Raw genomic sequence first — 263,184 nt, forward strand, 5'->3', positions numbered from 1 at the left:
ACATTGTTGTTTGAAAAGAAAAGCTGAATTAATAGGATTAAATGCCAGAGGTATTAATGTAATTTCCTACACCTATTTTCAGAAATTAGCTGCACAAGTACAGGATGATTCTATTAAAACAAAACAAAACAAAACTCACACACACTGGCTTAACTGCATTTTAGTTTAAAAATATATATATACTTGTCTGGATAAAGTCAGTTTTAGAATTCTGTGAAGCCAACTGTGTGATTCAGCAACCAAAATTATCTAATGAATTTTCAAACTGCATTAGCAAAATTTTAATACCCAGGGAAAGCAAAGTAATAATTCTCTGGCTCTTTGCTTTGCCCAGACCACATCTGGAGCTATTTGTTAATTTTTAGACTTGGTTGACAGTTAATTATAGTACACCCCAAGAACATAAGTGGTTGTTAAGGGCTATGGAAACCATGGATATGAGAAAGAGTTAGAAAAAAATGTCATGGTTAACCTGGGAAAGAAGACATTAATAGAAGTAGAAGCTGCCTTAAAGTCTTTGACTGACTGTCATATGGCAAAAAGTTCCTTTTTATATTGTGTAGCTTTTGAATTGTGATTAATGCCAACTCCGAGGTAAATTTCACAGCAAAGCATTTTGAGTATATATAAGGGAGATCTCTTTAAAACTTGAAGTCTATCAGTACATGGGCTTCTTTGTGAAGTAGTTGTAGGTCACAAAAAATATTCTAAACAGAGAGAGTGGAACACTTGCAACATGTGCTTGAGTTATCTCCTACCAGTTATGAAAGACAAATGTTAAATATTTAAGAATTTTTCCAGTTGGCTTGGTATCTTAAAATCAGTAAACTTTGGGAATATTTACAGTAGAGATATTGGCAAACACTATAAATCAGGATTTTTATTTTTTCCTTCTGAGAGCTAGTTTACCTGCATACTACAGGGTTTTTATAGATGATGTCAGTGCAATGATTAAGAGTTTTTGGTCTTTCAAATCTAAAACCCTATGGATTTATTAATATGTAGAAGAATATAACCCCACTCCAGTACTTTTGCCTAGAAAATCCAATGGACGGAGGAGCCTGGTAGGCTGCAGTCCATGGGGTCACTAGAGTCAGACACGACTGAGCGACTTCACTTTCACTTTTCACTTGCATGCACTGGAGAAGGAAATGGCAACCCACTCCAGTGTTCTTGCCTGGAGAATCCCAGGGACGGGGAAGCCTGGTGGGCTGCCATCTATGCGGTTGCACAGAGTCGGACACGACTGAAGTGACTTAGCAGCAGCAGCAGAAGAAGAATATAAACTGAGTTTAAAAAGAAACAGGAGGAATAAATATGGTTATCAAAGTCAGGGAAATTTGTGAAGGAATTTAGAAGTGAAATGGTAAGAGTCAATACTAGGGGAATGGATTATATTCTGTGGGAATAGGAAAATATAGAACTTTAGGGAGAATTTTCTGAATATTTTGAATTTGTGAGATTTCCCTTTGTTGACAGAAAAGCATAACATCCTAGAAATATCTGCTTTTTTCTTTCCTTTAGAGATGGATATATTAAGGAGTCAATGAATAAAATTTAAACCCAGAAACTGCAGAATGGAGTAACTACAAATTTTGAGTTTAAGAAATCAGACTATCTTTCAAAAATGCAAAAATATTTTCACTGTCTACTTCATAGCTAAAAGTAAATGCTACAGGAGTTTGTTGTTTCTAACACAATTTATATTCTTCATTCCATAATTTATGAGTGGACTAATTATTCCTACATTTAATCATAAACATAAATTTTCTTAATTCCAGTGGTATTTAAGATTTTTTTATATGGGTGATCCTTTTGATATATACTTAATTAGTGCCTAACTTGGATGTTTGTGCTGAAATAGCCATATTACAATGTTCCATAAAAACAAAGCTCTTGTAGTCTTTCATGTTATAAAAATTTAACTATCCCACATTTCAAAGTGTAAGAGTTTTGAAATTTTAAAAAGATAATGCTTTCAAAATCTTTAATTGCTGCATGATATTTTAATAAGCTTTTGTAGATATTTCATTTCAAAGAGGAAGGGAAGTTCTCCAACTTGAAAAGTTTCCTTGCTGTTCTCTATGACATCAATACAATAAGGAAATAAAACCACGAAACTTCATATTTAGTTCTTCTTTCTTTGAGTGCCTATAACACTATGTGTATGCTCCTGGCATGATAATAATTATATTATTACTCACATGTTATAATTAGTTTAATATTAAATAAAGCTCTAAACTTATTAGATTCCTAAGAGCAATGCCCAGGTCTCATTCACTTTAGTGCTTTAAAAAAAAAAAACCCACTATTTACAATAATAGATATGCTGCTGCTGCTAAGTCACTTCAGTCGTGTCCGACTCTGTGCGACCCTATAGATGGCAGCCCACCAGGCTTCCCCGTTCCTGGGATTCTCCAGGCAAGAACACTGGAGTGGGTTGCCATTTCCTTCTCCAGTGCATGCAAGTGAAAAGTGAAAGTGAAGTCGCTCAGTCGTGTCCAACTCTTAGCGACCCATGGACTGCAGCCTACCAGGCTGCTCCATCCATGGGATTTTCCAGGCAAGAGTACTATATACTAAAGAAATATTTTTAAGTGAAGAGTTCAGCCATTTTTCTGTTAAATAAGACACACAACATGCTGTTTAGATACATCCATAAATACATCCATAAATGACATAAGCCCATTTCTCTAATATCTTTTCTATGGTTTGTTTGAGGAACTCCATTCCTCCTTCAAAATGTTGATTTAAACTTTATAGAACAAGTTAAGCCATAATCTTTGTGTAGAATGGAATTTTGAAAAAAATAAATGTGTTTAGTAAGATCCAAAATAAATATATTTGCATTCTTTCCACCAGAATAATAAATTTTATATCCAATTAATATGGATATAATAGTTTCTATCCAAATACATATATACAGATACATGTATATGTGTATATACATATGTGCGGATAACACATATAGTATATATAGTATATACACATACATGTAAAAATAGAGATATTATCCAAGTATATCTGTTAGGCCAAATACTTATTCACTCAAAAAGTGCTTAAGGGCCTACTGTATGCCAGGTACTGTATAAAGTGTCCTTGATACATCGGTGGACACATAACAGAGAACGATGCCTGCCCTAGTGGAGCTCACATTGTAATAGAGAATAGAGCAATTAAATAATTAAAAGTGATTAATATTTTTTTAAAGAAAGTAATGTTCACTGTAAGAGAAAAGGGACACGATATAAATAGGAATATCAGCTTATGATCATTTCAGATGACAGTTTGGATCAACAAAATGAGTCAGATTCCATATATTTTTGGAAGTTAAGTTAGCAGGACTCCTGAGAAGTGTAGAGTGCAAGAAAAAGAAAAGGGTCATAGACGATGCTAAGGTTTTTTGACCAGACCAGAACAATTATAAGCTGATAGAGCTACTTTCAAACAAACTATGGAAAGCTGTGCATGTAACAAGTTTTGGAGGAAAATACAAGAGTGCAAATTAGGAAATTCCAAAATAAATATGATTGAGAATAAGCCCATTACATGAGATGATACATACATTTCAGACCACAGAAAGAATGTGAGCAAGAGCTAACAGATTTTGTTCCAATGAATTAGAAAAGGATGGTGTTCTTCTTTATGTTAATTTACATAAATTTATAGGATGTCTAACATTTCGCTTTTTTAACTACAATATTACACACGCAATTAAGAAGTTATTCTTTTTATGGCACAAAATTCCAAAGGGAAGACATTCATCAAAAGAGTTAGATACTTTTATGGTGTTGGTGTTAAGGATTCACTATGTCCACCATTTAACTGTGCTCTTTCCAACATCTGCTGATTCTTCAGGTTTGTAGGCACTGTGAATCCTGCCCACTGGATGATAAAATACCATTAATTTCCATTTTAGTTGAGTGGAGTATACCATTTTATTGACCAAAATTGGGATTAAATTGATCTTTACATTTTGGGTAAAAAATGACTTGTTGAGAAAACTAATTTCATACAAAGAACAAAGAATATTTTTAATCTACTAAAGGAAACACATGTTTACCAAGTGCATGACGGCACACAGCTATGGACAGGCGAAAAAGTGTCCTGTGTTCTATGCAGTGCAGGAAAACAGTACTTGGTTCCAACCCCCAAGTACTCACAGTCAGAGGACATTCAGTAGTCCAGGGAAAATAAAAGAAAGATTGTGCTAAGAACTTTATGGGAAGAATAACCTTCACTGGGGTTTAAAGAGTGTGATTAATTTTAATAATGTGACTATAATAGCAGGGGCTACAGCTGTGGAAAATTCTAAAAGAGATGGGAATACCAGACCACCTGACCTGCCTCTTGAGAAACCTATGTTCAGGTCAGGAAGCAACAGTTAGAACTGGACATGGAACAGACTGGTTCCAAATAGGAAAAGGAGTACGTCAAGGCTGTATATTGTCACCCTGCTTATTTAACTTATATGCAGAGTACATCATGAGAAATGCTGGGCTGGAACAGGCACAGACTGGAATCAAGATTGCCGGGAGAAATGTTAATAACCTCAGATACGCAGATGACACCACCCTTATGGCAGAAAGTGAAGAGGAACTAAAAAGCCTCTTGATGAAAGTTGAAAGAGGAGAGTGAAAAAGTTGGCTTAAAGCTCAACATGCAGAAAACGAAGATCATGGCATCTGGTCCCATCACTTCATGGGAAATAGATGGGGAAACAGTGGAAACAGTGTCAGACTTTATTTGGGGGGCTCCAAAATCACTGCAGTTGGTGATTGCAGCCATGAAATTAAAAGACGCTTACTCCTTGGAAGGAAAGTTATGACCAACCTAGATAGCATATTGAAAAGCAGAGACATTACTTTGCCAACAAAGGTTCATCTAGTCAAGGCTATGGTTTTTCCAGTGGTCATGTATGGCTGTGAGAATTGGACTATAAAGAAAGCTGAGCCCCGAAGAATTGATGCTTTTGAACTGTGGTGTTGGAGAAGACTCTTGAGAGTCCCTTGGACTGCAAGGAGATCCAACCAGTCCATCCTAAAGGAGATCAGTCCTGGGTGTTCATTGGAAGGACTGATGCTAAAGCTGAAACTCCAATACTTTGGCCACCTCGTGTGAAGAGTTGACTCATTGGAAAAGACTCTGAAGCTGGGAGGGATTGGGGGCAGGAGGAGAAGGGGATGACAGAGGATGAGATGGCTGGATGGCATCACCAATGCGATGGACATGAGTTTGAGTGAACTCCAGGAGTTGGTGATAGACAGGGAGGCAAGCATTGCTGTGATTCATGGGGTCACAAAGAGTTGGACACAACTGAGTGACTGAACTGAACTGAATAGCAGGGACTAGCCAGGTAAGACTGGACTTCACTGTGACCATTACTCTTCTTTATTAAAATTATGCTTTTTTTTTATTAAAATTTTTTTATTAATTTAATAAATTTATTAAAAAATGCTTTATGAAGCATTCATTCTCGATTGACTTCTATATTACTTATGCACGCTCAGTCGCTTCAGTCATATCCAACTCTTTTGTGACCCTATGGACTAGCCTGCCAGGCTCCTATGTCCATGAAGATTCTCCAGGCAAGAATACTGAAGTGAGTTGCTATGCACTCTTCCAAGGGATCCTCCTGACCCAGGGATCAAACCCGCATCTCCTTTGTCTTCTGTATTGAAGGTAGATACAATTATTTACCGCTGAGCCACTGGGGAAGCCCTCTGTATTACTTTAGAACCAATTTTTTGAACTAGCTAGACTAGGTTGGGCACAGGCAGAATGCAACTCTTATTTTCTTTTTTTCACCTCTATCTTTTGGATTTTATCTGAAGATTTGTTGTTGTCATTTCCTTTTCCCAGAAGAAGTTCAGTAGACTCCATAGTTTTTAGAAAAGTTTAAAATAACACAAAAGAATCTAGGTTTTTCCCATAAAAATACAGACCAATATTCAATTTAAAATTTCTCTCCAACATCTGCTCAAGACTGCTACAGGCTGTACTGGGGGAAAATGTCATAGTTGACTTCACTTTTTTTCTCTTGATGTATTTCTTACCTCATGCTCTGTCACTTCTTATCTCACATTTCTCTTCTCTACAGTGTCAGGCTAACAGACCTGAAGCAAATAGACTTCCAGATATTTCTCCAGCATATATGGGTTTATTCAGGATTAACTGAGAATTGCAATTTGGAGTCTGCAACCATGGTGAGCCATGTGCAGATCACCCTGCACAGCAAGAGAAGGGACATGCTCTTACAGAGAGGAAAAGGAAGTTGGGAGGGCTTAGTAAATAAGGCGTTCTTGGTTTTTCATTGACTGGCTCCCTCCCAGGAAAGAAAAGTGTTAAAGTCTTTCTTTTCTGCTGGCCTCTGCTACTGTCACAGGATGTAAGAGCTCCTCCTCCAGGTCTCTCAGTTTATTTGAGGTTTCTGCTTGTTGCCTGCGAGCTAAGTTGCTTCAGTCCTGTCAGACTCTGTGATCCTATTGAACTGTAGCCTGCCAGGCTCCCCTGTCTGTGGGATTTTCCAGGCAAGAATACCGGAGTGGGTTGCCAGGCCCTCTTCCAGGGGATCTTCCCGAACCAGGGATCAAACTCACAACTCTTAAATTTCTTGCATTGGCAAACGGGTTCTTTACTGCTGGTGCCACCATTAAATGTCAACAAGGTGTAGGGGAATACAGAAGTGGTGAAAGGGTAAAAAAGACTTTACATGATTGGTTCAGTTGTAACTTAACGTTAGGTCTTTGTATTGGTTATAAAGGTGGCTTTGTTTTTCTTGTAGGATGCTTCAGCATTTTCTTCTGATAGCCTCACCTGCTAGAACTTTAACTGTTAAAGATAATGCTTTCTGTAGGAATGAAGCTTGCTCCTAGGGCTCATGAAAACTGATAGCATCAATTTCCAATTCAGCGTTCAGTAACTTCATGGTGGTAACTTGAAATCCACCATAGTGCACATACTTATATCATGGTAATCAGTAAGTCCTACAAATCAGGATTTTTATGTGTGTGTGTGTGTGTGTGTGTGTATGTATATTTTTTCCCCTCCTGGAGGGTCTGACGATTGGTAAACATATACCAGCACATTGCTCCATATATTGCTTCCTCAGGATTCTTTGGCTGGCCTTTTCTTTGAAAATCCTTTGGGGCAGTGATTTTATGTACCATTATTTGTTCAGGAACATAATGCAAACCTTTAGAATTTGTCTCTTAGAGTCCCTTGCTTTGGGGGCATGGAAAGGGAAATAGAATACAAACATAATGTCAAACTTACCACAAAATTCCTTACTGTCAGCATCCAAGGTCATTTTCTTAGGTCTTTCTTATAAGAATAGACTCCTGACCCTTCTAGGGCCTCCTTAGCACCTTGCCTGAACTTGTGTAAGACTAGTTGGAAAATGAATAATTTAAAGCCAGACTTTGGAAAATATAATAGCTGTTATTTGTTTTAGTTGTGACTAATACTACTGTTTCTGGGGGCAAATAATATCACAGTAATTAATATTATTGTTTTATTATTATCACACAAATAGCTCCCATTGATCCCAGGATTACTCCAAGGGCTTTCTACACACTATAAATTTTCACTCCATTAATCTTCACAACACTCATTGTTACAATAATAATAAGATACTATTATTAACCTCACTTAATAGATAAGAAAACAGAAGCACACAGAGACTGAGTTACTTGCCCTAGATCAATCTAGAACATATGTATTGTTAATCAGTTTGTTTAGTCCTCAGAGGAAATAAGAAGAATTAGTACTCTCTGAATTCATCCTTCCTTTGTATGCAGAGCATAGCATATGTAAGACTCATTTATACCATACAGCAACTTCTGATTTAGGTATTATTACTTTATTTCACAAACTGAAAGTGCTATATGTGGAATATCATGAGTATGAGCTTGCGTTAGTAAAAGATGAGTCTGATATTTGAAATGGTTATGCATGACCTCAAAATTCACATTTTTAGAGTTCACCACAGTTCTTTGGTAGGAACTGACTGTAAGTCTTTTTACCCTCTTCATAGAGTGTCATACTCTCAGTACTATTATATGAAAAATTACTTATTTAATATTGAAAACTGAGACTACTTGAGAAATTAATATACAATGTATAAAAATAATATTAAAAGAAAGGGCAAGGTATACCATTAAGAATCCTAATATTTGAGAAATAAGACTTAATATTATTGAGTGTTATGGTATGTTGGGTATTGTTCTAAACACATCTTATTTCATATTTATAAAGAATTCTAATACAGAGTTTCAAATAGTCTTACACTGCTAGCTTCTGATCTGTATATTTTAGAATTACCTATTTGCTTAACAACTGTTTAGATTTCTTACTCCTCCCTCCCCATGCCATGCGCTTAGCTCCTCTCCCTCATACACTACACTCTGAGAGCATCTGCAATGGTTAGTTTGGTGTGTCAACTTGACTGGGCAATAGGGCACCCAGATAGTTGGTGAAACATTATTCTAGGTATTTCTATAAATGTGTTTTGGGAGTGAGTAACATTCAACTTGGTAGACGGCATAAAGTGGATGGTTTTCCTAAAGTTGGTATGCCTCATCTAATCAGTTAAGGGTCTGTATAAAACAAAAAGGCTGACCCTTTCAAGCAGGACTCTCTGATGGCTTTCATGCTTTTAAACTGTGGTGTTGGAGAAGAGTCTTGAGAGTCCCTTGGACTTCAAGGTGATACAACCAGTCCATCCTAAAGGAAATCAGTCTTGAATATTCATTGGAAAGACTGATGCTGAAACTGAAACTCCAATACTTTGGCCACCTGATGTGAAAAACTGACTCATTGGAAAAGACCCTGATGCTGGGAAAGATTGAAGGCGGGAGGAGAAGGGGACAACAGAGGATGAGATGGTTGGATGGCATTACCAACTCAATGGACATGAGTTTGAGTTAGCTTCGGGATTGGTGAAGGACAGGGAAGCCTGGCGTACTGCAGTCCATGGGGTTGCAAAGAGTTGGACATGATTGAGCAAATGAATTGAACGGGGTCACTGGATTTTTCCTGCTTTCATATTTGAGTTGAGTATTGACTCCTCCTGGGTCTTCAATCAGGTAGCTTTTTGACTAGAACTAAATCATTGGGTCTCCTAGTTCTCCAGCTGGCCAACTCACTCAGCAAATCTTGAGACACAACAGTCTCCATAATTGTGTGAATTAATTCCTTATAAAAATATTTCTTTCAGTTCAGTTCAGTTCAGGCACTCAGTCATGTCCTCCTGAGCAACCCCATGAACTGCAGCACACCAGGCCTCCCTGTCCATCACCATCTCCCGGAGTTTACCCAAAATCATGTCCATTGAGTTGGTGATGCCATCCAATCATCTCATCCTCTGTCGTCCCCTTCTCCTCCTGCACTCAATCTTTCCCAGCATCAGGGTCTTTTCCAATGAGTCAACTCTTTGCATCAGGTGGCCAAAGTACTGGAGTTTCAGCTTCAACATCAGTCCTTCCAATGAATACCCAGGACTGATCTCCTTTAGGATGGACTGGTTGGATCTCTTTGCACTCCAAGGGAATCTCAAGAGTCTTGTCCAACACCACAATTCAAAAGCATCAATTCTTCATTGCTCAGCTTTCTTTACAGTCCAGCTCACATCCATACAGGACCACTGGAAAAACCATACCCTTGACTAGATGGACCTTTGTTCACAAAGTAATATCTCTGCTTTTTAATATGCTATCTAGGTTGGTCATAACTTTCCTTCCAAGGAGTAAGTGTCTTTTAATTTCATGGCTGCAATAACTATCTGCAGTGATTTTGGAGCCCAAAAAAATAGTCAGCCACTGTTTCTACTGTTTCTCCATCTATTTGCCATGAAGTGATGGGACCGGATGTCATGATTTTAGTTTTCTGAATGTTGAGCTTTAAGCCAGCTTTTTCACTCTCCTCTTTCACTTTCATTAGAGGCTCTTTAGTTATTCTTCACTTTCTGCCATAATGGTGGTGTCATCTGCATATCTGAGGTATTGATACTTCTCCCAGTAATCTTGATTTCAGTTTGTGCTTCTTCCAGCCCAGCATTTCTCATGATGTACTCTGCTTATAAGTTAAATAAGCAGGGTGACAATATACAGCCTTGACATACTCCTTTTCCTATTTGGAACCAGTCTGTTGTTTCATGTTCAGTTCTAACTATTGCTTCCTGGATAGCTATAACTGTTTATATTTATCTATATCTACATCTGTATCTATAACTGGGTTTCCCTGGTGGCTCAGAGGGTAAAGAATCTACCTGCAATGCAGAAAACCCGTGTTCAGTCCCTGAATTGGGAAAATCCCCTAGAGAAGGGAATAGCTACCCACTCCAGTATTTTTGCCTGGAAAAGTCCATGGACAGAGGAGCCTGGGGGGGTTACTGTCCATGGGGTCACAAAAAGTTGGACATGACAAAGCACAGCACAGAACATCTGTATCCATAACTATGTATAGATAGATATCTATCCTATTGATTCTGTTTCTCTAGAGGACCCTGATTAATACAGATTTCAATGTAGTTCTAGCACAATTTTTTAAATCAATATCCAGTATTTGCATTGTTATGACTATGTAACTATTATTTCCTGCTCTTAGAGTAGTTTGTAATTTCCTCAGTTTTGTCTTGCCACAGCAAAAATTTGAAGTGATGGACAGACCAGTATTACAGCTCAGTTTTATTTGACAAGCAAAGGAAAATACACCCTCAAGGCTTGAGGGCAGGCTGACCCAAAAGACACAAAGAAAAGCCCCCAGCTCAGTTTTGGCTCCTCTCTGTATATGTTTTTTCTCCTCCCCCTGAGCCTGCCTAATGTAAATTGGACAGCCAGGAGGGCTGTCTGTTTTCCCTGAGGTTCTCACACAGGTCCTTGGACCTTCCTTTGTTCTGTTTGCAGGCTTTTCCTTTCTTTCTCTTTTAGGCACCACCATTATGGACTCCTTTTTCCTATTCTAACTACCTAACATTTCCCCCTCAAGAGATGGAGGCCCAATTCTTTAGGAACAGGGGCATAGATGTCTTTCTGGCTATTTCCTGCTGACCTGGGACAGCGAGGGGCATTGGGCCTCCCCTTCTTAGTCTCAAGCCTCAGAGTCCATAAAGTGGTGTCCATCTAAGGGTGAGTGATATTTTCCATGGTTGGGTGTAGTTTTATATATCCTTGTTGAACTGGCACTGCATGTTGTAGCTTGTTAATCTGGGAAGAAACAAAATGGGTTAGACAATTGATAATACATGGAGCAATCATATACATGCAGCATCAATAGAGTTATGACAGGGATTAATAGGGGCATTAGCCAACTCCAAATTTCCCTTGCCAGGAGAAGGATCCCCCAAAAGAGATTATAGCCACCTGAGAAGTCTCCAGCTCATTTTTTGAGATACTATAGGATCTGAATGTTTTTCTTGAGGACCGTGAGACTTTTTAACTTGGCTGGAGGTATTTACCCAGAAACAAGTCTTGTTCAAGATGGCTCAAGTCCCTCCTTGTTTAGGGATCAGGAAATCTATCTCCTGTCTATTTTGTGTTGTCTCTGCCAAGCTGTGTTGGCTCTTTAGAGCTATCCTGAGAAATCTGATCCCCAGAAACTTAATTTTGGGGGTGTTCATTAGAATGGCACTCATTTGTAATCCTGAATAGGTATCTGAGATCTCAGGGGCTCACAGGTGTATTGTGTGTCCTCTTCTGTTTTCTTCCATGCTTGACTCATGAGTAGTGAATCCAGGAGTCATGTCCTGGTACCTTGACTTCTGTGGGGGTATAAAGTATTTCAGAGTAGGGACCCTTCCATGTGGGCTGGAGTTGAGCCTTTGGGGACCCATCTTTCCAAACTTTAATTAAAACATGAGTCCCTGGAGCATATAGTGGTGGCTCTTTAGTGTCTTTTGGGTCCTGGTTGACACCCCACAAGCATGTATCCTGTTGGAATTCCCCAATGGCAATAGTATAAGATCAGTAAGTCTGAGGCTGTAGATCTAGGAAGAGATAATTGACATAAACAAAAGGTCTCCCATACAGCATCTCATAAGGACTAAGAACAACCTGTTCCTTGGGGATAATACAGGTGCAAAAGAGAGCTATTGGTAAAGCCTTCTTTATCCCAGGGAGGTCTCCTGGGTTGTCTTTTTTATCACTGATTTTAAGAATTGGTTCGCTCTTTCTACTTTTCCTGAAGACTGAGGCCTCCAGGCACAATGGAGATAATAAGTAATGTCCAATGCTTTAGAGACCCCTCGGGTGACCTTAGAAGTAAATGATGTCCCATTGTCACTTTGAAATGACCTGGGCAGACCAAATCTTGGAATGATTTCATGGATCAGCTTTTTACCACCTCTTTGGCCTTCTCAGTCTGAGTGGGAAAGCCTTCAATCCATCCTGTGAATGTATCTATCACTAATAGGTATTTATACCCTTCAGAAACTGGCATCTGGGTGAAGTCCATCTGCCAGTCCTCTCCTGGGTAGGTCCCATGCCATTGGATGGGCTGGGCCAGCTGGGGTCTTCAAGCTCCTTGGGTATTGTTTAATTGACAAGTGGGACAAGAGGAGACCACTTGCCTTATAGTTGTTTGGAGGCTTGTTCCTCTGAAGGACCTTTCTAGTAATCTTTGGAGGGTCTAAATGAGTGGTGGCATGTAAGAAGTTAACCAACTTCCACTGGAGGTTCCCAGAAAGAAAAAGGAGTCCCTCCTTTTGGAACCACCCCATGTGATCTTGAAAGCTCTCACTCTTAGCTTAAAGAGTCTCACCTTTAGTATATGAAGCAGTTTCTGGCAAACTAGTCTGTGGAACTAAGGTGGCAACCCCTATTAGGTTATTGATCTGTAATGCTGCTCTCTCAGCTGCCTGATCAGCTGCTTGGTTCCCTCATACGACTTCTGTGCTCCCCTTTTGGTGTCCTTTACAATGGGAGACTGAAATCTCAGCAGGGAGATGTGCTGCCACCAAGAGCCTAAGGATTTGATTACCATATTTGATTGGGGACCCTCGGTTGGTCAAGTGGTCTCTTTCTTTCCAAATAGCAGCATGTGCATGTAGAACCAGAAAGGCATACTTGGAGTCAGTGTAAAAGGCTACTCTTTTTCCTTTTCCCAGCTCTAAAGTTTGAGTCAGGGCTATGAGATCAGCTAAGTGGGCTGAAAAGGAGTATGTCAAGGCTATATACTGTCACCTTGCTTATTTAACTTATATACATCATGAGAAACACTGGGCTGGAAGAAGCACAAGCTGGAGTCAAGATTGCTGGGTGAAATATCAATAACCTCAGATATGCAGATGACACCATCCTTATGGCAGAAAGTGAAGAGGAATAAAAAGCCTCTTGATGAAAGTGAAAGAGGAAAGTGAAAAAGTTGGCTTAAAGCTCAACATTCAGAAAACTAACATCATGGCATCTGGTCCCATCACTTCATGGCAAATATATGGGGAAATACTGGAAACAGTGTCAGGCTTTATTTTGGGGGGCTCCAAAATCACTGCAGATGGTGACTGCAGCCATGAAATTAAAAGATGCTTACTCCTTGGAAGGAAAGCTATGACCAACCCAGATAGCATATTCAAAAGCAGAGACATTACTTTGCCAACAAAGGTCCGTCTAGTCAAGGCTATGGTTTTTCCAGTGGTCATGTATGGATGTGAGAGTTGGACTATAAAGAAAGCTGAGTGCCAAAGAATTGATGCTGTTGAACTGTGGTGCTAGAGAAGACTGTTGAGAGTCCCTTGGACTGCAAGGAGATCCAACCAGTCCTTCTTAAAGGAAACCAGCCCCTGGGTGTTCATTGGAAGGGCTGGTGCTGAGGCTGACACTCCAATACTTTGGCCACCTCATGCGAAGAGTTGACTCATTGGAAAAGACCCTGATGCTGGGAGGGATTGGGGGCAGGAGGAGAAGGGGACGACAGAGGATGAGATGGCTGGATGGCATCACCGACTTGATGCACATGAGTTTGGGTGAACTCTGGGAGTTGGTGATGGACAGGGAGGCCTGGTGTGCTGCAATTCATGTGGTCACAAAGAGTTGGACACGACTGAGCGACTGAACTGAACTGAACTGAATTGGGCTGAAGTTCCGGTGGCAAAGGTTTAGCCTCCATGGTTCCAAAATTGGAGACTACTGCATATACAGCTCTTCTTTTTCTATCCAAGGCATAGCTGCTTCTATCAGTGTACCAGATTTCCTCAGGATTGGTCAGAGGATCTTCTGACAATCCCTCTCAAGGGATTGTCCAATGGTCCAAAGTTTCTACGCAAGAGTGAAAGGGGAGAGAGACCTCAGAAGTAAGCAGGAGGGTAGCTGGGTTAAGAACCTCACAAAGGGATACAGTCAGTCCTGAATATTCCAGCAGTACTACTTGATATCTGAGGATTCTTTGATCAGACATCCATAAATGGCCTCTCCCATTTAGAAGCTGTTTCACTTGGTGCCTGGTAAAAATAGTTAGTTTACCCCAAAAGAGAGTTTTAAAGCATTTTCTATCAGGACTGCAATAGCGTCAAGATTTCGAAGGGAAAGATATCTTTCCAAGAAGGAAGTAGGACAGTCAGGGATCACCAGAAACTGGTGGGAAAATATTTGTCCATCCCAGCAACAAAGAAGTGCTTGGGTGAATTTTTTTGTAATTGTTTTTCCTGTAACACCCAAAATGGTTTGAGAGGAGAAGGCTCCAGAGTAGGAGGTCAGGACAGAGTAGGTAACCCTTGTGTCAACCAAGAAATTCTTGGACTTCCCTGCCACATCCAGTTGTACCCTTGGCTCCAGCCCTGTGATGGTTATCTGTGGCAGGCGAGCTGGCTAGAGCGGGCAATTTCAGTCCTGTTGAACCATCATGAGGGAAGGCTTGGTACTTGACCTTGAAGCTCTTGGGTCCCAAGGGCAGAGTGCCGCCCAATGTCCCAATTGATGGCATTGGTAGCAAGTTGTTTTAGGAGACTTGTCATGGTTTGGACACTCTTTGGCCCAACGTCCCACCTGTCTACAGATTAGGCATTTGCCTAGTGCCTTGTCCTTTAAAGACTCAGGGTTTGCCATAGGGCTTCCCTGGAGGGTGGCCAGGATCTGGAATATGCCTCGTGTCTTTCCTTTTCTCCCTTTTCTGTGCCTTGGCCTTCCTCTCCCGTTCTCTGCTATAAAAGGTATTGGTGGCTGTCTGGACCATCTCATCTATAAGAGGCAGCAAGGTCCTGCTGCTGTAGCTGTTGTAACTTTATCCTGATGTCTGATGCACACTGGGACAGGAATTTGTCCTTTAAAATCACCTGTTCCTCGTAAGAGTCCAAGTCCAGATTGGTAAACTTTTGGAGGGCCTCTTTTAGCCCTTCCAGAAAGGCAATGGAGTTCTCGTTGTGGTCCTGAGTTACTGCTGAGACTGGGCACAATCCCACAAGTAATAGGCCTCCTTCAATTTCCATGGGTGGACTTCCTTAGGGGTGAGTCTTTCTGAAGTTTATCCTACCCAGTCTTGTTGCAACCTTAGAGCCAGGCATCCCCGGGTCAGAGTGCAGATACCCAGGCAGACTGAAGCATGACAGCCTCCTGGAGATCAAATCCCTGGGCAGGTTGAGGCAGGTCAGCCTCCCAAGAATTGGGTCCCTGGGCAGACTGAGGCATGTCCACTGGACCAGTGGATCCCCAAGCAGTTTGAGGTGTGACAACCTTTTGAGGACCAGATCCCTAGGCAGGTGGAGGAAGGTTGACCTCCTGGGACCCCTAGACTTGAGTTGGGCATCCCCAAGGTCTCCAGTATGACCAGTGCTGGGTAGGTTTAAGGGATTGTAATCTTAACTCATTGCTGGTTTGTCCACTGCAGATGGGAATAGATACCATGATGTAAAGCAGTCCAATTCTGTGCCTTGAGGCTGGGAATCTGGGCAAATAGCCATAAGCCTTATCATCTTATTGCTCTTAGGGAATGTAAGTCACTGATTTCCTTCCCTAGTTTTTCATAAGAGCAGTTTAGAGTGTCTCCATTGGTAAACATTTCATTGTCATAGACACACTTTAGGTAAAATTAGAAGTAATGACAAAGGAGTGGGTTATCTGGTCCTGTTAGGGTCATTAAGAGTATTTTAATAATAAGCAGGGTGGAGTAATGTTACCTACAAGAGGGCAAGGTCCTAGTTGTAGGAGTTAGTAAGTGGTTTAAGAACAAATTCGTAACAGGCAACAGAGCAAATGTTCCATAAAAGCAGAGTGGAGATTTGATCCAAGGGTATGTTTGTAACTTTAGGAGAAGGGTGGCAAGGGTTTGGGCCCAAACAGCCTGCAGGGCTAACTCCCAAAGTGGAAAACATTATCCCTGGAAGCCCAATTGCCCTTGAAGGGATCCCATCAACAGATGGACTTCAAGCAGGCATTGTGTGCCTGTCATCCATCCCTAGTGGGTTCACTAAGAGATGCTGTTGTTGCACATGTTGTAGGAAACACGGAAGATGAAGGCCTGAATTCTAGAGGGATTGGGTGGGTTCACTAAGAGATGCTGTTGTTGCACATGTTGTAGGAAACACGGAAGATGAAGGCCTGAATTCTAGAGGGATTGGGTATTTTACAGTATTTCCCTCCCAAGGGCCAGATATTTTCTGGTTGTCCCTCCAGATGATTGTAGAGGCAACATTGTGGGCCTGGACAGGGCTCAGGAAAAGAGCATGAAACAGGAGGGAAGGGGGTAGGGCACAGCTTTTGAAAGAATAACATAGCCCAAGTGCATAACATAAACTGATTAAAATCAAGTAGGTCCAAGAAGACAAGTTAAATTCAACTAGACCTTGATCCTCAGTCTGCAAACTAAATGATACACCCAGAGGTGCCAGAACAGTTCCAAATCACTGTCAAAAGACCCAGCAGTGTGTGGTTCCCCAATTGTTGGAATGATCCTCCCACTCCTTAGCATATGAAATCACTGAGCTTGGGAAAACTAACCACACCACATTCAATGGCCCACACTCTTGAAGTGTGCTTCTCTCTAAATCTGAACAAATCCACCTCTTACCTATCACTGTGTCTCTCACTGAATTTTTTTGCAATGAGACATCAAGAACCTGAGCGTTATTAGGTCCTAAAACCAGGCACCATAGGTTTTGGCCAGGCTCAAGTCCCAGTCGGATACAACTGAGTGACAAAGCACAGCACAGGGTCCCTGCCATGTGGGTTTGAGTCCTGATCTTAGGTAAATGGTTTCAAGCACAACTTTTAGAAATGAAAAGATAATGACCTGCCCAATACTTTGTAAGCAGTGGCATAGATGGAGAGAGGAGCTGAAGGATGGGAGGAAACAGCAGTGGGAAAAACGTGACAAGGAATCCCTTTCATAACCTGCTGGAAAATCTGCTAAATACCTGACCTGTGCTCAGAGTTTTCATTGGTCTGATCCTTGGCACAAAAAATATTAAGGACAGAAGGACCCCCACCTGCTTGGGCTACAGCTACTAGGGCACTGCAGATAGTAGAGCCTTTGGGACACCCTGGGGCACCCTCTGCTGCTTGCCTGTTCACAGGGGGTTCAAGGAAATAAGAAATGAGACATTGTAAAGGAATTAAGATTTTGTTAGCCATATGTCCTTCCAATCATAGGAGTGATTACTTGCTACCCCAACCAGAGCCTCCTGGAATCTGAGACTGAGTCATGTGAGCTTTCTGTCAAGTTTGTTTTTGCTGTCCTGGTTTCCAGCACACTGGGCTTCTTGTCACTTCCACTGTGCTGGGTTTTCTTCACGTTCAGCATCCACTGTGGGAGCTTTCACCAACTTGAGCTTCTGCTGTGCTCAGCCTCTGCCTCGCGGGAGCCGAGCCAAGGTTGTTTCAGCCAAGTTAAATCCGGGAAATGGCACAATATATGTTGGGGGAGTTTACAATTTCCTCGGTTCTGTCTTGCTACAGCAAAAATTTGAAGCAACGGATGGACCAGTGTTACAGCTCCATGTTACAGCTCAGTTTTATTTGACAAGCAAAGGCTAGTACATCCTTGAGGTGCGAGGGCTGGCCACCCAAAAGACATAAAGAGAAGAGAAGCCCGCAGCTCAATTTTGGCTCTTCTTTTCTTTTCTTTTTTTTTTTTTTTTTAAATTTTATTTTATTTTTAAACTTTACATAACTGTATTAGTTTTGCCAAATATAAAAATGAATCCGCCACAGGTATACATGTGTTCCCCATCCTGAACCCTCCTCCCTCCTCCCTCCCCATTCCATCCCTCTGGGTCGTCCCAGTGCACCAGCCCCAAGCATCCAGTATTGTGCATCAAACCTGGACTGGCAACTCATTTCATACATGATATTTTACATGTTTCAATGCCATTCTCCCAAATCTTCCCACCCTCTCCCTCTCCCACAGAGTCCATAAGACTGTTCTATACATCAGTGTCTCTTTTGCTGTCTCGTACACAGGGTTATTGTTACCATCTTTCTAAATTCCATATATATGCGTTAGTATACTGTATTGGTGTTTTTCTTTCTGGCTTACTTCACTCTGTATAATAGGCTCCAGTTTCATCCACCTCATTAGAACTGATTCAAATGTATTCTTTTTAATGGCTGAATAATACTCCATTGTGTATATGTACCACAGCTTTCTTATCAATTCATCTGCTGATGGACATCTAGGTTGCTTCCATGTCCTGGCTATTATAAACAGTGCTGCGATGAACATTGGGGTACTTGTGTCTCTTTCCCTTCTGGTTTTCTCAGTGTGTATGCCCAGCAGTGGGATTGCTGGATCATAAGGCATGTCTATTTCCAGTTTTTTAAGGAATCTCCACACTGTTCTCCATAGTGGCTGTACAAGTTTGCATTCCCACCAACAGTGCAAGAGGGTTCCCTTTTCTCCACACCCTCTCCAGCATTTATTACTTGTAGACTTTTGGATTGCAGCCATTCTGACTGGTGTGAAATGGTACCTCATAGTGGTTTTGATTTGCATTTCTCTGATAATGAGTGATGTTGAGCATCTTTTCCTGTGTTTGTTAGCCATCTGTATGTCTTCTTTGGAGAAATGTCTATTTAGTTCTTTGGCCCATTTTTTGATTGGGTCATTGATTTTTCTGGAGTTGAGCTGTAGGAGTTGCTTGTATATTCTTGAGATTAGTTGTTTGTCAGTTGCTTCATTTGCTATTATCTTCTCCCATTCTGAAGGCTGTCTTTTCACCTTGCTAATAGTTTCCTTTGATGTGCAGAAGCTTTTAAGGTTAATTAGGTCCCATTTGTTTATTTTTGCTTTTATTTCCAATATTCTGGGAGGTGGGTCATAGAGGATCCTGCTGTGATGTATGTCAGAGAGTGTTTTGCCTATGTTCTCCTCTAGGAGTTTTATAGTTTCTGGTCTTACGTTTAGATCTTTAATCCATTTTGAGTTTATTTTTGTGTATGGTGTTAGAAAGTGTTCTAGTTTCATTCTTTTACAAGTGGTTGACCAGAGTTCCCAGCACCACTTGTTAAAGAGATTGTCTTTAATCCATTGTATATTCTTGCCTCCTTTGTCGAAGATAAGGTGTCCATATGTGCGTGGATTTATCTCTGGGCTTTCTATTTTGTTCCATTGATCTATATTTCTGTCTTTGTGCCAGTACCATACTGTCTTGATAACTGTGGCTTTGTAGTAGAGCCTGAAGTCAGGTAGGTTGATTCCTCCAGTTCCATTCTTCTTTCTCAAGATCGCTTTGGCTATTCGAGGTTTTTTGTTTTTCCATACAAATTGTGAAATTATTTGTTCTAGCTCTGTGAAGAATGCTGTTGGTAGCTTGATAGGGATTGCATTGAATCTATAGATTGCTTTGGGTAGTATACTCATTTTCACTATATTGATTCTTCCAATCCATGAACATGGTATATTTCTCCATCTGTTAGTGTCCTCTTTGATTTCTTTCACCAGTGTTTTATAGTTTTCTATATATAGGTCTTTAGATTCTTTAGGTAGATATATTCCTAAGTATTTTATTCTTTCCGTTGCAATGGTGAATGGAATTATTTCCTTAATTTCTCTTTCTGTTTTCTCATTATTAGTGTATAGGAATGCAAGGGATTTCTGTGTGTTGATTTTATATCCTGCAACTTTACTATAGTCATTGATTAGTTCTAGTAATTTTCTGGTGGAGTCTTTAGGGTTTTCTATGTAGAGGATCATGTCATCTGCAAACAGTGAGAGCTTGACTTCTTCTTTTCCAATTTGGATTCCTTTTATTTCTTTTTCTGTTCTGATTGCTGTGGCCAAAACTTCCAAAACTATGTTGAATAGTAATGGTGAAAGTGGGCACCCTTGTTTTGTTCCTGACTCTTCTTTTCATATGTTTCTTCTCCTCCCCCTGAGCCTACCTATGTAAATTGGACAGCCAGGAGGGCTGTTTGTTTTCCCTAAGGTTCTTACTCCAGTTCTCGGACCTTCCTTTGTTCTATTTTCGCCAGCTTTTCCCTTCTTTGTCTTTTAGCCAGCTTTTCCCTTCTCTGTCTTTTAGCCACTGTTTTATGGACTCCTTTTTCCTATTCTAACTACCTAACACTGCTAAATGCCCCGACTGCTGGAATAGAATTCAGTGGAAAGAGGGGATATTGTGTACTATGCTTTCCCTCCTATTTTCATTTCAACTTACAAGATTCTCCTGGAACACCACATTATTCTTAAATGAAACATGCGGATGAGAAACAACACAGACTGAAAATACTCCCATATACCTTTTCAACCCACCATAAATTTATGCATTCATTCAACAGTTATTGAGAACTTAACCTATGTTAGACACTGTGCTAGTGTTGTGAGAGATACAAAGATATCCTTAAAAAGGTGAACTTAAAACCCTGTCAGGAAATGACATTGCATGAATGCCAGCTCAATAATAAAATGCCGTTTCACGTTGTTTGATGGTAGAAACCAAAATACTGTAAAAAAATTTTTTTAAAATGCCCTTTCATAGATACTGATGTTTCTTTTTCCTTCTTTTTAGTGAGAAAAGCACACTAAACCAGAATTTCTTTTTTGAGAGAAAAATCTATAAGCATCATTAAAATATGATTATTACAATTCCTGAATGAACAAACCTCTGGAATTAAAAACTCAGGAAGAGTTTCAGCTCTCAAGTTATGTTAAATATGGATAAACAGATGTTAAGCAGGTAGACAGATTAAAAACTCAGAGTTTCAGCTCTCAAGTTATGTTAAATATGGATAAACAGATGTTAAGCAGGTAGACAGACAGACATATATTTAAATCTTCTTTTGGAACCGTGGGAATTTTATTGAGATTCAAATGATAAGTAGTTTAAGCATGTGCTGACATTTCTTTTTAAACAATACTCAGTATCAAACCATGACTGTTTTTAAATTAACAATTATCTGCAAAGTCCATAGGTAATTATTGCAGTTTAATGACAAGCTGTTCTACTATTTCTTAAATGTCAATCGCTTTAAGAAATAGAAAGTCACAGACATTATTATGCTAATTATCTAATTATTTTGCAAGAAGTTTTTGTGAGGTTGTTAGTTTGGGATAACAGAACAGTTAACTTAAAGGAAAGTCAAAAGAATGAGCAACAACAACAAAAAATCCCCAAACATATAGATATTGGTAAGAATGAGCAATTTAAATACTAAGTAATCAACAGTAGCTCCTGAAGAGCTAGTAAATAGAAGTAAAAAAAGAACACTGAATTTCTTTTCAAAAATATTTTTATTTAATTTTGTCTGTGCTGGGTCTTCATTGCTACATGGGCTTTTCTCTATCTGCTGCAAGTGGGGATGAGTCTCTAGTTGTGGTGTGAGGGCTTTTCATTGCTGTGGCTTCTCTCATTGCAGAGCACAGGTTCTAGGGTACTTGGGCTTCAGTAGTTGCAGCTCCCGGGATCTTGAATATGTTCTCAGTAGTTGTGGCACACGGGTTTTGTTGCTCTGTGGAATGTGGGATCCTCCTGGATCAGGGATTGAACTTGTGTATCTTGAACTGGTAGGCAGATTCTTTATCTCTGAGTTACCAGGGAAGCCTGAACACTGATTTTTTTTTTTTTTTTAAGGAAGACTTTTATACTATTTTCTCTGTTGCCCTAAGTCATACATTGCCTGGAATAACTACCTCTGTGGGCTCTATTTCCAAAGGCCCTTTCCTGCTTCCAATAAGGGGTGAGCCAAAGGAAATCTTTAGATTTGCCTGGGTCAAAATAAACTTTAAAAGAGCAGTTTCAGGGGAATGTTGGGATTAGATGAGGAAAGAACGCATAGAATATAGTTACTTGTTTTGTGCTGCTCAATATGGACTAAAAGGGATAAATTTGAATATTCCTAGACACAATGATATTAATCTAAGAGTTGTGTTTACTTATTTTAAGAAAATGGAAAACTGATGTTTGGAAAGCAACTGAAAAATCAATGATATAGAAGAGCATGAAAATACTTCAAAGGAAGGGAGAATTACCGATTGCTGGGCAAAAGATGGGAAATCATCAAGTAAAAAAACAGGTGAGATACTGAAGAATTTATTTACAGGGCAAAAATGGAGAAACAGACATAAAGAATAGACTTATGGACATGGGGAGAGGGGAGGAGAGGGAGAGATGTATGGAAAGAGTAACATGGAAACTTATATTACCATATGTAAAATAGACAGCCAACTTGAATTTGCTGTATGGCTCAGGAAACTCAAACAGGGGCTCTGTATCAACCTAGAGGGGTGGGATGGGGAGGGAGATGGGAAGGAGTTTCAAAAGGGAAAGGATATATGAATACCTATGGCTGATTCATGTTGAGGTTTGATAGAAAACAGCAAAATTCTATAAAGCAATTATGATTCAGTAAAAAATAAGTCAATAATAAAAAAAAAAACAGGTGAGAATCTCAGCTGAGTTAGAGGCTGAACGCATGAGACATAGAGGTAGGATAACATGAGAATAAACATAGATAGGCATGAGGAAAGTGGTCAAGGATGTGGGCCTGGGAGATGGACAGTCTGAGTCTGAAGCTGAACTCTGCCAGTTTTTGACCATGTTGCCTCAGGACAATAAGGTTTTACTTCTCTGTGCCTTCATTTCCTTATATAGAAAATAGGGGTGGTATTAGTATCTTTATCATAGCACTATTGCTGAAATCAAGATTGCCAGGAGAAATATCAATAACCTTAGATATGCAGATGACACCACCCACCCTTATGGCAGAAAGCGAAGAAGAACTAAAGAGCCTCTTGATGAAAGTGAAAGAGGAGAATGAAAAAGTTGGCTTAAAACACAGCATTCAGAAAACTAAGATCATGGCATCTGGCCCCACCACTTCATGGCAAATAGATGGAGAAATAATGGAAACAGTGAGAGACTTTATTTTTTGGGCTTCCAAAATCACTGCAGATGGTGATTGCAGCCATGAAATTAAAATACACTTACTCCTTGGAAGAAAAGCTATGACCAACCTAGACAGCATATTAAAAAGCAGAGACATTACTTTGCAACAAAAGTCCATCTAGTCAAAGCTGTGGTTTTTCCAGTGGTCATGTATGGATGTGAGAGTTGGACTATAAAGAAAGCTGAGCCCCAGAGAATTTATTCTTTTGAACTATGGTGTTGGAGAAGACTCCTGAAAGTCCCTTGGACAGCAAGGAGATCCAATCAGTCCATCCTAAAGGAGATTAATCCTGGGTGTTCATTGGAAGGACTGATGCTGAAGCTGAAACTCTTATACTTTGGCTGCCTGATGTGAAGAACTGACTCATTGAAAAAGCCCCTGATGCTGGGAAAGATTGAAGGCGGGAGGAGAAGGGGAGGACAGAGGATGAGTTGGTTGGATGGCATCACCAATGCGATGGACATGAGTTTGAGTACGCTCCGGTAGTTGGTGATGAACAGGGAAGCCTGAACTGCTGCAGTCCATGGGATCACAAACAGTCAGACATGGCTGAGTGACTGAATTGAGCTGATTGTGACCATTATCTGTGTTAACACATAGAAAGCACTCAAAATAGTGCCTCATACATGAGAGACACTAAAGGTTAGCTCTAATTATTTGGCAAATCATCTGCTGCACTGGAGGATAATTGGAATTCTTAGAGAAAAGTCTGCAGTAACTCCGCAGCAGTGTTATCCACAGGCTGCAAATCATATTAACATGATAACACTAAAAATATCATTGAGTAACCAACAGAGTGCTTGCTCTTCTAGTGCTTTATGTTTACTCATTAAATCCTCATAGCAAACCTATGTGGTAGGTACTGGAAGTATCCCCTTTTGCAAATGAGGAAATACACAGATAAATAACAAAATGGGCCTCAGGTATCAAATGAGCTATAGAAATTTTTTCTGGATTGCTCTGAAACCCAATGAATTCTACAGTCAGTATGTTATGTGTTCCAAATCTCATTCCTTTGGAATGGTCCTTGCCCCCATGTCCTCTGCCTGCTTTTTGTTTGTAGAAAAGCTTTAGCCAAAGAATAAGTTTAATCAGAGAACTGAGAACATGCAATCACAAAAGACAGCAGTCAAAGGAGACCAAATAGTAACAATTTAGTCATTACGCAAAGTCAAGGACCTGTAGTTGCTCCTCAAGGGCTATAGATGATACTCTGAGCCATATGCTGTGAGCTGTCTTGGGCACACTTGCACTAAGCCACTTCAGTCGTATCTGACTCTTTGTGACCCTATGTACTGTAGCCCACCTGGCTCCTCTGTCTATGGGATTCTCCACGCAAGAATACTGGAGTGGGTTGCCATGCCCTATACCAGGGGATCTTTCTGATCCAGGGATTGAACATGCATCTCTTACGTTTCCTGCATTGGCAGATGGGTTCTTTACAAGTGCCACCTAGGAAGCCTGAACTCCCACCAGATAAAAGAAGTTAACTACATGATCACCAGACTGCAGCTATCACATAAGCTGCCACAATCCCAAAAACTGACCTTAGAGAAATGAAAATAAACCTACTCTTGAACTGACGATTGTCATTGATCAGTTGCTCAGTCATTTCTGACTCTTCAGGACCTCATGGACAGCAGCACTCCAGGGACCTGAAGATTAACTGTACCTAAAACAAACAACATGATACTGGTCAGACCACCAATGACCGATTTCAGGGTGACTGTCAGAGCTGACTGTGCTATTTCTGCATGTACAATTCTATCTCTATCTATAAAAGTTCTTACACCCTGATTGTTGATGGGGTTTGAGGGGGGTGGGAGTCGGCTTTTGGACAGGCATCTGCCCCCTCCCCAAACCCCCACCATTGCCAGCATCCAAAATAAAGCAAACTTTTCTTTCCACCAGCCTGGGTTTTTGAGCAGCAAGCAACTGGACCTGGGTTTGGTAACAATATATCAGAATGTTCTGTTAAAGCTGTGTGCAAATTAGAGCATTCACCACACACTACAGAGGTGATAAATTTATTAACAAGTTTGTATAATTGATATAGATTAATGATGAGATGAGAAAAAAAAAAAACAGGATCAACAGATAAGAAAGGAAAAGGAGACTACAAGTAGGAGCTTGACTGTATGTGCAGAGGAGTCATACAGCATTAAGATAGTCTCAGTGGTGAGGGCATGATGAGTCCCTATCTTCCTCATTACAGAACTTTGTGTCCATGCTGCATTCTTCTGATGGTGTACAAATTATGCCGCAACAGCATTATCAAAGGCACTTGCTTTCTGCTCAAGGAGGAGTAACGGGCCCATACCACCTGCCCCGTTAACCTTTCCTTTTTTTTCTATTAAAGTTTGTGCCTCCTGTTCACTTTTCCTTTCTTTATTGCTCATAAACATTCAATCTCTGTAGGCTTTGCTGAAATATGCAAGCTTTCCCAGAGTTACAATCCCAGTTGGTGTATCACTCACTTTTTCCCCTTCTTATCTATGATACGCAAGTAACCATCTGCTGCTTGAAATTGCATTTTTGCCAGCATAAACTGTTAGAGGTATGTTAGAAAGATGCAAATCTGTTACTACACTACAGAGGAGAAAACCTGTTTTAAAGAATCCTAAAGGTGGCTTTATATCAAATGCTTCACTTATTTTCATTTGAGGAATGTTAAAAGGACCAGGATTGAAAAACACTGACCATAAGACTTACAGGTGTCCAGCCTAGAGATCTGTACCTCATTGGAAAATGTGTTGTTATTATTGCTATAAGGCTCTGGAGTTATACAATAGAAGGAACTCTGTGAGTTTAGTTTTGTTATTTTTGTGTGTTCATAATTTTAATCCAAGCAGTTCTTCCTGATTGCTTCATGTAACATCCTATTGTTAGGTCCATTGCTATTTCCACAAAGCAGCTTCTACTTCTGTTCTTTGTTAATAACTATAGATAACCAGTAAAATTAATAAATGGTTTAAATTGGTAATCTTTAAAAGGAGGATGCTCTTCAGATATACCATTCATCAAATACAAGAGGATGCCTTTCTTAGGAACTTGGAACATTTTAGATCACGCTTCTGTCAGTGGAACTGCAGGGTACATGTTACTTGAGGTTAGGAATATAAAAGTAATCATTTCAGTTTATTATTGACAACATTATTTGAAATTTATTACTCAAATTACTTGTTACCAAAGAATTGATGGGTGATTTCCATTTTTTAAAATATAGCTGAGAGAAAGATATCCTGTCCTTTTTAAAAAATATTTATTTATTTGGTTGCACAGGGTCTTTGGTTGTCAGGATCTAGTTCCCTTGCCAAGATGAGCACAGACCTTCTGCCCTGGGAGCCTGGAGTCTTAGCCACTGGACCACCAGAGAAGTCCCAAAAGCTACCCATTTGAAAAACAGAAAGAAAAAAAGTGGCCCTCTATCTTCCACTTTATAAATGCCTTGATAAACTCAGTCTTTGACAAAGTAAGTGATATCTTCCTAAAGCAGCATCCCAGTACCCAGAGACAATAACCAAATTGCTTCCTTTCTCTACACTAGCCACCGAGAGGTTTTTGATGAGGGTTTTCAAGAAAAGTAATAAAATATTAAAAGGGAAGCCAAAATCATCAGGGAATCTACTGGAGTCTATACAGTCAAGGCACTTGAAAGCAGAAGTGGAAAAAAAAAAATAGTCACATCCAGAGAACACTAGATGTCTAGAAGCCATCTAGTATCTAAGTATGCTGTCTTAGAGGCTGGGACAGTCATGAAGATAAAGGTGAGTAAAAGGAATATGTGCATTGAGATTCTCTGCATGTTTGAGTCTGTGTAATTTAGAGACGTTGCGTGTGGAACCCAGACTTAGAGTGTGACTGTCTGGGCCAAGCCGAAGTCACCAGTGCACAGAAGAATGTACTCACTGCTCCAGATGCCCTGGGTCTGTTTTAGGGTGGCTGTACATCCCATCTCCTCTGACAAACAGGAAATTGAGATGCACAGGATTTGCCCAACTGTGTAATTTTCCTGAAAGTGTACCAAGATTTATCCAGCTATGCTACCCTTAGAGAATATAAAACTTTACTTCTAGAGCAGAAGGAAATAAAAATATCATTCTGAGGTTCTCCACTCAGTACTTTGAAGAGATGTGGCACATAGCAAGTGCTCACAAGTTTTGTTGAATAATTAATAAAATAGACCAAATGGTGTAAAGAGCTGTTACAAAGGAGTGATGGCAATGAGGACCTGATTATAGTAAGTCCGAGGAAGAATAAAAAGAATAGTAGGGGAGAGAAGAGGGGAGGAAACCCTGCTGAGGAGTTTCACTGTTAAAGGGATAAGGAAAAGGAATAGAAGAGAAAGGTAGAATGACTTGAGTTTTTATGAAAACAAGTTATTTTTTCAGGTGGATATAATATGGCATGTTTTTATTTCAACAGGAATAATTTACTAGAGGGCTGTTTGGGGTTGGACAAAAAGTTTGCCCTGGTTTTTCAGTAAGATGTTATGGAAAAATCCGAATGAACTTTTGGGCCAACCTAATAAGATTGATTGTGGAAGAGATAGAGGGAGACAGTACTAGAGCAGTGCCCTTCATGGGGTAAGAAGCTTGCCATGAAGAGAGAGGCCAGCTTTAGATAAGAGCATTGGTTCTTCCTTGGTCTGTGGGTTATGGGGAACTAGAGAACCTAGGGAAGCAGATGGATGCAGGCTAGCAGATGCTGGAGCATAAAATAGTTCTCTTCTGACTTCTCCATGTTTCAAATGGAAAAGGAACTGATATCACCAGCACAGAATAAGTGGCAAGAAGTATTTCAGGTTTAAGGAGAAAAGGGTATGAAAGAGTATAGAAAGGTGAGAGATTGAATAAACCACCGAAATTGCCAGGCAGCCCTAACAAATTACTGCATTTCTCTTAAAGTGTGATTTCTTAACTCCTCTACTCTCCAGATTTATACAGAAATTGAAACCAGGTGTACAAAGAAAAAAATTTACTCTCTTAGAAAAAATCATACTTTTCCCAGTAGGGTTTAAGACTTCTTGCAAAACAATCACATTAATCTTCTATAAATACAATTGAATCTGTATAGATAGTCAAACTTAATGTTACAGTTCCTACCAAAGACTGGCTTTATATCTTGACTTCAGCTTATACAAATCAGTGAAATAGTTTGCACACTGCAATTCAATTCAACTGTGTCACCTTTTAAGTTATATGGTATTAACAGCATACTAATTAACCAAGTATGATTTTGGACACTTAGAATATTATATCTTTCAATTTTAATATCTTTTGTGAATATGAAAAGTATTTATGTTATATTTCAAAAAGATCACAATAAGAAAACTAAAATCTGGAAACAGTGTTTTCACTGTACATACATAAAAGAGTACATAAACAGTATATAAAATGGGTTCAGGCTTCTAGAAGTAAATGAACTAAATATCCTGAAGATATTTTCTTCAAGGTCTTATTGATCTGCTCTTCCTGTTGCCTGAAAAGCCTGAGGAAGAAGGGAAAAAAGCAGGGAATATGGCCAAAGAATCCTTTACATAGATGAATCTTTCTGTCTAGTGAGTTATTATACGTATTGTTACATAAAATATAAACTATAAAAATGCTCCAATCTGCTTAAAATTATTTTATTAAAATTTGGGGAACTAGACAAAGATAGATATGGTAAACAAATTTCAGAGATAAAGAAACTAACAGTTAAAGAAGTACACATTTCAGCCCCTGACTCCTGGCTTAATTTGCTTATCTTTCTTTACACTATTTGCTTATATTTCTTTACACAAATTGCCTCCCACAGATTCTGGCTCTAAAAACTATAATTGTTTTGGAGATTCTGTATGGTAGGAACCTTAACAGAGAATGTAATTATTATTTTCAGTAGTGTGTGGAATGCACACAGGATTTATAATAAGCATTCATATATTCAAGGTCATTACCATCATTAGTTATGTATGACACACACTTTCAGGAATGTTAATACCTTATTTGAGGAAACTGAGGCATAAAACTTGTTCAGACAGTGAGTGGCAAAGAAAAAATAACAGCTTAGTCTTGCAATCTTGATCCCAGAAAAAAAATATTTTATGGAAGTTATTTTATCATTCCTAATCTTTTATCTTCTATCCATGCTTTTTGCTACAGCATTGAGATACTTTAGAAAACATTCTTAGTCTTGAGACACATGCTGAGATTGTCCTATGAATACCTCTGAGAACTCCAGCCTCAGTACAGTTTGACATAGGTCAGTCAGAAAAATGATAGGCTGACAGATCTGAGCGTGTTATGAGCCAGAGCATATCCGGTGCACAGTTTCAGGAAGACTGAATGTCCACATAGTTTTGTGTCATCGTACTCCAGCAGTTACTAAATTTTCTCAATGGCAGAAATGGCAATGGCCTAGTAAGGAATCTTTCACTGATTATCCTCCTATATAAGTAGGAGACAAAGACATGTTCTCCCTCTTGGAGAAGAGTGGGAATCAGAGGGCAACTGGGGAACTCAGCAAAGAAAACCCTAAAAGGTAAGTTCAAAGGAGGTTCCTATTGCATATTGCAAAGGGGAAGGTCATAAAGCTAAGAGGAATATCAGATGGCATAATGTCGTGATTGCACATGAAGGAGAACAAAGCAAACACACAAACACTGGGGACTATATATGAAAGTGAAAGTGTTAGTCGCTCAGTCATGTCCGTCTCTTTGAGACCCCATGGTCTGTCCATGGGATTCCCTAGGCAAGAATACTGGAGTGCTTTGCCATTCCCTTCTCCAGGGGATCTTCCTGACCCAGGGATCAAACACAGTTCTCTTACACTGCAGGCACATTCTTTACCATCTGAGCTACCAGGGAAACCCTGAGGAATATGTATATATTTGGTTAAGTACTTGAGTGAGGAGGTATACCAGATGAGGACATTCTCTGTTGGGATACTTTATTTGATCAGGTTGATAATTTATTATGTGGGAAAATATAAAAGTAAGCATTTATAATTTAGTTCAATCAAATGACTTTGACATGTATAATGGAGTGTGGTTTATAAGATACATTTGTTCAGGCACTTCAACCTGACATGATTATTTTTAATAACTTGATTATTTAATTCCAAAGCAAATATGCCTACCAGGTTTCATTATAAGTTCAAAATATTTATTTATTTGAAGTTCATTCTCTCAGAGCTTTCAGTTTATAAGAGAAGAATCAGGAGCAGAAAACATGGATTATTATCTCTGTTATAGACTGAACTATCTCCTTTGAAAATTCATATGTTGAAGCTCCAAGACCTCAGAATATGACTGTATTTGGAGATAAGGCATTTAAGGAGGTAATTAAGCCAAGATGGGGTTCTTGGGATGGGCCCTAGTGTAATATGCCTGGAGTGTTTCTAAGTAGAGATTGGAACAGAACCAGAGAGAAGGATGACTGTACAAGAAAACAGCGAGAAGCTGTCCAGCCACGCACCAAGGAGAGAGGCCTTGGAAGAAACCAAACATCCCGACATTTCCATCTCGGAATTCTAGCTCCCAGATCTGTGAAAAAATACATTTCTGTTGTTTGAGTCATCAGTCTGTGGTATTTTGTTATAGGAGCCCTAGAAAATAATATTATCTTCAGTGTACATTTAACCCAGCGATCTCACTACTGGGCATTCACCCTGTGAAAAACAAATTCAAAAAGGTACATGCACCCCAATGTTGGTTATAGCACTGTTTACAATAGCCAAGACATGGAAGCAACCTAAATGTCTATCAACAGATGAACGGATAAAGAAGTCGTGGTACACGTATACAATGAATATTACACAGCCATAAAAAAAATGAACAAGTTTGAGTCAACTGAACTGGGTGGATGAACCTACACCTATTATACAGAGTGAAGGAAGTCAGAGAAAAACAAATATCGTATATCAAAGAATACATATAGAATCTAGAAAAAATGGTACTGATGAACCTATTTTCAGGACAGGCACACATTGAGAATGGACTTGTGGACACAGCAGGGGAAGGAGAGGGTGGGAAGAATTGAGAGGGTAATATTGGCATATATACATTACCATGTGTAAAACAGATTGTTAGTGAGAAATTGTATAACACAGGGATTTCAGCCACTGCTCTGTGATTACCTTGAGAGGTGGGACAGGGGGTGTGGGAGGGAAGCTCAACAGGGAGGAGACCCATGCATACTTATGGCTGATTCATGTTTTTGTTCAGCAGAAATCAACACAACATTGTGAAGCAATTACCCTCCAAATAAAAAGAAATTAAAAAATAAATCGATCCTTGTGTATTCAGTCACTAAGTCATGTCCAACTCTTTGCAACCCCGTGGACTGCAGCAAGCCAGGCTTCCCTGTCCTTCACTGTCTCCCAGAGTTTGCTCAAACTCATGTCCAGTTGAGATGGTGATGCTATCTAACTAACCACCTCATCCTTTGCCATCCTTTTCTTGTTTTGCCCTCAATCTTTCCCAGCATCAGAGTCTGTTCCAATGAGTCGGCTCTTCGCATCAGGTGGCCAAAGTATCGGAGCTTCAGTTTCAGCATCAGTACTTCCAATGAATATTCAGTGTTGATTTACCTTAGGGTTGACTTGTTTGACCTCTGTGCAGTCCAAGGGACTCTCAACAGTCTTCTCCAGCACCACAATTCAAAAGCATCAGTTCTTCGGCTTTTTTATGGTTCTTCTTTATGATCCAACTCTCATATCTGTACATGACTACCTTCTTTATGGTCAGCCTTCTTTATGATTCAACTCTCACATCCATACATGACTACCAGAAAAACCATAGCTTTGACTAGACAGATCTTTGTCAGCAAAGTGATGTTTTTGCTTTTTAATACACTGTTAGGTCTGTCATAGCTTTCCTTCCAAGGAGTAATCGTCTTTAAATTTCATGGCTGCAGTCACCCTCTGCAGTGAATTTGGAGCCCAAGAAAATAAATTCTATCACTTCTTTCACCTTTTTCTCTTCTATTTGCCATGAAGTGATGGGACTGGATGCCATTTTTGGCATCACTTTTTGAATGTTGAGTTTTAAGCTAACTTTTTCACTCTCCTCTTTCACCGTCATCAAGAAGCTCTTTTGTTCCTCTTCAGTTTCTGCCTTGCTAAATAACTAAGCCTTTAGGGAAAAATACAGAGTCTGAGGAGAAGTAAGGAAAATAAATATCACTATTAAGGGGAATTGCATTCTCTTGAGAGTAGGAAGGGAAGGTTGAAAAGATAAAAGCTTCACAGAAGAAGTGGCATTTGGGCCTTGAGGAGAATCTTTTATTTTCTCAAGGTAAAACTGCCAACTGCTGTCATGTAGGAATTACTTTATACTGAGACCCAGTGTATTAAAATCTAAACCTTCTTAGAAAAAGTCCTCTTTTTCTAGGCAAAAGGAGATTCACATCATGGGACTCATCTCAAAATCCAGTAGTGAACATTGGTTGGAACCTATTGAAGAATAAACAAATCCCCAAAGATAATCTAAACCTTTGACAGAACTATCTACTTGGGCTAAATGTTTACAATTAGTAAATGATAAGCAGATACATGACACATTAATCATTGAAATTTTGTTGATATTGTTTACTTGGTCAGATCAGATTAGATCAGTCGCTCAGTCGTGTTTGACTCTTTGTGACCCCATGAATCACAGCACACCAGGCCTCCCTGTCCATCACCAACTCCCAGAGTTCACTCAGACCCACGTCCATTGAGTCAGTAATGCCATCCATCCATCTCATCCTCTGTCGTCCCCTTCTCCTCCTGCCCCCAATCCCTCCCAGCATCAGTCTTTTCCAATGAGTCAACTCGTCGCATGAGGTGGCCAAAGTACTGCAGTTTCAGCTTCAGCATCATTCCCTCCAAAGAAATACCAGGGTTGATCTCCTTCAGAATGGACTGGTTGGATCTCCTTGCAGTCCAAGGGACTCTTAAGAGTCTTCTCCAACACCACAGTTCAAAAGCATCAATTCTTTGGTGCTCAGCCTTATTCACAGTCCAACTCTCACATCCATACATGACCACAGGAAAAACCATAGCCTTGGCTAGATGAACCTTTGTTGGCAAAGTAATGTCTCTGCTTTTGAATATGCTATCTAGGTTGGTCATAACTTTCCTTCCAAGGAGTAAGCCTCTTTTAATTTCATGGCTGCAGTCACCATCTGTAGTGATTTTGGAGCCCAGAAAAATAAAGTCTGACACTGTTTCCACTGTTTCCCCATCTATTTCCCATGCAGTGGTGGGACCAGATGCCATGATCTTCGTTTTCTGAATGTTGAGCTTCAAGCCAACTTTTTCACTCTCCACTTTCACTTTCATCAAGAGGCTTTTTAGTTCCTCTTCACTTTCTGCCATAAGGGTGGTGTCATCTGCATATCTGAGGTTATCGATATTTCTCCCGGAAATCTTGATTCCAGCTTGTGTTTCTTCCAGTCCAGCATTTCTCATGATGTACTCTGCATATAAGTTAAATAAACAGGGTAACAATATACAGCCTTGATGAACTCCTTTTCCTATTTGGAAACAGTCTGTTGTTCCATGTCCAGTTCTAACTCTTGCTTCCTGACATGCATATAAATTTCTCAAGAGGCAGATCAGGTGGTCTGGTATTCCCGTCTCTTTCAGAATTTTCCACAGTTTATTGTGATCCACACAGTCAAAGGCTTTGGCATAGTCAATAAAGCAGAAATAGATGTTTTTCTGGAACTCTCTTGCTTTTTCCATGATCCAGCAGATGTTGGCAATTTGATCTCTGGTTCCTCTGCCTTTTCTAAATCCAGCTTGAACATCAGGAAGTTCACGGTTCACATATTGCTGAAGCCTGGCTTGGAGAATTTTGAGCATTACTTTAGTAGCGTGTGAGATGCGTGCAATTGTGCGGTAGTTTGAGCATTCTTTGGCATGGCCTTTCTTTGGGATTGGATCTCTGTTCGTTTCCAAGGCAAAGCATTCAATATCACAGTAATCCAAGTCTATGCCCCAACCAGTAACGCTGAAAAAGCTGAAGTTGAACGGTTCTATGAAGACCCACAAGACCTTTTAGATCTAACACCCAAAAAAGATGTCCTTTTCATTATAGGGGACTGGAATGCAAAAGTAGGAAGTCAAGAAACACCTGGAGTAACAGGCAAATTTGGTCTTGGAATACAGAATGAAGCAGGGCAAAGACTAATAGAGTTTTGCCAAGAAAATGCACTGGTCATAACAAACACCCTCTTCCAACAACACAAGAGAAGACTCTATACATGGACATCACCAGATGGTCAACACTGAAATCAGATTGATTATATTCTTTGCAGCCAAAGATGGAGAAGCTCTATACAGTCCGCAAAAACAAAACCAGGAGCTGACTGTGGCTCAGACCATGAACTCCTTATTGCCAAATTCAGACTTAAATTGAAGAAAGTAGGGAAAACCACTAGACCATTCAGGTATGACCTAAATCAAATCCCTTGTGGTTATACAGTGGAAGTGAGAAATAGATTTAAGGGCCTAGATCTGATAGATAGAGTGCCTGATGAACTATGGAATGAGGTTCATGACATTGTACAGGAGACAGAGATCAAGACCATTCCCATAGAAAAGAAATGCAAAAAAGCAAAATGGCTGTCTGGGGAGACCTTACAAATAGCTGTGAAAAGAAGAGAAGTGAAAAGTAAAGGAGAAAAGGAAAGATATAAACATCTGAATGCAGAGTTCCAAAGAATAGCAAGAAGAGATAAGAAAGCCTTCTTCTGCGATCAGTGCAAAGAAATAGAGGAAAACAACAGAATGGGAAAGACTAGGGATCTCTTCAAGAAAATCAGAGATACCAAAGAAAAATTTCATGCAAAGATGAGCTCGATAAAGGACAGAAATGGTATGGACCTAACAGAAGCAGAAGATATTAAGAAGAGATGGCAAGAATACACAGAAGAACTGTACAAAAAAGATCTTCACGACCCAGATAATCACGATGGTGTGATCACTGGCCTAGAGCCAGACATCCTGGAATGTGAAGTCAAGTGGGCCTTAGGAAGCATCACTATGAACAAAGCTAGTGGAGGTGATGGCATTCCAGTTGAGCTATTCCAAATCCTGAAAGATGATGCTGTGAAAGTGCTGCACTTAATATGCCAGCAAATTTGGAAAACTCAGCAGTGGCCACAGGTCTGGAAAAGGTCAGTTTTCATTCCAATCCCAAAGAAAGGCCATGTTTACTTGGTAAGTCAGTCCAATTTTTTTGCGACCCCATGGATTGTAGTCCGCCAGACTCCTATGTCCATGAGATTTCCCAGGCAAGAATATTGGAGTAGATGGCCATTTCCTTCTCCAGGGGATTTTCCTATCCCACAGATTGAACCCACATCTCCTGCATTGGCATGTGGATTCTTTACCACTGAGCAATCAGGGAAGCCCAATCCCTGAAAATAATTAAATTTTAAATTAGATTTAGCATAAACATTTTTATTCATCTTTGCTAGAACTGAGTGGCAGACAATATTTCTGTTGCAGATAGGATTCTCTCTATTACAAGTAATAGAATACCTTTCCCAAATGGCTGAGGCAAAAGAAGGCAATTTCTTAACTCATAGGAATAAGATCCAGGTTGGTGGGGGAAGGATGATGCCTCTTCAGGTGCATCTTGAGTTCAATCTGAAATAAAGTTGCAGGATTTCATCTTCTTCCTCTGCTCCCTTGGGGATCCTTTCTTCTCAGGTTTTGAGACAACACTCACAATAATTACATTTCTTAAGAACTCACTGAGGTTTTATTTACATATAGTAAAATGACTTATTAAAGAGTATTGTTTGATGAGCTTCAACACATGTACTTATGTCTATATATTTAAAACCATCATCATAGTCAGAATAGAAAAACTGCTTGCCGCCCACAAAAGTACCTGCATGCCCCTTGGCAATTTCATCTCTCATTTCACCTTGGTCCCATTCTGTGACCATGACAGGCAATCATTGATCTGCTTTTTGACATTATAGATTACTTTGTAACTCCTGGAAATTTATGTAAATGGATAATAGAGTATGCAGTCTTGTATTGCTTTTTTCACCAAACATAATGAACTTGACATTCATCCATATTTTGGTTATATCAAAGTTTGTTTCTTTTTTACCTATAAGAGAGTTCCATTGTATGCATATGTATGTTTACCACATGCTGTTTATTTACCTTTCGATAGGCATTTTGTGTTTTTTCCCTAGATAGTGACTATTACAAATAAAGCTATTTTTGAAAACTATTTTTCCATATTCACTGTATTTTTATTTCTGCAATAGGTACTATAGCTTGGTAGTTTAAAAATCTTATCTCTATTAAATGATTTTTGCATACCTTGGGCAAATTTAAGTCCCTGTCTTGTTCTTGTGTGTGTTGACTTTTGTTTTTGTCAGGATAATGTGTAGGTTCAGAAGAATTCTGATGGTATTAGGTTAACTACTTACTGGAGTATTTTTTCATTTGACTTCAATTAGGTTAGCTGACTTCTGCTACTCTGCCTTTAATAACGTTGCTTTTGCCTGGAATGAACCTTTCATGATATGTGCTGTCAGAGTACTTAAAATAATAGAGAGCTGGAATTTCATCAAGTATACAGAACAGGTGGTATGGTTATTTTTGTACTTTCTTGCTGTTAAATGTGAGGCAAATTCACTTGGAGACTTGAGTTCATTATAATTCATGCCACCTGCAGCAAAGTTGATTATCCAATATCTAACTATAACTACCTAAAACAGTATAATGATTTTGAACAATCAGATTGATTTCGTTTAGTTCATAATACTCAGTTACCTCCTATAAGAAGATGGAGTAGTAATAGTAATAAACAGATAAAGACTTTGTGAAAATTAAATGAAATATATATATATAATGAAATATATATATACATACACACACATAAATGTACTTAAACAGTGTCTGTCATTTAGTAAGTATAATGTAGAATGGTACAGGTACCTATCTATCCATCTATCTGTCTATCCAGGAGATGGTGAAGGACAGGGAAGCCTGGCATGCTGTCATCCATGGGGCTGCAAAGAGTCAGACACAACTGAGAGACGGAACAACAACAACATCTATTTATTTACCTACCTATGTTTCTGAGGGCTCCTCTAAGGCTGAAAATTTTCTAACTACCAGAAAGTTGATCATGATGTGAGCTTTAAGCTAAAAAGATAAAACTATTTAGGAAATCTAATAAGAAGCATGTTAAGACTTTGGGCAATATTATTGAATTGTGTGCTCCAAAAAAGGTATGTTGAAGTCTTAACTTCCTGTATCTGTGAATATGACCTTATTTGAAAAATAGGGTTTTTGCAGATGTTATCAAGATTAATTTATATGGTTTAGGACAGGCCTTAATTCAATGACTGGTGTCCTTTTAAGAAGAGAGAATGTGGACATGGAGACATATAGAGACACAGGGAAAAGCGTCCTATAAAGACAAAGGAGAAGATTGAAATTATGGTGATACAAAGAAATGCCAAGGACTGCTGGCCGCCATCAGAAGCTAGAAGAGGCAAGGAAATATTCTCTAGATCAGTCAGAGGGAACAGGATGGACACTGTGATTTCAGACGCTTAGCTTTCAGAACTGTGGGAAAGTAAATTTCTGTTGTTTTAAGTTGCCTAGTGTGTGATACTTAGTTGTCATTAACTTCAAATATTTTTGTAACGAAAAAGCTAAGTAAATAAATAAGTAAAATCTCTAGTTTTAGAAGCCTAAAATTTGCAATTAAAATAGTCCAGCAATAAACAAAATATCTGTTCAACTGGCTGAATTGTTGTATATGCTTCATTTTCTAGGTTATCTCCTCTCTGCATAATCATTCCCTGGTGACTCAGATGGCAAACAACCTGCCTGCAATGCAAGAGGCCCAAATTTGATCCCTGGGGCAGGAAGATCCCCCTGGAGAGGGGAATGGCTACCCGCAGTGAACCATTATGTTGTGCTTGAATTTCAAACATTTCACATAATTTTTCAGTCCTGAGGGCTTATATTATTGAAATAATTAAATTCTTTAAATGAAAGAAAATTTTATCACAGTGCTTCCTTTTTTTGTGACAAAAAAGAAAATAAACTAAATTTGTAAAATTACACTTAATTTCTTGACCAAGCATTTTGTCTGCACTTCTATTTACATGGTTTATCCTACTTTCAAATTCTTTTCTTGGTCTTAAATAACCAAAAAACTCAAAGAAGTGTCTGATTATGATTGGTAATTTTAGAAAATGATGTTCAAGCAGGTACCTTGTTCTTTTCTCTTGTAAAAAAAATAACACAAATTGAGTGGTTCACACAGCCTCAGAGCAACAGAATAACAAAACAAAAATAAGATAAATACAAATTTAATTACTGTAAGAAGAAAAGGAATGTCATTAATTTAGAAAATTGTCTCTCAGTTGATTGATGTTAAGTGTCACACTGAGCCATTATTATTTAGAGGTTGAAAGACTGAATATACACACGGACAATAGCCAAACTATACAAAAATACAATTTATCCCACAATCTGCAGCAAAAAGCCCAGGAAACAATCCATTCTCTACAGTAATCAGCCAACCTGCCACCTATAAGTTGGATTTCTGGGAAGTCAGACCAACTAAGAAGCTAAACTCCTGTATCAATTGGCCTAAAATGGCCAGGACTTGATTAATAACTAACAGCTTCCTTAATTTGTATCTCCACTTCCAATTTAAGACCAACCAGAGAGAGCCAAATATGCACCCCTAACCAATCACATGGGCTTCCCTGGTGGCTTATCTGCTAAAGAACCCGCCTGCAACGTGGGAAACCTCGGTTCAAGCCCTAGGTTGGGAAGATCCCCTGGAGAAGGGAAAGGCTGCCCACTCCGATATTCTGGCCTGGAGAATTCCATGGACTGTATAGTCTATGGGGTCACAAAGAGTCAGACATGACTGAGTGACTTTCACTTTCAACCAATCACATAGGATACCCAGTCTCTAGGTACCCCATCTGTAGCTTCCCCTGCCAAAGACTATTCCAGTCAAGGCACACCTGGAGCCTTCTCTTTTCTACAAAACTTTCCCACTCCTCTCTCTGCCTTCGAGTCTCTGTCAAAACACCAGTGATGGTAGTTGCCTCTTGCTCTGAATAAATAAACTTTACCTCTTCTTACACAAACCTTTCAGAATTTTCCACAGTTTATTGTGATCCACCCAGTCAAAGGCTTTGGCATAGTCAATGAAACATAAATAGATGTTTTTCTGGAACTCTCTTGCTTTTTCGGTGATCCAGCAGATGTTGGCAAGTTGATCTCTGGTTCCTCTGCCTTTTCTAAATCCAGCTTGAACATCAGGAAGTTCATGGTTCATGTATTGCTGAAGCCTGGCTTGGAGAATTTTGAGCATTACTTTACTAGCATGTGAGGCGGAGAAGGCAATGGCACCCCACTCCAGTACTCTTGCCTGGAAAATCCCATGGACGGAGGAGCCTGGTAGGCTGCAGTCCATGAGGTCGCTAAGAGTCAGACACGACTGAGCTACTTCACTTTGACTTTTCACTTCATGCATTGTAGAAGGAAATGGTAACCCAGTCCAGTATTCTTGCCTGGAGAATCCCAGGGACAGGGGAGCCTGGTGGGCTGCTGTCTACGGGGTCGCACAGAGTCGGACATGACTGAAGAGACTTAGCAGTAGCAGCAGCAGCAGCAGCAGAGGTGAGTGCAATTGTGTGGTAGTTTGAGCATTCTTTGGCATTGCCTTTCTTTGGGATTGGAATGAAAACTGACGTTTTCCAGTCCTGTGGCCACTGCTGACTTTTCCAAATTTGCTGGCATATTGAGTGTAGCACTTTCACAGCATCATCTTCCAGGATTTGAAATAGCTCAACTGGAATGCCATCACCTCCACTAGCTTTGTTCATAGTGATGCTAAGACCCACTTGACTTCACATTCCAGGATGTCTGGCTCTGGGTGAGTGATCACACAATCGTGATTATCTTGGTCGTGAAAATCTCTTTTGTACAGTTTTTCTGTGTATTCCTGCCACCTCTTCTTAATGTCTTCTGCTTCTGTTAGGTCCATACCATTTCTGTCCTTTATCGAGCCCATCTTTGCATGAAACATTCCCTTGATATCTCTAATTTTCTTGAAGAGATCTCTAGTCTTTCCCATTCTATTGTTTTCCTCTATTTCTTTGCATTGATCACTGAGGAAGGCTTTCTTATCTCTTCTTGCTATTCTTTGGAACTCTGCATTCAGATTCTTTTATCTTTCCTTTTCTCCTTTGCTTTTCGCTTCTCTTATTTTCACAGCTATTTGTAAGGCCTCCTCAGACAGCCATTTTGCTTTTCTGCATTTCTTTTCCATGGGGATGGTCTTGATCCCTGTCTCCTGTACAATATCACGAACCTCAGTCCATAGGTCAGGAAGCAACAGTTAGAACTGGACATGGAACAACAGACTGGTTCCAAATAGGAAAAGGAGTACATCAAGGCTGTATATTGTCACCCTGCTTATTTAACTTATATGCAGAGTACATCATGAGAAACACTGGGCTGGAAGAAGCACAAGCTGGAATCAAGATTGCTGGGAGAAATATCAATAACCTCAGATATGCAGATGACACCACCCTTATGGCAGAAAGTGAAGAGGAACTAAAAAGCCTCTTGATGAAAGTGAAAGAGGAGACTGAAAAAGTTGGCTTAAAGCTCAACATTCAGAAAACGAAGATTGTGGCATCTGGTCCCATCACTTCATGGGAAATAGATGGGGAAACAGTGGAAACAGTGACAGACTTTATCTTTTTGGGCTCCAAAATCACTGCAGATGGTGACTGCAGCCATGAAATTAAAAGATGCTTACTCCTTGGAAGAAAAGTTATAACCAACCTAGATAACATATTCAAAAGCAGAGACTACTTTGCCAACAAAGGTTCGTCTAGTCAAGGCTATGGTTTTTCCAGTGGTCATGTATGGATGTGAGAGTTGGACTGTGAAGAAAGCTGAGCAATGAAGAATTGATGCTTTTGAACTGTGGTGTTGGAGAAGACTCTTGAGAGTCCCTTGGACTGCAAGGAAATCCAACCAGTCCATTCTGAAGGAGATCAGCCCTGGGATTTCTTTGGAAGGAATGATGCTAAAGCTGAAACTCCAGTAGTTTGGCCACCTCATGCAAAGAGTTGACTCATTGGAAAAGACTCTGATGCTTAGAGGGATTGGGGCCAGGAGGAGAAGGGGACGACAGAGGATGAGATGGCTGGACGCATAATTGACTCGATGGACATGAGTCTGAGTGAACTCCGGCTGTTGGTGATGGACCGGGAGGCCTGGCATGCTGCGGTTCATGGGGTTGCAAAGAGTCGGACATGACTGAGTGACTGAACTGAACTGAACACTAACCTTTTGGGTAAGAGAGTTAAGTAGAGGATTAATTCCTAAAAACTAGTGACTATTTCTATGGTTTTACTTCTAATAGCTGGATCTATACAACCATAAGCACTCAATAGATGTAACTGTAGAATAATCTATCTATAATTCTAAACTTACATAGCCTCTATTCATTTATATGTAGAGATAAAGTAGATAGCATATGGCATATTCACTGATGAGTAATAATTGAATTGCGTGAACATGTTCAGTTGGCACCAATGATTATTCTCTAAAGACAAGAAATAGCTGCAACATTTTATTCTATTATGCACAAAGTATGGAAGTAATTGGTGAGTAATTACAAGGTGTCACATATGAATTCCATCCACAAAGACCAGGCAAAGTACCTTTTTTCCTTACCTTGGTTCAGGAGATGACAATGGATTCACAGGTTTATTAAATTCATCATTTTAAATTGAATTCTGTTACATAAGATATACATGATGCTTGGTTTGTTAGGTTCAAAACTAAAGTTTTCTTTCCAAACTGTATTTTTCTCATTGTTACTAAAGGAACTTATTAATATATTCAGTTTTCCATTTAATTTTTGTCTTTTATCCAGTAGAGTGATTTTTCTGTATACACTCTTGAAACCATCCCTGTTATCTAAACAAAAAACATGTCCACCACCTCTAAAAGGATCCCCCTGCTCTCTTTGTTACTTTTATCTTTTGTTAAAAACACTTAGTGTAAGATCTACCCTTTTACACCAGTAGAGTTGATATGGTATAATTAAAGTGCCATCAACTCTTCATATAAAGAATAGCTCAGCTGTTTAAAAACTGGTTTATATATAAGGTAAATGGAATAAAATTGTATTAGCAGATTATCCATCAATATTAATATCATACTAAAGTCTTGCTTGATATAGAAGAAAAACCCAACATAACCTGGGTCTAGATTCTAGCTTTGCCTTGGCCTTAACTGACTGAGACTCGGATAAATGGATAATAATTTTCGGACATGTTTCACTATTATAAAATGAACTGGACTAGATGATACCCAAGATTTCTTTGTGCTCTTGCACTAGCATTTTTAAATGATTTGAAGACTTTCTTCAAATTATACTCTGTTCTTGATAAAAATATCATTATAACTGGAAAGGGCAATATTGAACAAGAGCATCTTAGAGTCAACACTGGATTATTCAGTATCTGATTACCTGGCTTGTAAATATTACACACCCTGCTCCTTTCTCTATCTGCCTGGTATTTCATAATGTTTCTTTCTAAGGCTGCCTTTGTCACTTCAAATTTCTCAGTCTAGAGCTGCACTAACTGGTATGGGAACCATTAGTCACAAGTGGCTATTCAACATTTGAAACACAGCTGTTACTACTGAAAACCAAAATGTTTACTTTAATGAAAATGAATACTTCAGTTATTGGAAAACTATTGGAACAACATAGGCATATGAATATACTTTTTGACTGTACATTTTATGACATCTAAATATTGAACATTAATAAAAACTTAATGTTTGATTTGAGATGGCCTGTAAGTGAAAGATAAATGCCAGATTCAAAGACTTAGTATAAAAAAGTAAAATATTTCATTAATAATTTTATATTGATTATATAGAGAAATGATAGTATTTGGAACATACAGAGCTAGATATAAAAATACAATTCTGTTGCTTCTTTTTACTTCTTTTATTGCAACTATTAAAATATTTAATTGTTTTTAGTTGGTTTGAAATCTTTCTCTTTGGGACAGTGCTGATTTAATATATGCAAGGCTCTTCCTCAACTTTCTCTGGGTAACTGATTTGCATTTTCTAGGCTCAGTTTGCTGTCACTTTGCAAATCCTAGGGCATTCCCAGGAAACTTTCCAACTCCCAGCATTTCCCTCAATCGCTCTCCTTTACTCTCCATTAAGAAAACTCAAAATCCATGTCTATACTTGTAAAATCCCTTACACTATTCCTTTTATTTAAGTCTGATTATAAATTCCATAAGCCAACTTAAGCTATCAGAGGTAGAAGAGGGATGGATATTACAAAGATAATAAAGTGTTTTGCATCTGGTCCCATCACTTCATGGAAATAGATGGGGAAACACTGGAAACAGTGTCAGACTTTATTTTTGGGGGCTCCAAAAATCACTGCAGATGGTGACTGCAGCCATGAAATTAAAAGACGCTTACTCCTTGGAAGGAAAGTTATGATCAACCTAGATAGCATATTCAAAAGCAGAGACATTGCTTTACCAACAAAGGTCCGTCTAGTCAAGGCTATGGTTTTTCCAGTGGTCACGTATGGATGTAAGAGTTGGACGGTGAAGAAAGCTGAGCGCCAAAGAATTGATGCTTTTGAACTGTGGTGTTGGAGAAGACTCTTGAGAGTCCCTTGGACTGCAAGGAGATCCAACCAGTCCATTCTAAAGGAGATCAGTCCTGGGTGTTCTTTGGAAGGAATGATGCTAAAGCTGAAACTCCAATACTTTGGCCACCTCATGTGAAGAGTTGACTCATTGGAAAAAACTCTGATGCTGGGAGGGATTGGGGGCAGGAGGAGAAGGGGACGACAGAGGATGAGATGGCTGGATGGCATCACCGACTCAATGGATGTGAGTTTGAGTGAACTCCGGGAGATGGTGATAGACAGGGAGGCCTGGCGTGCTGCGATTCATGGGTCGCAAAGAGTTGGACACGACTGAGCGACTGAACTGAACTGAACTGAACTGAAAGTGCTTTGCAGACTAAAAACTTTCTTTTACCAACACACAATAATAAATAAATGAAAACATGTTTAAGAGTAATAAATAGTGGAGCCTTTAATGTTTGAGTTAATCAAATAATTACTTGTCTTTTAAATTTCAGTTTCCTTGCTGTTTAAGGAAAATAACAAGGACAATGAAGGGGATTAAATGTAAATTGGGTAATCATATGCTAGTTACTTATTATTCATTAACAGTTATCTGATAATACCAGAAGGGTTCTGACAGTAATCATAGTGCCTACTTAAGAGATTCTTTTTAGAAATATGTGAGTCATTTAAACTCAGTTCAAAGTTTGGGTAAAAAAGACCTTCAATAATGCTGTTTATTATAATGCTAATGTTTTAAAATTACTAGCTCTCTTTTATCAAACAAACCTTTGAAAACAACTTTAATGACTGCTTTTAAAAATTAGCAGCTGATTAAATGCCCACAATTGCCAGGAAATAAAATATTTAGGAGTTTTAGGCTAAGATTATTTTTCTGTTTAGTAACCAATTCAATAAATATTTGCTGAATGTCACCTATGTGAGGCAAAACTCCAAGCGACAACACACATAAATAAAACACAATCCTTGATCTTGAAGGTTAAGAGCTTAGTTACTAGGATGTTATTGGGTAGTTGGGGGAATTATAAAAAATATATATATGTATTTTCTCATATGTTGTTTTTTTCTTTTCACAAACTTAAAGAGTCTCCTTTCCCCATATCTATTAGTATCGAGTCCCTCAGAAGTCTGAACACTCCAAGCACTAGCTAACTCCAAATCCTTACCCCAGTGAGTAATAATCTTTTGTTATGGGTCCACTGCTGGAAGAGTAAAGCTGAATGCTCCCAGAAGGCAGAAGGAGAGGCTGGGCTTCGAGGTACAGGATGGAAGTGGCCCTACTCTGTGAGCTAAAATCCACAAGAGGGAAACAGTAGAGGAATCCAAAACATTTCAACACCATGCTTCGCAACATGGCAGCCTCTCCAAATAGAATTAGCTACCTCCCACCCTCAAAAGTCATATAGATTCTAGAGAGAGTAGACTGGGGGAGTCGGGGAGAGAAGAGAATGCATGTGTGCCTGTGTGCTCAGCTGTGTCTGACTCTTGGTGACCCTTCAGACTGTAGCCTGCCAGTCTCCTCTCTCCATGGGACTTCCCAGGCAAGAATACTGGCCTGGGTTGCCATTTCTTTTTCTAGGGGATCTTCCCAACCTGGGATTGAACCTGGGTCTCCTGCACTGGTAGGTGGATTCTTTATCACTTGAGTCACCTGGGAAACCCCTTAAGTAGGCTAAACAGAAGAAATGAAGGGATAGTGCAAGCACTTCCCTTACCTGCCACATACACAGAGAGTGAAGTGAACTTCCTGCCCATCCCAAGAGCTGGGGGGTTGGAGCCTGATATTTATTTTACTACTTTTTAGAAACCTATTATTTAATATTGGAGTATAACAGATTAACAATGTTGTGATAGTTTCAGGTGAACATCAAAGGGACTCAGCCAGACATATACATGTATCCACTCCCCCCGCCAGGATTTCCTGGTGTCTCAGTCCCTAAAAAATGCACTTGTAATTTAGGAGACCACATGAAATGCAGGAGACACGGATTCAATCCCTAGGTTGGGAGGATCCCCTGGAGGAGGAAATGGCAACCCACTGCAGTATTCTTGCCTGCAAAATCCCATAAACAGAGGAGCCTGGTGGGTTACAATCTGTGGAGTCACAAAGAGTCAGACATGGCTTAGTGACTAAACCACCAATTCACCCCAAACTCCCCTCCCATTCAGGCTGCCACATAACACTGAGCAGAGTTCTCTGAGCCTGGTATTTCTGATTTAGAATCGTGAAGCCATGTGATAGTGCTAATATCTGAGCCTGAGAATAAAATTCATATTGTCACAGGTTGATACCCAAAGTTGATGGTCAGCCAACTGTCTGGGCTGTAAATAAATAGCTGAATAAACACCTGCATTGCCAAGCCAAGCAAATTTACTTCCCACTGCCTCAGCTACCCTGGTTCAGGTTCCACTTCTCTGGAATTCTTGGACTTTTCTCAATCCAGCAACTATAAAGGTAATGTTTGGCACATTAGGAGCCCCAGGACCTCACTCCAACATGAAAGCAATTATCCTTTGATTGTTATGTACATAAACATCCATTCATGGTGTTAATATTGTGACATACACCCTGTTTATAACCCATCAAATCTGCCAAAAATTGAATGACAAAAAATTTTTAGACAATTAAAAAAAATTAAGTCACTACTTTATTATTTAAATATGTGAAATAGTAAAGATTTCTTCCTTCATTTTGAATATTGCTTAAAATTCTTTTCATTTTTCTCCTTTGCATTTAAAATATATTGAGGTTTATGGAAGAACTATATTTTAAAATAGAAAATAACTAAATACTATCCAAGAAAGTCAACAATTAGTGAGCTAATATTAATAGCATCAGTTGATCCACTGAATTATTGATACTTAGGGATTTTTTTGTTTGTTTGTTTGTTTAATCTTGTTTTGCTATTTCATTTTCTAAGGTTTGGGGCTTCTCAGGTGGCCCAGTGGTAAAGAATCCTCCTATAATGCAGAAGACACAAGAGACATGGGTTCCATCCCTGGGTCGGGAAGATCCCCTGGAGTAAGAAATGGCAACCCGCTCCAATATTCTTGCCTGGAAAATCCCATGGGCAGAAGAGACTGGAGGGGCTACAATCCATGGGCTGCAGAGTCGGACACAACTGAATGACTGAGCACAGATGCACGTTTCTAAGGTATACCATTATGTGTAGTAGGAGAATATTTTTGACACATTAACCAATTTATCCTTCTAATTTCTTTTATTATTACTATTTCTATTATTTTTTTTACCACAAGGCTTTCCCTCCATTAAAACTAATTATTGAAAATACAAAATATAGAGTTCTGATATGGTGTGCATATTGAGAATACTCAACATCTAGCTTTGGATGCCAAAACAGACTTTAAAGCATAGAGGTAACTATCTTGAAAGGTAATTTCTCATTTGTAATAACTGAGTATTTTGGAACTCAAAAGACTAAGCCTTGATGGGAGCAGAGTCTGAATATTATGCCAAATGCAACATATTACAAGAGCAATAATAAAAGAGCCAAATCTTCCAACCTAAGGGCTACCCAAGTTAGGCAAGGAGAGAAAAGAAGAGATGAGACCAAGGGGAGGGGTTTGTGGTAAGAAGACCCAACCTGAAAATCCTGATCATCAACACTGAGAACTGTCAAGTCTCTACATGAGACTGGCCAAGGAGTCCTGTGTAAACTGAGATTGCCTTGGGAGCCCATCCCATCACCAAGCTGTTGAGTATAACACACTCTCCCAGGTGAGAACATAGGATTTCTTGTATGTCTAAGTGATGCATATCATCAGCTAATAAACAGGAGTAATATCCACCCCTACCCTGCGGGAACCACCAATATCATCAATCTCTCTGCTAATGTGCCAGACATTATTGAATCTTTCCACTCCCAGTCATGCACCTCCTGCCAAACAGAGAGTCTGGATACCTCGAAGGCCAGTGATAGTACAAAAGAGGCCTATATGATGTGGAAAAGAAACCTTCAACAACTTTACTTTGTTGGGGCGGGGGAGCAGAAAGGAATTGAGCTTCCCAGGTGGCATTAGTGGTAAATAACCCTGCTGCCAATGCAGGTAGATGTAAGAAATGCAGATTAGATCCCTGGGTTGGGGAGATCCCTTGGCAGAGGGCATGGCGACTCACTCCAGTATCCTTGCCTAGAGAATCCCATGGACAGAGAAGCCTGGTGGGCTACAGTCCATAGCATCACAACAAACTGGACACAACTGAAACAACTTAGCACGTGTGCACGCAGAAAGGAATTAGTTCACAGTTCCAACCTTTCTTCATTTGAATACCAATTACATACAATTTTCTGCTCTCATATGGAAGATGTAAAAATAACTGAACTTTCAGTAAAAGTATCTTTCAAGGCCTAAGTTTACCTTGTACATGAAAGGGTTCCTAATAAATGAAAAAATAAAGAAGTCACCAGATACTGGGTAAAAATCTTATTACTCTTTGATATACCTTGACAACTTCCTTTTTTTGCCTTTAAAGGCTTATCTTCAGTTTCTTATTAATCTACTTCTCATTCAAATATGGAGATAAAATTGCTCGAAGGTTTTTCCATGTGTTTTAATCATTGAGCTGCTGCTGCTGCTGCTGCTAAGTTGATACATCCATCTTATTTTAAAAATCACATTCACACTTTAGTTCACAAGGTAATGTGAAAAAAAAAAAAAACTCTGCCTTTTAGGGTTTAATTTTATGATTTATGTATTTATTTATTGTCAAAAGGCAATCCTCATCTTCCATCCGCAGGCTTGAAAGGGACCAGATGTTTCCTACCATGTGTTTCCTCAGCTTTTCGGTTCATTTTCGACAGGCTGAAACTGGAGTATTCATCACTGTTGGTGTTGTGCTCAGCAACTGCTATTTGTCGAATTCACAGCAACATCCTCTAAAGTGAGCTAGCGTCATCTAGACTAGGGCTATCTAATTTGACTATCATGACAACGTATAGTCAAAAATCTCAATCAAATAGGGGTATTGAATAAAGTTTCCCTTTCCATAGCATATGCATGCTCAAATTAGCTGTTTAGACTGATTTGAATTTTCAACATTAAAGATGTCTTAGAAAGGACTGAAGGCAGTTTCCAACTATATTTGGAAACAATAATAAAGCATAAGTAATGACAAAGGCATTTTTAAATAGGTAAAATCCTTTAATCTGGAAAGCATTCAATGTTATTGCTTTTATCATTATAATGAAATGGTCATAGTTATAATTCATATTTTAACATATTTTATAGTTTAATAAGAACTCAGAAATTTAACCCATAATTCTCTCAAGACATTCTGATGAATTAGACAGAATGGACATTATTAGTCATATTTCCTCAATGAAAAAAAGAGAGGCAAAGAAAGATTAAGGGATCCAGCCAGTTTTACATTAAGAAAAGCTTCTTGATTTTCTTCTAAATGATATTTTTTGTATATTAAAGTGAGTGGTACTCTCTGATTTGAAACAAATCATGTCCTTCATATATATGCCATAAGCCCAGAGAGATGGATGCTTGTTTTTTCAGAAGCTTAGAAATTCAGGGTAACAGAGAAATGGTACAGTAACTGCAAGAAGTTGCGAGGTCAAGAGGAGCTTTTTTTTTAATGGAAAATATTAGAGATTGGTTGACTGTTATTAAAAATAACTAATGAATGATAGATTGAGAACTCAGGAAAAAGGGGTATAATAATGAAAAGAGCTTCTTGAGAAGATGAGAGTCAATAGGAAAAAGGACGCAAATGGGGTCAGTTAGCTTTTGCTACTAGCATTGACAGGGCTTTGCAGGTGGTTCAGTGGTAAAGAACATGCCTGCCAATGTGGGAGACACAGGTTCTATCCCTGGGTTGGGAAGATCCTCTGGAGAAGGGAATTGCAACCCACTCTAGTATTCTTGCCTGGGAAATCCCATGGACAAAGGAGTCTGGTGGACTACAGACCAGGGATTGCAAAGAGTTAAACACAAGTGAGCATGCACACACCAGCACTGACACTTAATATGAGATGGGAACTTGCAGAAGATTGATGAAGTGCAAATAAAATTTGCTCCTATGGGAAAAGAAGGAAATTCCTTTTTGATGATGTCTGTGTTTACAATGACAGATGAGGATGGTTATCAGCTGAAATGAGAGTGGTATAAAATTTAAGTGGCACAGGAAAGGTATAAAATCATTGTTGAGGAGACATTCTCTTATTTTTAAGTTTTATCACTCCATTTAGAATTAGCCATTGGTGAGACTTTCACAACAGATTGGGAAACAGATCATATGAGTCCTTTATTTGAGGAAATATGACATTAGAGAAATATTCCCTTGTGAGATATATTTTCAGAGATAGAGATCCTATTTAAGTGCATGTTTACCAAGTCATTTTTTCATTGGATTACAGATCTTGGGGAGCATCTCTACTTCTTTACTGTAGTGAGCAGCTTCCAATTCTTCTTGTGCTTTAACACCAGACCTTTCTATCTCAGAATCTATCAACATAAATTATTAGACTAAGGAAGTCAGGCCTGAGAGCAGTTAGATGATCTGGGGGTGGTTTGAGCTGATGCATGTTATATTGTTAGCTATTATTTTTTAATGGATTATTTGTATCTCAAACTCAACAATATTACATTAGATAATGTTTCCCTGTTTCTCATAAACTACAATACTGGCTTAAAACTCAACATTCAAAAAATTATGATCATGGCATCTGATCCCACCACTTGATGGTAAATAGATGGGGGACTGGAAACAGTGACAGACTTTATGTTCTTGGGTTCCAAAATTACTGCACAATGACTACAGCCATGAAATGAAAAGACATTTGCTCCTAAAAGAAGAAAAGCTATGACAAACCTAGACAGTGTATCAAAAAGCAGAGACATGGCTTTGCCTACAAAGGTCTATATAGTCAAAACTATGTCTTTTCTAGTAGTCATATACAGATGTGAGTTGGACCATAAAGAAGGCTGAGCACCAAAGAACTGGTGCTTTCAAACTGTGGTGCTGGAGAAGACTCTTGAGAGTCCCTTGGACAGCAAGGAGATCAAACCATTCAATCTTAAAGGAAATCAACCTTGAATATTCATTGGAAGTACTGATGATGAAGCTGAAGCTCCAATACTTCGTCACCTGATGCGAAAAGCCAACTCATTGGAAAAGACTCTGATGCTGGGGAAGAGTGAGGACAGGAGAAGAAGAGGGCAACAGAGGATGAGATAGTTGGATGGCATCATCAACTTAATAACATGAGTTTGAGCAAACTGTAGGAGATGGTAAAGGGTAGGGAAGCCTGGCATGCTGCAGTCCATGGGGTCACAAAGAGTCACACACAACTGAGTGACTGAACAATGATACTGTACATAAATTTAAGCATTTCTAAACACTTTCTATTCAAGGGAATATAAAGTTCTATATAGAAACAAAGTATTCTCCTTCAAATATTCTTCCCTAAATTTGATCACTTCCCTCACAACTTTAGTGTTCTTCATGATCTCTGCCCGTTCATGGTTAACCTGTAATCAGGTCAGTTCAGTTGCTCAGTTGTGTCCGACTCTTTGCGACCCCATAAATCGCAGCACGCCAGGCCTCCCTGTCCATCACCAACTCCCAGAGTTCGCTCACACTCATGTCCATTGAGTCTGTGATACCATCCAGCCATCTCATCCTCTGTTGTCCCCTTTTCCTCCTGCCCTCAATCCCTCCCAGCATCAGGGTCTTTTCCAATGAGTCAACTCTTCCATGAGGTGGCCAAAGCATTGGAGTTTCAGCTTCAGCATTATTCCTTCCAATGAACACCCAGGACTGATCTCCTTTAGGATGGACTGGTTGGACCTCCTTGCAGTCCAAGGTACTCTCAAGAGTCTTCTCCAACGCCACAGTTCAAAAGCACCAATTCTTTGGTGCTCAGCTTTCTTCACAGTCCAACTCTCACATCCATTCATGACCACTGGAAAAACTATAGCCTTGTCTAGACGGATCTTTGTTGGCAAAGTAATGTCTCTGCTTTTTAATATGCTGTCTAGGTTGGTCATAACTTTCCTTCCAAGGAGTAAGCATCTTTTAATTTCATGTCTGACACTGTTTCCACTGTTTCCCCATCCATTTCCCATGAAATGATGGGACCAGATGCCATGATGTTAGTTTACTGAATGTTGAGCTTTAAGCCAACTTTTTTACTTTCCTCTTTCACTTTCATCAAGAGGCTTTTTAGTTCCTCTTTAGTTTCTGCCATAAGGGTGGTGTCATCTGCATATCTGAAGTTATTGATAGTCCAATGTAAATGTCAGCTATAGTGTGAAATCATCTTTGAATCCACTGGTACACACTGGTCTTATAAACTACCAGTTATATCTTTTTTATTACCATTACTTCCTTGTGACCTTTCATTATAGTTTACTATGGAGATTTCTCAACAATCCTAGTAGATTATGGGTTTGCTGCAGATAAGAATATCACTTATCCTTCTGCCTGCTGTCTTTGTTTCCTTCACAGCACAAGCAAAATTAGTGACTTTTATATTTCACAGATGTGTACCAATTTTTTTGAATGAGTGAGTAAACGTCCTGGTGATATAGATTTCAGGTATTCACCTGACTGAATTTATCTTTTACAAGTACTATTCTTGGGATATTTTTAAAATATCAATACAGGAAATATAAAATGCACTTATTCTATTTATGGTGTACTATTTCTGAAAATGAAGTGCACTGATGTCTTCATGGCATTTTTATATGACTATAAAAATTGATTTCTCTCTCTAAAGAGACAAATAAGTTGAATCAACAACTGTTTCTAAGGAACATCAAATCCAGACCTCCTACTAACTATTTGAATAAACAAGGAAAATAGAATTTGCAAATCCAACAGATTATAACTGGGCAGTATATTGTATGTAGTGATCATTAATATAGTCTTTCAGTATTTTAAGGCTAGAGAATACAATATCCTAAAAATAAAAACAGATTTCAGTGTTTAATCACTACCCATTTCCTTAAGTTATCATTACTGTATTCAGGTAGAGAGTCGAAGAGATGATGCGATCATCATGAATTGTACAGAGATAAGCAAATAGATATCTTCCACATAAAGTCAAAATATTGATTTTTCAAAATCTGTAATATTTTCAAGCTTTATTGATATATAATTAGCATAAAACTCTGTATAGGTTAAAGGTGGCTTCCCTGGTGGCTCAGTCAGTAGAGTCCACCCACAATGCAGGAGACCTGGTTCGATCCCTGGGTCATTGTGAATTTTACCTTGTTTGAAACTAAAAATTTGTATTACATTTCTTGAGCTTTCTTCTGAAATAAAGTTAAATTAGTTGAAAACAATTTGTTATTTTTAGTTTTACTTTTCAGAAGATGTTAGACAGGAGCAGCCTTTTGAACTAAATATTCCTACTACTCAGGCAAAGCCTTCTGAATATCCCATAAAGTCCCATGAATTACTAGGCTTCCCAGTCTGGCTGATGAGGACAGGCATTCATTTGCCATCCTGTGTGAGCCTCAGGTGATATTTCCTGTAATTGGTTCAGGCAAATCAGCCCCAGCTGTGTGAGCTGGTGTGCTGAGCTGGGCTCTGCACCCTAGGAGTACTGAGCAGGGCTCTGAATGCTCAAGGAAGGCCTCTGCAGGTGTTTAGGGTTCTCTCTACACACAGCTGTCTCCTCTCTGGTGCTCTGCCCTATGAATTCTAGCCACCTTGGTCTCTTCAAACTCTCAGCTGCATCTCATTTCTTGGTATCACCCGATTGCCTCCTCCGTGCACCAGCCTGGAGTCTCTTCAAATGTAGTAAGCTGGGCTAATCCTAAGACTCATTTGCTTCTCATCTTTGCAGGGATGTGCTGAGTGCTAAATCATTTTAGCCGTGTCCGACTCTGCAACCCTAGGGACTGTAGCTCACCAAGCTCCTCTGTCCATGGACTTTCCCAGGCATGAATACTGGAATGGTTTGCCATGCCCTCCTCCAGGGGATCTTCCTGACCCAGGGATTCAACCTGCTTCTCATGTCTCCTGCATAGGCAGGCAGGTTCTTTACCACTAGGGCCACCTGGGAATCCCCTAGCCAGGGATCACTATCCTTTGTTGTCTGATGTTCAAAATCTTGAAAGCTGTTCTTTCATTTATTTCATCCTGATTTAGTTGTTTCAGGTTGGAGGGTAAATATCTATAAGAAGTTGAAGATCCTGGAAGTCTCTGAGATTGTCCTCATTTCTCTTAATTCGTTTTTCTTTTATCCTCTCTGATTCATTTATTTCTACCATTCTGTCTTGAGAAAGAAGAATGGAACTGGAGGAATCAACCTACCTGACTTCAGGCTCTACTACAAAGCCACAGTTATCAAGACAGTATGGTACTGGCACAAAGACAGAAATATAGATCAATGGAACAAAATAGAAAGCCCAGAGATAAATCCACGCACATATGGACACCTTATCTTTGACAAAGGAGGCAAGAATATACAATGGATTAAAGACAATCTCTTTAACAAGTGGTGCTGGGAAATCTGGTCAACCACTTGTAAAAGAATGAAACTAGAACACTTTCTAACACCATACACAAAAATAAACTCAAAATGGATTAAAGATCTCAACGTAAGACCAGAAACTATAAAACTCCTAGAGGAGAACATAGGCAAAACACTCTCCGACATACATCACAGCAGGATCCTCTATGACCCACCTCCCAGAATATTGGAAATAAAAGCAAAAATAAACAAATGGGACCTAATTAACCTTAAAAGCTTATGCACATCAAAGGAAACTATTAGCAAGGTGAAAAGGCAGCCTTCAGAATGGGAGAAAATAATAGCAAATGAAGCAACTGAATCTTCATTCAAACAACTAATCTCGAGAATATACAAGCAACTCCTACAGCTCAACTCCAGAAAAATAAATGACTCAATCAAAAAATGGGCCAAAGAACTAAATAGACATTTCTCCAAAGAAGACATACAGATGGCTAACAAACACATGAAAAGATGCTCAACATCACTCATTATCAGAGAAATGCAAATCAAAACCACTATGAGATACCATTTCACACCAGTCAGAATGGCTGCGATCCAAAAGTCTACAAGCAATAAATGCTGGAGAGGGTGCAGAGAAAAAGGAACACTCTTACACTGTTGGTGGGAATGCAAACTAGTACAGCCACTATGGAGAACAGTGTGGAGATTCCTTAAAAAACTGAAAATAGAACTGCCTTATGAGCCAGCAATCCCACTGCTGGGCATACACACTGAGGAAACCAGAAGGGAAAGAGACACGTGTACCCCAATGTTCATCGCAGCACTGTTTATAATAGCCAGGACATGGAAGCAACCTAGATGTCCATCAGCAGATGAATGGATAAGAAAGCAGTGGTACATATACACAATGGAGTACTACTCAGCCATTAAAAAGAACACATTTGAATCAGTTCTAATGAGGTGGATGAAACTGGAGCCTATTATACAGAGTGAAGTAAGCCAGAAAGAAAAACACCAATACAGTATACTAACGCATATATGTGGAATTTAGAAAGATGGTAACAATAACCCTGTGTACGAGACAGCAAGAGACACTGATGTATAGAACAGTCTTATGGACTCTGTTGGAGAGGGAGAGGGTGGGAAGATTTGGGAGAATGGCACTGAAACATGTGTAATATCATGTATGAAACGAGTTGCCAGTCCAGGTTCAATGCACGATACTGGATGCTTGGGGCTGGTGCACTGGGACGACCCAGAGGGATGGTATGGGGAGGGAGGAGGGAGGAGGGTTCAGGATGGGGAACACGTATACCTGTGGCGGATTCGTTTTGATGTTTGGCAAAACTAATACAGTGTTTCAGGTTTAAAAATAAAATAAAATTAAAAAAAAAAAAAAAAAGAAGTTGAAGATCCTAAGAGACTTCTCTCCTTGAGATACCCTCCTCATTTGTCTTCCATAGAATTTATATATTCTGCTTTTACCTGTTACCTCTGGCTGTTTCTTCTCCATCTTTCAAATCTGTAACCCCTAAAGAAGTGGTAAAGAATCTGCCTGCCAATCAGGAGGCATAAAAGATGCATGTTCAATACCTACCTTGGTGGGGAAGATCCCCTGGAAGAGGGCATGGCAACCCACTCCAGTATTCTTACCTGGAGAAGATATTAAAAGATATTCTTGTCTGGATGTAAGTAATTGAAGCTTTCCATGATCGCCAGCTGTCTGAATCTGTGGATGTGAAATAGATGATATGAAAGAACAACAAACATATACTTAAGGCTGTAAATTGTATTTGGATTTTGACTATGTGGAGGGTCAGCACCCCAACCCCTGTGTTGGTAAAGGATTAGCTATGATTTACTTTAATATATTATTATAATAAGATTTTTCTTTTTAAGGAAAATCTTCATCGATTATAGTAGATACTTAATATACTTTAATTCTCTATTCTCACCATTCTGCCTCATCACTTTCCTGAGGATATTGCCCAAATACTAAATGAGGGATGACAGTCGAATGTTGTACATAGATATTAATATACTTAAAGATAAGTTGATAGAAAACACTTCCAAAAAACCAGAGATTATTCAAAGAAACGAAAATGATTAATTAAAAACTGTTAAACATCAATTTCTGTATCTTATTTTATGATATTGCTATATCATAAAATGGAAAAATATATCTTTGTGACTAAATAACAATGAAACACATGTGCTATATTATCAGATAATATAAGTTTTATTTTATCTCTTTGATTGGTTAAGTATGTATGTCTATGCTAAATCTGGTAGATCTAACAATAGGGCTCTAGTTCGAGTGTGTTATAAAATAAAATACAATGCTCTGTGTATTAGACTGCTAGGGCTGTTGTAATATTATACCATAGACTGAGTGGCTTAAACTATAGTAATTTATTTGCTCACAGTTTTGGAGATTAGAAGCCCAAGATCAAGGTGCTAGAAAAATCTGTTTCTGGTAAGACCTCTCTTCCTGACTTTCAGAAGGCTGCCTTCTCTCTCTGTCCTCACATGGCCCTTTCTCTGTGTGTGTGGGAAGAGAGAGTGATCTCTATCTAGTGCTTCTTCCTCTTCTTATCAGTTTTCTTTTTCCTTCTTCTATCTTATCAGTTTTATGGGCCTATGGCCCTACCTTTATGACCTCATGTAACTTTAATTACCTCCTTGAAGGCCCTATCTCCAAAAACAGTCACATTAAAGTATAAGGCTTCAGCATGATTGATTTGGGGTTCACAGTTCAGTCCATAAGAATATACAGTTGACCCCTGAACAAGGCAGGAGTTAGGGACATCAACCCCCGCAAAGGAAAAATACCCAAGGATAAGTTTGCAGTTGAATATTGTAAAGCAATTATCCTCCAATTAAAAACAAATAAATTTTAAAAACTTCACAGTTGGTTTTTCATACCACAGCTCTACATTCTCAGATTCAACCAACCACAGATAGATCATGGGGTACGATAGTACATATTTATGGAAAAAAAACTCCACGAAGGAGTGGAAACTTGCAATTCAAACTGACATTATGGGTCAACTGTATGTAATTTTCTGATAAAGATAAGTGAGGCCTGAATATTAAGTATCTCAGGCCAAAAAAAAATCATAAGAATAGAAAACACTGGGAACTGTAAATACATTCAAATTGCAAGAAATTTAATTATTACATGTATTAATATAATGTATATATAAATAATATCTAATGACTACATTTAAAGGAAAATGATGAGGTTAATTTAGCTTACTATATGAAGTGTTTGGTTTATAATTCTGTGTCTGAATTAAGACTATACATTTTAAATTTTAAAAGGCTGAGGTTGTTAAAATTTTTTAAAAACTTGCATGTTTGTAATATACTGAGTTATATATTCTGTGAAGATTGTACAAATCTTTAAACCACTTGATCCTTTAATAACTGGAATTTTGTCATTAATTTTACACTTGAGAGAGGAACAGACTGATTTAATCAAGACATAATTATAGTACTTGGAAATATAATTTTATTCTTTTACTGAAGAAATGTGCTCACATATTTATTTTTTAATTTTGACATGAACTCTCTTCATGACATGAAAGTTTCTCTTTTTCTTATCTTCCTCTAATTATTGGATTTTTTCCCTATCCATTTCCTCTATTTCCCACTATTCTCTCTTCTTCTTTATTCATTAAATTTTCCTTTTATACATCCAACAAATTTTATTATATCTGAATATAATTTTGATTTTTTAGGGGTGTGCTTTTGCTTCTGTAATTTATAGGATTACTAACATGTACCTTAGAGATTGATCTGCTTGGTATTTTCAGTTATCTTACTGAAAATACAATATTCATAATCTCCTGAGACTGTTGCAGTCCTTGGCAACAAAGTCTGCGTGTTATCTACATGCTCACCGTTATCAACTTTGAAACAGCTGTTTACCTGACTTTGATAGCTACTTTAAAAGACCATTCTCAGGAAATATTTCCTAACCATGGTAACCATAATGCACAAACACACACAGATACTCCTGTATAAAACTCTTGTATAGAAATGTGGTATACAAAGACTGTCAGCAATATTAAGACCCACACAGTCTGGTGTGGATCTGGAGAAAATGTCACGGGTCACCCAGAAAGTTAAGGATTAATTAAAGTGAAAATGAGTAAATTAGAAAGAAAATTTGTTATTTTACCCCAGAATATAACAGGAACCATTCTGGATGGTTAGCATTCTCTTTAAGCTCCAGGTGGCCACTGTTACTTATTCTGCATGTCTGACACTTTTGTATTTATACCTATCCAAGCAACTTTGGAATTTTACATTTAGCAGCACATTATTTTCTCATCATTTCATCTCTAGACTCAAAAGGTAAAAATATTCCAGTTTCTCTAGGCAACCAGCACAGCCCAGACTCTCCCTTCTGTATAAAACATGTGAAGCTGAGTTTTTTCATGCATTCACTCAACTAAATGCTTACTGAGCCAGGCATTGCACTAGCTCCAAAAGCCGATACCACATTTGCTTCCTTCTAATCTTCTCTACGCAACTTCCCTGGTGGTCCAGTGGCTAACACTCCATGCTCACAGTGTTGGTGGCACAGGTTCTATCCCTGATCACGGAACTAGATCGCACATGCCACAGCTAAAGATCCTGCATGCCGCAGCAAAGATGGAAGATCCTGCATGCATCAACCAAGTTTTTCCAGTAGTCATGTACAGATGTGAGAATTGGACTATAAAGAAAGCTGAGTGCTGAAGAACTAATGCTTTTGAACTGTGGTGTTGGAGAAAGACTCTTGAGAGTCCCTTGGACTGCAAGGAGATCCAAGCACTCCAGCCTAAAGGAGATCCGTCCCAATTACTCATTTTAAGGACTAATGCTGAAGCTGAAACTCCAATTCTTTGACCACATGATGCAAAGAACTGACTCATTGAAAAGTCCCTGATGCTGGGAAAAATTGAAGGCGGGAGGAGAAGGACACAACAGAGGATGAGATGGTTGGATGGTATCACCAACGCAATGGATATGAGTTTGAGCAAGCTCTGGGAGTTGGTGATGGGCAGGGAAGCCTCACGTCCTGCAGTCCATGGGGTTGCAAATAGTTGGACACGACTGAGTGACTGAACTGAACTGAACTGAGTCTTCTCTACTGGAGGAAACATTTAAATAAAATAATCACAGAAAATAATGGTGAATTTCAACTTCCACAAATGTTGTAGAAGAGGTACACAGTGCTAGAAAACTGAGAAACTGACCTCACACCAAAGGTCAGTGAAGTCTTCCCTGTGGAAGTATCACCTCAACTGAGATCTGAAGGATGAGTAGCAGATAAGCAGATGAAAGAAGGGGAGAAAAGCAATATTGGTAAAGGTTATCTTTTGGTATCTTGATGCATCATGGCAAATATAAAGGAATAAAATCTATCATGTGGCTACAGTACAAGTTTGAAGGAGAACAGGGTGTGAAACCAGATTGAAGAGGGAGATGGAAGCCAGTTTTCACTTTATGAAGGGAAGATACAGAGTAAGAATTGCTTTTTGTAAAGGTAACTCTGGAAGACTGTGGCATATTTTATAATTGTTTTTCCTGAATTACATTTCTTTGGATGATTGATCAATTGGAAGGGAAGCTTCCTTTATTATCTCATGTTAGTACTTCACAATCACCCTAGTTTATCCCACTGTGTATACTAAGCCTCAATGCCTTGAATAATTCAAAAAAAGAAATGGAGGAACACTGGAAATCTTTGTTCCACCATTAACTTCAAGTCTTTGATAATTTCAGTTTGGAATTGTGAATATTTCTAGGCCTCTGTGAAGAGTTGGTCTGCACAGATTGACTATGTAGTAGAGTGTCATATAGTATAAGCCAGAGTTGCAGCTTGTTTAAAAAAGTCAACAAATATATATCTAATCTGTAATATGAGAGAAATTAAAGATCTAAAACTTTAAATGAGCCTAATAGCTGGAATGGAGAAGGCAATGACACCCCACTCCAGTACTCTTGCCTGGAAAATCCCATGGACAGAGGAGCCTGGTGTGCTGCAGTCCATGGGGTCGCTAAGAGTCAGACATGACTGAGCGACTTCCCTTTCACTTTTCACTTTCATGCATTGGAGAAGGAAATGGCAACCCACTCCAGTGTTCTTGCCTGGAGACTCCCACTTTTAGCCACTAGGCCACCTGTCTCATTCCTTCAATACATCTGGAATTGTAGATTTAGTTCTGCTGAGTGATCTTCTATATCAATAACCTTAATGTCTCTGTTTCTGATTTGTAGTAATTGTTGTTGTTTTAGTCACTAAGTCCTGTCTGACTCTTTTGCAACCCCCTGGACTATAGCTCACCAGGCTCCTCTGTGCATGAAATTTCCCAGGCAAAATTACTGGACTGGGTTGCCATTTCCTTCTCCAGGGAATCTTCCCAACCCAGGTATCAAACCTGGGTTTCCTGTGTCTCCAGCATTGGCAGGTGGATTCTTTACCATTAAGCCATCTGGGAAGCCCACTTCAAATTTATATTATCTGTTAAATAATCAGGCTAGAAAACAAAACCACCTTGGAGACAGTAGAATGAAAACCATCCTGGAGAGTTGACTGGGTTATCTGAAGGAAAAAACTACCCAGCCAAAATAGTGACCATCTCATTCATTCACTTACTCAATTCATTCGAGCAACATTCCATAGCATAGAGATATATTAATTAACTCAAAAGTGCCAAAGAATTGATGCTTTTGAACTGTGGTGTTGGAGAAGACTCTTGAGAGTCCCTTGGACTGCAAGGAGATCCAACCAGTCCATTCTGAAGGAGATCAGCCCTGGGATTTCTTTGGAAGGAATGATGCTAAAGCTGAAACTCCAGTACTTTGGCCACCTCATGCAAAGAGTTGACTCATTGGAAAAGACTCTGATGCTGGGAGGGATTGGGGGCTGGAAGAGAAGGGGAAGACAGAGGATGAGATGGCTGGATGGCATCACTGACTCGATGGACGTGAGTCTGGGTGAACTCCGGGAGCTGGTGATGGACAGGGAGGCCTGGCGTGCTGTGATTCATGGGGTCGCAAAGAGTTGGACACGACTGAGCGACTGATCTGATCTGATCTGATTAAAAACTAGGTTAAAACTTTACAAAGAACAAAACATACTCCCTGCCCTCAAAGAGTTCATTGTCTCTGTGGAGCAATAACTCACCATTACAGACCACCTGTTAAATGAAAGAATATTAAGGGAGGATAGAGAAGAGGTACAGTCTAAATATCTCCAGGGGATCTTCCATAAGGAGTTGGACATGACTGAGCATGTGCAGGTACAGGCACAGCTTAAGAGGAGGAGAAAGTGTGAGCAGTGTGGTCAGTGGGAAAGAGAGGTCAGGGAATACTACCTGGAGGAATCTCAGATGCACTTATTGTAGCTTTCATATATGTGGAACTGGCAACTCTTCACTCTGATTTAAGGGATTCCCTTGAGTTAACCTGAAGGCACAACCCTATTTGCATCTCCCCAAGATTTAGTTACACAGTTAACACCAAATAATTCAGAAGGAGTTAAGTATGAATTCTTTAACTACTATTGTACTTCCTTTATGTTGGATTCTCTCATTTTATCTTTATTGTTTAATTGAAGTCTAGTTGATTTTCAATATTGTGTTAGGTTCAGGTGTACAGTGAGGTGATTCAGTTATACATACATATATTTTATGTATTAATATATATGTATATTTTATTTTAAAATTATTTTCTATCATGGATTATTGCAAGATATTGAATATTGTCCCCTATGCTATACAGTAAAATCTAGTTGCTTATCTCTTTTATGTAGTTTGTAGCTGTTAAACCCATACTCCTAATTTATCCTTCCCATCCTCCCTTTCCCCTTTAGTAATCTAAGTGTGCTTTCTGTGTCTGTGAGACTCTGTCCATTTTGTATATATATTCATTTAATTTAGATGTTTAGATTCTATATATAAATGACATCATATTATGTGTCTTTGTTTAACTTACTTCACTTAAGTATGATATTCTCTAGGTCCATATATGTTGTTACAAATGGCAATATTTCACTTTTTTATGCTTAAGTAATGTTCCATTACATATATATATATGACATCTTCTTAAACCATTTGCTTGTTAATGGGCACTTAATTTATTTCCATATATTGACTGTTGTAAATAGTACTACTATGACTATCTCAAAGACGACAGAATGATCTCAGTTCGTTTCCAAGGCAAACCATTCAATATCACAGTAATCCAAGTCTATGCCCCAACCAATAAAGGTGAAGAATTGGAAGTTCAATGGTTCTATGAAGACCTACAAGACCTTCTGCTGCTGCTGCCACTAAGTCACTTCAGTCGTGTCTGACTCTGTGCAACCCCATAGACAGAAACCCACCAGGCTCCCCTGTCCCTGGGATTCTCCAGGCAAGAACACTGGAGTGGGTTGCCATTTCCTTCTCCAATGCATGAAAGTGAAAAGTGGAAAGGAAGTCATTCAGTCATGTCTGACTCTTAGCGACCCCATGGACTGCAGCTTACCAGGCTCCTCCGTCCATGGGATTTTCCAGGCAAGAGTACTGGAGTAGGTTGCCATTGTCTTCTAGAACTAACCAAAAAAGATGGCCTTTTCATCATAGAATGCAAAAGTAGGAAGTAAAGAGATACCAGGAGTAACAGCCAAATTTGACCTTAGAGTGCAAAATGAAGCAGGGAAAAGGCTAACAGAGTTTTTCCAAGAGAACACATTGGTCACAGCAAATACTCTCTTCCGACAACACAAGAGACAACTCTACACATGGACATCACCAGATGGTCAATACCTAAATCAGACTGATTATATTATTTGCAGCCAAAGATGGAGAAGCTCTATACAGACAGCAAAAACAAGACCAGGAGCTGACTGTAAATCAGATATAAAATCCTTATTGCAAAATACAGACTTAAATTGAGGAAAGTAAGGAAAACCACTAAAAATTCAAATATGACCTAAATCAAATCCCTTATGATTATACAGTGGAAGTGACAAAAAGATTCAAGGAATTAGATCTGATAGACAGAGTACCTGAAGAACTATAGACAGAGGTTCGTGACATTGTACAGGAGGCAGTGATCAAGGCCATCCCCAAGAAAAAGAAATGCAAAAAGGAAAAATGGCTGTCTGAGGAGGCCTTACAAAAAGGTGAGAAAAGAAGAGAAGCAAAAGGCAAAGGAGAAAAGGAAAGACATACTCATTTGAATGCAGAGTTCCAAAGAATAGTGAGCAGAGATAAGAAAGACTTCCTCAGTGAACAATATAAAGAAATAGAGTAAAATGATAGAATGGAAAAAAGAGATCTCTTTAAGAATATTAGGGATACCAAGGGAACATTTCATGCAAAGATGGGCACAAAAAAGGACAGAAATGGTATGGACCTAAAAGAAGCAGAAGATATTAAGAAGAGGTGGCAAGAATACACAGAAGAACTATACAGAAAAGATCTTCATGACCCAGATAACTGTGATGGTGTGATCACTCACCTGGAGCTAGACATCATGGAATGAAAAGTTAAGTGGGCCTATGAACTAAAGACCCTTTATTCATAGTGATCACTATGAACAAAGTTAGTGGAGGTGATGGAATTCCAGTTGAGATATTTCAAATGCTAACAGATGATGCTGTGAAAGTGCTGCACTCAATATGCCAGAAAGTTTGGAAAACACAGCAGTGACCACATGATTGGAAAACATCAGTTTTCATTCCAACCCCAAAGAAAGGCGCTGCCAAAGAATGATCAAACTACTGCATAATTGCACTCATCTCACATGCTAGCACAGTAATGCTCAAAATTCTCCAAGTGAGATTTCAACAGTATGTGAACTGAGAACTTCCAGATGGTTCAAGCTGGTTTTAGAAAAGGCAGAGGAACCAGAGATCAAATTGCCAACATCCATTGGATCATAGAAAAAGCAAGGGAGTTCCAGCAAAACATCTATTTCTGCTTTATTGACTATGCCAAAGCCTTTGTCTGTGTGGATCACAAAAAACTGGAAAATTCTTAAAGAGATGGGAATACCAGACCACCTGACCTGCCCCCTGAGAAATCTGTATACAGGTCAAGAAGCAATAGTTAGAACTGGACATGGAACAGTGTACTGGTTCCAAATTGGAAAAGGAGTATGCCAAGGCTGTATATTGACAACCTGCTTATTTAGCTTATATGTAGAGTACATCATGTGAAATGCTGGGCTAGATGAAGAACAAGCTGGAATAGAGATTGCCGGGAGAAATATCAATAACCTCAGATATGTAGATGACACCACTCTTATGGCAGAAAGCAAAGAACTAAAGAGCCTCTTGATGAAAGTGAAAAAGGAGAGTGAAAAATTTGGTTAAAACTCAACATTCAGAAAACTAAGATCATGGCATCTGGCCCCATCACTTCATGGCAGATAGATGGGGACACTTGGAAACAGTAATAGACAATTTTCTTGGGCTTCAAAATCACTGTGGATGGTGATTGCAGCCATGAAATTACAAGACGCTTGCTGCTTGGAAGGAAAGTTATAACCCATCTAGATAGCATATTAAAAAGCAGAGACATTACTTGGCTGACAAAGGTCCATCTAGTCAAAGCTGTGGTTTTTCCAGTAGTCATGTTTGGATGTGAGAGTTGGACTATAAAGAAAGCTGAGCACCAAGGAACTGATGCTTTTGAACTGTGGTGTTGGCAAAGACTCTTGGGAGTTCCTTGGACTGCAAGGAGATCCAAACAATCAATCCTAAAGGAAATCAGTCCTGAATATTCATTGGAAGGACTAATGCTGAAGCTGAAACTCCAATACTTTGGCCACCTGGTGTGAAGAACTGACTCACTGGAAAAGATCCTGATGCTGGGAAAGATTAAAGGTGGGAGAGGAAGGGGATGACAGAGGATGAGATGGTTGGATGGCATCATCAACTCAATGGCCATGAATTTGAGCAAGCTCCATGAGTTGGTGATGGACAGGGAGGCCTGGCATGCTGCAGTCCATGTGGTCTCAAAGAGTTGGCCACTGAGTGACTGAACTGATGAATATTGGGGTATATGTATCATTTCAAATAAAAGTTTTCATCTTTCCAAGTACATATCCAGGGGTGGGATTGCTTGATCATATGGTAGCTCTATTCTTAATTTTTAAAGGAATTTCCATACTGTTTTCCATAGTGACTGCACCTATTTACGTTTCCACCAAACGTATAGAAGGGTTCCCTTTTTTCCACACTCCCTCCAGCATTTGTTAATATGATTTATAAGCTTTTATGAACAAAAGCTCATTCTGACTATTGAGGTGATACCTCATTGTTGTTTTGATTTGCATTTCTCTAATCATTAGCACAGAGAAGACAATGGCACCCCACTCCAGTACTGTTGCCTGGAAAATCCCATGGACCGAGGAGCCTGGTGGGCTGCAGTCCACGGGGTCGCAGAGAGTCGGACATGACTGAGCGACTTCACTTTCACTTTTCACTTTCATACATTGGAGAAGGAAATGGCAACCCACTCTAGTGTTCTTGCCTGGAGAATCCCAAGGACAGGGGAGCCTGGTGGCCATCTATGGGGTCACACAGAGTCGGACAGAACTGAAGTGACTTAGCAGTAGCAGCAATCATTAGCAATGTTGAGCATTTTTTAAATGTGTGTTGGCTATCCGTATGCCTTCTTTGGAGAAATGTCTATGTACGTCTTCTGCCCATTTTTTGACTGGGTTGTTTGTTTTTTGATATTGAGCTTCATGGGTTGCTATATACTTTGGATATTAACTCCCTTGTCAGTCACATTATTTGCAAATATTTTCTCCTATTCCATAGGTTGCCTTCATTTTGCTGATGGTTTTCTTTGCTATGAAAAAGCTTTTAAGTTTGATTAGGTCCCATTTGTTTATTGCTTTTATTCCTCTTGCTTTGCGAGACTAACCTAAGAGTTTAGATAAGTCTAAATTTCTAAGAATGTTTTGCCTTTGTCCTCTTCTAGGAGTGGTATTGTTTCTTGTCTTAATTAAGGTCTTTAAGCCATTTCGAGTTTATTTTTGTATATTGTGTGAGGGAGTGTTCTTTTTCTACTGAGGCACAGTTGCTTTATGATGTTGTGTTAGTTTCTGCTGTACAACAAAGTGAGTCACCCATTTATATCCCCTCTCTCTTGGATCCCCCCACCCCATTGCACCCATGCATGTTGCTGCAGAGCACTGAGATGAGCTCCCTGTAATATTCATCAGGTTCCTATTAGCTATCTATTTAACACAAGGTAGTGTATATATGTCAACTCCAATCTCCCAATTCAGCCCGCCCTCCTTCCCCCAACTCATGTCCACACATCCATTCTCTATGTCTGCATCTTATTTCTATGCTGCAAATAGGTTTATCTGTTCCATTTTTCTAGATTCCACATATGTGCATTGATATATACAGAGTCTCTTTCTGACTTACTTCATTCATATGACAGACTCTAGGTCTATCCATGTCTCTACAAATGATGAAACTTTGTTCCTTTTTACTCAGGAATTCCACTACTAGGCAGATATCCTGAGAAAACCATAGTTCAAGAAGACAAATGTGTCCCAGTGTTCATTGCAGCACTATTTGCAATAGCCAGGACATGGAAGCAACCTAAATGTCCATCAACAGATGAATGGATAAAGAATTGGTACATACACACAATGGAATGTTACTCGTCCATAAAAATGAGGACGTGTTCTATTTCATTGATTTACATGCAGCTTTCTAGCTTTCCCGACACAATTTTCTGAAGAGACTGTCTTTTTTCCCTTGTATATTCTTGCCTCCTTTGTTGTAGATTAATTGACCATAACTGTGTGGGTTGATTTATGGACTCTTTCTTCTGTTCCATTGATCTGTATGTCTGCTTTTGCACCATGATGGTTTTTTTAAGTTATTTTAAATTAATTTTGTTGGAGTATAGTTGTGTTACAATGTTTTGTTAGTTTGTACTGTACAGCAAAGTGAATCAGCAATATGTATACACGTGTATGCATGCTAACTTGTTTCAGTCGTGTTCAACTCTTTGCAACCCTATGGATTGTAGCCGGCCAGACTTCTCTATCCAATAACACCTCTTTTTTGGATTGCCTTCCCATTTAGGTCACCACAGAGCATTGAGTAGAGTTCCCTGAGCCATGCAGTTGGTTCTCATCACTTATCTATTTCATATGTAGTATCAATAGTGTATATATGTCAATCAAAATCTCTGAATTCCTTCCACTTCCCATTCCCCTGTTTATAGCCATAATGTCTATATATTTTTTCTATGTATCTATGTCTTTCTTTCTGCTTTGCTATTAAGAGCATCAATACCATTTTCCTAGATTCTACATATATGTGTTAATCTACCATATTTGATTTTCTCTTTTTGACTTATTTCACTCTGCATGACAATTTCTAGATCAATCCATGTGGATCACTACAAAGGATCCAAGCTTTGTAGTACTGTCTGAAGTCTGGAAGGGTTATACCTCCAGCTTTGTTCTTTTTCTTCAGAATTGCTTTGGCAATTCTGGATATTTTGTGATTCCATATAAATTTAAATTGATGAATAAAGCATGCTGTTTGACTTTAGGAAAATTCTAACTAAAAAAAGTACAAAAATGAGTCAGAAGGTAAAGAATGTATAAGCAAGCTATGCAATTCATTGCAAGTATGTGAACTGAAGATGCTGCAAAAAAATAAAGATGGTGCCATGATCCTTGAAAATTAATCTGGCACTGTCTTTGGGGAGTCACATCAGTATTTCAGGCCAATAGAAAAATAAGAACTATTTTACACATACCTGATTTTTATATTTGTTCACAGATTAGGGGGATTGTACATGTATTCTGCACTGACCTTGAAACAGATTGTCAAAGAGGAATGGGAATGAGAATAATGAGTCTGTGAATTGTAAACTGCATATTCCATGTTTTGTCTACATAATGAAAAAAGAGTCATCTTCAGAAAAAAGATCGTATGTTTGCTTTCAAACATTTTTAAAAGATCAATTTAATGTGTAGGAAGGGATACGCATTACACTTAATCACTTTGAGTAAAAGTCCAAGGTACAGAGGAAATTGATACATTTCCATAACAATGGATACTTTCAATTTAATTATACCCACTGCCCTAAGTCATCTGAGGGCAGGAAGTTTCCTCCTTTTTTATGCTGTGTCATTACTACTGAGGTTTTCTAGATGCAAAGTCAGCACCCAATCAAGACTTATTGAATGAAGTAACAATACATTTATAAAGGGTCCCAGATTGCTTTGTGTTTTTTAAGAAAACAAGATTTTAAGATGAAAGATACCATTGACAAAGTATATCTAAACTTCAGAATTTTGAATCCAGCCTAATGCAATATGTACCAGTATTGCCCTAAATTAAGTGCCAAATATCTTACAAGTGCATAGAGATAAGAATTTTAGTAAGACTATATGAATACTTAAGAATATTAATCTTATAAATAAGAATACTGTAAGAATATAAATCTTCGATATAAAACAGCTATATTGCCTTATTTTGTGAAAGAAAAAAATTATATATGAAATAATTTGTTCAAATGTTTCTAAGATATTCTTATTTGATTTTTATAAGTTAAAATATTTTTATTATTAACTCTAAAATTAAGTTAGCCTCTTTTGTACACATGTAAACAGAAAAGTAATTACTAAGAGAAGTACACAGTTGGAAGATATAGACTAAGATATGTTTATGCCTAAAAAAACATTTTTGTAAAAACAAGAATTTGTATCAAGGTAAATTTTAAGTATTTTGTCTTATAATGTGTGATATTTAAACATATAATTTGCCTTTTTTAAAAAAAATTTAATACTATCTATTTGGAAAAGCAGAATGGTATATATTTTCCTATTCCAAGGTAGATAGAATTTTGACAGGGGCAGGAAATGTGTTTGCACTCCCTATTGTGTAGAAATAATCCTCTATTTAAGGAACAGTCTTGGCAGCTGTGTTCAGGTGGCCGTGTAGACTGATCTGTGCTTCCTCACCAAATCAGAACAAAAGAGAAGAAAACACATTTTAGCCATCATGCTGCAGATAACTGAAATGAAAAATTACAAAGTAAATTGTTTTTGGCCAAACTGTTTCCTCCACAGAACTGAATATCTAAATGTGGTTTCCATTTTTCCACTGACAGGTCACAAGTTCCATTCTGGGTGACGTCTGAGATCCTGACTCAGGATGTAAACTAGGAGGGTCCAGGTCACGGTGACAGTAACCAAAGTTGTTAGATTTATTAATGTATTAGTCATCCTGCTAAAAATGTTGATATGAAATGGGCGTACAGCATTGCCTTAACTTGTGTTTTATTATTCTGATTTTAGCTCAATTATATAATCTAATTTGATTGAATCCAAGAGAATAAATTATAGTTAAACAGTAGTTATAATTTACATTTAGGTAGATAAAGAAAAAAAAAAATATATATATATATATACATACACCTGAAAGGACAATGGAAGCTATGTTCTATTAAAAATTCAACTTTCAAAATTTAACAATCATGTATTTAAATTTAGCTCTAAATTTAGCTGTATGGACAAAAGAAATTACTACATGATAATTAGGGCTATCCTCTAGATTTTAGCATCTCTGCCTTATGCAATTTACATCAAAATTTACTTAAATCCAATCTTATTTGGATGATATTTAAACATACAATTTGGTTTCTAAATTAATACTGAGAAATCTGTATACAGGTCAAGAAGCAACAGTAAGAACGGGATATGGAACAACAGACTGGTTCCAAATCGGGAAAGGAGTACATCAAGGCTGTATATTGTCACCCTGATTATTTAACTTATGTGCAGAGTACATCATGAGAAATGCTGGACTGGATGAAGCACAAGCTGGAATCAAGATTGCTGGGAAAAATATCAAAACCCTCAGATATGCAGATGACACCACCCTTGTGGCAGAAAGAGAAGAACTAAATAGCCTCTTAATGAAAGTGAAAAGAGGAGAGTGAAAAAGTTGGCTTAAAGCTCAACATTGAGAAAACTAAGATCATGGCAGCTGTCCCATCATTTCATGGCATATAGATGGGCAAACAGTGGAAACAGTGGCTGACTTAATTTTGGGGGGCTCCAAAATCACTGCAGATGGTGATTTCAGCCATGAAATTAAAACACACTTACTCCTTGAAAGAAAAGTTATGACCAACCTAGATAGCATATTAAAAAGCAGAGACATTACTTTGCTGACAAAGGTCCATCTAGTCAAAGCTATGGTTTTTCCAGCAGTCATGTATGGATGTGAGAGATGGACTATAAAGAAAGCTGAGTGCCGAAGGATTGATTCTTTTGAACTGTGGTGTTGGAGAAGACTCTTGAGAGTCCCTTGGACAGCAAGGAGACACAATCAGTCCATCCTAAAGGAGATCAGTCCTGAATATTCATTGGAAGAGCTAATGTTGAAGCTGATACTCCAATACTTTGGCCACCTGATGTGAAGACTGACTCATTTGAAAAGATCCTGATGCTAGGAAAGATTGAAGGCAGGAGGAGAAGCGGGTGAAAGAGAATGAGATGGTTGGATGTCATCAACTGACTCAATGGACATGAGTTTGAGTAAACTCTGGGAGTTGGTGATGGACAAGGAGGCCTGGCATGCTGCAGTCCATGGGATCACAAAGAGTCAGATACAACTGAGCGACTGAACTGAACTGAAGCTTAGTTATCTTTCAACCATCATTGGATTTAAATAGATTAGTAAAAGAGACAACTAGAGTCCAATGGGAGATTTCTTTAATCATGAAATGTTACGCAAAAACAAAAACAAACAGCAAGAAAAAAGTTATGGCTAACTTAGACCTATATATCAAATTTTATTTATCTTTAGACTATCAATAGATTCAATTCAGTTCAGTCCAGTTCAGTTCAGTCGCTCAGTCATGTCCAACTCTTTGCAACCCCATGTCTGCAGCATGCCAGGCCTCCCTGTCCATCACCAGCTCCTGGAGTTTACGCAAACTCATGTCCATTGAGTCGGTGATGCCATCCAACCATCTCATTCTCTGTCATTCCCTTCTCCTCCCACCTTCAATCTTTCCCAGCCTCAGGGTCTTTTCAAATGAATCAGTTCTTTGCATCAGGTGGCCAAATACTGGAGTTTCAGCTTCAGCATCAGTCCTTCCAATGAATACCCAGGGCTGATCTCCTTTAGGATGGACTGATTGGATCTCCTTGCTGTCCAAGGGACTCTTAAGAGTCTTCTCCAACACCATAGTTCAAAAGATTCAATTCCTTGGCACTCAGCTTTCTTTAGAGTCCATCTCTCACATCCATACATGACTGCTGGAAAAACCATAGCTTTGACTAGATGGACCTTTGTCAGCAAAGTAATGTCTATGCTTTTTAATATGCTGTCTAGGTTGGTCATAACTTTTCTTTCAAGGAGTAAGTGTGTTTTAATTTCATGGCTGAAATCACCATCTGCAGTGATTTTGGAGGTCCCCAAAATAAAGTCTGACACTCTTTCCACTGTTTCCCCTATTTGCCATGACGTGTTAGGACCAGAAGCCATGATCTTAGTTTTCTCAATGTTGAGCATTAAGTCAAATTCTTCACTCTCTTCTTTCACTTTCATCAAGAGGCTCTTTTGTACTTCTTCACTTTATGCCTTAAGGGTTGTATCATCTGCATATCTGAGGTCATACCATATATCTCTCTTGGCAATCTTGATTCCAACTTGTGCTTCTTCTAGCCGAGCATTTCTCATGATGTACTCTGCATATAAGTTAAATAAGCAGAGTGACAGTATACAGCCTTGATGTGCTCCTTTTCCGATTTGGAACCAGTCTGTTGTTTCATGTCTGGTTCCAACAGTTGCTTCCTGACCAGGGTACAGATTTCTCAAGAGGCAGGTCAGGTAGTCTGGTATTCCCATCTCTTGAAAAATTTTTCACAGTTTGTTGTGATCCACACAGTCAAAGGCTTTGGCATAGTCAATAAAGCAGAAATAGTTGTTTTCCTGGAAATCTCTTGCCTTTTCAATGATCCAACAGATGTTGGCAATTTGATCTCTAGTTCTTCTAGACATCACCTGGAAGTTCATGGTTCACATACTCTTGAAGCCTGGCTTGGAGAATTTTGAGCATTTCTGTGCTAATGTGTGAGATGAGTGCAACAGTGTGGTAGTTTGAGCATTCTTTGGCGTTGCCTTTTTTTGGGATTGGAATGAAAACTTACCTTTTCCAGTCCTGTGGCCACTGCTGTGTTTTCCATATTTTCTGGTATATTGAATGCAGCACTTTCACAGCATCATCTTCTAACATTTGAAATAGCTCAACTGGAAATCCATCACCTCAGCCAGCTTTGTTCGTAGGGATGCTTCCTAAGGCCCACTTGACTCTGCATTCCAGGATGTCTGGCTCCAGGTGAGTGATCACACCATTGTCATTATCTGGGTCATGAAGATCTTTTTTGTATGGTTCTTCTGTGTATTCTTGCCCCTTCTTCTTAATGTCTTCTGCTTCTGTTAGGTCCATACCATTTCTGTCCTTTATTGTGCCCATCTTTGCAAAAAATGCTCCCTCGGTATCTCTAATTTTGTTGAAGACATCTCTAGTGTTTCTCATTCTATTGTGTCCTCTGTTTCTTTGCATTGTTTACTGAAGAAGGCTTTCTTATCTCTCCTTGCTGTTCTTTGGAACTCTGCTTTCAAATGAGTTTATCTTTCCATTTCTCCTTTGCTTTTCACTTCTCTTCTTTTCACAGCTATTTGTAAGGCCTCCTCAGACAGCCATTTTGCCTTTTTTGCATTTCTTTTTATTGGGGATGATCTTGATCCCTGTCTCCTGTACAATGTCACAAACCTCCGTTCATAGTTCATCAGGCACTCTATCAGATCTAATCCCTTGAATCTATTTCTCACTTCCACTGTATAATCATAAGGGATTTGATTTAGTTCATACCTGAATGGTCTAGTGGTTTTCCCCAGTTTCTTCAATTTTAGTCTGAATTTGTCAATAAGGAGTTCATGATCTGAGCCACAGTCAGCTCCTGGTCTTGTTTTTGCTGACTGTATAGAGCTTCTCCATCTTTGGCTGCAAAGAATATAATCAATCTGATTTCGGTGTTTATCATCTGGTGATGTCCATTTGTAGAGTCTTCTCTTGTGTTGTTGGAAGAGGGTGTTTGCTATGACCAGTTCGTTTTCTTGGCAAAACCCTTTTTTAGCCTTTGCCCTGCTTCATTCTGTACTCCAAGGCCAAATTTGCCTGTTACTCCAGGTGTTTCTTGACTTCCTACTTTTGCATTCCAGTCCCCTATAATGAAAAGGACATATTTTGGGGGTGTTAGTTCTAGAAGGTCTTGTAGGTCTTCATAGAACCACTCAGCTTCAGCTTCTTCAGCATTACTGGTCAGGGCATAAACTTAGATTACTCTGATACTGAATGGTTTGCCTTGGAAATGAACAGAGATCATTCTGTCGTTTTTGAGATTGCATCTAAGTACTGCATTGAGGACTCTTTTGTGGACTATGATGGCTACTTTGCCCACAGTGGTAGATTAAAATAGGTTAATAAAAAAAAACCATCTAATGTGCCATGTAAGATTACTTTAATCAGAAAACATTATATGAACGAAAAATAATAAGAGAAGATGAACTCATGCAAAACTAAATTTGTATTAGATGAAGATATTTTTTGTGTTGTTTGTTACAATAGCAGTCAAATCTCATTAACAATGTAAGATAATCTTCATTTATGATGACTGAACCCTAATCTGTTACCAAAATTATGAGTTTAAAAAATGATTAATATAAGTTTCCAGGAAATAGTTTTCATTGCAGTTTTAGCAATGCCAAAATTTCTTGGCTCAATGTATGTATATTACAGGAAAATTAATACAGCTGACATCCTATGGCACATTACACTATAAAAATCTGGGTGAGATCAATTTTTTATTGTACAGATATAAAACTTGCTCTAAAGCCTTGACTTGGACTTTAAAGATATAGGACAGTATAAGCCATTTTAAAGACGTCTGCTTTTGCTCTGAGTAGAAGGGTGAACTTTTGTAAAATTCTGAGCAGAAGAGAATCTGGTTGGATATATGCTTTAACAGAATCATCCTGATTCCTGTATTGGGCAGAGACACAAGCAATTCAGTAAGAACAGGGTAGTAAGCTTGTGGCTGTCAATGTCATGAGAAATGATCAGATTCTGTATTTACCTGTATTTTTAAACAAGAGTGAAGATTTCTTCACCAATCCTATATAGGGTATGACAAAAAGAAAAAAGTCAGTAATGTCATGGCTCAGCACTAGAACCATGGAGTTGCCATTGACAGAGACAAGTAAGGCCAGGGTGGAGCAGAGTAGTGGGGAGAATGAAGAGTTCATTTTTAGGCTCATGAAGGTTAGATGATTCAGCATTCAGTGTATGTATTGCTCCCAAAGAGCATGTAGCAAGTTTCTGTTGTGAGTGCTGTTTACTGGAGTTAGTTATTTCTCTGGTTCTCTTGCTTCCTGCAACATCATCTATTTCTTAATTTGCCTGGTTGTTCTTTCTTATCCACTGGATTCAGTATCAGTTCAGTCACTCAGTCGTGTCCGACTCTTTGTGACCCCATGGACTGCAGCAGGCCAGGCAGCTCTGTCCATCACCAAATCCCGGAGTTTACTCAAACTCATGTCCATCGCATTGGTGATACCATCCAACCATTTCATCCTCTGTTGTCTCCTTCTCCTCCTGCCTTCAATCTTTACCTGCATCAGGGTCTTTTCAAAAGAGTTGGTTCTTCACATCAGGTGGCCAAATATTGGAGTTTCAGCTTCAGCATCAGTCCTTCCAATGAATATTCAGGCCTGATTTCCTTTAGGATGGACTGTTTGGATCTCCTTGCAGTCCAAAGGACTCTCAAGAGTCTTCTCCAACACCACAGTTCAAAAGCATCAATTCTTCGGCTCTCAGCTTTCTTTATAGTCCAACACTCATATCCATACATGACTACTGGAGAAACCATAGCTTTGACTAGATGACCTTTGTTGGCAAAGTAATGTCTCTGTTTTTTAATATGCTGTCTAGTTTGGTCATAGCTTTTCTTCCAGGGCCAACCATCTTTTAATTTCATGGCTGCAGTCACCATCTGCAGTGACTTTGGAGCCCAAAAATATAAAGTCACTAAATGTTTCTATTGTTTCCCCATCTATTAGCCAAGAAGTGCTGGGACCAGATGGCATGACTTAGTTTTCTGAGTGTTGAGTTTTAAACCAACTTTTTCTCTCTCCTCTTTCACTTTCATCAAAATGCTCTTTAGTTCTTCTTTGCTTTCTGCCAAAAGGATGGTGTCATCTGCATATCTGAGGTTATTGATATTTCTCCCAGCAATCTTGATTCCAGCTTGTGCTTCATTCAGCCCAGCATTTTGCGTAATGTACTCTGCATATAAGTTAAACAAGCAGGGTAACAATATATATCCTTGACATTCTCCTTTCCCGATTTGGAACCAGTCTGTTGTTCCATGTCCAGTTCTAACTGTTGCTTCTTGACCTACATACAGATTTCTCAGGAGGCAGGTAAGGCAGTCTGGTATTTCCATCTCTTGAAAAATTTTCCAGTTTGTTGTGATCTACACAGGCTAAGGCTTTAGCGTAGTCAATAAAGCAGAAGTAAATGTTTTTCTGGAACTTTCTTGCTTTTTCAATGATCCAACAGATGTTGGCAATTTGATCTCTCATTCCTCTGCCTTTTCTAAATATAGCTTGAACATCTAGAAGTTCACGGTTCATGTACTGTTGAAGCCTCACTTGGAGCATTTTGAGCATTACCGTGCTAGCATGTGAGATGAGAGCAATTGTGCAGTAGTTTGAGCATTCTTTGGCATTGCCTTTCATTGGGATTAGAATGAAAACTAACCTTTTCCAGTCCTTTGGCTCTTGCTGTGTTTTCCAAATTTGCTGGCATATTGACTGCAACACTTTCATAGCATCATCTTTTAGCATTTGAAATCGCCTAACTGGAATTCCATCACCTCCACTAGCTGTGTTTGTGCTGATGCTTCCCAAGGCCTACTTGACTTCACATTCCAGGATGTTTGGCTCTAGGTGAGTGATCACACCCTCATGATTACCTGGGTCATGAAGATCATTTTGTACAGTTCTTCTATGTATTCTTGCACCTCTTCTTAATATCCTCTGCTTCTGTAAGGGCCATACCATTTCTTTATATTGTTCACTGAGGAAGGCTTTCTTATCTCTCCTTGCTATTCTTTGGAACTCTGCATTCAAATGGGTATGTCTTTCCTTTTCTCCTTTGCCTTTCACCTCTCTTCTTTTCTCAGCTATTTGTAAGGCCTCCTCAGACAACCATTTTGCCTTTTTGCATTTCTCTTTTTTGGGGATGATCTTGATCACTGCCTCCTGTATAATGTCACAAACCTGCATCCATAGTTTTTCTGGCACTCTGTCTATCAGATCTAATCCCTTGAATCTGTTTGTCACTTCCAGTGTATATTCGTAAGGGATTTGACTTAGGTCATACCTGAATGTTCCAGTGGTTTTCCCTATTTTCTTCCATTTAAGTCTGAATCTGAAGTATACAGTATACTTCATACAGTATACAGAATATGATGTATACAGTATAGGGTTCATTATACAAATAGGCAAAGAGGGTTTAAGATCTAGGAAAGTTTTTTCCCCTCACTGGAGCAGATTATCATTTGCTTAGGAAAGTAGCTGGGGTCCTCAGCAAACTAGAGTTGCCTTAATACTACCAGTGATTGAATTAGAAGTTACACTTCTTCAATCCTTGCAAGTGCCTTTCACCCTGATTTGGGAGTGTAGACCATAAGGATCTTAATCAGAATCCTGCATGATTTACCAATGTCCCTGGCAAGCCTTGAATCCAACTTGAAATTTTATTTCTGTAAATCTTTCAAAAACTCTTCTTATCAGTTTCTTGGCCTCTCAATTGCCTCTTCCAGTATTGGCAGGTCCTCTAAAGGAAATGTACAGCTAAATAGTAAGTTCACATCTCTAGGTTTTAGTTCTTTTCTTTTGGAATTTGACCCTATAATTGTCTTACTAGTATCTCATCATGATATTTACACACACATGCATATACACACACAAAAAAAACATACACACATACCACATTTCTTAGTACAAGGATTAAACCAAGTTTTCATTGCCATTACCCAAAGCAATTTTAAATCAATATTTTATTCCTATTAAAGACAGTGGAAAGATAACAGTTTAGAAAGTGTAAAAGCAGAGGTGTTTCTTTCATTCAAAAACATTGTTTTCAACCCTATTCTAGGTGGCAAGATACAGCGAGGAACAGATAGCCATGATGCCCACTCTCCAAGAACTTACATTCTACCAAAGGAAGATGAAATCAGATGTCACCAGGGTGGTAGAGGTGGTGGTGTTTTACTCACTAAGCTGTGTCTTACTCTTGCGACCCCATGGACTGTAGCCCACCAGGCTCCTCTATCCAGGCAAGAATTCTGGAGTGGGCTGCCACTTCCTTCTCCAGGGGGGTCGTCCCAACCCAGGAATTGAATCTGGGTCTCCTGCACTACAGATCTTTACCAACTGAGCTATAAGGGAAGCATCACCAGCACTATGATGGCTTTTAAGAAGGGTCCTGTAATATAGAGTAGGCAGCAGCTTCTTTTCACTGAAAGGTCAGCGAAGTATTGGCTTTGGAGAGGACACTTAGGTTAAGAAATGAAAGACAAGAAGAAACAACTCATACGACAATATTCCTTGAAGTGTTGAGCAGAGCCATATGTGCCTGAAAAATGAGAAGGGGCAAGTGCATCTGTACTCTGCTAATTACCAGAGAGAACTGTAGAAGAATTTGGGGGGGTCAAGTAAGGACAAAATCATACAGAGTCTTACAGGTCAAGATAAGAAATCTAATAAATAAAACCAGCCTATCTAGATTTATTTAAGACATCAAACTTCCAACAAAATAATGAAGAGAACAAGAAAGGTAAACTCTTACCTGCTGGAAACTCATCAAAAAGAATGAGAAAGGTTTTATTTTTTAAAATATATCTTTCAACTCAAACATTTCTTTTTCTTCTCCTAGTAACTTCTATATTGATGTGATATTAGGTTAAACCAGTGGGCTTGTGTTGTGTAGTTATGTTTTTTCCTCTTAGATCCAAGTTGAGAGGAAATAAAAGAAGGAGCAAACTACCATCCTGCAATCTCCAGTGTGTGATACCAATATAGGCAAGATCATCATTGCATTCTAATAGTAAAAAGTTCTGCAAAGAGAAAAATGTACTTTTACATTAGCCATATCTAACAGCCATCCTCCTTTGGCAATCCATGATAAAGCAAGGATTGAATTTTCCATATCCAGCAAATACTACCGTGTTTGTGCTATCAGTGATAATATCGTGTTCCATCAGGGTCCCTGAGGACACGAGAAACTACATTCAAAACTTCCTTATGCTCTCCTTTCTTGTGTACCAGTGTAATTTAAGATTTTATTTTTGAAAAATTGAACCAGGACATTTATTTCATCTTCAAGTAGTATGTGTATGTGAGTATTGTGTGTTCTCTTCCTCCCAAGCAGTCATAGAACATCTCTCAAGTAATTCCATTTTTTGAATTGGTGGTTTTGGAAACAAATGGAAAGAAGAAAAAATGATATTTCATTGTCATGACAGCAGATGGCTTAAGGAAAAAAAGTACATTTTATTAATTAACCACAATGATGGGATCACTCACCTAGACCTGGACATCCTAGAGTATGAGGTCAAGTGGGCCTTAGGAAGTATTACTACAAACAAAGCTAGTGGAGGTGATGGAATTCCAGCTAACCTATTTAAAATCCTAAAAGTTTCTGCTGCTAAAGTGTTATATTCAATATGTCAGCAAATATGGAAAACCTTGCAGTGGCCACAGGACTGGAAAAGGTGACTTTTCAGTCCAATTCCTAAGAAGAGCAATGCCAAAGAATGTTCAAGCTATCATACAATTGCAATCATTTCACATGCTAGCAAGGTTAATGCTCAAAAGTCCTTCAAGCTAGGCTCAGCAGTACATGATCCAAGAACTTCCAGGTTCCAAACAAGCTGGGTTTCAAAGAGGCAGAGGAACCAGAGATCAAATTGCCAGCATTTGTGGATCATAGCTAGGGAGTTCAAGAAAAAAATGTACTGCTTCTTCATTGACTACATTAAAGCCTTTGACTGTGTGGATCACAACAAACTGTGGAAAAATTCTTAAAGAGATGGGAATACCAGACTACCTTACCTGTCTCCAGAGAAACCTGTATTCAGGCCAACAAGCAACAGTTTGAACCAGACGTGGACCAAAAGGGACTGGCTCAAAACTGTGAAAGGAGTACGTCAGTCTATATATTGTCACCCTGCTTACTTAACTTCTGTGCAGAGTACATCATGTGAAATCCTGGGCTGGCTGAATCACAAGCTGGAATCAAGACTGCCAGGAGAAATATCAATAACCTCAGATATGCAGATGATACCACTCTAATGGCAAAAAGTGAAGAAGAACTAAAGAGCCTCTTGATGAGGGAGATAGAGGAGAGTGAAACAGCTGACTTGAAACTCAACATTCAAAAAACTAAGATCATAGCATTTGGTCCCATCACTTCATGGCAAATAGAAGGGGAAAAAGTGGAAGTAGTGACAGATTTTATTTTCTAGGGCTCCAAAACCACTGCAGATGGTGACTGCAACCATGAAATTAAAAGATGCTTGCTCCTTGGAAGGAAAGCTATGACAAACTTAGACAGTACATTAGATAGCAGAGACATCACTTTACCGACAAATGCCCAAACACTCAAAACTATAATTTTTCCAGTAGTCATGTACGTATGTGAGAGTTGGACCATAAGGAATGCTGAGCACTGAAGAATTGACACTTTTGAATTGTGGGGCTGGAGAAGACTCTTAAGAGTCCCTTGGACTGCAAGGAGATCAAGCCAGTCAGTCCTAAATAAACTCCTGAATAGGAAATCAACCTTGGAAGGACTGATGCTAAAGCGGAAGCTCCAATTCTTTGGCCACCTGATGCAAAGAGCTGACTCGCTGGAAAAGACTTTGATGCTGGTAAAGATTGAAGGCAAAAGGAGATGGGGGTGGCAAAGGATGAGATGGCTAGATAGCATCACCAACTCAATGGACATGAATTTGAGTAAACTCCGGGAGATAGTGGACAGAGAAGTCTGGCGGGCTGCAGCCCATGGGGTCACAAAGAGTAGGACACAAGTTAGAAACTGAACAACAACACAGTTGCAGCATGACAAGTTTAATGAAATAACTAGGGCCAAGCTGCAGGTCTAGAAAGATGGACGGTCCAGGAGTCCAGCTGAAGAACCTTGACCTGTCCAGGGCCTGGTTGAGATTTGCTGCCATCTACTGACAGCTTTCTGTTATGGCCTAAATATCAATGATGATTGGTGGGTTTTTGAATATTTCCTGCTTAATGTGAGATCACTAAGCACAAGGAGATCCAACCAGTCCATCCTAAAGGAAATCATTCCTGAATATTCACTGGAAGGACTGATGCTGAAGCTGAAACTCCAGTACTTTGGCTACTTGATGCGAAGAACCAACTCATTGGAAAAGGCCCTGATGCTGGGAAAGATTGAAGGCAGGAGGAGAAGAGGATAACAGAGGAAGAGATGGTTGGTTGGCATCACCGACTCGATGGACATAAGTTTGATAAAGCTCCGGGATTTGGTGAGGGACAGGGAAGCCTGGCATGCAGCAGTCCACGGGGTCGCAAAGAGTCGGACACGACTGAGCTACTGAACTGGAACTGCTTGATGTGAAACTGAGAGTCCTAGAGGGCTCTCCTCCTCCCTTAACAAAGTAGATTTGGAAATCATACTAATCATATTGAGCAATAATTATGTATCTATCAGTTTCACTTCTATAAATCCCTTGTAAACAGTGCATTTTTAAGTTCTCAGTGCCTCAGTTTAGTTCAGTGCAGTCGTGTCCCACTCTTTGTGACCCCATGAACTGCAGCACGCCGGGCTTCCCTGTCCATCACCAATTCCTGGAACTTGTTCAAACTCATGTCCATCGAGTTGGTGCCTAGTGGCTTTATTTATTGTATTATAATAAGTTGCTCACACACCTGTCTCTCTAACTAGACACCTCTGAGTGGTTGAGCGAGTCTTCTGTCATAGTAATATAAAGAATAACATCTATTGAATGTTTTCTATGTAACAGACGCTGTTACAAATTCTTTATATACTTTTTCCCGTTTAATATCATCACAAAGCAGGCATAATTCTAGTCTTTTACTTTAAAAAGCAGACACAGATATAGCAGGCAATGCTCTTGCTCCCAGAAGAGTCCTGAACTTGGTTTGAAGCTCTGCTGTCTACATTGAAATTCGTATTTATATCTTGGAACATGAAGTGAGACAAGGGTGCATGACAGTGAGCAGTGGGGACAGGTATGGGGATACAAGTACAAGTACAAGTTAGCTTAGGATCATGGGCCCAACAGGCCTGGTAGCCCATCTCATAGGATCCAGACTCATGATGCTTGGGTATATAGGAGCTAATGAATTGTGAGCCCCTTAAAACAGAATATTCCTTGAAAGAAGATACTTAAAACAGCAGAAATGCTGACCTGCTGGCCTTGAAGAAGCAACAAGCACTTTTTGAGCCACCAATGGAGAGGACAGCACATAGAGGCTAAGGGCCTCAGTCCTAAAAACTGAATTCTGCCAATTACTTGAATGAACTTATAAGAGGATACTGAGCTTCAGATGAGAATGCAATACTGGGCAAAATCTTCGTTGCAGCCTTCCAATCATGGCTCAGATGGTAAAGCGTCTGCCTACAATGTGGGAGACCCGGGTTCAATCCCTGGGTTGGGAAGATCTCCTGGAGAAGGAAATGGCAACCCACTCCAGTATTCTTGCCTGGAAAATCCCATGGATGGAGGAGCCTAGTAGGTTACAGTCCATGGAGTAGCAAAGAGTTGGATACGACTGAGCAACTTATGACTATTATGACTATCCCATATAAACCATAAGATAATAAATATGTGCTATTTTAAGCACTATTTGAGATAATTTGTTATATAGCAATAGGAAACTAATACTATAGTCAGGAAATATGCTAAAACATGACTATAGTGAGATCATTATAAAAATGTTATTGCCCACAGTTTTTATATAGAACCTAAAATCTAAATGTTTAAATATTTATTTTCAGTTACTTATGATGTTTACACAAATATAAACACACACTTACGTACATATATTTGTATACCTGAGAAACCCTAAAGTGAAAATTTGTTACCTTCAAATAACAGCCGTTAAGTCACAACATCCAACATAGCTTGGCTCCAGGTGAGGATTATCCCAGAATTCCTGAATATCACAACTTGTAGGCACTTGCCTATTTTAAAACCATGCCTGTAGCAGTATATTCCCTGCTCTATCTTAGGTCACATGGCAAGAATTCAAGATGAGATGGAACACCACGATTCTGTGTAAATAGCAGGTGAGCTGTTGAAGATTTTTCAATTTAGATGGATAAGAAGATTTCAGAAGTCAAGATGGATGAGAACAATAAAACCCAGGAATAATTTGATGCAGTATGCATGAGTAGAGAATAATTTACCATGACAGAAAGAATATAATTATTCACAGGAATTTAAAAAATCATCAAACAGGATGGATCAGAAAGTTTAATCTGTTATCTTAGGCTCCTCATCTGCTCTGAAGTGAGACGGGAGGTTCTGGCCGTCATTGACTCAACAGAGAAGCCAGTGTGCTGGAGCCAGAGTTCTCTCCATGTGGAGTGGGCCTAGTCAGGAGTCCTATGAAAATATGATACTCCTTTATGATGCTGCAAGCTGACTCACATTGCTGTTACCATGTGGGGCCTTCACGAAGCATAAATTCCACAGAAATACCTGCATATACTCACAAGATTTAACTGGATAAGGGATAATTTGGCTTTATGGATTGTCAAGCACAGAAGAAATATAAATATATATTCAATAACAATAATGCTAACAATAGCTAACATTTATTAGACATAGAGTCTGTCCTAGGTGATGTTCTTAATTGATCTCAATTCTTATAGTAGTCTTATACAATAGAGACATAGTATCTCCATTTTGCATACGAGGAACTAAGGAGAGGTTAAATAACTTGCCAAATGAAGTCTCAGAGTTAGGATTTATCCCCCAAAAGATACTCTCTGGTCCCCAAGATCTTAGTTTTCAAGAATATATCTAAATATGATCAGAGATAACCAGGGCAGGTAGGACAATACCTAGCATAACCAATCGCATTTCCCTGACTTTCAATCACATGTAGTTAATTGACTCTTTTAAAAAATAAACATTTAACACTGTAACAATTTTAGAGTTATACATTATATATAATAATTTTAGATTTATAGAAAAGTTGCAAACATAATACATGGAATTCACCCAGGCCCTTTACCTATTTCCCCTAATATTAACCTTGTTACCCTGCTTATTTAACTTATATGCAGAGTACATCATGAGAAACGCTGGACTGGAAGAAGCACAAGCTGGAATCAAGATTGCTGGGAGAAATATCAATAACCTCAGAAATGTAGATGACACCACCCTCATGGCAGAAAGCAAAGAGGAACTAAGAGACTCTTGATGAAGGTGAAACAGAAGAGTGAAAAGCTGGCTTATAACTCAATATTAAAAAAAACTAAGATCATGACATCCGGTCCCATCACTTCATGACAAATAGATGGAAAAATGATGGATACAGTGACAGATATTTTCTTGGGCTCCAAAATCACTGTAGATGGTAACTGCAGCCAAGAAATTAAAAGATGCTTGCTCTTTGGAAGAAAAGCTGTGATAAACCTGGACAGCATATTAAAAAGCAGAGACATTGACAACAAAGATCCATATAGTCAAAGTTATGGTTTTTCCAGTAGTCATGTAGAGATGTAAGTTCGACCATAAAGAAGGCTGAGTGACAAAGAATTGATAATTTTAAACTGTGGTGTTGGAGAAGATTTAGATGGCTGAGAAGATTTTGGAAGTCTAGATAGATGAGAACAATAAAACCCAGGAATAATTTGATGCAGTATGCATGAGTAGAGAATAATTTACCATGACAGAAAGAATATAATTATTCACAGGAATTTTTAAAAATCATCAAACAGGATGGATCAGAAAGTTTAATCTGTTATCTTAGGCTCCTCATCTGCTCTGAAGTGAGACGGAGAGTCCCTTGGACGGCAACGAGATCAAGCCCGTCCATCCTAAAGGAAATCAATCCTGAATATTCATTGGAAGTACTGATGCTGAAGCTGAAGCTCCAATACTTTGTCCACCTGAGGCAAAGTGACTAATGAGTCAGCTCATTAGAAAAGACCTTGATGCTGGGAAAGATTGAAGGCAGGAAGAGAAGGGGACAACAGAGGATGAGGTGGTGGAATGGCATCACTGACTCAATGGACATGAGTTTGAGCAAGCTCAGGGACATGGTGAAGGACAGGGAAGTTTGGCATGCTGCAGTCCATGGGATCACAAAGAGCTGGACTCGACTGAGCGACTGAACAACAATCTAATATTAACATCTTGCCTTCCCTTGGTACAGGAAATTACCATTGAAACATCATTATTAACTAAATTATAGGCTGTATCAGATTTTTTAAAAACACTTTATATTTCAGAGAAGTATTAGATTCACAGAAAAATGGAGCAGAAGGTATAAAGACTTCCCAGATCCCCTGCACCTAAACAGGCACAGTCTGGCTATCACGTGGTTTATTTGTAATAATTGATTAACATACACTGACACTTCATTATCACTCAAAGTCCATAGCGTACACTGGGATCCACTTGGGGTGTACATTCAATGGGTTTTGCAAATGTATGACAGCATGTGTCTACCATACAGAGTATCCTACAGAGTTTGACTGTCCTAAATATCCTCTGTGCTCTGCCTCCCTCCCTCATCTTTCCCTCCTCAGTCTCGCTTGGCAACCACAGATCCTTACCCTCTTCCCATAGTTTTTTTCTTTTCCAGAATGCCAAATAGTTGGAGTCATACAGTATATAGTATTTATAAACTGGCTTCTTTAGCTTAGTAGTAGGTATTTAAATTTTCTATGGGTCTTTTCGTGACTCCATAGCTCATTTCTTTTTACCACTAAGTACTATTCTATTACCTAGCATGCACCACAGTTAATTTTATTGAAGGGCATCTTGGTTACTTGCAAGTTTTGACAATTATGAATAAAGCTGCTGGAAACATCTGTGTGAGGGTTTTTCTGTCGACACATCTTTTCGTATGCTTATTTGTCATCTGTATATCTTCTTTGGTGAAGTGTCTGTTCAGGTCTCTTACCCATTTTTAACTGAGTTATTTGTTCTCTTATAATTGAGTTTTAAGATTTCTTTGTACCCTGGTGGCTCAGACGATAAAGTGTCTGCCTGTAATGCGGGAGACCCGGGTTCAATCCCTGGGAAGATCTCCTGGAGAAGGAAATGGCAACCCGCTCCAGTATTCTTGCTTGGAAAATCCCACAGATGGGGGAGCCTGGTAGGCTACAGTCCATGGGGTCGCAAAGAGTCAGACATGACTGAGCGACTTCACTCACTCACGTGTATAGTTTAGATAACAGACATTTATCAGATATGTCTTTTTAAAATATTTTCTGTCTGTGGCTTGTCTTCTGATTCTGTTGACAGTATCTTTCAGAGAGAAAAAGTTTTTCCTTTTAATGAAGTCTGGCTTACTAATTCTTTCTTTTATATGTCATGCCTTTGGTGTTGTTTCTAAAGAGTCCTTACCAAATACAAAGTCATCTAGATTTTTCCCTGTTCCCTGTTATCTTCTAAACATTTTACAGTTTTAAGATCCACTTTGACTTAATTTTTCTGAAGTCTGTAAAGTCTGTGTCTAAGTTCATTGTTTTTGCATGTGGATGTCCAATTGTTTCAGCGTCATTTGTTGAAAGGACAGTCTTCTCCATTGTGTTGTCTTTGCTCCTTTATTAATTGGCTATATTTATATGGGTCTATTGCTAAGCTCTCTATTAGAGACAAAAATACATATATACATATGTATAAATACACACACACATGCCATTGGGCATTCTATAAGAAAGATTTGTCCTATATCCCCATTCATGCATTTAATCAATATTTCATTTATATAAATATATATTATTATCTATTTATTTATCTAATACTGCTTGGCTGATTTTGTTGCTAAAACCAGCCTAGTTTTGATCATCCAGAGCATTTTTAATTTGGCTCCTGTGTTACATTATACACCTCATCCTTTTTTTTTTTTTTAAGCTTTCCTCACTCTCTGGCTCTATACACATGATATACCTTAGTGCTACAGGCAGCCACATCTTCAAGGAGCGCTGGTTTCTTTCACTGGAAAATGGTATCTATTGTCCTGTGAGCATCGATAACTTATTTTTTCAGAGGTCATTCAAGCTCAACAACTCTGAAGCCAATTTAATTCCCAAACCCTGCCCCTGTAACATGGCTAGTAAATTCTGTTCCTTTCTATTCTGAAACAGTAAACAATATGCATATCTTTCTGTTGCCCAAATCAAAAAAAAAAAATTTTCCAGAGTGAAAAATACAGTAGTGCTCTTATGGCCAACCAGCAGAAAACAATTTCTTGAGGACATGGGCTTGGAGCATGAGACTACTGTATATGTGTGAATGTGTGAATATGAGACAGTGTGTATGTGTGTGTATAAAACCTGTCACCAAAATGAAAGGTTAATAGCAGTAGATTAAATGGTTGGTCAACCCTCCATGCTTAAGACAGTTTATGTCAGTAAATAAGTGATGAACGTAATATTTTATCTTCAAAGTATCCAAACAGAACAACTAAAGACCAATATAAAATTGAGCGTCTAAACATACATTATGCATCAAATTACGGAAAAACAGAACTATGAACATATGTTTCCTTTTCTTAAATTACAATACAGTTTAAAGGTAAGAAAAACATACTTAAATTGACAGCAAATAACAGTATGAAATGTAATTAGATGTAAGCATGATGACTCTAAAAGCTCTAGGAAGTGAGTGGAAAGATATTTCCAAGCTTTGCTCAAAAAATTTTATAGTGATCTTGTAACTTACATGTGTCTGGAAGAGATATAGAGTAAAGGGGGGAAGGTAATATGTTTTATATGAAAACAAAAGCACACTGAAAGGTAGAGAGAGAAAGGTTTAAACACAGCAGGTTTATAAAAATCATAAAATTTATCTGAAACAGACTTTACAAAGCTTGCTGAGATCAAAGTAACACTAATATCTGTAAGTATAAATTTCAGTGTACTTTAAAGACATTGCTTACTTGCTTGGGATTCCAGTATCAAACTCTTCTAATTACTAACTCTAAATGATCATTTAATATAGCTAAGCATGACATTTTACACCTGCAAGACTGCAATAAATTTTTTTCCTATTATTCTTGCAAGGTCACCTGTAAGAGTTATATAAGACTACATATAAAAAATTGTACTGTATGCCATAATTATAATTTAAGTATAAGCATAATTATAATTATACTACTAAGGTAAGCTATTGCTTATTAATTCTAACTTGTCTTTTCATATACATATATTAAATGCTTCATATAGGTAAATCAAAATAATGTACAAAGGTACAATTAAAAAGTAATAGAATATTTTATGACGTGCAGGTACAGTAGTAATCGGTGTTCCTGGCTTCATATTCCTTGCTCATGGGATATTTTCCACCTCTAATTCTAAAGCTGGATTCACTGCAGCCTACAAAAGTGCTCTTGCAAGTGAATTTTAATAATAAAGATTAAATACTCCCCAGGTAAAAACCCTTTTGAGTTGCTCTAAAATTATCACAGAAAAATTTGTGAAAACATGTTTGAAATTAATATGCCTTTAAAAAGTAAATCAACATAATTATGTCTAATATTCACTGCATTTTAGTTCCCTGAAATGCAGAGATTTTCATTTGATAATTTAAAACTGTGACAGCAGCTTTAATTTCAGTCTGCTAAAAATTATGATTATATCATTCCAACTGCTCTTCCTCTTTCATCTCAAAAAACAGTTTATCCAGAATTTGAATATGTTTTAGTGGTAGTTTTTGTGTACAGTTTTTATATTAATGAATTAAAATTATCTATCATGTTAGCCAATTTCTCTTATCTTAGTAAAACTTTGCTGCCATTTACTCCAAGTAATCTAAGTGCTCAACATGATTGTGTAATTTTCTTCTCTGATCCAGAGTAGAACAATCAATCTGTGTGAATCAAAAATGGTCTATTCCATCATATATAACTTAAATTTCCTCTGAAGTGAGTTCATAGACTATTCATTTTCCTCTGAAAAAGTGGTTTTGAGAGCTACTGTCTCCAACTTCCAATCATTTTTTCTTTACCCTTTGCAGTTATTCTTTCAAACGTTCATTTCTCTGTTATCTTCATTATTCCCTCATTTTTTGTACATATATCATCTAACTTTATCTACCTGAAGGTAAATTTTTATACAGGAAGAAAAAATTCTCAAAAATTATTTTATTAAAGCACATGTCAGAATTTCATATGGTATGAGATTGGGGTATTGGAGGGAGGCTCAAGAAGGAGGGGATATATGTATTTGTATAGCTGATCCACTTAGTTGTGAAGCAGAAACGAATACAGCATTGTAAGGCAATGATACTCAAATAAAAAATGTCATATGGCACAATTCTAGTGTCTTAAGTAAACCTTATATAGTTGGTATATCTTATATTCACTAATCTCACCCTATTTAATGACAAACTATGTCCCATAAATATTCCATAGGTCCTCGACAACTGATGTGATAATGATGTTAAATAAATGAGGCAAAAAATGTAAGTAAATACATTATGGGTATTATCATAATTTAGGACATTTTAAGTCATAGTTGTCAGCCAGAAACAATTTCACCCCTCAAGGGATAGATATTGGAGACATTTTTTCTTGTTACAACTGAAGCAGTACGACCAGCATTTAGGGAAGCTGCTACACAGTCTGCAATGCAGAGGAGAATATTCCACCATGAAGAATTATCAGATCTAAAATATGAATAATAATATCAAAATTCCAAACCTCGATGTAAAAGGAAGATACGATTCTTATAATCTATCAATTGGCTATTTTTCTCTTGATGGCAAGGGAGTCCTACATTTGAGTTTTAGTTCCAATCGCTCATTTACAGGTTAGCCCAAGTTGAGGCGTGCAGTTTTCCACTTAGTCACATCATCCACTCTGTGAAGCATATGTAACAAGAAAGCTGCTTATTACCTAATGGCGTGGATCACTCTAAAAGTGTCTACAGAGCAAAGAGGATGGGGAACAATTACGCTCATCACAACGCTAATAACTGATGGTCATTATTGCTTTAAAACCACGCTAGTGGACAGTACTCTTGCCTGGAAAATCCCACGGACGGAGGAGCCTGGTAGGCTGCAGTCCATGGGGTCGCTACAAGTCGGACACGACTGAGAGACTTCACTTTCACTTTTCACTTTCATGCATTGGAGGAGGAAATGGCAACCCACTCCAGTGTTCTTGCCTGGAGAATCCCAGGGATTGGGGAGCCTGGTGGTCCGCCGTCTATGGGGTCGCACAGAGTTGGACACAACTGAAGCGACTTAGCAGCAGCAGCAGCAGCAGTGGACAGAAAGTGGAGATGAGAATATTCTATATAATTTACACATAAATGTAGTACTTAGCACCCAATACATTCTGTTTCAATTTTAGTGACCAAAAAAAAAAAAAGAGGGATGATTATTTTCCTCTTACTATGTTTAAATAAACTATCTTTTTTCTGTTTCCATGGGAAAATCTTAGTGAAAACTGATCTGCCATACTAATCCAAGGGAATATCATTGTTACAGATACTATATCATTATGTCATATACTTACTACCCTTACTTTATTAACTACAGACTTTGAATTATATGTGCTCACAAATGGTAAAAATAACCATCACCACTCATGGTTTGGATTAATAAAGTCTATTAGATGTATTAGCTAATTTGGACAAATTCATGGATAGTGTATGAAAGTCTCCACAGCACAATAAGATTTCGTCAAACCTAAATTGATAATATTTTGGTAGATTTACAGGGATTACATTTATAACTATTCTACTCTTTGCTTCACTTCTAGAAATGTTTAAAAGTCTTGATAATCTGTATCACCATGGGCAAAACAATTAGAAAATTTGCTTTCCTGAACTGAGAAGATCTTGCCTGACTTTTCTCCCCTAAATTATTTCCTTTAGCCTGGAAGAAAACCGTTTCTCATATTATGCTTGTTTGAATCAACATAGTGATTAAGAGTGTTACTTCTGGAAACAAATATGATGCTTAAATCAAATTTTTGTCATTTATTTCTAAATTCAATATTTTTGGTAAGTTACATAATGTATATATCTTTGTTGTTGTTCAGTTTGCTAAGACCTGTCCCACTCTTTGCAGCTCCATGAATTGCAGCACGCCAGAGTTCCCTGTCCTTCACTATCTCCCAGAGTTTGCTCCAACTCATTCCATTGAGTCGGTGATGCCATTCAACCATCTTATCCTCTGTCAACCCCTTTACCCTCTGCCCTCAATCTTTCCTAGCATCAGGATTTTTTCCAATCTTTAGTATGTCACTAATAATGTAGCAACAACAATAGTAACAGTAGTAATAATAGCAATACCGTGTTGGTTTTGCGAAGATTAAAGAGCACATATTTTATTCCTGATACATATTATGTGTTGGATAAATTTAATTATAATTAATTTTGAAAAGTCTGTGTCATACAGCAAATTTTGTCCAGATTTCTCTTCCAGTGTAGCCAGTGAACTTACTTATTATCTTTATATGTAAGTCTAAAAGCAAACTAGACTCAGTATGTTAAATCAAACTCTTTCCCCTTCAAAACTTGCTTTTCTTCCTCTCATGTTCCCTATGTAGTGAAGATGTCCATACAGTTTGTTCCACTCAGAAATGTTGGAGTCATACTAGCCCCTATTTTCACAATTATTTTCCATATACAGTGAATCACTAAGGGTTTTCTAATCTATTGGGTTGATCAAAAAGATCTTGAACCAAAATTTTGGCCAACCCAATACTTCTTTGTCCATTTCTTTATATTTCAACTGGAACATCTTTATTTTAGGCCATCATCATCTCTTTAAAGGAGAATGATAGCAACAATCCCTAAGTCATATCTTGCTCCTCTTCACCTTCTAATTTTCTCACTAATCTGTTTTTCCATGTGGAAACCAGAGTGATTTCCCAAAATTAATATCACATCATATATTTTCCCTGCTTAAAGGCTTTTAATGGCTCCCATTGATCTTAAGTTGAAATTCATAATCAGTTCAGTTCAGTCGCTCAGTCATGTCTTACTCTTTGTGACCCATGGACTGCAGCACGCCAGGCTTCCCTGTCCATCCCAGAGCCTACTCAAATTCATGTCCATTGTATCAGTGATGTCATCCAACCATCTCATCCTCTGTCGTCCCCTTTCCTTCCTGCCTTCAATATTTCCCAGCATCAAGGTCTTTTCCAATGAGTCGGTTCTTCTCATCAGGTGGCGAAAGTATTGGAGCTTCAGTTTCAGCATCAGTTCTTTCAGTGAACATTCAAGACTGATTTCCTTTAGGATGGACTGGTTGGATCTCCCTGCAGTCCAAGGGACTCTCAAGAGTCTTCTCCAACACCACAGTTCAAAAATATCCATTCTTTGGTGCTCAGCTTTCTTTATAGTCCAACTCTCACATCCATACATGACTTCTGGAAAAACCATAGCTTTTGTCTCTGCTTTTTAATAAGCTGTCTAGGTTGGTCATAGCTTTTCTTCCAAGGAGCAAGCGTCTTTTAATTTCATGGCTACAGTCACCATCTGCAGTGATTTTGGATTCCCCAAAAATAAAGTCTGTCACTGTTTCCATTATTTCCCCATCTATTTGCCAGGAAGTGATGGGACTGGATGCCATGATCTTAGTTTTCTGGATGTTGAATTTTAAGCCAAGTTTTTCACACATCTCTTTCACTTTTATCAAGAGGCTCTTTAGTTCTTCTTCAGAATACCAGACCAGCTGACCTCTGTTCCTGAGAAATCTGTATGCAGGTCAAGAAGCAACAGTTAGAACTGGACATGGAACAACAGACTGGATCCAAATCAGGAAAGGAGTACATCAAGGCTGTATATTGTCACCGTGATTATTTAACTTATATGCAGAGTACATCATGAGAAATGCTGGGCTTGATGAAGCACAAGCTGGAATCAAGATTACCAGGAGAAATTTCAATAACCTCAGATATGCAGATGACATCACCTTTATGGCAGAAAGTGAAATCCATAATACTTTACCTAAGTTACAAGTTGGTCTAAATTAAAATTTTAGAGGCACTAAAAATGCCTTATGTTCTTTCACAAAACACTCTCTAAAATAAATACCATACAAAATGAAAATGTAGGAATTAGAATGACTCTTAAGATCCTAGTAGCAGGAAATACTGGAAAGTCTCACTGAAACACAATGCTTGATCCTGAATCTACATTTGGCTCAATGATTGTATTTCCAGGAGACAGAATCTGACCACACCTTGATTAGAGAAAGTTATCGTTTGGCAGTGCCATTCAGCTACACAGTCTTGGAAAAGATGTTCCATCAATACTGCATGTAAAGAAAAATCAGTCTTCTGTTACTAGAATCAGGAGTAGTGTTAATACTAGGTAAAAAACAAAATGACAGGATGTACCTTACAATAAAAAAAAAAAATGGGAGTCAGAAAGTCATTTTAAATGGAAAACTAGTACCTAAAAATTAGACTATAGCTGCCTACAGAGCATCTTTTTTTTTTTTTTTTATCATATTGAAAAACAACTTAGCCATGATTGTCTTACTCAACTCTCATGAGTTAATTAACTTGGTTTCAATATTATTTTTGAACATTAAATATAGATGGCATCTTTCATAGAGTATACTGAGTATAATATGCCCATCTCTCAGTTTAATACGAAAATAGAAAACTATTATTTTATTTATCAGCATTTTCTCAAAAACTAAAGAAGACAAGGACTGGATTGGTACTTAACACGTAATGATAAATACTAGCTAGATGTGAAAAGTGAAATTATCCAAACCCCAAACATTTCTGTGAGAAAGAGGTTAACACGGCACATTAGTGGCAGGACAGATGCGGGGTCTCTAACGGTGAAAAGATACGAAGGGAAAGCTCAAAGAAAAGGGCGTTAATAATCCCGACGTTACTCACCACCTAGTATTTCTCTCTTTATTCACGCATTGAGTACTACTTGTTCTCCAAGCTATGACTCATCTCACATTAAGTGACTGTCCTATAAGCAGTTAAGCTTGAACTTTCTGAGAAATGTATATTCATCTCAGAATGAGGATATGAGGCAGCATTCTCCGATCACTTGGGCATTATCACAATTATCTGACCCCCTTGCCAATAGGGTATTACATATTTCGATCTTTTTTTTTTTTTAATTCATGTGTGCCAAGTTCCTGAAGCATCCCCAGAGAACTCACATACAGCTCCAGCTGGGGTTTTCACTATTGTTGACCTTTCCCAGACAAATTACCCTATATTTTGTACTGTCTTATCACAATGATTTCACAAGACTGTCTCCTGTGCAAAAGTTTCCCTCCTTGGAGAAAAAGACAATCATTTAAAATATTTAGGTAAAAATCAAACATTTTGTAATCTTTCAAATCACCAAAACTACACTTATTAAAAAAATAACTAACAATATTGAATGACTTTCAGTTTCTAAGACTGAAAGAGTCAACTTACCTTTATATGTTTATTTAGCTTCTGTTTTAAGGAAAATTAAATTATCTTTACAAAGCATAACACTGTCACCTGTCGATTGTATACATAATATATTCACCCAATAAAAGATGAGAAACTGGTCATTTCACTGTGACTACTTCCTACATTGGAGAAGGCGATGGCACCCCACTCCAATACTCTTGCCTGGAAAATCCCATGGACGGAGGAGCCTGGTAGGCTGCAGTCCATGGGGTCGCTAAGAGTCGGACACGACTGAGCGACTTCCCTTTCACTTTTCACTTTCATGCATTGGAGAAGGAAATGGCAAGCCACTCCAGTGTTCTTGCCTGGAGAATCCCAGGGACAGGGGAGCCTGGTGGGCTGCTGTCTATGGGGTCACACAGAGTTGGACACGACTGAAGTGACTTAGCAGCAGCAGCAGCACCTCCTACATGGTATTCACTGTCTACTTCTACAGCTTATAGTTCAGCTTACTTACTTCCAGTTAATTTACAGTTTAAATTCAGTAAATCACTGGACAATTGTTAAACATTTAAAGCAAACTAACATTATTATACTTTTCTGTGTAGATTAGGTTATACTTCAAACCACACTATATAAAATCACACTGTGTCTCCTAATGTCTTTGCCATCTATGTTGCCTTTCCTGGTCCTTTATTTTTATTAGCATCTGCCAATAAAAGATGCATCTGCCAATAAAATCCAATCCAGTTTGATTTTTAGATTTTCACCCAAAAAATCAATATCTTATCCCAGTTATCAATGTCATATACTTCTAAAAGTATTTTTAGAGGCTGTTTTTCTTCCCCTTGACTTAAGTACAATAATACTTTTACTCAATAATTTTGATGATATAAGTGATATGGTGCAGAAATACCTCAATTGATGAAGGATCTTTCCTAAGTGTTATATTTGAGTATTTGGCAGTGCCATTCAGCTACACAGTCTTGGAAAAGATGTTCCATCAATACTGCATGTAAAGAAAAATCAGTCTTCTGTTACTAGAATCAGGAGTAGTGTTAATACTAGGTAAAAAACAAAATGACAGGATATACCTTACAATAAAAAAAAAAATGGGAGTCAGAAAGTCATTTTAAATGGAAAACTAGTACCTAAAAATTAGACTATAGCTGCCTACAGAGCATCTTTTTTTTTTTATCATATTGAAAAACAACTTAGCCATGATTGTCTTACTCAACTCTCATGAGTTAATTAACTTGGTTTCAATATTATTTTTGAACATTAAATATAGATGGAATATTTCATAGAGTTATAATCCTTTATAATCCTTTGATTTTTATGTACCAGGTAGAATTTTCATATTTACTTCTGATGTGTTATTAATCATTCCTTGATATTTTTATATGACTCCAATACTCATTATGTGTCTTACAAAGCCAAAAGTGAAAGAATGTCACTATGATCTTTCTTTAAATACTTTCCAGAATGCCCAAGTACAGACATAGGGGATATATTACTATGGAACTTTGCTTATTTGGGGTCTTGGCTCAAAAAAAAGTTTACATTCCACAAAAACCAAACATATAAAATGTTTTCTTATGGAATTATTTTAATTAGTGACTTAACAATTGTTTTATTATCACAAACAGAAAATTATTCTTAAAATTAAAGAAAAATATAATGTCTCAAATGTAAAATTAAATACTGTGTTTATTTATACTCACTAATGGGAATAAATTTTTCTGGCTGCATATTTCACATGAAAAATATTTATAATGAATATTGTTTCATGATATATAGGAACAGTCTTTACTATAACACAACAGTATCTGCTTCAGGATATTTTAAGATTACTTTCTCTGAGCTGTTGCCAAGGTTATTAGGAAAACTGATTATTCCAAATTGTTTTCATCTTATTCCAAAACATGTTTTAATTTCCTGACTTTCAGAGACCAATGCAAGAGATGTAAGAGACATGGGTTAGGAAGATTCCCCAGAGAAGAGCATGGTAACTGACTCCAGTATTCTTGCCTGGAGAATCCCATGGATAGAGGAGCCTGGTAAGCTACGGTCCATAGGGTCACAAAGAGTCAGACACAACTTAAGCGACTAAGCATGAGCATATTAGAGAAGAAAGTCAATCAATCAAGTCTTTCATTTTCAATGAAATAATCTAATCTATTTAGAACTCAGTTTCCTTATTTCAAAAAATCAGGGGATTAAACTTAGGTAACTCTGGTCACTTTCAGTTTTTAAACTACATAAAAGCTTAAAACCATAGCCCACAAAAATAAGGAAAAGGGGAAAAGGCAACATGTCTGAAAACTTGTTAGTATGGAATATATCTGGTGTATTTTTAAATGATAGCATTGTCTTTCACATAATAGAGTTCTTTCCAAGAACAGAGATAAGTTATTACAAGAAATATTAATTATTTTGCCAAGTTATGCCTTGGCATGGGTCAAGACTGAAGAAACAGTAAAGCCAAGTTAAAGAAAATATATATTAAAAGAAGAGCCAGTTGTCAATAAAAGCTTATAAGTTATTTTCATTCTCTAATACACATAATCATGTGATGAAGTATTTTTTAAAACTTGTAATAAAGATGTTTCTAAAAAATTTTTTGAGACATTTAAAAATTTGTGATCTACAATGTCTCAAATACTTCCCACTATAGATACTTGATTGCCTTACTCATTTAAAGAAAACACTTTTATGACTTTCAATATTTATTGATAATGGAATAAAGTGTATGTCCTCAAGTTTTTAAAGAAATAAAATTAGGCTTGTAAAAGATGGTATAATATCTTAGGGATCATGTATACCTGTGGCGGATTCATTTTGATATTTGGCAAATCTAATACAGTTATGTAAAGTTTAAAAATAAAATAAAATTAAAAAAAAAAAATATCTTAGGGATCAAAAATATGAAATGTGAAAGATATTTGAAAGAAAATATCATGTTAAGTATGCTTATCTACCATTTTTCAAGCCTGGCTTACTATTTTGTATTAAAAAATAAATACAATGATTACAAGATTGGATGCCTGTGTTTATGATGTTAGGAAGGGTAGTAACTTTATACATCTACTTACAACCAAGTGCTCCCATTTCCCTCCCAAAGCTGGCCTTTGGGGCAACCACTTCAAAAGCTAGTTTTTGTATTGCTAGTTGCATCTTTGTTATTGATACTGATATTAGTTTTACGTGACTTGGTAAACACTGTGTTTCAACACCATTATCCTTTATTTCCTAAAAGTGAATAGAGAAAAAAATGTACAGAGAAATTCACAGAACTTAATTTACTATCTCTGCACTCTCTCTCCTTTCCTGTTTCTTTCACCCCCCTATCTTCTCCCTTTCTTTTCCTTTCCTCTCCTTCCTTCCTTTCCTTTCTCTCTCTCTCTCTCCCTCTCCCTCTAGTGCATGAAATGTGGAAGAGACAGGAAACTCTAATGGTTAAAAGCATAGCTCTGATGCTGAACTGCCTAGATTAAAAATACCAGATCCACTGTTTTCTCCATGATTTTGAACAAGTTATTTAACACGGTCATTGTTACAATTTTTTCATGAGTACAATTGGAATAATAAAGGTTATTTTAAAAGGTTTCTGTGGAGATGAACATAATTTAATGTATGTGAAATACTTAAACACAGCAACTGGCACATTTACTATGACTGTATAGTTTTCATAACATATATTCATGGGGAAGCTGAAGAAGCCATGGGAGAAGCTATCAGGTGACATTCCTGCAAATCCTGATGTAAGATCTAAGCACTAAGAACAAGGCATCCATGATGCCAAATTAAGAGAGTCAGTTGTTAGCATAAACTTGGCAACATAGGCCATTCTATCTGATTTCATAAGTTCCCTTGCTATTCCAAGTATAACAGGACATATCTATGTGATAAGCTTTTATGTGTAGAAGGGGAAACTTTTTGTTAAAGACAATACAATTTTAATGATATTTTTATTTAAGACAATTAAGAAGATAATAGTGTTCCCACTTGATATGAAATGCAATATACCAGTTGTTAATTACATACTATATGATGGAGAAAAGAGAATAAACTTCTTAATTATGCTTCCTAGAAACCAATGTTGGAATAAGTCAAGAGGTATTTAGCTGTGTGTGTTGGGAGTGGGGTGAGGGTGTGTGTGTATGTGCTCAAACTTTTAGTCTTGTCTGACTCTTTGTGACCCCATGGACCACAGCCCACCAGGCTCCTCTGTTCATGGAATTTCGAGGCAAGAATACTGGAGTGGGTTGTAATTTCCTTCTCCAGTGGATCTTCTCCACCAATGGATCAAACCTGCATTTCTTGCATCTTTTACATTGGCAGGCAGATTTTTATCACTTGTGCCACTTGGGAAGCCCGCTTGGCTGTATAATATTATTTAGCCTTTAAAATAATCTATTGCTAATCTATTAAGTTTACATCCAAACTGAGAGAAGCAGGAAAATGAGGGAAGGCATAAAAACAAATGAAAAATGGAAACGTGGAGTTCAGTAGCCTACTGAACACCAGGAGCTACAATCTTAACAACAGTTTTATTCATACTAGTTGTTCGTATTTTAATTGCAAATTTATTTAACAAGTATATATTTAACAATATTTTCATTATAGGGGACTGGAATGCAAAAGCAGGAAGTCAAGAAACTCTTGGAGTAACAGGCAAATTTGGTCTTGGTGTACAGAATGAAGCAGGGCAAAGGCTAACAGAGTTTTGCCAAAGAGAATGCACGGGTCATAGCAAACATTCTCTTCCAACAACACAGGAGAAGACTCTACACATGGACATCACCAGATGGTCAACACCAAAATCAGATTGATTATATTCTTTGCAGCCAAAGATGGAGAAGCTCTATACAGTCAGCAAAAACAAGACTGGGAGCTGACTGTGGCTCAGACCATGAACTCCTTGTTACCACATTCAGACTTAAATTGAAGAATGTAGGGAAAACCACTAGACCATCCAGGTATGACCTAAATCAAATCCCTTACGGTTATACAGTGAAAGTGAGAAATAGATTTAAGGGATTAGACCTGATAGAGTACTTGATGAACTATGGACAGAGGTTCGTGACATTGTACAGGAGACAGGGATCAAGACCATCCCCAGGAGAAGAAATGCAAAACAGCAAAACAGTTGTCTGAGGAGGCCTTGCAAATAACTGAGAAAAGAAAAGAAGAAAAGCAAAGGAGAAAAGGGAAGATATACCTATTTGAATGCAAAGTTCCAAAGCATTACAAGGAGAGATAAGAAAGACTTCCTCAGTGATCACTGCAAAGAAATAGAGGAATGCAATTGAATGGGAAAAAGTAGAGATCTCTTCATGAAAATTAGAGATACCAAGGGAATATTTCATGCAAAGATGGGCTCGATAAAGGACAGAAATGGTATGGACCTAACAGAAGCAGAAGATATTAAGAAGAGGTGGGAAGAATACACAGAAGAACTGTACAAAAAAGATCTTCATGACCCAGATAATCACGATGGTGTGATCACTCACCTAGAGCCAGACATCCTAGAATGTGAAGTCAAGTGGGCCTTAGAAAGTATCACTATGAACAAAGCTAGTGGAGGTGATGGAATTCCAGTTGAGCTATTTCAAATCCTAAATGATGATGCTGTGAAAGTGCTGCCCTCAATATGCCAGCAAATTTGGAAAACTCAGCAGTGGCCACAGGACTGGAAAAGGTCAGTTTTCATTCCAATCCCAAAGAAAGGCAATGCCAAAAATGCTCAGAAACCACACAGTTGCACTCATCTCACATACTAGTAGAGTAATGCTCAAAGTTCTCCAAGCCAGGCTTCAAAGTTCTCCAGCCAGAAAAACATTTCTGCTTTATTGACTATGCCAAAGCCTTCAACTGTGTGGATCACCACAAACTGTGGACAATTCTTAAAAGAGATGGGAATACCAGACCACCTGACCTGCCTCTTGAGAAACCCATTTGCAGGTCAGGAAGCAACAATTAGAACTGGACATGGAACAACAGACTGGTTTCAAATAGGGAAAGGAGTACGTCAAGGCTGTATATTGTCACCCTGCTTATTTAACTTATATGCAGAGTACATCATGAGAAATGCTGGGCTGGAAGAAGCAAAAGCTGGAATCAAGATTGCCGGGAGAAATATCAAGAACCTCAGATATGCAGATGACACCACCCTTATGGCAGAAAGTGTAGAGGAACTAAAAAGCCTCTTGATGAAAGTGAAAGAGGAGAGTGAAAAAGTTGGCTTAAAGCTCAACATCCAGAAAACTAAGATCATGGCATCTGGTCCCATCACTTCATGGGAAATAGATGGGCAAACAGTGGAAACAATGTCAGACTATTTTTGGGGGCTCCAAAATCACTGCAGATGGTGACTGCAGCCATGAAATTAAAAGATGCTTGCTTCTTGGAAGAAAAATTATGACTAATCTAGATAGCATATTAAAAAGCAAAAACGTTACTTTGCCAACAAAGATCCATCTAGTCAAGGCTATGGTTTTTCCAGTGGTCATGTATGGATGTGAGAGTTGGACCCTAAAGAAAGCTGAGTGCTGAAGAATAGATGCTTTTGAACTGTGGTGTTGGAGAAGACTCTTGAGAGTCCCTTGGACTGCAAGGAGATCCAACCAGTCCATCCTAAAGGAAGTCAGTCCTGAATATTCATTGGAAGGACTGATGTTGAAGCTGCAACTCCAATAATTTGGCCACCTGATGCGAAGAACTGACTCATTTGAAAAGACCCTGATGCTGGGAAAGATTGAAGGCGGGAGGAGAAGGGGACGACAGAGGATGAGATGGTTGGATGGCATCACCGACTCAATAGACATGAGTTTAAGTTAACTCCAGGAGTTGGTTATGGACAGAGAGGCCTGGCAAGCTGCAGTCCATGGGGTCACAAAGAGTTGGACACGACTGAGTGAGTGAACTGAACTGAACATGGAAAACACTGTTTGAAGCACTCTACAAATACTTTCATTTAATTCTCAAATCAACTTTATGTGGGATGTGTTACTGTTAACCTCCTTTTACATATGAAGAAACTGAGACATGAGGTGGCTGAGTAACATGCCCAGAGTCATATAGCCTTACTGGCAAAACTAGGATTGAACCCTGGTAGTCTGGTCCTCATATCCTTGCTTTTTACCTTCATGTTATTCTTAATATGAGATTTAAATCTCATTATTTATGCACAGTTATCTAAATTATTTTTAATATAGATAATTAAGCAATTGGTCAAGGGAAAGTCTGCAGTTCAGTTTATCTTTAATTTGGTCTGGATATCCAATTATCAATTCAGTTAAAACTTTCAAGTCATCATTATCATCACCATCATCAACATTTTTCATTACATCTTAACTGTATTTCACTTGGTCACATCAAAGTAAGTTTTGAAGTGTTCACTTGCTTTTAGGCACCATGGGAATTACTTTGACATATATCATCATCACTTTGGACTTTTTCTAAAATCACAGAGGAAAACTAAATAGGGAAACAACTGTACTCTGCAATTTGTTCCAAAGAGCTGATGGTTCCAAAGTAATTTATGTTACACGCTGAACTGCATCAGGTATATGCCCTAAATATAACACTAAATTTGCTTTTCCGGTACTCTGTATGATAGGCTTAAAATATAAATTACACCACCACCCACTTCAACAACAGTCAGTAAGAAGAGAAAGTGATTTTCCATGATGTGGACATGGGCTTAACACAGAGAAGTTGATATGGATAAAGAAGTCCTAAGTGACAATAACCCAGAGTACAAACCAGTTACTTAAAATTATCTGTTTGATTTCATTATTTATTAATTTCTGGAAAGGTTTAAATCACTGAATTTTGATAACTGATTATATAATATTTATCAAACTTAATATAATTAGTAATATGAAAAAACCATTGATAAATATAAATGAGACTAATTAGAAAAGCATAATAGCAGAAAAACCTAAAAATTACAATTAATATATTCATTGGGTGAAATATTTCATTTTGTCCTAGAGATGCTTACATGTCTTGCTTATTTCATTAGTTTTCAGAATATCAATAATATAACCCCAAAATTAAGAATAAATTAATTTTACAAGTGAAGATACTTTTTGCTAATGTTGACTGGACATGACAACATAGAGAAAAATTATTGAATGTATAATGATAGTATCTTATTTATGATCTTCAAATAACTTTATAGAATCAAGTATGATTTTTTTGCCTGTTCCCCCACTACTTTCTCTCCAATCTTCCTTAAGATATTAAGCATTGCCAGTTTTATCAGGCAAACAAGCAATTTCTACTAAATGGGGCTAATTATTAATATAGTAAAGTCAATGAATTTTAAGTTTATATATACTGTTGAAAAATGCTCTACTTACAATTAACTTCAAGTTAAGTTCTGTGCAAAGCATTGTTTAGGAAGCTCATAGAAACACCAGGAAATCCAGTGGCAATAAAGGAAATCTGAACAGCAACCTCTAAAAGGCACCTTTATTGCCTGTCTTTTTTCCTATCACTCCCACTAAATCCATTCTGTATAACAGATTCATCTTTTATTTTTAAAGCATCATTTTCATTATGGCATTGTTATTTTTGGAATTATAAACTAAGTAACATACAAACATAATGACAGTATTTTTAAAAAACCGTTATCTACTACCTGACCGAAGAAAAAATAGTTGCTGACAAAATGTAAACCTCTATATATACTTGCTTCCAGGTTCAATTTCCTTCAAGAGCAGAGGTCATTAATTACTCTTCTGAATTTGGCATATGCCATTCTTTGCAGGCTGATACACTGACTATACATATATATTAGAGGAAGAACACTCCAGTATTCTTGCCTGGAAAATCCCATGGTCAGAGGGGCCTGGTGGGCTACAATCCATGGGATCGCAAAGAGTTGAACACAACTGAGCAACTGAGCATACATATATATATTAATATATAGAATGTATTAATGTATTTCCATGTTATAAGAAGTCAACATGTGTTCTTTAATATGTTTTTGAGGTTTATTCATGCTAATATATACCTATATATATATATATATATATATGAAATACACACATATATTTGAACCTAGTTTTAAGAGAAAGAAAGGGGACAAAAACGCTGGCTCTGTTTGAACTGCTTATAGAATTTATCCTTTAGAGAAGCTCCTTGAAATTCTATTTTAAAATGATTATGTTTTTTATTGTATAAGCATTTTAGATTACAATCTAATGAGCTTTGTGTTCTATCTTAATATGCAAAATATTTTATTTGTTTCATATAGGTCAAACCTATTTCTCTCAAATAGCTTGTAAACTATCGAAAAGTAAAATTTGGGCCTTCACTTACTCTGCTATCTCCCCATAAGGCTTTGTACAAGACTGAGTCCAACAGTTGTTTATAAGTTTGCCTTGATTTTTTGTGAAGGAAGAAAGATGGAATTCCATTAAAATTTCCTTTGATACAACTGAAGATTGAAGATACATTTCTTTCCATTTATTTGATAAATTTAGGCTGTTTTTACCCACATTGAAAATAAGGCATTGATGCAATTTTGTAACCATTATCTGCCATTATGAACAATAATTTGACTCACACAAACTTTTTTTCTCAGTATCTTTTTGTATTGAAACAAGAAAAAATAATGTTGCTTGTTTTTTTTTTGTTTTTTTGTTTTTGTTTTTTTTTTTCCATCAGACCCTTTGCAGAATTTCTACTACAGGAGAGATAACAATTTTCTCCAACTCTCATACTTTTATAGTTTCTCCATCAGTACCTGTTGATTGTCTATGATTACAAATTGTAAGATTATCAATACTGTTTCTTGACTACTTAGCTAGTTCTAAACTCCCACTTTAGGTTGTAAAAGTGACATCTGAAAAAAAAATATAATGTCTTATGATTAACATAATGCTTTTTACTTTGGATCAGTATTTTGTCTTATCTATTGTTATACCCATTAATCTGATCCATAGAGTGAATTGGTCCTTGATAAATGTTTGCTGAATGGCTCATTGGACAGATAAATGACATAATTTCTTTTACTCCTCATACTAACGCAATTTGCGTCTTATTTTGCAGAGAAGAGTACAGAAGCTTTAAAAAGCTAGGAAGCTTAGAGCAAAAGCACACAAAAAGCAGGTTCTTGTCTTCTGATTCTAAATATCCTGTTTGTACTCCTGCTGCCTTACTATCTCCTGTGTAGCTTAGATGAGAGGTTAAAAATGAGACAGTGGTGAGTTAAAAGAAACTGAATCTGTAGTATTCTCTTGAAAGCTGAGATTTGATTTTTGGCTTGTGTTTAAATGTGATACACCTTTATTCAATGCATAGGAATGATACTTGGTTCTTCTGTGAACGGTCAGGAATATCAGGACATTCACAATCAGAAAAAAACAAAGCAGAAATGCTGAATCGCAGTCCAGCCTTCTAAGTGGGTTTCTGAAAATGATTTGCAGCAAGAAAATGGAAAAGATGGAGATAAACTCTTAACTCTGCGGCACATAGAAGGAGCAGTCGTGTTCATTTAGACATGTGGCAGGGCTGTTACACCTGCTGGCCTCACAAGATTGTAGGAAATGTGACACCCCACAGTGCCAAGCTTGGATCTGCAAATTTGAATTTTCTCCATTAAAGAAGTGAATCCCTGCTGCTTTTCAAACGTTAAAAGCTTCACTGTTCCTTTGCAACAGCATGTTTGAAGCCTGGAAAACATTCAATGAGCGGCTACAAATCAGGGAGTGAACTTTAAAAGTCTTGATCTGTGGTTGCAAAGGTTTATTTGAAACAGTGACAGGAAAGGAGATTTCATAGCATCGTGTCTTGCTGAAGAGATGCACAGGAAGTGCAATGTAGCACATTTCAGCAGAAGTGGAGTCAGCAGGGTACCTGTTTTCCAGGTGATAGAATGTGCTTTCAAGGTGATAAAAACAGCCCTTGAACCAAAGCACTCAAAAGCAAAGGAAACAATGAAAGATCTGAGTTGAGGGGTAAGCAGTGGGAGAGCAAAGCAGCTTGGGGTGTGAGTGCTTCTTTAAAAGGGCTGCTGTTCAGGTTTCTATGGTGCATGAAATGTGATGCCAAAATAAGAGTGGAACCAGACCTGCATAGTAAATCAAGTACAGGGAAGGGAAAGATTTATTAGAGAAGTCTTATGTGCTTACTCTTTCATGTGTCAAGAACTCCCCAGACCAATATTTTATCCTGTAAAATCATCACTATCATTCCACAGTGGCCCATAGAAAAACACTGTGATCATTACAACAAGATTTTACTACCAGAGCTGTTTTTCTTCTTTTTAAAATCTAGTTTAAATCATGATTAAATGACAAGGATAATAGTTGTCAAGATCACTACATGCAATGTACACCATAGTTAATTGTGAGATGACTTGTTTTATTCATATAATTGGTACTCAGAGTCATCTTTTGCTATAGGTAATAGAGAAGCTTTAAGGAGGATACAAAAAATTTATTTGACACGATGCTTTGTTCTTTGTATTGTCTTTAGTTCTCTGTCATAGGCTTGGAAAGGACCTCTAGACATGAGATCATCACTTCTGATGGAGGCAGGACAGATTTTCACTAGACCAGACTGGAAGGCGTCTATCAACAATTTCCTGGAAAGGAGATTTACAAGCCTCCCTGGGAAACCTGTTACTGTGCCAGGGCCTCTAATCCCACAGCAGTATGTTTTCCTACATCTTTTATCCACCAATCCATACTCCAGGAATGTTCCATCAATATCAGCTATGATCAGGAGCATCCTAAATCCCATCCACTAAAATTTAAGCTCATCTCATCACTGCCAGATGGCTGGCAACTTAATAGCATCCTTGGCATAATAACCCCTCATATACTTAAGACTTTTAATTGTCTTTGGCATAGATCGTCCTAGAATGTAATACACAAGTCTGCATACAAAGATGATACAGATTGTCTAACAGCAATATGAATGCATTATAGTTGGTTTTTCTTTAATGACTGTGGATGTGCTCTCATCCATTCATAATTTCCTACTCCATCTGTATTGTGACCAACAGTATAAAGTTTAGAGGTAGCTAGCTTGGGTTAAAGTACAGTCATTCTCTTTGGAAGTAACTTTATCTTAATTAGCATGGTGATCATTCAAGCTACTTAAAGTAAATGGACAAATAGATTTAGGAGTAAAAGGACTCAACATTTTATTTTTAGAAGATCTTGTTAATTGGGATGGGAATTTAGGCAGAAAGATGTGGAAGGAAAAAAGCTAATGGTTTGAAGCTCTGTAGCTTCTGCTCCTGACTAGCTATGCAACAATCTTATTTGCGATACTTCTAAGAGAATTAAGCTGCATAGGAATGTTACTGTGTAAGATGAAATACTTATTTATGGACGCCCATGCTGCTGCTACTAAGTCACTTCAGTCATGTCCGACTGTGTGACCCCATAGATGGCACACCCATACTGAGCGCCAAAACTTCAATTCCAATAAGATGTGTTCACACAGTCTATCCACATGTTTATCTTTTAATATCTAGAGACTTTTTTTTAACTTGGGTGTTTATGAATGAGACTAAAGTGTTTTTTGAGAAGAGACTGAACTTGATCTTTTTAATAAAGCATATGTGTGTATGTATATGAATGGCAGACCATAATGAATAAATGATATGCGGAAGGATTACAATGTTAATCTTGCTTCCGTCAGATGAAAAACTATTGAAAATTTTTTGGCATGAACTTCACTCTTTTTCTTATTATTGAACATAAAAAGATTTTTTTTTGGAGAGTCCCATATTATCTTGCTCCAAACTATCATGGTTAGTACTTCAGGGCCCTTTTCAGTTAACTGCAGAGTTTTTATGCATTTACCTCATACGGAGTCTTTGTTTCTGAATTTGTATCAGCTGATCTCTACTGAAGATTTTACTCTAACTCCCTGTTCAAAATATCAGTCTTGCTGGTTTTAATAGAAATGGTTAAGTTCTGGAGTGGCTCACTGTGTCTCATTTTAAAATGAGCTGGAACTTTCTATAAAGTATCTATATTTCACTTTCCATTGTAGTGTATTGCATGAAACAGTGATTAGGAAACCTCGTGGAAGGGGTCATGTTTTTTTGAAATACAAGCTGAAACAGCTCCATGAATTGTATAACTATTAACATGTATTCTGTACTCACTAAGAGTCTTTCATCACAGCAGGGGTAAATTTAATGTCCTGTGCACCTAGTAAATGTTAAATAGATGCCAGTTTATTTCATTTAGTAAATGTAGCTAATCTTTCAAAAGCTAGATTTTTAAAATCTGCTTCTGATAGCAATCTTATTAGATTGTCTCATAACTTGAGAGAGTAAGGTACTCAAAATCAATGTCAAATGAGTCCAAGAACTCTTACTAGAATAATTCACATTTCCTGAAATTGATAACCAAATCTTGCACATTGTGCTGGAATGATATTAACCAGTAAATTTAATTATACCTCTTCCTGCCATGTGACTATACTCATTTATACAACATTGTGCCCACAGAAGGTAGAGTTTGGGAATATCCATTGACAAGAAAGCTACCAGATAAAGTACAACATATAAATCCAACTGAATATCATACAACAACAAAAAAGAATAGAGTAGTAAGAAATACTATCTTATTCTAGATAGTAATAAGATATATTATCTTATTCTAGAAATACAATAAGAAATACTATTGATCAATCTTAGACACAAATTTTTTCAAGCATCCAAAGACTATGTCCAGTATGATATCATTTTCATGAATCAGAAAAACAGTAGAATGGCGGGGGGGAAACACTTAGATAAAATGTTCTATTATATGCAGTGGGAATGGGTGGTCTAGGAATCCATTATACTGTTATGTATGCATAGTACATACATATTAAGTATTCTTTTTATATGCATACAATATTATATTAAGAAAATAAAGTATACAAGTAGAAAAAGTATTAAAAATATTTCTCCAATAATTCATGGAAGACAAGTCTGTATTGGGGCAATGATTTTATAGTATTTAGCATCCCATCTTCTGAATTAAAGTCAGTTCTTAAGAGTAGACACCAGAATAGTACTAGATAATGACCATAGAATTAGTTGGGCTCTCTCAGTTTCAGATAGTTCTATCTTTCCATTTATCTGAAGTACTATTTTAATAACTCAGAATTTTTAAAGGGTTGAACATGGAATGAGCACCATGCATACTATATTGGTCAGCTGTGCAGAACTGCTGTGTAACAAAACACTGCAAAGTTCAGTGTCTTAAAAAAGTAATAATTTATTTTCACACTTACAGGTCAACTGGAAAAGCGTTGCTTCAGACTGCAGGTCTGTGGTTGGGGGTCTCTGCTCCATGGGTCATTTTTTGAGAGGGTGGCAGAGGACCCAAGCTGAAGTGTTACTGGAGTATAGTGTCCTGGCAACAGCAGTAACACAAGAGGGCAAGCGAAGCTGTGCAAGAATGTTTAAGCCTCTGTACCACAGTTGCGAACACTGGCCAAGCTCAAAGAAAGAAGTGGAAAGGTGAACTTGAAATGGATTTATAAGACCAATATGGGACCAATGAGTCAGTCCATCACACAAATTTACCAAAAAGTCAAATAAGGTTCATACTTTACAAGGTGTTTCCTCTACTCACACCCAGTTTTCAGATTCCCTGATATGTTCCATGCCTCAGTATGCTGAATTCTAAGGATGACCTGTTTACACTAGGTTTATCCATTGACCAGCTTGAGGAAGGAACTGACCAATGGAGACACCGACAGAAAACTAGAGGGTAGAAAATAAGGAACATTGGGACATTTCTTCCCTCTTTTGCTTTTACATCTCTGGCAGTGTCTTTGTCCCTCCGTGACTGGCTCTCTTCAAGTGACTGTGCCTGCATTGTTTTAGTTGCCTCTGGGGATGGTAGCAGCTGCCCACCTTGCTAGTCTCTGTGTATCTCATCACCATTTTTTTTTTTTTCTTTAGGCAACAACCACATCAATTTACATAGTCCTCTTCCAAAGTCGTTTCAATTTAACCATCTGAATTAAATTCTGTTTCCTTCTGACATTCTGACCAATGCACACATATAATTAATTTCAATATGTATAACAAAGATATGTCCTTCAGTTCATTTCAGTTCAGTTCAGTCACTCAGTCGTGTCTGACTCTTTGAGACCCCATGAATCGCAGCATGCCAGGCCTCCCTGTCCATCACCAACTTCTGGAGTTCACTCAGACTCACGTCCATCGAGTCGGTGATACCATCCAGCCATCTCATCCTCTGTCGTCCCCTTCTCCTCCTGCCCCCAATCCCTCCCAGCATCAGAGTCTTTTCCAATGAGTTAACTCTTCGCATGAGGTGGCCAAAGTACTGGAGTTTCAGCTTTAGCATCATTCCTTCCAAAGAAATCCCAGGGCTGATCTCCTTTAGAATGGACTGGTTGGATCTCCTTGCAGTCTAAGGGACTCTCAAGAGTCTTCTCCAACACCACAGTTCAAAAGCATCAAGTCTTCAGCACTCAGCTTTCTTCACAGTCCAACTCTCACATCCATACATGACCACTGGAAAAACCATAGCCTTGACTAGATGGACCTTTGTTAACAAAGTAATGTCTCTGCTTTTCAATATGCTATCTAGGTTGGTCATAACTTTTCTTCCAAGGAGTAAGCGTCTTTTAATTTCATGGCTGCAGTGACCATCTACAGTGATTTTGGAGCCCAAAAAAATAAAGTCTGACACTGTTTCCACTGTTTCCCCATCTATTTCCCATGAAGTGATGGGACCGGATGCCATGATCTTCGTTTTCTGAATGTTGAGCTTTAAGCCAACTTTTTCACTCTCCTCTTTCACTTTCATCAAGAGGCTCTTTGGTTCCTCTTCACTTTCTGCCATAAGGGTAGTGTCATCTGCATATCTGAGGTTCTTGATATTTCTCCCGGCAATCTTGATTCCAGCTTGTGCTTCTTCCAGCCCAGCATGTCTCATGATGTACTCTGCATATAAGTTAAATAAGCAGGGTGACAATATACAGCCTTGACGTACTCCTTTTCCTATTTGGAACAAGTCTGTTGTTCCATGTGCAGTTCTAACTGTTGCTTCCTGACCTGCATATTTTGGAATACAAAAGTAGGAAGTCAAGAAACACCTGGAGTAACAGGCAAATTTGTCCTTGGAATACAGAATGAAGCAGGGCAAAGACTAATAGAGTTTTGCCAAGAAAATGCACTGGTCATAGCAAACACCCTCTTCCAACAACACAAGAGAAGACTCTACACATGGACATCACCAGATTATCAACATTGGAATCAGATTAATTATATTCTTTGCAGCCAAAGATGGAGAAGCTCTATACAGTCAAAAAAAAAAAAAAAAAAAGACCAGGGGCTGACTGTGGCTCAGATCATGAAGTCCTTATTGCCAAATCCAGACTTAAATTGAAGAAAGTAGGAAAAACCACTAGACCATTCAGGTATGACCTAAATCAAATCCCTTATGATTACACAGTGGAAGTGAGAAATAGATTTAAGGGACTAGATCTGATAGATAGAGTGCCTGATGAACTATGGTTGGAGGTTCGTGACATTGTACAGGAGACAGGGATCAAGACCATCCCCATGGAAAAGAAATGCAAAAAGCAAAATGGCTGTCTGGGGAGAGATATGTCCTTACTTAACACTAATCCCTTTTCAAAATGCTAAGATAAAGAATCAGGCATGCTTAAGTTTTCTAAATTATGCTTCATGCTGACCCTTTCATAATTGTTTGGATATAGCATAGGTTTTGTCTATTTGACTAGAACTTTCCAATTCTATACCATTGGCTCGATATAATACAAGACATACATTTTTTAAGTGTAGGAAAGTACTTTAGTTACATTGCATTCTATGCATTTACTCTGGGTTCACTTTCCTAAGCTCTCTTTTTTGGGAGGTCATGTTTCTGTTAGAAAGAGAAGTTTCCTGAAAGCATACTTAAAATAATCTTCCTCTAGGAAAAAAAGAAAATAAAAATTGATTTCCCCTTGCAAACATTCATCTTTCCCACTATCATAATTAGAATATGTAGGCTGAAGAGGTGAGTCTAGCAAGGTTAGTGATAATCCTTGGTAGGTTGAGAAGAGCATTAATAAAGATGAGAAATCAAATTTCAAAGAGACAAGCCAAGGCACAAGTCATATGGGAATGAAAGAGATAAAGAAGGTACCAAAGCACGAATATGAAATCATTCAGTTATTAAACAGAGCACATAAGACCAGGACAAAAAAAAAAGTACCCTATTCAAAACATGTCCGTGATCAGAAGTCAGGGACATATGGCTAAAGTGGATTTGCATGGCGTTAAGATGGTGTATAGCAAACTAGAGTGAGGAATGAGTTCCAAGGCTTGCAGACAAAACAACCCTATATCTGTAGTAACCAAGAGAATTAAGAAAATATACCAGCATTAAACATGTTTGGAAAAGTAAGGAGACCTACAAAAAAGGCTGGCTTAAAGTATGCTATAAAAGGATCTTTTTCACTGAAAGGTTAAAAATGACTAGAAAAAGAACAATACTTATGCTAATAGGGGGCATTTGAGTGCTATTATTCACAGGCAATGTAGGGTGTATATAATTTACATTCCAATTTGCATTCAAAATATTGCTTTCTTTAAAAAAGCTGCCAACAAATATTGTAATACAATACTTAGCATTATCATCACAAATTATCAAACAAGTCATCATTGTCAATATCTTACTAACAATGATTTTTTAAGAACGTGCCCCAGGAGTTCTGAGTTCATGGTCACTGATCTTTTAGTTAATAATAGCAAAAATTGACCTTCAGATATGTGTTTTCAACATTGGTATTGAGAGAAAAGTTGTTTTCAGTCTGACCTGATAGGACCCATTGAACCACAGCTTATTATAATTTCCACTGAGCAATAAAAAGTTTCTGGATATTATTTGGAATTTAGAATACTTAAAATTGTTTCATCTGGTTGCTATAATTTGTTCATTCAAGCTCAACTTATGATTCTTTCACATTCAATCCAATCTTCAGGGTTATAGTAAAAGTTCAGTGTTGTCAATTTATCAAATCCCAGTCTATCTCCTGATTCTATTCTACTTTAAAAACTTGTTTATGTTCAAACTACTTGGTTTCATAATGCTTTCTTATTCTGTTTTGCTTTTACACATTAATTATTTTTGCCATGCTGAGGTTCTTTCTTCTTCAGAGTTTGATTTGTGAAAAACCCCATTAAAATAACTCTCTTCTTTCCAGCTGTTTTGTTGACTTTTTGTTAAATCATTATTCTTTACATCTCAGGCTTATTCCTAAGTTTATAAGATTATGTAGGTGTTGCAGAAAGGGAGACACCTTTCAGGCCCCAAAATTGGACTCTTGTCTAACACTCAGAAATGAATTGTCCGAGGAGACACATGTACTGACAAAGCAAAAGATTTTATTGGGAAAGGACACGCAGGTGGAGAGCAGTAGGGTAAGGGAACCCAGAAGAACAGCTGTGCCACATGGCTTGGGTTTTATCGTGATGGGATTAGTTTCCAGATTGTCTTTAGCCAATCATTCTGTCTCAGAGTCCTTCCTGGTGGTGCAGCCCAGATGGATGCCAGCGAGAAGGATTCTGGGAGGTGGTCAGACATATGTTGTCTCCTTTTGACCCTTCCTGAACTCTTCCGGTTGGTGGTGGCTTATCAGTTCCGTGTTCCTTACCAGGACCTCTTGTCGTAAAACAACTCATGCAAATGGTTACTATGGTGCCCGGCCAGGGTGGGTGGTTTCAGTGTGCTTCCCCTAACATAGGTGCTTCCCGGATGGCTCAGATGGAGCAATTTGTTTTAAATGGAATTTTTCTGAGTCTTTATTTTCTTCTAGATTAGAAATTTGAACAATTTTCTACTGATCTCAGAGTTTCCCAACACTAGGGAGAGTATTCCTGCTTATATAACAGTCTTTCCCAGGAATTTTCTCACCATATTGATAGGAGTTCATGAACTTTGCTTTACTTCTTTTTTAGAATGACAGAAAACTAAATACTGAGTTAAGTAATTTTTCCTTAAAATGCATACGTGAGGTTTATGGAAGCCAAAGTCTTAGTATCAGCCCATCAAGGAAGATCACTCTACTGCAACAATTAGATTTTCCAGAGTTATCTAGTTATGCTTTAAAAAAACAAATAAATGGATTTAGAACTTATGTGATTAAAGGAATCCTTTCTTCTTTGAGCGATGGAGGGGAACAGGTTTTGTTCTTCTCTTACTTTCACAGAAAATTTCTGATATTTAATTCTATCTATTATCTTCAGATCAAAGCATTAAAAGGGGTTGTGTTGTTCAGTTGCCAAGTTGTGTCCATCTCTTTGTGATCTCATGGACTGCAGTACACTGGGGTCCCGTCCTTCAGTATTTTCCAGAATGTGCTCAGATTCATGTCCATTGAGTCAGTGATGCTATCTAACCATCTCATCCTCTGCCACCCCTTTCTCCTTTTGCCTTCAATCTTTCCCAGCATCAGGGTCTTTTCCAATGAGTAAGCTCTTCACACCAGGTAGTCAAGGTTTTGGAAGTTCAGCTTCAGCATCAGTCCTTCCAATGAATATTCAGGGTTGATTTCCTTTAGGATTGACTTGTTTCATCTCCTTGCAGTCCAAAAGGCTCTCAAGAGTCTTCTCCAGCACAATTTGAAAGTATCGATTCTTTCATGAGGGGGAATCATAAAGATGAGGTATGTGTGTGTGTGTGTGTGTGTGTGTATATATAATGTAATATTACTCAGCCACAAAAAAGAATGAAGTCTTGCCATTTGCAACAACATGGATGGGCCTAGAGGGTTATGCTAAGTGAAATTAAGTCAGACAAAGAAAGACAAATACAATATGATTTCATTAATATGTAGGTTCTAAAAAATAAAACAAATGAACAAACGTAAGAAAGCAGAAACAGACATAGATATAGAGAATAAACAGGTGGTTACCAGAGGGGTGGAGCATGTGGGGATGAGAAAAATCAGTTCATTTCAGTTCAGTTGCTCAGTTGTGTCTGACTCTTTGAGACCCCATGGACTGCAGCACGCCAGGCCTCCCTGTCCATCACCAAGTCCCAGAGCTTACTCAAACTCACGTCCATAGAGTCGGTGATGCCATCCAACCATCTCTTCCTCTGTCATCCCCTTCTCCTCCTGTCTTCAATCTTTCCCAGCATCAGGGTCTTTTTAAATGAAGGTGAGGGTTTCAAGAGGTACAAAATTTTACCTACAAAATTAATAAGTCACAGGGATGTACAGTGTGGAAAATATAGTCAATAATAATATGATAATCTAAAATAAACAAAAAAGTACACTAAAACTGTGTGTATCTGCCAGGAGATATTTTACAGCTCTCTGTGAAGGATCTCTCTGAAGGAAAGGTAAGTGCCAGAAGTAACAGTTCAAACTTTTAGTGAAGAAAGTGTCATTTATTTTAAGCTACATGGGTTTTGATGCTTTAAGATAAATGAAATCATTCTTTCATAATCCAACCTATAAAAAACAAATAAAATACAATTAGACATCTGACTGGTCACATTCATAATTTAGTCCATTAAGCAAAAATAACTGCAGTAAAATGTTCCTTTATTTAATTCTTAACAAGTAGACCAAAAATAGGACATTTTTATTTGATTAAATATAAAGCTAGTATAGACTAGTGAAATGTGATTTTTATATGTAGCTAGAGAGTTGTATATTAATCTTTAGGTTGTTTTATCTTAGCTGTTTCTTATGGAAGCAATAAAAAATATATCATATACATGAACACCATTAAGCATTTGTCATAAAAAATGTAACTTTCAATGATATTTCAAAGAATGATATCTGTCTGCATAGTAAGTCTTGTAATCTCCAGAGAATTAAAGCAACACAGATAACAGATTCCAGCAATCATTTTGGAACTATCCTTACAATATAATTGCCTCTTAATTTATAACTAGATTATAGCATTTTTCATTAGCTTGGAAAATGCCTCATTGGGTTGTTCATGTAAGAAAAACTAAGAGACAAGCTGCATCTTTGACATTTATTGAGAATTCTCAGCTCAAATTTATGATGTGGGAGTTAGTAAAAGAAAAGAGCCTGTCAAACTCTACAGCAATTTGATGAAGTCAGGGAAAGTGGAAATTTATCTCTAACTCTTTGATCTTTTTCATCTATCCAAGTCAAAATACCATGTCTGTTAAACTAAGGAAACCTTGTCTTTTTTCTATTCAATTTGAAATTTAACAGAAAATCTTGACATAACATACTTTAGTTTTACTTCTATAATTCTCTCCTGGGAACAATTCTATTTAATCAGAATTAATCCATAAGTTTTCCTCAGAATTAGAAAGATTGATTAACAATCGGTAACACACAGAAAATGTTAAGACTGCCGATTTTATGAATTAACTGATGTGGATCAGCAATATAGAGTAGTCAAGAATGTGGTATTTTTTTTTGAATTTTAAATATACCACTACCTTGGACAATTAAAAATCTCTTTATACTGTCCTTGTTTGGCCCACTTGAAAATAGAGAAGCTAACTGTATAAGCTCATACATTCTTTCCCTGTCTCTTATTTAGGATGCTAAGGGTTTCCTCACCGTAGTAATTCCAAAACAAAGGAACAACTCCACAAGCATCATTAATGCTGACTTCTATTTGATTTTCCTCTTCAAGAAAGATGTAATTTTCTTCCGTTAAGCAAATCTTCATTAATCAATTGATCTGTCTTCAGATCTTGTGTTTTATTTATTTAATAATTTATAAAACAGTACTTAGTTCATAGAACATAATATTCTGTTCTTGATAATGACCTCAATTATGGTTTAGAAGTAAATGTGACAGCTTCTCTCTATGGAAACATAATAGCCTACATATAATTATCTGAAAATATATAAATATGAAAATTAGTTTAATTAGCTAAATGTATTTAAGGAGATAGGTATTTATTTATTTATTCTGCAAGGAATATATAACATAGAGAAAATGACCAAGAATAAAAACATTGGAGAAAAAATAAAAATATGATCAGCACTAAATGAGAAAGAAATTTCTCTTTCCTATATCCACAAAGATCTAGCAAATGCCAAGTAGCAGAAGTCTTTCTGCTTCTTGGGTAGAGTTCATTTACAGTTAAAGTAAGCTGTTGTCTCAGCATTGTATAAAACTGTCCGACAGCAATTAAGAAGAGAAACAAGGGTCCAATAAGAAAAAGAATAGCAAAACTCTTAGAGGAGCATTGCTAGAAGACTAAGAAAGTTTGCATTATTGCTGGAATAAGTGACCAGTGGGGCCATATATTAATTCTTTAACAAATGTTTTGATTTTTTACAATTTGCCAGTTAACTATATTATTTGCTATACTTGTAATAGTGAGCAGAAATCTATATAGTTACTTTCCTATTCGATTAAGAATTCAGAGAAGCTAGACACTGGGTTAAAAACAACAACAACGACGACAACCAAAAAGAGACAAATATTGTCGCTCAAATGAATATAATTCTTTAAGAAAACATGATAAAGGACCGCAACTGGGACCAGTGTGGCAGAGTTGGTCTTTTTAGCTGAGGTCTGAAGGATGATTAAGATTGAGCAGGGTGAAGGTGGGTCGCAGTAAGGGTAGTTACACAAGGCAGCAAAGAGAACATGGGCAAAGGTTCTGTGAATAGATGGATTATGTGAGTTTTACAAAATTAAAGTCTTGGGATTAACAGGTACACACTCTATATATAAAATAAATAAACAACAAGGACCTACAGTGCAACTCAATACCTTGTAATAATCAATAATGGAAAAGAATCTGAAAAAGAATATACATATACATGTATAACTGAATCACTTTCTGTACACTGGAAACTAACAAAACTTTGTAAATCAGCTATATTTCAATTCTTTAAAAGACTCAAAAAAAGAAATAAAAGCAAAATAAGCAATAAAAATACTAGAAAGCTAAAATGGATGAGAGCACTGAGAGTGAAATACATGGTATAAAATGGTATTAGAGCTTCACCCTGCAGAGCCTCCTAGATCATGTGAGGAGAAGGAGCTGTTCTGTACAGCCGTTTTGTAAGAGCAGCTGGAAGTCATCAGTGTGCTCTGTCCAAGAATATGAAACACAGTCACATTTGAGGTTTGAAAAGATCACTCAAATTCTGATGAGAGAACTCAGAGTAGATTTCAGTTCAGTTCAGTTCAGTCGCTTAATCGTGTCCGACTCTTTGCGACTCCATGAATTGCAGCACGCCAGGGCTCCCTGTCCATCACCAACTCCCGGAGTTCACTCAGACTCATGTCCATCGAGTCGGTGATGCCATCCAGCCATCTCATCCTCTGTCGTTCCCTTCTCCTCCTGCCCCCAGTCCCTCCCAGCATCAGAGTCTTTTCCAATGAGTCAGCTCTTCTCATGAGGTGGCCAAAGTACTGGAGTTTCAGCTTCAGCATCATTCCCTCCAAAGAAATCCCAGGGCTGATCTCCTTCAGAATGGACTGGTTGGATCTCCTTAGGGAACACTATTAAGAAGCTACTTCAGTACTGCAGCAAAGAACAGAGCATAAAGGGAGCCACGAAGAAAAAGACAAATCTATATATTCTGGGGGTAGTCAAGAGATCAGTACTGGTAGACTCAGTGAGCAATGGGACAAGAACACGAGGGAGAGGGAAGTGTCCAGGATGATTAGATAAATGGATTTGTGCCATTAACTGACAGAAGACACAGTGAAAGAAGATGGAGACTGCAAATTCATCGTTGTATGTTTTTCCTCTTGAGATACATTTGAGCCACCCGGATAGAGATGTCAAGTAGACAGTTAGATCAAAACAACACTTACATAGGTTATCAAATAATTCAGAAGAGCTTATGGTGAAAAGCAATGGTTTTGAATTTTGTTCTTTCCCTCTCCTCAAATAACCTTTTCTAACCATTTATCATAGTGGTTGTTGTTTTTAAATTAATTCTGGTGTTTAACCCATAACTCCAGAAACTTAGCTCATTTTTCTTTTCCTTGATGTATTAACTTCAGTTACTATTAATACCTACCTGCAACTTAGGTAAGAGAAAACACTCTTCTCATCTCAAACTGATACTTTTATTTTTTATTTTCCCAGTCTTACTAGAGGCTTATTGGTAATTAAAGGTGACAATTTTCTGATTCATTTTATTTGTATTTTTACCTCTGTCCAAATTGCTGCTGAGTCTAATCTATTTAATTAATTCTGTTATGAGTTTAGCTTTCCTAAGTTACTTTTCTTACTACCTTCCACAATTTCTATATGATAAGAACTATTTCAGGAGTAATGAAAGTATATTACCTGAACAGACAGGCTACAAATGCATTTTCAGTTTTCATTGATAATAATTTGTGGCTGATTATATAGCTAGATAAAGATATGAAGAATACGTAAAATCACGGAAGATATCTTTTTAATATTTACAAAAGGTATGGCCCTGCTATTAGAGAAAAAATTTAAATACAGAATTTCACTAACAGAAACACACACATAAAGTTGAAAGTGAGGATAAAAGAATAACATTTTGGTATGGATTATCAAAGTCACTCATTCATATATTCAATAAATGTATACAGACCAGAGATTATTCCAAATGCTAGAGTTACAGTTTTAATGGATTGTTAAGAGAGTAAACAAATGTATATGTTGCCTTTCTGATACTTCTGTTTTCTATATTCTCTTAAGTATCAGTAATTTTACATATAATTACTCTCTCAAAACACTGAGAGGGCTTCCCTGGTAGCTCAGAGGGTAGAGAATCTGCCTGCAATGCAGGAAACTCAGGTTCGATCCCTGGGTTAGGAAGATCCCCTGGAGAAGGAAACAGCAAACCACTCTAATATTCTTGCCTGGAAAATCCCATGAACAAAGGAACCTCCTGGGCTACAGTCCATGGGGTTTTAAAGAGTCAGACATGACTGAGCTAATACTTTCAAAACACTGAAGCTTTCTTCCTATAAATTATGATTTTATAATAATTATATTAACCATTATTGGAAAAGACTCAGCACCAAAGATGAAAGAGAATATACCACTCTCCCCTATTACAATCTAATACTGAATATAATCAGTCCTCAGTATTTAGGTTTTATGTGTTCTAACTGGTTATAGTGTTTACATTTCACTTGATTTATGTTCATCTTATATGAAACGTTCATAGTAATATTACTAATAATGCCTTTCACTTGATTTATGTTTGTCTTATATGAAACGTTCATAGTAATATTACTAATAATACTTGTGCTGAACAGTATGGCCTATACTTTGTGTGCATTTTCTCAGACTTTGACTAAATTATACTATATTAATCTGTAATCCCCAAATCTTAGTGGTTTAAACCAACAAAATTTATTTCTTGCTCTTTCTACATATATGCTATTGTTTGGTTAGGTGCTCTGTTGACATTGTCCTGACACTTAAAACCAGGCTGATAGAGGATACACTACCAGGAATATTGAGTGTGGCAATTTATACACAGGCTCTTAAAGCTTTTTTTTTTTTTAATTTTATTTTATTTAACTTTACAATATTGTATTGGTTTTGCCATATATCAACATGAATCCACCACAGGTATACATGTGTTCCCCATCCTGAACCCTCCTCCCTCCTCCGTCCCCATACCATCCCTCTGGGTCGTCCCAGTGCACCAGCCCCAAGCATCCAGTATCGTGCATCGAACCCGGACTGGCGACTCATTTCATATATGATATTAAGTGGAAGCGTCAAACATCACTTCTACTTGTTGACCAAAATAAGATGTAAGTCCCAACTAGATTCCAGGGGACTAGGAAGAACAATCCTATGATGTGTAATGGAAAAGATTTGGAATTATTTGGTTGTTGACATTACAAAAAATTCTAAATTAGATATTTACTACTTCCATTTTGCAGATGAAAAACTATGTTTGAGATGGTTTGGTAATTTTTTTCAGGGTCACACAATATTCATAAAATAGCAAACTATGTTATAGAAAGATTATTTTAATAAAAAATTGCTACTTTACAGTAAAATAATAAAAGCTGGAAAAAAATCAGCTTTTAAGGGAAATTATTCCGAAATAAGTTTTATTTTCACATGTAAATAATTCTGCTGTTTGCATTTTACAGGGTTTTTGGTAATTGCTACTAGATATTTTAACCTTGGAGCAATATAACTTGTCATCCTACCATCATGTCCACAAGATTATAACCGTTAATGTGGACTCTTTTGAGCAACGTATAAGAATTTCCATTGGAATAGGAAAAAATTGTAATATATTTTATTAGCTATAAAGAATTATAACATTATATAAATACATATAAATATGTTTACAAATGATATCTATTAGTGTGTAACAATTTGGAGAGTCTTCGATAAAATCCATTTGAATGCAAAGGGAAATGTAAAACTGTTAAGGTCCTTTCTAGCATTATGATTCCCAGAAAACATTTACTTTTCAACTATTTTTAGCATTTAAAAGAAAAATAAAACAGATAAGTGTGATTTGATGAAATTGAACAGCTTGCAATATTTACTAACTTTTAAGTGTTAATACCAGGAATCATCATCAATATTCACGCAGTTGTCTATCTTCTCTGGTGATTTATCTGTCCATTCCTGCATCAGAGAGTATTGATTATTCTGTCAGAAGACAAATAATTACTATAAATAAAAAATACATAAGTCTAATAGGTAATCAGAATAAGTAATAACATAAATAATAATATGGACATGTTACAATAATAAATTTTTTTAAATGCTTCATCATTTCAATATAAGTGCAGAGAAAAGGAGAGATTATGGATGTACAAAAATTCATGTCACTGTGTGGCAAAAACCACCACAATATTGTAAAAGAATTAACTTCCAATTGAAATAAATAATTTTAAAAATGGGTTTAAGAAATGGCTTTTGTCTCCAAGAGGCTAAAATTCCATAAGCAGAGAAATGCAACACATTTACAAGAATGAACTAGATAATAATGAATTGATAAAATGTGTGGTTCAGAGAATGCAGGAAGATGTGTATAGTTAACAACAGCTACTTATTTGTCTTGGGCTTAGTGACTTTTATCTTTTATGACAAGTGGCTGACTCAGCACTTAGATTCTAGAAGGGATCTTAATGTCCTTGTTTCAAAACAGAAATTACAGAGTGAAGTAAGCCAGAAAGAAAAACACCAATACAGCATACTAACGCATATATATGGAATTTAGAAAGATGGTAACAGTAACCCTATATACGAGACAGCAAGAGACGCTGATGTATAGAACAGTCTTTTGGACTCCGTGGGAGAGGGAGAGGGTGGGAAGATTTGGGAGAATGGCACTGAAACATGTATAATATCATATATGAAACGAGTTGCCAGTCCAGGTTCGATGCACGATACTGGATGCTTGGGGCTGGTGCACTGGGACGACCCAGAGGGATGGTATGGGGAGGGAGGAGAGAAGAGGGTTCAGGATGGGGAACACATGTATACCTGTGGTGGATTCATGTTGATATATGGCAAAACCAATACAATATTGTAAAGTTAAAAAATAAAATAAAGAAAATCTTTACATTTCTTACTGAAGCCTTTAAATTATTTAAAAACCATTTTAAATATGAAAAATTAGGAAATAAGTGCTAGAAAAGATAAAATTGTACATTTTAGTACTGAAAACTGTCAAAGGGATGTATGACCAGCAACATGACTTTATTCACCTTCCTAGGAGAATATGAGCTGAACTTGAAAGTATCACCTAATCCCCGGGCACCTGACATCCCTGCCACTCAGGTAACTCACAAACAAGAGCTGAACATTTGCAATGATATGGCTGATGACTCTGATCCAGAGCATCAATTTTTGAAATGGTAATTTCTGGCAATGACCCATTGACACAAGTTTTGAATACATAATGTATTAGAAAGAGACACTTGAGGATAATTATCCATCTGCTAAGCCATAAAGCCCCATCAAGCTTAATTCATAAATATAGAGTGTGATTCTGAATCAGTGATAAGCTATTATATTCAATCATTCTATTAATCAATTTTAGCAATTTTTGCAACAATTTATATGATTAGTCAAAATGGCATTAATATTTATATTCTAGTTACATGGAATTTGTTACCTTTACGATATAAGAAAAAAAAAAGAAACCAGACATGGAATTTTTTAAAAACACAATTGATTAGCATGCTCTATTGTGTATCCCTTCCAAGATAAGCATATCCTCTCTTTCATTTCATAAAAATAAAATTAAACGCACTAGGGAGATATCAAAAAAGTTTTCACTATAAAAAGTCATCAATCCTTTTGTTTCTAGTGATGTTCTCCTCACCCTGTAGGTTATAAATTGATTCAATCTTGAATCGAGTCACAGGGTCTAAAATATTTCTGCATTAAGTATAGCAGAGAATCGTGTTTCATCAACTCCAGAACCAGGGTGCCCACAAGGAAAATGGAAACATTAGACACCCAAGATGGAGAAGCTGCACATGACACCCAAGGTAGAGAAGGACTTTCCTCAAGGAGATTTGTGGGAGGGGCTTCCCACTGTCTAGTGTAGTGGGTTACCAATGGATGAATATTAAAACTCACAGAAACTACAAAGGATGAACATGTTAGCTTGCATTGGAAAGGTTAGGAATAGTACAAAATGAAAAGAGGGTCTTTGGACTCCTCAACTTCTACAGGTAGGACCAGCCGAGAAAACTACATAGCTAAAAATAAAGGCTAAGGAGAAATGACTTAGCAGGAAGAAGAGTCAAAGAGGTATAGTTAAGCCCTGTGGGGAATCAGTCTTAAGAACACCACTGGGCTATGATTAAGGAAATAACAACAAGTACCTCATTGGATTTCAGAACTGCTCTGGATCTATGTTTGCTAAATGCCCTTCTTTTTAAATGGAAGTATCTAAATACTGGGGGCTTCCCTGGTGGCTCAGTGGTAAAGAATACACCTGCCAATACAGGAGACATGAGTTTAATCCTGGATCGGGAAGATCCCTTAGAGAAGGAAATGGTAACCCACTCCAGTATTCTACCTGGGAAATCCTATGGACAGAGGAGCCTGGTGGGCTACAGTCCATGGGGTCAGAAAAGAGTTGGACATGAGTTAGCGGCTAAAGAATAACAATAAAAATGATCTAAACATTACAGCTGTATTGGGCCTATTTAACCACATTTACTGGGTGCTTGTGGAGTAGCTAACAGGTCTTCCCACTGACCAAAAAAAATATTCCCAAGGAATTGGCCCTGAGGTGTTTCATCTACTCCTCAATCTAGTTTAAATGATAAAATTTTGGGTCTCTGTTTTAGTCTGATGCTAAAATAAAATGAAGCTTTGGGTGTGTCTTTGGAGATAATGAATATATTTTACACTTAAGAAGATTATATATACTTTGTAGCCAGGGTACAGATTGTGGAACTTCAAAAAAGTGTGCAAATTAGTTGTTATTCCTCCCTTTAAGAGGTGCTGTCTCTGACCCTTCCCCTTGAGTAGAGGTATCTTTGTATTTGACCAATAGGCTATGAAGGAAATGAATCCCTATTACTTCCAGGCTAGGTCACCAAGAACCATGCAGCTTCCTAATGGATCATTTGGTATACTCATTCTCCAGATTTCCCCTCTTGGAAACCATGGAGCCCAAGCCATATGGACAGCCCACATATAGAGGCTCTGGTTGACAATTCGAGCTAAACATAGCTTTTAAGTCATGATATCCTAGGCACTAGAAATGTGATTCTAATGCTTCTAAATGATTCTGGACATCTTCAGTGCCCGCAGCTATTCAACTTTCCTGCTGAAGATCCAAGTCATTGGAAAACAGAAACGTCACTCCAACATTGCCCTGACAGAATTTCTGACCCAAAGAATATGTGATTTTTATTGTTTTACATCTCCAGACTTTGGATTAATGAATATATCAAATATATTGAACAACACTACATGATCTCGCTTAATATTTTTAAAGACCTAAATTTATTTTTTGAAAATTGCCTGGGTGCTATCAGTGGTATATTATATTTTGCCAATGCTATAAATAGTATGTATTTATAAAGTATAAATCTGTATCTCAGAGCTTAGTCCTGGGTCAAAATAAAATGCAGAAAAATAAAAAATTGAGTAAGAAAATAAGAACTAAATTTTGAACATTAGAAAGATCAGGTCACTGAATTATATAGCACTCAACAACCCTTTGCTTTGGAAAAGAAATACCTGTGTAGATATGGTAAATCCCTGGCTTCAGTCAGAGGATTTGGTGAAGATGTCCCATTTGAGGCATCAGTAGAGCTCCCAGGAGGGAGGAGGGCTGGGGGAGTCAAGGAAAGCAACCTAAACTTATTTTGGTCTCTTACCATATGCAGTACGGTTTTTGGAGACTCCTGAGTTTTGTAGAAATAGGCCTGTGGGGCTGTGTAGGCCACCATAGGTATGAGAGGATAGGCCTTGGATTACAACCACATGGGGCACCGTGAGCAAGGTTTGTATGGGGCTGGTGGAATGGGCAGAGGGCTTTCAGGGATACACCAGGGACAGCAAATCGTCCCTCTCATCTCCATGGACAATAAAGTAAAAGGATGACATGTCTAACAAGTAAGTAAAATATTAGAAGTGATTATTGAGCAAGGAACTCAGTATATCTTAGACAAAAATTTAAGGCATTAATTAGACTGCCAATTGATCTTTCTTCAAAGGTAATGACATGAGAAATAAGATAACATGAGGGCAAGCTAGCTGTAATGCAATATCAAACTCTGAAATACTAGACACTGAATGATTTCATATACTTTTACTACTTTTAATGAAGCCTTAGAAGAGAGAAATGCATCACCAAAGTGTTTTCACTTAAAGGAAGCTTCAAACTTCAGCAATCAATTCTCCATATGAAAAGCTAAGTAAGACACAATTTAGTTTTCTTATTCCTGGAAACTGAAAGATGCTTTTGTATCATCTCAATTTTCAGAGTTTAATAGCATTGAATTGCTTTTCCTTCTCTATTGTGTACTAATCCAGGATTGAATATTACTTCTCAGTGATCCCGTCGGATGGAAAATGAACACAGCCATACAGTAGACAGCAGCCTGGTGCTTCTTACATATTAGAAAAGCATGCGTCAGTTCTCTTTCTTAACTGTATTTGCTTCTTCAGAAATAATCCTCAAAGAAGACATTTCATTATTCAGCCTTCATTACACCCCAAATCTTCCAGGCTGGTTTGTAATATTACTAGCCTGTATGCATAGAGCCTAACTACATGACAGGAGAACACTAACTGAATGATTCCCTTAAATAAGTAATATTATTGTCTTTATTTTAATAGACGAGGAGAGAGAGCACAGAGAGGTTAAAAAATTTCCCTAGGTATCTGAAACAGAAAGTTCATCTCCAGGGCATACCCTCTTAACTGCTACCTTATAGAGTTCACAGTTACCTGTGCTTATGTATACAGGTTCTTAACATTATAGATGCATACAACATTGTTCATATGCACATAATTTACATACCACTGAAAGTTTTTATTTATTCAAATCATTAAGTGAGAATAAAGACCTAACTCCAGTGTTATACACCTAATCAAAATTATTAGTATACATGAATGAATCACTTCAATGATGGTAGAGAAATTTTAGGCAAAAGGTCAAGAACATATGATACTTCTATTATATCTACATCATATTAGAATTTGTTCTCTTCTGTGTTAGCTGTAAACTTTGCTCTCATAAAAGAACATTTCCTGGAGAAGGAGTGTGGATTCCATGTATGTGTCTGGAATAAATTTTGACGATACTGGAAAATAACTAGAAAAAGGCAGAAAAACGTATCAACTGGTTCCCATACTATGTCACTCAGGGTACTTGGGCTCCTTGAGTGTGAGGCTGGGTTGCAACAAGGGAGCTAGTCAGCTTTCTGAATAGATTGAGACGGACTCTGAGCTTGCCCCTACCCTTTCAACCAGCATAGGACTCTTTCACCTACTTTATATTTTCAGGGCATGTAGCCCTGTGACCAGGAAAAAAGATGAGCTGTGAGTATGAAGGGATAAGTCCACTACCTACTCTGAAAGCAAAATATCTAGCAGGTCAAGGATCTCAGTTTATAAAAGTGTATGTTGTTGGTGTGTCTAGCATCCCTTAATCTACTCCCAACATACAAACTCATTTAGGAGCCTCTGAGAAGGGATCCATAGGTCATAATCATTTATAATTTAACAAGAGATCGAGACTCTGGGAATGTGTGCCTACTCTTTTTTTTTTTTTTTCAGTTGTGAAATTGTTTTAAATTAATTATTTTATTTTAATTGGAGGCTAGTTACTTTACAATGTTGTGGTGGTTTTGCCATACACTGACATGAATCAGGCACGGATGTACATGTGTCCCCCATCTCACATCCCCTCTTCCACATCCCTCCCCATCCTATCCCTCTGGGTTGTCCCAGTGCACCGGCTTTGAGTGCCCTGTTTCTTGGGGCCCCTCTAGGGAAAAGCTCTCAGGACCAGCCCAAACCCTCTTTCTGGAAAGGAAAAAAAGGTGGTTAAATGATCCCTGGTCTCATCCTTCACTGAAAAACATACTTTTAGCGTCTGACAATTTCTCAGGATCCAAGTCCACAACTGAATTATCTTTCAGAAAGCTAAGCAAGAAAAGGCTTGAACCTTTTACAGAAAATATTTTTAAAAATATGATTGTAGTCCTGGTGACAGCAAAAAAAAAAAAGGAATAAAGAAAAAAAAACTTCCTCTTTATTATTGTACTGATGTCAAATTATCAACAAAATGATTTTATTATACCCACTGCCAGTCTTACATCGTTTTCTCAGTTCACTTGGATGGAAATGCACAATTAAGGTCTTTTCCGGAGTCATTTAAAGGAAAGCCTGAAGGGTGATGTTAAACTAATTAGTCATATTTGAAGATGAGCAGTTTAACGATGCTCCTAAATACTTTTGATTCTTTTTTGAAAGGTAAGTGGGTGTTAAATTATACATAGAAATTGCTTCTCATGAAAAAAATATTTTATAAATTTTTTTTAAAAGTTGGATACACTCTCATAGTCAAATTTCATAAAAGAAAAATCTGATAAAGAATGATTTAAAATTTCTAGTTGTTGGAAAGAATAATATTTTATCAATTAATTTTTACCAGGTACAAAATCCAAACAATACATTGGAGGTAATCTGGGGGAAAGTAATTTTATTCATTTGGGAAAAAAATTATATTTTGTAAAATAATTACCAAGCTGGTATTTTTCACACAAATCTTCAAGTAGCTAAAGGGAAAAATGAAATTTCAAGGCTAATCTTTCTTGGCATTGACAGGATTTGGGGAAAAATCTGGACATATTTTCAAGCCAAATCTTGTCCACAAGGATTATGGTAAACATCCTACTGTCTCAGAATCTGCAAGTCAGTTTTCTCCTTTAATCTAATCACATTCATTTCTAATCCCTTAAACTAAAAAAAAAAAAAAAAAAAAAAAAAAAAAACCTAGACTAATAAACACTAAAGTTACAAGGACTATTTCCTGAAATAATTTTCTATTTAATAAAGAGAGGCCCCTTCTCCAGGTTTTACTTGGAGTTTGGAGTTTTAATGGGGTAATAAATTACTGAAATTAATGAAACAAATATGTTTTAGGAAGTGCAATAGTAGGGATCAGATCTTTATCCTATTTTACTTGTTTTGCATAAATTCACTTCTGCATTACAGATACTTATTTGCCACAATTGCAGGCTATAGTTCATGGGGTTGCAAAGAGTCGGACACAACTGAAGCGACAGCATGCACGAGGTTTAAGAGAGAAATAGGTAGAATGCCTTTTAATAAGTGGAGGGCAGGAGGAGAAGGGGACGACAGAGGAGAAGATGGCTGGATGGCATTATCGACTCAGTGGATACAAGTTGAGTAAACTCTGGGAGATAGTGAAGGACAGGGAAAAGCCTGGGGTCGCAAAGAGTTGGACATCACTGAATAAATGAACAACAACAAGTATTATCAATGGAGTAAACTGACTAAAGAAAAACAAAAAAGGAGGGTTTTTTGTTCCCCTGTTAAATAGGGATTTAAGGAGAAAAATATTTTGTAATGTATTCAAAGGTGGGTGCTAGGTACCATACTCCTGTTATTGCAAACTTCACAAAAATTCTGACTAGAGTATATGACTAGATGAGATTATATTAGATTTTGTAATGGATAAAAATGATTATTAAAGAGAGATTAAGTAACTTGCTTAAAAGCACACAATTTTGATGGTAAATCTCTGACTTGACCCAAGGTAGATCCCATATCACTCAGGTTGCCATGCTGTGATCAAATCCCTGTGAACCCTGCTTCAGAAGCAGATAAATCTGAACCCCTCAGGGGATTTAGCGGTGGGGCCTTCCAAGTGTCAGAACTGGGGCTTCCCTGTAATTTATAATGCTTATTTTGCTCAGTGAGTGTTAATCTCTCAGTCATGCCCAAATCTTTGTGACCCCATGGACTGTAGCCCGCTAGGCTCCTCTGTCCATGGAATTCTCCTGGCAAAGATACTGGATTGGGTTGCCATTTCCTTCTCCAGTATCTGGCTTAAGTTTAAATTTTTAAAAAAATGGGAATAAAATGACCACAGAACTTTATTGTCTCAATAGTCTGATGAATGCTCAAGAACTATGAGTTTGATTTTTTGTATATGTGTGGCAAAACCAAAAATTTCCTAGGAACGTATTTAAAAAATCACATTTATCACAGTCCCTGTGCTCAGTCGTGTCTGACTCTTTGCAACCCCATGGACTATACAGTCCCCTTGTAGCTCAGCTGGTAAAAAATCCACCTGCAGTGCGGTAGGATTGGAATGGGTTGGGAAGATCCCCTGGAGAAGGGAAAGGCTACCCACTCCAGTATTCTGGCCTGGAGAATACCATGGACTGTATAGTCCATGGGGTCACAAAGAGTCAGACATAACTGAGAGACTTTCACTTTCACATTTTTTTTTTTAATGTAAAGATGCCTTTTAATGCAGACTACAATTAAGAATGAATGAACTTTGGTTCTCTGAGTTGATATGAACATCACACCTTCACACTGGCAGGACTTACTGAATAGAAGAATGACATAAAGCTTATTTTTAATATTGTCTTTTTAAATTAAAATTTTAAATTAGAAAGCAGTGCGAATTTAGGTTGTCATGAGGTATCATGACTAAGAGCTCATGATAAAAGACTAAGAACTCAGGCAAACCAGAATTCAAATCTGTTCTTAAATGATTAGTGATCATTAACAGTAGCTCCCTTGTACTGTACCTGTTTTCTCATTTGTATAATTGGGGCAGGATTAGTTATTCTACAGCTGGTCTCCGTACCTTTGAGAGAATAGAGTTCTGTTCATTTAAGCCATTCAGTTCATAATAATTTGTTGTGGCAGCCCTCAGAAACTAGTATCGAGAGAAACTAGATTTTCAGCTATTTCAAGAAAAGATGAATTCATGGAAAGGTCAAGGATGTGAATCATAACTAACACAGACATGGAAGGGGATAGACTTGGCCTGAAAAGGGAGGAACCGATTTGTCTGAGTGATCATGACAGAGAGGAGGTAATATTAAGGAAGATTCCTTGACCCAGATCAGCACTTTTCCATCACAGGACATTCAGTTTTAAGAGTCATAAGGAACATGCAAAATAGTATTGGAGGAGCTAATAGAACCTGGAGGCTCAGCTAGTAAAGAATCTGCCTGCAGTGCAGGAGACTGAAATTTGATTCCTGGGTCAGGAAGATGGAAAGGAAATGACAAACCACTCCAGTGTTCTTGCCTGGGAAATCCCATGGTCAGAGGAGCTTGGTTGTCTACAATCCATGTGGTTGCTGGAGTCAGACACGACTAAAGTGACTGAGCATCAACATTTACTTAGAATTGAAATTTTAAATACTTTGTCTAAACTCTTTTAGACAAAAATCCTCAGGATCTCGCAGAATTCAGTGTTAGAGTTGTATTACAATCTTTGATTTTCCACAAGCATGTTATGTGTATTTGGAAATTCTTTACCATCCTCGAACCTCATTTTTATTACTTATAAAATAAGAATGATATTAACTCTTGCATAAAGTCCTGAAAATTTATACAGCATGGCATATGTCCAGTCCCTCATATATTACATTCCACATAATGAAGATAGAGTAATTACTCTATCGGTTTGTGAGATTGCAAATATGTAAAATACATAGTAAGCTCTCCATCTATGAAAGCGATTATGTAAAATTTGCTTTTCTTCTCCCTTCCCAGATTTAATGATTAATTACAAGTTCCAGGAGAGAAGGTTGGGAAGCTATCAGCCACACCAGATATGCCCGCCCAGGCAGTTCATTTGAGTTTCGTGACCAACACTAGTTTAATGTATTTTGTCACAGGAAACTGAACGCAAAGTGTTAGAACACATTATAACATCCACCCTTTTTGAGGTGTGGCTAGTTCAGTGAAAACGTGTTGACATAAAAGTATATTATTAATAACATATTCTTGGAACATTACTGTATTTTGAATCACATTTTGTCATTGCACAAGTGTGTACATACAAGTAATACCAGATTACTCATCATGAGAAATATTCAAAGCATAAACACTCGTACACTATCTCTGATTTTTTACTACTCCCAGGTGTTCACAAGCATTAATTTAAAAAATGACTTTAGGTAAAATCAATAAAACTTTCCTGATAACCTTGGATAAATGACTGATAGCAGATTTACTATTGCTTAACTACATTCTCTACTGATAAACATTATGTCTATATTAAGCAGTTCATATCTATGCTCTATGTTCTTATTTTTCTCTTAAGTTTTGGACCAAATGAACAATGCTATGGCACTTTTATTGGAGCAAATAGGCAGATGGTAAAGAATCTGTCCACAATGCAGGAGACCCAGGTTCAATCCCTGGGTTGGAAAGATCTGGAGGAGGAAATGGCAACCCACTCCAGTATTCTTGCCTGGAGAATCCCATGGACAGAGAAGCCTGCTAGGCCAGACACGACTGATGACTAGCACACATTGGAGCAAATATTAACAAGTATGTCGGGCACTGAACTGTATCAAATTTGTTTTTCCCATTTCCAGGACTTCTAATGCCTTTCATTTGTTTGTTCAAGAAACAATTGTGGGCAATGACCGTATTCCCCACCCTGGTCGAGATGCACACCAGCCATCGACATCCTCACCCTCACGGAGATGACACTGACGGAGTGAGGTTGGGGAGTGCTGGCTGAGGAGACAGATGAAAATCAAAGAAATAAATGTACAAATGAAAGAAATGCAGAAGATCGTTACCAAAAACTTAGGTGATGCCTCACTAACAGTGTAACACGGGAGATAAGAGTCAAATTATTTTACAAACTCTTGGAGGAGGAGGAGAGTTGGAGGAAAGGTTTTAAACTGAAGATTTGAAACCACGGAGACCTGGGGAAAGAGTCCGGCTTGTGGGAAGAGCTTAAAGAAGGCTGACCGGGCAAGAGTGAGCAGTACAGCACAGCAGTGGGCCAGTTAGGCTGGAGCCATATAATGGGGGTTCTCTAAAGCATAAGGATTTTATTGTAAAATTTTGGCGGGTGAAAAAGAGTTTTATGTAGGGGAGTACATGATTGATTTATAGTTTAAAAGATTAATCTGTCTGCCACTTAGAGAAGAAATTGTATGGGAACAAGCAGGATCAGTTACATAATTTGCAAGGTGTAATGCAAAATGAAAATCAGTATCCCTTGTTCAAAAACAAGGAATAATTTCAAATGAGTGACAACAGAGCATTAAACCAAGGGCAGGGCCCTTCTGTATGGGGGGTCCCATGTGATTAAACAGATTCCACTTTCAGGAAGCCAGCTTTGGGTTCTTTCTCTTGTTTTTTTTGTTTGTTTGTTTCTTTTTTCTCTCTACATCTCCCTTACCCTCTCTTGATTGCTGGTCTACTCTATTTACTGATAGTTTCCTCTTCCCAAAATTAAGTTTACGGTCAGTATAAACTCAAGTCTGATTTTACATTGTTTCAATTTTAGAAGTCACAAGCATCAACTTACTCCTGAAATTCCCAAAGAGAAAATACAGTACATTCATCATCTTCTAATTGATAGTCCTATCATGCCTTGATCCTCTCCTGTTAAGGTTAAGTGGGAGTATTAAATAAGGCAAAAATGACTACCTGGACCTGCCTTTAGAGAAGAAATTTCTTCTCTGGGGGCAGTTTTTATTGAAGATGTGGTTGCAATAGGAGTTCTAAAATATATCTTCACCCACATCTGTTTTCCAGAGAAAAGTACAAATTTTAATGCAATAAGCCTAAGTGTTTGACTTACTCTTTAAAAACTTCATTGTTATTTCTAACCTAAAGTAAATAATTACTCTGGAAATGTTTTTATCTCCATGATATACAATCAATAAAATGGTTAAATATTTTCAAGAAAGAATAAGTGATGATTGTTGTTTCTGTGATATTTATCATTGTTGAGTGATATTGATGCATTTACTTTAAAATTGCTTGTATGCAACTGAGGACACAAGGCAATCAATAATTACTAGCTGTCATATATTAACAGAAAAGTACATTTAAAACTAATTGCTAGTCAAACTGAAGACTGTCTCTGTATATTATATAGTAGGACCATTACATCTTATTTTTGAGCCAGAATGTGAATTGTGTAAATGTACAAAATGAGAAGTCTGTGAACATCCTTCCTTTTTCACTCTGTGCACCCTGATATCACCTAATCACTCCTTAATTGGTCATCAAGAGACTGGTGTTACTTTCCATACCTCAGGTACAAGCAAGGGCAATGAATTTCACTTCAGCATATTCTGATTCCCACAGGCCAAGTTGATAACAAAGATCCCAGATGACTTTGAGAAAGCAGTTCATCACATCAGCCACATTTATAAAACAGCATGGCAGCTATTTCAAATAGAAGAGTGCAGCCATAATTTTTTGATTGGATAGAGCTCTAACAAATTTTTAACATACAGTGTTGGCATAAACTAGTTACGCATTTTTGAACATGACAAAATGGTGTATTTTTAAAAGCTATTTTTATTGTCCAATTACGTGTTTGATTTTATATGTTAAATTTTCTAAAGATTATTATTACTTGAAGTATAGTACACAAGCTATCTTCATCAGAATCATGGGGTGATGGGTGGTGGGGAGGAGAGCCTGATACTAACATAGATTCTGAGCCTCACTTGAGGCATATTTACAGAATTAGAACATTTATGTTACCTTCCACCCCCACCACCCTCCATAACTACCACCAGAGATGAGCCAAGCATGATTCATAGTTAAGAAATGGCTCATGCTCCCAGGTCCCATCACCTAACATCAGTTCAAAGTCTTTTCTCTGTAACCCTCATTTTTTTTTTTGAGGGTTTGCCTTTTCCAAGATGATTTAGAATGGAAATGCTCCATGCCTGCAGGGAAACCACAGGATTGGGATCTTTGGTTGTGGCCTCATCGAAACAATTGATATCAGAACATAATACACAACCTATAGCATTCAAGATACTCAGAGTCATATAACCGGAGACTTGGTCTGCTGCTGCTGCTGCTAAGTTGCTCCAGTCGTGTCTGACTCTGTGTGACCCCATAGACAGCAGCCCACCAGGCTCCCCCATCCCTGGGATTCTCCAGGCAAGAACACTGGAGTGGGTTGCCATTGCCTTCTCCAATGCATGAAAGTGAAAAGTGAAAGTGAAGTCGCTCATTTGTGTCCAACTCTTAGCGACCCCATGGTCAGGGACCCTCAATTCCAGGTTGAGCAGCACAGAAAGCCAGGTCAAGGTTTACTGGGTCCCCAAAACTACTATGTGTACATTCAAACTCTAGCTAATTTCCTTCACTCTGCATGAGTGAAACCAAGTATATTTCAGAGCCATGGCTGCTGCTGCTGCTGCTGAGTCGCTTCAGTCGTATCCGACTCTGTGCGACCCCTGAAACGGCAGCCCACCAGGCTCCCCCGTCCCTGGGATTCTCCAGGCAAGAACACTGGAGTGGGTTGCCATTTCCATCTCCAATGCATGAAAGTGAAAAGTGAAAGTGAAGTCGCTCAGTCGTGTCCGACCCTCAGCGACCCCATGGACTGCAGCCTTCCAGGCTCCTCCGTCCATGGGATTTTCCAGGCAAGAGTACTGGAGTGGGGTGCCATTGCCTTCTCCGTTCAGAGCCACAGTGTTGCATTAATACATTAAAATAAACATTCTTCCTCATTTCACAAAAACCAACAGCCTGCAGAGTCTCATCCCAGATACAAACTATACACAATTAACACAATCAAAAAGACACAAAAATAGGATCTTTCCATTTTCACTGTGCTTAATGCATAGTACTTGTTTTATATTTCTGAAAATAAAGAAAAAAAAATTTTCCCCCTGAAATTTTTTCCCAAAGGTAATTCGCATCTTCACTTCTTGGAAGAGAGTAAGCTTATAGCTTAGAAGGGAGAGTTTTTTCACATTGCTCTCCTGAGGGTTAAAAATAAACAAAAAGTTTGGCTTAATTTCCACTGAGAGCATTCATATAATATATATATATATATATATTTAAATATAGATAGAAATCTTTTTAGAATCAAAGTCGTGTTAAATTATAGGTGTGTACTCAACTTTTCTTGGTCCTTCTTTCACAAGCATTTCTAATGTTATTACATATCAATATTAAATATAATTTCAGGCTTCCTTAGTGGCTCAGGCAGTAAAGAATCTGACTACAATGTGGGAGACCAGGGTTCAATTCCTGGGTTAGGAAGATCTCCTGGAGAAGAAAATGGCTACCCACTCCACTAATCTTGCCTGGAGAATTCCTTAGACAGAGAAGCCTGGTGGGTCCCAGTTTATAGGGTCGCAAAGAGTCAGACACAACTGAGCAACTAACACTTTCACTTTTCAAACATAATTCTAACAGTTTCACATTTATTCATTATTTGGTTCAGTATTCATTTAAAAATGTTTAATGGGCATCCTCCATATGCAAAATGCATGCTTGCTAAGTTGCTTCAGCCATGTCTGACTCTTTGCAACCATATGGATGGTAGCCCACCAGGCTCCTCTGTCCATGGGCTTCTCCAGGCAAGAATACTGGAGTGGGTTGTCATGCCCTCCTCCAGGAATCTTCCCAACCCATGGATTGAACATGCACCTCCTGAGGCTCCTGCATTGCAGGCAAATTCTTTACCTCTGAGCCAGCCTGGAAGCCCCTATATGCCTTACATACAGTGCTAGGTTAATAGATCTTTGATTTCAAAGACCTAGCAATCCATATCTCTCCTGTTCTTGAAGTATTTTGGTCTACAGAAGATGATTCAGAGGCTATACTTTGAATATTCAAATAAACTATTTATAAGCTAATATTAAAATTTAGTCTTTTAGCATTTCAATTGCCTAACAAGTATTCCATCATTTAGACATGGAACAACAGACTGGTTCCAAATAGGAAAAGGAGTACGTCAAGGCTGTATATTGTCACCCTGCTTATTTAACTTATATGCAGAGTACATCATGAGAAACGCTGGGCTGGAAGAAGCACAAGGTGGAATCAAGATTGCTGGGAGAAATATCAATAACCTCAGATATGCAGATGACACCACCCTATTGCAAAAGTGAAGAAGAACTAAAGAGCCTCTTGATGACCGTGAAAGAGGAGAGTGAAAAAGTTGGCTTAAAACTCAACATTCAGAAAATGAAGATCATGGCATCTGGTCCCATCACTTCATGGGAAATAGATGGGGAAACAGTGGAAACAGTGTCAGACTTTATTTTTGGGGGCTCCAAAATCACTGCAGATGGTGACTGCAGCCATGAAATTAAAAGACGCTTACTTCTTGGAAGGAAAGTTATGACCAACCTAGATAGCATATTGAAAAGCAGAGACGTTACTTTGCCAACAAAGGTCCGTCTAGTCAAGGCTATGGTTTTTCCAGTGATCATGTATGGCTGTGAGAGTTGGACTGTGAAGAAAGCTGAGAGCCAAAGAATTGATGCTTTTGAACTGTGGTGTTGGAGAAGACTCCTGAGAGTCCCTTGGACTGCAAGGAGATCCCACCAGTCCATTCTAAAGGAGATCAGCCCTGCATGTTCTTTGGAAGGAATGATGCTAAAGCTGAAACTCCAGTACTTTGGCCACCTCATGCGAAGAGTTGACTCACTGGAAAAGACTCTGATGCTGGGAGGGATTGGGGGCAGGAGGAGAAGGGGACGACAGAGGATGAGATGGCTCGATGGCATCATTGACTCGACGGCCGTGAGTCTGAGTGAACTCCAGGAGTTGGTGATAGACAGGGAGGCCTGGCATGCTGCGATTCATGGGGTCGCAAAGACTCGGACATGACTGAGCAACTGAGCTGAACTAACTGAAACCTTTTATGTCTTCCAAACTAAAATTAAAATTCAGAATCATTCACTAAATTATAAATGTAAGACAAATGTATTAGTATAATATATAAAATTCTCTCAAACATTAATTACACTTAAATATGAAATGTGTACAGATTACTCCCATAAGTAAAAACCACAGTTCCATGGATATGGTTTAATATATAATTTCTATACTTATTCTTGCCTGGTGGCTCAGATGGTAAAGAATCTGCCTGCAATGCAGGAGGACCTAAGTTCCATCCCTGGGTTGAGAAGATCCCCTGTAGAAGAAAATGACAACCCACTCCAGTATTCTTGCCTGGAAAATTCCATGGACAGAGGAGCCTGGCAGGCTATAGTCCATGGGATCACATTAGTTGAACATGATTGAGTGACTAACACTTTCACTTTTCATACTTATTCTAAATATTTCTAAAAAGATCCCAATCCATTAAAATTAGAAATTCTATGCTAATGCACTGAGCCTCCATATAAACCATTAAAAATTCTGTTCACATCACAGAATTTTTTTCTGTCTATGACCTTAAAGTCACATGCTGAGCCCATTATTGGTCACACAAATTACATCTCCAAAACTTAAAAAATAAAGTCCATGTCCTAATGTAAGCCAAATTGTTACCTGATTCTTTTAGTTTTTACTCAGAGAAGTCTGAGGTCCCACTGTTTTTTCCATTTCTTTTGTCTCTTCATTTGCATTTCTTTGGTTCTCTTAAAACATTCATGCCTCTCTTATGTCTATAAGGATTTACTAATGTTATTTGGTAGAGTTATTTGTGTCATTCTTTTGTAATTTCTTGATTCCATCCTCTCACTGGAGGGCACACACTTGTACAATTTGTTGTTGTTGTTGTTTTGCTTTTGGTTGAGGTTTTTATTGTTTTGTTTTTCTATGTCTACCACATTCTACCTACATGGTAGAGCCACAACTCACCAAGCTATTAAAATAAAATCAGGCTGAATTATTTTTACTTTACGTAGCTTTGTCTGTTTCTGTTGTCATAATATTCATCATGCTATTTATTTCTTTCTCTGTCCTGACACCTCCAGCCAAAACCATATTCTTCATAGACTTCCACATTTCAGTAAATGCCAGCTTCATCCTTCCATGTGTCTAAGTCTGAAAACTTAAAGATTTAGCTTAACTCTTTCTCTCATGCTTCCTCTCATACATCCAATTTATTAGTATGTTTCTTTAGATTATGTCTTTGAAATTCATTTGCAAGCTATTTCTTATCACCTCCACCACTAATCACCTCATCCAAGCCACTAAATTTTCTTTCTGGGAGGCTATTACTGCTTTAGGCCTCCACCATCACCATCACTATCTGATAATCAGGAGTGACTGAACTGAACTGAACTGAATCAGGAAGAAAAATGTTTTAAATGCACCAAACTTGATACAGATCACATCATTCTTTTGACAAAACCTTCCACGGGCTTCCCATATCACTCAAAGTGTTCACAGTGGCTTCCAAAGTTCCTGATGATGATCTGGCTACCAGCTGCTTCTCTAATTCTGTCTCCTTCGGTTTACCCTTTAGTTCATTCATTCTACTCCAGCTGTAAGTTCTTCTTGCTTTTTCTCTAGCTTGGCAAGCTCATATCTGCATCAATTTTCTGCCATTTCTCTTCCCTCTGTCTGAGCAGGTGTCTCTCTAGATATCTTTATAGCTCAACTTCCCAGTTATTTCAGACACAGTTCAAGTCTCTTATAGTGAAGATTTCCATAGTCACCTGAATAATACAGCTCTACTCTGCATTTCCCTTTATTGATTCCCTCACTTAGCCACCTAGCTTTATTTTTCTCTATAAAATGTATTTAGAGCTCCTGTGGTAGCTCTGATGGCAAAGAATCTGCCTTCAATGCAGGAGACCCAAGTTTAATCCCTGGGTTGGGAAGATCCCCTGGAGAAGGTAATGGCAACCCACTCCAGTATTCTTGCCTGGGAAATCCCTTCGAGAGAAGAGTCTGGTGGGCTACAGTTCTTGGGGTTGCAAAGAGTCAAACATGACTGATAAAATGTATTTAGTTTTTGAGAAATTATACATGCACTTTTGAAAAGTAGTTTAAGGTTCTTTCCTCCACACCAGAATGTTAGGTCCGTAAGGATAGGGGCATTTTATTTACTGCTACTTCCTCTATACCTCAATAACTGTCTGGTATATAATTGAGACATGTGAATGAATGAATGAATTCTTAAAGATGATGTTCAAACCAACTAAATGATTCAAAAATTTCTATGAAATTACTTTCATATAACTGATGCCAATTAAACAGTTCTACTGATCTTTCTCCTAGAACACTGAACTCTCTAGCACTGCAACATGTCCCCATCCCCAGCTACATAAGCAGTTCCTCAGGAATGTCGCTATGTTTAACAAGTGCAGTGTATTTTAGGAGTAGAGCACTGATATTCTTCCAGAGTCAGATTCATCTTGAAACTGAGCACAGCTTTCTCTGTTTCCCAAGGTTGTGATATGTTTCAAATGGGATGACATAGGCAAACCTTAAATTCCATAAAAACTGAAGTCATCAATTTTTAGTATGGTTTATACTTGGCAATGGATGAGAAAAGGGTAAAACAATAACAAATCAAATTTAATGATATGTGTTTTGCTATATACAATGATATTCAGTATCTAACAAAGGAATTTTCTTAACTTTTCTTCTATCTTCTTTATTTCTCATAAACTGAAAATAATACCCAAGACTTGATCAGACTCAGACTAAACATTTTGTGATAATAATACCCCACGTGACATTGTGTACCATATTTTGTACCATGATAGTAAGTGCATGATGCCCGCCTGTGTCACCATTGGCAATGCTACGATTTAAGAAAATCTATTGTCAGCCAGATTTTCCCATTGTTCTGTGCTAAAAGAACAATGGTTACAAAAAGGTGAAAAGGTTTTTCTTCTCTGAGTTTTTTTGAGCTTTAACTTATTAAAAAATTATTGCAATTTGCTTTTGATCCACTGCTGAGCCACAACAAGGGAAAAAGAAAAAAAGAAACATTTATGATTCTCTCAGGTATAATCATTATGCAAATAATTACTTATATTAACTTAAAAGACTGTGAACATTAAAAGGCTTGCAATTGAATTTTTGGGAAAACATTTTATTAAATAAAATAAAATAGAAGCAGAAAATTATGTAAGAGTCATATTCTTCAAAATGTTAAAAATCATATTTCTGAAGGCAATGGTTTTTCACCAAAAGTTAAGATTATGTATATAATTTAATGGATGTCGTTTTGTCTCGTTTAATCACATAATAAATTCAACTAGGTACACAGTCAGTTTATCGGTTTCCTATTGAGTCACAGACATGCATACATTTACACTTACTTTATATATAACTGGCAATTCAAAGAAGTAAATAGCCTTAGTTTTGTTTCTTTTTCTCACTCATCAGCATAAAAGTGAAAATGTAAGTCAAATTTCAAAAAAGAACTGGTGGCTTAATAATTTGACTGAAGTAAAGAAAATTTTAGCATTAAATACTATTTGCCTTATAATAAACATAAAGAGTATCTCAAGAAAAATATAATTATATCATCTAATATACACTTACACTTCAATGACTCAATTTCCAATTTCCATCTTATTAAAGCATTAATTAAAAAGTCAGTATTCAGAGAATGAGCATACAGAAATAATCTTTTGGCTTAGTAATGATTCAATGAGTGCCCTGAATATATTTATCATTGACTGCCAATTAATTTTAAAGAAGGGCTCAAATATTTTTCTTCCCACAAATCATCTTACCTACATCTGCTATTATCTTCAGTTAAGGATTTGAGTGAAGAGTCAACATTTAATTTGAAATTAGTCTTATAATAAAGTTGTAGTAAAGCAATGATGTATCTGTTACTAATTTCAACAGAAACTAAGTGCTTTTTCCTTCCAAACTCCACAACCCATCTCCACACTCTAAGTATACAAATGTTAAACAAACATTGAGAAAACTTATCTATTCATCTTAGAAATTAAAAAAAAATCACAAATTAAACAAAATTTGACCATTTAGACCTACTGTGGATGTGAGAGTTGGACTGTGAAGAAAGCTGAGAGCCAAAGAATTGATGCTTTTGAACTGTGGTGTTGGAGAAGACTCTTGAGAGTCCATTGGACTGCAAGGAGATCCAACCAGTCCATTCTGAAGGAGATCAGCCCTGGGTGTTCTTTGGAAGGAATGATGCTAAAGCTGAAACTCTAGTACTTTAGCCACCTAATGCGAAGAGTTGACTCATTGGAAAAGACTCTGATGCTGGGAGGGATTGGGGGCAAGAGGAGAAGGGGACGACAGAGGATGAGATGGCTGGATGGCATCACCGACTAGATGGAAGTAAGTTTGAGTGAACTCTGAGAGTTAGTGATGGACAGGGAGGCCTGGCGTGCTGCAATTCATGGGGTCACAAAAAGTCGGACATGACTGAGTGACTGAACTGAACTGAACTGAACTGAATTAATAATTTAAAAGAATTCTTGTGGAGTTGCACTAAAACAAAAATTCCTCAGCTGCTTAGGTGTCACTATAAATTATGTGCAGGCATTTGGCCAAATTTAAAATTATATAGCTCTTATGTTTGATCTAGTTATTTCAATCAAAAGAATTTCTATTAAGGAAATAATTGAGAAGATGCAAAAATATATATATTAAAGATATTGATTGTCATTATATAGCACACAAGTAGAAATTAAATTTCTAGTACTAGGCATATGGTCAGTAAACTTTTTGTTATCCCAGACCAACTAAATTCTATGAAGTAAATCTCAAAAACTTTATATATGCATAAAAACTATTTTCTATTTGATATTACATACTGTAAAAGAACAAAAATGACAACATACCTTGGTTAAATTCTTATAAGCTGCATATGCATTTGACATGGAAAAATGAATACACAGAGTAATTTTTTGGATTTTTGTTTGCATAATAAATAGTTTTTTTAAAAAAGGAAGGAAAGCTATTTGCCATAGCAAATTTTACTTCTTTGATGGCTAATATCACTTTTTCATTATACTTGTTGTGCGAACACACATATCACCATTGTATAAAATATCTCCCAGAGTTTTGTAACAGTTGAATCAAAAAACCAGAATTGAGTACAGTTATAAAAAGGCAACCATAGCAAAAGTGTAAATCATAAAACTAACCAAAATCTATATTTTCACAACATTTTAATTCTTTCTAATAGGCTTATAAAAATACAAAATTAATGAAATAAATTACAAAAATTTATTCATTGGTAATAAGTAGGGTTTGACATTATCCAATGTTATCCCTATTAGAGAAAGGAAGATACTAGCATAAACATGAAACTGTGGACTCCTTTCTTTTTACAGTATGGTCCCATTAGGATCTAATATATCATGCCTAGAAATTCTGCAAAGATTTCAAGAACATCACTGCAAACCTGTTTAATTTCTCTCTGTGTGAAAAATGCTTATTTTATGGGTAATATTTTTAGGTATTTTCAATTAAAATATAGAATTATATAACATACTGAACATTTCATTTCTAAAATGGAATAGCCTTTATTTTTTTAAGGCACTTACTACCCCAACTGGTGTCTGTTTTACACATCTGGATACCAGTGCTCTCTTCATATTATTTATCTTTGTGTTCACAACCATAAGTGTAGTTTAATAGAGCCTCGAATTAAAACCTTACATTCTATTTCTTATTCTGTCACTGAATCAGTAAGTATTTCTATTCTGGTAAAGAAATATTGCAAATTAATGTTGCTGCTCAAACAATGGGCTTTACTTGGCTGATGGCTATTATCAACACAATTTTCTCCACTTGTCATTTAGCCAAATTTTCAACAAGGAATATTTTAGTCACTGGTGATATAGGCTTAGTCAGATGGAATTAGACCTAAAAAAATTAATGTGTGGCAATACAGCCTAATGACTTGTTGATTATGCCCTTTATGTAAGTAAACCCTATTCTGTTTACTACTTTTTTCATTCTACTGTTCTCTTTCCTGTCCCTTGCACAGTTCCAGTCTCATCTTTCAACTGTGAATGTATTGATTTTAGCTGACAAGAAATGTTTAACCTGTGCCTTATAATTGACATATAATTTATGGTCTAAACTAAGACACTTTGAAAGTGAAAGACAGTTACTAATCACTTGAGGACAAGTGGTCTGAACTGAACTGACTGAGACTCAGACAAACTGAAATACATGTGGTCGCCCTGCCTTTGTGGTTCCTACACACTTTGCTCCATGGACTCAAACTCTCTGGTCCATAACAATGTTTCAACATCAAAAAACAAAGCAGTAATAACACTACCTACAATACCTCCAAAGTTAGATATCAATCCCACAAAAGGATACCCAGGCTAGAATTACTGCTTATATTGATTTAAACAGAAAAAAGACACAAATAGTGTGTCTAAAGTTTTCTAGTTAATTAGGTGATACAAATCTTTATAATTCAATAGGTGCTATGCTTCACCCCCGATGGTACCAAAATGCCACTAGAAACTCAATGTTGTTTTTTACTGGTTATTCATTAAAAGAAGACAATAATTTTATTTAAATGATCTGTTAAGAGTATTACATTTGAAGTATTTGATATCACAGGCTTTTTGCTAAACTTTATTCCATACAGTAAGATGAAAAGGCTTGCTAGTATTCTATAATTTAATAACCTAATTTGGATTTTTTTTTCTTATTCAATTTCAGAACTCAGGGAATATAGTGGAGAAATGTGGCTAATTATAAAAGACCAAGAGCCTGTGGCCTTGTGTTGACATTGGTAAGACTATGCCTCAGGGGAAATAAAGAATGTTCTCATGTCTAAAAAGAAGTGCTTGGCTTTCAATAACCTGGGAAGAGTGTAAATTGAGATGACCTAGAGAATCACTGGTATTTCAGTGACTTCATGGAGTACCTTGGCACGACAGTCTCCCATTGTTCTGCTATGATAGCTATACAGAAGAATCAGAAAGCTACTTTAACTTTACAAAAAAAGTGATGAAATAAAATACTTGAAAAGACTGGGAAAATGAGGATCCCAAAAGAAAGAAAGGTACATTCTCTGCTCCTAAGCAAAATCTTCCAGTATTTTCTCTATATTGGAAGTTTTTAAATGAATAAAGTATTAAAGTTAAAACTTAAGGTGAGCATAAGTCGTATACAAAGTCTGGAAGGGTAGCACATAGAACAGAAACATATGACCCCATATGTTTTTTCGTAAGAAGGAGGAGGCATACGGTCCTGGAAGGTAGTATTCTTGAAGAAACTCACCTTAAGCTTAGCCACTATAAATAATACAATTTACAAAAACAAAACTTGATAGATTGGAAATCGGAGGTTTAACAGAAATAGAACTGCCTGTCCCTTTCGTATTATACTACTCAATGCTACGAAATACATCTTTGATAATCATTAAAATTCCTAATAAGTCACAAATAAGTGTACTTGCAAAATACAGTAGAATATGGGGACAGATATTCTGTTGATATTCCCAGGTTTCAAAAAATGAGAATACTGATAAAAATTTTAATTTAGATTTTTTACAAAAGCAATGGTTGGCCCCCAAAATGAACCTTATATTCCACCACCGTTTTTTAGGGCTAACAAAAAATGGGACAGATAGGATGTGTGTAAGGGCTTCCTCTTTAGAACAGTTGGTGAACTGATCAAAATCAGCATGGGGATCATAGTCCAGCACTAGTTTATGAGCTTACCCTAAGTCCTAGAGATTCCTAACTTTGCCTCCTCAAAAGTGAAAGTGTTAGTTGCACAGTCATGCTGACTCTCTGCATCCCCCATGGACTGCAATCCACCAGGCTCCTCTGTCCATGGAATTCTCCAGGTAAGAATATTGGAGTGGGTAGCCACTCCCTTCTCCAGGAGATCTTCCCGACTCAGGGATTGTGCCTGGGTCTCCTGCACTGCAGCAGAGTCTTTACCATCTGAGCCACCAGGGAAGCCCCTTTTCTCTTTAAATATGCTGTCAAGTCCCAGAACCATTATTCAGTCTCAGCAGTGCCTGGTAACTTTCTGACCAATTTTAGACACTCACTACCTACTCTCCTGCCTTATGTTACATTCATTCCATCACAACGACTAATCCTGGTTATACAAATCACACAAAAGCAGGGTTTTTACAATTTCACATCCATCTTTAGAAACATTTAATGATTCTGTTTATTAATAAATTAAATATCATTTTTTTTGGAATGGAATGGAAAGCTTGGTTAGCAACACCCAAACCTTTCTTCTAGTCTTATTTGCCAAACAACTCCAATCAAACCCAATTCTCCAATGCATTCAATAATATCCAGCACCTCTTGCCGTTTTTGCATGTTTCACTTCATTTTTACTTATAGATTACTTACACATTCTAGGATATTTTCAAAAATCGTTTAGTTACCTTTCCCCTTGTTAAAAATAAGACAATAGGCTTCAGATGGAGTCACTTATGCTAAGCTGCACATGACCAAACCAAGATGTACTTACAATTTCAGCTCTCCCAGAAATGGAATGTTATACCAGTCAATTAGGAATCTCCTTATTAGAAGTGAGGAAATCTGCCCAAAAGATCCCAGCCAACCCCTAAAGGAAAGTAACCAATCAACTTTTGCCTAGTATAACGTTCTGGCTCCTGTTCCCTTCTGCCTCCAAAATTCTTTAATTTTTGTATAGCTTCTCAGAGCTCCTTTCTATATACTAGATTGGATGCTGCTTGATTCAAATTTATCTTTGAATGAAGAGACGTAGCCAAAGTAAAAACCACACCCAGTTCTGGATGTGACTGGTGATGGAAGTAAAGTCCGATGCCGTAAAGAGCAATATTGTGTAGGCACCAGGAATGTTAGGTCCATGAATCATGGCAAATTGGAAGTGGTCAAACAAGAGATGGCAAGAGTGAACATAGATATTTTGGGAATCAGTGAGCTAAAGTGGACTAGAATGGGTGAATTTAACTCAGATGATCATTATATATATTCCTGTGGGCAAGAATCCTTTAGAAGAAATGGAATAGCAATCATAGTCAACAAAAGAGTCAATGTAGTACTTGGATGCAATCACAAAAACAACAGAATGATCTCTGTTCATTTCAAGGCAAACTATTCAATATCACAGTAATCTAAGTCTATGCTCTGACCAGTAATGCTAAAGAAGCTGAAGCTGAATGGTTCTATGAAGACCTACAAGACCTTCTAGAACTAACACCCAAAAAAGATGTCCTCTTCATTATAGGGGACTGGAATGCAAAAGTAGGAAGTCAAGAAACACCTGGAGTAACAGGCAAATTTAGCCTGGGAGTACAGAATGAAATAGTGCAAAGGTTCATAGAATTTTGCCAAGAGAATCCACAAGTGATAGCAAAACCCTCTTCCAATAACACAAGAAAAGACTCTACACATGGACATCACCAGATGGTCAATACTGAAATCAGATTGATTATATTCTTTGCAGCCAAAGATGGAGAAGTTCTATACTGTCAGCAAAAACAAGACCGGGAGCTGACTGTGGCTCAGATCATGAACTCCTTATTGTCAAATTCAGACTTAAATTGAAGAAAGTATGGAAAACCACTAGATCATTCAGGTATGACCTAAATCAAATCCCTTATGATTATACAGTGGAAGTGACAAATAGATTCAAGGGATTAGATCTGATAGACAGAGTGCCAGAAAAACTATGGACAGAGGTTCATAACAGTGTACAGGAAGTGGTGATCAAGACCAACCCCAAGAAAAAGAAATGCTAGAAGGCAAAATGGAAGCCTAAGGAGGCATTACCAATAGCTGTGAATAGAAGAGAAGCAAAAAGCAAAGGAGAAAAGGAAATATATACCCATTTTAAATGCAGAGTTCCAAGAATAGCAAGGAGAGATAAGGAAGCCTTCCTCAGCAATCAATGCAAAGAAATAGAGGAAAACAATAGAATGGGAAAGTCTAGAGATCTCTTCAAGAAAATAAGAGATACCAAAGGAACATTTCATGCAAAGATGGACTCAATAAAGGACAGAAATGGTAGGGACCTAACAGAAGCAGAAGATATTAATAAGAGGGGCAAGAATGCACAGAAGAACTATACAAAAAAAGATCTTCATGACCCAGATAATCACGATGGTGTGATCACTGACCTAGAGCCAGACATCCTGGAATAAGAAGTCAAGTGGGCCTTAGGAAGCATGACTATGAACAAAGCTAATGCAGGTGATAGAATTCCAGTTCAGCTATTTCAAATCCTAAAAGATGATGCTGTGAAAGTGCTACACTCAATACACCAGCAAATTTGGAAAACTCAGCAGTGGTCACAGGACTGGGAAAGGTCAGTTTTGATTCCAATCCCAAAGAAAGGCAATGCCCAAGAATGCTCAAACTACCACACAATTGTACTCATCTCACACACTAGTAAAGTAATGCTTAAAATTCCCCAATCCAGGCTTCAATAGTACGTGGACCGTGAACTTCCAGATGTTCAAGCTGGTTTTAGAAAAGGCAGAGGAACCAGAGATCAAATTGCCAAGATCTACTGAATCATCAAAAAGCAAGGGAGTTCCAGAAAAACATCTATTTCTGCTTCATTGACCATGTTAAAGCCTTTGTGTGGATCACAACAAACTGTGGGAAATTCTTAAAGAGGTGGGAATACCAGACCACCTGACCTGCCTCTTGATAAAACTGTATGCAGGTCAGGAAGCAACAGTTAGAACTGGACATGGAACAACAGACTGGTTCCAAATAGGGAAAGGAGTACATCAAGGCTGTATGTTGTCACCCTGCTTATTTAACTTGTATTCAGAGCACATCATGAGAAACACTGGGCTAGATGAAGCACAAGCCAGAATCAAGATTGCAAGCAGAAATATCAATAACCTCAGATATGCAGATGACACCATCCTTATGGCAGAAAGTGAAGAAGTAATAAAGAACCTCTTGATGAAAATGAAAGAGGAGAGGGAAGAAGTTGGCTTAAAACTCAACATTCAAAAAACTAATTTCATGGCATCTGGTCCTATTACTTCATGGCAAATAGATGGGGAAACAATGGAAATAGTGAGAGACTTTATTTTTTTGGACTCCAAAATCATTGCAGATGGTGACTGCAGCCATGAAATTAAAAGTTGCTTGCTGCTTGGAAGAAAAGTTATGACCAACCTAGACAGTGTATTAAAAAGCAGAGACATTAATTTGCCAACAAATGTTCATCTAGTCAAAGTTATGGTTTTTCCAGTGGTCATGTATGGATGTGAGAGTTGGACCATAAAGAAGGCTGAGTGGTGAAGAATTGATGCTTTTGAACTGTGGTTTTGGAGAAGACTCTTGAGAGTCCTTTGGACTGCAAGGAGATCCAAACAGTTCATCCCAAAGGAAATAAGTCCTGAATATTCATTGGAAGGACTGATGTTGAAGCTGAAACTCCAATACTTTGGCCACCTCATGCGAAGAGCTGACTCATTGGAAAAGACACTTATGCTAGGAAAGATTGAGAGCAGGAAGAGAAGGGGACAACAGAGGATGAGATGGTTGGATGGCATCACCAGCTCAATGGACGTAAGTTTGATTAAACTCTGGGAGTTGGAGGAGTTTACTTATGCCCAGGAAGCCTGGCATGCTGCAGTCCATGGGGTCACATAGAGTGGGACACAACTGAGCAACTGAACTGAACTGAACTGAAATAAACGTAAAAATTTTAATATGCTTCCTAAAAGCAATTCGTAGCTTCCCATTTGAACATGCATTCTGTTTGTTCTTAACTTCTTAGTTTTCTTTGATTAAAAAAGAACTGTGCTTCTACTTTAGGAATATATTCTTGAAATAAGGTCTGGTTCTTATTCTAACCCCATGCTGAGCTGAATTTTTAGAAATTATTTTTAATTAATACATTTCCATTTATCTTAAAAATGATTGGAACATGGACACATGATACTCATAGGTAGATTAAAAATCTGATTTAGTATATTCATAGTTTAGTCCGCAAATATATTATCTGTGCTGTGTCCATGCTTAATCGCTCAGTCATGTCCAACTCTTTGTGACCCTATGGAATGTAGCCCACCAGGCTCCTCTGTCCATAGGATTCTCCAGGCAGACATACTGGAGTGGGTTGCCATGCCCTCCTTCAGGGCATCTTCCCCACTCAGAAACTGAACCCATGTCTCCTGCGGCTCCTGCATTGCAGGTGGATTCTTTACTCGCTGGATCACCTGGGAAGCCCATTGTTTTTTTATTATTAATAAAACGTTCCTATACTTTTTTTGAAGAGAGGTATTAGATGTTGCGATTAAATATAGCTTTAAATCTAGCATTCAGTGACAGAATATGTCAAGTGACTATTTATTTAAAGTCTATGATTTGACAAATGCTGTTCTATGCAGTAACAATACAGCATGAAACACGACAGAATTTCCCTTTGCTTACAGATGCTACAGTGAGGAAGAGAGACAAAAAGCCAGTAAACAAACAAGGTAGATTCAGAGTGTAATAAGTGCAATAAAGGAACTAAAGCAGGAATTAGAAAAATAGATAATATGAAATTAATTGTAAATATATATATATATATATATATACACACACACACACACCTGCTTTGAGGTAGTCTGTCTTAAGAGTGTTTACTTATTTTTTTAGAATAATTAAGATATGCTAGTTGAGAGATAATTTTATCTTTCCATTATACCTGTGTGATACACAGCTAAAAAGATAGTTGTGTTACATGTCGATGACAATTAACTAGCCAAATTGAAATAGCAGGTGGTGCAATTAAGTATGATATTAAGTTAAGAGACCACAAAATTGTAAAAAAAATATCTCCATGCAATTATGGATTATGAGTTTGGAGTATACACTGAAACATCAGCTTAAAGGTCATTCATTTAATAATCTGGAAACCCATACAATTCATTACATTTCTTTTTTTTTTTTTTTAAACTTTACATAATTGTATTAGTTTTGCCAAATATCAAAATGAATCTGCCACAGGTATACATGTGTTCCCCATCCTGAACCCTCCTCCCGCCTCCCTCCCCATACCATCCCTCTGGGTCGTCCCAGTGCACCAGTCCATTAGTGAAATTAGCAATATGTTATAAGCTTCCTAATACACAGGGATAAAAATTATGGAGGAGCAGATGATTCAAAAGATCATTAGTGAACACCTCCACACTGAGTCAACTCCAGTGCTTTGGGGAACAAATGATATTACAAGACAACAACTGTTTAGAAGTAATACAGAGAAGTGTTCTTGATTTAGTAACTAATAAAATGACAATTTATATTTTGAAACCAACTCTAAAACTTGCCTGTGCTTTGCTTAAAGATAAACATCCTCAAAAAATATACATATTAAAAAGGTGTAGAGATTGTAAAAATTGGTTTTCTTTCCTTCTAGTAAACTCAAAGATATTGTATAAAGGAACAATAATAGAAATTTATCCCTAAGTATTTTAGCAGATTCATATTTACAGATGAGGGATAAAATGTTACTCAATAAAACCAGTGAAGGTACCTGGAGCTGATTTCCAATCCAGTAATTATTTCATTGAAAGAATATTGTGTTCAGAGAAATGTAGGTTTTAAATCATTTATAAATTGTACGCCATAATTTTTATTTAAATCATTCCTCAAAGGAAAATGCAAAAAAAAAAAAGGTATGCTAAATTCAGGGTCCCTGTGTTCACTTATATAAGTTATATTAACTTTTTTTTCCCATGAACAAACACTGAAAATCCTTAGCACATTGAGAGAGACACAAACCAGGCTTTAAACAGCTATGTACACAGTTCTAATTATTGCTTAGTAGCTTTCTAAATGGGAGAAAGCAATGGCACCCCACTCCAGTACTCTTGCCTGGAAAATCCCATGGATGGAGGAGCCTGGTAGGCTGCAGTCCATGGGGTCGCTAGGAGTCGGACACGACTGAGCGACTTCACTTTCACTTTTTACTTTCTTGCATTGGAGAAGGAAATGGCAACCCACTCCAGTGTTCTTGCCTGGAGAATCCCAGGGACGGGGAAGCCTGGTGGGCTGCCATCTATGGGGTGGCACAGAGTCGGACACGACTGACATTACTTAGCAGAAGCAGTAGCAGCTTTCTAAATATGTTATAAACCTATATATATATATATATATATATAAAAAATAATCTTTAAACTCTTCTCCCATCTTGCCTACCACTGCCTTCCAAAAATAATTGACAGAAACAACCTTGTTCAGTTGGTCCTAATCAATTTAAAATCTTTGTGCTCTTACTTCATTTTAGATGCTGTGATATATTTGTTAGTAAAATTTTAACACCTTACTATCCATAGAAAGCTGAGTGCCGAAGAATTGATGCTTTTGAACTGTGGTGTTGGAGAAGACTCTTGAGAGTCCCTTGGACTGAAAGGAGATCGAACAGGCCATCCTAAAGGAGATCAGTCCTGGGATTTCTTTGGAAGGAATGATGCTAAAGCTGAAACTCCAGTACTTTGGCCACCTCATGCGAAGAGTTGACTCATTGGAAAAGACTCTGATGCTGGGAGGGATTGGGGGCAGGAGGAGAAGGGGATGACAGAGGATGAGAAGACTGGATGGCATCACTGACTCGATGGACGTGAGTCTCAGTGAACTCTGGGAGTTGGTGATGGACAGGGAGGCCTGATGTGCTGCAATTCATGGGATCGCAAAGAGTCAGACACGACTGAGCGACTGAACTGAACTGAACTGATCCTTACTTGTATTCTATAGCAGAAAACCACAGAAAGCTCTGCATATTTCTTACATTGGCCCTTTTCTATAAGGTGAGCAGACACTGAACTAAACAGTACTTTCCAACAGACATTATCATTGGCGAGCAGGACCTCTAAAAGTCAAGTGCATTTAAGAAATCCTCATCTGTACTCTATACATGGAACAAGTACCTTTGAGATACTCAAGGCTGTGTACATTGTTTCAAGATGTTCTCATGGTTTTCCTTGGCTTTCTGGCCCTAGTTCACTGTTGCCACTTACATCCTGGATGTGACTAATCATATCAAAAGACAAGATGATAACAGAGCTTTATGGTGATCCATTGACATAGCACACAGCAAGGATTGGAGAAGGGAACAATTCCTGGGTGGGAGTTAAGAGACAATTGTTAAGAGAACATTTCACAATGCACAGAGCTTGCTGATGACAAGGGACATTCTAATCAAAGAAATGGGAGATGGGAATAGCAAATCTGAAAGACATTTAAAATGGACTCATAATAGGCTCTTGAGACTGATTGGATGGACTTGGGTAATAATTGCCCAATTTGCTTTACTCCCTGCCAGAGATCAGCCCTGGGATTTCTTTGGAAGGAATGATGCTAAAGCTGAAACTCCAGCACTTTGGCCACCTCATGCAAAGAGTTGACTCATTGGAAAAGACTCTGATGCTGGGAGGGGTTGGGGGCAGGAGGAAAAGGGGATGACAGAGGATGAGATGGCTGGATGGCATCATTGACTCGATGGACGTGAGTCTGGGTGAACTCTGGGAGTTGGTGATGGACAGGGAGGCCTGGCGTGCTGCGATTCATGGGGTCGCAAAGAGTCAGACACGACTGAGTGACTGAACTGAACTGAATCATATTATGACTCACAATATGAACCCATCACTTCAAGTGGGTTTGTAGCCTAACTCTCTCTGCTCACCTTACCAATTATCACCCCCATGATGATGCATATTTACTTCTAATGTGCCTCCCTTTCCCTACTTTCTACTTATTTTATTTTTATTTCGTTTTTCTGCACTATGAAAATCATTCTTCCTCGACAAGCATGCCAAATAGCTTCACCGATCTCTCCCTTTTTTAATTAAAAAATCAAAAAGAATCTGTATTGGAATACATGCTGACTTGTCAGTGGTATTGCCGTTCTCCTTGATATAACACTCTCTCTTTTACTTTATTCCCTCCCTCCCCAAACTTCTGCCATTTCCTCCCCAAAACTGCATCTCCATTTATACTTTTCATTTCCATCACCCTGCTCTCCCTGTCTGGGGTCTAGTTTCCTCAAACCTGAGTGACTATACGAGCTACCTAGCAGACTCCCTGATCCTAAAATAAACAGAGCTTTCAGAATTTCAGATTTGCTGCAAGTCACTATGCATCAGACTCTGAGCATTGCCACTAAAAATCCTCATAACAAGCCCACAACTCCATCTTACGTGTGAATAAGATGGCTGAATTCTTCAATTACAGTATGAAGGAAGCATAGTTTAAGTCAAAAATCCTAGCCATAAATCTATGCTCTTCATCCTATATACAGAACCATCATCCTTTCAAAGTATCTTGCACATCACTTAAGACTAAATTTGAAAAAATTTGTTTACTATAAGAGGAATAAAAAACAGAACAAAACAAAAGCAACCCAAGTATAGCAGAATATGCCTTCTAGAAGAGTGATGTAATTCCACTTTTGAGTTGATGGGCCTATTTTTTGAATAAAAGAAAGAAACTGTTTATCACAGATAGACAAGGGTGAAACAAAGGAGAGCATGTCTTTGTTCTGCACAACAGAAAGGGAAAATATGTTGGTTTCAACCAACCAAGGGAGAAAAGACGGAGGAGAAGGATCTATAACATAGAGACAGGTAAAAGAAAAATCTGTAAGAAAGTGATGGGCCTCAACCAGGACCTATAAAAGGAAAGAAAGTGTAAGTGTTAGTTGCTCAGCCATGTCCGACTCTGCGACCCCATGAACTGTAACCTGCCAGGCTCCTCTGTCCATGGAATTCTCCAGGCAAGAATACTGAAGTGGGTAGCCATTCCCTTCAGTGACTGAACCCAGGTCTCCCATATTGCAGCAGATTCTTTACCATCTGAGCTAGCAGAGAATCACCTATAGGAAACTTTGTGAAGAGAACTCATGAATTTGTATGAAATGGCATGACTGGAATTAACTTTTGAAATTACTTCTTGCTTGTTTTATAATTCTACATTTTCCCCAAATTTTTCCATAAAAGATAAAATATATATGGCAGTGTTGAGTTGGTGGTGATTTGCAGAAATAATCATAGATCTCAAATTGCTATAAAGAGAGAAAAGCCTCAGATTCAAGAGTGCTGTCAGGAGAGAGCAGAAAAGCCTGGAGACCAGTGAACTGATGGCTAGCTTTCCTCTAAATACCAGTAGAAGAAAGTGTCCCTTGGAAAAGTGTGTGTGTTTAGACCTTCTCATTGCAGAAGAGTGTGAACATTATAAAGTTTTCCAAGAGTTGCAGGAACTGAGCTTATCCAAAAAACTATTATTATACAAACATATTTCTCTGCTCAAAATTTCACAAAATTCCCTTTTTGACGCATTGAATCTAATTTATTGGGTGCGTTTTTAAACCTTTACATAATATATTTAACTATTTGTTTATATGTTCATTCGTTCATTTGCATTTCAATCAATAACCATTTTTTTTACACAGATTGCCTATGAAGATACCTGCCAGTATAGAAAGAACTAGACATCTTCATAAACTGTTTCCACAGTCCAAGTATTCATTCTAATTCAGAAATTCAGTTCTCTAAACTGTCTTCTCATGATGTGCCTGTGTTAATTTTCCTATCCTTGCTATGCATTTTTTCAAGTTTTGTCCAAATTACTTTTTTTTTTGCATTAAGCTTAAATGAACTAAATGTCCCAAGTAAAAGGATGAGTGTCAGACTGAATTTAAAAAAGCAAGACTCTACTACTCAGCCATGAATAAAGATGAAATCTTGCCTTTTGAGACAATAGGGATGAACTTGGAGAGAATTATGCTTAGTGAATGTCAGAGAAAGATGAATATTTTATATTAATACTTACATGTAGAATCTAAAAAATAAAACACACTAATCAATACAATAAAAAAGAAACAAACTCACAGATATACAAAACAAACCCATACTTTCAGTGGGGAGAGGAAATGGGTAGGAAGAAGATTCCAGTAGGGGATTAAGTTAAAAATTTGTTGTTATTGTTGTTCAGTCTCAATAGTGTCCAACTCTTTCAACTCCATGCACTGCAGCAAGCCAGGCTTTCCTGTCCTTCACTATCTCCTGGAGCTTGCTCAAACTCATGTCCATTGAAACAGTGAGGCCATCCAACCATCTCTTCCTCTGTCATCCCCTTCTCTTCCTGCCTTCAATCTTTCCCAGCAATCAGGGTCTTTTCCAATAAGTTTGCTCTCTGCCATTAGGGTGGTGTCATCTGCATATCTGAGGTTATTGATATTTCTCCCAGCAATCTTGATTTCAGCTTGAGCTTCATCCAGCCCAGCATTTTGCATCACATGCTCAGCATAGAAGTTTAATAAGAAGGGTGACAATATTCAGCCTTGATGTACTCCTTTACCAATTTTGGACCACTTAGTTGTTCCATGTCCAATTCTAACTGTTGCTTCTTGACCAGCATACAGGTTTCTTAGGAGGCAGGTAAGATGGTCTGGTATTCCCATCTCTTGAAGAATTTTCCACAGTTTGTTGTGATCCATACAGTCAAAGGCTTTAATGTAGTCAATGAAGCAGAAACAGATGTTTTTCTGGAGCTCTCTTGCTTTTGCTATGACCCAACAGGTGTTGGCAATTTTATCTCTGGCTCCTCTGCCTTTTCTAAATCCAGCTTATACATCTGGAAGTTCTTGTTTCATGTATTATTGAAACCTAATTTGAAGGATTTTGAGCATTACCTTGCTAGCATATGAAATGAGTGCAATTGTGCAGTAATTTGAGCATTCTTTGACATTGCCTTTCTTTGGGATTGGAATGAAAAACTGTCCTGTTTCAGTCCTGTGGCCACTGCTGAGTTCTCCAAATTTGCTGGCATAGTGAGTGCAGCACTTTCACAGCATCATCTTTTAGAATTGGAAATAGCTTAGCTGGAATTCCATCACCTCCACTAGCCTTGTTTGTAGTAATGCTTCCTAAGGCCCACTTGACTTCACACTCCAGGATGTCTGGCTCTAGGTGAGTGATCACACCATGATAGTTATCCGGGTCGTGAAGATCTTTTTTGTACAGTTCTTCTGTGTATTCTTGCTACCTCTTCTTAATATCTTCTGCTTCTGTTAGGTCCATACCACTTCTGTCCTTTACTGTGCCTATTTCTTCATGAAATGTTCCCTTGGTATCTCTCATTTTCTTGAAGAGATGTCTAGTCTTTCCTGTTCTATTGTTTTCCTCTATTTCTTTATACTGTTCACTGAGGAAGGCTTCATTATCTCTCCTCACTATTCTTTGGAACTCTACATTCAGATGGGTACATCATTCCTTTTCCCTTTGCTTTACACTTTTCTTTTCTCATCTATTTGTGAGGCCTCCTCAGACAACCATTTTGCCTTCTAGCATTTCGTTTTCTGGGGTTGGTCTTGATCACTGCCTCCTGTACAATGTTATGAACCTCTGTCCATAGTTTTTCTGGCACTCTGTCTATCAAATCTAATCCCTTGAATCTATTTGTCTCATCCACTGTATAATCAAAAAGGATCTGATTTAGGTTATACCTGAATGGTCTAGTGGTTTTCCCTACTGTTTTCAATTTATGTCTGAATTTTGCAATAAGGAGTTCATGATCTGAGCCACAGTCAGCTCCTGGTCTTGTTTTTTTCTGACTGTATAGAGCTTCTCCATCTTTGGCTACAAAGAATATAATTCTGATTTCAGAATTGACCATCTGGTGATGTCCATGTATAGAGTCATCTCTTGTGTTGTTGGTTTTCCATGACCAGTGCATTCTCGTGGCAAAACTCTGTTAGCCTTTGCCCTGCTTCATTCTGTACTCCAAGACCAAACTTTCCTGTGACTCCCAGTATCTCTTGACTTCCTACTTTTGTATTCCAGTCCCCTATGATGAAAAGGACATCTTTTTTTGGTGTTAATTCTTATAGGTCTTCATAGAACCATTGAACTTCAGCTTCTTTGGCATTAGTGGTTGGGGCATAGACTTGGATTACTATGATATTGGATGGTTTGCCTTGGAAATGAACCAAGATCATTCTTTAACTTTTGAGATTTAACCCAAGTACTGCATTTTGGACTCTTTTGTTGGTCATGAGAGCTACTCCATTTCTTCTAAGGGATTCTTGCCCACAGTAGAAGATATAATAGTCACCTGAATCAAATTTGCGCATTCTCATCCATTTTAGTTCACTGATTCCTAAAATGTCAATGTTCACTATTGCCATCTCTTGTTTGACCACGTCCAATTTACCTTGGTCATGGACCTAACATTCCTGTACAATACTGTTCTTTATAGAATTGGACTTTACTTTCGCTACTGGACATATCCACAACTGGGCATCATTTCCACTTTGGCTCAGGCTCTTCATTCCTTCTGGAGTTATTTCTCCACTCTTCTCCACACTGGACACCTACTGATCCGGGTGGGGGGTGAGGGTGGGGTTACAGCCTTCAGTGTCATATCTTTCTGCCTTTTCACACTGTTCATGGGGTTAGTTTTCTGTGACTGTGGTTTTCATTCTGTCTACCCTGTAATGGATGAGGATAGAGGCTTGTGGAAGCTTCCTGATCAGAGGGACTGGCTGTGTGGAAAACTGGGTCTTGTTCTGGTGGGCAAGGCCATGCTTCCCAGGTGGCACTAGCGGTAAAGGACCTGCCTGTAAATGCAGGAGACGTAAGAAATGTGGGTTCAATCCCTGGGTCAGGAAGATCTCTTGGAGAAGGGAATGGCAACCCACTCCAGTATTCTTGCCTGGAGGATCCAGTGGACAGAGAAGCTTTGTGAGCTACAGTCCATAGCATCACAAAAAGTCAGACATTACATAGGTCAAGAAACGAAAAGCAGGAATGGTTACTTTCTTGGTTAAACTTCATTAATTCAAGGGTGAGAATGAATGAGACACAAAGGCACCATGAATAGGGAGCTTTTACAAACAACTATGTATAACATCAATAAGATGCATGATATAATGTACAGCGCAAGGATAATAGCCAACATTTCAGAATAACTATGAATGGAACACAACCTAAAAATTGTGAATGACTGTATTGTGCACACAAAACTAATATAATAGTATACATCAACTATATGGTCAATAAAAAATTTTAAATATAAAACCAAAAAGTTTCCACTGGCTAATTACAGAAGCATAAGTGAAAGGTTTGAAACCCCAATGTTAACTTGAAGAAGGAGGTGGTCATATGGAGAGGAACTGAGGATGGCCTCTAGAAATTCTTTAGGAGGAAAAACTTCAGGATCGAAGACTAAAAACTGCACAGAGCTAGACTCTGCCAACTGTCTAGATGTGCTTCTAGAAGATTCTTGCCCAGCTCCTCCTAATTAGAAATCAGCCCTGAAGAATACTTGATTTCAGCCTCATAACTGAGCAGAGAACCTAGCCCCATCTTCTTGTAATTTTGATGTAGAAACTTTATGCACTAATAAAGGAGTGTTGTTTTAAATTTCTAAATCTGTGAAAATTTATTATCCAGCATTAGAAAACAAATACAAGGACTATTTAAGCAGTGACAGTAGTACATTCAGGCTTCTACAGATCCAAAATTAATTCCAAATTACAAAAATGGGTAATGTTCTTATATGTTCAACACCTTCTAACCTTTGGTCTTAATGATTTTTAAATATTCATTAAAATATCTTGTTATTCCATAGTAGCATTCCTTTGAGAGCAATTAAATTTCTGTATCATGTGTTATTAGTGTAGAAAAAGTGATTAATGTACAATTACAACTCACCAAAGAACCCCTCTCTAAATTACATATAACCTCTAGGTTATGTAATTCTGCCAATAATAAATCAATAATCATTACTGTTTGAAAAGTGAGTCCATGTACATAGAAAAATGTAATCACAAAATAGATATACAGTATATGGGAGAGGAATGTTAATAAACATGCATGATAATGGATGGGTAATTGTTTCAACTGAGCTGAACACTGGGTACCTTTGAAATAGTTCCTTTAAAATGGGGACACTGGTGCAATAATTAGGAAACAACCACATTGGAAAAAGAAATTTTGAACAGTGTGGAAGATCTGTATGGAAGACTGCCTTCCCCCTATTTAGAACTGCAAAGATCTAAAATATCCACTAGTCTAATTATCATTAAAGCCATATTACATCTGAAAAAGAGACCACATTTCCTGCAATTATACTATAAACAAATTTGAGCAATAGTAATTAGGAACAGAAACTGAAATAAAACTGTAATATAGGCTCTAAAATCTGGGTACTTGTAACCAAGATTCTATTCTTTAAGGAGCAGTTTGAGGGAAAAGCATACACAGTAATACAGAAAGAACAATTTTCAGAGAGCACATTACCTGCACCAGTAAAGGAAAGCCAAGCATATAATACAGGTTGGAGACGTTGAACCAGCATAAAGGGAAACTACCAGGACAGGATAAGGGCTTTACCAGGTAAGATTACGGAATTACCTACAGCTATTACAATCTTCCTAGCTTACCCATTTCAGTAGATTACTATGCTTGATTTTACAGTCTAGGTTTTTAATCTTAGTTCACCCTTAAGAGCAGCATCCAACTCAGCTATAAAAGAGAATGTGAAAGTCACTTAGTCCTGTCTGTCTTCTTGCAACCCCATGGATATATACAGTCCATGGAATGCTCCAGGCCAGAACACTGGAATACACAGCCTTTCCCTTCTCCAGGGGATCTTCCCAACCCAGGGATTGAACCCAAGTCTCTCTCATTGCAGGTAAATTCTTTACCAGCTGAGCCACAGGGAAGCCCTAGAATACTGGAGTGGTAGCCTATCCCTTCTCCCTGGATCTTCCTGATCCAGGAATCGAACCGGGGTCTCCTGCATTGCAGGCAGATTCTTTACCAGCTGAGCTACCAGGGAAGCCCGAAAGAGAATGAAATAATGCCTCTCGCAGCAATGTGGATGGACCCAGAGATTACCAAACTAAGCGAAGTAAGTCAGAAGGAGAAAGACAAAATACCATTGTTGTTATTCAGTCACTAAGTCATGTCTGACTTTCTGTGACCCCACAGACAGCAGTACACCAGGCTTCTCTGTCTTCCACTATCTGCCAGAGTTTGCTCAAATTCATGTCCACTGAGTCAATGATGCTATGTAACCATCTCATCCTCTGCTGCCCTCTTCTTCTTTTGCCCTCAATCTTTCCCAGCATCAGGGTCTTTTCCAATGAGTCGGCTCTTTGCATCAGGTGGCCAAAATATTGAAACTTCAGCTTCACCAACAGTCCTTCCAATGAATATTCTAGGTTTATTTCCTTTAGGATTGAAGTGATCCACTTGCAGTCCAAGGAACTCCCAGCATCACAATCAGAAAGCATCAATTGTTTGGGGCTTAGCCTTCTTTATGGTCCAACTCTCACATCCGTACATGACTACTGGAAAAACCACAGCTTTGACTATACGACCCTTTGTTGGCAAGGTGATGTCTCTGCTGTCTAATATGTTGTTTATGTTTGTCATAGCTTCCTTTCCAAGGAGCAAGCATCTTTTAATTTCATGGTTGCATTCACTGTCTGCATTGGTTTTGGAGCTCAAGAAAATAAAATCTGTCACTGTTTCCACCTTTTCCCCTTCTATTTGCCATGAAGCAATGGGACTGGATACCATAATCTTAGTTTTCTGAATGCTGAGTTTCAAGTTTAAAATACCATATCACTTATATGTGGACTCTAAAATATGACACAAATGAACTTATCTATGAAACAGAAACAGACCCACAGACATAGAGAACAGACTTGTGATTGCCAAATGGCAGGAGGCAGGAGAAGGATGGACTGGGGGTTTGGGGTTAGCAGATGCAAACTATTACACATAGGGTGGATTAACAACACGGTCCTACTGTGTAGCACATGGAACTATATTCAGTATCCTGTGATAAACTATAATGGAAAAGAATATGAAAACAAATGTGTGTATATACATAACTGAATCACTGTGCTGTACAGCAGAAATTCATACAACATTGTAAGTCAACTATATTTCAACAAAGTACATTTTAAAACAAAAATAATTTTTTAGAAAGTGCAGCATTCACGATAGTTAACTAGCCCTATAGCCTTGGCCAAATTGACTTACCTATCTCTGCCTCTGTTTTCTCACCTATAAAACATTACCTGCAGTTTGCAATGAGAGAAGATGGCTCATAGGATGTGGTGAAGGTCTGATGAACTAATATTTGTGAAATATTTAGAACAGTATAGTGTTAGTTGCTCAGTCATGTCCAACTCTTTGCAACCCCATGGACTGCAACCTGCGAGGCTCCTCTGTCCATGGGATTTCCCAGGCACTAATACTGGAGTGAGTTGTCCTTTCCTTCTCCAAGGGATCTTCCCAACCCAGGGATTGAACCTGGGTCTCCCACATTGTAGGCAGATTCTTTACCATCTGAGCTATCAGGGAAGTCCCCAGAACAGTATAAGCACTGCGTAAATGTGTGCTACAACAATGTATGAATGCATTAACACACATACATTAACAAATGTTTTAATTATCTGTTAGCTGGTAGACACATTAGATGTTATGAGTGAAACAGTGTCAGATACAGTCTATTTTTCAAAAAGCTTATAGTCTAGAATGCGTATTGATAAATAACAAAGAAATATCAATATTATGTGAGAAGGGATCATAGGAAATTATAAAATTGACATAATAATAACAACAGGCTTCCCAGGTGGATTCCCTTATAACCCAGTTGGTAAAGAATCTACCTGCAATGCAAGAGACCCCGGTTCGATTCCTGGGTTGGAAGGCTACGCTCTCCTGTATTCTTGGGCTTCCCTTGTGGTTCAGCTGGTAAAGAATCTGCCTGCAATGTGGGAGACCTGGGTTCGATCCCTGGGTTGGGAAGATCCCCTGGAGAAGGGAAAGGCTACCCACTCCACTATCCTGGCCTAGAGAATTCCATGGACTGTATAGTCCATGGGGTCGCAGAGTTGGACATGACTGAGGGACTTTCAACTTTCTTTCACTTTCCCAGTTGATGCTAGTGGTAGAGAACCCGCCTGCCAATGCAGGAGACATAAGAGATGCTGGTTCAATCTCTGGGCCAAGAAGATCCCCTGGAGGAGGGTATGGCAACCCATTCCAGTATTCTTGCCTGGAAATTCTGTGGACAGAGGAGGCTGTCAGGCTACAGTCCATAGGGTCACATAGAGTCGGACATGACTGAAGCGACTTAGCACACACAATAATAACAACTATTTCTAAGGTTACCACGAAGTATCTTTGTGATAATTCCTGAAAATATTTTATTACAATTCTTGGTATACAGTAATAAAAGTTAGCTCTTATTATTGTGTTATAGTTTTTTTGTTTCATTCCACCCTTGTCTTTCCATGGGAGCATGAGTTCTTCTGGGTGTTGGGAGGACTCATCCTGCCTGCCAATGCAGGAAATGTAAGAGACTCGGCTTCAATCCCTGGGTTGGGAAGATCCCCTGGAGGCAATGGCAACCCACTCCAGTATTCTAGCCAGGAGAATCTCATGCACAGAAGAGCCTGCTGGGCTACAGTCTACGGGGTTGCAAAGAGCTGGACACAACTGAACATCTGAGCACAGCACAATTACCTCATCTGGATCTTAAAATGAAGGTAGGACTTTTCCAGCTGCCAAGAGGGATGGAATGAACCATGTAAAGAAAAGATTTGGTCAATTTAGGGGTTTTAGGGAAGATTGTTGAAAGCAATAATGAAGAAAAAGGGAAGGAATAGATAGATATCGGAAAGCTGACAAATGGATAATTCAGTTCAGTTCAGTTGCTCAGTCATGTCCAACTCTTTGTGACTCCATGGACTGCAGCACTGGAGGCTTCCCTGTCCATCACCAACTCCCAGAGTTTACTCAAACTCATGTCCATTGAGTCAGTGATGCCATCCAATCATCTCATCCTCTGTCGTTCTGTTCTCCTCCTGCCTTCAATCTTTCCCAGCATTAGGGTCTTTTCAAATGAGTCATCTCTTCACATCAGGTGACCAAAGTATTGGAGTTTCAGCTTCACCATCAGTCTTTCCAATGAATATTCAGGACTGATTTCCTTTAGAGTGGACTGGCTGGATCTCCTTGTAGCCCAAGGGAGTCTCAAGAGTCTTCTCCAACACCACAGCTCAAAAGCATTAATTGTTCAGCACTCATCTTTCTTTACTCTTGCCTGGAAAATCCCATGGATGGAGGAGCCTGGTGGGCTGCAATCCATGGAGTCGCTAAGAGTCAGACACGACTTCACTTTCACTTTTCACTTTCATGCATTGGAGATGGAAATGGCAACCCACTCCAGTGTTCTTGCTTGGAGAATCCCAAGGATGGGGGAACCTGTGGGCTGCCGTCTATGGGGTTGCACAGAGTCGGACATGACTGAAGCAACTTAGCAGCAGCAGCACCTTTCTTTATTGTCCAACTCTCACATCCATACATGACTACTGGAAAAACCATAGTCTTGACTAGACAGACCTTTGTTGACAAAGTAATGTCTCTGTTTTTTAATATGCTGTCTAGGTGGGTCATAACTTTTCTTCCAAGGAGTAAGTGTCTTTTAATTTCATGGCTGCAGTCACCATCTGCAATGGATAATTGGGGTTCCAGATTTTGGAGTAACATACACTTGAAAATTAAAAAAAAAAAATTAGATTGTGTACAAAGACCAGTATGGATCCAATCTCTGACTTTTCAAGTTGGAGCTCCCTTTGTTCTTAAATTTCCATGTACTGTGACCTTCATAAAGTAAGCTTCAACTTAAGGAGAATCTTCACTATGAAAGACCACAGGGTCTCTTAAGTTTGTGCCTGGACCTGACTTTAATCTCCAGTACTGTGCTTAAGCAGTATTTGTGGAATTAATTTGTAAGTATGAGCTTAGTTCAAAATTGTCTTACTGAAATCACAATGTTGTTGTTTAGTCTCTAAGTCATGTCTGACTCTTTGTGACCCCACAGACTATAGCCCACCAGATTCCTCTGTCCATGAGATTTCCCAGCAAGAATATTGGAGTAGGTTGCCATTTTCTTCTCCTGTGGATCTTCCCTACCCACATCTCCTTCACTGGCAGGCAGATTCTTTACCACTGAATCACTAGGGAATCCCAATAAAAAAATCATACATGTTAAAACAGTCCACTGTTAAATATACTTAAACCTGTATTCTAACATGTTCGTGTGTGCTCAGTTGTTCAGTCATGTCCAACTCTTTGCAACCCCGTGGACAGTAGCCCAGGGAAGTAGTATGCTCCTTTGGCCATGGGATTTCCCAAGCAAGAATAAAAGAGTGGGTTACCAAATCCTTCCCTAGGGAATCCTCCCAATGCAGGGATCAAACCCATGTCTCTTGAGTCTCCCTCATTGTCAGGCAGATTCTTTACCACTGAGCCACCTGGGTATCCCATTCTAACACAAGAGTTCTGTTATCCCACAGCTTGATTGTTCTAACTAAGAAAGTGAGTTTCAAACCATTTACTATCTTGAGAAGAAATGAGATGGGATCTTGAAAATTGGGGGCTGATTTTCCCCATGGCAGATGAGCTCTTCCCACTGTAAAGTTTTTTGTTTAAAGTATTGAGAAGTAAAAATATTTTGCTCCATTTCTTCTTAACTTTATGTCATAGAAGAAAGTATTAGATATGTAACTTTTAAACATGCGAGAGTCAGGATATGTTGCCATGAGTTTCTATTTGTATTCAGAAAGTCAACTGTGCAATTGGTTTTGAACTGATTGATCATCAAACTAGAAAAATGTGTCTGGAAAATAAAGAATCTAAACTTGGAAAAAAAATGGATTTCTTTTCTTCACCACAACTTCCCTAAGAATCTTTTCCTAAAATATTTTCTCGAACATTGAATAAATGAATTTATTATCCAGTCTTATAAGATTGTACTATATTTGTAATCTATTATTTGGTCAATACAGTCTGAATTATGTAATGGGTATGTTTTGGTATATAGTAATTAAATTATGATTAAGTCATTTTAGATGAGCATCTCCTAGTATTTATGTTTAATTTGAATGTAATCATAGTCTTAGTCACAGTACTTGTTAGGCACACCAAATTGCCTAATGAGATGTTTTTATTAATAAATGATCACTGAAAACGATAATTTAATAAAATTCATTCCTAGCAAAATATATGTCAAGTCATGAGCTCTACAAATGAAGACAATTATTTTGTACTACATGTAAAGAAGCTTTCCCCCTAAAAATTATGTGCTTCAGGTGCCCCTGTATATTTCTTGTACTTTCTATGACTTAAATTACTATAGACAAAACTCCAATTCTCTGTACCCTGAGTTCATTTCTGTCCATGGGTGAGGTAGGCAGGTGAGAAGAAAAAGTCTGCTTCCTAACATTGTCCATTTAATTAGTTGATTTTAAATAGAGGGTATCTCCCCACTATGGATCTCCACTCTTGTTGTGGTGAAGGGGCTCCATTAACCCAATGAAGGTATAAGCCATGCTGTGCTTTTGACTATGTGGATCACAACTAACTGGAAAATTCTTAAAGAGATGGGAGTACCAGACTACCTTACTTATCTCAAGAAGCAACAGTTAAACCAGACATGGAACAACTGATTGTGTCGAAACTGGGAAAGGAGATCAACAAGGCTGTATTTTGTTACCCTGCTTATTTAACTTCTATGCAGAGTACATCATGTGAAATGCTGGGCAGGGTGAATTACAAGCTGGACTGAACATTGCCAGGAAAAATAACAGCCTCAGATATGCAAATGACAACACTCTAATGGCAGAGAGTGAAGAGGAATTAAACGGCCTTTTGATGAAGGTGAAAGAGGAGAGTGAAAAAGCTGGTTTATAGCTCAACATTCAAAAAACTAAGATCATGTCATCCAGTCCCATCACTTCATGGCAAATAGAAGGTGAAAAAGTGGAAGCAGTGACAGACTTTATTTTGCGGGGGCTCCAAATTCACTGTGGATGGTTACTGTAGTCAAGAAATTAAAAGGCGCTTGCTCCTTGGAAGAAAAGTTATGACAAATCTAGACAGTGTATTAAAAAGCAGAAACATCATTTTGCTGACAAAGGTCTGTATAGTTAGAGCTATGGTTTTTCCAATAGTCATGTGTGGATATGAGAGTTGGACCATAAAGACGGCTGAGTGGTGAAGAACTAATGCTTTTGAACTGTGATGTTGGAGAAGACTCTTGAGAGTCCCTTGGACTGCAAGGAGATCCAACCAGTCCATCCTAAAGGAAATCAGTCCTGAATATTCATTGGAAGGACTGATGCTGAAGCTCCAATACTTGGGCCACCTGATGTAAAGAATAGACTCATTGGAAAAGACGCAGATGTTGGGACAGATATAAGGCAAAAGGAGAGGCGGGTAGCAGAGGATGAGATGGTTAGATAGCATCACTGACTCCATGGACATGAATTCGAGCAAACTCTGGGAGATAGTGGACAAGGGGAAACTGGCATGCCACAGTCCATGGAGTGACGAACATCTGGATACAACTTGGCAACTTAACAACAAAAGAGGGTATCTCATTCTCTATTTTCTAAATTGATGGTTTTTTATCATGTATCCACTGTCTATAGAGTGTTTTGATGCACATACCCATAGTCAACTGGGGGACTTTTATAATTTTGCCTCCATGTCCACTTAGCCACTACAATGTAAACATCTTCTTAAGCGATAGTTATTATTTATTGATGTATTTACACAGTTTATAATTTTTTAAAAGGATTAGCATTTAGGAATGGAAATCTCCTAATAATAAAATGTGCTTTTCATCAGTTTTAACCTCTGATTTTTCAATGCAATCTTTGTTTGACGATGTCCATTTAGATTTGGAAACTTCATTACATAAAATTTTCACCAATCTGGAGTAAAATGAAATAAAGGCAGCTATTGTCTCTTTTTTGCCCCTTCCATTTGGCCAAAAAAAGCTATTTCATGCTGTGATTTATAGTTCATCTCATCTAATGGCCAGTTATATAAACTAAACAATATACAGGATATACTTAGGCTTACAGGAGAATAAACTGTGAAGGGAGCTGGGAAAAAGAATCATTTCATAAACTCTAAAAAAATAAAATTTGATCTTATGTCATATTCTGAAAGTGATAATAGACTCATGTCCAATAATTTGTCTCCATGGGGATGTTTTGAAGACTTTTGTAGGAAAAAAAAAAAAAAAAACGTTTCTCTTGGTTTAAAGCTCTTTATAAAATTTATGTTCAGATATTCCCTTGATAGCCACATTGAATTGCAGTGACTGGAGCTCTTCAGTGAGTCTTCAGGCATTTGTATTTTGGTTATTACAAGTGAGAAATGGAAGAGTTTTTGTTTAAAGAGAATTCTTTACATAATGGCAGCTTGATTTGTAGTCCAGATATTTTAGAATGTCAAGACCAATAATTCATGTGAACAGTGAAAGAAAAAACTGAATTTCCTACATAGACAATCCTACAAAGAATGTCTGGGTGTTTTTATTCTAAATGAAATGATGCTATAAATAAGATGACCATTTCTTGAGGAACTGAAGTTTTCCTAACATAATCTTTTATTAATCTGAACAAGTATACAATGTTTGCATAGGCTAATTTGAGATGCTACATTTACCAGCCTTGATTTAATTTTTATTTATTTTCACATTTTTAACCTAATTGTGCTTTTTAGGTAGGGATTCCATGTGATTACTGTCCTAAGGAGGAAACTACTAAAGACATTTGGGACACTGGAAACAGGAATAAACTGGGACTGTCCTGGGAAAACCAGTTATATGGCCATGCTTTCAGGGGACCAGTGAATATTCTGAAATAGTCTAAACACTGTTTGTGTACTTGTGTGTGCATTGAGGGATCAAGGGAGAACATCAAGAGATTTATACAACTTTTAAACATGTCTATTTCCAAAGAAGTGGACTTCCCAGGTGGCCTGGTGGTAAAGAACCCGCATGCCAATGCAGGAGACACAAGAGATGCAGGTTTGATCCCTGTGTTGGGAAGATACCTTGGAGTAGGAAATGACAACCCACTCTAGTATTCTTACCTTGGATATCCCATGGACAGAGGAACCCGGAGGGCTATAGTCCATGGGGTCGCAAAAGAGTTGGACACAATTTAGTAACTAAACAAAAGCAAACTTCCAAAGAAAGGCTAGGAACTCCTGGTTTGAGCTTTTCTGTGACTAAATGGAGGAATATTGCAACACCAGGGAAAATAACTCAGGAAATATGAATGACTTGGGCAGAGAAGCTGTGCAAATCATTGATTTATGAACACATTTATATGAATTATAGAGATACTCTCAATACTTAATCAGTGCTTTTTAGGTATCCAATTGATCAGTTACTGAAATTTCATCAATGCATTTATGTGTGGATATTTAAAAATCTCAGATTTACCAGCTTTGATTTTAAATCTCTCAAACATGGAGCACTGACTTCTCAGGGCTTTAACAGGCTAGAAATAAAAAAAGATGCTCTATATTTTATTTACAGAGTCTATTTTTCTTTCTTTGAGCTCAAAAACAAGTGCGACAATGGAGGTGACGCAAGGTGCATAGAAATACATTCTGTTCTATCATCCTCGAAATTTATCTCACAGAAGCAGGACAGATTGCAGAACATAATCAATGGCTCAGAAATTACTGGCAAAACATCTCTGCCCTGTGTTTCAGCAAGAATCTGGCCCTAGGATAAATTATTATAGGTTACATTCTCAAGGAAACATATGCCTCAGACGTTCCAATTCTCCTCAGGTCCCATATAAGAAGAAATGAGAGGGATTCTAATCCCCTTCTAAGGCCAAACAAGGACATAGAGGCAGAGCTGATTGACAAAAAATGGCCCATTTTTCCTTCATGACAGGAAAATTATTCTTTCCATTCTGGTTTCTTAGTCTGCTTGGAATCTGTAACATGTTCTTACTGTTCCTTATGCTACTGCGACCTTTATCTTTTGAAGTCTCCACTTTGCAAAATTTGTTGTACAGTTTTCAGAAATAGCACACAGTTAAATTTCTACAATATGCCAACATTACCTATTAATGTTTTCTCACATGCCTCATTCATTTTCCTAAATCCTGGGCAAAATCCCCCAAAGAAAATGTCAACGGCTTATAATGTTTCCTCTTTAGTAATTTTCCAAACTGAGAATGTCAATAACCTGATAAAGAATTCTCTTCAAAGTACAGCATGGCATGAGGAAGACTCAGTCAAGACTGAACTTTTTCTAAAGGGTTATATTATTATTTTGCAATTGCCTTTGACAAGCAACCACTGGATTTACAATTAGATTTTGTGACAACGACTGAAGTTTTCCAACCCAAAATTTGCCAGAAATCTCCCTCTCAAAGGAGAAAAAAGAAGAGGAGGCAAAAGAGAAAAGTTATTTTAGACTTTTATACAGATTCAGAAAGGCTGAAATATTTTTCATCTACTATTCTCACCCTTCATAGATATTACACACAGAGAATTGACGGGAAAGAATTAAAAGTCTCAGTAAGTAAAAGTGAGCTGTAATATAACTGTCCCTAAGAATTCTATTATCACAATAAGAGAAGCATTCTTTGAGCTTTCAAAATTCTTCTGGACCAACAACCTTGCAAAGCTTTGGAGAGAAATGGAAAGATAGGAGAGAGGGTCCTCATTCTTCCTAAAAATGTTGGCTTTCCAGGAAGGAAGGTGAAGAAATGAATGGGTTACACCCACCCTATTCCCTATCATTGCCATTTTCTCAGAGAGGAAGTGGCTTGAGCAGCATCAGACATCACAGAACTAAAACAACTGGAGAATGTTCAACTCCAGCAATCTCTGGATCCGGCATCTAGTCAGCAAGCGTCCCTGCAGGGTGGAGGGATGTGTAATGCATGCTGACGACAACTCGCAGATGTTTTTGAGATTCTCTTTGGGGCCCAATGAAAGCACTGGTTGAAGAGCAAGACATTGACACTTCTGGGCTTTCTTTTCACTGTGGACTCTTTTCCTGATTTCTGATCCTTATTCATACTTGAACATTTCTCACTGCACCTCTCCTCAAAGCAACACATACATCATTTGAAAAGAGCTCATATCATAGACCGAAAATCATCCCTTTGAAATGGTGGCAGTGGATACCAGGGGGGGAAGGTACCTACTGTCTAGGTCAGTGGCATTGAGATGATCATTTCCCCAGCTTATCTCATCTCCTCCAACAATCGTTTTCTCCCCTGCCCCGGGAGTTTTGTCCAACTGTTGACTTCGGGGGTTTGCAGATTTCACAATGCGGTGCTACCTTTTCTTTTTGTGGATTATTTCTTCAGAGAAAAAGACAATAATTTCCTAGAATTCATACAAATGTGGAGAGGAGCAGTATGTTACAGTTGTTGCTGTTGTTTTATATAGTGCAAAATAAAAAGAGCAAAAAAAAAGAATGAAAGATAAAAAGATGTTTTTTGAGGCCTCAGCAGGAATGAATGGATCATGCTAGGAAAACTTGTGTAGAGTTAAGCTTTCCTGGTAGCTCAGATGGTAAAGAATCTGCCTGTAATACAGGATACCTGGGTTCAATCTCTGGATTGGGAAGTTGCCCTGGAGAAAGCAATGGCTACCCACTCTGGCATCTTGCCTGGGAAATCCCATGGACAGAGGAGCCTTGAAGGCTGTAGTCAATGGAATTGCAAAGAGTCAAACATGACTGAGTGACTAACACATTAATGCTATTTTAAGAGTTTTTGTATAGGATTTTGGATTCATGGGCTTCTATAATGCCTCTTAAATTAAGATGTGTCTTATTTTAAGATATTCTTTGAAGACTGGGAGATGCTCGTGTAAGGTTGGAGGATATGTCATAAAGAATTATCTGCTTGGGTCTGACTCTCCCAGGCACTTTCAATGTAAAGACATTAAAAAAAAAACAAAAACAAACAAAAAAAAAACAACTGTAGGGCTTTGGGGTTTAAGCAATAAGGCTTTTATGCCATAATTAAGAACCAACAAAGAGTACAAGAGAGTTGGAGATGAAATTGGATGCTTATTACAGATAAAATCTGGACTGGACTACATTGCTTAAGTATGTGGCCAAATAGGCTTGCTGACACTCAGTCCAGAACTTGGAACACCACCCAGCCTCCCATCTGTGGAGAAAACACATGCTTCCCTGTGAAAAGGAATGACTAAGAAGCTGAGCAAGGAAGAGGAGTATACTCTAATGGAGATTGATTCCCAGGGAACAAGAGGTTGGGAAATATTTGTAAGTGTTGCTCAAGAACAAAGAGGTATCTTTGAGTTCTCTTTATTGCCCAAATCATGTTAATAGGGTAGGAAAGTTGCATGAGGCGCAACCATACTGCCAGGGAAGAGAGAGTGTGCACTTTACTTCTATCTCACCTTTGTTGTAGCTCTTAGAAACCTAAAAATTAGAGAAGGAATTGACATAAATTTGGACTTGGTTTCAATAAATTCCAAATGCATTTGTATTTGCTATGAGCTCTAATACCATCATGTGTCCTATGAAAATAAAGATATTATGATATCCTATAATAGAATTTAATGCTGTTTCAGTTAAAATTTCCCAAATTTCTTTGAGCATGGGATATTTTGTTTTCTATGCAGTTGAGTTTCTCAGATACACAAACTCAAATTCTGCATAGCTACTTGTTTCATAGAATACTCCAGAGAAGATGCTGGGTTTTTGAACTACACAAATATACTCAGCCCTTGTGTCACTCATGAGAGAGAAAGAAACCATGATTCAGTTTTTTCCACATTAAAGAGGAACACTTCTCCTAAAATTGCAGCATGCTTTAAAAACTTCAGATTGGCATAGTTTAACTAGCAGCACTTTCTCTTTCCTAACTCTGCATACAATGGTATGTCCTAAAACAATGGCATTTTATTGAATGAAATGTCAATGGAAAGATGGGACATAGAAAGTCTCAGTTCAATTCAGTTCAGTTCAGTCTCTCAGACATGTCCGACTCTTTGTGACCACATGGACTGCAGCACACCAGACTTTCAATACATAACCAAGTCCCAGAGCTTACTCACACTCATGTCCATAGAGTCAGGGATACCATCCAACCATCTCATCCTCTGTCATCCCCTTCCCCTCCTGCCTCCAGTCTTTCCCAGCATCAGGGGCTTTTCCAATCAGGTGGCCAAAGTATTAGAAAAGTATACTTCTAAAGTATCAGCTTCAACATCAGTACTTCCAATGAATATTCAGGACGGATTTCCTTTATGATTGACTGGCTAGATTTCCTTGCAGTCCAAGGGACTCTCAAGCGTCTTCTCCAAAACCACAGTTCAAAAGCATCAATTCCTCAGTGATCAGCTTTATTTATAGTCCAACTCTCACATCCACACATCTCACATCCAAAGCATCATGTATGGATGCTTTGAGTAGATGGACCTTTGTTGGCAAAGTAATGTCTCTGCTTTTTAATATGCTATCTAGATGGGTCATGACTTTTCTTCCAAGGAGCAAGCGTCTTTTAATTTCATGGCTGCAAGTCACCACCTTCAGTGATTTTCGAGCCCAAAAATGTAGTTTCTCACTGTTTCCATTGTGTCCCTATCTATTTGCCATGAAGTGATGGGACCAGATGCCATGATCTTAGTTTTCTGAATGTTGAGTTTTAAGCCAACTTTTTCACTCTCCTCTTTCACTTACGTCAAGAGGCTTTTTTATTTCTTCTTCGCTTTTTGCCATAAGTGTGGTATTATTTACATATCTGAGGTTATTGATATTTCTCCCAGCAGTCTTGATTCCAGCTTGTGCTTCATCCAACCCAGCATTTCTCATGATGTACTCTGCTTATAAGTTAAATAAGCAGGGTGACAATATACACCTTTACATACTCCTTTCCTTATTTGGAACCAGTCTGTTGCTCCATGTCCAGTTCTAACTGCTGTTTCTTGACGTGCATACAGATTTCTCAGGAGGCAGGTCAGGTGGTCTGATATTCCCATCTCACGAAGAATTTTCTACAATTTGTTGTGATCCACATAAATAAAGACTTCGGCATTTAAAAGCAGAAGTAGATATTTTTCTGGAACTCTCTTGCTTTTTTGATGATCCAACAGATGTTAGCAATTGGATCTCTGGTTCCTCTGCCTTTTCTAAATCCAGCTTGAACATCTGGAAGTTCACGGTTCATGTACTGCTGAAGCCTGGCTTGGAGAATTTTCAGCATTACTTTACTAGCATATGAGATGAGTGCAATTGTGTGGTAGTTTGGGCATTCTCTGGCATTGCCTTTCTTTGGGATTGGAATGAAAATTGACCTTTTCCAGTCCTGTGGCCACTGCTGAGTTTTCCAAATTTGCTGGCATATTGGGTACAGCAGTTTCACAGCATCATCTTTTAGGATTTGAAATAGCTCAACTGGAATTCCATCACCTCCACTAGCTATATTCATAGTGATGCTTCCTAAGACCCACTTGACTTTGCACTCCAGGATGTCTGGTTCTAGATGAGTAATCACACACCATCATGGTTATCTGGGTGGTGAAGACCTTTTGTGTATAGTTCTCCTGTGTATTCTAGCCACTTCTTCTTAATATCTTCTGCTTCTGTTAGGTCCATACCATTTCTGTCCTTTATTGTGCCCATCTTTGCATGAAATATTCCTTTGGTATCTCTAATTTTCTTGAAGAGATGTCTAGTCTTTCCCATTCTATTGTCTTCCTCTATTTCTTTGCATCGATCACTGAAGAAGGCTCTCTTATGTCTCCTTGCTATTCTTCGGAACTCTGCATTCAAATGGGCATATCTTTCCTTTTCTCCTTTTCCTTTTGTGTCTTTTCTCAGCTATTTGTAAAGCATGTTCAGACAACCTTTTTGCCTTTTTGCATTTCTTTTTCTTGGGGATGGTCTTGATCACTGCCTTCTGTACAATGTCACGAACTTCCATCCATAGTTCTTCAGGCACTCTATCAGATCTAGGCCCTTAAATCTATTTCTCACTTCCGCTGTACAATCGTTAAGGGATTTGATTTAGGTCAGCATGATCTAGTGGTATTCACCACTTTCTTCATTTTAAGTCCAAATTTGGCAAAAAGGAGTTCATGATCTGAGTCACAGTCAGCTCCCGGTCTTGTTTTTGCTGACTGTATAGAGCTTTCTGTAGAAAGTCTACATGTTCTTTTTTCCTTTCTGTGTGTGTCCAACACAGTATTTCAAGTCAGGGATATGCCTATCATCTAGCTAAGTGCCTGATACACAATAAGCACTCAAGGTTTTGGTAAAATTAAGATAAGAAATAAAGACAGGCATGTGACCGCTCTCACACTTTACAAAGAATTAGAATGTCATAGGGTTTCTGACTGGACTGGAAATACACGGTTTGTCTGAAACTGGGTAAGGTTTCCATGGCTAATTATTTCCTTCTCGCCTATGTAAAGAATGTTTCTGGCTCCTCTGTTGTTGACATTAAACGATGTCACTTCTCAATTTCTATGCAACAGCACTTCACTGTTGTCAGTTTAGAATAGCTATGCATTATAAATGTTTTTTGGCTCCTGTCCACTTCCCCTGTATATTTTGGTCTCAGCCGAACACATTTGTATAATATGTTTTAATTCCAAGGTTCCGCCTAATTTTGATGGCTTCAATTTTTATTAAAAATGCAAGAAAATAATATTGTAATTTTTTTAACTGGATGGCTGATTGGTTGAGTATTAATTTAGTACCCTAGCTATGTAGGGCCATTATTAATATACACTTTCTGTTGTCCAACAGTTGTTACAGTGGTGAGTTTCCAAATACTGGTGGATTTTCTACTATCGAATACAAACTAGCTTTATTCTAGATCATAAAAATGTTCTTGGCAGTATTCAAATTATCTTAGATCCCTAGCTGGAGATTCTAATATTTCAGATAAGTAGACAATCTTAATTGGAAGGGATATCAAAGAGTAATTTCATTATTTTAAAAAAGATAATGAATTAGATAAGCAATATGAAAGATCATTTGCTAACTTCTTATCTAAAGAGACAAGCCTTTTTTAAGATCCCCAAAACAATGAGTTAAGATCTCTAGGTTTAACCCATAAATCCCACTGTTTAGGTCCTACCTCATCTTTCTTTTCCTTATTATTCTTTCGTTTCCATGTTGGAGGTTCTCAACTCTTCAGATTCTGGCTAGAATAAAAATTTACTTATTTTATTAAAGGCTGACCAGCTTACCTCATCATGTAGGAACTAAATCTCGTATGCCATTTCCCATGTATATATTATATTGTCATAGAGGAGAGTCTAGGAAGAGGAAGGAAAGCGTGAGTCATCTAGACAACCCTCATTAGAGAAGCCTATTTCCTTTTCTCCTCTGTTAAAAATTATGATAGCTGTATGTGGCTGAAATTTCTGTATCATATGCTTTTCTAACATATTCATTCCAAGATCATTTCCTTTGTTATACAATTGCAGTTCAAAGCGTGGTTCCATAGATGACTTATCAACACAGCAGAAATGAGTGATTTCCACTTGAAAATACTTGGGTTTGATGGATTAATATACTGCAAAGGAATAATGAAAGAGTTCATGTTATTTCCTCCTGGGACAGCACATAAATGGCTAATTTTCATAAACACTTCAAGCCAAAAGAATCATGTTCAGACTAGATTTCTTAAGGAATCTGCTATAGTGCCTCAGTGAACACTGGATAATGGATGAATGAAGATTAGGCCCTAGAACTATTTTAGGATAACTTGACAAATATTTGGAGGGCAGTCATGGAATGAAGGAAGAAAACCTCTGTTTTGTTCTGAATCACTGATGTTCCAATCTAAAGTGCTAACATAACCAGTTCCTCTGCCAATGTGAAATGCATCTTTATTCTCTCCTTTGCTTTCTATGTTGCAATTATGTCTCTCTCTCACTCAGTGTACTAATGAAAACAGCATTGGTTTTGGAGCCAGAAGTATCAAATATTTTATTAGACTTTAGTACTGAACTTGAGGCAAAGCATTAAGATAGACAAAACCAAGTTCCACTTAACTGTCATTTCTCTTATTATTCCTTTCTCTGTCCCTCTCCCAAATCTCCGCCTTACCTAGACTTTCCCTCATCATCCAGGAATTGAGAAGCCCAATTTCTGTGTCAAAAGCCTCCTCGAAATGCACTAAAAGAGCACAGTACCTTTCTAGGACACTTGAGGGGCTCCTGGCTCATCTCGTAACTGCCACCAGATCCTCTAACACATGCACTTTTCCCACCGTAGTAGACAAAAAACAAAGATATTTCTGAGTCTTTTTTAAATGATTATTATTTGAACCATCACAATGGTCTATACTAAAAGGATTAACAGAGCTGTCCTTGTCCCTGTTACTCTCTGCTCTGGGTTCCTAGTTGTTGTTGTTGTTATTCACTTAGTTGTATCCAGCTCCTCGAGAGCCCATGGACTGCAGCGGGCCAGGCTTCCCTGTCCTTCACCACCTCCTGCAGTTTACTCAAACTCATGTCCATTGAGTCAGTGATGCCATCCAACCATCTCATCCTCTGTCGCCCCCTTCTCCTCCTGCCTTCAATCTTTCCCAGCATCAGGGTCTTTTCCAATGAGTTGGCTCTTTCCATTTGGTGGCCAAAGTATTAGAGCTTCAGCCTCCAATGAAGAGTCAGGATTGATTGCCTTTAGGATTGACTGGTTTGATCTCCCTGCTGTCCAAGGAACTCTCAAGAGTCTTCTCCTAGAGCCAAAACCAAAACCAATGACTGCTTTCCTGGTGACTATTTTCCCATGCTCTTCAATTCTTCCCAAATGGAGACAAGCTGTATGATGGGCTTATGTGGACATGAAATGGTGGTCCCAAAGAATTTTCCAAATTTTTATTTTTTTATTTTATATCTTCCTATCTTATCATTGAATATATCATGACTGTGTAAGAATAAAAGACTCAGACATCTATGGTTTTCTGAGAAAAGCACCTCAGATTTAGAGGCTATAGCCCCAAACACTTGTGAAAAACAAGATCTAGGTTAAAGAGAGGCAACCCGGAGTTCTCCCACCCTAGAGTTCTCACCAGCAAGTCTTCTACATAGTTATATCCAGGCTAGGATCTCATAAAGATGACATGATAAGTAAGGCACACATTTTAACTTTCATACCTTACTGTACTAAATCTCACTTATCTCTATACCTATATGCAATTCAATGCGACACAATTTGTTTTCTTCTTTTTCAGTAACACCTTTATCACTAATATCTCTAAATATGCTTCCAAAGCCTGTTCAAATATCCCCTTCTTGACAGAGCATTTTACTACCAATCTGGGCACCTTTTATCAACCCCTTCTCTATTTCATCAGAATCATATTTCCAGTGTAGAATTTATAGTGAATAGTGCTTGTCATCTTCATTAACTATTAATAGCATGGTGCCCTCCACACAATAGGCCCTCAGTGATACCACGGCTGGGCTGGGTGAAGAGATAAATAAATGGTGAGCTGATGAGGCCTATTTTCTGCTCGTTATGGGCTTGGGTTCACTCCTTGCCTGAGCAGATGAAGGTAAGCCTATGAGCACAGGCATTTTCTGAATTAGGGCAGTCTTGCTCAGCACCAACATCTTGACCTCAAAGTCCACCTTAACTCACTACTCCCTTCTATTAAGTTATATTTTTATGATATCTCTTGGTCACAGGATAATTGCAGTAACATATGCAAAGAACTAGAACAAAGATCAATGTGTATCTCTCTACCAGACTTCTCAGTATTGAGAACATAGTGCCCTGTTGCTCATAATTGTGCTGATTACCTGCTTATGCTTTTAACTGCAGTCTTCATGAAATGTCCTCACCCATCTCCTTACAGTCTGTTATTATAATCTGTAATTTTTTACAGGGTATTTTTTATAAGAATGGAACATATACGATCTGGATACCCATGACAGTATCATTATCTATGAATTGGTAAGAGATGTTCTGTAGGACCCAAAATTTCAAGATGATTTTTCTGAGAGTTGAGTCACATTTTTCATTAAAGGATAATTGGAAATTTTCTGAAATGTGTTAGTGTTCAAATACTTACGTGTAGTCTCACTCCCAGATAGATTAATCAACTTTAGGAAAATTTTATTAAACATTTAGTTTACATTTTAAATTTTAATATGTTTTCATATTTTTAAAGGAATATATAATGAATAAACAATACATTATTTTTTTCCCTCAAGTAGTTCCTTTGAAGAGATGGGTGACTTTTTAATATGGAGCTCCATCTAGTGGTACAACTAGCAATGTATCAAAGGCAAGCATTTTCTGTAAGAAAAGATACATTATTGCAAATTACCCTCTGTTTTCTGCCTTATGTATTTGAAATATCCTCATGTGTTTCTGCATGTGTTCATTAAAGCAAAATGTTAGGAAGTAAAATTCAACTCCCCATATGATAACAGTATTTTTGCTATATTTTATAAAAAGGGCTGCAACAAATATTGACACATTGGTGACACCAGTGGTAAAGAATCCACCTGCCAAGGCAGGAGATGCAGGAGACATGCGTTCAATCCCTGGGGTGGGAAGATCCCCGGAGTAGGAAACGGCAACCCACTCCAGTATTCTTGCCTAGAAAACTATGAACATGAGGAGCTGGCGGACGATAGTCCATGGGGTCACAAAGCGGCCGACATGACTGAACACGAGTCCACATCTGAACAAATTTCAGACTTCTTAATGCGTGTGCTCAGTTGCACATTTACTTACTTAGTTGTTTTTTAACTTATTTCTTATGAATACTTGTATATAGTGTACATATCAATACCAAAGATAAGGGAGCCAAATTAATGAATAGTATTTTTTAAATCCCAAAAGCACCACATTTTCTTTTTAAGTTGAATCAGTTGAAACAATTCTTAACAATGAGTTCTGACCTTCTAAATTAGGTCCAGGTAAGTGTTCTAAATCCTGTGGCCCTATTTTTATTTTTTTTTCTTGCCAGCCAGAATTCAAGTCCATAACACAGAACATCAAAAGCAAGGTAAATGAACTGGACCAAGGAATATAAGAAAAATAAACATCGGCCATTTCTCAACGTTTGTCATAACAAAGCTAAAGGATATACTTTATAGTTTTGGCTGAAAATGTCTTATGAGTCAAATCACACATGGGTGTATAAACCTTGCCTTTTCAGAGCTAAGAAAGATGGCATTTTTGTAGCTCACATATGATCCACGTAGACAGGGAAGTCTTTGTTTCATGTTGGTGTCAATGGATAGATCTGTTCCTCTCATCAATTAGACTGTGACTATATTGAAGATAAGGATCATATCACAAATATTTTGGGAACATATAGTTCTGTGCTTAGTCGCTCAGACATGTCCAAGTCTTTGCAACTCCATGGACTGTAACCTGCCAGGCTCCACTGTCCATGGGATTCTCTGGGCAGTAATACTGGAGTGGGTTGCCATGTCCTCCTCCAGGGGATCTTCCCAACCCAGGGATCAAACCGAGGTCTCCCACATTGCTGGCAGATTCCCTGGTGTCTGAGCCACCAGGGAAGCCCAATATATGGTGAGACTTCAATTATACTGTCAAGATGAGTAAGTATATCCAATAGACCTGGTGATATATTTTAGGATATGTAATAAGAGGTTACTTTACAGGGCCTCTTCAGAAGGAAACAGGGATTTATGAACAGTAACTTTTCTAGAAACAAGTATATACCATAGACCATTTTCATGTGAATTTAAGCTCCTATTTTTATACCAATCCCAATTTTATCTCTTGGATATTTCCTGAAATGCTGGTTTTTGTTGAAATTAAAGAATAAATAGGTGTCTAATATTCCACTGAGAACAAAGCTATGATTTCTAGTATATTTCTAATTAAGTTCCCCATGAGCTATTCAACATGATATTCTTTCAGAATTCAAGCAAACAGTAAAACTAAATTTGCCACTTAAAACTAGTCAGCTGAAGATTTCAAATCTCTCAGGAACCTGTCACATCTAAATCACTGCTCTGGCTTGGGAGTATGCGTGAGACACGGTGACTGTGAGTTTCGAGGTGAGATATAGAATCATACTTCATTTTTATTTAAAGGCCTTAAATTTCTAACTATACCCACTGGAGTGAATCATTAGTTCCAAGCATCCGAGTAAAATTCAACTAAAAGACCTCAGGGTTTGTTCATTGTAAGTCATCGCAGTGTGATATTCTAACACTTAAAAGCATGGATTTCCAAGAAGGCTTTTTGACAGTCTAAAATTTCCTGATAACTTTAATAGGAATTAGTTTGTACTGTGATCCATAAGAAATTTGTACACTGCTGTGGCAATTTCCCCTTGAAGATCACTGCACATGGCAAATTACTTGGCAATTTCACTTTCTGGTTCTGGAAAAAAAAAAAAAAAAAAAAAAAAAAGGCCTTTGTATAAACTACCTCAAACTATTTTCATTTCTGTGAGTTGAGGCTTTTTCATCTTTAATGAATTTTAGTAACTAAAGGAATTTTATGGTTAGTCTTCATATGAATGGTACAAAATGCAAAAAGCAAAATTGGAAAAGCAGTAGAAAGTATGCCTATGCCAGTAAATTACATGTAAAAATCCATTCATATCTGATTCTAAACAGTGTACTTAGCACTCAATGTTACCTCCTTGTAGAAAGTTATAATAATCTTACTCATCACTGGATTCCCAGCACTTATCACAGAACCTAATCTAAAGTAGAAATTTAAGAAAATTTTTAGATAAATGAGTTAATGAATCAACAAGGGTTACCTTCCTAGTAAGCCCAAACTGTATTTGGAAATAGGATTAACTATTATTGTTAAGGTAGAATTAATTTTTGATTTATGTAGTTTTTTTCTAAATGCAAGTCTACATTTCAATATGTTTATTTTTATAGTATCATGAGATTTTAATCTTCTTTTTCTAGAAAATAACTTTTTTAGTGTCAGTGTCAATTATAAATTGTGAAATTTAAGATTAACTAAATATTGAAAAATGTTTCCACATCCATAGTAATGCCAGTCTAACAAAAAAGTATTCTCACATATCATTACTCTTTTTAGGCCCATTATTTTAAAAGGGACCTAGAGTAGGAAATGGCAACCCACTCCAGTACTCTTGCCTGGAAAACTCCATAGACAGAGTGGCCTGGTGGGTTACAGTTCATGGCATCATGAAGAGTCAGACCCCAGGGAGTGACTTGGGCACATTTTAAAAGGGAGGAGCAATACACATCAAATTTAAATAATAAGTAATGAGAACAATGACCTTTCTCTTGTCCCCTTCCGATAATCAATGGTTCTAGTTACTGCTTGCCTCAACAAATTAAAAAAAAAAATCTTAATTTTGAAAGTGGAGTTAGGTCTTCAATTTATCACCTGTTTTTCAATTTGATAAGGTTTCCCTGGTAGCTCACCTGGTAAAGAATCCACTTGTGATGTAGGAGACCCTGGTTTGATTCCTGGGTCAGGAAGTTCCCCTGGAAAAGGGATAGGCTACCTAGTCTAGTATTCTCAGGCTTCCCTAGTGGCTCAGATGGTAAGGAATCCTTTACCCCCTGCAATCTGGGAGACCTGGATTCAATCCTGGATTGGGAAGATCCCCTAAGAGGGATTTAATTTGATACTCTTCCTTTCCTTCTTCTCTCCCGAGAAAATTGACTTTTCCTTTTAATTCTGTTTCCCATCATCACGTCCTCTTAGATTTTTTTTCTGTTTCTGTTCCTGGGATATTTTATAAGAGAACAGAATGAATGAAGAAGGTTAGAGTCCACTAGTTAGGTTTTGTTTAATCCTCAAGACAGCCCCATGAAGTACACACAGGAAACTTCAGAGTGACTTAGCACTGTGTCGAACATTCAGTGATTTTCAAAGTTGAGATTTGAAAACAGATATACCTGACTCTAAGCTACTATAACAACCCACCTCTCTATTGGTGATGATTTGGAGTCTAGCAACAACCTCCATTCCATTCTCTAAGGAATTTTTAATTTAGGCAGCCAACTACTATTTAAGTAGTATATATACAGCTCCGAGGAAGTACAAATAATGTTCATGAAAGACTTGCTTTGGCCCAGGAGCTTGCTGAAAGGGGCCAACCTGTGATATCACAGGGGAGTAAGTTTGGACTTGAGAACTGTGATGATGAGAAACCTGGAGCTGGCTACCCTTTACAGTAGCTGTCTTCCAATACTTTGGCCACCTGATGTGAAGAGCCAACTTACTGGAAAAGACCCTGATGCTGGGAAAGATTGAGGGCAGGAAGAGAAGGGGGTGACAGAGGATGAGATGGTTGGATGGCATCACCAACTCAATGGACATGAGTTTGAGCAAACTGCAGGAGACAGTGAAGAACAGAGAAGCCTGGCATGCTGCAGGCCATGGGTTCACAGAGAGTTGGACACAATTGAGCAACTGAACAACAATAATCTTCAAATTATGTTTGTTAATGAGATATATTATGTATGCATTGTTTTTAGAATATTTGTTATGTTTAAAAGGAATCAACTCTGAAAGGCTTTGGAATTTCTGTTGGTTCATGCTCTTTTTAATGTGAAAACTTCCTTTTGAAAAATTGAGCTGAAGAGAAAAATATTTAGAAGCTGTCCAACAGTGTAATTTGGCTACTACTCAAGAGTTCAGGAATATCTACTACAGTGCTCCTAGACAGCAGTTTCTTCCACAGTGATACTAGGAGTACAGATAGGCATGGTTATCCTTTCTATCAATCTCTTTCTCCAGGAGAATTCCGTATATAATACAAGGTATATTTTATGCAAGGATATCAAACCAGTCAATCCTAAAGTAAATCAACCCTGAATATTCATTGGAAGGACTGATGCTGAAGCTGAAGTTTGCCCACGTGATGTGAAGAGCCGACTCACTGGAAAAGATGCTGGGAAAGATTGAGGGCAATGGGAGAAGAAGGTGGCAGAGGAAATGAATTTGAGCAAATTCTGGGAGATACTGGAGGACACAGATAGTATCCTCTGTGGAGGACAGAGGAGCCTGGTGTGCTGCATTCCATGGGGTCTCAAAGAGTCAGACACGACTTAGCGACTGAACAACAAATCAACAGCAGTTATGTGTTTATGGTTTAATTATGCTTATGATTCATCTATGCAACACTCTCGTGAATCATGTTACATAAATAGACCTCATGTTGAAGAACTTGCTACTGTGTTAGATAAGTAAGCTGACAGTTAATTGACATGTCCAATTCGAACCAGAGGTCTCTTTCTACACTCACATACCAAGAGATGAGAGAGAAGGAGGATGTGAAAATAACAGAGATCAACATGTCCTTTTTCTCCCTCCCTCCCTTTCTCCTTTTTTCCTTTCATACTTCTCTTTTATACTGTTATTTCCTTCCATCCTTCCTTTCTACTTCCTACCCTCCTTTCTCTACTTCTAAGCAGATGGCTACGCAAAATTAATAAAATAAGGACTACACACACATACTACCTTGAAGGTTAATGCGATCAATCTAGACATAAGTATAAAGCCCTAAAAGTTTTTAGATTAAAAATAAATATTCAACCAGCCTTATTAAATTTAGCATTTAATTTAGGATTGAAATGTAAAAAACAGCAGCACATTAGAAGACAGTTTAAAATGAATATGGAGAAAGATATCAAATGTTTGTAACTTCGTATTTCTCTAAAAGTTTTATTTACACTATGGCTTACATGTAAATTTGGTGCTCATTAATATTTATACTTTTATTTTTAATGTTATCTCTAAAACTGAAAAGAAAATTGGAGAACTGTCTCCACTATTAATCATTTTTGTAAGTAGTCCAGTCTTTAAGACCCAAACTGTAAAGAACGTGCAATTACTGGCAGTTACTGGCAAAGTTTCCAGGAGAAAATAAACATCAATACTAATTTTGCACTCAGCAAAAATTACAGCCTTCTCTTGGATAAACTAGAAAGGTTCTTTCTAGTTTTACTATCTACATTCTCTCATTTGCTTTAAATCTGACATTTTAAAGGTTTAAACCATAATAGTAAAACATTTCTCATATAGTTTCATAGCTCTGCAAAAACTCATTCAAGACAACTAAAGTTTTAGGGAATTTCTTTTTTCCTTGCCCTTTCTCCATTTCTGCTGACTTCCGGCCTCCATAAAATTTACAGATTAGAACTCTGAATACATTTAGTTTCAGTGCTCATTTATCTTGACTCCAGTAAATGATTTTTAAAATTTACTCAGCAAATTAATACACTAGATAAAAAGAATTTTGCTTCCATAAATTGCCATTAATTCCACTGTCAACTGGAGGGCATGTTCATGGAGGACTCATTTGAGTGCTCAAGCCTATATTTTAGAGTTACTGTTTCTTGTTGAAGATACGTACACTATCAAGTTGCCTGGTTTTAGGGGTGGTGGGAATTCAGAATCCCATAAAATGGCCAGAAATAAAGAAAAGGAAACAAGTTCCATCTTTATGGCAAGAGTCACTCTGCTCTTTCTGTCTCTTTGGTCTGCTGCAGCAAAGAGCTGGGGAGCCCAATGGAAGCATTCACCAGCTTATTACTGTTGGCCTACATTTTCATGTGCCCTCTCCAATATATTACTGTATGATTATCTCAGATTCAATATTACAATGCACAGCTCAATTTCCAAAACAATGTGAAATATCTTAGTCCTTGTAATCAGCCAAATAAATCACGAAACAAATCATGGCTCTGTTCTTGCTGCAAGGTGAAAATCAATCCACCGCCTCCTAGGAAACGGAAAACAAAACTAGCCTAAGAGTGCCATCTAGTGGAGAGATCTAGTATGACCACAACAGGCTACTAACTTTTTCTACATGTGTGTTCTTGCCTGGAGAATCCCAGGGACAGCAGAGCCTGGTGGGCTGCCGTCTATGGGGTCGCACAGAGTCGGACACGACTGAAGTGACTTAGCAGTAGCAGTGCTGTGCTCAGTCCTGCCTGACTCTTTGAGACCCCGTGGTTTGCAGACTGCCAGGCTCTTCTCCCCATGGAATTTTCCAGGCAAGAACACTGGAGTGGGTTGCTATTTCCTTCTCTAGGGGATCGTCCCGACCCAGGGATGGAATTTGGCCTCTTGCGCCTACTGGATTGGCAGGTAAATTTATTCCTGCTGCACCACCAGCTTTACCCAGGCTTTACTCAAAACAAGAGAATAATTGGAGGAAAACCTGCTGTCCAGGAAAGTCCTAGCTGATACCTGGCAACTAAGCAGAGAAATTGAGACCTAGAGACTGCGATGATCGTTAGCATTTCCTTTTCTCTCTCCTCTTAAAAAAAAACCAAACAAACTACTCCCTGGCTTAGAAGGAATGAAGAAGCAGGAAGAGGCCTGCTGTGTGTCAAAAGAGTTGTACATGCTTGTGCTCAGATTCCCGGGAGGGAGGGAATGGTCTCACTGGGGTGACTACTGTGAGACAGAAGAAATAACAGAAAATAACGAGGGGCTGGGGGAAAAAAATGCAACTCCCTCAAGAAAAATTGACAATAGTGAAGATATGGCAGCAGTAAAGTGAATTTTAATTATGTCTGTTAGGGACTGTTCAAGAGAAAGGCAGCCTAATGGGAGCCTGGAAGTCTAAAGATTGCCCTGAGGGTGGGAAGGGAGAGGAGTGCGGAGACAAAGATCATTGGATTTCCAGTTCTACCGCTAAGATTCCTGCTAGGGGAAGGAGTTTGGCAAGCCCCCTGTGTATAACTATAACTTGGTTCTTTATTAACATGAAAGTCAAAGTGTGCGTGCCTCCCACATAGTCCCGAGTCTCCCACATTGCAAGCAGAGTCTTTACTGTATGAGCCACCAGGGAAGCCGATCTTTATTGGCATAAATGCCTGTATTTCCTAAATAAAGATGAGTACGCTAAAAAAGAAGTGAAAGGCTTTTGCTGAACAGTCTTTACTTAAACTTGGTAGAAAAGGGGGCTGTCTTGAGCTACTCTATAAATAGACTCCATAAGAAAATAGAGCCCGAATCTTAGTACATCTAAATCTTATGGGTACTTTTTAGAAAAGAGGGATTCCAGGCCTCATCTGCTGAGATTTAAGGATTGATCTGAAGTAGGTCTTAGGGATTTGCAGTACCATCCCCATTCTGCTACAGGCGGTCTAGGACCATATTTAAGAACTACTTCCTGTTGAGTCAAGACCAAGTGAGCCGATACTTCCTGCCTCCAAGGAAGCAAAAGTAACACCGAGAGACAGTGAAGTGCAGTCTGTGCTGCTGCTGTTACCTGGCTGTCCTAGGAGACCATCGGGTTCTAAGTGGACCGCCTCACCCATACGCCCAGGATTTCCATTTTACTATTTGGGGCTGTGCTGGGTCTTCATTGCTACGAGGAGTCTTTTCTCTAGCTGCAGTGAGTAGGCGCCATTCTCTAGTTGCATACGTGGGCTTCTCATTGCGGTGGCGTCTCTTGCTGCAGCGCGCAGGCGCAGGGTGACGGCCTCAGTAACTGTGGTTCGTGGCCTCAGTAATTGCGGCTACCTGGCTCCAGAGCACTGGCTCAGTAGTTGGGGCGCCTCGGCTTCAGTTTCTCTGCAGCACGTGGGATCTTTCCAGACCAGGGATGAACCTGGCGTCTCCTGCTTTGGCAGGCAAATTCTTTACCACTGAGCCACCAGGGAAGGCCTGGGATTTTCCAGTTTTAGGACCGAAGTTGCCACACCTCGGGAGAACCTGCAGCTCCAAGCAAATTGGGATGGCTAGTCTCCTCACTGAATACACCATCTTAAAAGTGTTGTACACAAGGGTAGCTACCAGAGGCAAGCTCGGCAAAGAACACGAGGGCTTCTTGAAGTCATATACACTGAGAACCTTACCACTGGGGAATACCTTTGAGAAGTTACATGGATATGAGGAGTAAGAGTCCATCTGGAGCAGCTGCCTTTGCTAACAGTAGGAAAGAGCTGCTATGCAGAGTGCTCACCGGATGGACCCATCACAGGAGTAGTAGATGACCTATCCTGCCAGAACCAAGTTTTTTTTAAGCTTTAGTATTCCCCACCCAACTCTTTTTTTTTTTTTTTTTTTTTTTTTTTTTTTTGCAAATCAGTAAAATCAACTGCCAATAAAAGTAAAAGGTAGAGAGGAAATGAATTTGGCATAAACTTCCATTAGGAAAGCCACCTATTCAAATTTTGATTTGAATAATGTAAGCCTGAACTTAGTGTGAAGTCTTCTGAAACCTCCAATTCCATTAACATGTCGTCCCTTTGCATCCCAGAAACAAATTAACTCTTCCTCCCAGTTTTTCAGTATGGTCCATGTATGCTCAGTCACGTTCAACCCTTTGTGACCCCATGGGCTGTAGCCTGCCAGGCTCCTCTGTCCATGGTTTTATTCTGGCAAGAATACTGAAGTGGGTTGCCATTTCCTTCTCCAAGGGAATCTTCTCAAGCCAGGGATCAAACCTCGATCTCCTGCAGCTCCTACATTGGCAGGTGGTGGATTCTTTACCACTTAAGCCACGTGGGAAGCCCAAAAACCTCACTAGGAAATATGGCAAGTTTTGAGACTTAACAGTTCAAGTCAGTTTTATAGACCTTGACTTTTTTACCTAGATCTAAAATTGTCAGTAAAGAATATGATAGACGACAAGGATAGAAGTGCTTGACTTTTTCCAAACACAAAAAGTACAGTTATAAATTTTATAAATTCTCTTTTGCAAATTATATCAATTTGAAGATACATGTGTTTGATAGCAATAGCCTCAATTTCATTGAGAAAATCCATGTCTACCTTCTTGAATTAAATCCTAGGAAACTGCCTAACTAGACTTCCCCTTGGAAGATCAAAGGTTTCTTAAGATCTGAGGATAAGATACTCCTTTCTTGTGCCAGTGGGAACTGAATGAGCTTGAATGGGTGTGGTGGAAATAGCCAGTTGCTCACCAAATCTAGGAGCACCTCTTCTTCTTGGACACAGAGCCAGACCATGTTTCCCTGCCTCCCTTGTACTTAAGTTTAGCCATGTGATGGAGTATTAACCAACAGAAGGGAAGCAGAAATGATATGCACTACGCCCAAGACCAGTCCATGAACATTTACCACACAATCAACGTGCATTTCCCTTCAAGTTGATGGGGACGGTGGCCCTGTAGCGTATCCTCAGAAACATTTGTTGAAGATGAAAGAAACTCTGTGAACCTGGAAGCCTGGATGACCACTGAGGAGAACATCCTATCCCATCACTCATCTGGCAGGTAATCTATGTAAGTATTGTGCAAGAGCGATTATATCCTTTGGGGAGTACTAATAGCCAACTTATTCTACTTTCACTAATTTAAACAATTCCCTAGGACAGGCTGCATTATAGAACTCTAGAACTTTCTGTAAAAGAAGATATCCAAGGACTTCCCAGGTGCTCCAACGGTTACCTGTCCACCTGCCAAAGCAGGGGACACAGGTTTGATCCTTGGCTCAGGGAGATACCACGTGCTGCAGAGAATCGAAGTTCATGCGCCACAACTAATGAGCCCTGCTCTCCAGTTCACGAGCCACCACTAGAGAAGCCCGCACACCTCGAGCCAGTGCTCTGCAACAAAAGAAGCCTCTGCAATAAGAGGCCCACACACCTCAACTAGAGAGAGTAGCCCCCCTCGCCACAACTAGAGAAAGCCCACAAGCAGCAAGAAAGACTCTGTGCAGCCAAAAATAATTCTTCTAAATTAAAAGAAGATATCCGAGGGATGAGCATGCATCTCAGTGCGAAAGTACTTCTAAGCCAGTACATTTCCCAGCAAAGCGTGCAATGAAGGGATATCATAGCAGGCAAGCAAGAGTTCTCTTTAATTCACTTTTGCTAAAGTTAATAAACATTATAGTCTCATAATAAAGGGAAAAAATTAAATTACAGTTGAAAAGGAATATCATGCTGCTATTTAACACTTATTTCCCCAAATTGAAATTCTTATTGAACATAAGTTTTTAAGTTGTAAGTTATTTGAAGGCTTCTGAATATCGTCTCCAGATTTAAAGAAGTACATATGTCTCCCAAGGCCCTATAAATTGGAGAGTGGGTCAAATGTGCCAACAGCTTAAGAAAAGGAAACCCCTTAAGTGAGGGAAGTGCTGCTAATAAGTGGAAAGGTTACATTTTATTGAGTATACACATTTACAGTCACAGTTTTAAGTTTCATTCAAGCAGCATTGCCAAGATTCAAGTTTATAATTAAATCCCCATTTTACAAAGATGTCAGTTAGTTTATTCAGTGGTTTTATGATTTAATTAATGACTAAGACAACTTATTTTAAGCCTGAGTAGTTTTAATAGTAAAGTATAGTTTAGATTACTAACTTGATGTTCCAGAGGGACTGCTCCCTTGTGAAAGAGCAATTCACTGTAAGACTTCCTTACGTTCAAACCTCATCTCTCTTCATGTAGTGCATTTTATGACTCAGTCGTGTGGTTTACACACAGCTATCTTAATAGTAGCTACTTCCCAATCCAACCCGCACCACACACACACACACAGATACACACATTCTGTCTTACAGACTTAGTTTTCTATTTGTGGTGAGACTGTCAGAAGAGTGACTAAATTCCTACATATGGATGTATAAAAATGTACCTTGTCTAATGAATACAGTGAGTACTGCTTGTCATAATTTCACAACATGCACACACCAAAAAAAAAAAAAAAAAACCCTAAACGAATGAGATGTAATGGATTAGGAAAAAAAGGAGGTAGATCCTAAAAACATGCAAAAAGCTGTGTTACACTGGCCTCTCAAAGAGATTTATCTTGATACAGGAGATGTGAGACCTTGTCCCATATATATGACTGCCTTTCCTACGACCAAAGAAAGCAAAAGGAAGAAAGGTGATGGGTCTGACTCATAAGAATTCAGGTGGCAGAGGAGACTCAGACAATCATTCAATATGTTATTATGATCTAACATTTGGCCAAAACCAAACACTTCTAAGGGCTTCCCCCAGGCTCAGTGGGTAAAGAATCCGCCTGCAATGAAGGAGACACAGGAGAATCAGGTTTGATCCCTGCATCAGGAAGATCCCCTGGAGGAACAGTATGGCAATCCACTCCAGTATCCTGCATGAAGAATCCCATGGACAGAGGAGCCTGGTGGGCTACAGTCCATGGGGTTGCAAAGAGTTGGACACGACTGAGCAATTAAGCACAGAAGCCAACACTTGTAAGGACGCATAAAATTCCTTAGCAGAGTTTATATTGGGTATACAAAAACTTCATGATTAAAGCTCTTAAAAAGAGACATCTCATCAAGAATGAACCCTGATGTCCTAATGTAAACTATGGACTTTGGGGGATTATAATGTGTCAATATAAGTTCAGCAATTGTAACGACTGCGCTGCTGTAGTGGGGGTATCACGGCAAGGCTAGGCATGGGTGGGGGGAGGCCAATGGGAAATTCCTGTCTCCATTTTCTATTGAAGTATAGTTGATTTACACTGTTGTGCTTGTTTCTGCTGTACAGATTTAGTTTATACATATATATATATATGTATATATACACACAGATATATACACATATATATTTTTTCATTATTATTTATTACAGGATATTGAAAATACTTCCCTGTACTATAAGTAGGACTTTGTTGTTTATCTATTTTATATATAGTGGTCTGTGTCTGCTAACCCCAAACTCCTAATTTATCCCTCTGCTACCCTCTACTCCCTTTAGTAACCATTGCGCTTGTTTTCTATGTCTATTGGTCTTTTTCTGTTTCATAAATATGTCCATTTGTGTCATATTTTAGATTCCACATAAGCAATATCATATGGTATTTGTCTTTCTCTTCTGATTTACTTAGTATTTACCACCTCAATTTTACTGTGAAACTAAAACTACTCTTAAAAATAAAGTCTTTAATAAAAAATAAACAAACCATCTACTAAGTAAAAACTTGAAAGTAGGGTACCATACACACAGAGATCAAGAAAGAATAAAGAAAGTGGGGGTAGAAAAGATGATGAAGAGAGAGAACGCACACCTAACAACTCAGAAAAGTCTACGAATTTGCAAAATACACAAGTATGAGCCTAATTTTCAAGAAGTTTTGACCAAACTGGAAAGCAAGACTCGTGCAAAGAGATAACAAAATGCTACCGAAAAGCAGTACGTGATTAAATATCAAGACAAAACTGCATGTTCCTGAGGAAAGAGCACTGTCCTGTGTTATAAAATCTGGAGACCCAAATTCTCATCACGGCCCAGCAGTCATCAGCTGACAATGACAATTTCACTTAAACTCCTCAGACCTCACCGCGAACATGAACACGTGATCTCTTAAAAGTTATTCCACTTCTAAATCCTAAGATTTTAAAGATAATTGGAGTAGGATGAGAACAAATGTGTTTTCAGGGGATATGGAGAGAAAACAGAACATGAAATGGGCCTTAAAGCAAAGGTAATTTCCAGAAAGTGTTCCAGAAAGACAAGGAAGATAGCCAAACATTGAAGAAAATAAATAACACAAAATAAAAATGGAGAACAGTGACTGGTGTGGCATGTCCATACAACCAAGAGACTTAACCTGAGTGGATACAGATCCATGTCAGAGATAGACACCAGATCAGGAGGCGTTTGGAAAGTCAAGGCAGCAATTCTGACAAAGCAAATTTAAAAGACAGTGGGAGAGACACAATTAGAGGGTAACAGAAAGAATCAAGTGTTAAAGAAGAAGTTGTGGAAAGGAAATGAACAGAATTACACAGGGAATCAAAAGGGTATCTTAATGATGAAGGCTACTGTGCAAAGGGCTAGTTGGCCAAAGGATATGTTTTGAAAAAATGTATACAATATAGTTCCATAAAATAAGGTTGAAATATGCTGGTTCTAAGCTGCTCCCAAGGCAAAAAAAAAAAAAAAAAAAATTGAAATGTAAGATTGTTCTGTGTTTGCTTATCTCATAAATAAAGGGTAGGTATAATCAGTTGTACTTCTTGTCCTCATATACTCTGCTCAGGGAAAAAGCAAGCACAGGTATTGCCAATATTATGGGAAAAGAATAAAACAGAATAACTATTTACATTGTCTTAATGTTTATAATTAATGAACATTTTGCAACAAAAAATAAAAGTAACTTTAAAAAGTGAGTGTTATAGCATAAGTATTAATTAAAATGTTGAAGTACATGAGGCCACTGGTAACCATACTGTTATTAGTTAAATATTTTGTCCTACAGACTATGAACGTGAAAGTGTTAGTCGCTCAGCCATGTCCGACTCTTTGCCACCCCATGAACTATAGTCCACCGGGCTCCTCTGTCCATGGAATTCTCCAGGCAAGAATTCTAGCATGGATAGCCATTTCCTTCTCCAGGGGATCTTCCCAACCCAGGGATCAAACCCAGGTCTTCTGCATTTCAGGCAGATTCTTTACCATCTGAGCCACCAGAGAAGTCCTCCTATAGACTATAGTCTCATTTTTAATATTTTCAAATTGCCCATAGCTTCAAGGATAAAAGGATCACTTTGTGTGTATTTGAAAAAGGAAGAGGGAAAGATTCTCATCCCTGTGCCACAGAAATTTATTAAGTTTGGCTCAGTCAGAGACAGTTCAGTGAAAAATGGCATGTTCATGTACAGCTTATGGAAACAAAAAGAAACAAGCCTAGAGAAACAAGAGTAATCTTACACAGAGAAGCTAAGAGGAAATTTAAGAATTTAGCACTTCCTCTTTGTGAAAAACTGGTAGGCCAAAATTGGCTAGTAGCGGTTGTGTTACGTAGCCAGGAAGCAACCATGTACCTAAATAGCAGCATGCTATTAAGTTAAAAGTAAGGAAAGGTTCATTTACTCTATGAGTTGTTTCAGAATACAGGAAAGAAATACAGGGAAGTTAAGTGATGAGTTTTCATAGTTGTATTTAGAGAGGGCAAAGTTATCTCAGATGTGTGCCTGTCAAAATGTAAAAGGACAGATGAGAGTGCTCAGAGATTTGGATGAGAAGTATTCTATCAGCAGCCTCAGAGAGTGACAAATTGTGAAGAATTAAATGAATATTGAATACATGGTTATAATTAAAATGCTGCCGTCTAAGAAATTATGATAAACAGTTTGTGTTAATTCTTATATCCTCATTTTAAAAAATCTAAACCATGCAGAAAAGAAGAGTTTAATTAAATTTAATTGCACTTTAAGCTGCAAACAAGTCACATAGAACTATCTAGAAATAACCACTTTTATCATTATGTGGACATCATTATAAATATGCTTTTACTTATTTAATATACATAAATTTTTCATCTTCATTGAAGTATGAAAGTCAAGAAGCAACAGTTAGAACTGGACATGGAACAACAGACTGGTTCCAAATTGGGAAAGGAGTACGACAAGGCTGTACATTGTCACCCTGCTTATTTAATTTATATACAGTGTACATCATGTGAAATGCTGGGCTAGATGAAGCACAAGCTGGAATCAAGACTGCTGGGAGAAATATCAATAACCTCAGATGCACAGATGACATCACCCTTATGGCACAAAGCAAAGAGGAACTAAACAGCCTCTTTAGTTGAGGCTCTCAAATAAAAGTTGATGAAAGTGAAAGAGGAGAGTGGAAAAGTTTGCTTAACTCAACATTCAGAAAACTAAGATCATGGCATCCGGTCCCAACACTTCATGACAAATACATGGGGAAACAATGGAAACAGCGAGAGACTTTATTTGGAGGGCTCAAAAATCACTGCAGATGGTGCCTGTAGCCATGAAATTGAAAGATGCTTGCTCCTTGGAAGAAAAGCTAAGACCAAACTAGACAGCATGTTAAAAATCAGAGACATTACTTTGCCGACAAAGGTCTGCCTAGTCAAGGCTGGAGAAGGAAATGGCACCCCACTCCAGTGTTCTTGCCTGGAGAATCCTGTGGACACGGGTGCCTGGTGGGCTTCTGTCCATGGGGTCGTACAGAGTCGGGCACAGCTGAAGCGACTTAGCATGCATGCATGCATGCATGCATGCATTGGAGAAGGAAATGGCAACCCACTCTAGTGTTCTTGCCTGGAGAATCCCAGGGACAGCAGAACCTGGTGGGCTGCCATCTATGGAGTTGCAAAGAGTTGGACACGACTGAAGTGACTTAGCAACAGCAGCAGCCAAGGCTATGGTTTTTCCAGTAACCATGTATGGATGTGAGAGTTGGACTATAAAGAAAGCTGAGTGCCAAAAGAATTGATTTTGAATTGTGGTGTTGGAGAAGACTCTTGAGAGTCCCTTGGACTGCAAGGAAATCAAACTAGTCAATCCTAAAGCAAATCAGTCCTGAATATTCATTGGAAGGACTGATGCTGAAGCTGAAACTACAATACTTTGATCACCTGATGCAAAAAAAACTGACTCACTTGAAAAGCCCCTGATGCTGGGAAAGATTTAAGGCAGGAGGAGAAGGGGACAACAGAGGATGAGATGGTTGGATGGAATCACCAACTCAATGGACATGAGTTTGAGAAAACTCCAGGAGTTGGTGATAGACAGGAAGACCTGGTGTGCTGTAGTCCATGGGGTCACAAGAGTTGGACATGGCTAAGAGACTGAACTGAAGAATAATTATTACACAATAAAGTGAAATTATTTAAAATATACCAAGTAATGAGTTTGTTATGTGAAGACACCCCATAAAACTTTCACCACAATCATTATCTAATGATAAAGAAAATTTTGAAGATAATATATATGATCACAATTTTGATTGTGCGTTTAAAAACACAAAATTTTTAAATGAACATTAGGTAGGCTGCAGTCCATGGGGTCGCTAAGAGTCAGATACGACTGAGCGACTTCACTGTCACTTTTCACTTTCATGCATCGGAGAAGGAAATGGCAACCCACTCCAGTGTTCTCGCCTGGAGAATCCCAGGGACAGGGGAGCGTGGTGGGCTGCTGTCTATGGGGTCGCACAGAGTCGGACATGACTGAAATGACTTAACAGCAGTAGCAGCAACTCTTGTAGTTATCTTCAAAATCCTAAGAAGCTGATATTATTTTTATCCCCATTTAAAAATAAGAAAATTAAGGTATAAAAGGATTAAGTAAATTCCCAAGATCATACAACTAGTAAGCATCAATCTGAATTTTACCCTTGGCATTCTGGAATATAAATTATACATTTAAGTATAATATCTATATGTATATACTGGTAGAAAGATAAAATTTCTTTTGCAAAATAATGTAACCACATTAAAGTCACATTTCAAAAGTAGTCAATTTTATTTTACTTGGATTTAAAAATATGTAAACAGAAGTAGGCATGAAGGAATCATTAAACTTTAAATAAATTTTCCTTCACTAAAGATGTTATTTCTGCAAGATCCCTTAAGTTTATAAAAATAAATCATTATAAACATTAGTAGAATAAAGGGAAATTGTGACTCTAACTTAGTTTATTTAGCATCTCTTGAGAGCTTAGAAGGAAGATATGACTTAACTTTAATGGAAAGACTATGTAGCACATTGGTTGGGCATATGTCACCTTCTGGGAAGCTCTTTCTATGGAAGTGAGTTTAACGTGAGACAGTAAAGAGAGGCAAAGGGAGAAAAGGGGGGAGACAGAGAATGTGACACAAAGCACATAGGGAGAAACTCTCAAGTGTAAGTCAGAGGTTGAAACAAGCGATGATTTTGTGTCTCAGGGAACATTTCACAATGTTTGGAGACAATTTTGGTTGTAACAGTTTGAGTATTTCTGGCATCTAGTGGGCAGAGGCAGGGATGCTGCTAAACATTCTACAAAGCATGGGATCAGCCTCCTTCTAACAGCAAAGAATCATTCGGCCCCAAAAGTCAATGCTACCGTAGCTGAATGTGTGTGAGAGAGAAGTCATGAGTGAGTCAAAGCCAGGGACAGAACAAAAGCCAGCAGGGGCTCCTGGGCAGTAGAAGCAGTAACACTGAAAGCCAAGCCAAGAGGGAAGCTAAGCACTTGCCCACAGTAGCAGAGCTCTTAAAGGGAATAACAGAAACCAGAAACCTACTTCTGAGGATGCTGGGAGCCGGCACATTGCATATTGAGTGAGGATCTGGAATAGCTCAACTGGAATTCTATCACTGCTGAGAGCCAGCGTGAGGCACTCCACCCATGACAAAGGTCATGAGGAAGGAGGCTCGGCATACGCAAAGGCGGGATCGAGCCTCAGGAGTCCCCCTGGAAATTCTCGAGCATCTACCCCCAAAACCAGAGTCTGCCTACTTTCTGCTTTGTGCTTTCACCTACACCTCTGACTTTACGGGGGGCTGTCTCCCACTACCTCTCTCTGAAAAAAGAGTTAGCTTACAGCTCCAGTTAATAATTCTTGGGTGTGACAGTGTTTAACCTACAAACTCCTTTGAAAATCCTCTAGCCTGCCTGAATAGGTTTTTCCGGCCACATGTGATTGTTCAGAGCCTCCCAACTGTGAGAGGCAGGAGATGTTCTAAACTGCCTAAACACAGATTCCTTTGAGTAGTTAAAAGATTGATTAGAAAATGTATTGGTGAAGGGTTTTTCACTTGTTGGGCCAATGTTTGCTGCTAAGTCTCCATACTCCTTACCTACTGTGTCTTTGGCAGTGTATTGATTGATATAATGGGTGTATAGAAATGTAAAATGCCGCTTTGTTCAATGCTTTTTGGAAGGCTGGCGCCTGACTTTGGAATAATCACCTTTAGAGAAAGATAAGTTTCTTAAAATGTTAACAGGCCTCCGGGCCAGAAGATGATGTCTATCACCTGAACTTTTGCATATGATAAGTTTACAGGAAAAAAGCCTGGCTTGCTGCATGACTCTACCCCTTCCCCCATTATCCTCTATGCATAACTTAAGGTATAAAAACTACTTTGGAAAATAAAGTGCGGGCCTTGTTCACTGAAACTTGGTCTCCCCATGTCATTCTTCCCTTTAACTTCTGGCTGAGCGTCCATCTGGAGCGTGGATGTCCTCTGCGACCATTTATTTGCCTGGGCTTCTAAGACCCACTCGAGAAGGTGTCTAAGGTGGGGCACCTTCCGCTATTCGAGAGGGCGCCTGCGGCCTCCGTGGTCAGAGCTAACCTGGTGTCACGGGTTATATTGATTTTCCGCGTAAACCAAGCCACTCAGCTTCTTTTCTCCACTGAATTTTCTTACTGAGCTATCCTTATTTCAGCCGCTTTTCTCCACTGAATTTCCTCACTGAGCTATCCTTATTCTATTACTCTTTGTATCCTTAATTAAAGTGTAATTAAGCAGTTATTCCCTGACCCTCGCCTAGCCGTCTCTCCTTCGAATACCCTGGATCAGCCGGGGCTGGTCCCCGGCATGAGACCACAGCAGGAATTGTCAAGGAAGAACTCAGTCTCCAGAATGATCCTGAACCTTGACTCACATTTGAGTTTCCCCTAAGATCTGCGGAGAAATGTTTCCTGCTTTACTTATAGGTGAAACTGAGAAATAAACTTCTCTCTCCTGCTAACCATTTAAACATTCCTTTTTATTTTTTGAAAGCTGCAAGAGACCTAAAAGAATCTCCCAGTTTGATGAATTACATAGTACAGCCCTATGATCTTTGGTATTGAAATATATATAGCTTCAAATCAGGAATTTCCCCCAAATCATTCATTCATTTCACCAAAATGAGTTCACACTGTTTTTCACGGATATTGCTGTTCCCCTCTTCATGACAAAATCAAACTTATGTCATTGATATGGTCTGATCCTTTAACAGAATCTTTAATAACTATCGAGTTAAAAGAAGATTATTTAATATTAAAACAAAGAAAGATTATCATCTCCTACTATTATTTTAATATTATTAAAGAATGAAACAAAATCATATAATAAAACTCTTCACAATTGCAAACAAAATTATTACTATTGTCTTGATAAAATTATAATTGATAATTACAATTCGATAATTTCTTGATCATTTGTAATAAGAATTTATAACAAAAATCCATACTTTTAATATGGTACCATTTTTCTGATTTTTTTTTAAAGCTTGTAATGAAATTACACAATTTTGGTAAATTAAATGTTTGAACAATCTCAGTTCTCCTTTTGAAATAAGTCTGCCTAATTCTTCCATATTTGTTTATGGAACAATTGACACATCTACTGTGACAGTAATTTCAAATACATTTGAAATTATAATTTAGCATTATTATGAATGTTATTGATAAATATAAAAAATCTATGGAATGGGATGAGAAATCTCAATTATAATCTACTTATCAAATGTATGAACAAGAGAAAATTATAAAATCTCTATAAATGTTAAAATTTTCTATAAAATGGTAATCATAGGGGCTATGTCATAGTTGTTATATTGAAATAAGGGACATAGAATATGTAACAGGCATGCATGCATGCTAAGTCATTTCAGTCATGTCTGACTCTGTGCAACCCTACGGACTGTAGCCTGCCAGGCTCCTCTGTCCATGGGATTCTCCAGGCAAGAATACTGGAGTGGGCTGCCATGCCTCCTCCAGGGGATCTTCCCAACCCAGGAAGTGAACCCACATCTTTTACATCTCCTGCATTTGCAGGTAGGTTCTTTACCACTAGTGCCACCTGAGAAGCCCTAAAATATGTAACATAGCTACTAACAAATGCTAAGTGCTCTTAAGTGTTAGTCGCTCAGTGGTATCTGACTCTTACCGGCCCCATGGACTATAACCGACCAGGCTTCTCTGTCTACAGAATTCTCCAGGAAAGAATACAGGAGTGGGTCGCCATGCCCTCCTCCAGGGGATCTTCCCAACACAGGGACTGAACCTGGGTCTCCTACATTAGAGGCAGATTCTTTACTATCTGAGCCATCAGATAAGTCCTAAGGGCTCATAAATGTCAATGATTATTGTTGGCATTTACATTATCATGATATCAGAAAAATAATTTTTATTAAGTCTAAAGTTCACTCAGTGCAATGAAAATAGCCACAAAACTACTTATTTAGGACTACAACTAATTTAATACTGTTTTCTAAACCTACAGCTTATTTTAGATTTGACTCATCAATTGGGTAGGAAAAAAAACTTCCAAAATTGAAAATAAGTGACTTACTTTTAAATATCACTCCATTTACCTATTGGAAGCTTGGGAAATGAAGGGCCAAATAAGAATCAATTCTGACAACCCTTCTTTTCAGTTTGACAGCAGAGAGGAACTTAAGCCACAAAAGTGCAACTGTTAATGATGGTGGAATTCAAATTTAATTTCCATATGACAGAGAGAGGTGAAAAAGTGGTTGTCTCTAACATTAAAATTTTCTCAATAAAGTGCTTGTGAAGGTAATTGCTCCAAACACTATGACAAATTAAGGCACTGCCCCTGATTACTACACTGGAGACAGAGAATAAGCACTAATTACTACCAAGAGAAGACTTGAAAAACATTCAAGCCAACTGTCATAGAAATGCCAACCCACAGGCTGAGCTGGACTTTCAGTTTTAGGAAACAAGTAAAATTTTGAGTCATACTAGGATGTCAGTGGGGACCACAGATACTGCTGTAAAAATTTCCAATAGAAATGTTGGGGATCTGAGTTTAAGCCTATGAGCTAAACAATAAAGTTATAAGAGAAGACTTTTCATTTCTTTATGATTCCATCACTTTAGGGTCTATGTTTGTGATCTACAGAACCATAAAGAAAATTAAGGTTTTTCTATGATTTTAGCCAGATGAAAATTGCAGTTTATTCAGATTATTTGGCAAGTCAGAGAGAAAAAAAAAATGAATTCTGGCAATTATGCTTTTGTACTGTTATTCCAGTATGTTACAGCTTAGTGATTTTTTTTTCCCCCTCAAGTACTGGGTTTCTTCTCAGTGGAAGTAAATTGTTCAGTGTGTTCAAAGTAATGGTCAGGTAATTGTGTTATTTAAAATCTTTCAGAAGGTGCTCTCCTGACCAATTTAACGATTTAGGAGAAAAGCTTAATTTCAAGCTCCAGATGAAACTGTTATAACTCTAAAAAATTTCAATCAGATTCAGAAGGACAGTATAATTCTTCTTTGTTGGCAATGGGGATCTTTTAAGGAAGGTAGATGTCCCTATATCCTGAAGGATGGATTAACTAGACAGGTCAAGCTAGGAACAAGCCCAGCTGCCCAGTGCCCTTTTGTATTTCTGTGTTTAACACTGTAAGTATATGTGCCCTAAAAGTGATTTTGATTAACCGGAGAGAAAGAAATAAATATTTTTAATATTTCAAAGAAAGAAAATATTCAATTTTTTTTTATATACTGCTTGCATGTGAAGTTGCTTCAGTTGTGTCCGACTCTTTGCAGACCGACAGACCGTAGCCCACCAGGCTCCTCCATCCATAGGATTCTCCAGGCATGAATACTGGAGTAGGTTGCTATGTCCTCCTTTGGGGGATCTTCGCAACCCAAGGACTGACCCCACGACTCTTGTGTTACCTGCATTGGCAGGCGGGTTCTGGGCCACTAGCCCCACCTAGGACGCCCTTATGTGTAGAACTTGTTTTTAATTCTCACTCCATTCAATAATTGATCTAATCAGTCAAGTATTTTTGAATCCCCAGAACATGGCCTCTAATATTTTACATTCTAGTCAGCAATGGGAAAAATTCAATATAACAAACATCTATAAACAATGTGTTGAAACAGTTATTTACAAAGTACAACAGTAACTTTGAAGATGGAGTCATTAGATATTTCTAGTAAAATAAATGGTGTTTTAGTGAAAATAAATTTGAATTTTGCCTGATTAGGAAAAAAACGAGTCGTTCAGACATATAAGAGGGAAGAACACATTCAGTTTATTGAAAAGAATGGACCCTCATCTCAAGTTGAGGAGAGGAAAACTCGAGAAGAGGCAAACTCCATGCATTCATTCCAAATGTGTTTTGAGCATTTATCACAAAGACAGACTGTGATGCAGGGATGAAGCACAAAGTAAAGTCCCTGTTCTCAAGGAGCTTAAATTCTAGTAGAGGAAAAGAAACAAGATAATAAGCAAAACATAACATGTTAGTTGCTGAGAAGAGCCCTGAAGTGCCACGAAGTAAAAGAAAACAGTAAGGGAATAAAGAGTGTCTTAGGGAGGATTGCTATTATAAAGAGCGCAGCCAGGGAGGGCCTCTCTAATAAGGCAGCATTTGAGAAGACGCCTGAAGTGAGAGCACTCTGCATCAGACAGTGTATGCGGGACAAATGCATTCAAGAAAGAGAGACAGGCAAGTGCAAAGACCCAGCATAGGGAACATGGGTAGACATGTTTGAGGAACAGATTGTACAGATTAATGAAAAAGATTGTATAAATAAGAGTGGTCAAGACAGACTGAAGGGAAGGCTAGTAATGTGTACTTCAGGTAGACTGAGTAGCATCTCTCTAAGGTCAGTTCAACTCAGTTCAGTTCAGTTGCTCAGTCGTATCCGACTCTTTGTGACCCCATGGACTGCAGCACACCAGGCTTCCCTGTCCATTACCTATTCCTGGAGCTTGCTCAAACTCATGTCCATTGAGTCAGTGAAGCCATCCAATCATCTCATTCTCTATCATCCCCTTCCCTTCTTGCCTTCAATTTTTGCCAGCATCAGGTTCTTCTCCAATGAGTCAGTTCTTCCTATTAGGTGGCCAAACTATTGGAGTTTCAGCTTCAGCACCAGTCCTTCCAATGAATATTCAGGACTGATTTCCTTTAGGATTGACTCCTTGCAGTCCAAGGGACTCTCAAGAGCGTTCTCCAACACCACAGTTCAAAAGAATCAATTCTTTGGAGCTCAGCCTTCTATGTAATCCAACTCTCAAATCCATACACTACTACTGGAAAAACCACAGCTTTGACTACACCTTTGTGCAAAGTACTGTTTCTGATTTTTAACATGCTGTCTAGGTTTGTCATAGCTTTTCTTCAAAGGAGCAAGTGCCTTTTAATTTCGTGGCTGCAATCACCATCTGCAGTGATTTTTGAGCCCCCCAAAATAAAGTCTCTTGTTATTTCCATTGTTTCCCCATCTATTTGCCATGAAGTGATGGGACTGGATACCATGATCTTAGTTTTATGAATGTTGAGGTTTTTTTGGGGGGGGGTAGTATGCACATTTTTTTTATTTTGTTTTTTAACTTTACAATATTGTATTGGTTTTTCCATATATAAGCCAACTTTTTCACTCTCCGCTTTCAGTTTCATCAAGAGGCTCTTTACTTCTTCCCTTTCTGCCAAAAGGGTGGTATTATCTGCATATCTGAGGTTATTGATATTTCTCCCAGCAATCTTGATGCCAGCTTGTGCTTCACCAGCCCAGCATTTCGCATGATATACTCTGAACATAAGTTACAAACAGGGTGACAATATATAGCTTTGATGTAATCCTTTCCCAACTTGGAACCAGTCTGTTGTTCCATGTCCCATTCTAATTGTTGCTTCTTGACCTGCATACAGATTTCTCAGGAAGCAAGTAAGGTGGTCTGGTATTTCGATCTTTTTAACAACTTTCCACAGTTCATTGTGATCCACACAGTCAAAGGCTTTGGCATAGTCAGTAAAGCAGAAGTAGATGTTTTTCTGGAACTCTTGCTTTTTTGATGATCCAGTGGATGTTGGCAATTTGCTTTCTGGTTCCTCTGCCTTTTCTAAAACCAGCTTGAACAACTGGAAGTTCACAGTTCACGTATTGCTGAAGCCTGGCTTGGAGAATTTTGAGCATTACTTTACTAGCATGTGAGATGAGTGCAATTGTGTGGTAGTTTGAACATTCTTTGGCATTGCCTTTCTTTGGGATTGGAATAAAAAGTGATCTTTTCCAGTCCAGTGGCCACTGCTGAGTTTTCCAAATTTGCTGGCATATTGAGTATAGCACTTTCACAGCATCATCTTTTAGGATTTGAAATAGCTCAACTGATAGCTGTGAAAAGAAGAAAAGCGAAAAGCAAAGGAGAAAAGGAAAGATATGCCCATTTGAATGCAGAGTTCCAACAAATAGCAAGGAGAGATAAGAAAGCCTTAATCAGGATCAATGCAAAGAAATAGAGGAAAACAACAGAATGGGAAAGACTAGAGATCTCTTCAAGAAAATTAGAGATACCAAGGGAACATTTCATGCAAAGATGGGCTCGATAAAGGACAGAAATGGTATGGACCTAACAGAAGCAGAAGATATTAAGAAGAGGTGGCAAGAATACACAGAAGAACTGTACAAAAAAGATCTGCATGACCAAGATAATCACGATCGTGTGATCACTCACCTAGAGCCAGACATCCTGGAATGTGAAGTCAAGTGGGCCTTAGAAAGCATCACTACGAACAAAGCTAGTGGAGGTGATGTAATTCCAGTGGAACTATATCAAATCCTGAAAGATGATGCTGTGAAAGTGCTGCACTCAATATGCCAGCAAATTTGGAAAACACAGCAGTGGCCACAGGACTGCAAAAGATCAGTTTTCATTCCAATCCCAAAGAAAGGCAATGCCAAAGAATGCTCAGACTACCGCACGATTGCACTCATCTCACATGCTAGTAAAGTAATGCTCAAAATTCTCCAAGCCAGGCTTCAGCAATACGTGTACTGTGAAATTCCAGATGTTCATTCTGGTTTTAGAAAAGGCAGAGGAACCAGAGATCAAACTGCCAACATCCGCTGGATCATGGAAAAAGCAGAAGAGTTCCAGAAAAACATCTATTTCTGCTTTACTGACTATGCCAAAGCCTTTGACTGTGTGGATCACAATGAACTGTGGAAAATTCTGAAAGAGATGGGAATACCAGACCACCTGATCTGCCTCTTGAGAAACCTATATGCAGGTCAGGAAGCAACAGTTAGAACTGGACATGGAACCACAGACTGGTTCCAAATAGGAAAAGGAGTACGTCAAGGCTGCATATTGTCATCCTGCTTATTTAACTTATATGCAGAGTACATCATGAGAAATGCTGGACTGGAAGAAGCACAAGCTGGAATCAAGATGGCTGGGAGAAATATCAATAACCTCAGATATGCAGATAACACCACCCTTATGGCAGAAAGTGTAGAGGAACTCAAAAGCCTCTTGATGAAAGTGAAAGTGGAGAGTGAAAAAGTTGGCTTAAAGCTCAACACTCATAAAACTAAGATCATGGCATCTGGTCCCATCACTTCATGGCGAATAGATGGGGAAACAGTGGAAACAGTGTCAGACTTTATTTTGGGGGGCTCCAAAATCACTGCAGATGGTGACTGCAGCCATGAAATTAAAAGACGCTTACTCCTTGGAAGGAAAGTTATGACCAACCTAGACAGCATATTCAAAAGCAGAGACATTACTTTTCCAACAAAGGTCCATCTAGTCAAGGCTATGTTTTTTCCAGTGGTCATGTATGGATGTGAGAGTTGGACTGTGAAGAAAGCTGAGCGCCAAAGAATTGATGCTTTTGAACTGTGGTGTTGGAGAAGACTCTTGAGAGTCCCTTGGACTGCAAGGAGATCCCACCAGTCCATTCTAAAGGAGATCGGTCCTGGGTGTTCTTTGGAAGGACTGATGCTAAAGCTGAAACTCCAATATTTTGGCCACCTCATGCGAAGAATTGACTCATTGGAAAAGACTCTGATGCTGGGAGGGATTGGGGGCAGGAGGAGAAGCAGACGACAGAGGATGAGATGGCTGGATGGCATAACTGACTCAGTGAACGTTGAGTCTGAGTGAACTCCGGGAGTTGGTGATGGACAGGGAGGCCTGTCGTGTTGCAATTCATGGAGTCGCAAAGAGTCGGACACAACTGAGTGACTGAACTGGAACTGGAATGGAAGGGAATATGATCTTTGTTTTAGAAAGAAAACTGGTGGTAATGTAGACAGCCAAACTGAGAGACCAAATGTAAGCCTAGTAAAATGGTCCAGGTAAGAGAAGATGGCATTCTAAAGTCAGATAGTGGCCATTAGATGAAAAGAGATGTAGGTGGCAAAACTTTAAGGATGGTCATAAATTGGACTTGCAGAATGAGGGAGAGGGAAGATCCAAAGAGATTCAAAAACTTTTGGCTTTCACAACTAGCTAAATGTCACTATTTGCAAGCGTTTGAATTACTAAAGGAGGGTTGCTGCTGCTGCTGCTAAGTCACTTCAGTTGTGTCCAACTCTGTGTGACCCCATAGACGGCAGCCCACCAGGCCCCCGTCCCTGGGATTCTCCAGGGAAGAACACTGGAATGGGTTGCCATTTCCTTCTCCAACGTATGAAAGTGAAAAGTGAAAGGAAAGTCGCTCAGTCGTGTCTGACTCTTCGCGACCCCATGGACTGCAACCTACCAGGCTCCGCCATCCATGGGATTTTCCAGGCAAGAGTACTGGAGTGGGGTGCCATCGCCTTCTCCTAAAGGAGGGTTGTATGCGAACAAAAAACAACAAGTTGCGTTGCACCCAGTGAATTTCAGGCTCCTAAATAATATCCAGAGAGAGATTCAGCAGGCAAAAGAACGCCTACAACTAAAAAGAATACAGCAAGCTTATTTATTTTTAAATCAGGACTTGGGCTTCTCAGGTGTTTCAGTGGTAAAGAATCCACCTGCCAATGCAGGGGATGCAGATTTGATCCCTGGGTCAGGAAGATCCCCTAGAGAAGGAAATGGCAACCCACTCCAGTATTCTTGCTTGGAGAATTCCATGGACGGAGGGTCCTGGTGGGCTACAGTCCATGGGATCACAAAGAGTCAGACACGACTGAGCAACTGAGCATGCATAACAATATAAAGGAATATGAAGGAAAACATGTGACCAATAAACAAAAACTTTCATTCTATTCACGTACTTGCAGCCCAAGTTGTCCCTGGTCTGATGGAGCTGTGAGGTTGAAGGGCTGGGACAGAGCTGCCAACGTCTCTCACAAAACATTCTCAAGTCCTGCTAAATCTAGACCTTTCCTCTCTCCCCATTTGGAATTTCCATCTCTTCAGGAGACACTTGTTGATGAAGAGCTATCCAGCATTTCTCTAGTATTCTATTATTACTGCCTCTCTATCCATCACTCAGTACAACAAAGAGATAACAGGATCCATACTCTTTAGAGAGCAGAGGAGACTGGAGTGTATTTATGTGTTATTTATTAACACATAAATGCATATGTGTTAATAATTTTGCCCATCCCAGAAAGCAAAGCCATAATCGAAATGGGATAAAGACAGTATCTTTGAAGGAAACAAGATAAATCAGCTATTGCTTAAGTATGGCTTTTAGATTCATCTTGCATCTTTCAAGAGTTCTTAGATTATTTTTCTTGAGACTATTTGCCATTAAATATGCAACTAAACTACCTGAACCTCTTTCTAATTATACTGTTGGAAACTGAATAAATGGAAATAGTGACTTATAATCACAGCACTTTGATTTTGGATCTTGAGGAAGGTTTACTTTGAAACCCCTTGAGGACACCTAAAAACTGTCAAGCTTTTAATTTAATCCCTTAGACTGGAATGCCACAGAAAAGGTCAGAGAAACAGAAGGGAATTACTCTGTCAAGAAATTAAGTACTTTAAAATGGCATGAAACTAATTTGTGTAAATGAAAAATAAGAGGGCAACAATCATATGGTCTTCCCAGAAATTATTTATGTTCAAATCCATTTGCCTTGTTTTGCTTAATATACTGGCTGTAATCACAGTATTAAAGGCATAATTGTGCCACCAGGATTGTTAAATACCTATTTGAGTCATTTTTCGGAAAGGCTTTCCTATGTCAAGGTTTCTTCCATTTTCTGCATATTACATATCTTGCTATTTATCTGCTACTTCTTTAAAAAATTAATTTGACTGCTTTAGGAAAGGGAACAGGAAGTAGGCTAAAGTGGCAGTGGCTTTATTACCAGGAATACTTTTTAACTTCACATTTTCTGCATTGAAGCTTGGATTAAAAGGTCACATCTGAGAATTATAAGAGTAAAGCTGTCATCAAGAGAAGTCTGAAATCCATTTCTATCTAAGTATATGATTAAAACACCCATAATTATGGGTTCCCATGGGATACCTGAACATAATAGAACTCTGTTTAAAAAAAAGTACATAATAACCAGAATGTCTCAATTCCTTTTTTGCTCCAACATGACAGAAATGGCTGGCTTTCACAGGCAGTAGTTTTCAAGTGGCACAGTGGTAAAGAATCTGCCTGCCAATGCAGGAGACAGAGGAGATACAAGTTTGATTCCTGGATAAGGAAGATCCCTTGGAGGAGGAAATGGCAATCCACTCCATGATCCTTGCCAGAAAAAATCGCATGGATAGAGGAGCTCAGAAGACTATAACCCACAGGGTCACAAAGAGATGGGCATGACTGAGCACATGCACAGATTTTTCAAACAGCTGCAAGACAGAGAACACTGGTGGCTGACAGAGGAGTGAGGAAGCTCAAAATCTGTGAAGTAGCAGAGGGTAAGACCCCAATACGTGCAGCTTGATAAAATCTCTCTTTCCCATTTGGTTGTATGAATAGGGTCATTTCATTTATTTCATATCAACTTGTGCAGGGCAATGCTAGGTACATAGCTAATGCTGAATAAATATCAAGTGAACATATACAATATATTAAGTTTTATTAAATATATTTTGCAGCCTGATATAATAGAGGATATTCTGTTAAGCATATCTAAATATAATATATAGATATAGCTGCAATATAGATATGAATCCTATCTAATCAATAAACATATATAATTTTAATTGCTTCCTAGTACCAGCCAACAACTTTTCTGTTTTCTGAGTATTGGCTCCATTAAATTTTTTTGTTAGATTTTTACATGCTGAGAAAATTTTGCATTGGAATTTGTTTGACATAGTCCCATAAATCTTATTCCCTTTACAAAGTCCATAAAATTTCCCTCACCCAAATTAGATTGATCTCAGTTTATTATATCAAAACATCTCTGTCCCTACTTTATTGCATTTGTGGATGTCTTTCATTGTTTACATTTATCTTTCCCCTCCTTTTACTACTCCTCAATGCTTTCTTCTGTTAAAGCAAGGTGGAATGTAAGGCAGGTTTGCTGAATTTAATTAATGCAGAGGAAATAGCTATCCTTGCTATCCTAGCAAGAAAAACAAAGTAAATGCTTTCAGAATTTTCTCCACTAGTGAATGAGACTTTCATTGCCAAGTGTAGATAGAGGTTAGGAATCAGGAAGGTGGAAAGAAATCCCTTCACAGATAAATTACTTGAAAATAATTTTTAAATTACTGAATTATTTAAATAAAAATTTAAATATCAACATGTAACTCCAATGATGGAATTCATCCATTTTCAATATTCCAGTTGAGAAAAGCATAAAGAAAGCAAAAATTTCTGGAATAATTAAGGATTTGGATATAGTGTACAATGGAGTATATATAAGAATATTCAAATAACAAGAATATAACATTGTGTATACTATAAAATCTTAGTGAACTTAAATTTATGTTGTTATTCAGAAGGCATGTTATGGTCTTTCAGGTTTATAAATCACATTTACAGATTATATCACATCTTATTTTTTTGTACTTGAGATGAATATTTAAAGTCAGTGAAAGCCTAAAATCTTAGAAGTAGTTACAGCCTGAACTTTCATGCCATTCAAATATCTTATTTTAAGAACTAAAAAGTGCCCTGAGAATTGATAAAGTCAAAAAGTTGGTTAAAGTCAGAAATTAAAGCCAGGAGAGAGATTAGGTCAGAAGATTAAAGAAATGGAGTTAGTACTCCCCAAGCGAGTTGGAAGACTGTGATTAAGAATGCTGTGAAAGCAAAACCAGAACGTGGCAAGGACAGAGGACTGACGTCGAGTCTGGATTTGCATCCTGCCTCCATTATATTTTAACTTTGTCAGTTTGAGTAAGTAACACGGCACTCTGTGAATACTGGTTTCAATGATCAGTGTACTTTTATAGCCTATTTTAAAAAGAGATAAATGAGAAAATTTATAATTTCTTTAGTCTGAAAAATATCCGATCTATTAAAAGGCTGGAAGAACTCTCGTGTCTTTAATTTAAATTCACCAATTAGATAAAAATTTGCTTCATACATAGATATAAATGTCGATAAAAGTATAGATACAGACATAGACAGACATACAGATAGAGATTTGCCTTTTTCTCCAGAAAAATCTGAGAATTACAGGTAAAATGAGATACAATGAGTCTTTCTATCCCTAAGCATTTAACTCATTACCTCCTAAGGACAAGGACATTGTCCTGTATAATCACAATAACATTATCATACACAAGAAATTGAACACTAATGCAACAATAATCATCTAACATTAGAAATATCCCCAAGTAGATCAACAATGTAGTATAGTTATTTTTTTCTCCCCTGATCAAAGATCAATTATGGGGTTATTTTTTAGTTTTCTTTTTTTTTTAGTTCTACCAGTTTATTGCTACCAACCCGTCACCCTCCACCCTCATGCACAGATGCTCAGTATTTTTTAGTATTTTTAAAATTTGGAAAGTGTTTGCATAGTTCAAAATCAAAATTGCATAAAAAGTTATAATCACTGAAGTCTCATCCCCTTTCTCTTTCCCTTCCACTCTCCTCTTAGCAAATACTTCATTCATTTCTGCTTTATCCTTCCCAGGTTTCTTTTTTCCAGCACTAAGGGCCAGGATTAGCTATATGATGCTTGGTGAGTTACATGCTGTTTGTTTGTTTTAGCATTTTAAAAACCCATCTTATTAGGAAAATTATTAGATGTATGTAGGAGCTAAATATTCTCTATAGAAGGCAAATACGAGTATAACAAAAAAAGTGAAGTTAAAGATGAGAACAAACTGTTGTTAAGTTTTGTATCCTAATACAATTTCAAATAATATGTCATCCAAGCTCATGTACACAAGAAAAACACATTTTACACACTTTCTTATCTTTTTACAAAATGTTGATGAATGCCTAAAGCAAACCCAATGAACTCAATTTGAAAATCACTAGTTTAAACAAATATGTTGACTCATAAATAGCTACTGTATTATTATTACTCAATTACTGAGTCACAAAGTTTAATGTTCCTTAAATTTTAACAGGTAATAAGTTCATTTAGGTAATAAGTTTCCTCAGGACAGAGACACTGATTTATATCATTTCTTTGGTTTCTCATTGAGCCTGGTATAATTAAGCATTATAATGAAAATGTTTTAAAAGCTATTGGAAGGATGACTATGTAAATTTACATAGTCATTTACGTTTACTATGCAAAATTTACATTCTTTAATAAACTAATCATATATGCATATATAGTCACTCCATCTCCTACTTTAAATGTTAATATTTACAGTGTAATTTATATAATTACTCAGAATTCTTAGAAGATAGAGATAATTTATTCAATTGATATTTATTTGAATTATCCAATTGCCTGACTTACAAGTTTCATCAGTTATTCTGGAACCCATAGACACAGTCTTATCCAAAAACACTCAAAATTTGTGTGAGATTTCAAAGAATCAGTAAATTACTTCAAAATTCAATTCCTTTAAAGTGAAGTTGCTCAGTTGTGTCCAACTCTTTGTGACCCCATGGACTGCAGCCTACCAGGCTCCTCCGTCCATGGGATTCTCCAAGCAAGCATACTGGAGTGAGTTGCCATTTCCTTCTCCAGGGGGTCTTCCCGACCCAGGGATCGAACCAGGTCTCCCACACTGCAGGCAGACGCTTTAACCTCTGAGCCACCAGGGAAGAAAAACCTGAATTTTTCACATAGATTTTTCTAAAGATGTGTGTATATTATTACCCACAAGATGGTGCTGTTTTCCCACCAGCAAGCCTATAAACAGTCATGTGAGATAGACACAGCTATAAAATACAATATACAGGACAGAGGGGAAATAGTTTTATTTAACAGAAATCATGAAAATGCTTCTAAAACAGTTCTTACTGTTCTGCCTTCTCCAAATAGCCTTTTATTAGAATAAGTCTGCTGATACTTTAGCTTCCTACATACAACTAATTACTCAATGTTCCACACAAACGTGTAATTCATCTCAAATTCAAGTCCAAAACTAAACCCTGATCCTCTTCATTGCCCTCCCACCAAGCTTTCACGGAACTATTGCACCTTCCCTGTTCCTTGGGCAAAAATCCTTGGACTCATACTCACTGCTCTGGTTTTTTTATTTCTCCCTCTGTCCTCTCTCCTCCTCTCTACCCTCTGCCCACCCCTCTGCTCTGTCCTCTCTCTTTTCACTCCTCCTGTCTCCCCTCTTCTCCCCACCCCCTGTTAGCTCCACTCAACCGGTTGTTAGCAAATCCCATTGACTCTATTTTCAATGTATTTTCAGAATCCACTTCTCCACACCCAGATGGCGCTCATCGTCTTAGCCATCGCACCACACAACTGCCCTCCTTCCTTCAGGCATGCTTCCCTAAAGTTTCCTTTTGACCAGGCCACTAGTCATTGGTTTCATTACCACTCAGATCACATCACTATCCTGCTCAAAACCTACAGTCTCCCCATTTCAGTTTTCAGGCTGAGTTTCTCAGGCTGAAACTCAGTCTTGGTTCCCAGTTCCCCACCTTGCACCTCAGCTCCTACAGCGCCCCTCTTCTCTTACTGGGCTCAGGTCACATGAGCCGCCTTGCTTTTCTGCAAATGCAGGAGACCCACGCCAGTCATGCCTCTCTTCTCTGTTCTTCCTGTTACTTGGAATGATGTTCTGCAAATTATTACATAGGTACTGCCACAACATTTTCCAGCTGCTGCTCAGATGGTACCTTCTCAATGAGGTCTAACCTGGCCCAGCCACATTTTAGTAATTTCCTGCCACTTGTTTTGGAGAAGGCAATGGCACCCCACTCTAGTACTCTTGCCTGGAAAATCCCATGGACCGAGGAGCCTGGTAGGCTACAGTCCACGGGGTCACGAAGAGTCTGACACGACTGAGCGACTTCACTTTCATTTTTCACTTTCATTCATTGGAGAAGGAAATGGCAACCCATTCCAGTGTTCTTGCCTGGAGAATCCCAGGGATGGGGAAGCCTGGCGTGCTGCAGTCCATAGGGTCACAAAGACTTGGACACAACTTAGCGACCAAAAAACAACAGTTCGATCAAAACGAATTTGCTTTGCAGTTTACAGGAAGTTTTTCATATAGAAATATGAAAAAAAAATTAAATAAGTAAGGTGTCAAATTGATATTGAATTGGTATTAATCTTAATTCAAAAGATATTTACTTACAACATATAATATAGGACATACTTTCAATAAATGGCTAAACATTAACCAAAATGGGCATTGCTAAAGTTTGCAAACGGTCCCTTGACATTACACGCTGTCATTCGATGTAAAACTTCCTTCTATAGACAAGATATTAGGAGGATGCAGTAAGCCAAACTGTTTCCCAGAAAGTATATTTTTATAACATAAATGCATATTAATAAATGCATGCACATTTGTATACTGACCAGTTTTTGGCTTTTATGTGAGAACATTTTACTATGGCTTTTATGCCTAGTCTGCACATGTGTAATTGTGGTGGAATCAGATGTGGCGAAAAAAGTCAGTTTGTTTGATTCAGTAAGACGTCCCTGTGAGAAGTTGTTCCAGAATATGCGATTTCTAACATTTACACCAAAAATGGGGCCAGGGATTCCAAACCAAAACAACTTTTGGTCGCACTCAATTCTGTCACAGTCTTTTAGATATGATATGAAGCTAAAACTATGCATTCCACCAGTTTGACTATTTTTCTTAGTTTTACTAACTATTTTGGCTAAGCATACTTGTTATTAGTAAGTTATCTGACTAAATTGAAAAATAAGTAGTTTGTAAGCTTGAAAATTAGTTAAAATGTCAAAATGAATTATGCAGACTCAGTGCAAGCCTCTTTATAAAAATTTGTGTTCGCATCTCTATGTGTAACTTTGCTTTGTAACACTTTTCCCCCACTTTCATAATCCTAGTCACATCCTTCACTATGAGAGTTATCATTATTTCAGCAAGGTGACTGAATGATTTTATCAAGTACTGTCAGTTAATAATTTTAATACAAATTTGCCATTTATGTTTTAAACTGTGAAAGTTTTTAAAGTTAAAAAAAACTAGAGTTGATTTTATTCTTGTTTTTATTGACCTATACTGCTATTTATAAATTTCAAGCTTTCAAATTGATCATTCCAAATAGGGAGAAAGAGGAAGGAAAGGAGGGAGGGAGGGAAGAAGGAAGGAACGGTCTTAAATAAGTTGGCAATGTTACTGATGGCTGATGGTTGGGGTCAGGCTAATAAAGTTAATTCAAGACACTTTGCCTTCAAGATGATATTCTCTGATCAAGCCCTGTTCTTTTATAGGAAGGGGTTCTCTATTTACCTATTTACTGTCACATATGTAATTCTTCATTCTAACAGCTGAAATAAACACTACCTAGTATAAAGTTTTTACTTAATGATAAAATTGTTTAGTTCTCACCACATGTACTTTGCCTATTTTTCAGTTGCATAAAAGACAACTTTCACGCACCCTGCAGGCCCATGGGACAAGTATTGGCCAAATGGCTGTGAGTCCTTGTCAATGTCTTGGCATTTCCAGCCCATACCTTTTAACAGTGCCTGTGAGGTTCCCATGCCCTCTCTCTTTCCCTGCAGCAGTCACGCTGGAAACCAAGCTTTAAGATGGCATGTCCCAGTAGAGTGGGAGAAGTCACCTGGAGTCCCTGAGTAACTTTCTGGAGCAGGGGTTCCCAGTCCCTCAACCATGGAATGGTGCCAGTCTCTGTCCTGTTAGGAACCAGGCCACACAGCAAGAGATGAGTGGCAGGTAAAACCAAAACCACCCCCACTAGCCCCAGTCCGTGGAAAAACTGTCTTCCGTGAAACGGGACCCTGGTGACAAAAAGGTCGGGGACTGCAGATCTAGAGCAATGACCTCAATGATCTCATGAGAGATGCATTAACATTTGGGAGACAGATGTGTAATGCAGCATAATCTAGCCAATAGTGAAAAATTAAACAGTAAAGTAAAACAGTAAAATAAGGTTTATTTCTAATAAACTCTTTCGCTACATCATCACTATTCATCCCATGGCTCTTAATAACTTTTACATATTATCTTATTTTGAAAAATTTTAGTACTGTAGTCCCCCTTGAAAGAGGCGCCTGAGTTAATTATTCAGTGAACAGACGCACAGTACCTATTCGCTAAGTAACGTTACAGGATTGGGAGAACAAACAAGGGCAGTCTTAGCTCCAAATGAGTTTAGAATCTGTGGGGGAAACAGTTGACAAACAAAAATATATATCAACCTAATCATGAAAAATGTCCTAGAGGAAGAGTACAGGGAAGTTAAGGGGTGTGACCTAATCTGGGAATTTAGGGAGGACTGGAAAGGGAGATCTTAGTAAGAGCTGATACTTGATGTTTAAAGCTGGGATCAAGAGCAATTACGGAGGACTTGACCTTTGCAGAGATGGCCATCTTTCTAAGGAAGTATATCTAAAATTGCATCACTGTCTGGATCATAAAAACATAGATAATTTGTAAGCAAAAAATTTTAACTGCCAAAAACTTGATCCGGGAATGAGTACTCTAACTTAACATTTTAGAAGGGGAAAAAAGTTTATTTTCATGCCTATAAATAGAAGTCTAAAGTTGGAAACAAGCATGAGCACAGAAAATTCTCTCCCACCAACTGAAAAAACTCAAGAAACTGCAATTTGGCAGGAATATTCTAAACAGCCTACAAGTGCCAATATCAGAAGAACAATCTTTACAGTATGTAGAAAATTGCTAGTTAATCCATCTCCAAAAATTTAATTTTATAAAATGAAAGCATGTTCTATGTCTCAGTAATAGTAAACGAGTATATAGTTCTTTCAGATTGCTGGAAAATGTAAGCAAGATTTCAAACAAATTATTTCAAACTAATTTAGAGTACAATCTTCCTAGTATTATACTTCATCTCTTGCATTTAGAGGGTGATTTAGACTTTCCAAAGTATTTTTATATACATTATCTCATTTGATTCTAATGAAATATATATATAATTATATATAAAAATATAAAACTCTGACAACTGTACAACCCTCAACATTTAACATGAATTGAAAATAGACCCAACCTATTTGGGGCCAGAGTAAGCAAAATGAATTCAGATTTCAGACAGTATTAAATGGCAAAAGACAAAGTGTAAAGAAAATGAGACTTGGAAGGAACCTTTATAGATCAAGTTCAAACTCCCCCGTTATAATATGATAATAACTTCATATAGTTTATAAGGCATTTTTAAAATTATGCATGAGACTTTTAGATTATAAGTCATAAGTGATGCATCAACATGAGACAATCTTTTTCTGGGTTTGCATCCTATAACCAAAAGACACTTTTTAACAAGGTTTTCTCCCTTTGGTCCATAAAATGTCATCTAAATGCATTGAAAACTATAAGCCCTTAATTAAAAACAGGATGATACAATGGTACTTTAAGTTTAGGAACAGATGTTACCCCACCATCAAGTCTTACTGAGATCACCCTGTGATCAATTTACCCTTGGTCCCTTCATTCTGTTTTCAAAACAGTAGTTAGAATGATCCTGCTGAAACATTATTAAAGGTCATTTAAGGTCATACAACCTGTATTGCTTCAGTATATCCGTGACCTCTACCCTTCCCCCTCCTGCTCACTCCTCCCTAATGATGGATACTTCATTACTATTCCCCTGAAGGCAATGGCAACCCACTCCAGTGTTCTTGCCTGGAAAATCCCATGGACAGAGGAGCCTGGTAGGCTGCAGTCCATGGGGTCGCTAAGAGTCAGACACGACTGAGCGACTTCACTTTCACTTTTCACTTTCATGCATTGGAGAAGGAAATGGCAACCCACTCCAGTGTTCTTGCCTGGAAAATCCCATGGACAGAGGAGCCTGGTAGGCTGCAGTCCATGGGGTCGCTAAGAGTCAGACACGACTGAGCGACTTCACTTTCACTTTTCACTTTCATGCATTGGAGAAGGAAATGGCAACCCACTCCAGTGTTCTTGCCTGGAGAATCCCAGGGACGGGGAAGCCTGGTGGGCTGCCCGTCTATGGGGTCCCACAGAGTCGGACACGACTGAAGCGACTTCGCAGCAGCAGCAGCAGTGCCTTAGGACAGTAGTGGCAAAATAAAAACGCAGGCCCTCTTGTTCAAACTTTATCAATAATTTCAAGATGGTGTGTGTCTTGTGCAAAGGGTCTTGTGCAGTAGCCCTGACCACACACCAGTGAAGCCAGCCCTAGTTAAAGGATCTGCATTTACTGTACCTTCTGTGAGGACACTCTTCCCCCACACCTGTATGCTTAACCACTTCCTAGGCCCGTTTTTTCCCTCATCCCCATTCCCTGTCTTTCCTTTAAATGTCACACTCTCTTCCTATCTGATGTAAACTTGTAATCCTCATCAGATACATTTAACTCCTATTCTCTACATTATTTTTGTCCATAGCTCACTTTGACTGTACGGATAACAAAAAACTGTGGAAAATTCTTTTTTTTTTTTTTAATTTATTTTATTTTTAAACTTTACATAACTGTGTTAGTTTTGCCAAATATCAAAATGAATCCGCCACAGGTATACATGTGTTCCCCATCCTGAACCCTCCTCCCTCCTCCCTCCCCATTCCATCCCTCTGGGTCGTCCAAGAGATGGGAATACCAGACCACCTTACCTGCCTCCCGAGAAATTTCTATGCAGGTCAAGAATCAACAGTTAGAACCGGACATGGAACAACAGACTGGTTCCAAATAGGAAAAGGAGTATGTGCAGGCTGTATATTGTCACCCTGCTTATTTAACTTATATGCAGAGTACATCATGAGAAACACTGGGCTGGAAGAAGCACAAGCTGGAATCAAGATTGCTGGAAGAAATATCAATAACCTCAGATATGCAGATGACACCACCCTTATGGCAGAAAGTGAAGAGTAACTAAAGAGCCTCTTGATGAAAGTGAAAGAGGAGAGTGAAAAGGTTGGCTTAAAACTCAACATTCAGAAAACTAAGATCATGGCATCTGGTCCCATCACTTCATGGCAAATAGATGGGGCAATAGACTTCACTTTTGGGGCCTCGAAAATCACTGTGGATGGTGATTGCAGCCACAAAATTAAAAGACACTTGCTCCTTGGAAGAAAAGTTATGACCAATCTAGACAGCATATTAAGAAGCAGAGGCATATCTCTGTCCATGGGATTTCCTAAGCAAGAATACTGTAGTGGGTTACCATTTCCTTTTCCAGGGGATCTTTCCAACCCAAGGATCAAACCCGTGCCTCTTATGTCTCCTGCACTGGCAGGTGGGTTTTTACCACTAGCACCACCTGAAAAGCCCCAGGCAAGTGTCAAATGTAGTTTCAAACTCAAGCACAACAGAACAAATCCAGGTCTTTTTCATACACAGGAGCACAGAAGCATAGTGCCTAGCTTCTCCCTCCCAGAACTTCACTAAGAACTCACACGCATCTCAGCACAACATTTTGACATGGTAAACAAAACGTAGTTTCCTTGCAACTTTTATTAAGCCCAGATCAGCCCACTGGACCATCCATCAGATGGAGCTAGAAATCTCTGAAGACAGTTGTATTCCTAGAGTCTGATCAATCTTGTTTTATTTTCCAGTTAAATATGAGTTAAGATCACCATCTGAAAGTGAGAAGACTGTTAGAAGTTTGTTCAGAGGGGGAATTATGAGACACTGCTCTCAGAAAATGAGGAGGAAAGAAGACATACTGAGTGCAGTGAAATGGTTTGTCAAGGTTAAGTGCACATATGACATGCTTTTGAAGGCCTCCCATCTCTTTTCAGCCATCTTTTCTTTCAGGGCCTCAGGCCAATTTTTCAAACGTATTTGAACTTTTGGGAAATCCTATTGTGTAAAATCGGGTATTCATTTCTTGCTAGGACTTCTTTGGCTAGAGTCAACTCATACAATATGGTAATTTTCCCTTTAATTCTGCTAAATTCTACTTCATCAACTGTGGTTGTTAAAAATGAAGTTCAGAGGCAAATTGGCATAGGAAAATTTATGAGCTTGCAGGCTCAGCAAGTTTGTGTTCCTATCTCAGGTCTCCTTTTAGACAACAGCATGATTTTCTTGTATCTAGTCTAATAAGTTGGGAATATATTCAGTTAAGAAATACTTGTTGAGTGTCTCACTGTATGTCTGTCACTATTCCTGATACTAGGCATAGAGTTGTAAACAATACAGGCAAAATCATATGGGGCTACACAATTTGCTCATAATGTGTGCTGTGCTGTGCTTACTTAGTCATGTCCACCTCTTTGCGACCCCATGGACTATAGCCTGCCAGGCTCCTCTGTCCAGGGTGATTCTCCAGGCAAGAATACTGGAGTGGGTTGCCATGCCCTCCTCCAGGGAATCTTCCTAACCCAGGGATTGAACCCAGGTCTCCCACATTGCATATGGATTCTTTACCATCTGAGCCACTAGGGAAGCCCATTGCTCATACTAAATTTTTTAATTTGTATTTTGCCTTAACCAATCTATTGAGAAGTCAAGTACCCTGGTGGCTCAGACGGTAAAGTATCTGCCTACAATGCGGGAGACCCGGGTTCAATCCCTGGGTTGGGAAGATCTCCTGGAGAAGGAAATGGCAACCCACTCCAGTACTCTTGCCTGGAAAATTCCATGGATGGAGGAGCCTGGTAGGCTACAGTCCATGGGGTCGCAAAGAGTCAGACACGACTGAGCGACTTCAATGTCAATGTCAATCTATTGAGGACATCTGCATTTCTTCTTATAAAAGGAAAGAGTAGCTCAAATGTAGACAAGAGAAATAAAAGACACATAAAGAGTGAATTGTTATCAGGAAAACAGCTGGAAGGGAGCTTACATTCTAATTGGTGTAGACAAAATGTAAGCAAATAACCAATTTCAAATAGCTGTATTGAGAAGATCTGATAGACAGAGTGCCTGATGAACTATGGACGGAGGTTCGTGACATTGAAAGGAGACAGAGATCAAGACCATCCTCATGGAAAAGAAATGCAAAAAAAGCAAAATGGCTATCTGAGGAGGCCTTACAAATACCTGTGAAATGAAGAGAAGCAAAAAGCAGAGGAGAAAAGGAAAGATATTCCCATTGAATGCAGAGTTCCAAAGAATAGCAAGGAGAGATAAGAAAGCCTTTCTCAGCGATCAATGCAAAGAAATAGAGAAAAACAACAGAATGGGAAAGACTAGATATCTCTTCAAGAAAATTAGAGATACCAAGGGAACATTTCATGCAAAGATGGGCTCAATAAAAGACAGAAAGGGTATGGACCTAACAGAAGCAGAAGGTATTAAGAAGAGGTGGCAAGAATACACAGAAGAACTGTACAAAAAAGATCTGCATGACCAAGATAATCACGATCGTGTGATCACTCACCTAGAGCCAGACATCCTGGAATGTGAAGTCAATTGGGCCTTAGGAAGCATCACTATGAACAAAGCTAGTGGAGGTGATGTAATTCCAGTGGAACTATATCAAATCCTGAAAGATGATGCTGTGAAAGTGCTACACTCAATATGCCAGCAAATTTGGAAAACTCAGCAGTGGCCACAGGACTGGAAAAGGTCAGTTTTCATTCCAATCCCAAAGAAGGGCAATGCCAAAGAATGCTCAAACTACTGCACAATCGCACTCATGTCACACGCTAGTAAAGTAATGCTCAAAATTCTCCAAGCCAGGCTTCAGCAATATGTGAACTGTGAACTTCCTGATGTTCAAGTTGGTTTTAGAAAAGGCAGAGGAACCAGAGAGCAAATTGCCAACATCCACTGGATCATCGAAAAAGCAAGACAGTTCCAGAAAAACATCTCTTTCTGTTTTATTGACTATGCCAAAGCCTTTGACTGTATGGATCACAATAAACTGTGGAAAATTCTGAAAGAGATGGGAATACCAGACCACCTGACCTGCCTCTTGAGAAACCTATATGCAGGTCAGGAAGCAACAGTTAGAACTGGACATGGAACAACATACTGGTTCCAGGATAAGGAGTACGTCAAGGCTGTATATTGTCACCCTGCTTATTTAACTTATATGCAGAGTACACCATGAGAAACACTGGGCTGGAGGAAGCACAAGCTGGAATCAAGATTGCCAGAAGAAATATCAATAATCTCAGATATGCAGATGACACCACCCTTATGGCAGAAAGTAAAGAAGAACTAAAGAGCCTCTTGATGAAAGTGAAAGAGGAAAGCGAAAAAGTTGGCTTAAAGCTCAATATTCAGAAAACCAAGATCATTGTATCTGGTCCCATCACTTCATGGGAAAAAGATGGGGAAACAGTGGAAACAGTGTCAGACTTTATCTCTTTGGGCTCCAAAATCACTGCAGATGGTGATAGCAGCCATGAAATTAAAAGACACTTACTCCTTGGAAGGAAAATTATGACCAACCTAGATAGCATATTAAAAAGCAGAGACATTACTTTGCCAACAAAGGTCCGTCTAGTCAAGGCTATGGTTTTTCCAGTGGTCATGTATGGATGTGAGAGTTGGACTGTGAAGAAAGCTGAGCGCCGAACAACTGATGCTTTTGAACTGTGGTGTTGGAGATGACTCTTGAGAGTCCGTTGGACTGCAAGGAGATCCAATCAGTCCATCCTAAAGGAGACCAGTCCTGGGTGTTCATTGGAAGGATTGATGCTAAGGCTGAAACTCCAGTACTTTGGCCACCTCATCCTAAGAGTTGACTCATTGGAAAAGACCCTGATGCTTGGAAGGATTGGGGGCAGGAGGAGAAGGGGACGACAGAGAATGAAATGGCTGGATGGCATCACCGACTTGATGCACATTAGTTTGCGTGAACTCCGGGAGTTGGTGATGGACAGGGAGGCCCGGCATGCTGCAATTCATGGGGTCGCAAAGAGTTGGACACGCCTGAAAGACTGAACTGAACTGAACTGAACAGGAGTAGGATATTGAAGGGTATAACTAAGACCCATAAGCACATACTCTCTCACAACTAAATATATGCGTTAACTTCCCAAAACAAGCTATTTACTTGCTAACATGAAGTCAAAAGAAATAAGCTTCTGATACTTAGCTCCAAGAATAAAAAAAATGAAGTTTAACCACAAGAAAATATTCTGTACTACTTTCATATCCCTATATACTTCTAAGGGAAAAGACTTGTATTATTTATTTTTCCTTTTAATATTCTACCTATAGAGCATATAGACATTCATATCACCATCATTATCATTTAGCATTATATCCACCAAGATCAATGCTAGTTCATAATAACATAGAAAAGGAAAAATATTCCTCTTTCAGAAAAAAAGGTAGGAGAGTGCCTACATAATCTTGTAGTTGCATCATTATTGCCATTAATAAATAGCAGTTACTTGTGTCAATTTCAGCATTAGAGACCTTTTTTTGTTGTTGTTGTTTTTTGTTTTAATTTTATTTTATTTTTAAACTTTACAATATTGTATTGGTTCTGCCATATATTGAAATGAATCTGCCGCAGGCATACATGTGTTCCCCATCCCGAACCCTCCTCCCTCCTCCCTCCCCATACCATCCCTCCGGGTCATCCCAGTGCACCAGCCCCAAGCATCCAGCATCGTGCATCGAACCTGGACTGGCGACTCGTTTCATATATAATATTATACATATTTCAATGCCATTCTCCCAAATCATCTCACCCTCTCCCTCTCCCACAAAGCCCAAAAGACTGTTCTGTACATCAGTGTCTCTTTTGCTGTCTCATACACAGGGTTATTGTTACCATCTTTCTAAATTCCATATATATGTGTTAGTATACTGTATTGGTGTTTTTCTTTCTGGCTTACTTCACTCTGTATAATAGGCTCCAGTTTCATCCACCTCATTAGAACTGATTGAAATGTATTCTTTTTAATGGCTGAGTAATACTCCATTGTGTATATGTACCACTGCTTTCTTATCCATTCATCTGCTGATAGACATCTAGGTTGCTTCCATGTCCTGGCTATTATAAACAGTGCTGTGATGAACATTGGGGTACACGTGTCTCTTTCCCTTCTGGTTTCCTCAGTGTGTATGCCCAGCAGTGGGATTGCTGGATCATAAGGCAGTTCTATTTCCAGTTTTTTAAGGAATCTCCATACTGTTCTCCATAGTGGCTGTACTAGTTTGCATTCCCACCAACAGTGTAAGAGGGTTCTCTTTTCTCCACACCCTCTCCAGCATTTATTACTTGTAGACTTAAAAAAAAAAAATACTTGTTATCATTAGAAAAGCTGGGTAATCAGTGTTAATTCATGATAGACAGGGGAGAAGAAAAACATTATATGAGTTAAAATCACAGAGAAAGACAGATTTTCACAGTAACAAGAAATCAGAGAAAGGTGATTATCAAAATTCTGGAGGAAATCTGTACAGCCATAATTAAGATATACGTTTTTGTAAAAAACCTGATAAAAGAGATTGGGATCAATATTTCTTTTTAATTCAAAGGTAAGGGTGACCCCTGGTGATGTCTGAATGCCCCTATTCTGTATTTTTTGTTCATGATACTTATCACTGTAATTTAAAAGTTATTCAAGTAATGTGTTTTTGTTTAGACTCTGTCTCTCCCACCAAACTATAAGTTCCATGAAGGCAAGACTCACTCCTCTTTTGTTCATTGTTATAATATCACCATCAAAACTCTCCCTTTCATGTAGCAGTTATTTACTAATTATTTGTTAATGAATAATGAAAAAATTAATTATTATCCTGACTAAACTGCAGAGATCAAAGGGCAGTATATCTTACTATCTTTTCAACTCAATCTATCACAATGCCATACAAATAGGTTTTTAAAATGCTTATCCTTGGTGACATCAGCCACCATCTATTGAGAAGTTTCAGAAGGAAGTGGCAGCCCACTCCAGTATTCTTGCCAGAAGAATCACATGGACAAAGGAGAGGCCTGGTGGGCTACAGTCCATGGAGTCGCAAGGAGTCAATTGACAACTTAATGACTGAACAACAACATTGAGAAGTTAGTGAGCCATGAAGTGCTTTGTATGCTTGATCTAACTTAATATATTAATATAAAACCACCAGTTACAGAGACCACTATTCCCATTTTCCAAATTAGGTAATGGAAATATGGAGGCGGTAAGTAAATTATTCAATATCACACAATCTATAAATAGTAGCATGAACTTTCTAAGCCAAGTCTATGTTATGCCCACGTTCCTATTCTCTCAACTATACAACATGTGATGTGCCGTAAGTTCAGAGAAAGAGACTCAAAAACAGTATCACCTACTTCACAGTTGTGTATATATCTGGCGCTGCTGCTGCTGCTGCTAAGTCGCTTCAGTGGTGTCCGACTCTGTGCAACACCATAGACGGCAGCCCACCAGGCTCCTCCGTCCATGGGATTTTCCAGGCAAGAGTACTGGAGTGGGGTGCCATTGCCTTCTCCGGTATCTGGCTCTGGATAATAATAAAAGGTTCTAGAGGCAGCAAGAATGTGCCCTGGGGTGCCCTACCTACCCTAGTAATGAAGTTTGTTGCAATAGTCCAGAAATACCTAAAATAGAATTTGCACAGTAGATACACAGAAAGAGAAACTGATGCTAGAATGAAGAAGAAAACACCAACCTGGTAGGCTAAAAATTGAAGTACAGATATAATAGGAACTTCAGCCACACTCCATTAGAATCTAAACCCCTACACAAGATTTCCCATTTACATTCAATGGCTTATATAGCACACAGCAGCTGAACATTCTTAAATTGAAATGAAAATTCCAGCTCCAGAAATAATCAGGATCATTTGTAAGAGCTGTTACAGTGGACCATACATTGCAAGTCAACTATACTCCAATAAAATTTTTTTTTTAATGGACCACAGTCACAAAGTACTATTAAGGGAAATGATATTTTCCTGAAATTTTGAGATACTTGGGACAAGAAATATCTTCCTTAAAAACTGTGAAAGACGTTGGGGAAAAAAAACTTACTTGTAGAAAATTTATTGTGATCATCTGACCATTCTATTCATATATTGATTAGAAATTTTTATTTTTCAAAAATTTCAGTTTACCACCATAGATAATTAAACTCTGTATCTCAAAAGTTTCTATGCAGTCTGTGAAGTAGGATTCTTATCGACCATGTAGCATGAGGAACAAGTACAGTCCGAGTGTATGTGACACTGTAACCTCAAAATATGATCCGAAGAATAGTTTTAAATTAATCCATTTTAAAAATTAGATTTTCAGTTTCCAGGCTAAGCTGTCTTCAGTAGTATGTCCTCTGGCGCCACCCAGTGGAGAAACACACATAGTCAGCCAAGTTTTGAAACGGTGCGTGCGGTAATTTTCCTTTAAGTCCAAGATTCGTTATTTAAATATATAACCTCATGAACATCTGGATGAAATCTCATAATGGGAGAACTCAAGATTTTTCATTTTTTTCTGAAGCCTGGGAAGCCAGTAGGACACCATCCGGGCACCCTAGAGGAAACCTCAATGCACTTCTGCATGCCTCCATATGGATAGAATCAGCCGGCTCACCTAGCACCCGCTTACAACCAGGGACACGTATATGAATAACATGCAAGCAATCACATTAGCTCTGGGCTTCACAGTCTGCCTTTGCACAGGGTGCTTTTTACACCTCATGGAAAAGGTAGGTTGGACGAGGGCTAATATTTCTCTCCCCAGTTAAGACAGCAGGACTGCAGCTAAAGTGACGTCAGAGCTGCCAGGTCAGCTCCTATTTTCAGTGCTTGGGACCTCTGCGGTAAACATTAACGCTATTAAAAAATACATATTTAGTTATATTGCATCTCAGTCCAGGAGACCATTCTTATTAAATAAATGGTCTTGAAAAGAAATTATATTGAGCATCATAATATTCTGCTTTTGGAGGAAGTGGGAACAAACAGAAGAAGGGATAAAGGAATTATTTTCCAAAATTATGATATGTGTGTGTGTGTGTGTGTGTTTTAATACCTTTTGAGAAAATAGCAGGAGGAGTCAGAATATTGAGCTGGTCCAGCCCCTCTGTCAGACTTGACTCCCTGCCTATGAGAGCCTATCGAGTTATTCAGATTACTATAATGCTAGACAAGGGTTTTACTCTGAAAATCCACTCAAAGCAGCATTTTCCAGTTCTATCCTAATTGACACAAGCAAGTAATTCAGAAAATATGTTTGAACAAACAAACAAATGCCCTCCTCAGCCTGCCTGGGATCACTCTCACTCTCAAAGTCACGACTGAGGCAGATTGAGGTTTCTGTGGTAAGGCCTCTGCCCAACAGTACCTGTTACCCTGATAAAAAAGCACTTCAGTCTTCCTTGTGGTCAGAAAAGTTCCAATTCTGCGTACTCAATTCATGTGGGGAAAAGCCCTTTTTTTTTTTCTTTTAAAGATGGAGAAAACTCAGCTGTCTGATCAAGGCCTTAAGTTCTCTTTTGCACGATCTGCAATTTGCTGTTTAAAATGGGGTGGAGAACCTCAGATTCCTAACTCTGAAGATTAAAAAAAAAGAATAAGAAAGAAGAAAGCAAAAAAAGAAAACCCGTGACTGTAGTATTAGGCCAAAAAAATTGTGTGTTTCTGGCATGGAAACTGCTCTTTAACTTGTGAAAACTTTTTTTTTTTTTTTTTTTTTGCTGGATTGTAAAAGAAATAGAACAGTTAGGGGATTTTTGATGGAAGGATTTAGAGCAAGAGCTAACTTGATATTCTGGGTGGATTTATTTCAACTTTTATTTGAAAAGAGAAAGAATATTTGTCATATATTTAATTTGTTTTATAGTATTAGGGCCAAGCCACAAGCAGACAAAAATAATTACATTCTAAGATTCATGTCTAACATGCTACCCAACCCTACCTCAACCTCAAGAATACCAGAGTACCCAACATAAATTTAAATTTCCTGGTTTGCAAAGAAGGATGTTAGCCCTGGTGTCATCTTTATTTTTTCCTCCTGTCCCCGTGTATTTACTCACACCCACCAATGAGGCTTATAGAAGCTTTAAATTCTTAGAAATGTGTTTTGTATTTTCATATATTTATTTTTCTCATCTTTCTAAGAACGGAAGAATCTAAATAATTTTACAAGGGCTCATGATAATGAAGGCGACCAGGGAAGACTGATTCAAGACTTCAGATGTAGAGCAGGGAGTTGGGACACAATACTTATCATCATCTCCCTGAACCTCTGACGTTATCAGCCTGTGAGCGAAATTCAATCTTGAACATAAATTGCATTTCCTAAAAAAACATAATCTTGCCTTAAGACACCAACCTCCCTGATTACAGGGAATGTCTGTGTTTACACATTTGTAGTAAGCATGCTGACTGTATTAGAGTCCTAGGAAACAAACTGTGCGGCTCAGTCGCAGACGTGCTGCAAGCTCTGAGGAGAGAAAGAAAGAGAAATTTTGAAATCAGACCCCCGATCTCTAACTCCTTTCAAATTCCTGAAGCACATTAGCTTTACTACTGCATGATGTGCACGGTAGTATTTCTTCTAATGAAATCTGACTAAAAGTTTAAATGAGTTTAATGCATGAAATGTATAAATAAAATGTGGCCTTGATTAAATTTAGACTTGATACATAACTTAAATGGGTAGCACAAGAACAGCTTTGGTATCATGTGTCCAGACTATTTTGGGCTTTGCAGAAGTTGTTTGGATTTTATCAGTTAACGGAGAGTGCTTTCTATCAGAAGCACAATATCTGTGCAGACTGGAATATGCAAAAGTACGGTGGAGAAAATACAGTGCAATTGAAAAGAGAGAAGAGTGAGGAAGTAAAGCAAGAGGCGAATAACAGGAGATGGAAGAATGGAATTCGGAAGTGTGGATTTGCAAAGAGCAATTTACACAAGTAAAGATTTGATTTGAAGTTTTTTTCTGAATGTCTCTTAGTTTCATGACTTTGAGAGAATATCTTAATTTCATGGCGCCTCGGTTTTCATCATTGGTACAAGTGGATTGGGGTGCCTTATTTGCCTACCTCCTTCCTGGTTTGCACAAAAGGTCTCTATATACAGTGCTTTACAAATCTAAGGCACTATCATTAAAACAGGCTTTCTTAACTATAGAAATTTCCTATTCACATCTAAGAGTTATAAAATAAATACCCCTTCCTGCTAGTATGTAATATATAATGCCATTACATACCATGGTTAGGGTTAGAATCATTAGTAAAGGATAGATGGGCATTAAAAAAAAAAATCTCAGGAAAACCTCAACAACTATACAGGAAATTTCGTAAAGTAGTAGTAAAGTCTTATGGGCTTTGAAGACAGACATCCTGGACTTCCACCCTTCCTCTGCCACTTCCAAGCTATAAATAACTTAGTATACAAAATTGGGCAAGTTACCACAACTTCATAAACCATTCCTTTATAACTTACAAAATGAGCAGAACAATACCTGCTTAAGGGTTTTGCTCTGAAAATAATATGACACGTGTAAAAGTTTTATACTCTCAAGCTTGGTATTTATTAATAAGTATTCAAATAAAAATTCCACCTTCTTTTTCATGTTTTATATACCATACAAATACAACAACACACATCTCAAGGAGATCACACCTGTAAATAAGTGGAAATGATGGATCTTCAAAAGAAGATTAAAGAATTACTCTTCATTAATTTGTTAATTGGAAGACCAATACTGAAGTCTCCCAAACTGAAAATAAAGAAAAACAAAAATATTAAAAGTTATTGAAACATGAGGACAGAATGACAGAAAATTCTCTTAGACTTATTCAGGAGGAATGTTTGAGGATTTTTGGCTAAGCCATAGCCAAACTGATTTTTTTTTTTTTTTTCTCTTTTCAAAGATCACACAATGCCACTCAGTTTCAGGCATTTAATAGAATGAAACCAGGTGAGTTTGAGCCAATTTTGCCTTTCATTTTTCAAGTTTGTTTATTACTTTACTTAAACCACAACATTCTGAGATCTCATAAGAAAATCTGTTTCTGTGAAATTTTCAGCCTGATTTCCAAACCAAAAAAGAGGTTCAAATAAACTTGGGTCCATTTCAAAAAAGCATCTGAGATTCTGGATGTTTATTTGAAGCAATCTGGACTCCTGACCTTTTGAGGTTCCCCCACGACCAATAAAGAGAGCCTACAATGAATTTACTGTGCTAACATCTAGCGCTTCAGCATCTGAATGGATAAAAATCCTATTGGTATCAAGGAAAGCCACTTCCCAACACATGTGGTGGAATCAAGCCGTAAGCAGAAATATTGATACCCTCCTTTTAGGAAAATGTACCAACCAATCAGTGTCCTAGCTCAGAAAGTCTGTAAATAGGTTATTTATCCAATATGCTTTATAAGTTTAAAAAATATTCCTAGGTTGACACTATTAAGAGGGACTCTTGTTGGACTGGGCAAAGGGTTTAGTATTTCCTGGAGCACTATAGAAAAATTCAGCCCAAGCTGCTCTCTACCGTACAGAGCTGCCTTTAACATCACTGTGGGACTTTAGAAAGTATGCCAGTCCTTCCCAAGTTCTTGAACCTTTTCAAAAACTGAATTCTACCACTTTTGAAATGATGAACACTGAGAAATTGGATTTGAAACCACAGCATTAAATGCTTAAAATCCGATCCTTCTGTCAGGACCTGGGATAAATTAAACTGATGTACATTATTTTTAAAGAAAGGAAAAAAATATGGGAAGCGGATTTTGAAGCCTGGAGGCATAGAACAAAACAAGTTATGCAGGTGATACAAACCATCTTAGTTTATTCCTATAATGGCTTTCTACTTCCATATGGTGACCCTTACTGGAAATAATTCTTGGGAAAACAGGTTTGTATGTGATAAATAAAACATTATTTAGAGATTTCTCTTTTTATTTTTCAGAGTATGCTACTTTTTTTACTCAGTGTTCAGACTGCTGTTTTGTTTTTTGTTTTTTTTTTTACTTTGGTATTTGAGTTTATTTTTACAAGAAATAGTAAGTAGAGAGCGCTGAGAAGGTATATGGATGATAAGGTGAACAGTTATCAAGTGTTTCCATCAAATGAATTCAGGGCAGCTGGATGATACGTATTAGGATTCAATCAAAGCTTCAGGAATTTAAATACAAAATGGGTTCAGTTTCACTTAAGCATATTTTAAAGGTGTTGGTTACCTTGTTAGTATTGGTAGATTTTATTAATTTCTGACTCCAAATAATAGCATTAGTCTAAAGATAAATACATTGTTAAGAATAAAAGCTATACCTTATTAATTTTGGTTACTGTCTATGGAAGGATTTTATTTCATAAAACAAGGAGCAAACTGATTAAAAGCTTCCCAATTTAGAGAAATCTTTTAAAAAGGGCACTTCCTGATAATGATCCAGGCAGTAATGATAAGGCCAGTTCAAACATCAGAAGAGATTGGGTTATAGATAACCATCATTCAAATATTTAAAAAATCTAACAGTTTAAGTCTGCTGCATGTATTTCTGCCAAAGAACATGTCTTGGTTCTCTGTCATACATCATTCTGATGGAGAGTATAAGCTTTTTTTTTTTTTCATATCCTGGACATTTGCACAGCAGGCAATAAAAAAAAGAAGATGTCTATCGATTTTCATTTTAGAAAGGAAAATGCATGTATACATATACTCCAACACTATTATTAAAAGTGGCATAATTTATCAATAAAATTAACATCATTTATGTGAACTTCCAGATTTAGTGTGGGTTTTTTAATGTTTTCATGAATTTCAATTAAATGCCTTGTTGTACTGTTTAATAAAATTATTAAAGCATGAATTGACTATGTATTATAGACTTAAAAAATAAGACATTACAGAATATAAACATACCTAAACATCCCCTGAAGGCAACAGAATATTTTGGAGAGGACATATAAAAACTGAAGTGGACATATTAGATAGTAACTTGGAAAAATGAGATGAAACAGAATTCATGAAATATATAATCTGAGACAATGAACTCTTCAAAACAGAGTACTTTATTAACTTTTCACACAGACGTTTTTATATTTTCTCAAAAATACTCCTAGCACAAGACCCAAATATCAGAGGTGGAACAAACGCATGCCTACTGGCATAGGGAAATGTAGTTTAGGCTGTGAGCTGCCACACCTATGGAACCTCTCATTTAGGTCTGCATTCCAAACTGCTGCATTTGATTTTACAGCATCAAAAGTGGGCAGAAAATACACTCTTGTATCAATTAATACACCATGCAATCTTTTTATACCTCTAATCTTAAATAGTGTCTGTGAACTGAAGCAAAATGTAAGGCAGATTTCCATGATTTTGACCTCTATAAGTAGTCATCAGTTAGTCCAAATCATTCAAGATATTATATCCTCAGGCTTCATTTAATTGGGCCTAAGATTCAGGGAAAAGCTAATGAATGCTACAAATCTGAAGATTGTAAAGACTAGTGTAAGACTAGATAGTTCCTGGTAGAGGATGCTCTGCAGGATTTATACTTTTGAGTCAGCTAGACTCTTCACTCTCATATAGATTGAACTTTGGTTCAAAGGGCATGCTCCTTTAAGAGGCAGCTTATTTATCCATATACCCTTCCTCTCTTCCACAAGTGACAGGGCCTTTTAATCAATCTGTGTTAATTTGTTTACTTTTTGCTAATTTATAGTTATTTAATTTAGCAATATATTGGACACATTGAAATTAAAAAAAAATAAGCACGATAAACTACAAACAAATGGATCCCCAAAATTTTTCTCATATATGTAACGTTAAAGTGCAGTTTATATATTATGGGACTCACTTGATAAGACATGATTAATCCCACCTGTGAGAATGTACTGGGTATTTGCTATATAAGAGGATATGTTTCAATGTATTATGTATCTAAAATCATGTGATAAATTTCCATTTTTAAATAGCTTATACTGAAGAATGGCATATGACTTTCTTATACACTTTCCCACAAAAGTATTCTCAAATATTTGTCTCTGTGGAAGCATGAAACAGTCTTCATCTAAAACTTTTTCTCCATTAAATTTATTATTAAAAAAAGAGGCAAGTAAATCATCAGAGCTGAATACTTTGGTCTACCACACAGAAATCTATTCTCTGAATCCCTGAAGGGCTGCCTCATACATTGGGTGTTGTTAATTAACTGTTAGCTGAGGGAAGTACTATTTTTGTACTGTTACAATTTTTATCCAAAAGGGACTTTGAAAAAGTGCTTTTCAAATTAAGCACTACCATTAAGCTGAAATGAAGCCACCCTGGAGAGGCTACATGGGCTGTCAATCGCCACATGGCCACTACCCAGATGATGGGAAAACAGCATATTTTTGGCAACTATGGTAAGAACCCTTTTCATACCAAAAATACAGTGGTGTCTCTGATCTCTTAGAGCAAAGGCAAGACTGGTTGGCTTTTTCCTCAAGGATTCATCCAAAAATCTACAAGACCAAATCCATTACTCATACAAAACCTTTGCTGGACTTGACCACATGACATAGAAAAGAGACCTTTTCAGAAACATTCAATAGGGAATTTTCCTTTGGTGCTAAAATTTGAAAAATTTCGGAGAATTTTTTTTTTTTACTGGAATATAGTCCTCACCAAAATTTATGTTCATCTGGTCTCCCAAATGCTACTTTTCAATTGAAACTTTGTTTTTTTCCTAATAGTTCTCATTAGTGTTCCATATATTTGTGTGTGTGTGTGTGTGTGTGTGTGTGTGGCGTGTTACTAAGAAGTTAGGAATTTCTAAGAATGTACTTTTAGAAGCCAGGTGTTAATTTCTTGATTCTTTACAGAGAATTAAAAGGATTACAGTCCTTCTAGCTAACTGATTTTTAAATTATGACTTTAATTATTTTTTTAATTCCCAGTCTCGAATGAGAAACACAGTAATTCACTCATTTGTAATTCTCTCATTTACTATAATAAAGGTTGTAGACAAAATGGACACTGGAAAATTATTAACGCAGCTGAAATATTTCATGAGTCTGGCCTTTGTTCAGCTTGACTTTGGATCCCAAACAGGGATGAAAGGGAAGTTAAATTTCAAGAGCACATACTACGTGTTTGGAACTCAGCCAGAAGCTTCCCTTTCCTTCTCATTTAATCCACCACAACAATCCTGTGAGCCTCATGGTGGACTGTAGGATCGTTCCCGATCGCTCCCTGCCCTTTCCTGGGAGACAGTGACACCTTTCTACCCCATACGCAAGATGCTTGGGCATGTGACTTCCTCTGGGCCATTTGAAGGTCAGTGAGCGTGATGCACAAACCATCCAAGAGACCCTTCCAAAGCCATCCCATGATTCCTGTATCGCTTTCTCCTCTGCCAAGAGGCAGACACATGCCAGAAGGGGCAGTTCCTCCCGCCAGTAGACAACAATCAGGGTGCAGAACTGTATCTGATCAGAAAAAGATCTGCAGTGCAAGCAAGAAATGGGCCTTTGTTGTTGTGAGCCATTCAGATTTGACAATGTTTGTTGTCACAGTGTAATTTAACAGAATGCAGGTAAGTAACACATATACTCCTTTTGCAGAGGGACGTGTTAGGGATCAGCAGAATTAAGAATGATGCCCAAAGAAACACAGATAGCAAACTAAACAAGGAGGAAATGAATTCAGAGTTGCCCAGCTCTGTATCCCATGTTCTACCTTACAGTATTTTAGGAGGTCAAAACGCATGCCAACTCATTATCCAGGCGATTCCAAATTCAACTAGATATCTGAACTGAATTATCATTATCCAACTTAATGGCACAACTCTCCCTGGGTAGGGCCTTACCAATGCTAGACCGCCAGTTGGAAAATCTACTTCCTTCTCTTTTCTTTCCTTTCTGTTCTCTGTCATTTATCTTCTGCTTACAGTTCTTCCAAGATTAACACACATAATTTTAATACTTTCAGCATCTCAACTCTATAATTGGCTCAATCTCTAGTCAGCCACATATTAGCTATTTTGCTGTCAATGAGTCAATCTGTGAGCCTCAACTCTTTGTATATATAATGGGATAACATCTTTTCACAGTCTTTCTGTGAGAATAATCTGTGAAAAATGTAGTCATGGCAGGCACATAGCAAGCATTAAAACTTGTTTCTAATATCCTTTCTTTCCTTCTGGTAAGGCAACATTCTCTCTAGAGAATGTTGGCAAGGAGTCATCCATAGCTGGATCCTTAAAATATTCAAATAACATTTTTGAAACCAAACTAGCAAACGAAATAATTTGCTTGACCTTAATTTTCTTTAGTTTATACCTTTTAATCTTTAGTGAACTCCAAAGAGACAAACTTTTTTAATTTTTGCTTTGCTTTTCTAATGAGCTTTCTAGATTATTTTATAATGGCAGTAAGTTTAGCAATATTTTTGTTTGTTTCCATTAATCAAAAAAATCAGATCTTCTATATTAGATTCTATCGGACATTCTTATGTCGTTATTCCAGTACATCCTATAACACAAAGTGCAAAATACTACAGTTTCTAGCTACAGTCTTTTTAAAATCTAATTATCAGAATTTGGAAGGTAATTTCTGTCAGCATTTTCAACATTCTTTAAGAATAAATTCAGGGTGACAGATCCATCCTTTATTTACTGCTAAACTGTTTATCTTTACATTAAGTTAGGGCATCAGTCATTATGTCTTGGGTCACTTCAACAAATTTCTAATTTTATGAGAATCATAAAAAGAAAGAATAGTAGGCCACAAGTTCAAAACCTGGGTTGAAATCAGGGATCTACCAATTCCTAGAACAATTCTGAGTCCCAATTTTCTTTTCCGTTAAATGGATAAAATAGTCTACCTTTAATGATACACAAGTATTTTTGAGTTTCAAATGAGGAAGCATTAGAAAATCGTTGTTATTAGAGTGATATTAAAGTTCTAAGAATTTTTCCTGTTGCATCCCAGTTAAAAACAGCCTTTTTTTCCCCAATGCCCTATATCATCTCAGCAATTAAATCCCAATATTCTAAAAATATATTACGCATGCAAACAGTAATGAAAAATATATTACATATATATTTATATATGCACATATGATATGTGTTTTTAATTTGCAACAAAGTGAACTGTTTTCTGTATTTACTTAAATCATATTATTAATAGATTGATACAGAAATTACTTAATGATTTCTTAAAATGGAAATAACTTATATTAGAAGATAAGAAAAGCTTTGTATGAGTTAAGGGTATTTTTAAAACATAATTGAGTAAGACAATCTCATATTACAACTTTCAGTTGTAAATCTCACACACACACACATAAAAAATACAGCTTTTCTGATCGTTTACCTTGTAATTCAATTTTACCTTTTCATTCTAAGATGTTCTTATTATGTTCAATTTCCTTTTCCATCCTCTATCAAATTTAGTGTCTAGGTTATTTTCATTTCTGTAATTCATCACTATTCATCAGGTATTATTAGTGCTAGTATTTTCTGCTCAAACTAATGTGAAACAAATTTAAAACCAAAGGAGCTGATCTTGAAGTAATCCTAGAAGAAAACATGTTTTTAAATTCTCCACAGCCTGCACAATAAATTAGACTGAGGACAGAGAGACTTTTTACAGAGAAACGCAACAACATGTGTAGAGAACTTACATTTTTGCCTGGGTGCTCATGTTTCTAGGTTGTTTTTCCTCAAGCTAATAAAATGATACTTGATTTGATCTGAGCACTTTGAACAAATAGCTAGATACCAAATGACAACTTGTCCCCTCTTTATATATTACCAGATACCGTTGGCTCATTTCTGCATTTTTTTCACATACCTATAACAATGCTTAATCAACATCTCTGTGATTTAAGTGGATTCAAGTATAAACTCACCAGCAAGGAAATAATTATATGTTTGTTAGTATTTCTTAGAGTCTACCAGGTTGGAATTCACCTTTTAAGTATCACAGAACCTTGTCTTTGTGGTTGTTCAAAATGAAAGTAACAGAGTTCATAATCTTGGCTTGCCATGCTATCTGTCCAGGGTCTTTGAAAGATGGCATATTTTCAAATATCCCAGGCTGGCTCAAAAATGCTGTCATATGTCACATTGGATTACCTTAGCCAGCTTGTGTTATGTTACATCAAGGATGTGACTAACATCAACCACATGTAATGCAGTAGAGTAGTGCTGTCCGCCAGATAAATTTCAAAATGGTACGGTTTTTAGAAACCAGGATTTAGAAATTTCTGGTCATTAAGGGGAAAAAAAAGGAGAGATCTTTAAATTATTTTAAAAGATATTTCTTTTTTTCAATTCTCACTTTCAAAGGAGTTGGCCGTTGTAAGCAAATTACAACTTGCCAAACTGAGTATTCCAGATCACAGTAAAGCAGCAAAGAAACTCTAAAGTTTATATCAAAAGCATTCTATAGTACAAATAATCAAGTGAAAGTTAAGCGCAAGTACTTCAAGAAACACTGTTCAACTGACTATCTGTAAATGAAGAAAATGACTTTAATGAAAAAAAGTACAGATATTGTACAATTTAACTGTACTTTAGGCTCCACTAACTTCATTTTATAAAATGATTATGTATTTATATATTTGTGAAGGAATAAAAGGTATACTCACCAATAAAATAATCAGAGAAATAACACAAATATTTCTAACATTCATCATCTAAATGTATGCAAACAATAAAAACCATTTAAAATACTGTTAATAGTATCATGTAACTAATAATGTTACCCTACAGGATTCAGCAGGTTTCCCTGTTGGCTCAGTGGTAAAGAAACTGCCTGCCAATACAGGAGACCTGCGTTTGATCCCTGGGTTGGGAAGATCCCCTAGAGAAGGAAATGGCAACCCACTCCAGTATTCTTGCCTAGAAAATTCCATGGGCAGAGTTGCCTGGTGAACTATAGTCCATGGGGTCACAAGAGTCGAACATGACTTAGCAACTAAAAAAATCAGGATTCAGCAAAGTCCTAATATTCTACTAACTCTCAAGGATATTAAGATTCTCTATGGAGCAATCAAATCATTTTCAAAAAACAGGACCAAAAACTCAAATGGGAGAGATTCTGGTCTGATCAATGTCCATGTTAACACTGGAGATACAACCTTGCCCTGCTTTTTCTGAAAATGGGACCAGCAAGAACATTGTCTCTCAGTTAAGCCTATGCATGGATACACAGGATTAACCAACTACACAAAGATGCTATAGCACAGTCAGTTTAGAATTTATAGCTATTGCACACATTTATGTCTGGTAAATCTCATCTTGTACATTTTGAACTTTCTAATCCTTCTGGCTTCATTTCTCCATCTACTTTGGATCCTACTTTGACTTATAACAGCATGTACAAATGCATTGTGTTCTTGTTACCGACTCTTATACCCATGCAGAACAATTATTCCAATTAAGGAAAATTGCCTGAGCCATGTATTTCGGAGCCAAATTATTGGTCTCAATAGACAAATATATTTGTCTTCTTACTCTGTATTCTATTAGTTACTGTCATTTAGGCCAAGTATTTCTCAATGGGTTGATTCCCCACACTCATGGAACATCTGCATAGTCTGGAGATACTATTGGTTGTTATGACTGGTGTGGGGGAGATGCTACTTGGCGTCTAATGAGTAGAGGCTAGGGATGATCTGAACATCCTGCAATGCACAGTACACCCCGCACAACAAAGAGCTACTGGCCTAAAGTGTCAGTCATGCCAAGGCCAAGAAATTGACTTAAACTTCACTTATACCACCTACATAACTATGCAGTAATGATTTATTACACATAGCTCCTTTAAATTGTCAATCTATATATCCCAAGGTCTATATAACCTTACATCTTTCATGTCCCAAAGTCACTCAAACTCAATTTGTCGCAAACTAATTTCAAGGTCTCTCCTAGAAATCTACAACCCTAGTCATTAGTGGCATTACCAATCACTGTCTAGGGTCATGGGCTTCCCAGGTGGCTCAGTGGTAAAGAGTCTGCCTGCTAATGCAGGAGACACAGGAGATGTGGGCTTGATCCCTGGGTCAGGAAGATCCCTTCTAGGAGAAAATAGTAACCCACTCCAGTATTCTTGCCCGGAAAATCCCATGGGCAGAGGAGCCTGGCAGGCTGCAGTCCTTGGTGTTGCAAAGAGTTGAACATGACTGAGCAAGTACAAGGCATGGGTCCCTAGATGGGTCCCAAGTCAGGCACTCAGCGTCACCTTCATATCTCATCCACATGTCCAAACCATTACTGAGTTTTATTAATACCATTTCTACAGGCCTAATATTCTCAAATGTAGCAATTTCTCTGTACTCTATTGCCAAAAACCTCACTCTGCATTTCTTAAGCTTCTTTAATAGCCTAACTGGATTTACCACATTCACACTTAGATTTTTCCAGGCCATTCACCAAAATTCATCCTGAGTGATTTTCTTTCCTTTTTTTTTTTTTCAGAGTAATTTTCTGAAAGTTCAAGTCTCATCATGTATCCCTACTTTCCAACATATACATACTGCCACAACACAGATAAAGGGTCTGCCTGTTTTGCTCCCTGCGGCCACCTCAGCCTCATTCCAAGCCTCTCCCCTCCCCCTCATTCTCTTCACGGAAACCTTCAGTGTGTCTTCCCTCAAATTCTCCTTTCATAATCTCATGCTTCAAATTTATCTCATTAATTTGACAACACCCATTATCTTACAATAGCTTTTCTTAATCTTTGGATTATTTTGGACTAGTACTTGTAATAATGCTTAAACTTAACTCAGAAAGTTAGAATTTATCACTGTCCTTTTTATCCAATATCTTCTTCATGCTTAACCTCAACTTTTCAAAGCATATCTTCATGTGTTTTTCTAATTGAAGAATTAATACTATATTTTCCATATAACTACACATATAAACATGCCTTGTACATTAATCCAGTGATCAAATTTCTGACCACAACATTTTTTACTCTCTTTTTCTTTTTTTTTTTCCCCTGGTATTTAAGTACTGAGCCAAGACTCACTTCTCTTTTTTTTGGTAGACAACTTTTTCCCTGTTTCCTGGGCTTCTTTTAAGAATTATTAAATGGGCAATTATACATAACTAAAATATTTTTATAATTTATATCTAGTTGTATGTCTTTTCTAATACTAAAAAGATTATAATAATGAGTAGTATTATTAAGCCATCCGTATGAATCAGACACCAAGCTCAGTGCTTTATATATAATATTTAACCTTCACAGTTACCAAATGAGGTGATCACTATTGTTATCCCCATTTTACAAATAGGAAAATTGAAGCTTAGAAAGTTAGGTAACATTCCCAAGGCTGTACAAATTGAGCTTGCAAAGTCATGTTCGAGTCTTTTTTGACCCCATGAAATGCAACCCGCCAGGCTCTTCTGTCCACGAGATTCTCCAGGCAAGAATACTCAAGTGGGCTGTCATGTCCTCTGCCAGGGGATCTTCCAGACCCTGGATCAAACTCACATCTCTTATGTCTCCTGCATTGGCAGGCAGGTTCTTTACCACTAGTGCCACCTAGGAAGCCCTAAATTGAGCTTAGGCAAGGTCATATGACTTCTTGTTACTAATGGAATGGTGGAAAAGTGATTCATCACTTTGAGAACAAAATGGGCATGTCTTCTCCACCCTCTCTTTCACCAACTCATTAAGTGAATGTTGATTTCTGGATGACTGTGGAAGTCATTGTTAAATAGAGCAGAGCTTCCATGAACCTGAGTCCTTGACTGCACTGAATAAAAGAGAGGGACTCCTCAATCCCAACTAAAAATACCTACATGGGATCGTAAGGTGAGTAAAATATAAATTATTATGCTAACCAACTAAACTTTTAAATTTGTTTATGTATTTCTTTCTAAATATTTACTAAAGTTGTCAAAAATTAAAAGCTATGCATGTAAACTCTTCTAAATAAAGTGTATTCAGTAAATGATATTTTCATGCGTATTAAAAGAAAATTTTCATGTCAAAAATTAATTTTGTTGGATTGACATTGGTAAAATACCTGTTCTGATTTGCTTAGTGATAGTGTAGATATAGCAACACAATGTCTCCAAATATAAAAATTAAAATACAAAATATTTTCAGTATTAACAAGTATATTCATAGCTAATTACCTAAAAATCAAAATTTACTGATGGGCTGATTGATTAAAACATTTCTGTATATATACGTACACTCTTTACAATTTTTAAAAGTATACTATGTTTTATAAAAACCTTTAAATGCTTAAACCTTCTGATCTCAATTTCAATTTTGGTTATATATCAAAAACAAATTATGCTAATCACATTAAAAAGCTATGCACAAAAATATTTCAGTTGTAAGACTGGTTCATGTAAAAATTAGGCACAAATAAATTGCTCCAAGGCAAGAATTTTTAACCAATCAAGTAACTGATGGTCCACTTTGGCAGCTTAGAAGCTGAGAACCAAAATTTGGGATTGTTTCTGGCACATGTGCAGGCCTCTGTGGCACATGTTTTATGTTCTAACTTACACCTGACACATTCTCATTTTTAATCCTTATTTTACTTTCTCCTACTTTCATTGCCTATTTTCAACTTATTTTACATAAGCCTAATAGGAAAAGGAGTACATCAAGGCTGTATATTGTCACCCTGCTTATTTAACTTATATGCAGAGTACATCATGAGAAACGCTGGACTGGAGGAAGCACAAGCTGGAATCAAGATTGCCAGGAGAAATATCAATAACCTCAGATATGCAGAAGACACCACACTCATGTCAGAAAGTGAAGAAGAATTAAAGAGCCTCTTGATGAAAGTGAAAGAGGAGAGTGAAAAAGTTGGCTTAAAACTCAACATTCAGAAAACGAAGATCATGGCATTCGGTCCCACCACTTCATGGGAAATAGATGGGAAAACCATGGAAACAGTGGCTGATTTTATTTTGGGGGGCTCCAAAATCACTGCAGATGGTGACTGCAGCAATGAAATTAAAAGACACATACTCCTTGGAAGAAAAACTATGACCAACCTAGACAGCACATTAAAAAGCAGAGACATTACTTTGTCAACAAATATCCGTCTAGTCAAGGCTATGGTTTTTCCAGTGGTCATATATGGATGTGAGAGTTGGACTATAAAGAAAGCTGAGCTCTGAAGAACTGATGCTTTTGAACTGTGGTGTTGGAGAAGGCTCTTTAGAGTCCCTTGGACTGCAAGGAGATCCAACCAGTCCATTCTAAAGGAGATCAGTCCTGGGTGTTCACTGGAAGAACTGATGCTAAAGCTGAAACTCCAATACTTTGGCCACCAGATGTGAAGAGCTGACTCACTGGAAAAGACCCTGATGCTGGGAAAGATTTAAGACAGGAGGAGAAGGGGACGACAGAGGGTGAGATGGTTGGATGGCATCACCAACTCAATGGACATGAGTTTGAGGAAACTCCTGGAGTTGGTGATGGACAGGGAGGCCTGGTGTGCTGTGGTTCACGGGGTCGCAAAGAGTCAGACATGACTGAGCAACTGAACTGAACTGATATGTGATTATGGTAGCATCTACTTTGTACACTAAGAAAATTAAGAGAGGAAAAAGCAATGTCATTTGACCAAGTTCACTTAACTAATAAGAAGCAAGACTACAAATCTAGGCAGCATGGTTTTGGATTTAAAGCTCATGTTATGTTGGTGTCTTAGTAAGTCACTTTAAACTTTTTTTTGTCCTAACAAACTAAAATATGGACACAGTGCTTCCCAGGTGGCTCAGTGGTAAAAATTCTACCTGCCAATGCAAGAGATGTGCATTCAATATCTTGGCTGGGAATATCCCTTGGAGAAAGAAATTGTAGGCCACTGCAGTATCCTTGTCTGGGAAACCCCACGGACAGAGGAGCCTAGCAGGATACAGTCCATGGGGTCGCAAAGAGTCAGACATGTCTTAGCAACTGAAAAACAACAAAATACAGACATATGGCCAATTAAATAAATAGGTTTGGGAATGGAGAAAATTACTTTTACAAATTAGAAAATAGCCACATTTTAAAATGAAAAATAATTAAAAGACACTTCCTACTTGGAAGAAAAGCTATGACCAACCTAAAGTGAAGTGAAGTGAAGTCGCTCAGTCATGTCCGACTCTTTGCGACCCCGTGGACTGTAGCCCACCAGGCTCCTTCATCCATGGAATTCTCCAGGCAAGAATACTGGAGTGGGTTGCCATTTCCTTCTCCAGGATGACCAACCTAGACAGCATATTAAAAGCAGAGACATTACTTTGCCGACAAAGGTTTGTATAGTCAAAGCTATGGTTTTTCCAGTAGTCATGTATGGATGTGAGAATTGGAACATAAAAAAAGGCTGAGCACCAAAGAACTAATGCTTTTGAACTGTGGTGTTGCAGAAAACTCTTGAGAGTTCCTTGTACTGCAAGGAGATCAAACCAGTCAATCCTAAAGGAAATCAGTCCTGAATATTCATTGGAAGGGCTGATGCTGAAGCTGAAGCTCCACCTGATGCAAAGAACTGACTTATTGGAAAAGTCCCTGATGCTGGGAAAGATGGAAGGAAGGAGGAAAAGGGGATGACAGAGGATGAGATGATTGGATGGCATCACCGACTCGACAGGCATGAGTTTGAGCCAGCTCTGGGAATTTGTGATGGACAGGGAAGCCTGGTGTGCTGCAGTCCATGGGGTCGCAAAGAGTCAGACACAACTAAGCGACTAAACTGTAAATGAAACCCCACAGCAAAGGAAACCATCAACAAAAGTAAAAGGCAACCTACTAAATGGGAGAAAATATTTTAAGTCATATGTCTGAAAAAAAGTTAATATCCAAAATATATTAAAAATGTATATAACTCAATAGCAAAAAAAATTTATCATATTAAAAATGGACAAAGGCTCTGAACAGACATTTTTAAAAGACACACAGCACATGGTATGTGAAAACGTGCTCAACATCACTAATCAGAGAAATGCAAATCAAAACCACAATGAGATATCAACATACACCTGTTAGAATGGTTAGTGTCCTAAAGATAAGAAAGTGTTGGGGAGAATGTGGAAAAAAGGGAACTCCATGACCATTTGGTAAGAATTTAAATTGGTGCAGCTACTACGGAGAACAGTAAGCAAGTACCTCAAAAAGTTAAAATAGAAATACCATATGATCCAGAAAGTCCACTTTTAGATATTTATCCAAAGAAAACAAAAACACTACTGAAAAGACTGAAAACTACTGAAAAGACATCTCTGTTTTCACTGCAGCATAACCAAGATATGGAAACATTCCAATTGTCCATCAACAAATGAGTGAAAACAAAGAAGATGCGGTGTATATATTAATACATATATGTGTGTATATATGTATATAAACACAAAGGAATATTATTCAAGCATAAAAAAGAATGAAGTCTTGCCACTTGTGACATCTGTGGACCTTGAGGGCATTATGCTAAGTGAAATGAGTCAGACAAAGGTCAAATACTGTATGATCTTATTTACATGTGGAATCTAAAAAAAAAGGCGGGGGGGAGCTCATAGATACAGGAAAAAATTGGTGGGGATGGCGAGAGTGGTGGGGAATGAGTGTGCCTGTGTGTGTGCAACTTGATGTGACTCTATGGACCTTATTCCACCAGGCTCCTTTATCCTTTATCCATGGAATTTTCCAGGCAAGTTTTTTATCCATGGAATTTTCCAGGCAAGAATACTGGAGCAGGTTGCCATTTCTTACTCCAGGGGATCTTCCTGACCCAAGGATCAAACCTGCATCTCTTGAGTCTCGTGCATTGGTAGGTGATTCTTTACCACTGAACCACCTGGGAAGCCCATGGAGAAGGGGTGACAAGGCGTCAAGAGGTACAAACTTCCAGTTATAAAATAAATAAGTCATGGGGATGTAATTTACACAATGCTTTCAAATTGTAGTGTTGGAGATGACTTTTGAGAGTTTCTTGGACTGCAAGGAGATTAAACCAGTCAAGCCTAAAGGAAATCAACCCTGAATATTCACTGGAAAGATTGATGCTGAAGCTGAAGCCTCAATACTTCGGCAACCTGATGTGAAGAGCTAACTCATCAGAAAAGACCTTGATGCTGAGAAAGATGGAAGGCAAAAGAAGAAGGGGGCAGCAGAGGATGAGATGGTTGGATATTATTAACAACTCAATGAACATGAATTTGAGCAAACTCTGGGAGATACTGGAGAACAGAAGAGTCTGGTGTGCTGCAGTCCATGGGGTCACAAAGAGTTGGATACAACTGTGACTGAACAACAAATTGTACATTTGAATCTTTCTGAGAGTAAATCTTAAAAGCTCATAAGAAAAAAAATTATAACTACATTTATGGTGATGAATGTTTACTAGACTTAACTGTGGTGATTATTTTGTAACGTACACAAATATCAAATCATTACATTGTATATCTCATTAGAGAAAGAGCAGATTAGTCAAGATGGCAGTGGTCAGGCCCTCTCGCCCCAGGCCCTCGCGCTCTCCCCTCACGTTTTGTAAATAATGATTATGTAACAGCTCAGCTCACTGATAGCACTGCACATGTGCGTCATAAAGTATTCACTTGGACACGGGCTACTTTTGTTCTGTAAACATATATAAGCTCCCCCGAAAAGGCCCTTGTGGCTACATTATGGCCATTAGGCTGAGTTATGGCTATGTCCGCTGGGTCAACGGCAAGAGGCGAGCTTACAGCCTGTCCGCTGCTACAGCTTGCTGTGCCAGTCAGGACAGAATAAACACGGTTGCAGTTTCTACGGCTCCTGCTATCTTTTTCCAGCTTCTCTGCTTGCGCCTGGCCTACCATGGGTTCCACAAACAGTGTGCACCATGAGATACAGCAAGACAACCTCAAAGTAATATAATGTTAGGTCAATGATATCTCAGTTTTTTAAAAATGAAATTGACTCACATATACCTGAAGAGTTCATGAGAGAAGTCCAAAGCTGTGACTGGATCCAGGTATCTGACAATGTAAGCAAGCGTCACTCTGTCTCCTGTCTACTTTTTTCTCTGTCGGTTTCATTCTCAGGCGGGGTTCACTGCCCTCAGAATGGCGAAGATGGTAGATGGAAACTCCAGCTTCCCTTGGCCCTTAGTGCTCCTCATCTCAACAAATAGAGATGACCTTTCCCCTACAGTGAGTGTGTGGCGGGGGGCGGGGTTGGGGGGAGGGGAGACCCCTGGGAAAAGATCTCATTGGTCAATATGGGATTATGTGTCATCCCTGGACCAATCATTATAGACGCTTATTGGCAAAGCCTGGGTCTGGAACCTACACTTAGAGCTGGCGATGTGTGATTAGTCCCAATGAACCACAAAGACTTAATTGGAAAGGAGTGGGTTTTAAGGAAGGAAAAGGACCACAGAGAAGCTAAAACCACAATTGTACATAGTTGACACCTCAAGTCTAACTAGCTTACTCCAACTTCACATTTCTGAAGAAAAACAAGTAATAAAAATAAAATGAGAATATCATTGGTTAATCCAACTGCCTATGGTCTCATATTTATTTTCTGCTAATATTTATTTACTTTTGTATAAAAAGAAGAGATAGAAATACATCAAAATTCTTTAGAACTTACTTTATGGGATTTGAAACCTCAGCTTTTTTTTCTCTTTAAACGGAGTGATTAAATTTCCTTGTTTTTAAACAGTATTTGCATAAGAATCACCTGAGTCATCCTGTTAAAGAGCATATTATGATTCATAAGTCTGGGATTTGCTGCCTGAGATTCTGCATCTCTAACAAGTCCCCACTGATGCTAGTGTATGAGGTTGACCAGCCACATGAGAACATCAAGGCTTTAAACCAATGAAAAAGCAGATGACACCACCCTTAAGGCAGAAAGCAGAGAGGAACTAAAGAGCCTCTTGATGAAAGTGAAAGAAGAGAGTGAAAAAGCTGGCTTAAAACTCAACATTCAAAAAATAAAGATCATGGCATCCAGTCCCATCACTTCATGACAAATAGATGGGGAAATAATGTAAACCCTGAGAGACTTCATTTTCTTGGGCTCCAAAATCAGTGCAGATGGTGCCTATAGCCATGAAATTAAGACCCTTGGTCCTTGGAAGAAAAGTTATGACCAACCTAGATAGCATATTAAAAAGCAGAGACATTACTTTGCCAACAAAGGTCCGTCTAGTCAAAGCTATGGTTTTTCCAGTAGTCATATATGGATGTGAGAGTTGAACTATAAATAAAGCTGAGTGAGGAGAACTGATGCTTTTGGAACTGTGGTGTTGGAGAAGACTCTTGAGAATCCTTTGGACTGCAAGGAGATCAAACCAGTTCATCCTAAAGGAAATCAGTCCTGAATATTCATTGGAAAGACTGATGCTGAAGCTGAAGCTCCAATTCTTTGGCCGCCTGATACAAAGAACTGACTCATTGGAAAAGACCCTGATGCTGGGAAAGATTGAAGGCAGGAGGAGAAGGAGATGACAGAGGATGAGATGGTTTGGTTGGATGGCATCACCAACTCTATGTACATGAGTTTGAGCAAGCTCCGGGAGTTGATGATGGACAGGGAAGCCTGGTGTGCTGCAGTCCATGGGGGTCGCAAAGAGTCGGACATGACTGAGCAACTGAACTGAACTGAACTGAGGCTTTGACTAAAATTGCGGCACTATTTAAACTGATTACATTAATATAATACCTGAAGGAGTTAATGATACTTTCAAAAGTTTTTAATTTGTGGTCTAAGAATATTTTGGGGAACAGGAGATTCTAGCTGTAAAGCATGTTAATAGCCCACACTGAGAAACAGATAGGGGTTTTCATTCATTGTGTACTTAGATTTCATTTATTTCTCCCAAAAAATTATTTTAATCAAAGCTGTGCCTTGACTTGCAAACTATGGTTCTTAGAATCATGAACCCCTCTCCTGGATGGCACATAAGCCTGAGGAAGCTTGCATGAAAGATCTTTTTTGCAGAAATATTTGATTTACTTATCTCAAATGGAACAGTAGTTAAAATTTTATTTGTATCTTTATCTTTAGTGAAAAAGGCAAGCCACAGACCCCAAGCAGCTAGCTTTAGCCTGGATTCAAATCTCACCTCCACTGCTTCATAGTAGTGATGCTTAGGAGAAGCTCCTATAAAGCCACAATTTCCTCATCTGTAAAGTGGGAATAATATTAGTATCTACCGCAAATGTATTCTGTGAAGATTCAATGAGTTAAAAAAAAAATACAGAAGTGTTTGACAGTCTAGCACTTTATCACCACTATATGTTTTGATATTTTTCTCCTTGCAATTAAAAAATCATTTCAATATACTTGACAGTAGCTGGTAATTAGGAAATCATTGATTGGTATAGACTCAGTTTAAGAACACATAGTAACATTGACTGAATCTAGAGAATTAGCCCTTATCTTCTGCCAATTATAAATCATAGTTGAGGTTACAGCTTAAACACTAGACACTATTCCTCACAGCAGGGGAGAATAGTTAGCAAAATCTGCAATTAGGGCTTTGTTTATACTTCCACTGGGAGGGATGATCTGTTAGTTTAAAAGAGATCTTTTGTGTTGATTACAGGTGTCAACACATCCAAGTTTTGGCTGTGCTTGAATACCTGCTGTGAGATGCAAGACACAAGAAAATCAAATCTAATTGTTTTAATTCAAACATATCTTCATTTACAGCTGTGTTGATTGCTTTAACCTAGGCTGAATAATTTATGTGAAACAAAACTTTAAAAATCTATGTTTTTAGGTGGCTCCATGGCACAATGGATAGTGCACTGGACTTCTAAATTCTATATTTTTACCAAGACGAATAATTTAACCTTCATCAATGAATTTTCTTGTTGCTTTCTCTGCTCCTAAAAAATATCTCTGCTTCTAAAAAAATCATCTTTAGTAATTAAATGACAACAGATTATTATGTCCCCCTTATGTAAATAAAGTATAAGTTTAATTTTACCTTTGGAAGGGACCAGAATATATCTGCGCTTGTCGATATGATCAGAATATTTTCAAAGTCAAAGAATTCAGGGATAAATAAATCAGACTCTGGCAGAAGTACATTCAAAAATATTGCCAAAGATGGACTAAGAAACTGACATCATCTTACATTCATTCACATGCAGTCTCTACTCTCAGATGTGAGTGTGGAGACAGATTTGAGGGGAAGATAGATACTTTCGTGAAAAAGGAAGCTAGATTTCAAATGAAATCATGATTTCCATGAAATCACCAAAAGTCATTATAGAGGAATAAATATCCTTCAAGTGACCTTACAAATATATACACAGTTATGTTCCCTTTATAATTTCACAATATGCTTAAGGTATTTAATAGGAGTGTTTTTGTCACAAGCTCCTCAAAATTTAACTTCAAATAACAAAATCACCCAAACATTTTGGACTTCATGGCACTGATACAAGCTATCAGTTACTGCTAGTATTTATTAATATTAGATAAGTGAAACATGGAAGAAAACTAACATTTTTTTTTAACTTTCAACAAAAGAAGTCTTTTATCAACTGTAAACCTTTGGGACTCTTGGCTCAGGCTATAATAAAATAAACAGCCTAAGACTGTCATCCCTGTTGAAGTTAATTTGGATCAGACAGACTATTTACCTCTTCTTCAGATTCGTGTGACTCAGGGTTGGCCTATTTTGGAAAGCTGAGTGAGGCAAACCTAATCCTTTTCTGAAGCTCATTAATTGGAAGCAGGACCACACTCTGCAATAGCCTTTTCAAAACTGAAGGGACAAATTAAGAATTTAAATAAGGTGAAAACTCTAAAACAAGATTCTCGCAGTGGCTTCTGTTTATACAGTTACACTCTAAATATAAAGCTGACACCATTCGTGTTAAATTTCACTAGTTCACTGATAAGCTAGAGCAGAGAGGAGACTTAGCACTCTGGGTAGTCTTGTCAGTCACTCTGAGAGAGCTTGTAAATAATGCAGGAGGATGTCTACATTATTGGCAAAACCCTTTCTTTTCAAATCCATGGATAAGTGCATAGCGGAGAGTAAAATAGATAAATACACGGGCTATTTCCTTGAATTACTCTTCAGTATTACTATCAGATCTTGAAGATTTTAAATATTATTTAAACGTCTAGTGAAGGACATTTTTTACTGTTTCTACAGAGATCTGGAATGTGTAACATTGCTCGTAATTGTGTGACTGACCACACTGTCACAATTTTCACTCTTTCAGCTGTCTCCACAATGAAAATCAAATTGCATATTAAGTGGGTTGGATAATGAAATTCTTGCATTTGTATTTTAAGCCTTGTCTAGATTTTTAAAGTTGCCATTAGCCATCAGATATTCTTTCATCAGTTATAACCACCCACTAAATTGCTCAAAGGTTGAGTTAGTTACAAAACGACTTTTTGACATGTTTCAGATATAGAAAAGAATAATTTTAGTGCAAATCTCTGTCCATCCTCCATACTCAATATACATTTTGATACTGAAAAACACCAATATCCTTTATGCTGAAGCACCTTGGGAAGGGCTCAGAAGCACAGGACAATCCGCTTCTGAGGAGGCAGCATGGTATAGCAGAAGGAGCTTTGGTCTTAGTCATGATACCTGGAATCTAGTCCCTGTTCTGCTATGAGCCTGTTGGATGTACACAGGCAATCAACTGGGCCATCTGCCCTGCCTCCCTGCTTGGCATGCAAAATGATGGTGTTAAATGATCTCTTTCGTCCCTTCTGTCTTGACTCTATGAGATCATGATGTTTGAATGACTTTGGCATAAACAGAGAAGTCAGAGTCATAGCCTTTAGATCTAGAAAGCCCACCTTCCCTCTCTTTACATTTACTCTCAAAATTCACAAAAGACCAGTCTGCACACACTATCTCCAAAACCACCCTCTCTTACCATATTCTGTCCCTTTCAACTTCAGAATAAGATAGAGGTTATAAATTACATGCAATATTATGCAAGACTGTGGTAAATGCTTACATGTGGTTTAGGGAACAAGGGCCAAAGAGTATCATTAGATCTTCAGAGGAATCCATGGCCTGAAAAAGAATAGGAATTTCTACCCTAGTGTCTCTCCTGAGTCCATCTATATAATCTACCACTATACAATTCCATCTCCTCCTACAGTTTCAAATATCTCTCTTTAAAGAAGATTTGCATGCATTCAAATATTCATAATATTTTAAATACCCACAAAATAACTGAGGTTTTGGAGTCAAAAAGAATTTGATTCAAATTCCAGCCCTAAAACCCTTTGAGAAATTTATTTAAGCTGCAAGGTATTCATTTTCAACATACAGATGAGTCTTTATGATTCTTTGAAATATTGAACATTCATTAAAAGATATTTGAGCACCTACTATGTGTCACTGATGAAAATGAGAGGCTTGGTTTTGTTTTGTTTTTATATAGGATGGTTAAGCATGATCACTTTGATCAAGTGAACAGTTAAGCAGAGACCTACAAGTAGACAAGGGGTGATCCTTAGAAGTGTAAACTCAAGGCAGAATAAACAGCAAGTATAAATTTCTTGAGGGTAAATTCTGCTCATGAGTTTCAGGAATAGCATGAAATGAACCCCTCGGTAGAATGAGGGGTAGAGAAGTTACAGTTAGAAAGCTCACTAGGCATCTTGATAAAAGGATTTTGGCTTTTTTTATTCTGAGGATTATTAGCAAAGGAGTGGCATAATATGACATATGCTTTAAAGGAACAACTCTGACATTTATATGGAATGATAGGCTAAAATGGGGCAAAAGTGGAAAAAGGGTATATGGGAGGTAATTGTATTAATATATATCAATAATAATAATAATAAGTGAGGCATGATGTTTCTTTATACCAGTGTAAAGGTAATGACAAACAGATGAATTCTGGATATATTTTGAAGGCAGAGCTTACTGGATTTATCGTGGATTGGCTGTGGAAGAGGAAAATCAGAGTGGCTCCTGTTTTGTTTGCCTCAGTAACTGGATGGATATGAAAGAGCAGAATGAAATGGGGGTGAGAAAAGTGAAATCAAGACTTCACCTTTGGCTATATTAACTTCAATATATCTATTAGGCGTACGAACTTCAGGGAATGTCTAGTCCGGTAATTTAACTTAATGAAGATTGTGCTTCAAGACAAGAGTGGATGCAAGATCACTTAGGGAACAAGGGTAATTAGAAGAGAAAAGAGGGTCAAAGATTGAACCTTGGAGCATTCTTTCTCATGTTTAGAGGTCAGGCATGTGAATTAAAGTCAGTCAAGGGAAAGAAAAAAATATTAGTCAAGCAGACCAAAAGGTGTCTCAGTGGGATATTGTGAGAATTTATATAAGCTAAAGGGTATAAAGGACAGAAATGGTATGACCTAACAGAAGCAGAAGATACTAAGAAGAGGTAGCAAGAATACACAGAAGAACTGTACAAAAAAGATCTTCAAATGACCAAGATAATCACGATGGTGTGATCACTCACCTAGAGCCAGACATCCTGGAATGTGACATCAAGTGGGCCTTAGAAAGCACCACTACGAATAAAGCTAGTGGAAGTGATGGAATTCCAGTTGAGTTATTTCAAATCCTGGAAGATGATGCTGTGAAAGTGCTTTACTCAATATGCCAGCAAATTTGGAAAACTCAGCAGTGGCCACAAGACTGGAAAAGGTCAGTTTTCATTCTAATCCCAAAGAAAGGCAATGCCAAAGAATGCTCAAACTACCGTACAATTGCACTCATCTCACACTCTAGTAAAGTAATGCTCAAAATTCTACAAGCCAGGCTTCAGCAGTTCGTGAACTGTGAACTTCCAGATGTTCAAGCTGGTTGTAGAAAAGGCAGAGGAACCAGAGATCAAATTGCCAACATCTGCTGGATCATGGAAAAATCAAGAGAGTTCCAGAAAAACATCTATTTCTGCTTTATTGACTATGCCAAAGACTTTGACTGTGTGGATCACAATAAACTGTGGAAAATTCTGAAAGAGATGGGAATACCAGACCACCTGACCTGCCTCTTGAGAAACCTGTATGCAGGTCAGGAAGCAACAGTTAGAACTGAACATGGAACAACAGACTGATTCCAAACAGGAAAAGGAGTACGTCAAGGCTGTAATAGATGGGTAAACAGTGGAAACAGTGTCAGACTTTATTTTTGGGGGACTCCAAAATCACTGCAGATTAAAAGATGCTTACTCCTTGGAAGGAAAGTTATGACCAACCTAGATACTATATTCTAAAGCCAGAGACATTACTTTGCCAACAAAGGTCCATCTAGTCAAGGCTATGGTTTTTCCAGTGGTCATGTATGGATGTGAAAGTTGGACTATGAAGAAAGCTGAGAGCCAAAGAATTGATACTTTTGAACTGTGGTATTGGAAAAGATTCTTGAGAGTCCCTTGGACTGCAAGGAGATCCAACTGGTCCATTCTAAAGGAGATCAGTCCTGGGTGTTCTTTGGAAGGACTGATGCTAAAGCTGAAACTCCAGTACTTTGGCCACCTCATGCGAAGAGTTGCCTCATTGGAAAAGATCCTGATGCTGGGAGGGATTGGGGTCGGGAGGAGACGGGGACGACAGAGGATGAGATGGCTGGATGGCATCACCGACTCGATGGACATGAGTTTGGGTGAACTCCGGGAGTTGGTGATGGACAGGGAGGCCTGGCGTGCTGCGATTCATAGTGTCACAAAGAGTCAGACACTACTGAGTGACTGAACTGAACTGGAAGGGTATATAAAATTGTGGAGACTGTTTTTTTTTTTTTTTTTTCCCTTCCAACAATGTCTTGTGTACCATAAGCCATCAATAAGTAAAACATGTTTCATTCATTATAACCTCTCTGACCTTAGGCTTATTCTAAACATTTTTTTAATTAATTTAATTTTTATTGAAGGATAATTGCTTTACAGAATTTTGATGTTTTCTGTCAAACCTCAACATGAATCAGCCATCAGATCAGATCTGAATCCAATGAGATGTTCTTCTCAAGCTTCCCATTCTCCAGTCAGCAGGGATCTCCCTGTCCTCTCAGAGCATTTGGCTCCTATACTGCATATAGTATGTCCTACTTGTACCTAGCAGGCCTTTAAAATGATTTATGCATGCCTTCATCTCCCTTCCAGAGTTTAAACTTCTTGAGAGACCCTGAATTTCATCTACTGTCTAAGTAATTAAACAAAGAGGCCATTAGACTAAGTCTGAAGCTTTCCTACCCTCAGGAGCAAACTGAAACCTAAGCCAGAGCCAATTCCTCTGAAGGCACCTGCACTGGAGAACACAAAATTTAAGAATAACTCAAGCACAAAGAGCCAATTAGGCCCTCCAAATAAGGCAACCACTTAAGCTACAGCCAATCAAATAATTTCCTTGTTTTTCTCCTGCATTTACTTGTAGGAGGTGATCTAGAGCAGCAGGTTCCCAATCTTTTTGGCACCAGGGACAGGTGTCCTGGAAGATAATTTTTAAAGGGAGGATTGGGGGAGGGAGATGGGATGTTTTCTGGATGATTGAACAGCATTACATGTATTGTGCACTATAATTCCATTACCACAGCATCAGCTCCACCTCAGATCATCAGGCATTAGATCCTGGAGGTTGGCGATCCCTGATCTAGAGGATGTGATTCAGAGTTGACGCGGGAGGTAGACCCAAGCAGGTGCCGGCACCCCTCCCCGGTCCTTGGAATGCATCTTCTGCTCACCATGACAGAGGTTGGAGGCATTTTCAAAGTCTCAGCCTTGAGAGAGCATTGAGTTCTGAGATCATGTGGCTGATATAGACTGAACCTCTGTACAAAATGGTAGAACACTGGCGGGCAGGTGGGAAGGAAGCAGAGATCCACATCCTCAGCGTGCAGCGCCAAGACAAGCCTCCTAGTTAGTTCCCTCGCTTATTAAACCAGCCACTTACCAGTCTGCCCTGGCTGCCTCTAGCTCTCCTTGCCCTCCTTGTGCTGCGGTCTGGTTTAGATTTTACCCGGGAAGCTGCCTGAGATTTCCCGCCAGCAGTTCTCCATAAAAGCCTTTGCTGGCTCGGACCAGAGGAGTACGCGCCCAGGCCTAGCCACTTCCGGTTTGCTGCCACGGGATTTCTATTTGTGTATGTTCAAATAAACTTGAACGTGTTAATGCCCCTCAGTTTATCTTTTAACACTTCCACCACTTTCCTAAGTGTCTTTGTAAAAAGTAACCTTTCTGGGGCTTCCCTGGCAATCCAGTGGTTAAACCTCCAGGCTTCCACTGCAAAGGGGTGCCAAGTTTGGTCCCTAGCGGGAGAACTAAGATCCCACATGTTGAACAGTGGGACCTAAAAAAAAAAAAATTTAAACAGCCTTTCCTAAGTGTTTTTGTAACCTCAATATTTGTTGAACTGTAATCCCTGATGGCTCAGCGGTAAAGAATTTGCCTGCAATGCACAAGATGCAGGAGACTATGGTTGGGATCCCTGGGTAGGGAAGATACCCTGAGTCAGGAAGATCCCTTGCAGGAGGGCATGGCAACCCACTCCAGTATTTTTGCCTGAGAAATTCCATGGACAGAGGAACCTGGCCAGCTACAGCCCATAGGGTCGCAAAGACTCAGACAGGCCTGAACAACTAAGTACATGCAACATACCCATTCACAATACACGGACAGCCATATTTTACAAAATAAAGTGCTGATGCCCAGTGAGTTTAGATACATACTGAAGGGCACACAATGATCTTAGCAGAATTATTAGACTTATGCTCAGTTTATTTTTTCTACTGTGACATCACAGTAAATATAGTTATTAAATAATCATATATTTTATTAACAGAGAGGAATTTAAAAATTTTTAATGGAGAAGAATAGTACTTGATTATATACTATCCCAAATCCATAATTCTGTGTTCTTGAAAAAAGGAAATATGTATTGTCAAATTATGTATACATATATATACATTATGTATATATATATACAAATTATGTGTGTGTGTGTGTATATATATATATATATATATATATATATATATATATCTGGTAGCTCAGCTGGTAAAGAATGCAAGAGACCCCGTTTTGATTCCTGGGTCAGGAAGCTCCCCTGGATAAGGGACAAACTACCCGTTCCAGTATTCTTGGGCTTCCCTGGTGGCTCAAACAGTAAAGAATTTCCTGCAACATGGGAGAACTGGGTTTGATCACTGGGTTTGGAAGATCCCCTGGAGGAGGGCATGGCTACCCATCCCAGTATTCTTGTCTGGAGAATCCCCATGGACAGAGTAGCCTGGTGGGCTATAGTCCATGGCGTCGCAAAGAGTCAGACACAACTGAGCGACTAAGCACAACACAACCCAAATACATCCTAAGAAAACCAGTAGCATCTACCTTGTAAAGTCCTTTCAAAATGTCTTTTCATCAAGATTTTGCCTTCTTATTCTTTGACTTAAAAAAAAAAAAACTTTATTGAGCTATAATTGACTCCAAACATACAGCATATATTTAGAATACAAGTTTTTACATATGTTTACAAACATGAAACCATCACCAAAATCAAGATAGTAAATATAACCATCACACTCAGAGTTTTCCTCAACTCTTCCTTCCTGACCCTTTTCCTCAACTCCAGTACTCACCCCAACCCCAGCCATGCAACCATAAGGCTAGTTTCTGTCACTGTAGGAGAATTTGCATTTTAACAGCAAATTAATATTGACTCAAGCATGTTCTTTTTTATCTGGCTGCATGATTATTTTGAGATTTATTCACATTATTGCATTTCTCCATAGTTTACTCATATTGCTGTAAGTAGTATTCCATTGTATGGATATACCAGTTTATCAATTTACCTGCTGATGTAAATTTGGCTTGTTTCTCCTTGAGGGGTATTAAAGTTGCTATGAACACTGATGTACAAGTTTTTGTATCGACATATGTTTGACTAACCATCTAGGAATGAAATGGCCTGGTTGAATGGAAGTATATGTTTAATTATTTAAGAAACTGCCAAACCATTCTCCAAACTATTTTCCATTCTTATCAGTAGTAGTTCCAGTTCTTTCACATCTTGGCCTTGACTGACTTGATTTGGTTAGTTTTTAAATTTCATCCATTCTTATAGGTGGTTCACCTTTGAATTTTTTTATTTTTATTTTTATTTTTTTTTAATTTTATTTTATTTTTAAACTTTACATAATTGTATTAGTTTTGCCAAATATCAAAATGAATCCGCCACAGCCAGGCATTGGTAGCAGGGATACAAAGATAAATGATATATACCCCTTCTTTCACAGATATGGCAGCCAATGAGAAAATAAATAAACCTAAATTTAGTATGTGGTAAATCCTTTAATGTAGGTATGTAGAAATTCTTTCAGGAACACAGGGAAGAGTAGTCAAAGACAGTTTAGGGAAGACTTTTAGAGATTTGCTATTTGAAAGATACCTTGACATTACCCAGCTAGAAAAGAAGAAAAACAAAGACATAAAAGTACAAATACAAAAGATCACAGCATTTATAGAGACAGGTAAAGGCATGGATGCATAGTGCATGAGTGCTGGGAGCAGAGTTGGAAAGAAGAGTAAGGGGTGGATTTTAAAAGAATTTTTCTGCCATGTTAAGGCGGTCAAGTATCTTGAGTCTGGGGACAGGCACCTAAATTCATTTTGATATATGGCAAAACCAATACAATACTAAAAGTTAAATAAAATAAAATTTAAAAAAAAAGAAAGAAAGAAAACATAAAACAGGCAAAGCTCTGAAGAATGGGCTGGACAGAAAAGAGGCTGAGCAAAAAGACACCGAGGAGGCTAATCAAAAGAAAATGATGAGGGTCTACATTCATGTTTTACTTTCCAAATAAAGAAAAGTTCAACCTGACATATTTTTGAGAACTGTAATAAAAATTAAAAGTCTTTCTCCCTCCGTCTGTCTCTTCCTCTCTCTTTCTCATAAAGACATTGATTTCCCAAAGGACCGTATTCTTTATTATTCACTTACGATGGAATCCTCTGAGAGGGAAAGTTTTTAAATGCTTAACATCCATTTATTCTCCTAGAGATTTCAACTGCTATTTAGTCTTTTAATAAGAGAAAACCCACAAAACTCAAAACTCCTAGCACACGCCCTTAGAGAGTTTACAGAGGGTTTTCATTAGATTACGTACGTCTTACCATCCAGCACCACATTCTCTTCTGTAACTCCATTAAGTAGGAATAATTATTCTTGCAGTATATTTGAAAGTTCCATAGGGCAAAAGCCACAGCATATGGTTTTGACTCTGATCACTCCTCTTAATAAAAAAAAAAAAAGTTTAAGTGGTGTATGGTATAAATTTATAAGTAATATTAGTGCCTGGGGTATATAAAAATTCTATCATTTATGACTAAAAATTGCAAAAAGGCCCTTTTCACAAATTTTATTTTTCCATAAGAATGAGCAGTAATTTCACAGTATAATAAAATGGCTACATGTATGTATTTCCAAATCCATCTTAATATGTCCTGTATACTAGAAAGAGCAAGAATGTATTTCAACTCTTCATTTACATGCATTCTGAAGTACGTCATAAACATAATCCTAAATATGTTTCCCATACATTAAATAGGATACGTTGCCCTACAGCGATGATTACTAGCCAGTTTTGGTATAGAAAAGAATAACTACACGTGGCCTTTTACATACAGAAAAACCAAAGGAGGCTTCAGGAACAATTATTACATTTTACCTGTTTGTTAATGTATTTATTCAAGAAATATTTACCAAGTTTCTAAAGTGTATAAGACAATTAATGGAACTTCCCTGGTGGCTCAGATTTTTAAAGAATCTGCCTGCAATGCAAAAGACCCAGGTTCGATTCCTGGGCCAGGAAGTTGTCCTGAAGAAGGGAATGGCTACCCACTCCAATACATACTCTTACCTGAAGAATTCCATGGACAGAGGAGCTTGTGGGCTACAGTCCATGGGATCTCAAAGAGTCAGACACAACTGAGCAACTAACACTGTTGTTTGTTAATGTATTTAGTCAACAAATAGTTATTAAGTTCTACAATGTATAAGACAATTAGTAGCTGGATAGACCTAGGCCCCAACTTCTTAGTGCTTAACTTATTTCATCTTTAAAGCACTCTCTCATATTAAGGTTCCTTAATACTTCTCTACTCCAGAGTTTCTCAAATTTGTACTATGGACAACCACCAAAATGTCTCCAGATATTACCACGCATTCCCTTGGGGACAAAATCAACTCACAATGAATATCATTGCTCTATTCAAACAAGAAGTGAGAACTATACTCTTCACTTTAAATAATTTTTTTTCAGGAAATTAATATGTGATATAGTATTATTAACTAACACACAGATTTTGCTCAAATTTCACAAAATTTTATTCTAGAGTCCATGGTTTTCATAACCTTATACAAGATTCCACATTGTATTTAGTTGTATTGAACAGCTTCAGCTCCATACAACAAATTCTGATAAATTCTTTTTTAATTTTTATTCTGCTACAAATATTTTCTAATTTTCCTTGTTATGGCTTCTTAGATATACCCATCATTTAAAATTGGACATTTAATTTTCAAATACATAGGGTTTTCAAAGTATCTTTGATATTAATTTATCATTTTGAGAAATTTCTTAATAAATTTGATAAATTTAATTTCTCACTTACATGCTTTCTTCTCTTCAATCACCCTCTGTGTTTTTTCAGTCTTTTAACTTTACTGAGGCTTTCAAAGGCTAAGTAAAGATCTCTCTTGGTAAATGTCACACTGCACTTTAAAATATGTGGGTTATTTTCAAATACCTTTTGATACTGATTTCTAACATAATTCAACAGTGATAAGAGAACAGATTCTGTATGATTTCAAAACCTTTAAAGCATGAAATTTTTACACCTTATTTTATGTCCCTAGATATGTTCCAGTGTCTCCTGGTTTATAGTCTATGGGAACAATTGAATAGAATTTGTATTCTGCTTTTGTGTGAAAACTGTATAAATCTTACTTATGTTGAATTGATTCATAGTGCTTTTTAGGTCTACTATATCCTTCTACTTTTCTGTCTATTCATTCTAATAATTTTTGAGAGCTTGATATTGAAACTCCAACTAAAAATCTTATTTACTTAAAAAAACAATTGAAATATATAGTAGAACTATATGTAACTTTTTTTTGTATTTTCCAAGTCTCCTGTAAATGTGTTATCATACTTTCACAATATAAAAAATTAAAAATAAATAAATAATGCTGTTTTTAAAAAATATTTAGCTGAATTTGAATTTAATACTATTTCTACAGATAACCAACATCTGAATAAAAAGTAAAATAAAATTCTATCATTTTGACACTTCATAAAATGTCAATGTTGCTTAATAGCTTGATATTTATTATATAGTCCAAACACTTAGATGACTGAATATTCCATTTTCATGTGGAAAAGTAGTAAGTTTTCTTTTGAAATGTAATTTTTCACATAATTGTTTTAAAAAATACATCTATTTAGTTTATTTTCCAAAATCCCATAGTAGTTTAACAGTTGTAAATCAAAGTATGTATTTCATAAATATGAACTGCTCTATAGTGCAAAATCACTACACTGAAGTCAAATTATTTTATTAAATTTATTTGAATCTGGAAGAAACACAAGCTGGAATCAAGATTGCCAGGAGAAATATCAATAAACTCAGATATGCAGATGACACCACCCTTATAGCAGAAAGTGAAGAGGAACTAAAAAGCCTCTTGATGAAAGTGAAAGAGGAGAGTGAAAAAGTTGGCTTAAAGCTCAACATTCAGAAAACGAAGATCATGGCATCCGGTCCCATCACTTCATGGGAAATAGATGGGGAAACAGTGGAAACAGTGTCAGACTTTGTTTTTTTGGGCTCCAAAATCACTGCAGATGGTGACTGCAGCCATGAAATTAAAAGATGCTTACTCCTTGGAAGGAAAGTTATGACCAACCTAGGTAACATATTCAAAAGCAGAGACATTACTTTGCCAACAAAGGTTCGTCTAGTCAAGGCTATGGTTTTTCCTGTGGTCATGTATGGATGTGAGAGTTGGACTATGAAGAAGGCTGAGCACTGAAGAATTGATGCTTTTGAACTGTGGTGTTGGAGAAGACTCTTGAGAGTCCCTTGGACTGCAAGGAGATCCAACCAGTCCATTCTGAAGGAGATCAGCCCTGGGATTTCTTTGGGAGGAATGATGCTAAAGCTGAAACTCCAGTACTTTGTCCACCTCATGCGAAGAGTTGACTCATTGGAAAAGACTCTGATGCAGGGAGGGATTGGGGGCAAGAGGAGAAGGGGACGACAGAGGATGAGATGGCTGGATGGCATCACTGACTCGATGGACGTGAGTCTGAGTGAACTCCGGGAGTTGGTGATGGACAGGCAGGCCTGGCATGCTGCGATTCATGGGGTCGCAGAGAGTTGGACACAACTGAGCGACTGATCTGATCTGGACAGACTGTGAGTAATCATACCATAAAGATGTGTCAATTTTGATAGAGTAACCAACGCATCTTTCCAAATGTGAACCCAGCTTTATAATGGTGGAAAAATACAGCTTTCAGATTTTGCATAACATGTATCAAAAAGCTCATAAGATTTTTTAAACATCAGATAAGTGTTTCTGAAAACTGAATATAAGTTATTTAACTGAATCTAAGGTATATAACTTTCAAGTAACAAAAGTGGGAAATTGATAATGAAATTTTAAGAAAATAGAAATTACATTCTGCAATTCAAAACAAAGCATAATTTTTCATCCCCTTTTTCCCATCCTTTTAAAGGTTAATTACAATGTAATCTGCTTTTCTATATAGGCGAAGTATTATATTTTTAATTTTACCTTTAGTGTTAGTCACTCAGTTGTGTCTGACTCTTTGCAACCCCATGGTGGGTAGCCCTCCAGGCTCCTCTGTCCATGGAATTCTCCAGCCAAAAAAATACTGGAGTACGTTGCCATGCTCTTCTCCAGGGGATCTTGCCCACCCAGGAATCAAACTCAGGTCTCCTGCATTGCAGGTGATTTCTTACCATCTGAGCCACCAGGGAAGCCCTTTTTTTTTTTTTTTTTTCCCCTTAAGCTATCTAAAGTGGTTATACTCTTCAGCCTTTCTCTGTTGAAAGTGAAATTTATTTTGAAATCAGGCATTGTTTAATTCTTCCGCTACATGCTAATACAAAACAAAGTTAACCTCTTAGTCAGCAACTCAGTTTTATAAATGTATTGGCTGATGAGCATCCTTACAGCTTCCCTATGAAAATCAATCTCAAATTGTTGATTTAGAAGCAATGTCTATTTACCTCAGTGAGCTAAGATCATAATTAGAATCTAACCAGCCAAAAAAGATAACTAAGTATCATAATTTATTTCCTTTAACTTTAAAGTGATTCCTGGCATAATGCAACAACGAAAATGCACACTGGATTTTCAAGAACTCTAATTTCAGAATATGTGTCAAAATTGGTCTTCATAGATTATTTATGTGCATTATTTTCTTATGGCCTTATTATCTTATGCAGCCAAGGAGGGACAGGTGATCTAGAGGGATATTGTTACACAGGATCAGTTCATTATCTGATCCATTCTGCTTTGGCAGTTGTATGATTCTATGGCTATCATTTACTGTAAATTAGGGAGATAATGCAGAGAAGGCAATGGCACCCCACTCCAATACTCTTGCCTGGAGAATCCCATGGACAGAGGAGCCTAGTAGGCTGCAGTCCGTGGGGTTGCTAAGAGTCAGACACAACTGAGCGACTTCACTTTCATTTTTCACTTTCATGCATTGGAGAAGGAAATGGCAACCCACTCCAGTGTTCTTGCCTGGAGAATCCTAGGGACGGCAGAGCCTGGTGGGCTGCTGTCTATGGGGTCGCACAGAGTCAGACACGACTGAAGTGACTTAGCAGCAGCAGGGAGATAATGACTACCACAAACCACACTGTATTCACAAACTGGGTGCAAAGCTGTTATCTATAGACTTATACTTTTTGAGAAGGTGCTAACATAAATTGCATGTTATTAAGCATGTAGCATCCATGGTACATGAGAAGAGAAGCAAAAGGCAAAGGAGAAAAGGAAAGATATACCCATTTGAATGCAGAGTTCCAAAGAACAGCAGGGACAGATAAGACAGCCTTTAGCACAGAGAGATAAGAGAGCTTTCCTCAGTGATCAATGGAAAGAAATAGATGAAAACAATAGAATGGGAAAGACTAGATCTCTTCAAGAAAATTAGTGATACCAAGGGAACATTTCATGCAAAGATGGGCACCATAAAGGACAGAAATGGTATGGATCTAACAGAAGCAGAAGATATTAAGAAAAGGTGGCAAGAATACACAAAAGAACTGTACAAAAAAGATCTTCATGACCCAGATAACTATGATGGTGTGATCACTCACCTAGAGGCAAACGTCCTGGAATGTGAAGTCAAGTGGGCCTTGACTTCAAGGCCTCCAAGTTCGTAGGAAGTTTCACTATGAACAAAGCTACTGGAGGTGATGGAATTCCAGTAGAGCTATTTCAAATCCTGAAAGATGATGCTGTGGAAGTACTGCACTCAATAGGCCAGCAAATTTGGAAAACTCAGCAGTGGCCACAGGACTGGAAAAGGTCAGTTTTCATTCCAATCCCAAAGAAAGACAATGCCAAAGAATGATAAAGTACTGCACAATTGCACTCATCTCACATGTTATCAAAGTAATGCTCAAAATTCTCCAAGCCAGGCTTCAACAGTACGTGAACCACGAACTTCCAGATGTTCAAGCTGGATTTAGAAAAGGCAGAGGAACCAGAGATCAAATTGCCAACATTGGTTGGATCATCAAAAATGATAGACAGTTCCAGAAAAACATCTACTTTTGCTTTATTGACTATGCCAAAGCCTTTGACTGTGTGGATCACAACAAACTGGGGAAAATTCTTCAAGAGATGGGAATACCAGACCACCTTACCTGCTTCCTGAGAAATCTGTATGCAGGTCAGGAAGCAACAGTTAGAACTGGACATGGAACAGACTGGTTCCAAATAGGGAAAGGAGTTTGTCAAGGTTGTATATTGTCACCCTGCTTATTTAACTTATATGCAGAATATATCATGCGAATTGCAAGGTTGGATGAAGCACAAGCTGGACTCAAGATTTCTGGAAGAAATATCAATAACCTCAGATATGCAGATGACACCACCCTTATGGCAGAAAGTGAAGAAGACCTGAAGAGCCTCTTGATGAAAGTGAAAGAGGAGAGTAAAAAAGTTGGCTTAAAACTCAACATTCAGAAAACGAAGATCATGGCATCCGGTCCCATCACTTCATGGCAAATAGATGGGGAAACAATGGAAACAGTGAGAGACTTTATTTTCTTGAGCTCCAAAATCACTGCAGCCATGAAATTAAAAGACACTTGCTTCTTGGAAGAAAACCTATGACCAACCTAGACAGCCTATTAAAAAGCAAAGACATTGCTTTGTCAACAAAAGTCCATCTAGTCAAAGCTATGGTTTTTCCAGTAGTCATGTATGGATGTAAGAGTTGGACTATAAAGAAAGCTGAGCACTGAAGAATTGATGCTTTTGAACTGTGGTGTTGGAGAAGACTCTTGAGAATCCCTTGGACTGCAAGGAGATCCAACCAGTCCATCCTAAAGGAAGTCAGTCCTAAATATTCATTGGAAAGACTGATGTTGAAGCTGCAACTCCAATAATTTGGCCACCTGATGCGAAGAACTGACTCATTTGAAAAGACCCTGATGCTGGGACAGAATGAAGGCAGGAGGAAAAGGAGATGACAGAGGATGAGAGGGTTGGATGGCACCACCAACTCAATGGACACGAGTTTGAGCAAGCTTCAGGAGTTGGTAAAGGACAGGGAGGCCTGGTGTGATGCAGCCCAGGGGGTTGCAAAGAGTTGGACACCAGTGAGTGACTGAACTGACTGAAATGATCCATGGTACACATGAATAGGAACACAACAGCATATTATTAACCATCACGCTGTGTTTCTTTCTTTCCTGGTCTCTTGAAATAAGATCTGATATTTCATGTTCATATTTTATTGCATTTTTTAAGATGAGGATGTCATCACTGGTTACAATAGTAACATTTACCTATTGATATTTCTGTCTGTCTTTGCAAGCATATACAGGCGTATTCTTGTCTTTGATGTTGATGTCTGCAAAGATCCCTAGTAATTGGCAAAAAGAACAAATTCATGGCTAAAAGGACAGTTTAGAATAGTAAAACAGATAGAAACTTTTTTGTTAGAAAGGCTGTGGTTCAGATCTTGGCCTCCCTACTTAGCAGTTGGTCAACTTATTGACTCCACTGGAGACTTCCTTTTTTTATTTGTAAATGAGAACATTCTACTTTGCTTCATCCTTTTGTTAAGATGAATTGAATCTGCCCCAATTATTATTATAATATCACTATAGCTAATAGTTCTTTCTCTAGTTTTGTTATTACTATTGTTGTTCAGTCACTAACTCATGTCCTACTGTCCACCAGCATGGACGGCAGCACACCAGGCTTCCCCGCCCTTGACCATCTCCCGGAGCTGGCTCAAACTCATGTCCATTGTGTGCCCGATGCCATCCAACCATTTCATCCAAGTTAAGATTTGTTATTGAAGGCGTATTTATTTCCATAAATATTTATTATGATAAAGGCAGATTTCATAAAGGAGGTATATATAGCTTGTAGATACAGAAGATTAGGGAATAGAGGAAAAATAGCATCTCAGGGACCAGAGGCAAGGCAGTGTTCACAGCACACATGAAAGACAGATGACAAAAAAAAAAAAAAAAAAAAAAAAAACAAGTTTATCAGCATTCCATTAGATACACAAACCACTTTCCTATTCAAGGTTGTCTGACATAGTCTCCCCTACAGCTGTAAGAGTGATTAGAAGTCAACCTCAAGTGTTGTTCCCTTACAATATGTTCTCTTCAAGAACAGATAGAGGGATCTTTTCAAAATCATAAGTCAAATTATATTACTCCCGAGTTAAAATCTTCTAATGGCTTTCCATCACAGTTAAAGAAACTCCAACCTCCATGCCCTGCCTCTGAGGCAGTATAGGATCTAGCCCCACTATTTTTTCCCATCTACACCTCTGGGACTTCCCTGGTGTTCCAGTGATGAAGATCTTCGCTTCCACTGCAGGGGGCATGGGTTTGACCCCTGGTTGAGGAACTAAGACTCCCACATGCCACACAG

The 263,184-nt window shown here is 38.0% G+C and overlaps 1 long non-coding RNA gene across 3 annotated transcripts; it reads right to left on the bottom strand.

The window, feature by feature from the left end:
- Positions 1–10,670: 10,670 nt before the first annotated feature.
- On the bottom strand, positions 10,671–243,068 carry LOC123333339. 3 transcript variants are annotated; one of them, XR_006550669.1, is made up of 4 exons: positions 242,965–243,068; positions 56,112–56,187; positions 24,879–24,978; positions 10,671–11,204 (listed from the first exon to the last, which is right to left on the bottom strand). It is a non-coding gene; the product is annotated as an uncharacterized LOC123333339 (long non-coding RNA). The 3 variants fall into 3 exon arrangements; XR_006550668.1 differs by having other exon boundaries at positions 24,854–24,978; XR_006550670.1 differs by lacking the exon at positions 10,671–11,204 and adding an exon at positions 21,841–21,889.
- Positions 243,069–263,184: the final 20,116 nt, after the last annotated feature.

The sequence above is a fragment of the Bubalus bubalis genome, chromosome 4, assembly GCF_019923935.1.
Source record: "Bubalus bubalis isolate 160015118507 breed Murrah chromosome 4, NDDB_SH_1, whole genome shotgun sequence".
In the NCBI taxonomy this organism is placed as follows: domain Eukaryota; kingdom Metazoa; phylum Chordata; class Mammalia; order Artiodactyla; family Bovidae; genus Bubalus; species Bubalus bubalis.